At 47.9% G+C, this 285715-nt stretch overlaps 6 protein-coding genes, 1 long non-coding RNA gene and 1 pseudogene across 20 annotated transcripts; 2 read left to right on the forward strand and 6 right to left on the reverse strand.

Moving 5' to 3' along the window:
• Positions 1–1971: 1971 nt before the first annotated feature.
• Positions 1972–19767, forward strand: RBCK1 (RANBP2-type and C3HC4-type zinc finger containing 1). 3 transcript variants are annotated; one of them, XR_004969975.1, is made up of 12 exons: positions 1972–2581; positions 3869–4013; positions 6479–6572; positions 6663–6861; positions 8672–8790; positions 8866–9039; positions 9852–10012; positions 10963–11074; positions 16706–16885; positions 17113–17257; positions 17565–17708; positions 18637–19767. XR_004969975.1 is itself a non-coding variant. In XM_036322328.1 (12 exons), the coding sequence occupies exons 1-12, from the start codon at positions 2560–2562 to the stop codon at positions 18715–18717; spliced, it is 1530 nt and encodes a 509-aa protein (XP_036178221.1). In that variant the 5' UTR covers positions 1975–2559; the 3' UTR covers positions 18718–19767. The 3 variants fall into 3 exon arrangements, 2 of the variants coding, with proteins under 2 accessions (XP_036178222.1, XP_036178221.1); XM_036322328.1 differs by having other exon boundaries at positions 1975–2581; positions 17159–17257; XM_036322329.1 differs by lacking the exons at positions 9852–10012; positions 10963–11074 and having other exon boundaries at positions 1974–2581; positions 17159–17257.
• A 6353-nt stretch (positions 19768–26120) lies between these two features.
• Positions 26121–55788, reverse strand: TBC1D20 (TBC1 domain family member 20). Of its 3 annotated transcripts, XM_036322314.1 has the most exons (8): positions 55612–55788; positions 48549–48734; positions 44101–44181; positions 30085–30271; positions 29828–29929; positions 27902–28043; positions 26749–26936; positions 26121–26475 (listed from the first exon to the last, which is right to left on the reverse strand). In XM_036322314.1, exons 1-8 carry the CDS (start codon positions 55679–55681, stop codon positions 26223–26225), a joined length of 1209 nt encoding a protein of 402 aa, XP_036178207.1. In that variant the 5' UTR covers positions 55682–55788; the 3' UTR covers positions 26121–26222. The 3 variants fall into 3 exon arrangements, with proteins under 3 accessions (XP_036178207.1, XP_036178209.1, XP_036178208.1); XM_036322316.1 differs by lacking the exon at positions 48549–48734; XM_036322315.1 differs by lacking the exon at positions 44101–44181.
• On the reverse strand, positions 42055–43219 carry LOC118663043 (annotated as a pseudogene).
• Positions 55789–61038: 5250 nt separating the features above from the next.
• On the reverse strand, positions 61039–131364 carry CSNK2A1 (casein kinase 2 alpha 1). Of its 7 annotated transcripts, XR_004969971.1 has the most exons (16): positions 131231–131364; positions 95218–95433; positions 91730–91841; positions 89432–89533; positions 88867–88917; positions 87537–87596; positions 85754–85837; positions 79436–79546; positions 76122–76223; positions 74221–74321; positions 72875–73023; positions 71451–71537; positions 69426–69574; positions 64589–64685; positions 63366–63430; positions 61039–61228 (listed from the first exon to the last, which is right to left on the reverse strand). XR_004969971.1 is itself a non-coding variant. In XM_036322320.1 (14 exons), the coding sequence occupies exons 2-13, from the start codon at positions 95316–95318 to the stop codon at positions 69459–69461; spliced, it is 1176 nt and encodes a 391-aa protein (XP_036178213.1). In that variant the 5' UTR covers positions 95319–95433; positions 131231–131364; the 3' UTR covers positions 66681–67327; positions 69426–69458. The 7 variants fall into 7 exon arrangements, 6 of the variants coding, with proteins under 6 accessions (XP_036178213.1, XP_036178210.1, XP_036178212.1 ...); XM_036322320.1 differs by lacking the exons at positions 61039–61228; positions 63366–63430; positions 64589–64685 and adding an exon at positions 66681–67327; XM_036322317.1 differs by lacking the exons at positions 61039–61228; positions 63366–63430; positions 64589–64685 and having other exon boundaries at positions 66685–69574.
• A 45-nt stretch (positions 131365–131409) lies between these two features.
• Positions 131410–194796, forward strand: LOC118663044. 3 transcript variants are annotated; one of them, XR_004969974.1, is made up of 6 exons: positions 131410–131986; positions 152866–152948; positions 153256–153371; positions 157900–158051; positions 186299–186383; positions 194589–194796. It is a non-coding gene; the product is annotated as an uncharacterized LOC118663044 (long non-coding RNA). The 3 variants fall into 3 exon arrangements; XR_004969973.1 differs by lacking the exon at positions 157900–158051 and having other exon boundaries at positions 194586–194796; XR_004969972.1 differs by lacking the exon at positions 157900–158051.
• On the reverse strand, positions 187302–194434 carry TCF15 (transcription factor 15). The gene is made up of 2 exons (XM_036322324.1): positions 193510–194434; positions 187302–188845 (listed from the first exon to the last, which is right to left on the reverse strand). The coding sequence occupies exons 1-2, from the start codon at positions 194350–194352 to the stop codon at positions 188771–188773; spliced, it is 918 nt and encodes a 305-aa protein (XP_036178217.1). The 5' UTR covers positions 194353–194434; the 3' UTR covers positions 187302–188770.
• A 32976-nt stretch (positions 194797–227772) lies between the features above and the next one.
• SRXN1 (sulfiredoxin 1) lies at positions 227773–233621 on the reverse strand. Of its 2 annotated transcripts, none has more exons than XM_036322662.1 (2): positions 233407–233621; positions 227773–230029 (listed from the first exon to the last, which is right to left on the reverse strand). In XM_036322662.1, the coding sequence occupies exons 1-2, from the start codon at positions 233587–233589 to the stop codon at positions 229826–229828; spliced, it is 387 nt and encodes a 128-aa protein (XP_036178555.1). In that variant the 5' UTR covers positions 233590–233621; the 3' UTR covers positions 227773–229825. The 2 variants fall into 2 exon arrangements, with proteins under 2 accessions (XP_036178555.1, XP_036178554.1); XM_036322661.1 differs by having other exon boundaries at positions 233380–233621.
• Positions 233622–242272: 8651 nt separating this feature from the next.
• SCRT2 (scratch family transcriptional repressor 2) lies at positions 242273–254890 on the reverse strand. The gene is made up of 2 exons (XM_036323800.1): positions 254618–254890; positions 242273–243066 (listed from the first exon to the last, which is right to left on the reverse strand). The coding sequence occupies exons 1-2, from the start codon at positions 254748–254750 to the stop codon at positions 242273–242275; spliced, it is 927 nt and encodes a 308-aa protein (XP_036179693.1). The 5' UTR covers positions 254751–254890.
• Positions 254891–285715: the final 30825 nt, after the last annotated feature.

Below are 285715 nucleotides of genomic sequence, written 5' to 3' on the forward strand. Positions count from 1 at the left end.
CCCTTGACCGGAATCAAACCTGGGACCTTTCAGTCTGCAGGCCGACGCTCTATCCACTCGGCCAAACCCAGTGGGCGGGGTTTTAGGATTTTTTTAAAGCTCCTCCAGGCGATTCAAAAGTACAGTCTAGTTGAGAACCTCGGTTTTAAAGAATACATTTCAGCAAAAGGAAAGCGATCACAGATGAAAGTGATTCAATCTATACAAAAGCCTAAGCAACCAGAATGACTGGTCACTATGACACACACTGACCACCAGGGGGCAGAGGCTCAGTGCAGGAGCTGCCCCCTGGTGGTCAGGGTGCTCCCACAGCCAACCTCCTGCAGCCCCTCCCCCTGGCCAGCCAATCTTCCAGGGCCCCTAGCCCCGCCACCCTGCCAGCTGGCCCCAAGGCCTCAATCGCCCTGATCGCTGGCCTGGCGGAGGGACTCCACCTGTCCACGAAAATTCATGCATCAGGCCTCTAGTTAATATATGATCCTTAAGCACCAGGAACTCAGCAGTGAGCAAAGCAGTCAAAAGTCCCTGCCCTCTAGAAGAGGGGAACAGACAAAATAAACAAGATAAATAAAATATGCTGTTACCTAGTGATACATGCTTTAGGGGGGCAGGAAGGGGGAGGAATGAAGCCAGGAAAGAGGCTATGAAATGCTACATGTAGGTGTGTATATGAATTTCAGGTAGAGTGGACAGGGAAGATTTTCGGGTAAAGACCAAAATGAAGGGAGAGACCAAGCCATGAAGATATTTGGGTTATGGGAAGCGCAAAGGCCCTGAGGTGGGTGTGTACTCTGCCTTGTCCCGGAACCTAGAAGGCCAGTGGGGCTGGAATGCAGTGAGCCAGGTGAGAGAAGTCAAAGGAGAGGACGCACTTCACAGGCTTTTACTAAGCTTTTACTTTTAGTGAGATGGGAACTATTGGGACTGCTTTGAGGAGTGGCATAGTTGGATTTACATGCTAATAGGATCCTCTGACAGCTGGGTGGAAGATGGAGTAGGGGCCAAGAGGAGAAGCAAGGAGTCCCATGGAGAGGCTGTTGAGAAACACCAGAGGAGAAATGGAGGAACAGCGGGACGGGCAAGACCAAGTGAGAGGTGACAGATCCTGGATCTCTTCCGGGGGTGGAGCCCACAGGTAACCTGATGATCTATGGCAGTGATTCTCAACCTTGACTGCACATTAGAATCACCTGGGAATCTTTTTAAAATCTTGATTTCTGGGCCTCATCCTCTGGAAATTCTGTTTCTTTGTTATGGGGTGGGGCCACAACATTAGTAACAAAGAAACAGAATTTCCGGAGGGTGAGGCCCAGAAATCAGGATTTTAAAAAGATTCCCAGGTGATTCTAATGTGCAGCCAAGGTTGAGAACCACTGATCTACGGGATGAAGGTGGAAGGAAAATGAAGGGACAGGCTGTCTAGCAGATGCAAAGCGTGTCCAGCTGGTGGTGAGCAAATGCAAACTTCATGAGCGGCCCAACAAAAGGCGGAGGGTTGGTCGCGGAGAGGTGGCAGAGCCTGGCTAGCTAAGGGTGGGTTCCTGAGCCCGCCAGGCCCGCATTCAAATCCGACTGTGGCCCTGGGCAGGTCTTAAACCAGCGGTTCTCAACCTGTGGGTCTCGATCCCTCTGGCGGTCTATCGACCCTTTCACAGGGGTCGCCTAAGACCACCCTGCATATCAGATATTTACATGACGATTCATCACAGTAGCAACATTACCGTTATGAAGTAGCAACGAAAATAATTTTATGGTTGGGTCACAACATAAGGAACTGTTTAAAGGGCCAGAAGTTTGAGAACCGGTGTAGCGGAGTCTCCATTTCCTCTTCTGCAAACAAGGCGAAGGATCACGGCTGCCCACCACCCCGGCTCGGCTGAGCTGAGCCCAATCCCCGCCCCTCCCCCGGCCCCGCCCCCAGGCCCCGCTCAAGCCCCGCCCCTCCCCCCTCGGCGCTGCGGCCGGCCCAGGCGGGAGCCTGACGGGAGGGGAGCCGGAGTCCGGTGGGGGGTGCGGGCGGCCCGCCCCGGCCTGCCTAGGGGGGGCCGGCGCGGGGCAGGTGTCCCGGATCTGGCGACACTCTCCCGCCCCACTTCCGGGGCCGCCACTTTCACTTTCTCTTCCGCCGAAACTGCTCTCCTCCTCCCGACCGGAGGGCAGGGAGTTTGGCTGAAATCCCGGGCGCCGGGGGGCGCTCGCCGCGGGGAGAAGGGGGGCCCTGCCGGGGCTTCCCGCGTCCCGCCTGCGCGCGTCGCCCCCGCACACCAGGCGTGCCTGGTTTTTCCTGTCGCCCTTTGCGGCTGGGCCGGAGCTTCCTGCCCGTTCGCCTCCCGCGCGGGCTCCCGGCTGGCCCCGACCCCAGGCCCCGTCCCCGGTGCGCGGGAGGGTGATGCCACCCGCCGGCCGCCGGGGACCGCGAGGCGCAGAGAGGGCTCGGGCCACGCCGGAGGCCACGGGCCGGGCCGCGCTGGTCCTGGTCGCGCGCCCTCGCCCCGGTGACCGGGACTAGCCTTTCCCGGAGCGGCGGCCCCGCCAGGGGGATGGGAGCAACCAGGCCAGATGGACGAGAAGACCAAGAAAGGTGGGCACCGCCCGGAGGCGAGGCGCCGGGAGACTCCCGTGGGCGGGTGCTGCCAGGAAAGGCCCGGGAGCGAGGACTGCCCACTTGCCCTTCATCTCCTCCCCGGCCCGGCCACTTCCGCGGGCTCCTGGTCATTCATTTACGCGAGGCCCCGTGGGCCGGCGCTGAGCCGCGATGGCAGCGCCTGGAGGACCCAGGGAACCTCCTAGGCTGGGGGGGGGGGGGGGGGCGGCACCCCGCTGACCTCAGTACCAAGGGCCTGGCCTCGCCCCTTGCCCCTGTCCCACCCGGCTCGGAACCCTCCTGTGCGCCCCCGCGTTCTTGGAACAGCCTGGGCCCTGGATGGCCCAGGAGGCCCTGCTGCTGCCCTGGCTGACCTCGCCGTCTTCCTCCGCCACTCTCTTGGTCCTTCTGCTGGAGCGCCCCCCCCCCCCCCCCCCACTTTTCAGATCTAATCCAACCTTTTCTCGCTGAGACCTTTGCCCTTACCTTTCTCTCTACCTGGGACACTCTTCCCCAACTGGGTCTTGAAATATCCAGTTCCTCTTTCAGGTCTCAGCTTCAGTGTCACCTCCTCCCAGAGGCCTTCTCTGACCTCCTTACCCTGTTTATTTCCTTGCCAGCGTGGATCACAATCTGATTCCCGCCGCCCCCCCCACCCCCCTTATTAAACTTGTCTAATTACCAGGGTGAAACGTACATGAAGAGAGGGACTGTGTTTAGCTAATTCACTGGCTGAATCCCAGTTTCTGGGACAGTGGCTGGTACACAGTAGGAGCTCAATAAGGGCTTGTCAGATGAATGAATGGAAATATGGGAGACCTGGGAGTATGAAGGACAAATGGAACCAAATGAGCAGGGAGGGGGACTGGGGAGTATCAGAGAAGACTTCCCAGAGAAAGGTATTTATTTATTTATTTATTTATTTATTTATTTATTTGAGAAAGGTTTTTTTTTTAAAAAAAATTTTTTTTATTGATTTCAGAGAGAGGAAGGGAGAGGGAGAAACATCAATGATGAAAGAGAATCATTTATTGGCTGCCTCCTGCATGTCCCCTCCTGGGAATCGAACCCTGACCTCCTGGTTCATAGGTCGACACTCAACCACTGAGCCATTCTGGCCAGGCAAGAAGGGATTTTTAAGCTGGGTGCTGAAGGATATGTAGGAGTTCACCAGGATGACAGAGGAAGCAGCATGTAAAAGGATCACCTACTTTGTGATCCCTCATCCTCAGATCCTGTAAAACAAACCCTGTGCTAACTTGCTTCCACTGTGTTGACTTTTAGCCGAGGAGATGGCCCTGAGACTCAGCCGAGCAGTGGCAGGTGGGGATGAACAGGTGGCTATGGAGTGTGCCACCTGGCTGGCAGAGCAACGGGTACCCGTGAGGGTGCAGCTGAAGCCTGAGATCTCCCCAACACAGGACATCAGGTGAGGAGTGCATGGCTGGCCAGGGACATAGGGCTTGCTGCACCCTCGTGGGCTATAATGTATTCTTGCCAAGAGAACAGTTATTGTTTTCCCTCTTCCACAGAATGTATTTTATACCTATTATACCAAACAGCATTTTTTTTTAAAATATATTTTATTGAATTTTTACAGAGAGGAAAGGAGAGAGATAGAGAATTAGAAACATGGATGAGAGAGAAACATCGACCAGCTACCTCCTGCACACTCCCCACTGGGGATGTGCCCACAACCCAGGTACACGCCCTCGACCAGAATCGAACCTGGGACCTTTCAGTCCGCAGGCCGACGCTCTATCCACTGAGCCAAACCGGTTTTGGCACCAAACAGCATTTTATTTTTATTTTTTAAATATATTTTTATTGATTTCAGAGAGGAAGAGAGAGGGAGAGAGAGATAGAAACATCAGTGATGAGAGAGAATCATTGATTGGCTGCCTCCTGCATGCCTCCTACTGGGGATCGAGCCCACAACCCGGGCATGTGCCCTGACCAGGAATTGAACTGTGAGCTCCTGGTTCATAAGTTGATGCTCAACCGCTAAGCCGTGCTGGCCAGGCTATTCTTATTTCTTATATTTCAAAAACTTTTTGTATGGGAAAGTGGATGCTAAACTTTTGAAGTCTTTACATGTCTAAAAATTTCTATATTTTGCCCTCACATCATTGATGGTTGGGTGTTGAAAATCATTATCCTGAGGAATTTTGAGAGTATTTTCTGGAGTATTTTAAAGCAAATCTCAGATATTATTTCATTCCTGAATAATTTGATATCTTTTAAAAAGTAAGGACTTAAAAATAACCTCAAAACCATTTTCACAAATTACTAATTCCTTTAAATCCCCTAATACTCTGTTTGTATTCAAATTTCCCTAATTATCTCATTACTGTTTTTTATACTTGGTTTGTTCCAATCAGGAACAAAATGAGAGCTACACATAGCATTTCTTAATATTGTCCAAGCCTGTTTTTATTCTCTATTTTTATGCCATTAATTTTTTTAAAGAAAATTGGTCTTTGACTTTTAGAAATTTCCTACATTCTAGATTTATTAATTGCCTCCTCAGGGTGTCATTTAATACCTCCCGTTTTTCTTGTGAACTTGTAGTTGGATCTAAAGGCTAGGTTAATCCGGAGTCACTTTGTAAATTTTCAGGAATTCTTCCTCATTTTATGATTGCTTCTGGCTGTTCTTCCTTTATGGATGCAGTGTTCTCCCAAATCTCAGAAGATATGAAGTAGACTTTACTGTTATTGTTTTGTACCCTAATTTATCCGGTTCTTCTGGCCTCATTTCTGGTTTTTCATCTTAGTCCCCCCCCCTTTTTTTTTGTTTTGTTGTTAATATTCTTCCATTGATTTTTAGAGAGAGTAGAAGGAAGGGGGAGCGAGAGAGAGAGAAACATTGATGTGATAGAGACACATCAATTGGTTGCTTCCTGCATCCCCCCACCCCCCACCAGGGCAGGGGACCGAGGTGCGTGCCCTCGACTGGAATCAAACCCAGGACCCTTCAGTCCTCAGGCCAATGCTCTCTCTGCTGAGCCAAACGGGCTACGGCTTAGCCTTCCCTTTTTATGCTTTTGGTCTTCCAGAGACCTTTTAGGATCCTTGAAAAGGATGTGTTTAAAACCATTTCTTTGGAATTAGACTGTTTGGATTGAAATCCTGCCTCTAACAGTTATAAATTGCTTACTTGGCAAAGTCGCGGTAACCTGTCTGGGCTCGTTTTTTGTTTTGTTTTTTTATGCATTTGTGTTTTTTAAAAAATATATTTTTATTGATTTCAGAGAGGAAGGAAAAGGGAGAGAGAGAGAGAAACATCAATGATGAGAGAGAATCATTGATCGGCTGCCTCCTGCAAGCCCCCCACTGGGGATCGAGCCCACAACCTGGGCATGTGTCCCTGGCCAGAATCGAACCTGGGACCTTTCAGTTCGCAGGCCGACGCTCTATCCACTGAGCTAAACCAGCTAGAGCTGGGCTCGTGTTTGTATCTGTAAATTAGGGATAACAGCAGTACCTGCTGATGAGTATGTTGAGAGGATTAAGTGAGTTAATGCAGGTCAAGCGCTTTGCAGTCTGGGCATATGGTAAATGACTGGGTGGCCTTGTTAGGGAGCAAGGGAGAGAATGATAGAAGAGGTTGGAGAGGCAGTGAGGGGGCAGTCACAGGCCCTTGTGTGCACGGTGAGTGGTTTATTCCAGGAGCACTGTGCAGCCATGGCAGGGGCTGAGCAGTGGGCTCTGACAGAGGAAGCACAGGGGTGCGAGATTCCCCTGACACAGACGGGGGATGGTGTGGGAGGGGGCCTGTGTGTGTGTGTGTGCATGTCATGCACAGGTGTACAAGCATGTCCATGCGGATAGCTGGCGGCTGAGGTGGGACCTGCAGCCCGAGCCCGTGTTACTCCCCAGTTCTCCTCTGCAGGCTGTGGGTGAGCGTGGAGGATGCTCAGATGCACACTGTCACCATCTGGCTCACAGTGCGACCTGACCTGACCGTGGCTTCCCTCAAGGACATGGTGAGTGAGGAGGCTGCGGGAGGCATCAGGGCGGAGGCTTCCCGTTTGGCTCTGACTCTCTCTGGTCCCCCGCCCCCCCCACTCCCCTAGGTGTTCCTGGACTATGGCTTCCCGCCAGCGCTGCAGCAGTGGGTGATTGGGCAGCGGTTGGCCCGGGACCAGGAGACGCTGCACTCGCATGGCGTGCGGCGGGACGGTGACCGGGCCTACCTCTACCTGCTGTCAGCCTGCAACACCTCCCTCAACCCCCAAGAGCTGCAGCGGCAGCGCCAGTTGCGGGTGCTGGAAGGTGAGGCTCCGCTCCTGAGTGACAGGGCCCTCACCGAGGCCCCGGGGCTTGAGGGAGCAGAGCCCCTGGGCTTTCGGGCAGGCCACCTGGAGGATCCTCCTGTGGTGGGGGAGAGAGGACAAAGGACACCCTGGGAGGGAGTCGTTTCGGGATCCATTGTGGGGACAGCGGCCCCGGGGAGAGGGGCTGGGTCCAGCCCTGGCTCTGGTGTTTATCAGCTGGGTGGTCTTGGCAAGACCTTTCCTGTCTTTACTCATTACTTTTCTAACTCTGTAAATTAGATAATAATTGCTAGTGTTTAAATTTTTTACTTCATATTTTATTTTATTTATTTTTTAAAAATATATTTTATTGATTTTTTACAGAGAGGAAGGGAGAGGGATAGAGAGTTAGAAACATCCATGAGAGAGAAGCATCAATCAGCTGCCTCCTGCACACTCCCTACTGGGGATGTGCCTGCAACCAAGGTACATGCCCTTGGCCGGAATCGAACTTGGGACCCTTGAGTCTGCAGGCCGATGCTCTATCCACTGAGCCACACTGGTCAGGGCTTTTACTTCATATTTTAATTATTTATTTAGTTTTTTTGTTTTTTTGTTGTTGGTTTTTGTTAATCCTCACCCAAGGATATTTTTCCATTGATTTTTAGGGAGAGTGGGAGAGGGAAAGACAGAAACATCCATCTGAGAGAAACACATCAATTGGTTGCCTCCTGCAGGAGCACTGACTAGGGCCTCGGCTGGGGAGGAGCCTGCAACCGAGGTACATGCCCTTGACCGGAATCCAACCCTGGACCCTTTGGTCCTCAGGCTGATGCTCTATCCACTGAGCCAAACCGGCGAGGGCTGCTTTATACTTTTGAATATGTCGGACCTACAGAAAAGTTACAAAATTGTATAAATAATTGTATAACAAATTCCCATATTCTGCTTTATCATCTTTCTATAACATTATAAAAATTACTGGTATGGGTACAAATAATTTTTTTCTGAACTGTTTTGAGGGTAAGTTGCAGACATGATAGCCCTCTCCCATAAATACTTCTGTGTGTGTTTCCTTAAAAAAAAAAAAAAGACTCATTTTCTTGTATTACCACATACAGCTATCAAATTTAGAAAGTTAGCATTGATACGGCACTTCCATGTACTAGCTAGAGGCCCGATGCATGAAAATTCGTGCAGAAGTAGGTCTTCCTTCCCCTGGCTGCCGGCACCAGCTTCCCTTTGGCACCTGAGACCCGGGCTTCCCTCCTCCGGCCCGGCTTTGTCAGGCAGGACGTCTGGAATGACGTCCGGAAGAGGTCCAGTCTCATTAGCATATTACCCTTTTATTAGTATAGATGTCCTTTATAACAAAGGCCCTGGCATTCGGCTGTCCTCTCTGTCCCTTCAGTCCTAGATCTGCTCAGTCTTCCCTTGACCCTCCTGATATTGATGTGTTAAGAGTCCAGTTTTGTTTTTTCGTCAAGTGTCTCATGAAGGGATCGGAGTCAGTATTTTGGCAGGTCCAGCTCAGGAGTGCTGTTTGTCCTCAAGGTGCCTCACTGCAGGAGCACAAGAGGCCGGTTGTGAGGCAGGATTTTTAAGCCCCCAGGACACAGGGGCACTCGTAGGTGGAGGAGGGGCTCTGACCCTGTGGGCACCAGAACTCTCAGCCAGGCCTGGGTCCACCTGGTAGGACCAAGCTGGAGGCTCCTCCAGGGAGGAGGGAGAGGAGGAGGGAGTGGGGTGCAGGGTGTGGGTCCTGGCTGGCTGCGGGGGTGGGTGAAGTCGGCTGCATGGATCCACCAACTTCTAACCCTCTTTTCCAGATCTGGGCTTCAAGGACCTCACGCTGCAGCCCCGGGGCCCACAGGAGCCAGCACTTCCGAAGCCTGGGGCCCCCCAGGAGCCAGGTCAGGGGCCTGACCCCATTCCTGAGCCCCCACCGGTAAGCCGCCCCCTGGTCCCTGACTCACCTGCCTGGCCCCTCAATGTGCTGAGCTCAGTGCCCCTCTGTCCCCAGGTGGGCTGGCAGTGCCCTGGCTGTACCTTCATCAATAAGCCCACACGGCCGGGCTGTGAGATGTGCTGCCGGGCGAGGCCCGAGACCTACCAGGTCCCCGCCACCTACCAGCCGGACGCAGAGGAGCGAGCGCGCCTGGCCAGTGAGGAGGAGGCGCTGCGCCAGTACCAGCAGGTGGGCAGGGGTGCCCCAGGCAGACACTTGCGGATGGGACCGGGAGGCGGAGGCCAGGAAGGGAGGCCCTCCACACCCTGCTCCTCCCCCTCCTGGACTGACCCCTGCACTTGACTGACCCTCCCTCTCCTGGGCCCCAGCCAGGCTCTCATGTCCTGCCCCCTGTGGGTTGTGGTCCCGCCCCTCTTGTAGTCCCGTCCTGTCAGTGCTGATCACACAGATACCTGACCCTGATGTCCCCATTCTGATCGGATGCCCCATCCTCCACCTCGCTCCTTTGGACCCAGAGCTGCCCTTACCCACCCAGCCATGACCGCCCCCCTGGTCCATCTATAACCCTGGCCGGATTCCTCCTCTCTCCCGCCTTGCTCTGCTCCATAACATCACTCCCCCTTCCCATACCCCTGACTACTCTGTGACCTTACCTTGCCCCGCCTCCAACCCTTGGCCCTGCCTGCTCAGCTTGGCAGAAATGTGAGCCCTGGTACCTCTGATTGCCTCCTCAGACCCTGGCCTTTCCTTACCACCATGGCTCCCTGGCTTGGCTTGACTCCTGATTGCAGCCCCAACTTGCCCCTGCCTGGGCTTCCTCCTGCCCCTGGTACTCTGCCTGGCGCCGCTCCGAGCTTCACTCTTCCCAGCAGCTCTCGCTCATGCCCACTGCCCAGCCACTGCCACCCCTACCTGGGAATCCTGACTCTCCCAGCCTTGTCCCCTCTCTGGGATCTGACCAGGACCCTTGTCCTGCCCCCTTCCTGGTCTGACCCATCCCCGAGACCCTGACCTGCCCACGGCCCCGCCCCTGTGCCCAGCGGAAGCAGCAGCAGCAGGAGGGGAACTACCTGCAGCACGTCCAGCTGGACCAGAGGAGCCTGGTGCTGAACACGGAGCCGGCTGAGTGCCCCGTGTGCTACTCGGTGCTGGCGCCTGGTGAGGCCGTGGTGCTGCGGGAGTGTCTGCACGCCTTCTGCAGGTGCGGGCCCCCCCCCGCAAAGCAGCATGGGTCCCGGCCACCAGTTAGCCAGGCAGAAAGGGGGTGGGTCCTGTGCTCTCACATCTCCTTGGACACCCACAAAATACTGTCGGGCATTGTCTCCCCATTCGCAGGGGAAAATGTGAGGTACAGAGAGGCCAGCAACTTGCTCAGTGCCATACAGCTCAGGCATTCTGGCTCCAGAGCCCGTGCCCCTCACTACCCCTACCCAGGCCCATGCAGGGCATTGAGGCCCTAGCCCTGGCCACCTGAGCCAGCCTCGCCCTGCACCTGGCTGTGGGCAGGCTCCTCCTCTCCCGGCCCCTCCATCCTGACATTTGGTGAGCAGCCCCCGGGTGCCAGGGACTGTGCTAGGCCCAGGAGGGAGCAAAAAGTTCAGTACTGCCTTCTGGGGTGTCATTCCAGTGGGGAGGCCGATTAGTCACATAATCACGGGTTAACTGTAACTGTGACATGCCAAGCACCAGCGGATTATGATAACAGGGCCCTGCTCCAGCAGGGGGCCAGGGAGCCCTGGAGGTGGCACTGGCGTGGGCATGTGCCTGGCCTCCACAGGGAAAGGGGTCAGTGTGGCTGGAGCAGACGGATGGACAGAGAGGTGTTAGGGAGGGCAAGTCATGGGGTGCTGAGGAGCACAGTTAAGAGTCTGGATTTGTTCTGAGCCTGAGCAGGACGGGATGGGAGCCACTGGGGAGGCGGGCGGGGGACACAGGGAGCCCAGGAGGCTCCCGCTGTCTTCCAGGTGAGTGGGCCGGAGACCTGGACCAGAGCAGTGGGGTGGGCAGGCGTTGAGACCATCGTGACGGGTTGGTGGGACGGAAGGGAGACATTGAGGAGAAACCCACCTGGGGACAGGCTCACCCTGCGAGGGTGGGGTCCCGGTGGGTGGGGTGCAGATGACCCTCACCTCCACTCCATCCCTCTCCCAGGGAGTGTCTGCAGGGCACCATCCGCAACAGCCAGGAGGCAGAGGTCGCCTGCCCCTTCATTGACAACACCTACTCGTGCTCGGGCAAGCTGCTGGAGAGGGAGATCCGGGCGGTGAGCCTGGGGGCGGGGAGGGGCACACCCGTCCCGGGGAGCTGGGCCCCGAGCTGGCAGGTGGGAACTGGCTCAGGGTGCTGGTCTCGGGCAGCAGACATTTATCAAGAGCCTTCTCTGTGTGGGATGCTGCGGGCCCAAGTGGTCAACAGGACAGGAACTGGGGGAGGTAGCTGGTCAAGAAACCCCCTTATGAAGGAAAGACAGCCAAGCAGGCAGCGGGCCTGGGTGACCTCCAGTCAGATACTCGGCCTCTGTGTGCCTCAGTGCTCTCATCTCAGTGCAGGGCAAAGTTAGAGTTACTTTCTGTGTCAAGGTTGTGAAGGATTTGTGTAAAGAATCGAGAGTAGCGCTTGACACATGGTAAGTCCTTATCAGTTGCCTTGTGCTGTGTAACAGGTCATTCAGACTTAGTGGCTTAAAACAGCCACCGTTTATTTAGCCCATGAATCTGCCACTTAGTAATTTCAGTTCGGCTTATCTGGACGAGTCTTCTGGTCCAGGTTGGGCCTGGCTGACCTCATCTGGGCTTAGCTGGTGGTCACTGTCCTGGACTGGCTTACGATGGTCTTACCTGCGATGGCTGCGGTGGCTGGGCCTCTTTCCACTTTGGTCTCCCATCTGCCAGCAGGCTGGCCAGGCTCTCGCGTGGTAGGGTCTCAGAGTTCCAGAGCAGCCAGCGGGGGCCCCAGCGCAGGAGTGCTTTTCAGGTCTGCTCCTTTCACACTTGCTGCTCTTCCACTGGCTAAAGCAAGTCACAGGCTCAAGCCCAGATTCTGTGCAGGAGGGAACCACCCATGAGCCTGGAGTCAGGGAGACATGAGCAAATTGGGGCCATTCCTCCAGCATCTATCATAGTGCTGCCTGTGTGCAATCTGTCACAGAGCTGTCTGTGTGTGCACCTGTGTGTGCGCAGTCTGTCACAGAGCTGTCTGTGTGTGCACGTGTGTGTGTGCAGTCTAGCACAGAGCTGTCTGTGTGTGCACGTGTGTGTGTGCAGTCTAGCACAGTGCTATCTGTGTGTGCACCTGTGTGTGTGCAGTCTAGCACAGTGCTATCTGTGTGTGCACCTGTGTGTGTGCAGTCTGTCACAGAGCTGTCTGTGTGTGCACGTGTGTGTGTGCAGTCTAGCACAGTGCTATCTGTGTGTGCACCTGTGTGTGTGCAGTCTGTCACAGAGCTGTCTGTGTGTGCACGTGTGTGTGTGCAGTCTCGCACAGAGCTGTCTGTGTGTGCACCTGTGTGTGTGCAGTCTGTCACAGAGCTGTCTGTGTGTGCACGTGTGTGTGTGCAGTCTAGCACAGAGCTGTCTGTGCGTGCACCTGTGTGTGTGCAGTCTGTCACAGAGCTGTCTGTGTGTGCACGTGTGTGTGTGCAGTCTAGCACAGAGCTGTCTGTGTGTGCACCTGTGTGTGTGCAGTCTGTCACAGAGCTGTCTGTGTGTGCACGTGTGTGTGTGCAGTCTAGCACAGAGCTGTCTGTGCGTGTACGTGTGTGTGTGCAGTCTAGCACAGTGCTATCTGTGTGTGCACCTGTGTGTGTGCAGTCTAGCACAGTGCTATCTGTGTGTGCACCTGTGTGTGTGCAGTCTAGCACAGAGCTGTCTGTGTGTGCACCTGTGTGTGTGCAGTCTAGCACAGTGCTATCTGTGTGTGCACCTGTGTGTGTGCAGTCTAGCACAGTGCTATCTGTTTGTGCACCTGTGTGTGTGCAGTCTAGCACAGTGCTGTCTGTGTGTGCACGTGTGTGTGCAATCTGTCACAGAGCTGTCTGTGTGTGCACCTGTGTGTGTGCAGTCTAGCACAGAGCTATCTGTGTGTGCACCTGTGTGTGTGCAGTCTGTCACAGAGCTGTCTGTATGTGCACGTGTGTGTGTGCAGTCTAGCACAGTGCTATCTGTGTGTGCACCTGTGTGTGCAGTCTGTCACAGAGCTGTCTGTGTGTGCACATGTGTGTGTGCAGTCTAGCACAGAGCTGTCTGTGTGTGCACCTGTGTGTGTGCAGTCTGTCACAGAGCTGTCTGTGTGTGCACGTGTGTGTGTGCAGTCTAGCACAGAGCTGTCTGTGCGTGTACGTGTGTGTGTGCAGTCTAGCACAGTGCTATCTGTGTGTGCACCTGTGTGTGTGCAGTCTAGCACAGTGCTATCTGTGTGTGCACCTGTGTGTGTGCAGTCTAGCACAGAGCTGTCTGTGTGTGCACCTGTGTGTGTGCAGTCTAGCACAGTGCTATCTGTGTGTGCACCTGTGTGTGTGCAGTCTAGCACAGTGCTATCTGTGTGTGCACCTGTGTGTGTGCAGTCTAGCACAGTGCTGTCTGTGTGTGCACGTGTGTGTGCAATCTGTCACAGAGCTGTCTGTGTGTGCACCTGTGTGTGTGCAGTCTAGCACAGAGCTATCTGTGTGTGCACCTGTGTGTGTGCAGTCTGTCACAGAGCTGTCTGTGTGTGCACGTGTGTGTGTGCAGTCTAGCACAGTGCTATCTGTGTGTGCACCTGTGTGTGCAGTCTGTCACAGAGCTGTCTGTGTGTGCACATTTGTGTGTGCAGTCTAGCACAGAGCTGTCTGTGTGTGCACCTGTGTGTGTGTGTGTGCAGTCTGTCACAGAGCTGTCTGTGTGTGCACGTGTGTGTGTGCAGTCTAGCACAGTGCTATCTGTGTGTGCACCTGTGTGTGTGCAGTCTGTCACAGAGCTGTCTGTGTGTGCACGTGTGTGTGTGCAGTCTAGCACAGAGCTGTCTGTGTGTGCACATGTGTGTGTGCAGTCTGTCACAGAGCTGTCTGTGTGTGCACGTGTGTGTGTGCAGTCTAGCACAGAGCTGTCTGTGTGTGCACGTGTGTGTGTGCAGTCTAGCACAGTGCTATCTGTGTGTGCACCTGTGTGTGTGCAGTCTGTCACAGAGCTGTCTGTGTGTGCACGTGTGTGTGTGCAGTCTAGCACAGAGTTGTCTGTGTGTGCTCCTGTGTGTGTGCAGTCTGTCACAGAGCTGTCTGTGTGTGCACGTGTGTGTGTGCAGTCTAGCACAGAGCTGTCTGTGTGTGCACCTGTGTGTGTGCAGTCTAGCACAGAGCTGTCTGTGTGTGCACCTGTGTGTGTGCAGTCTAGCACAGTGCTATCTGTGTGTGCACCTGTGTGTGTGCAGTCTGTCACAGAGCTGTGTGTGCACGTGTATGTGTGTGCAGTCTAGCACAGTGCTATCTGTGTGTGCACCTGTGTGTGTGCAGTCTAGCACAGAGCTGTCTGTGTGTGCACCTGTGTGTGTGCAGTCTAGCACAGAGCTGTCTGTGTGTGCACCTGTGTGTGTGCAGTCTGTCACAGAGCTGTCTGTGTGTGCACCTGTGTGTGTGCAGTCTGTCACAGAGCTGTCTGTGTGTGCACCTGTGTGTGTGCAGTCTGTCACAGAGCTGTGTGTGCACGTGTGTGTGTGTGCAGTCTAGCACAGTGCTATCTGTGTGTGCACCTGTGTGTGTGCAGTCTAGCACAGAGCTGTCTGTGTGTGCACCTGTGTGTGTGCAGTCTAGCACAGAGCTGTCTGTGTGTGCACCTGTGTGTGTGCAGTCTGTCACAGAGCTGTCTGTGTGTGCACCTGTGTGTGTGCAGTCTGTCACAGAGCTGTCTGTGTGTGCACCTGTGTGTGTGCAGTCTGTCACAGAGCTGTCTGTGTGTGCACCTGTGTGTGTGCAGTCTAGCACAGAGCTGTCTGTGTGTGCACGTGTGCGCGCACGCTATTGCTGTTAATGCTATTACCAAGTTCTCTCCCTGACTGCTGTTGATCTCTCCCTCCTCTGGGCCTCCATTTCCCCATCTGTAAAGTGGACTGTTGGGCTTGATTTAAGGTTTTTAAACTGCTGGGCAGTGGCCTTCCCAGAACTGGGCGTCTTCGGATACCCAGGCAAAAACGTGAGGCATGGTGGCTGAGGTCCAAATGGGGGACCCCACAGGCACATACACCAGACCCTGTTTCTCCCCGTCACTCCTGCCTCTCCTGTGACCCTGCTTCTGAGAACCCTCTGGCTTCACCAAGCATTTCGTGGAGCCCAAGGAGTTCTGCTTCAAGGGAAAGAGGGCAGACAGAAGGGTAGAACTTGAGAACTCCCACACTTACCCCAAGAGCAGCCCCATTTTCATCTCCTTCCTCTGTGGGGTATCTGGGAAGGGTACCTCCAGAAGGTTGCTGAGGCCTCCTCTCCGGGGCCTGGAGAGTCAGTCCATGTGACCTGGTAGCCATAGTCGTTGCCACGCCCCACCATCCCAGCAGATCCCTGATTGCATTTTTCTCCTGTTAACTTTGGTGTCTCTGGGCAGACATGATATTTTTCCTTTTTAAAATCAACTTCATTAAGGTATACTTTGCACACAATAAAATGCAGTTACTGTAAGTGTACTGTTGGGTGAATTTTGACAAATGTCTCATGTAACCACCACCCCAATCAAGATATAGAACGTAGGCATGATTTTTATTGATTTCATAGAGGAAGGGAGAGGGAGAGAGAGAGAAACATCAATGATGAGAGAGAATCATTGATTGGCTGCCTCCTGCATGCCCCCTACTGGGAATCGAGCTTGCAGCCTGGGCATGTGCCCTGACCAGGAATTGAACCGTGAGCTCCTGGTTCATAGGTCAATCCTAACCACTGAGCCATGCTGGCCAGGCATGATTTTTACTAGTATAACCAGCATAGATACAATAGCCTTTGCTATTTTTTTATTTTATTTATTTTTTGGTTAATCCTCATCTGAGGATATTTTTTCCATTGATGTTTATTTTTTTATTGTTTGAAGTATTACAGATAGTAGTACATATCTCTTCCATTGATTTTTAGAGAGAGTAGAAGGGAGGGGGAGAGACAGAGAGAAACATTGATGTGAAAGAGACTTATCAACTGGTTGCCACCTGCCCCTGCCCCTGCCCCTGCCCCGACCAGGGATTGAGCCTGTAACTGAGGTACGTGCCCTTGACAGAAATCGAACCCGAGACCCTTCAGTCTGTGGGCCAACGCTCTGACCACTGAGCAAAACTGGCTAGGGCAGCCTTTGCTATTGTGCTACAAAATCTTTCTAAAGGTTATCTCTGTGGCATAGATCCTGTTTATACCTCTTAATAATTCCAACGTCTGCGTTCGTAAGCAATGCTTCAACGAACATTTTGCACGGTGTCTCTTTCTTCTTAATATTGTTTTCTTAGGATAAACTTGTAGAAGCAGAGTGAGTCCCGAAGGATCAGAGAAGTCTGGGTGGTTGAAATGTTCCCGCCACATAGCTTTCTCAGAGTGAAATGTACCAGAGTGCTGGTTTCCCCACGCATTCCCCAGCATTGCTTGTTACTGTTTTTGTCCATATTTTTCTTTTTTTCTTATTGTGGTAAAATGTGTATAAACTTACCATCTGAACCACTTTTAAATGCACAGTTCTGTGGCATTAAGTATATTCCCACTGTTGTGCAGGCATCACCACCATCCCTCTCCAGAACATTGATCCACTTTTTGATGGAGTTTTAAATACTGACGGGAAGAAATGGGCCTGGGGCTGGGTGGGACTGTATGGATTGGGGGCTTCCAGGGCATATTTGGTGGCAGGGAGGGCCGCATCGCAGGTGTTCTGAGTCCCGGAGACTGAGGCTCTGGTCTTGGCAGCTGCTGACCCCCGAGGACTACCAGCGGTTTCTGGACCTGGGCGTCTCCATCGCCGAGAACCGCAGCGCCTTCAGCTACCACTGCAAGACCCCGGACTGCAAGGGCTGGTGCTTCTTTGAGGACGACGTCAATGAGTTCACCTGCCCCGTGTGTTTCCGCGTCAACTGCCTGCTCTGCAAGGTGGGCTGAGGGGCCACAGCTCGGGGAGAGGTGGTTTAGGGTCTGTGCCCATCAGGGCTTAAAATAAATGGGTAAATATCATCATACACGCCGACCTCGGCCTCACCTCCCTGGCTTCAGTGTCTCCGTAAAGTGCGTGTGTGGTTTATAACGTGAGGCCTGGTCGGTGACAATACCTAGAGGCATTACGTACTGTGTGGGTGCCTGCTGTCCCCCACCTCTCCCAGATTCCCAGCGGGAGCCTCCTTATCTCGAGCCCCCCACTCCCTGCAGGCCATCCACGAGCAGATGAACTGCAGGGAGTACCAGGACGACCTGGCCCTGCGGGCTCAGAACGACGTAGCCGCCCGGCAGACGACGGAGATGCTGAGGGTGAGGCTGGGAGGGGCTGAGGGCCTGGGGATTTGAGTTTTGGGAGCTAGAAAAGCTGTGGTGTATGGGCCCTGGAGGCTCTGGCCCCCCTCTGGCCTCACTCCCATCCAGAGCTGGGGCTTGGGATAGGTGCTCAGCAGCGGGACAAGTGTCTGGGTGGAGGGAGGAGACGGCAGAGACGGAGCCTGGGAGGGAGATCCACTCCAGCGGAGTCGGGTTTTCCTCTGTCGTCGGGAGGGCCGCAGGGAGGGAGCGAGGCCGGGCCGCTGCCCGCCTGGCCCCAACGTCAGCCCCTGCTCTGCCCCAGTCCATGCTGCAGCAGGGCGAGGCCATGCACTGCCCGCAGTGCCAGATCGTGGTGCAGAAGAAGGACGGCTGTGACTGGATCCGCTGCACTGTCTGCCACACCGAGATCTGCTGGGTCACCAAGGGCCCGCGCTGGGGCCCCGGGGTGAGTCCTTAGGGAGCAGAGGCTCAGGAGAGGTGGGGAGGGGGCCCTCGCCCAGGAGTGGGGGTTGGAAAACTACAGCCCCATCCAGTCCCCCGCCTGTATTTGTGCAGCCTGTGAAGTAAGAACATTTTTTACTTTTTAAATGGTTAAAAAATATCAAAAGAGTATTTTGTGACGTGAAAATCACATGAATCTGATTTTTTTGGTCCATAAGTGAAGTTTTAGGGGAGCACAGCCCTGCTTATTCTTTCACGTAGTCTGCGGCGGCTTTTATGCTCCGAAGGCAGACTGCGTGGCCTGCAAGGCCGGAAATAACCATCTGGCTCTTCAGAGAAAAGAGTCGCAGCCGTTGGCCTAGAGGACAGTGACCAGGGGCTCAGTGTGGAGTCCGCGGGGGCGTGGGTCCGCGGCTCTGGCACACGCGGCTGTGTGGGTTAGGCTGTTACTGCCTTCTCTGAGCCTGTTTCTTCATCTGGAAAATGGAGGTGATAGCTGGGACTGTCTCACTTAGGCTTATTGTCAGAATCAAATGAAAAAGGGTAGGAAATGGGCGTAGTGGATGCCTGTCATGTGAGCACTTCATATGTGGTAGCTCTCAAATTCGGGGTGTGTTGCTGGGATTGGGGATCGTTGTCACAGACGGGCTTTGAGACGGTGGAGGCGGAGGAGCAGCCCTTCTTGGTGCTACCCATGTGCTCACCTTCCAGAATGTGCAGACACACCAGCTCCTTCCCTGCTCTGGGTCTCGGGGAGGCAGAGCGAGGCCATGGAACTGGGTGCCCAGAAAGGCCCTCGTGATGGCCTCCATCAGACTGCTGAGGCCGAGGGCTGGTTTAGAAGCAGGGCCTGGAGTGGACTGGGTTTTGGTTGATGGAATATCATGGGGCCACTGTCTGCCCTGTCCTGACCTCTCCCCCTCATTCTGTAGGGCCCTGGAGACACCAGCGGGGGCTGCCGTTGCCGGGTGAATGGGGTGCCTTGCCACCCCAGCTGTCAGAACTGTCACTGAGCTGAAGATGGCCCAGTCCCCACGCCGACCCAGCCCCACCCCACAGTTGCTATGGGACCGGGGAGGTGCTTTGGCTCAGAATTCTGGCCGGGGAGATGCCTTTACGCTTGGCCGGGGAGGACCCAGCGGAGCCGAGGCCTCGGAGCTGCTGGCGGCCTTGTTTGTTGTGGGTGTTGCAGGGCCCCACCTGGGCTGGCTGTTGTCCTTAGCGCCTCTGCCCCAGTGCCTTTGCCTTTCCCTGGGGCTTGCTGGCCAGACCTTTCATCTCTTCTTTGTGGCTCCCACCTCTGCCTGGCGCAGCCTTACACAGCCCTGGCCATAGGCCTTGCTGGGGAGAGCCTCTGAGAGCCCGTGTGAGTCCATACATCCCCACCCGCCCCCAACACCGTGCACTCACAGCCTGCCACTTCTGTCGGCTCTCCGGGCTGACTTTTCTCTGGCTTTGCTGTTGGCGGCCTGGGGCCTTTTAGAACTGCTGCTAATCCTGTTCAGAGCCAGGAGGGAGACCTAGCAGTTTCTAAAGCACAGCTCCTCTGGCCCAGCTTCCACGTCTCCCTCTTCGTAAGCTCATTAGAATGGTTTTCCAGGAAGGGATGAGTGTGATGTCTGAGGGAGTGAGAGGGACATGGGCCGGGACTCTGAGAAAGCAGGACCCCAGGCGCTCCAGGAACTGCAGCAGGAAGTGTATGAGCCGCTTGGCATCCCTGTGCCCAGCTTGAGCGGGTAGGATGCTCTTGAGTTTGCAGTGTGTCGAGAGGCTACAAAGCAGGTTCTGCAGATCGGTGTGGGCTTGGGGGGCAGGAAGGGGCTGAGCAGCAGGTACAGGCTGGCAGGAAAGGCTTGCTGTTCCCTCTGCCGCTCAGTGGGCATCCAAGGTCGGGGAACAAACATTTCAGGGTCAGGTAAAACTGCTGCAATTCAGGATCAGGTAAAACTGTCCATCCTAATTTTAGCATCTCAGGTAAAAATGTCACAGCATTGGTCCAGTCATATTTACCAGTCTCCTTTTTGTGTTGGTCAGGGATTAATAAAAAATGTTCTGGGTGTTCATTCTGTAAGTTTTACTGCATTCTCAGACCCACTCCCTTCCCGTGAGACCTGGTATTTGATGATCAACATGTCTGAGCTGTGCCATGGGTCATCAAAGAGGCAGAGCGTGTCTCTGCTGTCCAGGGCCTAGACTCCAGGCTCCAGAAGTTGGGGCATGTGGTTTCGGGGCAGTGAGCTTATTCTAACCGCTGGAAACGCAATGCCACCCTGTCCTTGGAGGCCAGGACTGGAGTTGACCACAGGCACTGTGAGCAGAGCTATCAGAGGACATGAATGCCTTCCTGCTTTGCCAGCGCTGGCTCACAGCAGCTGTGGTAGCTCAAGGGCACGCTCGGGCAGCCTCCCACTCTGAGCGAGACACAGGCACAGCCACTGACCCGGAGGGCACAGCAGTTGAGGCCTGGACCACAGGAGTAAGGTGGGGCCCAGATCAGGGCAGAGTACCCTCTTACCACCTCCTTCCTCCCTCCTCTCCTGCCAGGTCCGTCTTGGCATCCCTTAGGCAGGGATGGAACCTTTTTTCTGCCAAGGGCCATTTGGATACAACACCCTTCACGGGCCGTACAAAACTAGCAACTTAAAAAGCAGCCTGCTAGCACCGCCGGTGTGGCTCAGTGGTTGAGCATTGACCTATGAACTAGGAGGACACTGTTTGATTTCTGGTCAGGGCATATGCATGGGTGGCAGGCTCAATCCCCAGTGGTGGTGGGGGGGAGGGGGGCGTGCAGAAGGCAGCCGATTGATAACTCAATGATATTTCTATCTCTTCCTCTTCCTTCCTCTCTGAAATCAATAAAAATAAGTTTTTGAAAAATCAGCCTGCTATATTTGGTCAAACATTTAATTAACTCACCCCTAATGCCTTGGCAGGGCCAGACCAGATGATTTTGAGGGCTGGACGTTCCCCCACCTCTGCCTTAGGGGCTGGGGCACAAGAGAAAAGCAGACCATTCTCTTGGTTCAGAGGATGCAACTGCTAACAGGTCTTTTCAATGCCCTGCCTTTCCTTCCCCCGTGAATATTAAGAGGTGTTGCAGTATTTACCTGTGGCTGCATCAAAATAAGGACAAGACAGGCACAGGGGGCTTCGTTGGCTCTGTCTCTCCCTCGGCCCACTCCATCCACGCCAGCACGGACAGGGAATGAGTCTGCTGCAGCCAAAATGGGGGGTCAGGGCAGCCCCAGGGTTCTAGCCTCCAGTGCCACACTCAATGTACCAGGGGGTGAGGTTCACAAGTGCTCTCTCTTGCAGGGTCAAGGGGAAGTGCCATCCTCTTCCAAGGGGCCACCCCAGGCCCAGGCCCCAGCTCTTGAGAATCCATCACCAACTGGCCAGAGCAGACTTGAAACCAAGCCCCATGAGCTTTAGACTTAAATTACCTCCCCAAGGAGCAGCAGGAGGCCCCAAATATATTTGTGTGACAATCTTTGTCTCCCGGACAGGAAAAGGCAAGTGGAAGCCCACTGCTCAGATAAAGAGCTGCTGCTGCTGCTATGGGCAGGGAGTGGAGGACGTGCCACAGCCCATGTCAGAGCTGCACGTGTCTACCTCTAGTGTTGGGCTGGCATAAAAGCCACTCGCTCAAAAGCAGGAAGCTGGAGGCAAGCCCACAGCCTTGCTGGCTCACAAAGGCTCCTGGGCAAATTCCAACCATATGCAAGTCTGGGAAAAATACTGCTAGCAAGTTGAGGGCCTTTGTGAAGACAGGAAAAAAGGCAGCAGGAGCCAGAGAAAACACGAAGGACAGCAGGGCAGGGAAAGGACAGTCAGGCTGAGCCTCAGGCCCATCATCTCTTGGTTCGATTTGGCAAAAGCCTTTGGCCTATTCCTTTTAGTCACCACTTAATCTCTGAACGAACATGGGTCCCATGCGCAGGGCTGGCTAAAGGCATTTACTCTTAAACTGTTCACCAAAATGGAATCAAAACACTGGCATGACCTCACAGTTTGTAAAGCATTTTCCCAAACATCATTTCATTACCGTCCATGTGAGATGGGACTATCCCTCTTACTGTTATTGACAATGAGTCTCACAGATGTTGAACTTGCAGCAGCTCAAACTGCCATGAAGTAACACACTTGTCATGATGCTACCAATAATTCTCTCTAGACCCATCCTCAACCCCAAATCACCTAGAGCAGTGGTCGGCAAACTGCGGCTCGTGAGCCACATGCGGCTCTTTGGCCCCTTGAGTGTGGCTCTTCCACAAAATACCGACTTCTGCGCATGGGCCACGAAGTTTCAATCGCACTGTATGTGCGCGCCCGCACGTGGTATTTTGTGGAAGAGCCACACTCAAGGGGCCAAAGAGCCGTATGTGGCTTGCGAGCCGCAGTTTGCCGACCACGGACCTAGAGTCCCACTCTCCTCCACAGCTCAAAGTTGTCCCGGACCTGAACCCTAAGGACCTTCCCCTGCCACTGCCCTCTCCATCCACAGACCCCAAACTCCGGTCCTCTTGGGCTCTGCTGTCTACAGACACCCACACACTTCACTCAGCTGTTATTTTCATACTTCTTTCCACTCAGCCTTGCACTTCTCCAATCCTCCAGCACCAACGGGCGTCCAACAATTCAATCCTGACACTACCTGGTTAACGTCAGATCCCACAAATTATAGGGCTCAGTCCCACAAGACTGCCCCACTTCAGATGCCAACCGCAAACGGTGCCCAGGCTACCCACACTTCTTCCTGGACAACTTCAAATTCAGGGGTTCCTACCACTCCCCCTCAGATTCAATCATTTGCTAGTAGTGCTCACAGAACTCAGGAAAACACGTGTTTACCGATTTTTAATAAAGGATATAACTCAGAAACGGCTCAATGGAAGAAATGAATAGAGAAGGTATGGGGAGAGGGTTTATGTTGGAAAATGCAGACCCTCCCAGCATTTTGATGCGTTCACCAACCCAGCAGCTCCTAGAATCTGAATCAAAGTTGTGGAGTTCAATCTCCAGCCTTTCCTCTCCTCCTAGGAGGCCAGGGGATGGGGCCAAAAGTCCCCACTCATCACTTTGGCCTTTCGGGGATCTGCCCCATTCTGAGAACATCTAGCAGTCCCACTGTGAGCCATCTTGTTAGCATAAACTCAGGTGGGACTGCAAGGGAATCATGAAACACAAAAGATACTCCTATCAGGAAATTCCAAGAATTTTAGGGAAACAGAAAAAACACAAATATTTCTCATACAATGTACACCTTTCCTTCAATGTTCCCATTTTCAAAATTCTACTTTTTACACTCAATTCCCATGAAACTGCCAGTGAATCTGCCACCCAAACAAACTGTTCCTTCAATGCAACTCCGGTGTGAGCTCCCAGAGGCCACAGGGTCCTGACCTGTGTCCCAGCTCTGCATTCTCCGCATCAGGTCGGGGGGCAGCATGGGCAGCTGGCTACAGTGCTGGGACAAGGTCAGGGAGCTGTGATGCTGTTCAGCCTTGGGCACTCTCCCCTCCCCCCATCTGGGACAGGGAAATATTAATAAACATCAATAAACATCCCAGACGACATGGATTCTTGCCTGTGATCAGCCTATCCACAGGATGGTGGCAACAGGCACTTGGCAACTGTTCTGGTTCCCAATACTCAACTGCTGGGAGTGTCATGTTGGAAAAGCTTGGCAAGAAAAAGCGCTCACAGCTCCTCTGGGACAGGAATTACACGTGGAGGCAAAGTTATGTCCACTACGCTCTGGTTAGGTTCCAAACCCGAGTGTCAGCCTTTGGAAACGAGGGCATCCCAGATCAGTGTGAAAAAGTCAAGATTGCCCAGCTCACACCCCACACCACTTCTGCTGCTTCACTAACCAGGGGCACCTAGCCGCGGCCGGAGTGTGCAGATCATACTCATTGCAGGTGAAATAGAAAGAGGACTTGCAGGTATCATCCCAGCTCTCCAGGCAACTCAAGGCTGCCCAGGAGTCCAGAGACCAGAGCACAGTCCCCGGCCGGGGTGGAAGGCGGGGAGCATCAAGCCATTTGTCTAAGACCAGCGTCTACTCCTACCAAGTGGCAGACAGGACAGAAGGACAGAGAGATTAGTAACCACATATGGCTGTGTATTTCATACATGGCTCTGTACAAAGTATTTACAGATATTCTTTACAGAATAGTAAACCACCTGAAGGTAAAAAGATAATGGTTTCTTCTCATCGACAAGGTGAATCCTGATGTCAGCAAAGCTTATCACACAAATGAACTTGTTCCTTCTTAGGCCACAACTGAAGCAAATGCCACTTGCTTCCTGGGTTCCAAAAAGCTGTGGCCGTGGGACCCTGATCGTGTGCACCTCCTTCCCTCTCCCCATCAATTCCTTCAGTATTACAGACAGGCCCGAGTGCTGTGGCAGGAGGTGCTGCTGCTGCTGTCCATTTGTAACAAGAGGACAAACTTGCTGAGGGAGAAGACTGGGAGTATCTGTCACATCATCACCTCTGGATCCTGAATTTCCTTTGTCTTGATGTATCTTCCACTTTCTGGATTAATCCATCCACACCACACTCACCCGAGGTGGGACTCCTGCTATGGAGAATGACCCATCACTGAGCTTTTTTGGTTCTAAAGTGCTGAGCGTAACTTCGTCTAGACGCCTCTCCTAATGTCTCTGGGCGTGCCAGCTGCCTGGCACGCTGCATGCCCTCCGCTCTGCACACAGGGGCACACAGGGCACACGGGAAGGAGGGGAGGGCTGAGCAGAGTGGCTAGAGTGCTTCTGGCATGCTCACAGTAAAACACTTGTCAAGACAGAACAGTGCTGGAGAGACCATGAGAGTACAAGTGCATGGCTGCTCACACTATACACCCCGATTCTCTAAAGCAAAAGGCACTTTTTTCCAAGCCGGAGCTTGTCTACAACAGCTGGCGTGGCTCACAGGAAAAGCTGTCCAGGGCTGCTCCCTCAGGCCACAGTGAGGAGCGGCCTGTTCCTGCTCCTGCCGCCCTCAGGCTGCAGCCTTTCCCTTTCTGAGTGCTGAACGTCTCCACTGACATTTCCAACCGGGAAGGAGCGACCGCAGTGAGGGAGATAAGTCAAACCCCAAAACGAAGCCACGGTAGTGAGTCGGTGCCTGTTTGGACTGGACAGGTGATCTGAGGGAAACGGGAAAGGGAGACACCAGGAGGGCACTTTGGGAGTGTGGGCCAGTTTCCAAACAGCAGCTCATCCTTCTGATGGGAACTATTTTTTTCCAAGAAGGAACTATTATTTTTAAAGCGAGGCTGCTTTATATATTGGGTATTACATAATTCTAAAAATAGTAATAAAAGTATCTTTTTTAAAGCAACTTTGTGTGGCTTGTGGAAGAGAATAGGTGGAAAAAAAAAAAGGCAGACAAGTCAGGCTGGGTGGTTCAGTTGGTTGGAGCATCATCCCGTGCACCAAAGGAGTTACAGATTCGATTCCCGGTCAGGGCACACACCTAGGTTGCGGGTTTGATCCCCAGTCAAGGCGAGTGAGGGAGGCAACCTATCGATGTTTCTCTCACATTGATGTTTCACTCCTTCTCCATTCCTCTCTCCCTAGAGTCAAGGAACAAATCCTCAGAGTGAGGACTAAAAATAAAAAAGCCCTGCCTTAGCTGGTCTGGCTCAGTAGACAGAGCATCAGCCTGCAGACCAGAGGGTCCCGGGCTCCATTCCAATCAAGGGCACGTACCTTGGTTGCAGGCTGCTCCCCAGCCCGGGCCCTGGTCAGGGCACATGCAGGAGGCAACCAAGCGATGTGTTTCTCTCACGTTGATATTTCTTTGTCTTTCCCTCTCTTCCACTCTCTCTAAAAATCAATGGAAAAATATCCTCGGGTGAGGATTAAAAAAAAAAAAAAGGTAGGCAAAACCAGTCTATGTCTGGGCCCTACAATTTAACATTCCTTCCTGTTTGTCTGAAAATACTGTGATTTCTAGACTGAAAAGCAGTAGGAGTTACCCAGTAACCTAGTTCCCATCTGTCTCTTTGATTTCTGACCAGCTAATAGAGCTGCTCTTAACAGGGGCCAATCTTATTCCTGGGCTACCTTCTCTGCCCCCTTGCCTTCAATCTACCGTCCGACTTCTTTGGCCAAAGCAGACAACAGGAGGAGCTGTGAGGCAGGCATTCAAAGGTCCAGCTTACTACTAGGCAGCAGCCAAAAGGTCCCAGAGACAAGGCCCAGCAGGTTCCAAAGGCAGCTGGGAGCTAAAACCCCACTTCCTCCAACACAAGAGGAGGCAGCGAGAGCACTCCGAAGCCACTGTGAGGGAGGAGAGCTCTGTGCCCAGGCCCCAAGCGCCCAGTGTCACACAGGTTCTGCTACTGGCCTCTGAAGCAAAGGCAAACCACGGAGTGGCAGGGAGGGTGGTAGGAATACAAAACCCTTGACAGAAACCCTTTTAATAAAGGACATCCTACCCCTCCCCATCCTTCCATGGAAGGGCGAGACCTTCACGTAATGCCAGAGGAAGAATCTTCTCTGGCATTTAGGGGAACAGCTGCAGCTGGAACTTAGGGGCCCACTCCAGGGCACTTTTCACCACAGCCAGAGCGGCTGCTCCAAGTGCCACCGTCAGCCCCATCACCGCCAGTTTCACAAGGCGGTTGGTCCTTGGTTTGGTCAGGACGTCTTTTGTCCGATTCTCAGTCCGCAGTCCCCGAAACCGCTGCCGCAGTACCATGTCAGGCCTCTGCTGGGTGGATGCCAGCTCAAAGTCTTTGAAGGTAGAGGCTGCCGTTCTGGAGAAAGGGAGACAGGAAAAAGGAATAATATGAAAGAAACAGAGAAGGAAGGAAAGAAAAACTAGATTACATAGGCTGAGGGCAGAGCCGTCCACTGCTCAGAAAGTCTTCTTGATAAAGACCCATCAAGACTGAAGTAGGGATTCCGCTGGCACAAGCTTAGAACTCTGGAAACATCCCCAGCCCTGTCCAGGCGAGACACCATCTTCCATCACTTCTGCTCACTAACAAACACCTCCCACCCCCACCCAGTGGCTTGGGTCCACTCACTTGTTGGCTTCCTGTTGGGCAGCTGCTTCCCAAGCAAGTCTAGATGGGGGAAACTGAACAAAAAGGTCTCCGGCTCTACTGATCAGCATCTCATAGGGCAGGTCCTGAGGGATCTGGGACAACAGGTGGTGAACCGAGGCCATGTCACAGTCACAATCCAGGACTTCCTCTTCTCGATACAACACGATCTGTGGAGAGCAAGGCCTTCCATCAGGGACCAGAACATACAAGGTCTTGGCCATGTGCATTTCATTCTCCTTAGAGATGAATTTAAACTGGTGACAGGGCTCACACCAAATGTTCGGCAAACTCTTGTATCCATCTAGGACATATAATGGACATATGTGAGTGCTTTTCCTACTGGGCTGGGTCTTCCTGTTGGAGGCAAACTTCTACCCTCTCATGTGAAAGACTGACCTTTAAATGAAGGAGATTCTTTTAGGAGGAAGAAGAGGAGAGGGATTCCTGGAAGATTCCTGGAGTGCCAGCACAGAAAATAATGGTTCAAACAGTAGAAAGAATGGTCTTGCTCTCATTAAAGAACAATGAAGAGTGCCTGTGAGCCCACACCTTCCCCCTGCCCCCACACTACCCCAATGATTCAGGCCCTCTCATAACTGGAGCACCCCCAAACCATCTCAATTTTCTATCATAATACCACAGCCTATCTTAAACCCAAAGTTGGCAATTTGCACTCATTCCAGAAGATGACAACAAGAACACAGAATTCAAGTGTGGGGGAGCACTTTAAATGTTCAGAAGAATCCTATATAATAAAGAGCTAATATGCTAATTAGACCGAACCGCCGAACGACCTTCCGGACGAAGCTGGGGCTGCAAGGGCTGGCCAAGGCTGCGAGGGCTGTGACGGCTGAGCTCTTTGCACAAATTTTGTGCATCGGGCCTCTAGTCTCGTAATAAACAAATCTGTTTATCTTCATTTAACCAACATTTCCCAACCTTAGTGTTACACAGAACATTTTTTTCCCCATGACATTCCCATTCCCATTGTACAAAATGGTGTCCAGGCACACCAGCCTGGGAAATGCTGTCTTCTGCATCTTTCCATAACCACCAGGTTTCCCTTTAGGCAAAATGATCAAGCTGGAATGGGTGATGTGAACCTAGCTGCTGGCTTATGGCCTGTACCTACCACAGCTGCAAAGTAAATGGGCATCAGGGGGTGGCAGGCCAGGAAGAAGTCGTATAACCGCACCACGTGTCTGAAGTCGGACAGGACGTGCCCAAACCAGGTGATGAGCCAGCTGAGGGCAAAGATGGTCCCAACCTCAGCACTAGAAACAAGAAAATGCAGATGTTAGGTTCCCTGCTGAGTCATCCCTTCCCTTTTTCTGGGCCCTCTTTGTCCCCAGTGCGATGAGAAGGAAGCATTTGGGAAATGCACTTTATAAGAAATTCAGCCACCTAGGAATTCAGCATTTTCTCCTCAAAAAAACACAAAGTCTTTAAATTGTAGCCCTCATCATGATATTAATACTACAATAGGTTCCTGATTGCCTTACTTCACTAGTTGCTCTAATGACCAACAAATGTCTACTATAGGGACAAAAGGTACCTATTTGCAGGAAACTATACCATAATTTTCCTTCTGAAAAAGTCATGCTCTTTTGGGGGGCACAGGTACATATTCTCAGGCTTGAAAACAACTCTATGAATTTTTTAGTTAACATGTGGTGACTGAAACATGTTAAGACATAGCTCTTATGTGAAAGGAAACGGTCCTGGCCGGGTTGCTCAGTCGGTTAGAGCGTTGTCTCCATACACCGAGGCTGCAGGTTCGATCCCCAGTCATGACACATACAAAAATCAACCAATGAATGCATAGGTAAGTGGAACAACAAAGCGATGTTTCTCTCCCTTTCTCTCTTTCTAAAAATCAATCAAAAATTTTTTTTTAAAAAGTCAGGCATTGGCCAAGGACAAATTTCCAACTAAACAGAAGAGAAATAAAAATCATATGAAATTTGCAAAGAAATATTTCTTCTCCTTGGTACTTGGTAAATATTACCACCCACACATGGCCTTGTTTTTCTTACCTCTGGATACTACAGGACTCTGTACTTCTCTTGTGGCAATAACCTCAAAGTCTACCTTGGCATACTTAACTTGTCCACCTACTCTCTCTAGATGTAAACTCCTTAAAGGAATGAGCTGTCACATCTCTTGTATCCCCAAAAGAGCAGGCACCCAAATGTGCTCTAAGACTGTGTACAGAATTGAATTATCCAGCTTGCTGGTTAACTAGAGAGAATAATTCAGGCCCGGCCAGCGTGGTTCAGTGGTTGAGTGTCGGCCTATGAACCAGGAGGTTATGGTTTGATTCCTGGTCAGGGCACATGCCCGGGATGCGGGCTCAATCCCCAGTGTGGGGCAGCGAATAATTAATGATTCTCTCTCATCATTGATGTTTCTATCTTTCTCCCTCTCCCTTCCTCTCTGAAATCAATAAAAATATATTTTAAACAAAAGAAAACTCAGAAAATCAGTATCTATATCTATCATCCATCTATCTATCTATCTATCTGAAAGTCTAAGTGACCGAATGACTGATCAACCGGTTACTATGACGTGCACTGACCACCGGGGGGCAGACGCTCAACACAGGAGCTGCCCCTTGGTGGTCAGTGTGTTCCACAGTGGGAGCGCCGCTCAGCTGGCCGACGGGCACCAGATGCCAGGCTCAGGGTGGTAAGCGCAGCTGTGATGGTGGCGGTGGCAGACACAGTGGAGCTGGGATGAGCGGGTGTGGCATGGTGCCCAGCCTGGGGCTTGAGCTCTTCCCTGGCCGCCTGCGGCTTTGTACACTACTATATTCCTTGGGGGATGTCGAACTGCCTGATCCCTACAGGGCCAAAACCGGCAGTCTGACATCCCCCGAGGGGTCTTAGACTGTGAGAGGGCGTAGGCCAGGCTGAGGGACCCCATCGATGCACGGATTCGTGCACTGGGCCTCTAGTAAGATAATGATGAGCTAGACTTGTGAGGAAGAAATAAAGGCTAGAGAAAAGTTGAAGGGGTGTGTGTGTATGTGTACCCATAAATATAGATACATATATACCTCTGCATGAAGTCATGGAGTTCTGGATTCACCTGGTCAATGATGGGCATTAGATAGTTTAATATATGTTTGGTGTTGTCCATTGTTGGATCCATGAAATCCCTAGAGGGAGACAATTCAATGAGTATGATCAGACCAAACACTTAGGTAAGGGTGAGAATGAAATGGAGCTAAAACCATTGAAAACACTGATTAAAAAATGGGCTGAGGAGTTTGGGAAGTGATGCCCAGTCTCGTATATCCCTCTGTGCTAGTACCTGAGGTGGTGGGTAGATACTTTTTCTACCAGGGATGTTGCCAGACTCTCTCCTACCACCAGCAGAAATGTGACCACAATGTCATGGTAGCCCTGGTAGTAATGCAGCTGAGGGTTGCGCTCCAAGACGAGAAGGATGATGTCGATCAGTTCTTCCTGGAGCCCTTCTCTCTGTTCTTTTGGCATGCCTGGGTGGGGAGGAGAGATGCACTTAAGTATGGCAAGTAGCCTAGTAACACAGAGGTTAGGAATATGGACAGCAATGGATTTTCAGATAAAGTACTTAATAAAAGAAAATTTGCATCTTAGTAACACATTTCTAGATCCACACACATATAAAATATGTGACATACAGAAAAGAGCCACCAACTAGCAACCTTACAGTGGGAGTCCAGCCACCTTCTTAACTAAGTCACCACTGTTCACAAGGCCAGAAGTGTGACTATTTGACAGCATGTCTCTCCTGATGTACTGAAAAGAACGCAGCATCACTCCTGGGGTATTCCTATCAAGAATGTATAAACTACCCTGGCATGTGCTTTGGTTGGAGGCAACCAGCTGATGTGTGTCTTTTACATCTTCCTTCCTCCCTCCCTTCCTCCCTTCCTCCCTCCCTCCCCCCCACCCTCCCCTCCCTCTCTCCCTTACAATTTCTCTCTAAAAATCAATGGAAAAATATCCTCTGGTGAGGATTAAAAAAACAAAACAACAAACAAACAAACAAACAAAACACATGAAATAATGTACTGACCTAAACATTGAGGAAATACCAAGCTCAAATTAAGGGAAATTTTATAAAATAACTGGCCTGTTGCTCAGCCGGCATGGCTCAGTGGTTGAGCGTGGATCTATGGACCAGGAGGTCACGGATCAATTTCTGGTCAGGGCACATGCCCGGGTTGTGGGCTCGACCCTCAGTGTGGGGCGTGCAGAGGCAGCCAATCAATGATTATCATCACTGATGTTTCTATCTCTCTCTCCCTCCCTCTCCCTTCCTCTCTGAAATCAATAAATAACTGGACTGTCATAAAATATAAATAAACTATTCCAGGTTATATCAGGCTAAAGACATATGGTACCTGAATGGAAAATGCATGAATTTATATTTCCTTTCCCTATAAAGGACATAACTGATATAAATGATGAAATCTGAATAAAATCTGTAGGTTAGACAGCAGTATTTTTTAATATTGTTACTGATTTTGATAAATGTACTGTGATTATATATGAATCCTGTTTTTTAGGAACTACACCCTGAAATGTGTAGAAACAAAGGGACACCATGTCTGTAATTTATTCTTAAATAATTCAGAAAGCAACTTATGTGTGTGTGAGCCCACTGTATGGGAGAACATATTTGGCAATGATACATCTGATAAAGTGTTAATATCCAAAATATAAAAGGAACTCATACAACTTAACAAAAGGAAGACAAACAATCCAATTAAAAAATGGGCAAAGGACCTAAATAGATACTTCTCCAAAGGGGACATACAGATGGCCAAGAGCCACATGAAAAAATGCTCAAAGTCACTGATCATCAGAGATGCAAATTAAAACAACAATGAGGTATCACCTCACACCTGTCAGAATGGTTACCATGAACAAATCAATAAATAACAAGTGTTGGTGAGGATGTGGAGAAAAGGGAACCCTAGCTGAACCGGTCTTGCTCAGTGGATAGAGCGTCGGCCTGTGGACTCAAAGGTCCCAGGTTCGATTCTGGTCAAGGGCATGTACCTTGGTTGCGGGCACATCCCCACTGGGGGGCGTGCAGGAGGCAGCTGATCAATCTCTCTCATCGATGTTTCTAACTCTCTATCCCTCTCCCTTCTTCTCTGTAAAAAATCAATAAAATATATTAAAAAAAAAAAAAAAGAAAAGGGAACCCTAGTGCACTGCTAGCGGAAATGCACACTGGTGCAGCCATTATGGAAAACAGTATGGAGTTTCCTCAAAAAATTAAATGTGGAACTGCCAATTCACCGAGTGATCCCACTTCTAGGAATATATTCTAAGAAATCTGAAACACCAGAACAACCAAGATGGCGGCATAGGTAAACACCTAAACTTGCTGCCTTGCACGACTATATCAAAACTACAACTAAAAGACAAACAGATATCATCCAGAGCCACGGGAAGACTGGCTGAGTGGAAGCTATACAACTACAGTGGGGCCTTGACTTACGAGTGTCCCGACTAACGAGTTTTTCGAGATACAAGCCGTCTCTCAGCCGATTTTTTGCTTTGAGTTGCGAGCTAAAATTCGGGTTACGAGCCAGCTTCAGATACCCCACCGCTAGTTGGCGCAGTGAACGTCACAGTGAACGCCACAACATCAGCCCAGCATCACGTGTCTCACTCGTTCACTTTTATGATTTGACATACGAGTAATCTGAGTTACGAGCTCCGTCACGGAACGAATTAAACTCATAAGTGAAGGCCCCACTGCAGAAGGAAAGAGAAAAGCGCACTGAGACTGGCAGGAGGTGCTGAGGTGCAGAAGGGCAGAGGTACGGAGGTGGGCACAGAAACGGGCTGGCAACTGGGTACGCTGTTGTCCTTTTCAATCGGGAAGGAGATACAAGCTCCCAACTGCTCTGAACTCCAGTTCCGGGCGAGACTCTGGGGACCCAGACTCACACCAGGAAAAAATGGACTATCTGGCATCTGCTGGAATATGAGGGTGGCTTTCTCACAGAGGTGCTTGCAGCGATCATTGTTCCTGCACGGGGCCCCGGGACACAGAGACACTGGGACCTCTCCAGGACAGGGCTGACTGGCAGCCATTGCTGTCTGCTCCACCCTGGTGATTCCCAGAGGCCCTGTCCCACCCAATTTAAAACCACCAAGCTGTGCACAGAGGCTTTTGCATATGAATGGCCTGGCCTTTTACAATCTAAAACCTAACAAATTGCAGCTGGGTCAAAGAGCCCCAGAGCTTCCAAAAGAAGGCAGCCTGCATTGCTTCACAGTTGCACCTCATCTGAGCACTCCAAACCCCAAACAAAGAGGAGGAATCCGCAGATCTCTCTGTAGCTCCTGCTGGGTGGCCTCAGGCAGTGGCTGACTTTGCACCTCCTTGGAGATCCAAGAGCCAGTGTATCCAGTGGTCAGAGTGAGACCATACCAGATTACAACTCCTAAGATCCATAAGGGACACACTCAGGAGGCAGACTCAGTGAGCGCCAAAGCCCCACTGAAGCAAATCCTACCCCATAAGGGTGTCTCCAGCACAGCAGTTCTCCCATTGTAGACACAACTAGTTCTCACAGCCAATTGACCTGGAGGTCAACTCCTTCCAATGATACCAACAGCAATCAAGGCTTAATTACAACAAGACTATGCACACAGCCCACAAAGGGGTGCACCAAGAGTGTCCACCATAGGTAATTAGGAAGCCTGAGCCACTGGGCCCTATAGAACACCTAGCACACAAAGCCACTCTATCAACACAGGGAAGCAACCAAAATTCGGAAACAAAGAAACATGTCACAAATGAAAGAAATGGAGGAAAGCAAACTACTGGATATAGAGTTCAAAACCATGGTTATAAGGTTACTCAAGAATCTTCTAGAAACCTCTGAGAAATTTAGTGAGACCCTCAAGGATATGAAGAAGGACCAATTAGAAATTAAGCATACATGGACTGAAATAAAGAATAATATACAGAGATCCAACAGCAGACTAGAGGATCCCAAGAATCAAGTCAAAGATTTGAAATACGAAGAAGCAAAAAACACCCAACCGGAAAAGCAAAAAGAAAAAAAGCAAAAAGAATCCAAAAATATGAAGATAGTGTAAGGAGCCTCTGGGACAAGTTCAGGTGTACCAACATCCGAATTATGGGGGTGCCAGAAGAAGAGAGAACAAGATACTGAAAACCTATTTGAAGAAATAATGACAGAAAACCTCCCCTACCTGGTGAAAGAAATAGACTTACAAGTCCAGGAAGCGCAGAGAACCCCAAACAAAAGGAATCCAAAGAGGACCACACCAAGACACATCATAATTAAAATGACGCCAAAACCGGTTTGGCTCAGTGGATAGAGCATCGGCCTGCAGACTGAAGGGTCCCAGGTTCGATTCCGGTCAAGGGCATGTACCTTGGTTGCGGGCACATCCCCAGTGGGAGATGTGCAGGAGGCAGCTGATCGATGTTTCTCTCTCATCGATGTTTCTGACTCTCTCTCTCTCCCTTCCTCTCTGTAGAAAGTCAATGGAATATATTTAAAAAAAAATAAATAAAAAATAAAATAAAATAAAATGACAAGGGCAAAAGACAAAAGAGAGAATCTTAAAAGCAGCAAGAGAAAAACAGTTAGTTACCTACAAGAGCATACCCATACGATTGTCAGCTGATTTCTCAACAGAAACTATGCAGGCCAGAAGGGAGTGGCAAGAAATATTCAAAGTGATGAATACCAAGAACCTACAACCAAGATTACTCTACCCAGCAAAGCTTTCATTCAGAATTGAAGGTCAGATAAAGAGCTTCACAGATAAGAAAAAGTTAAAGGAGTTCATCACCACCAAACCAGTATTATATGAAATGCTGAAGGGTATTCTTTAAGAAGAGGAAGAAGAAGAAAAAGGTAAAGATAAAAATTATGAACAACAAAGTGACAACAAATACATATCTATCAACAAGTGAATCTAAAAATCAAGTGAATAAAAAATCTGACGAACAGAATAAACTGGTAAATAGAATAGAATCAGGGGCATAGAAAGGGAGTGGACTGACAATTCATGGGGGAAAGGGGGTGTGGGCGGTGCAGGAAGAGATTGGACAAAAATCATACACCTATGGATGAGGACAGTGGGAGGGTAAGGGCATGGGGTAGGGTGGGGTGGAAACCGGGTGGAGGGGAGCTATGGGGGGGAAAAAAGAGGAACAACTGTAATAATCTGAATAACAAAGATTTATTAAAAAAAAAAAAAGAAGAAGAAAGAAATCTGAAACACCAGTCAGAAAGAATGGATGCACCCCTATGTTCATAACAGCACAATTTACAATAGCTAAGATCTGGAAACAGCCCAAGTGTCCATCAGCAGATGAGTGGATTAAAAACCTATGGTACATTTATACAATGGAATACTATGCAGCAGTAAAAAAGGATCTCTTGAGACAGCATGATGGGACCTGGAGAGTATGATGCTAAGTGAAATAAGTCAGTCAAAGACAAGTATCACATGACCTCACTCCTATGTGGAATCTAATTAACAAAATAAACTGATTAATGGAGTGGATCCAGAGACATGGAAGCATGGAACAGAGTGGGAATCTCAGAGGCGGGGGAGGGTAGGTGGGCGGGCGGTAATCAACCAAAGACATTGTATTCATATATGCATAAACCATGGACACAGACAATTGGGTGCTGAAGGCCTGGGGTGGGGGTGGGGAATTGGAGGCTGGAGGGGGTCAATGGGAGAAAAAAGGGGACATATGTAATACCTTCAACAATAAAGAATTATTTTAAAAAAATAAAAATAACTTATATGTGTGTATATGGAGAAAGAGAGAAAGCAAATATAATGATACTAACATATAAGAAAAATGGGTAAAGGTATATGGGAAATTATCCTATTTTTGTAACTTTCTGTAGGTATGAAATCATATAAAAATAAAAAAAGACTTAATTGCATGTTCCCTACTAAAGCAAACTAAATATAGGAAATATTGATCTCCTTGCTCCAAAGATATGGCTGGAAAAGGGGAGCCTTCTTGGGAGCTCTTTCTGAGCATGCAGCTGGTTCTGGCAGTGGTCAGTGTGGTTCCTTAGCTCACCTGACTTTTAGTATAAAAAGACCAAATCTTGACCTTGTGAACTGCTTTAGAAGAATGGCACACAGCACAGTTTTCCTATACCATTAGCTTTTTCAGTTAAAGAGTTGCTGTGAGAGAAAACAGTTAATGTAAGGGCCCAGACTAAACTGAATGGAAGGTTTAAGGTGAAACCAAACCTCATCTCTTGCCTATATTTACCCCACCCCTTTTCAAAAGGGAATATTGTAAAAGATAAACAAAAAAGAAAACGAAGTAAATCAAGTACTATGACTAGGTTAAGTCATAAGAGTAATAATAGAAAACATTAAACCCCATTTGAATTTTCAGTAGAAGAGTACTCAGCTAAGCTAAGGAGAACATGAATGCAAAAGGAATATGAAACCACATGGAAAGTTCAGCCTACAGAAAGAATACCACAGGCTGATGTTACATAAATAGAAGAGGATAAAGGGTTCTTAGGGGGAAAATATGGGCGGCATCTGTACGAGGTGGTCTCATCCAAAGCAGCAGGATCGGGAGACCCTGAGTGCCCCACCCAACCTGTGTATCAGCCCCAACCTCTTTCAGCAGCTCTTCCTCACAAGCTACTGATCTCAGCCCAGGCTGCAGACTTTCCTAAAACCTCTCAAAGGCCCACAAACCTCCATTAAGCAGTCATGGTCTCGGTGTGCCCGGTCCCTCTGGCTAAGTGGGCTCTGGCACTAGTGGCAGCTGGCATCAGTTTGCAGCATCTCTTAGGTACCTCCAAGTCCAGCAACCACAGGTCACTTTATAGCTACTACCAGGTGACCCTGAACTGAGCACAGGCAGTGGCAGACTTCAGCTTGTGCCAGAGCTCCTCCCAAGAGGCCCCAGAACCAACACACCCAGTGGCCAGTGGCCAGCTTCAGACCACATAAGAGCACCACCCAATTAGCTCCACAAATGACACACCCAAAGATAGACTTGGCAGGCACCAGAGCCACACTAAACTGCATCCTGCTCTGTGGGGTGAGTCCCTGCACAATGGCTCATCTGCTATACTCACAGACAGTCCTCACAGTCAGTCAGCCTGAGGATCAATGCCACCCACTGATGTGCTAACAGTAGTCAAGGGCCAACTACCACAGAGGGACACACTCAGCTGACAAAAGGGACACCACTGGAGCACCTGGCTCAGGTGACCAGGGAGTGTGAACCTTGGGCCCCATGGGGCACTACTATATAAGGTCACTCACTCTCCAAGACTGGGAGATATAGCAAATCTTCCTAATACACAGAAACAAACATAGAGAGGCAGCCAAAATGAAGAAACAAAGAAACATATCCTAAATAAAAGAACAGGACAAAACTCCAGGAAAAAAACTAAACAAAATGAAGGCAAACAATTTACTAGATACAGAGTTCAAAACAGTGGTTATAAGGATGCTCAATGACTTAGGTAAACAATAGATAAACACAGTGAGAACTTCACAAAGAGATAAAAACCATAAAAAAGGAACAGTCAAAAGTGAAGAATTAGATGGAATCAACAGCAGACTAGATGAAGCCGAGCATAAAATCAGCGATTTGGAAAACAAGTAGAAAACACCCAATCAGAACAGAAAAAAAAATTTTTTTTAAATGGTGATAGTTCAACCATAACAACATTCATACCATAGTGGTACCAGAAGGAGAAGAGAGAGAACAAAGAATTGAGAACCTATTTGGAAAAATGACAAAAAACTTCCCTAACCTGGTGAAGGAAATAGACATGCAAGTCCAAAAAGTACGAAGAGTCCCAAACAAGACGAACCCAAAGAGGTTCACACCAAAACAGATCATAATTAAAATGCCAAAGATTAAAGACAGAGAATCTTAAAAGTAGCAAGAAAGCCTTAGCAGGTATGGCTCAGTGGATATGGCATTGGCCTGCAGACAGAAGGGTCTCAGGTTCAGTTCCAGTCAAGGGCAGGTAGCTTGGTTGCAAATTCAATCCCAACCAATTGATGCATCTCTCTCACATTGATGTTTCACTCTCTGTCTTTCCCTTTTCCTTCTACTCTCTTTAAAAATCAATATCCTCAGGTGAGGATTAACAACAACAACAAAAAACACTAACTGAGCTACCTCTGGCCAGGTAGGTCAGTTGGTTAGAGCATTGTCTCGATACACCAAGGTTGCAGGTTCGATCCCTGGTCAGGACACATACAAGAAGCATCCAACGAATGCATAAATAAGTGGAACAACAAACTGGTATTTCTCTCTCTCTCTCTTGCTGGTCCCCCCCTCTCTCTCATTCTTAATTTTAAAAAATGAAGAATAAATAAAAATCAATCAATAAAAATTTAAAAAGTAGCAAGAGAAAAGCAGTTAGTTACATATAAGTGAGCTCTCATAAGACTGTCAGCTGATTTCTCAACAAAATATTTCCATGCTAGAAAGTATTGGCATGAAATATTCAAAGTGATGAAAAGCAAGGACCTATAACCAAGATTTCTCTACTGCACAGGCTATCATTTAGAACTGAAGAAATAAACAGCTTCCCAGAAAAGAAAAAGATAAAGCTGGTCATCACCACCAAAGCAGTATTATAAGAAACTAGAGGCCTGATGCATGAAATTCACACAATAGTAGGCCTTTGCAGCCCCAGCTGCCTCGGCCGGCCCTTGGAGCCCCGGTTTCACCCGGAAAGTCGTCTGGATGGTCATTCCACTGTTCAGCTGTCCAGTCGATTTGCATATTACGCTTTTATTATTATAGATCATTATAGATGTTAAAGGAACTTCTTTAAGAGGGAGAAAAAGAGACCAAAAGTATGAATAATAAAATAGCAATAACTATATACCCATCATTTATTAAAACTATATACTTATGTCATTTGGAACATTTAATCCATTTACATTTACTTTAATGTAAATGGATTAAATGCTCTAATCAAATGACATGGTGGCTGAATGGAGAAGAAAACAAGATCCATACATATGCTACCAACAAAAACCCACTTTAGAGCAAAAGACACAGAGCCCAGCCAGTGTGGCTCAGTTGGTTGAGCGTCATCCCATGCACCAGGAAGTTGCTGGTTTGATTCCCAGGCAGGGTACATGCCCAGAGTTGCAGGCTTATCCCCATGCAGGAGGTAGTTGATGTTTCTCTCTCATCAATGTTTCTCTCTCTCTCTCTCTCTCTCTCTCTCTCTCTCTCTCCACCTTCTTCTCTTTATTGTATTTTTTTTTTAAAAAGACACATGGGGGGGTTTGAAGGGGTCAATGGGGGGAAAAAGGGGGACATATGTAATACTTCCAAGAATAAAGAATTATTAACAAAAGAAATTTTTAAAAAAGACACACAGAGACTGAAAGTAACGGGATGGAAAAAGATACTTCATGCAAATGGAAATAAAAAAACAGCTGGGGGTAGCAATAGTTATATCAGACAAAATAGACTTTAAAACAAAGGCTATAAATAAGCGACAAGGAAGGGCATTTCATATATAAAAGCCAAGATATGGAAGCAACCTAAATGTCCATAGCAATTGGATAAAGAAAATATGGGGTATATATACAATGGAATATTACTTGGCCATAACAAAAGAATGTGAAATCTTACCATTTGCAAGAACATGGATCATGTTGGGTATTATGCTTAGTGAAATAAATCAGACAGAGAAATACAAATACCACATGATTTCACTTATATGTAGAATCCAAAGAAAAACAAAAAACAAAATTAAATGAACAATAAAAATAGACTCATAGAGAACAAACTGATGTTTACCAGATGGGAGGATTACCAGTGAGCTAGGGAAAAAATGAAGGGATTAAGAAGTACAAATTTGCCCTGACCAGTTTGGCTCAGTGGATGGAGCGTTTGCCTGCGTACTGAAGGGTCCCGGGTTCGATTCCGGTCAGGGGCATGTGCCTTGGTTGCGGACATATCCCCAGTGGGGGGTGTGCGGGAGGCAGCTGATGGATGTTTCTGGCTCTCTGTCCCTCTCCCTTCCTCGCTGTACAAAATCAATAAAATATATTAAAAAAAAAGAAGAAGTACAAATTGGTAGTTACAAAATAGTACAGGGATGTAAAGTATAGCATAAGGAATATAGTCAGTAATATTGTAATAATTACGTATGGTGCCAGGTGAGTACTAGACTTATCAGGGAAATTACTTTGTAAGTTATATAAATGTCTAACTATGCTGTATACCTGAAACTAATATTAAATGTAAACTGCAATTAAAAATTTGAAAAATTTTTTTAAATAAACGTCACTGTAGATTTCTTTTTAAAAAGTTGATCTCCCGCCGAAACCGGTTTGGCTCAGTGGATAGTGCGTCGGCCTGCGGACTGAAAGGTCCCAGGTTCGATTCCGGTCAAGGGCATGTACTTGGGTTGCGGGCATATCCCCAGTAGGAGATGTGCAGGAGGCAGCTGATCGATGCTTCTCTCTCATCGATGTTTCTAACTCTCTATCTCTCTCCCTTCCTCTCTGTAAAAAATCAATTAAAAAAAAAAAAAAAAAGTTGATCTTCAACATAAAAACCTAAATTAAAGTTATTTTTTAAAAACACACAAATAAGCCCAGCTGGCATGGCTCAGTGGTTGAACATCAACCTATGAACCAGGAGGTCATGGTTTGATTTCCGGTCAGGGCACATGTCTGGTATGCAGGCTAGATCCCCACTGTGGCGCACGCCGGAGGCAGCCAATCAATGATTGTCTCTCATCACTGATGTTTCTATCTCTCTCTCCCTCTCCCTTCCTCTCTGAAATCAATAAAAATATATTTTAAAAAAACCAAACCCCCCACACAAAAAAAGAATCAAAGTAACAGGATAGGGAAATGGGGATTGGACTATGGGCATATGTTTTCATTAAAACCAAGTTGGATATATACAAATACTGAATCATCATGTTGTACACCTGAAACTAATATATTGTTATATGCCAATTATCTATCTATAATAATAAAAGCGTAATATGCATATCGACCGAATGACCAAACAGCAGAACAACCATCCAGATGACCTTCCGGAAGACCACGCTATGACACACACTGGCACCAGGACAGCCAAGGCGGGCACGATGCGATTGATCGGGAGGGCCCTGCCATCGCCCCACGGTCACCCCAAAGAGGGAGGCCCAGGCCACTGGGGCACTCGGGGGGTGGGGGGACTCTGCGATCACCCTGCAGAGGGAGGCCCAGGTCACCCTCTGCACAGCGATCGATTTGCAGAGCCCTGGCCAGGTGGGCAGGGCCTCCCTCTGCGGAGCAATCTATCTGGGGGCCCTGTGATCGATTGCCCCACAGAGGGAGGCACAGGCCAGCCAAGTGATTGCACCGATTGCACTGCATGCCTGTCGCCCATAGAGGGAGGCAAAGGTGGCGGGGGAGCAGCGCAGCACAGATGGCAAGCAGCTGCAGCGGCGGGGGTGGGGCCAGCTGCTGGCAGCTGGCAGCCGGGGGAAGGAAAGCCCCAATAGGCCCTGATCGCTAGCCAGGCCTAGGGACCCTACCCAAGGGGTCCCGGATTGTGAGAGGGCGCAGGCTGGTCTGAGGAACGTCCTTACCCTCTGCCGTGCACAAATTTTGTGCCCTGGGCCTCTAGTACCTCAATAAAAATAAATAAGTAAATAAATAAAATAAACATTAAAAACCAAGTTGGCAGGCCACTGGCTACAGGAGAAAAGAAGCCCTCCAGGGAGCAAAGATGTAAGCAGGAAAGAGAGCTTTCTTTAACACAAAATCCAAGCCAAAGCATGGTTTCAGAAGAGTGAAGCAATGGGTTTAGCAGTGATTTTCAATCTTTTTTACCTCATGGCACACATAAACTAATTATTAAAATTCTGCTAAAGGCATCACTAAAATATTTTGTATTTTTTGCTGACCTGACACCCCCCCATAAAAATAGGTATAATTTTGACTATTCACACCAGATGGCTTTTGTTGTATCAGCTGTTGTCATTTTAAAATTTGACATGCTAAGAAAAAAAGAGATCAGTGGCCCTGACTGAATAGTCAGTTATTGCATGTTAAAAAATAATCCTCCTCCCCTGCCATGGATATCCCCTGCCATGGACATGGGCTTTATTTGTGGGCTATTGGGGGAAGAGAGGGAGGAGCTAGGGCTGGTGGATTTATAGGGCAAGGGGCTTTTCAACTTGCTTTTTAATTAGTGCATGTTGCCTGGAGGTTGAGTGAGAAGAGCTGTAGAAGTGAGAGGAGAGGAAAAGGGAAGGTCATGGAACGGACACTTTCCTTAGGGAAGGAAGCCTGAACCCGGATACGGAGACTGGGGGTGGGGAGGGACGGCACCCTTCATATACTGAGACTCAACCAAGGTCACTGCTTGATGCCAGCTTCCCGTACGCCCCCGCCCTATCCCAGCTCCGGGCCCAGATGCCTGCCCTGCTAGCTCCCTCAGCTTCTTATGGAGAGGAGGGTATGAAGATATGGGGAATGGTGGCACCCTTTCTGCCTCTGGGTCCCTTGCCTAAGAGAATTGCTCATTCAGCCTGCCCTGAAGTTCCAGCCAGAGTCAAGAGGTCAGGAAGCCAAGGCGCGGGCAGAGGAACAATTGTGCCCTTCACCACCCCTCCTGACACTCTGTTCCTCCCTGGCCATGCACATGAGGTTGCAACACTTGGCTCGATTCTTGTATATCTCGCCTCTGTTCCTGTCCCACAGTCTGGCTTTTCTGCCAGCTGAGCAGACTGCTGCAGTCCCAGGTGTGAGTCCTTACATGGAAGACATCCCTGACATGTGCTCAGAGGACTGGGAAGAGCACTCAATGCAGGACACAATCCCCTGCTTGGCAAGCGCAGTGCCCTGCTCATGTGTAACAGAGATAAGCCACTGACTGGACAGCTTCCTCAGTGTGGTCAGGTCAGTCCACACGTCCAGTTTACAGCCAACCAGCACAACCTTGGCACTGGGGCAAAATTCCTGAGTCTCCTTGTCACTTCTTGAGGACACTGTCCAGTGTTTTTGGTTGGCTGTGGAAGCAGATGAGCACCGCGTCTGAATCAGGAGAAGCCAGGGCCAGACAATATCACAGTAAGAGGAACCTGAAGTATCCCACAAGTTGATCTCAATGCGCACCTGTCTATCTCAAAACTCACAGTGTAGTTCTCAAACATGGTGGGGACATAACTCCCAGGATAGGTGTCCTTGGCAAACACCCGAAGGAGCGCCGTCTTGCCACACTCCCCAAATCCCCCAACATGATGGTGCAGCAGCAGGTCTGCCCCAACATGGTCCAGAGCCATACCTGGCACAGCTCCACCTCCCAGGCCTCACTGCAGACACCGGCATCTCCACATCTCTAGGCCCATGCTAAGCCTCCACCCAGACTACTGAGCCCCATGCTGCATCCCCAACCCCTTAAAATTTCTCAGGACATACTGATTTGCCATGGCAACTGATTTTCTGTTAGCAATTCTCTTCTCTTCATGGACCTAAAGGTGGAGTTGCAAAGGAAGAGAAATAGAACATAAGCATGCGGTTGGTTGCCCAATTGCCTTCATTGTGAAAATGGAGACAATGGTCATTCTTCTCATTCTTCCTGGAATGGGGAGGCAATTTTAGGAATAAACTCTTTTAACATGCAGAGAATGGCCTCCCTTCTAGTCCAAGGACCTTAATACACATATATGCAAGATATCACTATTTATAAATCTAATCAAAGAAGATGTTAAAAGTTCTTGTTAGTCTGGCCAACGTGGCTCAGCAGTTGAACATCGACCTATGAACCAGGTCACAGTTCGATTCCTGGTCAGGGCACATGCCCGAGTTGCAGGCTCGATCCCTAGTGGGGGGTGTGCAAGAGACAGCCAATCGATGATTCTCTCTCATCATTGATGTTTCTCTCTCTCTTTCCCTCTCCCTTCCTCTCTGAAATCAATAAGAATTTGAAAAAAAAAAAAAAAAGTTCTTGTTAATGCCCACTTTTAAACCAACCTGCTCTTTAAAGCCAGACTGGTGGCTCTAGCAATCTCTATGAAGTCTCTTCTGTAGCTCTGAGAGGGGGGAAGAAACTTCTCTCATTTACCACTTCTAGGCCAAGAGAAATTATTTTGGCTCAGGCTTTCAGTGGGGGTCTGAGTGTGGTGGAGTAAATTAAAGAATGACTCAGCAGAATGGGAATAGATATTAGGTCACACTGTGTGCTGGGATGGAAACTCCCTGGGACTGGCAAGCATCAACACAAGAAAATAAGTGCAACTGGGATAGAAACCTCCATATAACAAGACAGACGGAGAGAGCTTCTCACCAGGAGGAAACCGCCGTAAGGACCGCCTGACATCCAGCAGCACTTGTTGGTAGTCCTTGCTCATCTGTCGTAGGTTTTTCCCTATTGGAGGAAAAGGAACATGTCATTGTAGGAATGTCTGAGAAGCCAGATCAGGAACAAAATATTGTGGTATTACACTAAAGGCCAGGAGGACGTACTCCTGCATTTTCCTGAAAAGAACATGACTCAAAATACAACAACTGGAGATAGGTTTAGTTCCAAACAGGCAGTCTTGTGACCTAAGAGGAAGGACCTCATTGTCCAGGAGGTAACAGAGTTAGGTGGAAAAGCTGCAGAGAAGTCAGGAGGCCAGGGGCCTCCTGTGGCATCGCTGGGGAACTGCTCTGGATTTAAAAGTCCACATCTATAAAAATGGCATTGTTCCCTTCGATAATATACTTCTCAGGTTACTATAAGGATCAAATCAGATCATAAATGTGGAAACCATAGACCACTGAAAAAACTCTAACATCTGTAAAGTCTAGGAAGCACTGAGCTGTTCAGAAAGGAGTATTAAGATAAACTCCTATAAAGGAGAACCTAACTTCTCTTGACCCAGAAATTCTAAAGCTAACACACTGCAAATAGGACATTGTATTTCTGTCCAGGTGATAAGCCCAATACAGTGTGAATGTAAGGAGGCGGTCTCTAGCTGTTATATATATATACTAGAGGCCCGGTGCACAAAAATTTGTGCAGTGGTGGTGGGGGGGGGGCGGTGTCCCTCAGCCCCACTTGTGCCCTCTCGCAGTCTGGGACCCCTTGGGAGATAACGACCTGCTGGCTTAGGCCTGCTCCCGGGTGGCAGAGGGCAGGCCCAATCCCTAGGTGCCTGCCCCTGGTCGGGCTCAGAGCAGGGCCAATTGGGGAGTTGGGGCGCCGCCCCGTCACACACAGAGCAGGGCGGATCAGGAGGTTGCGATGCCACCCTCAGTCACGCTCAGGGTAGGGCCGACTGGGGGGTTGGGGTGCCGCCCCCTGTCACACTCAAGGCAGGGTCGATGGGGAGGTTGCAGCACCACTCCCTGTCACGCACAGAGCAGGGCGGATCAGGGGGTTGTGGTGCCACCCGTCACATACAGAGCCGGCCGATCAGGGGTTGGGGCGCTGCCCCCTGTCACGCACAGAGCAGGGCCCATCAGGGTTGTGGGGCTCCGCACCCTGTCACACACAAAGCAGGGCCCATCAGGGGGGTTGGGGCTTCGTACCCTGTCACACACAGAGCAGGGCCGATCAGGGGGTTGGGGAGCTCCCCCCTGTCACGCACAGAGCAGGGCGGATCAGGAGGTTGTGATGCCACCCTCAGTCACACTCAAGGTAGGGCCAATTGGGGGGTTGGGGTGCCGTCCCCTGTCACACTCAAGGCATGGTCGATGGGGAGGTTGGGGCGCCGCCCCGTCACCCACAGAGCAGGGCCGATCAGGGGGTTGGAGCACTCCCCCGTCACACTCAGGGCAGGGCCGATGGGGAGGTTGCGGCTCCACCCTGTCACACACAGAGCAGGGCCCATGGGGGGGCTTGGGGCGCCGCACCCTGTCACATACAGAGCAGGGCCCATGGGGGGGTTGGGGGGCCACACCCTGTCACACACAGAGCAGGGCCGATCAGGGGGTTAGGAAGCTCCCCCCTATCAGGCACAGAGCAGGGCTGATCAGGGGGTTGGGGTGCCTTCCCCTGTCACGAACAGAGCAGGGTGGATAGGGAGGTTGTGGCCCTGCCCCGTCACACACAGAGCCGCAGGGCGATCAGGGGGTTTGGGCGCTGCCCCCTGTCACGCTGCTCCAGGGGCCAGGAGGCCTTGTGGCTCCGCTGATCCCGGTGCTGGGAGGCATATTACCCTTTTCCTATATAGGATAGAGGCCTGGTGCACGGGTGGGGGCCGGCTGGTTTGCCCTTAAGGGTGTCCTGGATCAGGGTGGGGGTCCCCACTGGGGTGCCTGGCCAGCCTGGGTGAGGGGATGATGGCTGTTTGCAGCTGGTCACACACCCTTCAGGGTTGGGGTCCCCACTGGGGTGCCTGGCCAGTCTGGGTGAGGGGCTGAGGGCTGTTTTCAGGCTGGCGGGTGACTGAAGCTCCCAACTGCTCCTTTTTTCTTTTTTTTTTTTTTATTCTTGGATTTATGGCTGTCACTGGAGCTGAGAGCCGGCTTTAGCTGTGAGACCTTGCTGCTGAAAGCAGGTTTCTGGCTTTGTTTACTTTCTGTATTTGAAACTTTGTTGCGACTCCAGCTCTGAGATCCTGGCTGACTGAAAACAGGTTTCTGGGGTTTTGTTTAGCTTCTATATTTGTAACAATGTTTCTTAGCAGCTCAGAGCCCAGCAGCGGCAGGCGGGGAACGTTGGAGTCCTCCGTCACTGAAGCAAGCAAGCCTCCTGTTCGTGTCAGTAGCCTGGCTGGTGGCCGCCATCTTGGCTGGCAGTTAATTTGCATATCACCCTGATTAGCCAATGGGAAAGGTAGCGGACGTACGGGAAATTACCATGTTTCTCTTTTATTAGATAGGATAACAAGTGCACATTTCCCTCAACCCAAATTGAGTGTTGTGTAGCAAGTCTACATTTCCTTCACAAACCGAAATCAAATGCTAACAGAGGAGCCTGTGCAAAACTTCCCCACACAAACTTCATCTTATAAAGATCGGGGAAATCTGAAATCTGATAGAACATCATCTCAGGATTCAGAGTGTGAACATGGTAATGCCTTTCTCTTCCAACAAAAGGCGTACTGCTCTGAGGCAGCCAGCTTCAAAGATTAAACAAGTGGCAACTTAACACCTACTCGGCTGCACTATGACACTGTGAACTTTTACTGGCAGAGGCTGTTTTAATTGTCTCCAGTATCTGGCACACAACAGGAGCACAACTAATATCTGCCAAATGAGTGAAAGAATCCCCAAGAGCCGGACTTTTGCCAAACATAGCAATAAAGCAATAAATGTTTGTTGAGTGAATGACAAAATGGGTTCATTGTTCTGTAATACTTTTATCAGTATTCTACACTATATTCCAAGGAACTCCTTTTACCACACAGGCCTTGCAGATTAGTTAAAGTTATAGCTTTTCACAGAACTACAGAATTTTAGAATCCAAAATGAGGATGATATTTCCCAATAAAAATTCTTTTGTGTTTTTTTAAAAAATGTATTTTTATTGATTTCAGAGAGGAAGGGAGAGTGAGAGATAGAAACATTAATGATGAGAGAGAATCACTGAACAGCTGTCTCCTACATACCCTCTACCGGGGATTGAGTCAGCAACCTGGGCATGTGCCCTTGACCAGAATCAAACCCGGGAGCCTTCACTCTGTAGGCTGACGCTCTATCCACTGAGCCAAACCAGCTAGGGCTTTTGTGTTTTTTTAAAAAAAGATATTATTTTTCCCCATAGCCTGTTTCTCAAAAATGTAGTCCATGTACATCAGAATTAGGTGGAGTGCTTATTAAAATACAGATTCCTACAACCCATCTCTAAGTAAATATGGACTGAAATATGCATTTTTAAAAAAATACGTTATTTTTTGTTGTTACTGTTAATCCTCACCCGAGGAATTTTTCCATTGATTTTTAAGGAGAGTGGGAGAGAAAGGGAAAGACAGAGAGAAACATCAATGTGAGAAAAACACATCAATTGGTTGCTTCCTGCACAAACCCCAACTAGGGCCCAGGCCAGGGAGGAGCCTATAACCAAGGTACATGCCCTAGATCGGAATCGAATCCGGGACCCTTTGGTCCACAGGCCAATGCTCTATCCACTGAACCAAACCAGCTAGGGATGTTTTAATCCAGTGGTTCTCAACCTTCTGGCCCTTTAAATACAGTTCCTCATGTTGTGACCAAAGCATAAAATTATTTTTGTTGCTACTTCATAACTATAATGTTGCTATTGTTATGAATCGTAATGTAAATATCTGATATGCAGAATTGTCTTAGGCGACCCCCGTGAAAGGGTCGTTCGACCGCCAAAGGGGTGGCGACCCACAGGTTGATAACCGCTGTTTTAATTGATTTCAGAGAGAGAAAGGGAGAGGGAGAGAGGGATAGAAACACCAATGAGAATCATTGATTGGCTGCTTCCTACACGACCCCTACTGGGGATTGAGCCCAAAATCTGGGCATGTGCCCTGACCAGGAATTGAGCCTGATCTCCTGGTTCTTGGGTCAAAACTCAACCACAGAACCACAGGGGCTGGGTTGAAATATACGTTTTTAATAAACTTCTCTACCTAGCCAATAAAAGCTCATTCCATTTTTGAATAAAATTCTACTTATTAGTTTGGCCTTATTTTCAGAGTTGGACCAATCATATTCTCAATGCTTTAGATTTACTCATCTACTCTTGGTTTGACATTTGCATAAAAATCAAAGATTCTGAAATTCTTTTTTCCTTGCCTCCTAAATAAGCTCCCCTCACAGTACTCCCCATCTTACCTGATACAGGAGGTGGGTCATTGATGTTGACATTGAGGAGCTTGGGCCACACTTGTCGTCTCATCTCATCAGTTAGGAGCCCTCCCTCGCTAATAGCCATGCGTCTAAGGGCAGCCACATCAGTGGGATCACTGTTCAGAGCCTGGTATATCTTTGCCACTTTCTTTTTCCTTTTGGCGTTAAAGCCTGCAAAAACAAACACACACACACACACTGAGGGGTTGGAGGGGCATTAAGGCACATATTCAGCATGTGTACATTTTCTACTCAGGGCTCAATCTCCTTATCTGGTCTGAGGTACAGGTAGGTATATTTAAAGCCAACCTACAGATATTTAATTAGCACATTATGTACAAAACACTAAGGAGGTATGCCATGTAAGTGATCAGTAAGAAATTATAATTATAATAAGTGTTCAGTAAATTCAGGCATATCTAACTGTTACTGTTAATGTTTTCCTAATAGAATGCCTGTTCGTTCTTAATATATATCTCTTAATATTTTTCCTGTTGTTTATAGAGGAAAAATGTATATACATGCCACCAAAATTCAGTAATATATTTTAAAACAAAACCACAAAAATTCCTAGTTACTGATAAAATATCGAAATCACAGAAATATTTTCAAAATCAGAATGTCAAAGGGTATACTTGGGTCTCCAGTGTGGGTGGTAAGAGAGGCATGATGCTACACACAAAACAACTGTTTTTTAAAAACCATATTAATTACTGTGATCTGGAAGTTATGTTTTAAGCATCTTACATCCTCATGTGATAGTTTGTTATTTATACATAGGCATTTTACTGTGTTTAATTGTCTTTTTAGGAAATTGGTTGAGAATTTTTGGTCAATGTTAACCATGTTATAAATATTCTATTTAAAGTAATGGAGTAATAGGCTTTTAGAGTTTTCAGGCAGAATGTCTAATTTTAAGAACAGCAAACACAACAAAAGTTAAACAAGACACCATAAAAGAAATGCCACAAAGAAATGCACTGTAATTGCCCCCCGCTCCCCCGGCCCCCAAAAGGAATGTGTAGACACCAAGAGCTCAGAGAATGTTGTGAGTCAGACTAAACTGAGAAAGCATCAGCAAAGAGTATAATTTACAAAGGAAAAGGCGGGCCCTGGCCACGTAGCTTAGTTATTTAGAGCACAATCCTGTACACTGAAACGTCGTAGGTTCAACTTCCGGTTAGGTCACATACCCAGGTTGTGGGTTCTATCCCCAGTCAGGTGCCTGCAGGAGGCAGCTGATTGATGTTTCTCTCTCTCTCCCTTCCTCTCTTTCTAAAACCAATAAAAGCATGTTTTCAGGTGAGAACTTAAAAAAATATATAATAAAGTTAACATATTTTAAAAAACAGGAAAAGGAGGATTTCAAGAGGCTGGGAAGAGAGGCAGAGAGGAGAAAAAAGCTTGGAGACAGGAAACACAAGGCCCTTTCCTTTAACAGTAAACAGATCACTGAAAATATTTATGTAGCATATATTAGGTGTAAGGCACTGGAGTAATATAAGGGGGGAGATAAACACTAGAAAGTAGGGTAGGCTTTAGAGAAGATTAATGGCAGGTAGATTAGGTTCAGAAGGGACACTTTCTAAATAAGCAGTCTTCCTCGATAATTTTCTATTCTGAGTCAACAGTCTACAAACTGTTTCCATGACAAAGCTCCACATTATTAACACAAATGAAAGCTGGTACCTAATGATCATGGTTACCTACCTATGAGAGCTGTGACATAAATTAACTGCCTTAGAGTCACATGCAATTGCAGGTGCAGACAGGAAAATAATACAGGTCACTTTTAACCTACGTAAACCTGTTCTCCTGTCTAGAATGTTCTTTTCCCTGGTAACCTAGTAGAGTGATCATCTCTTTCAGGTTTGAGAGATTCCTGGCTCACACCTATAATTATGGCATAACTGTTCATAGCAAATCCCTCCTGCTATCTGTACTTTCAAAAATGTCCCAGCTTGGATGCTAAATTAAAGGGTTACTCTATCTAGAAATCATAACAATTATGTCCCAATTTCCTCTGTCAGTATGGCACCTAACTAGTTAAATGTTTATTTACAAGGTGCTTCATGCTCTTGGCTTAAGTGTATCCATCCATTTGTCCATCTATCCACTTGTCCATTACTCCATACTCTTATCAGCCTATCATTTAATGAACATCTATTTATAGTAAGCACTGTACTAAGGATAAAGATTAATTTGACTCCTTCCCAGCACTTGAGAGGCTCACAGTAGGGAAGGGTACAAACAATTATTATACATGATATAACAGAATTATGAAACTCCTGAGGAAAGAATGACTACTTCTCATGCAATCAGGAAAGGCTTTGCCAAGAATATATCTGGTATCTTCTTAAAGAAAACTGCACATGGAAGAGTGGTTGAAGGGAGAGGAGTATGTGCAAAGACCTTTTTACATGAAAGACACATCATGTCCAGAAAACACAGAGGTAATTCTGAGGCTGAAGTATTGGTAAAAGAAGAGGACAGAGGCTTGAAGGACTGCAAAAAATGTAGCTTATGGAAGAGTGTGGGCTGGATTTATCTTACACTCAGGAAAGACAGGGTTGAGGGGCCATCCTTTGGAAGAGAAGGCTGTATGTTTTCAAAGAGGGACCATAGATAAACAAGACACAGAGAAGACTTTTTAAAAATATATATATTTTTTATTGATTTCAGAGAGGAAGAGAGAGGGAGAGAGAAACAGAAACATCAATGATGAGAGAATCACTGATCAGCTGCCTCCTGCATGCATACCCTTCGATGAGGATGGAGCCCACAACCCAGGCATGTGTCCCCAATTGGAATCGAACCTGGGGCCCTTGAGTCCACAGGCCAACACTCTGCCCACTGAGTCAAACCCAGTGAGGGTGAGAAGACTTTTTATTTAAAAATATGAGAAGGAACTGAATTAATTTCCAACAAAAAATATAAAGTACAAAATAGCCTGTAATTTTTTTTTTTTAACTTAGAGTTTCCTTGTATTTTCTACACATCACAAATTAAGAACAATTAAATGGTAATATGAATACTGTTCGAGATAAACTGACTTTAGAAATGTTGTTAACCTACTTACGAAGAGTGTGGAAAAATTTCCTTCGTTTGTTTAGACATATAGTCACCCTGCCCCTCTTTCCAAGTAAGCTATTCATTCAGCAATCTGGGGGAAAGGAAAATCCTTGCTTGTGTCTTGAAGGAAATAACACTGTTTGCAATCACCCGGATTTCTATTAGGTTTGCGTAAGTAATCTGCCAGAATTTTTACTATTTCTAGACCCAAACCACAGCTCCTGTACTTAGTTTTCTCAACACAGTTCCAATTCCATTTTTAATCCTGCATTACAAAATTTACTACTACCTTCTGGTTTTTGGTGCTCGGTGGGAACACAGTGTGTACAGAATAGAATAAAAAGCTAGCTTAGCTACTGTTCCTTTGGAAACACTGGCCTATAATAAATGACATAATTTTGCCCATACTACTGTTAAGAATATGCTTACTGCACAACTCTAAACACAGTCATGTGCTAATTAACAACGGGGATACGTTCTGAGAAATGTGTTGTTAGGCAATTTCGTTGTTGTGTGAGCATCACAGAGGGCACCTGCACAAACCTAGATGGTAGGCTTTGTATATGCAGTCCATCAATGACTGAAACTGTTATGCAGCAAATGACTGTAGAGATGTAGACTCTTTGGCCTTTTTCTAAAGCTACTGGTACTTCCCAGAGTAGGATGCTGCTCAAATGTGGGGTCTGTTCAGGCCCCAATATCACCTTCCTCAATCCCACAGCTGAGTGATTAAGTATTAATGGCACTTAATCTAAGGAAGGCACTCCTAAGTGCGCGCCCACCCCACAACCATTTATTGCACCTAATGTATAAAACTCTCATTGTGACATAAAAAGGGAAGAGAAAACAGAAAACTCACGTAAGCTAGAAATGTATAAATTATAGAATGATAAGGTCCACTGTTAGATTACACAAAGAGGGAAAAAAGGTTAGCAGAGTCTCAACTGAAACTAATTTACATGTATCCTCTTCATCTCAGAGAAAAATTACAGAACTATTCTTGGGATGCTCAGGAAAATAAAAAAATTAATGCCTACTATCTCCTTTAGATACATTTTATATATGGATTTTGGGGTGGGACACGCACGTCCTGACTCCAGAATGCTCATATTGGACTTGGGATAAAAGTCCACATTTCATCAGGAAGTAGTACGTATGTAATTCCAATTCCCGAATCCTTTCTTCTCCAGTTCCTTTTTGCGCCCCTAATAAGAGAGATGTATTACATATTCCAAAGTTGAGACTTTCCAAATTCCTTTACAGTAAGAGATCTTGGCTACGATAACCACTACAGAATGAAATGATTATTCTACAATTGGCTGCAAAATATAAGACACTACTATAAATAAATTCTCGATGCCTGAAAAGCAATTCATTCAACACAGGAAAAAATGGTAAGAGGTACTACTTGGCCTGCTCTCTAATAAGGGCACTGAAGCAGCGGTTATTAACAGTTCAGATAAAAGATGGATGAGCCTGTTATTGTTTCAAATATTTCCCAACTCTGGCTACAGAACCCAGGTGAAGATTCCTGCCTCCTCAGAGCAACAGGTTATCTCCAAAAACACCTGGCTTGGGAACTGGATATATAGGGAAAGGACAAGGACTGAAGGTGAACACTAGCTATGATTCCTCTAAAGTTTTTCCATATCAGCAAAATACACATTAATGGCTTACATCAGGTAAAAGGTCTACATACTTAATAATGGAATCTTATGTGAGAGTACAAAATTCCATACTTATTTGGTTTAAGCTTGCACATCAAGAAAGCTTTGCAGTCTTTAGAGGTTAAACTCAAACTAAGCAATGTTAGCCTTAATCAAACAATGAAAGAACCAATCAGAGAGAGAGGGAGAGAGAGATCCATCCCCTCAGACAGACATTGCCCTGCCCCTCCTTGAACTCCTGATGTTGACATTGAAAATTAACTTAAGCCCTAGCCCCGTGGTCGGCAAACTGCGGCTCTCGAGCCACATGCGGCTCTTTGGCCCCTTGAGTGTGGCTCTTCCATAAAATACCACAAAATACCACATGCAGGCGTGCACATACAGTGCGATTGAAACTTCGTGGCCCGTGCGCAGAAGTCGGTATTTTGTGGAAGAGCCACACTCAAGGGGCCAAAGAGCCGCATGTGGCTCGCGAGCTGCAGTTTGCCGAGCCGCAGTTTGCCGACCACTGCCCTAGCCGGTTTCGCTCAGTGGACAGAGTGTTGGCCTGCGGACTGAAAGGTCCCAGGTTCAATTCTAGTCAAGGGCACGTGCCTGGGTTGCAGGCTTGATCCCCAGTAGGGGGCATGCAGGAGGCAGCCGATGAATGATTCTCTCTCATCATTGATGTTTCTCTCTCTCTCCCTCTCTGAAATTAATTAAAAACAAAAAAAGAAAATTAACTTAAAATTTTATGCTTGAACTTCATATCTGTACTGGAGAAAGACAGTGGGAGAAGAAAACCTTACCTTTTTCTGAGTAAGGTTCCTATTAAAATCTAAATATACATAGTAGCCTTTGTTTTTGGAGGCCCTATTTAGTTTCAACAAACAGTACCAGAGTTAGCAGAGATTCATTACTGAAACATAAAAACAAGTGTGCATTAAGAAAGACTGCTTTACCTCAACAATGCAGAAAAATATTCTAGAGCGTAAACCATGAACTCTACAAACGAGAGCTTCCAGTGTTAAAAACTGTCAATTCTCCAATATGATTAAAACCACAACGAAAACAAAAAGGAAAAAAAAACCACGAAACAAAACAAAATAAAAATACTCTGATTTCCAAGTTCTTCCCATGCATCCAGAGAAATAAAATGAAGGAAACTGGGAGGTAGTCTCTCAAAACAATTGCACTACAACAGGTCACAAGACCTGCACCACTTGGGGCACGGACTATTATGCCATGAAGACAGATGTCACACACCATCAAAGGGTTACAAGGCCAAAGGGCCCAGGGAAGTAATATGATGAGTGAGCTCCACTTCCATCCGGGACTAGAGTAGGAGAAAAGGGGGACGACAGAAAACGAGCCCAGAGAAACAAGACGTGGATACTAGGTGCTTCATCATAATATGTGGGTTGAATATGTCAACTGGTTCTACTATGGCTGCCACCAAAAAGTGGGAAAGCTAATTATTTTCCCCAGAGGAAAAAGAGATTATTCTACTTGGTACAGAATAAACATGACTACTTTTAACAGTCCGATCTTAATACGTCAAACATATTTGAAAACAATGCACAATGAACCCATGATTTCATAGAAATAATGGCTTAGGGTGAAACAGTATAAAAATAGAAAATAGCTTTTTACACAATTAAAGAACATTAAGACAGGTGGGACAGGCTTGAGACATAAAGTCGATGAGTGTCTGCCAGGAACCGTGGAGACTGGGGAGTGGGCTTTCTCCTTGGAATATTAATGTTCTGGAATTAGACAGGGGGGATGATCGCAAAACTCTGTGAAAGTGCTAAGAACCACTGAACGGTGCACTTTAAAAGGACTGGATATTATGGCAATGAAAAGAATTCTGTGTCCACTCACACCACGGAAGTCAAGGCGGCGATCGCTGAGGTCTGAGCACCTGCCCTACAACCAGGGAGGTGGCAGGAGTCTGTGGACGTGGCCGGACAGCTTCGGGCCGGGCGGAGGCTGAGCCCAGTTCTCAGACCCGATTCCCCCGTTCAGATGCGCCGGGGCCGAGTCCCGCCGCCCTCCCCACAGGGGATGCGGCTCTGCCACCATGGCTCCTCTGGTCCCCGCGCCCGTGGGCCCCTATACTAGGCTCTCCTTCCCTCGGCCTTTTCCTCCCCGCCGTCCCGACTCCGGCCCGGCCCGGCCCTCGGCTTTGGGCGCACCCAGGTGGCCCGTCGAGCGCCGCTGGCGCCGGGACCCGCTCCGCCGACAGCTGTCCCCGTCGCCTTGGGTCGCCCCTGTCCCTCGGGCTGTCCTCGCAGGCCACCCCTCGACGCCCCGGCCGGCTTCCGTACCTGCCGTCTCCGCGCCGTCGTCCCAGTGACTGGAGGTGGGGACGTCGCCCTGCGCAGTTGGGGAGGCCATGTCCCGGGGGCCCGGGCACGGGCCCGAGCCCCGGCTGGTGGCGGAGCCGAGAGAAAACGCGCCCGCACTTCCCGGCAGGCCCGGCTCGGTAGCCCGCTGCGCGCAGGCGCCTCGGCATCTGCGCACGGGCCCCGCCCCCGTACCGGCACGTGACCGTTCGCGACGCCAGAACGAGCGCCCGCCTCCCGGGCGGGCAGGCGCACAGGCGCTCTGAGCCCAGAACGCGGGGAGCGCCCGGGAGAGCTCCGCCAGAAGTATATAGAGCAAGTGCGTCCGGACCAGATTTTGTCATTTATTTTGCTTTTCTTATCTGTAAAGTGATGCTGATAATAATGAGAGTACTAACTCAGTTATTGGGAAAGTGCTGAGAATATTACCACGCATATAGTACCTACTTCACAATGAAAAGCTCGTGTTTTTGCTTACAAGGATCTTACCTTCTATCTCACCCACACACACACTCCTGTCATCATACCTGGCGACTTCAGGCCTTGATCAGAACCATGTTATGTGGTTCCGCAGGCTGTTCACTGCACAGCGCCATGAGGCGCCTTTCACAGACGATTATGTGACCAGTGTCCCCCTTGGAGCTGCACAAACCTGGCCACTCATCCAAGATGAACATGTCTTATCAGATCTTTGACCACTTTCTCATCTCCAATGACAGTGCTTTCTCTCCAACTGGCCACGCATTCCCTCGGTCACACCCCTATTGTCGAGGCCAGAAACTGCCACACACCTCAAGTTCCCTGTATTCTGGTTGCGGGGTGACCCCTACCAAACAGCTCGTTATTCTCTCCAGACACCCAGCCCCCTGGGTTTACTCCTGGCCTCCCTTGCTTTCATGTTCAATTCTAATTCCATGGTCTATCTACCATTACAAGTCATTTTTATTTTTTGGTGTTTTTTTTAAAATATATTTCATTGATTTTTTACAGAGAGGAAAGGAGAGGGATAGAGAGTTAGAAACATCGATGAGAGAGAAACATCGATCAGCCGCCTCCTGCACGCCCCCTACTGGGGATGTGCCCGCAACCAAGGTACATGCCCCTGACCAGAATTGAACCCGGGACCCCTGAGTCCGCAGGCCGACACTCTATCCACTGAGCCAAACCCGTTAGGGCTACAAGTCATTTTTAAAAAGGTCCTCTGGGTAGGTTTCACAAGCAGAAACGATTACTTTGAGGTTAACTTGATTTTTAAAATGAATATTCAATTTATTAAAATTAGAAATCCCCAAATCGAGTTTTCTTAATTTCAACGAACAAATTTTACAATTCCATTCATAAATCTAGTCATTTTAACAATCACATCATTGGTCCCATTAATAAACTTGATTAAATTCCTTTTGAAGATTTGACATTGCACTTATAAATTTAATAATTCACTTTTCTTTTTAAGTATCACAATTTTCTAACAAAGCCTTTTGGGATTTTATGTAATTCTTGTGAATGAAATAAACTTATATGTTAAGTCATGAGTTCTTTTAAATGTATCAATACAAATTTAATAAGACTTCGACTTAAAATCACAAGTCAAATCTATTATTCAAATATGTTTGTAATCAGTACAAGAATCTGTTAGAATTTCCAAAATTATCTTAAATATTATAAGAATTTAAAGCATCACATTTTTGCATAGATTGCTTAATGCAAAAAATATTAGCACTGCGAGTTTAAAACATTTCTAGTTGTGATTCTAAATTGTAGTTGAGGTTAAAAGATGCTTATTGTCCTAAAGCAGCAGTTCTTAACCTGTGGGTCGCGACCCCTTTGGTGGTCGAACGACTCTTTCATAGGGGTCGCCTAAGACCATCGGAAAACACATATATAATTACATATTGTTTTTGTGATTAATCACTATGCTTTAATTATGTTCAATTTGTAACAATGAAAATACATCCTGCATATCAGATATTTACATTATGATTCATAACAGTAGCAAAATTACAGTTATGAAGTAGCACTGAAAATAATTTTATGGTTGGGGGTCACCACAACATGAGGAACTGTATTAAAGGTTTGCGGCATTAGGAAGGTTGAGAACCACTGTCCTAAAGAATTGTCGTTCCAATTTGGGAGTAATACACTCAAGCAATTTGGGGTATTTATTTCTTTGTTACTGTGCTGGCCAGTGGATTCTTGCCTATAGTAATGATGGGACAAGGACCTGCTCTCCTCCCCATCATCACAATTCTAGGGCTAAGCAGTATGTCGTTATTGTGAGGCTTGGACCAGCTCTCATTCTCTGTAACACAAGAAGGTGACTGGCTCTCAGGGAAAAGAGAGAGGGTCAAGCAACTGCCAGATGCTTAGCAAGATGAATGGAGATAACCAATTCCTGTCCCAGGCTGATACCCACCTTGTGTGCAGCACATTGTCTAATTGCAGTTCATTACCATGGAACTCTATATGTCAGCATGATCAGTCATTTTGCCTCGTAATTCCTAATGCTCATTCTCTTTTTTTTTTTTTTAAATATATTTTATTGATTTTTTACAGAGAGGAAGGGAGAGAGATAGTTAGAAACGTCGATGAGAGAGGAACATCGATCAGCTGCCTCCTGCACATCCACCACTGGGGATGTGCCCGCAACCCAGGCACATGCTCTTGACCGGAATCGAACCTGGGACCTTCCAGTCCACAGGCCGACGCTCTATCCACTGAGCCAAACCGGTTTTGGCAATGCTCATTCTCTTTGAAAGGAGATCTAAGTGGCAAATGAGAATTGTTTAAAATAATGAATTACCATTTATTTATATAAAATGTGTATTAAAAAAATGATTTCAGAGAGAGGAAGAGAAACACCAATAATGAGAATCATTAGTTGTCTGCCTCCTGTTACACCACCTACTGGGGATTGAGCCTGCAAACCGGAGCATGTGCCCTGATGGGGAATAGAACAGTGACCTCCTGGTTCATGAGTCAGTGCTCAAACACTGAGCAACACTGGCCGGGTGAGATGGGAATTTTAAAAAGCCTTCCTGAGGCAACAGAAATGAGCCTACTCAAGCATTGTGATGGTCATTTCCATTGCTGTTACATGAGCTTGGAGCCTGTAGGTAAGCCAGAGCTTGCTGGGCCGGTCTGCCATGGGGCCAAGGACACCAGGAAGCACATGTATCTTGGAAGATCCCAAATCACAAACATGTAGATTACTGAACCCATTTGTTTGCTCAACAAATATTCATGGACATTAACCAGTCCAGGCCAGTGCTAGGACCCAACATAATGAAGCTTTCTCCTCTGCCTTCCTGGACAGCTCAGGTTAGGGAGATGGCCTCTTCAACTATACAAGGTGGAAAGTTCTGGGCGGGGGTGGGAAGAAGCTTAGAGGGTTGTAGAAGCCCAAACCACACAGAGGAGTGATGAAGGAAAATTTCTAAGCTTTTATAGAGGGCTGGGTAGCAGTCAGTCAGTTGGTGTAGGGAAGAGCGTTTTAGCTGAGAAAATAGCACAGGCACTATCATGAAGCTAAGAGAAAGCAAATCAGTCTAGAAACTGTGCTTTAGTGTTCTTATAGCACAGTATAAAGAGAAAGTGGACCCTGACACTAGTGAGGGCAGAGATGTGTGCCGGAGCAGCTTCGGCAGGATCTCTCAGGAGTTTGGATGGGATGAAGTCGGCAGGGTGGAATTAAATATTTTTAGCACTGAATGTGGTCTTTGATGTCACCTACTTTAATCTTCATTTCCAGTATAAGAGTCACCTTTACTTATCCATATAACTGTTTATGGAATACCAAACCCGTGCTAGTCTGTGACATATCCTCTTCCCCTTGAGTGTGGGCAGCACTTGTGAATATGATGGGATTTTACTCTTGTGATTAGGTGATGTTGTAAGACAAAGATGAAGGGATTCTGCAGATAAAACCAGGATCCCTAAAAAGGGAGTTTGACCTGGGTAGACCTAATCAGATGATTCATTTAAAATAAGTTGGGGGCCTTCTTTGAAGAAATTCAAAGCAGCAATTCTCCTATTGCTTTTTTTTTTTTTTTAAATATATTTTATTGATTTTTTACAGAGAGGAAGGGAGAGAGATAGAGAGTTAGAAACATCGATGAGAGAGAAACATCGATCAGCTGCCTCCTGCACATCTCCCACTGGGGATGTGCCCGCAACCCAGGTACATGCCCTTGACCGGAATCGAACCTGGGACCCCTCAGTCCGCAGATCGACGCTCTATCCACTGAGCCAAACCGGTTTTGGCACCTATTGCTTTTTAAGAAATGAACTTCCATGTTGTGGAGAAGGCCAAACAGGGTATAGCGGGCAGCTTCTAGGAGTGGAGGGCCTCAGTCCTATACCAAAAGAAACTAAATTTGGCCAACAGTAAGTTTGGAAGAGGGCATGGAGCCTCAGCTGAGATCACAGCCTTGCCTGACTTGATTTTAGCCTGGTGAGACCTGAGTAAAGGACCTGTCTAACCCACACTTGGATACCTGCACTGCAAAACCAAGATAATTAAATTTGTGGTATTTTGTTACACAGCAAGCGACTGAAAAATCTCACCCCCAAAAAGCCCAGGCAAAGATGGGCTCATGTAACTGAAGTTTTTGCCCTTCTGCATCCCCTATCTCCACCTCTCAGCTACCCACCTCTTCATGTTGACTGAATTACAACCCCACATACGACCCTGACAGCCTGGTCTCACCACACTTTCTACATCAGACTGAATACCTTAAATTCTTTGTCTCAGCATTTCTAAGAAGAGTGTTTGTCTTCTGCCACCTGCCTAGACTGAACCAGTCACTGTAGTCACCATGTGGCCATTGGTTAGGGCTCAATCTTTTTTTAAAAAAAGTATATTTTATTGATTTTTTACAGAGAGGAAGGGAGAGAGATAGAAGCATCGATGGGAGAGAAACATCCATCAGCTGCCTCCTGCACACTCCCTACTGGGGATGTGCCCACAACCAAGGTACATGCCTTTGACTGGAATCGAACCTGCGACCCTTCAGTCCACAGGCCGACGCTCTATCCACTGAGCCAAACCAGTCAGGGCATTAGGGCTCAATCTTATGCTCTACCATTGAGCCAGGGATGGAGCTTTGTAGGTCAAAGATTTTAATGATTGCCCTAGGATTTACAACACGCATCTTTATTCAGTTTGCCTTCGACAGTAGATTCCCATTTCCTTCCTTCTAGTCTTCATGTTATTATCATACTTTTATTTTCTTCTAAAATCCCTTTTCCCCATCTCCTACTATTGCTTTCCCCACCCCACACTTGCAGACAACCACTTAACTATGTTTTGTGGCTATAGTTTGCATTTTCTAGAATTTTAAATGGATGGAATCATACAGAATGTCGTCTTTTTGGTATGGCTTTCAATCAAAAAAATTATTTTAAGACTAATCCATGTTGCTGCATGTATCAAGTTTATTTCTTTTTATTGCTCAACATTTCATCGTATGGTTTTACAATTCGTTTATCCATATGCTATAAACACACAATTCATTGCTAATATTTTTGCTTTAGATCAGGGGTTAGCAAAGGATGGTCCATTCACAAACCAAAACCAGCCCACTGCTTGACATTCTATGGCCTTTTACAATTTTAAATGAGGAGAAAAAAAAATCAAAAGATTAGTGGCACATAAAATATGAAATTTAAATCTCAGTCCAAAAATAAAGTTTTATTGAAACAGCCATGCTCATTTACCTATTGCCTAAGACTGCTTTTATTTATGCTACAACAGTAGAGTGGTTGCAGTAGAGATCATGACCTGCAAAACCTAGAATACTTATCTGTTCCTTAACAGAAAGTTTGCCGACTTCATACTTTAGACTTCAGTTAAAGGTAATTAAAAAATTTCATTTAGTCCACTCCCAGTATTCTTTTTTTAATCCTCACCTGAGGACATTTTTTTCCATTGATTTTTAGGGAGAGTGGAAGAGAGGGTAAGACAGAAACATCAATGTGAGAGAAACACATCATTGGATGCCTCCTGCATGAGCCCTGACCAGGGCCTGGACTGGGGTGAAGCCTGCAACCAAGGTACATGCCCTTGACTGGAATTGAACCCAGGACCTTTTGGTCTGTAGGCCAATGCTCTATCCACTGAGCCAAACTGGCTAGGGCCCACTTTCAGTATTCTTAATTTTGTTGTATAGATCTAAATTTGTCTGATATCATATTACTTATGCCTGGAGACCTTCCTGTACTATTTCTTATAGGTCTTCTGGCAATCTATTTCCTCAGTTTTTATCTGAGAAAGGCTTTATTTTTTCCTTTTTTGAAAGTTGTTTGTACTGCGCATAGATAGGATTCTGCGTTTTTTTTTTTTCTCTCAGCATTAAAGCCATTCCATTGTCTTCTAGCTTGAATGGTGTCTGGTAATTCTTAAGTATCCTCTGAATGTGCCACTTTATTCCCTGGGTTGCCTGTTAAGATTTTCTGTGTAAGCATTTTGAACATGAGATGCCTTTTGTGTACAAATTTATTCTGCTTGGTGTTGAGTTTCTTGGATCTATGGTATGGTGTCTGTCAATTTTGGAAAATACCCAAATTTATTCCTCCAAATATTTCTTTGCCCACGTGATTTCATTTGGCCTCTTGTGCTCCAGCAATCCACAAGAGCATGCCTTCCAGTGGTTCTCAACCTTGGCTGCACATTAGAATCACCCAGGAATCGTTTTAAAATCCTGATTTCTGGGCCTCATCCTCTGGAAATTCTGTTTCTTTGTTATGGGGTGGGGCCACAACATTAGTAACAAAGAAACAGAATTTCCGGAGGATGAGGCCCAGAAATCAGGATTTAAAAAAGATTCCCAGGTGATTCTAATGTGCAGCCAAGGCTGAGAACCACTGCTTTACACCAAAAGGCTGCAGGTTTGATCCCCAGTTGGGTTGTGTAGGGGAGGCAAATGATCATGTTTCTCTCCCCCCCCCCCCCCACTTCCTTTCTCTAAGGATTAGTAAAAACATAACCTTGGTGAGGATTAAAAAAAAAAGATCATGTCTTGGGTAGCTGCTGCAACTTCAGCATGGGACTCAGAAGGAGCCTCCCCCACATGGAACAAACCTGAATCCAATCAACATAGTTGCTCAGCCCAGCCAATCTTCCTCAACCTGAAGTACAGCTGCTTGGCTGAGCCTAGTTTAGATCAGTTGAACCTAGATCTGCTGACCTAGAAATTTCTGTGAGGATAAACATTTTTGTTCAAAGGACCACAGAGCAAAAGCAAGAGAAAGAAAAAAGTTTATCTGTATTGACTGGCTAGAAACCTGAACAGGATTCCTGGCAGCACAGGTATGCAAAAGCATTCCAGGAAGCAGAACTAAGCCCGGAGAAATGGGTTCTAATCTCAGGTGCTGGCCCTGGCAGGTTGAATTGCTAAGGGTGGGCTTCTTAGCCAGCTCCAGCAGCCCCTACTCTGGGAAGGACTCCCTGACTATTTTCCCTTCCCTAAGAGCTCAGGACTCCTTTCTCCTACTGTTTTTCTGTGACATCTATTTTAACCTCAACCCCAAGGCAACCACAATTAATATTTTGTTTTCTTCCAATCCTTTTTTTCTAGCAACAGCCCTTTCAAGTGCCAGGGGATTGTTTCAGTTTCCACCTTGAAAGGCCCAGAGGTTGTCTCCTATCTCCCTGGGGGCATTCTAACCCTATCCCCAAAGGCTCATCTGTTTGCAAGCCTGGTGTCTTAGGGGCCACTGTGACTTCAACATCCACTTACCTTCAGGATGAATTCTGAATTTGTTTCTGTCACCCAGGAATTTCCATTTCTTTCCTTGAAATTGGCTATTTATTTGAAAGTAAATTACGTTAATTTTAGTCAGCATCCTCAATATTTGGAGCAGGAGGAGTTAGCCGACTACAATTTTGACTGGGCAATCTGATTTTTAACCCTGGGTTTGTTTTTTTTTTTACACAGATAAAATGATTCCTCATACACAATTTCATTTCCTGCTTTTGCATTTGAAAAGCACACATTACCCCACAGGATTGATTCTCATGGACAACAACAACAGTTTGTTGAAAGGCATCTTACAGGTGAGTACATAAGGAACCCTGGGTTGAGAAGCTGAGTGGGTGAATGAGAAACAGAATGAGGTATACATGAGATGTGAGCTGTGGCTATTTGGATTCCTTCATAGAACTGCTCAATACACAGAAGCAAGGTCCTGCCTTTTTAGTTAAGCCTACAAATGTTTGACTCTGACTCACAGGGTGGGATCAGGGAACCACTTACCAGCTGCTGTTGCTTTTCGTTTTTAGAGGAGCCAAGAAAACACTGCCAAAGCAAGTGATGTAAGAATGAAGCTGACTCAGAAATACCCAATCACCTTAGTTCTCCAATAAACAGATTGGCCATCCTATAAACTCCCATATAGAGGTACCTGGGGAGAGCTTCTTACAGTAAGGCCAGTAAGAATCCCTGGTGAATATAGCCACAGAGAGGCAAATCCAGATAGCAGTTTGCTATAGTGCAAGAATATTTGGCTTTTAGTAGAAAATTTAAAAATTCAGAGGAGACAGATAGAATCTTAGAGGGAAATTGTAGAGGGTGGGAACAAGGCAATTCAAATTAGACCCTTGACCTGCATTTGTTGAGAACCTGTCACGTTTAATGTATGCATATTTTCCCTTTCTAGCATAAGACACTTTACAGCCACGAATAAAAGTATAGCATCTCTTTAGATGTGGCATCATTTTCTGTACATAATCTGGTCAGGATCATTGTTTAGCCTCCAGTCACTTATAATTTCACCAACCACTCATTAAAGAAACCTTTTCTTATGTTAATTCAGTCTGGGGTTTGTGGCTCATAATTACACTTGCAAGCCTCAGGTCAAGTTTCTACTGACCTTGAGATGCTCTTTATGCAACAGCACTTTTATTAACTTTTTGTGTGGTGGGGAGGGGTAAGGTGGAGGTGAGAACAGAGGATGAAATTACCATTTATTGAGCATCTATTATGAGTCTGGTGTGGTGCTAAGCATTATCCTTGTGCTACTCCAGTCAATCATCTTCAATACTGAGGGATAGTGGCCCACTTTAAAGAAAAAAAGGTTTTTAAATATAAAAATTAAGCACAGATTAGTAAGACGTACAAGATCATCAGGGAGTTTATATGCAGGTGAGGAGATAGACAATAAATAAATCAATCAAAATAATACCATAAAAGTGCAGGTGTTGCCCTGGCTGGTGTGACTCAGTGGTTAGAGTGTTGACCCTCATACCAAAGGGTCTTGGTGAAGGGCATGTATCTGGGTTGCAGGTTCAATCCCCAGTCCCAGTTGGGTCTCCTGTGGGAGGCAAACAATGGATGCCTGTCTATCTGTCTGTCTCTCTCTCTGTCTTCTTTCTCTTCCTTCTCTTCCCTCCCTTCCACTGACACTTAAAAAGCCATGGAAAAAATATCCTTGGGTGAGGTTAAGAAAAAGGGCAATGGGATAGTGGTAGTGAAGGCAGTGGGAGGAGCAGGGAGACACTTTAGATAGGGTGGAGCATCAGCTGACATTAAGGTTTTCAGACCCATTTTGAGGAGGGAACTAGGGACTACTTTACTTCAAAGCCTTTGGCTAACTTTTTCCTTAAGGAGGAAAAGGCCCTGGAAGACAGCTTTTCTAGCATGCATGTCACCGAGTATAGGCTATACAGTTCCTAAAGCTGAGGCACAGGGAGGAGGAATACCAGTAGGGAGGCAGATAAAGACTAATGATTAAACAACTACTCAAACCCAACTCCAGTCTTAGGAGAGAATTTGCTGGTGGGAATCTTTAGGCAGTTATGACAAAACTAGATTTTTCAAGAGATGCTCAAACAGTCAGTATTAATTATAACCACACTTGACAACAGGTGAAACAAGATGAAATTTAAAGATCGAGAGAAAATTAACATTCCCAAGTATGTCAACCAATCTCAAATGTTCTGCACTACTTTAAGGCTATAATAATTAGCCATACCCTGAAAATCAAATTTTACAAAATATATTCCTGTCTCTAACAGGCCCACTCTAACAATTTATCTTCCTATATTTATCATGTATAAAATTGGAATGTTAGAAAGTAAAGTTCATGTTAGACATTTCAGTTTTAAGATATTACACAATGACTACTTTATTTAAAACACACTTCTCAACTCCAAATATTGATAAGATGTAGATGCCATAAGATAGTATGCAGTGAAGATTTAAAGGAAACTAATTTTTAAAAACTATAAATGAGAAAGAATAAAAGGCAATTCAAGTATATACTTTGTAAAATTTACTTATTTGGCATTGATAAGTAAGTAAAACCCAGTTTCATCTCTTTTACCAGCCCTCTTGATAGTTTTGATCGGAGCTGCCAAGTATGTGCTCACCAGCACACCTTCATTCCAGGCATCGAGACTTTGCCAAATTGTCTCAGGGACTGGGGTAATCACCTTCCACAGGGCTTATTGCCATTCATTGAACACTGGTCTTTTCTGCTGTGAACAAGCTGTCTCCATGGACCTTTTCACTTAAGAATCATTCAAACTTTCTAAAATCAATGTCAGAGCTGAAAAGAAACTCAGAAGACAACTCATCTAGTCTCCTCCTGACTGAACACACACAGAGGTCTGGAGAGTTCCAGAGGAGACTGTATAGTGAAATTACTAGCAAAGTCAGGACCAAGGACTAATCCTCCGTAACAGGAGGTCAAGGAAACTAGGTTTATCAAGGGCCTAATAGGTGCATTAATACTTGACATTTACACTGATTCAATTCCAAGGAAGCAGTGGCCCCATTTTATAGATGATGAAACTGATTCAGAAGTTAAGTAATCTGCCAAGTAGCCAAGTGCGTGACAAGGGCAGGAATGAAACCAGTCCTGGTTAGCAACATCACACTCTCTTTCACTGTATCTCAATGTCAAAAACTCCCAGACTTTAGTGCTCCTCAACCAATCTTAAGTCATCCCACTTCACATCCCTATAAACTCAATATTAAATTCAAAGTACATGAGAACTAAGTCATCTATCACATACGGTGTCGGTTGGATAAGCATACTGCTCAGGCTGTAGGGACATTTCATTTGTTTAAATGTTTTTATTAAAAAAAAAAATTTAAAGACCTTCATGGCACAACTTCTTCCCAGCACAGTTATGTTTTAGTTATACCAATTACAATACAATTACAACCAATAAATCAAGGGGGAGAGGTGGAACTTCTGACTTCAAACTTAAAAAAAAAGGGGGGGAGAGGGGGAAGCCCACTTCAAACAAAGTTAAAAAATACTAAAAAACCTTTTAGAGTAATTGCCAACACAACTGTCTTATATTGGCATTCCATCTCCTGCAATCTGATCAATGCAGACACAGGTAGTGCTGAGAAATAAAGTGTCCCAATACAAGGTATACAGATGAGGTAATTTACAACAAAGAAGTTGTTACTCTGTAAACCCTTGCCCCCCCACCCACCCAATTGGGTCTTTTTTTCATGCTTTTGCAGTGACTCCTTAATTAGCATTTAAAAAAGTTGGTTTCTTTTAAAAGGCTCTTGGGTGGCATTTCAGAGTCCTCTCCATTTACCTTCAGTTTCTTGCAAGGTCTGATGCGTGTTAGGAGGTTCAGCTGTCTGCAGCTCCTCACATCAGCCTCTGCTACACCTAGATTCTCTGAGCTACAAGGGTAGGATGTGAAGTCTTGATTTACAACAACCCTCCTCCCCACCTAAAAAGAAAGAATTTATTAGTCATAGTGTCCTGTTCAAATCACAATCCAGTGCAAACGTAATCACAAATTGCATCTCTGGCACATCCGGTGCTTTTAGCTTCTGCACAAATTCAACATGGTAACCCACACAGCATTCTAGGGCATAAAAGGGTCAAGAACAATAAATATCCACTGTAAGTGGCCACAAGAAAGAAAACCACCTGCCACACAGAGTGTTCTCCCTGTGGTTGAGAAGCATTACACAAGGAGGCTTTAGCTTTCTCTAAAGTTCATCATTATACTCACTAAAGCCATCACCTTGATAAAGTAAGTTACTAGAGCCAATTTGGGTTACAAAGTTAGATAAGTTCATTAGATTCAACTCCTCAAATAATTACATTTATCTATGATGCCCAGATGAGAAAGGCTTATGAATCTATAAAGGTAGGAGAATGGGGAACTAAGATTTTAGGCCTTAAAATATGTTGGAAGAATTTTTCCTAGTCCCCACAAGCAGCTACTGTAATTAAATTAACAGAAGATACAGAGCTGATGGTTTTGCTATTGTGCTTAAAAAACTAGGCTTCCTCAGTGAAGCACCTGATAAACTTAGGTGGTTGGATTACAGTGGAAAATCCACTTTACATACACACAAACACACAAAACTGGCGACTTTTCCATCCCCAATCCCTGCACTGCTGAGACACAAAGTGAATTTTATGGCAAAGGATCCTTAATCCCCAGAGACGCTTTGGCTTGTGGTGCTTTTTTAAGGCCTCTCTGCCCTGCCCGGTACCATGGGTCAAATGAGGGGTGTATAAAAATGGTGGCCTTAGGAAGCCTCCACGGTACAGGGCCGCAGGCCCCTCAGATGTGAACGTGAGACACCCACCCAGCGAGACCTTTACACAGGGAACTTAAATCTAACCTTGATAAATAAAACCAAACGTTTATTTACACCAAAGAATTCCAACACTGGATCTTTCACATATGAAGGACAAAGTATTATATATATACACACAGCAAAGGGTGGCAGGGCTGTAACAAGAGTTTATAGTTTCCCCACAATTACAGGTCTACCATTTCAGTTTCACTGGAGACAGTGGTTCTGCTCCTACCTCTCAGATACATTTACAAGACTGAGGGGCAGGCCTTCTCACTGAATGGCATGTGAAGAAAGGGGAAGATACGAGGGAAAGAAAGTGGAAAGCTTAAAATGAAAGTGTGGCCACATCTCCCATTAGCTCTTAAAGCATTCTTAACATAAAACCTATATAGATAATGTTTTTTTTCTTTTGTAAAAAGCAATAAATTATACCCAGTAGCTAACTGAATTCAAAATGGCCAAGTCTCCTTCCAACTATAGAGTATGCTGGGAGACAAGAGGGGAGAGGACCAAGGTAAAGAGCCTGGGAGGGAAGGTTATTGAAGTTTTAAACTAAACTTATAAGTGAGTTGGATTTAGGGTCAGGTCAATAAGACATGATTCAGACTGAACAGAAATTTTCAGGACCTGTCAGCACTTCGGGTAGATTTTTCAGCATCTCAATGTAACTATAATTAAGACATATTTCCACTAGATTCACCAGGATAACCCCACTGAAGCACTTTGGGAATAAAGTGATGTAAATGACGAGCAGTGCACTGCTTTTATAGGTTGGGTCCTCCCTCCTTCCTTCCCACCTCCCTTGAAGAAGCTACATTTTTGTAATCTCTGGAAAAGAGCATGAGATACAAACCCCCTGCCCCAAAGTGTGGGATGGTGGGTGAACAATGGCATGGGAAGAAATCTCCACCCAAATGCAGCAGCAGGAATTGAGGCTGGTTTGTCTTTGTTTTTTAGTGATGAGGAACTGAATTTGGAAGGGGAGAAAAAAATTTATCCGTGAAATATTCCACTTGCAGGTAATTTTTCAGGGAATCCCCTGAGTTATGAAAAGTTCGAGTTAAAAAAAAAGAAAGAAAAAAAAAAAAAGAAAATCAGCCTATTGTAATTCTTTTTTTATGACTGAACTACTATAAATCCACAAGCAACGGTTCAGACACGGTGCTTCTTAAGTATTTCACCCTCCCCACCAGGCGCAAGCTGCATCAAGGAGAGAGTGGACTCCCCCACCTCTGCTCAGGCCTCAGGAGACAGAAGGGGCCTTTATTGCTGAGCGCCAGCGGCAGCCGGAACAGGCATCCCGAGGGGGTTGGCAGCAGCAATCACTGGTGAGCCTGCCAGAGGTCCGAGGGGTGAAGGGGTTGGCACTGAAGAAATCCCTGAAAGAAACAGATGAGGGTAAGTCAGAGACACCAACCATGGGAATCTTAGTCACCAGTTTCCATAGCCCCTATCACAAAAGTGACACACAAATAATTCTCTTGGTCTGTTCGATACATCTATGTCTCTGGATCTATTCTTGTTCATCAGTTTATGTTGTTCATTATATTCCACACACAAAAAAATTCTCTTTATTAAAGGCATCTCCTTTGACAGATATTTACAAATTAAACTGCTTTCAAATTAAATCCTCACAAATTAAAATGGCAAGTTCTAATTAATTTAGGAGGTAAAGAAATCCATGCTTGGAGAGTTTAAGCAGTTTGACCAAAGGTAAACAGCTAGTAAAGTTGGCAACTATGCTTGGGTTCCAACCCAGGCCTATCTATGGCGGCACTGTGCAAATTTCCTGTTCTATAATCTGTGCTAACCTAGTGGCCACTAACCACATGTAGCTACTGAGCACTTGAAATGTGGCTAGTGTAACTACGAAACTGTTTTTTTGTTTTGTTTTTTAACATTTATTAAATTTTGCTTAATTTAAATAGCCACCTGTGGCTAGTCACCACCATACTGAACAGCAGAGGGCTAGAGTAAAAACTCATGTGCTTATATCACACTGCCAGCTAAAATTTAAAAAAAAAAAAGTTATTTTTAGTGGGGAAAGGAGCACTTCCCATCTCTAAGCTAAAACTTTATTTGAGGAAGTTCAAAAGAATATACAGTGAATAAATCTCCCCTGCCCTGTCACTATGGCACCATTTCTAGAGTATATCCTTCTAGAAATATTTTATGCATATACATTAACACAATTTTATCAGAATATTCATATGGATACCATATATAGAAATGTGATTATATACTTTTGCCCACTCCTGGTCTTGGACATGGCTCTGCACCTTGCTTATTTTATTTTCACATTATCTTGGAGTTGGAGCTAGAAAAGAACACGAAACACTCATTCTTTTCTCTGGCTGCATAGCATTCCACTGAATGGATGTCTCATAATTCATTTGACAGTTCCCTACTGAGAGCTGTTTTCAGTATCTTGCTATTACAAATAAGGCTACGACCTCGGACATGCATCATTTTGCACATAGGCAAGATTCCCAGGTGATAAATTCTAGAAGGCAGCTAGCTCATTAACAGTAATTCTTTGAGGGTGTCTGAGTCAAGGACCTCACTACAAGTGTACCCACGTGGATCTGCCTATATGTATAATTCTCACAATATGGGCCTATAATTTCTTTAGAATAATTGTGTACTCTGTACAAAAATTTGCTCTAAATCGTAGTGATTCAACAATACGGAAAAATAATTTCATATATTTACAATTTATTAGGTACATGGTAATTGCTTCGGGGGAAAAAAAAATCGAAGAACCATTCTTTTACTAATATACACCCCATGTGCAAACCCCATATCTTCTCTCCCCAATTTCTTTTTTTTTTTTTTTGGTTCCCACACCAGGAGTAGAATCTCCCCAATTTCTTAATCTCATCTCTGAGGACCATGTCAACTACTGTCACTCTAAACTGTGAGATAAAAGGATCACCTTTTATTTTTCATGGCTTGTTGGGACATTCATGTCCCTCTGACACACTTGGGGATTCCTAGAAGAGCCTGTTGATAGCCTACTCAAAGTAGTGTCACTGAGGTATATCAGGTGTCAAAAGCATCCTGAAACCTAGTGGAGAGAGCTGCACAGGTTAGTATATCAATATCAATAAGGTAATCATAATAGAGAGAAGAGGAGGTTCACAAGAAATCAGGTCACAACAGGGACCAAATCAGGCCACAAAAACACAAATAAGGAAGAATAATTGACTTCTACTGCTTTAAAAAAAGAAAAGAAAAATTCACTAATGAACTGACCTGTCATCATATTGGCGCTGCTGACAGGCGTACTGCCTCCTGGCATGCTAGATGAGCCCATTCGAGCCTGGTCCTTCACAACAGTGTCTAGAAAAAGACAAAAATGTTAAGTTCTATTATGCTTAACGATTACTAACGATCTTAAAACAGTCACGTTCATGCTTTCAATCTTATTTATATTCCATGTAATTCCCAGAAGAACTTAAGGTGGCAACTGCCTTGTCTTCACCAAGAATTAGATAAGTAATAGAAAATAGAATTATCTTTCCTGTCAAACTAGTAAAGGCAACCTCTAAAATTAAATGGTAGGAAAATGAGGTAATTATCCATGGTAGATCTAATTTAAAACAAAACTGATCCTGTTAGGGTTGAATAAGATAATACAATCTAATCTAGCCTAGAGTGATATATTATCAGAGTGAAATGATCTTATTGCAACCCACAACTCAAGTGGTTAAGCATGGTACCAAATAGGCCAAAGTTATAGCTTGTGCAAATTAGTGCTATTACCATAGACTTCAGGTCATTCTTCTTCAGATACAGGAGACTGGGCAACCGCATAATCAGTTCACTACAAAACCACTCCAACACTCCAAGGAATAATCCAATGTTGAAGCTAACATCACAGTGGAGATGGAGTGGGTCTAACTGACTAATTGACATTTTCACCCAGGACAGCACAGTTAGCTATATCACAAACCTAAGTCAAAGTGTTCATACAGTTAATATTTTGAAGCTTCCTTGGCTCTCCAATAAATTATAACCAGAGACAGGACAGATTTAGGGCTATCTATATAAAAGCCTAAGCGACCATCCGACCGTCCAACCAGTAGCTATGATGTGAACTGACCACCAGGGGGCAGATGCTCAACGCAGGAGCTGCAAGCTGTGGTGACTTGGCAGCTCGGCTCTAGAGTGACACACCTGGAACCAGAGAGGAGGGAGCCTGGTTCTGGGGTGCATAACCAGAGAAGCGTCCTCTCGCAATCCAGGACCCCTCAGGGGATGTTGGAGAGCCAGTTTTGGCCCGATCCCCACAGGCCAGGTGGAGGGACCCCACCCGCCGGTACAGGAATCCATGCACTGGGCCTCTAGTTCATTATTAGCTAACCTCTGGGAAGTGTCACTAACACAGTAAGAAAAGCAGTTTTTTTAGGAACAATCATGTATTAAGTACTGTCAGACAAGAATCCTTCCAACAATTAATTCTGTAAGACAGTTGCCATCACTGTCCTCATTTGAAGAAAACAAGGCTCACTGTGGGTGAAATAACTTTGCCAGAGGCTAAGCAGAGCTGGGATTCCAACTCTCTTCTGGCGGGACCATGGGTCCACAGTTTTCTTCACAGCATATTTTTTCCTTTGTCTTGTACAGTCTGCTGGGCAGGCCTGCACAGGCTCTATGGATTGAACATTTGGACTCACAGAAATAGGGGTGTTCCATGGCTTCTCTTGCAGTGAGCCGTGACTGGTGGTCATATCGCAGCAGCTTGTCCAGGAAATCCAAGGCCTCAGGGCTGACAAGGTGCTGGTTTTCACTGTGGACAAAGCGTTCCCATCGCTTACGGGAGTGTCTGCAGAGCCAAAAGGGGTAATGAGAAATGAACGAGGGGCAGAGAAGCCCAACATTTATTTCACTCCTAAATTTTCCTTAGTGATTAGGAGCCCAGACACTAGCAAAAAGAAATCCAAACTCAAGAGAGCAGTTTTATAGCACTCTGTCACTGGGGAGACAACCAAGCTAACCCGAGGGGCTGAAACAGCAGTGTTGCACAAAAGAGAAATCTGGGTGCTCACAATTTTATAAACCATAATTCATGTTCCTTTATAATACTGAATACTTCTGCACAGCAAGGAGGGTCAGGTGGCTGGTCTAACCAGGAGGCCTCTTTCCCATCCCCTCACACATTCCTGGCATCTCTGCCTTTGCATCAGGAAAGTCCACCTCCTGGTAAGTGGTGAATGAATTAGTATTGTGCCTAGCCACTATTTTCAGAGTCTGTTCATTGTCTGCACATTAGTCTTGAAACATACATTTCCAATTACTATTTATTTCTCTTGCAGTGGTTCTCAACCTTCCGGCCCTTTAAATACAGTTCCTCATGTTGTGACCCAACCATAAAATTATTTTTGTTGCTACTTCATAACTGTAATGTTGCTACTGTTATGAATCGTAATGTAAATATCTGATATGCAGGATGGTCTTAGGCGACCCCTGTGAAAGGGTCGTTCGACCGCCAAAGGGGTCGCGACCCACAGGTTGAGAACCGCTGTAGAGGGTTTTGTCATTTGGAGAAGCTAAGTCAACTATAGCCCTTCTATTAGAATCTACATTTCATTACTTTTACAGGAATCCTCTGACAATAGTCTCCACACCTGTCCTGTAAGTGAATTTGGGAAAACTGCCAGTCAATCCAGTGATTTTATCACAGGGTCACCCAAGCAGCACCCTGTAGTACAGGACCAGTGATGCTTTAGCAGTGCTGGCAAAGAGGATGTAACTATTTTTTTTAAAATAGTTTTAAAGAAATATATTTTATTGGTTTTTAGAGAAAGTGAGAGGGAGAGATACATCAATGTGAGAACAAAATATCGATCACCTGCCTCCTGTACGCCCCCCACCAGGGAATCAAGCCTGCAATCTGGTATGTGCCCTGACCAGTAATCAAACCGGCAACCTTTCAGTGCACAGGATGACGCCAAACCAACTGAGCCACACTGGCCAGGGTCATAACTATTTTTTGATGCATAGATTTTGTTTTATGACTCACCTGCCCAAGATATCATTGAAACGTGGATCTAATTCAATGTTGTATTTGTCAATATAGTCATATAAATCTTCTGTCCCCAGAACCTTGGCTATCCTCACCAACTAGGATTGAAGAAAGACAAAAACCCACACAACAATCATGTTACAAGATTAAATCAACAAACATCCATGATCGGATTAACAGCAAGGGATCATCGTGGCTACAAGGTATGAACATACACTCAATTTACTTCAGATTTCTGTGTAGCATAGGAATAATTTCCACACAAAATTCTCTAAATCAGAACTCAATGTGATGGTGTAAAAAAAGAAAAAAACGAACAATGATATAACCGGGTTCCTTTCCCTTGAAAAGTCTCCCAGATGAAGTCTTATGTTTGTACCCTCACAACCCAGCTAAGGGTGTCACTTCTTTTGGGAAACTCCCCTTCCACAACTGCCTTTTGTACCTTGTCTGTTTCTATTCTGACATTTATAACTGTAACTTATTTCCTTGTATGTTTGATTCCCTTACTAGACTATGAACTATTTGAGAGGCTGGACTAATCTTTTTTCTTAGTACTTTTATTGACTTTTTATAGAAAGAGGAAGGGGAAGGGAGAGATAGAAACACCGATGAGAGAAACATTATTGATCAGTTGCCTCTTGCATGGCCCCTGGGTTTGGATTGAGCCCCAAATCCAGCATGTGCCCTGACTGGAAATTGAACCAGTGACCTCTTAGTGCCTGGATGGATGCTCAACCACTCAGCCACACAGGCCAGGGCTAGACTAAACAAGGAAGGAAGGAAGGAAGGAAGGAAGGAAGGAAGGAAGGAAGGAAGGAAGGAAGGAAGGAAAGGAGGGAGGGAGGGAGGGAGGGAGGGAGGGAGGGAGGGAGGGAGGGAGGGAGAAAGGAAGGAAGGAAGGAAGGAAAGATAGCCCTAACTGATTTGGCTCAGTGGATAGAGCGTCAGCCTGCGGACTCAAGGGTCCCAGGTTCAATTCCAGTGAAGGGCATATACCTTGGTTGCAGGCACATCCCCAGTAGGGAGTGCGCAGGAGGTAGCTGATCGATGTTTCTCTCTCATCGATGTTTCTAACTCTCTATCCCTCTCCCTTCATCTCTGTGAAAAATCAATAAAATATATTAAAAAAGAAAAAAGAAAAAAAAAAGAAGTCTTCCCCAACACTGCAAGGCACCTCATAAAGACTTGTTGATTTTAACTGATCTTCAAGGGGAAGTGGAGCTAGTTTAAAAAACATCGTCTATATTTCTGACATACACCAACTCAATCCATATAAAGACATAAAAGGAGCCCTAGCTGGTTTGGCTCAGTGAATAGAGCGTTGGCCTGTGGACCAAAGGGTCCCAGGTTTGATTCCGGTCATGGGCACATACCCAGGGTTGCGGGTTCGGCCCCCAGTGGGGGGCGTGCAGGAGGCAGCCAATCAAAGATTCTCTCTCATCATTAATGTTTCTATCTCTCTCCCTCTCTCTTCCTAAAATAAATAAAAATATATTAAAAAAGAGACAAAAGGATCATAGAAATACCATATATAAACCAACATGTTGAAGAAAATATTCCCAACTTTAGTGCAAACTCACATTAAAGGATTCTAAGGTAATGTCCTATTTTACATGTATAATTTACAATAAAACAAGCAAACAAATCAAAAGACTAGGGGGAATACTCAGTGATTTCAAAAGGCTAGACGGTAGCTCCCAAAACACCAATATGAGGATCAATGTTGGGCTGACTGAATAAGCCATGAATTGAAAATTATTCTAGGGTCTCACTCTAAAAGATTGGGATGGGCATCTATATTTTAGCAAAATCCACCACAGTTTCTACTAAGTAGCTAGATCTCATCATCACTAGGTTAGCCCAGTAAGTTGCCTAATGAGAACAACATGTATCACCTGATCGTAATTGTCATGTCCATGAAAAAATGGCTCCTTCCGAAAAATCATACTTGCCAGCATACAGCCCAAACTCCACATATCCAAACTATAATCGTACATCTGCATTGAAGTTAAAAAAAAAGTAAGTTATAAATGAAATAAGAATAAATTATCTTGTACTTTCCAAATAAAAAATTACTATTTTAAAAAAAGATCACTAAAATGTCCAAAAACCAGTAACATCTTTATATACATTTTTTCAATTTTTTCTTCTATGCATTTCCCCCATTTTAAAACAATCTGTACATACTATCTTGAATCACCTTTTTCACTCACATAAAAACATCTCAAGTTGTTAGCCTCTGGAAACTTTTTGATGTTAACATTATTTTATTGCATAAATGTTTCAGAATTTAATCTTTAATTTCCCTATAATAGGATAATGTTTTGTTTAATAATACAAATAATTATAAATAATATCATAAAGAATATTTTTGGCCCTGGTCAGGTTGCTTAGTTGATTATAGCATCATCCTGATATGCCAAGGTTGTGGGTTCAATCCCCAGTCAGGGCACATATAAGAATCAATCACTGAGTGCATGAATAAGTGGAAAAAAAATCAGTATTTCTCAAAAAAAGCAATACTTTTTTTTTTAAAAGACAGAATATTTTGCCCTAACCGGTTTGGCTCAGTGGATAGAGCATCGGCCTGTGGACTCAAGGGTCCCGGGTTCGATTCTGGTCAAGGGTATGTGCCTTGGTTGCGGGCACATCCCCAGTGGGGAGTGTGCAGGAGGCAGCTGATCGATGTTTCTCTCTCATTGATGTTTCTAACTCTCTATCCCTCTCTCTTCCTCTCTGTAAGAAAATCAATAAAATATATTTTAAAAAAAAGAAAGAATATTTTTATGCACAAAATGTTCAAACTCAGGGTTATATCCTCAAGATCCTAGAAAAATAATTTCTAGGACAGTCTTAACTTTTTAAGGTATCTGATAACATCTGGGAGGACTGGGCATGAAAGGTACTCCCAAGGATTTTGTTTCTGTGAGAAGAGGGCTTTTTTTTAATTTTTATTAAATCATTATTGTTCAGATTATTACATTTGTTCCTCTTTTTTCTCCCCCATAACTCCCCTCCTTCCAGTTCCTACCCCACCCTCCACCCTCACTCCCCACCCACTGTCCTCATCCATAGGTGCACGATTTTTGTCCAGTCTAGAAGAGGGCTTTTTTAGTAAAGGGAAGGTCTTTATATATAGAACTAGAGGCCTGGTGCATGAATTCGTGCACAGGTGGGGTCCAGCTGGCCCGCCCGGATGGGGGCCGATCAGGGTTGGGGCCGGCTAAGGCAGTGGTTGGCAAACTGCAGCTCGCAAGCCACATACGGCTCTTTGGCCCGTTGAGTGTGGCTCTTCTACAAACCACGTGCGGGTGCGCACGTACAGTGCTATTGAAACTTTGTGGCACATATGCAGAAGTCGGTATTTTGTGGAAGAGCCACACTCAAGGGGCCAAAGAGCTGCATGTGGCTCACAAACCGCAGTTTGCCAACCACTAGAAGGGGCCGCTGGTGGTTGGCAGGCTGGCCCCACTCCCTATCAGGCCGGTTGGCCAGCTGCAGTGGGCGTCGTAGCTACCAGTGGTTCCAGTCATTCTGGTGTTCTGGTTGCTGGGTTTTTATATATATACCAGAGGCCAGGTGCACAAAAATTTGTGCACTCGGGGGTGGGGGTGGGTCCCTCATCCTGGCCTGTGCCCTCTCGCAGTCTGGGACCCCTCGGAGGAATGACCACCTGCTGGCTTAGGCCCTCTCCATGGGGGATTGGGCCTAAGCTGGCAGTCAGACATCCCTCTGGCAGCTCGGGAGCCCTTGGGGGATGTCCACTTGCCAGTGGGGAGCAGGCCTAAGCTGCAGTTGGACATCCTTAGCGCTGCTGAGGAGGTGGGAGAGGCTCCCACCACCACTGCTGTACTGGCAGCCATCAGTCTGGCTAGTGGCTGAGCAGAGCTCCCCCTGTGGGAGCGCACCTACCACCAGGGGAAAGCTCCTGCATTGAGCATCTGCCCCCAGTGGTCAGTGTGTGTCATAGTGACCAGTCATTCCCAGTCGTTCTGCTGTTAGGGTCAATTTGCATATTACCCTTTTATTAAATAGGATAGAGTCCTGGTGTATAAGTGGGGGCCAGCTGGTTTGCCCTGAAGGGTGTCCTGGATCAGGGTGGGGTCCCATTGGGGTGCCTGGCCAGCCTGGGTGAGGGGCTCAGGATCGTTTTCAGGCTGGCCACACCCCCTTCAGGGAGGGGGGTCCTGCTGGGGTGCCTGGCCAGCCTGGGTGAGGGGCTGATGGCTGTTTGTAGGCTGGCCACAGCCCCTTCAGGGTAGGGGCTCCCCCTGGGGTCCCTGGCCAGCCTGTATGAGGGGCTGATGGCTGTATGCAGACTGGCCAGGGCCCCCAGCCACCCAACCTCCCAGTGGAGGCTGGCTGGAAGCAAGTATCTGGGCTTTATTTATCTTCTATAATTGAAACTTTGTTGCCATGAGCAGAGGCCACAGCCGGCTCAGGGCAGGCGGGAAGCTTGGCTTCCTCCATCGCCCGGGCAACCAAGCCTCCTGCTTGCTCCAGCTCCGTGGCTGCTGGCCGTCATCTTGGTTGGGTTAATTTGCATATAGTCACTCTGATTGGCTGGTGGGCGTGGCTAGGGCATAGTGGAGGTACGGTCAGTTAGCATCTTTGTCTTTTATTAGTGTAGATAGATACAATTTATGAAAATCTTGAGAGCATTTTTTAGTTTAGTCCTTAGGTTGGTTAAACCTATTCTCTGGAGTTTCTAAATAGAAAAGGTTATCTTTGGTGTACTTTTTCTTCAGTTAGGATCAAATGAAGATCTATTCATATTCTATGGACATTATGAGAATAAAAACATAAATTACAGTACATGAACTGAGGTAATTCATATTTTACATTTGTATAAAAGGGACAGCCATGGACATGTATAAGTAACCTTCTCAAAATGAGAATTTTTGCAAATTATGTACAAAATAAGCATAGAACAGAAACTTTCTTGTTAATTCTCACTTGAGGATATTTTTTTCCATTTTAGAGAGAGTGGAAGGGAGGGAGGGGCAGAGAAAAAGAGACACACACACACACTGATTAGTTGCCTCTTGCACATGCCTTGACCTGGGCTAGGGATCAAACCTGCAAACCAGGTAAGTTCCCTTGACCAGGAATCAAACATGCCACCCTTTGGTTTTGGGCTGACGCTATAATTACTGAGCGACACCCACCAGAGCTAAGACAGAAATCTTATTTGCAGTTCTCTTCTCACCTGATAGTCTACAAGTAGCTCAGGACCTTTGAAGTATCGAGAAGCAACTCGGACATTATATTCTTGGCCAGGATGGTAAAATTCAGCTAAACCCCAGTCTATTAGCCGTAGCTGAAAGAAAAAAAAAGAGAGAATAAATCATAAAGACTTTATTTTCCAAGCTATTCCATACATTGCAGCGGTTCTCAACCTGTGGGTTGCGAACAATGAAAATACATTCTGCATATCAGATATTTACATTACGATTCATAACAGTAGCAAAATTACAGTTATGAAGTAGCAAGAAAAACAATTTTATGGTTGGGGGTAACCACAACATGAGGAACTGTATTAAAGGGTCGCGGCATTAGGTAAGTTGAGAACCACTGCTACATTGCCTTTAGGGTACTCTTAAAAACTAGAGGCCCAATGCACGACATTCATGCATAGGTGCGGTCCCTAGGCCCGGTTGGCGATTGAAGTGCGAGTGTCTGGCGTGGAAGGGCAGGTCCCAGCTGACCTTTGTGTCCTGGGCAGCACCTGGGCCACCAGACCCCTGTGCACCCTCCTCCACCTGAGTCACGGTGCCCAAGTCCCTATGCGAAGATGCAGTGAGCATGCCTAGATGCCATGGGCCGGGGCGTAGCGTGGGCCTCTGGGCTGCCCAGTGGTGCCACACAGAAGCTGGGTGGGCAGTGCGCTCTCCTCTGGCTGGCCTCGCAGACCGGCTCCTGCGCGAAACCATGGGGAGCCTGACTGGCCTCTGTGGCACGGCTCACCAGGAAGAGGCTGTGCGGGTGCAGGGCGGGCTCCTCGTGGGTGCCCAGAACCTGAGTGTGGGGACTTTCCCAGTGCCCAAGCCCTGGCATCCCAGGGGAGGGTAGCAGGGGGAGTTCAAGCAAGCTTAGCAGACATCCCGCATTCTCACTGCACCTCTGTCAACCCTGCCCCCAGGAAGCTGGCGAGAGGTCGAAGCCCCCCGCCCAGGTGCCACAGGAAGTTGGTTGCTGCCACCCACCCCCCAGTTCCCCGTCCCAACCCAGAGCCCTGCCCCGATTGGGTGATGGGGGCCTGCAGCAGCTCCTGTGTTAAGCGTCTGCCCCCTGGTGGTCAGTGCACGTCATTGTGACCGGCTGTTCCATTGTAATGGCCAGTTAGGCTTTTATATACATAGACGAGGGGCCCTGTGCAGGAAATTTGTGCACTTGGGGGGTGGGGTCATCCCTCAGCCCGGCCTGCACCCTCTCATGGTCTGGGAGCCCTTGGGGGATGTCCAACTCATGTGAGTCAGACATCCTTAGCGCTGCTGCCGTGGAGGCGGGAGAGGTCCTGCCACTGCTGCTGCGCTCACCAGCCATGAGCCCGGCTTCTGACTGAGTGGTACTCCCCTTGTGAGAATGCACTGACCACCAGGGGGCAGCTCTTGGATTAAGCGTCTGACCCCTGGTGGTCAGTAAGCATCATAGTGATTGGTCAATCGTCGTTTGGTCAATTTGCAAATTAGCCTTTTATTATATAGGAAGATACCAGCCATGTCACTTTAAATTAAAACCCCTTCAGTGACTACCTACTATACGGGAGGTGGGTGGAAGGGGGAACATCAAAAGTAGATTTACAGTTTTCATATGGAAAAATATAATACAAGAATAAATAGCCAAAACCGGTTTGGCTCAGTGGATAGAGCGTCAGCTTGCGGACTGAAAGGTCCCAGGTTCGATTCCGGTCAAGGGCATGTACCTGGGTTGTGGGCACATCCCCAGTAGGAGATGTGCAGGAGGCAGCTGATCGATGTTTCTCTCTCATTGATGTTTCTAACTCTCTATCTCTCTCCCTTCCTCTCTGTAAAAAATCAATAAAATATATTTAAAAAAAAAGAAAAGAATAAATAATACAGGGATAAACTGTGATTCACATACCCACAACTGTAAACATAGTTTTACCAACCCCTGTATTTAAAATGAAAATCGAACTTTTTGGAAAACCCTGTTTACCTTGACAGATAGTTCTCATGACTTAATTCTTGTGCTCCAGGGAGGCCCACTGAAAGACAATTTCATTTTGTGGCTTCTGCAAATTTCTTAAACTGCTCAGCTGAGTAGAATGTCTAGGCTTTTCCTAGACTCCTATTGGTTAAGTTAGGTCCTCACTGAAGTCTTTTCTAATTATCAAGTATGACCAACCATTGCCTTTAGTCCCTCCCTGAACCTCAGATATACTGCTTTAATAGAAGCCACAAATCTTTAAAAATATTTTTTTGGGGGGGGGGGGCTGAAAAAGAGGGAGAAGGGGAGGGAGAAATTTGTTGTCCCACTTATTTATGCATTCATTGGTTGCTTCTTTTATGTGCTATGACTGGGGATGAAACCCGCAACCTTGACATATCAGGATGATGCTCTAACATCAGTGGTCGGCCAACTCATTAGTCAACAGAGCCGAATATCAACAGTACAATGATTGAAATTTCTTTTGAGAGCCAATTTTTTTAAACTTAAACTAGTGAATGAAGTAAGAGAAAAGCCATACAAAATGGCCTTTTACCAAAATGTATCCTGAAAGTGGAAAAAGTACTAGCACAGTCAAGAGGCAATCTTATTTTCCCATTGTGTAAAACATAAGCATGATCTGAATTGTGGGTACTAGAGTATGACTAATTTGTCACTGTTAACTAGGTACAGTGTCTTCGTTGTTTTGGTGAACAATGGGAATTACAACAAAAGGTATGAAAGTATATTTTTTAAAAAAATATATTTTTTGATTTTTTTTTTTTTTTTTTTTAAAAGAGAGGAAGGGAGAGGGATAGAGAGTTAGAAACATCGATGAGAGAGAAACATCGATCAGCTGCCTCCTGCACACCCCTCCTCCCGGGAATGTGTCCGCAACCAAGGTACATGCCCTTGACCGGAATCGAACCTGGGAACCCTCAGTCCTCAGGCTGACACTCTATCCATTGAGCCAAACTAGCCAGGGCAGTATAATTATTTTTACAGTCTTTCTCTCCAACCCCTTAAAAAAAGTGCTTCAGAGCTATCCCTGAGCTTTTTTTTTGGCAACAAGTATTCCCAGATGAGTATTTCTGGCCCCATGGCTTCACACACAGCATATCAGCGTTTCTTACTTATACTCTCTAGCTCAGCGGTCGCCAACTGGTGGTCCAGAGACCACTCATGAGGTCCGAAAGGTTGGCGACCGCTCCTCAAGCCCATGTCTTCTACCAGCCATCTCTGCCTCTCTGATCACCTAGCAAACATCTCAGAGCTAAACCTAATTATTCCCCTTCTCCCACAGCCTCTGCCTTCACCCTGGACTCTTGTCTCCCTTACACTCAACATCTAATCTGTCAACAAATCTTGTTGGCTCATATTCTGACCACCATCATCACTTCCACTGCTACTGCCCTGGTTCATGCCACCACCATCTCTTGTCTGATGTACTGCAGTAGCCTCTTCTTCTAACTTGTCAAGCTGCTTTCACTCTTGCCCTCTATTCTCTACACAACCAGAATGATCCCTTTTATTATTTTTTTAAAAGTATATCTTTATTGATTTCAGGGAGGATGGGAGAGGGAGAGACAGAAACATCGATGAGAGAGTATCATTGATTGGCTGCCTCCTGCACATCCCTTACTGAGGATCGAGCCCACAACCTGGGCATATGCCCTTGGCCAGAATTGAACCTGGGACCCTTCAGTCCACAGGCTGATGCTCTATCCACTGAGCCAAACTGGCTAGGGCCAGAATGATCCCTTTTAAATGCTTTATATTTTTAAAATTATTATAAATTTATAGTAAGTTGCGAATTCTGTGTACCCTTCACCCAACTTTTACATTTCCTAATGGTATAACTCAAAACCAGGAAACTGACATTGGCACAGTCCACTGACAGACCTGATTATTCACTAGTTTTACATGCTTGTGTGTGTGTGTGTGTGTGTGTGTGTGTGTGTGTGTGTGTGTAGTTTTATATAATTTTATCATGTGTAGATTCGGGTAACTCCTACCATAAGATACAGAACTATTCCATCATCACAGATGTCCCTTTTGCTATTACTTTTCCACTTTCTAACCCCTGGCAACCCCTATTCTCTAGCTCTATGACTTTGAGAATGTATTATAAATGGAAAAATCACCACAACTTTTTTACCCCCACTCAGCATGAGATCCAACCAAGTTGTTGCATTATCAGTAATAGTCCATTCCTTTTTATTCCTGAGTAATACTATTCAGTAATAAGACTACATGATATAGATATACCTGATTAAACATTCACTCACTGAAGGACGTTAGCCTTCCAATTTTCTTTTTTTTTTTAAAAAATAGTCTTTTTAAATTAATAAAGAGGGAAAGACAGAAACATTGATATGAGAGAAACACATCGATTGACTGACTCCTGCATGTGCCCTGACCAGGGCCCAGGAGAAGCCTGCAACCAAGCTACCTGCCCTTGACCGGAATCGAACCCGGGACCCTTTGGGCTACAGGCCAATGCTCTATCCATTGAGCAAAACCAGCTAGGGCCTAATTTTCAACTATTAGGAATAAAGCTGCATTCATATACAGGTTTTTATGAAGACCTAAGGTTTGGTTTCTCTGGAATAAAAGACCCTGCTGGATTGTTTGGTAAGCATGTTTGTTTACACACGCACATTTGTATTTGTAATATGTCTTTTTTATTTGTAATGTCTTTTCTTTAAAATTGATTTTAGAGAGAACTGAAGGGAAAGGGAAATATCGATGTGAGAGAGAAAACATTGGGGACTGGAAACACAAACTGGGCATGTGCCCTGACCTGGAATTGAACCGGTAACCTTCCAGTGAACGGGATGATGCTCAACCAACTGACCCACTCCACCTGGCGCTATTTGTTTAGCTTTTAAAGAAACCAACAAACTATAAAACAATAGGCTGGCAATTTCCAAAATGGCTGTGCCACTTTACATTCCCACCAACAATGTATGAGAGATTGAATTTTTCTGCATCCTTGCCAGCATTTGGTATTGTGCTGTTTTTTAAATTGTTCTAATAGATGTGTAGTAAACTTTAAAAATGCCAAGTGAGAGCTTGTCCACCCTTTCCGCAAACCCTGCAAAAGCTCTGCATCTTTAGAGAAAAGTTCTGACAATATTTAAGGTTTTACATGACCTGGCTTTCTTTACCTCTCTCATCCCACTCCCACTCGCTGTCTCCACTGTATATCCTTGCCACTATTCCAACAAGCCAGGCACATTTTTGTCTCAGAACTTTGCATCCTCTACCTGGGACATATTTCTTCCTAACGTTGCATGGCTGATGCCCTCAAGTGTTCTTTAAATGTCATCTTCCCAATGAAATCTTCCCTTTACCCCTTGTTTAAAACCACAACATCCCCTGCTCTTTCCTAGTCCTGACTTATTGCTCTTCCACATCACTTTTAACTTTCTGGCCTACCAGCATACCCGCAAAGGCAAGCTCCTTATGGACAAGAATTTTTTACTATCTGCTTCAAGCATATATCCCCTGCCTAAAAAATTTAGTTGAATGAACAAATCCTGTACATCTCCAAAGTTTACAACAGAGAGTCATCACTACCTACAAAAGGTACGCTTGGTTATCTTACAAAACTGAAATATTATAAAGCATGAGTTCAGTAGAACTCTCATTAATAGCACTTGTACTTGCTAAATATTTCATCTATTTCACAACTGTGCACACTTAATTATCACATTAACCTAGTGGCATGCAGAGCAAATATTATTATACCTGTTGTACAGGTAAGAGAGAGGAAGCAAACAAGAAAAGAGTTTCCCAGGTACTAGTTATTCAATAAATAAAACCAGAAGTCGTGTTCCATGCCCAAAACTGATTTGCCCACTATTCTAATGTTTCCTTCTTGACAGTATTCTTTTTGTTGTTGTTAATTCTCACCTGAGGATATTTTTTTCATTGTTTTTTTTTCTTTGAGAGTGGAAAGGAGTGGGAGAGAGACAGGAGAGGGAGAGAGACATAGAGAAAACATCAATGTGAGAGAGACACATCAATTGGTTGCCTCCCGCATACTTCCAGACTGGTGCCAGGAATGGAACCTGCAACCCAGGTACGTGCCCATGACCAGGAATTGACCCTTTAGTGCAGGAGCTAATGCTCTATCCACTGGACTACATTGGCCAGGGAGTCCTTCTTGATAGTATCATTAGGAATATGAATAAAGGTTTAAACATTCTGATTAGTTAATTTATTCATTCATAAAATATGTGTCAAGTGCCTAATAGGTACCAGGGACTGTAACAGATGCTAGGGATAAAGTGTTGAAGATGGGCTGTTCACTCTATCAGGCAGGAAAAGATTTGTCAGTCTATCACATTACCTTTCTGTGCTCATGATCAATCATGACATTATGGGGCTTCACATCTCTGTGCATAATTCCCATGCTATGACAATAATCCAGGGCCTGTAAGAGAAATAGGTAAAAACAAAAACAAAAGCTTGCATAAAAGTGATTTTCTAGTTAAAGCTTTTTACATTTCCTCTATAGTTTTCTTTTTAGTCTCAAAACACCCCTGGGAGTCAGGGTTAGGACAAGCACTCTCACAGCTATTTCTCAGACTTGCTCAAGATCCTAAAGTCAAACTCATGGCCTCTGAACTTCAAGTTCTGTTCTTACACAGTTGTTACAACATCCTTTCTTTTCAAAAAGACCCAAAGTGACACCAATTGCATCACTTCCAATCTTTCTCCCTTATATAAAGCCTGGATTATTTTCATAAGAATAGGCCCCTCAAAAGAAGAAAACTGATCTATACTACAAAGTGTTCTTCAAAGAACAATAATTCTTTAGCAGCTAAGTGTTTACAGTAGAGGTCCATGGCCCATATACTGCCTGGTGCCTGTTTTTGTGAATGTTTATTTTACTGGAACACAGCCACACCTATTTGCATGTTGTCTGTAGCTGCTTTCGTACGACAACAGAGTTGAGTAGCTTGAGAAAGACCCTATGGAACACAAGGCCAAAATTTTTACTGTTTATCCCTGTACTGATGCTTGCTAACTCCTGATTTCTGACATCAAATCTAATTTGAAAACCATGTCCAAACTCAAACTAAGGTGAACTGAGTGGTACAACCTTTGGGATTTGCTAATCCTGGCTTTTAGATCAGCTGATGTCATTGGCCAAATTCTTGTCCTTTTTAAAGGGCAACTTGAGTTCCTATGGTTCCTAGGACTAGTCAGGCATATCCTTAACTTCAAAGTCCTGCTTGCCACAAGACTGCATGAGCCAATGGGAAGATCAAATATCTCTACTGGCATAGTCTCGTCAAGGTACTTCTAAGGTTCAAATAAAGGCTTTACATCAACCCTCATTTAATAAGAAACTTTAGCCAACTCTTAGCAATTTTCTCATATATAAAGTTGATCTTGTGACTACTAGGAGGAAGATAATTTGGTGATCCCACTTTAGAAGTCAAAGTACACTCTAAATCAGCAATCTCTAAGCAGTGACTTATGTAATCTTAAAACAACAACCCTTTGACAGCTGAGGAAGTTTCTTGTTTTACTTGTTCAATTTTAAGTGAAATAAAGTATACCAGAAGCCAACACATCTGGAGATATTTTTACAAGTTTGAACAATTTAACTGTTAACTTTCATAAGAGCAAAATTGAGATTACAAATATTTATGGGGCCCCAGCTCTCTTCTAAATACCCTTTCCAAACGATTCTAAATTATATTCCTACTAGACCCTATTCCAGGGGTGGGCAAACTTTTTGACTCGAGGGCCACAATGGGTTCTTAAACTGGACCGGAGGGCCGGAACAAAAGCATAGATGGAGTGTTTGTGTGAACTAATATAAATTCAAAGTAAACATCATTACATAAAAGGATACGGTTTTTGTTTGTTTTTTAGTTTTATTCATTTCAAATGGGCCGGATCCGGCCCGTGGGCTGTAGTTTGCCCACGGCTGCCCTATTTCATACCCCTTACATTAGCGGAAGAGTTCTGATGCTATTAACTTATTAAAAACTTACATGAAAAGGCCCCTTCTTTCAACATATTTTAAAAGTTAATTCACTAGCTTTTCTATAGTCATTTGAGTTATTTAACAAAGGTAAGATCAATCTAAAAGTATTTAGTATTCAAAGTTCCCTTACCTTCAGAATCTCATACATGTAAAACCGAATATCATAGTCTGTTAACGTCTGGTATAATTGCTGTTAAAGACAAATGCAACATTTGAGCCATGAAATAGTGCTAACGGAAGGCAATTTCTCATCCTCATTTGTAGTAATTCAAACCAAGACTTGGCTCATTTGCCATCATTCCAAGATCTGTATCTACACCAGTATCTACTTCTTCAACATAACATTCCCTTTAAAGAGATACGCTGAGTCTTTAACTCTATATGCAAAAGTCAAGAAATACTTAACTTGTATTTCTGAAGCTAAAATTCACTGTTGGGAATATACCAGTTTATCTAATATGCATTGATACACATTTGCAATCAAGTTTGCTTTTCATTTACCTCCAGACCTTCTCAAAAAAGGCATTTTGGCAAATACACAGCCTCCTTAGTAGGAAACTACCTCATCTGCAGATCACCAGTGAGCATGCAGATGGCTTGCTGCCAAATCTGTCAAGCCAATTTAACAGAATTATTCCTCTCCCAATTTGAAATAAACTCTGAACAACTGTTATGTATCCTTTCCAGCTTCCGAAGAGTTATGGTCTTTAAAAAACAAAAAAACAACAACACGTGCACATGCATATGTCATTAAATGGCTAGTGACATCATCTGACGTTTTCTTTGAAGTTACTGCTCTGTTTCTAAAACAGTTCCTTTTTTCCTTATTTCAGCAAAAGAATTCACCCATTTATTGATACCTAAAATTCTTCATGCTGAATTGGTTCAAAGGCGAGTCAAATAACTTACAACTTGAAACTGAAGACAGTGTCCGTATTTTTTTTTTTTTGTACTAGAACTGAGAATTGTTTGAAGTAGGCCGCTGGATGGGCGGAAAGTCAGAGATCAGTTGTAGAGGTATGTGTCGTAGCAGAATTTACACCACCCTAACCCAGAGGAATCCTAAGGTATAAGAAGACTTTGCTTTTCATACACAACACATTCCTCCTTGAACACTGCCATTTCAAAGTAAAATGCCCACAGACAGATCTTGACTGAACATGTGTTATTGCTTTCATTACGTTTGACATTAGGGGAAACTTAAATGAGTGGTAAAGGTGGTGAAAAGTAAATGTATTTGGTTATTAAAGAGAGCACACAACAAATAAAAGTGTAAAATGCCAAGATGTGGAAAGTGGCAGTTTGTACAGCAGTATTTCTATCTTATAATTTAACACTGTGAAGATGACAAGCTCTTTTAAGTAAGTTGGAAGGAAGTTCTTCTAATACTAATATCCCTAAAAGGTTTTCTATGTAGTCTGAAAACCCAACAGCTTGAAAAGATTGGTTATATCTTATACCTTGAAGTCTGTGTTGTTTACATGTTCAAAAACCAAGGCAGGAGTTCGTGACTAGGGAAAAGAAAAAGAAAACACACATTAGCAAAAGCCCTGGCAGCTTTAATGAGCACAATGTTTGCGGATGCTACGTGGTGAATTTGGCAGTCCTCGCCTCAGTAGTAAGAATCCCTCTATTGCTACAAGCCCTCCCCCCTCTCTGATCACCACACTTAGGTCATTTTTGAGATGGATTTCAAACAGAAGACATGGAGCTGAAGTCTCACCAGGCTCTAGGCAGCCCGACAATGCGCCCATCGCCCATCGGCATCGGACCTGAGTTTGCAAAATGGATTAACACATTTCAGTTTCCAGTGCTATCAGTCTCTTATCCTAGAAGAATAAGAAATAGTCTGTGGGTGGAGGTCTCTTTGAAAGAAAGACCCAAACTAGTTAAATGCTATTAACTGATTAAGCACTTTTAAAACAGGACTTAACAGTAGAGGGGGGAACAGAGAGAGGCCAGCTGTGCTCTGAGTCAAACACCACCTCAGCCCTGGTGGGCCTTGCCAGCACATACTATACTTACCACAGGGTCTTTTACAATGTCTGCCAGTGTGATGATGTTGGGACCGCCTCGCAAATTCTCCAAAATCTTTATTTCACGCTTAATTTTCTTCTTCTTTACTGGCTGAAAGAGTAAAAGTTCGAACATCAGTGAAATAAAGTATTTCAGGCTATTTCAACAGATAATGTAATACATACATATTTATGAGCTCCTTGAAAGAAGGAAATGTGTCAGATTCATCTCTGAATCCCCTTCTCCTAGCCCTATGACAGGCATTCTGTGGGTTACTTAGCAAATGTTGAATTTAAAGAAAAAAGATTTCCATTCCAAAGATTAGACCTCTGCAGAATTAGCATTTAATTCCAATCATCAGTCTTAAAATGTTAACTCTTTACAACTATACAAACTAGGATTATAAATGGTAATACTAATACTATAAATGGTAATCTTGAAAAATCTTTTTACCAATTAGAATGAAACAGACTTTTTCTATTCCATCCTCTAAGTCTATAAATAAACACCCAACAGAGGTTGGGGGAACAGTACCAACATCAAGAACGGCCAAATCGGGGAAAAAAAGGACACATATGTAATACCCTTTGTAATACTTTAAGCAATAAAACAATTAAAAAAAAAGAACGGCCAAACCATCTTTGTGCAGCATAAACTTGTGGGTTGAATGTGGGCCTTGGAGTAAAAAAATGCCTAATTTAAATCCTACTTTCATGATCTGCTGGCTGTATGCCTATGGGTAAGTTACATGACCTCTCTAAGCCTTCATCTGGGAAAAATGATCAACAAGAGTACTTATCTCATACGATTGTTATAAGAATCAAGTGAAATATATGAGATCTCAGAGTATTACTGGGATAGTATCTAGCTAGCCTTATGACCAGTATTCCTATAAATGAACTCATCTCTCTATTCTAAAAAGACCACTCTGCAGAGGAGGGCTTTGGTCCAACTGCACCATCTCCACAAAGCCTTCCTCATAAGTAGTCTAAAACAGTGCTGGTCCAAAAGAAATATAATGCAAACCACATGTGTATTCTAAATGTTCTAGTACCCATGTTAAAAAAAGATAAAGAAACAGCCCGGCCGGTGTAGCTCAGCGGTTGAGCACTGACCCAGGAACCAAGAAACTGCCGGTTCAATTCCAGGTCAGAGCACATGTCCAGGTTGCAGGTTCAATCCCCTGTGTATGTGTATGTGGGGGCGAGGGGGGAGGCGAGCAGGACTGATGATGTTTCTCTCTCATCAATGTTTCTATCCCTCTCCCTTCCTCTCTTTCTAAAAAGCAATAAAAACATATTTTAAAAAAATAGACAAAATTAATTTTAATAAAATATTTAACAAAATATATTCAAAATCTTATTTTAACATGTAAATCAATATAAAAAATTACTAATGAGCAGTATAGATATATTTATTTTACTAAGCCTTTGAAATCTAGTATATTTTATTCTTATAGCATATTTCAGTTTGGACCAGCCATACTTAAAATGCTCAATAGCCACATGTGACCCATGTCTGCTGTACTGACCTGCAGCTCTTTCCCAGGGTGTCAGTCACCTCAGACTACCGACATACTGCATACAATTCTCAGAAATTATTTTAAGCATATATAAACTCTTCATTAATAAGATCAGTGGTTATTAACTTTGATGATCCATAACCTGGATTTTTGTAATACACAGATTCCCAGGGTCCACCTACATCTGCTGAATCCGAATCTCTACAGTGTTTTGTGATTTTTTTTAAACCAAGCCAACATTTAAAAATCAGGAGAATTCATATATGTATATAAATCTTTATAGTTTCTTTCTGCAAAGGAGTATCAAGCAATGATGGTCTTGCACTACTACAGCACCCATCACTCATCTCCTCTAATCATGGACATTTACATCAGACTAGCTGCATGTCATCTGCCTGACCTCTAAAGGCCTGTATTTGTGACTCTTCATCCTTACACTGTAGAGGTAACAATTTATTGAAAACAAAAGCATGAAATAGAATTAAAAACAGAGGAAATCAGTATTAGGAAATCAAATCAGTATTAGGCTTAGAGAGAGGACTGAACCTTTAGGCCCTTCCTCTGCCACAATATAGCTGTATGACTGGAGCCAATCACTTCTCTTGCTTTAGTTTTCTGATCTGTCAAATGAAGATAATCTCTATTGATTTCAGATAGCAAAATAAAATAAAGTGTTAAAGTACTCCAAACGCCCATTCAAATGCTACTTTAAAAAAGGCATCACTATTACTTAAATCTAAATTCCAAATACCTCTGAAATTACAATCTCTCTCTTTTTTACTCACCTTGAGAATTTTAACAACAACTTTTTCATTATTTGTGATGTTGATGGCTTCAAATACTTCACTATATTTACCCCGGCCTAATTTTCGAACCAGCTGGTAGTCATCTTGATTTCTGTAAACAAAGAGCCAAAATCACAATGGTTTTAAAAGTTCAACTTATCAAGCACTAATTCAACTTATAAAATTTATTACCAGTAAGAGTAAAAGAAATATGAGGGCCGGAACCGGTTTGGCTCAGTGGATAGAGCGTCGGCCTGTGGACTGAAAGGTCCCAGGTTCGATTCCGGTCAAGGGCATGTACCTGGGTTGCAGGCACATCCCCAGTAGGAGACATGCAGGAGGCAGCTGATCGATGTTTCTCTCTCACCAATGTTTCTAACTCTCTATCTCTCTCCCTTCCTCTCTGTAAAAAATCAATAAAAAAAATTAAAAAAAGAAATATGATGTATCCTATATAATAATCCTATAAAATAAAGAGCTAGTATGCTAATTAGACCAGATGGTGGAATGACCTTTGGGAACGACCAGTGGGTGGGGGGATGGGGCCGAGGTGGCAGCTGGGGCTGCTGCCAGGGCCAAGCCCTTTGCACCATTTTTCATGCATCAGGCCTCTAGTTAGAAATAATTCCCAAATCATTTTCTTTATTTTAATTGGGCCAATTGAAAATGGGCGCGTTCCAAATCCTTTCAATTATTCTTTCAAACCCAAAATTGTTTACATCTATATTGGCATAGGACACATAGCTAGCTTGTATGAGGATTCATTATACATGCTTGCTATAACAACAAGAGCTCTCCCTTGGAGATAATTTTTACATGTTCCAGTCTCCTAGTGCCTGGCCCACTGCTGGCACTTAGCAGGAAGTAAATACACATTACAAGAATATTTCAATTCAGCCACATTTTGGGAGCAGCCTATTTTGAATGGGCTTCTTTGTAGGTAAGTGGCTTTCAAATATATAGGCTTGACCTCCCATTTGTTCTCCTAGGCAAGCCCTGAGGACAGTCCATATAATGGAGTTTTGCAAACTATATTATAGATCATGAACCATAGTTGGGAGGTCCCTTCCTCTATTTTACCCATATTTATTTCATGACCACTAAATAATATCAGAGGTAAAAAAAAAAAAAAAAAAAAACCACAACATAAACGCTAACATTTTCTCTCTGCCCCTGCTTACAATTTAGAACACTTTGCTCTAAAGAATGACACAGTCCTTTTAGTAACATCTACATTCTATTTATTTCTGCTGGAGACACTGAGACTCTAACATGTAAAAAATCAGCCATTAATTTTCCTCAAGCAACTAAAAAGAAAGTGAATGAACAGAAAAGGCAAAAGGAAGTAAGGACAATGAACAACATAATAATCATGGCAGGTCTAGGGAAAGGGAGCTTTAGTTCTGGTTGAGATCCCCTCTTGTGGGAAGGTAGCCTATGTAATAAAAGGCTACTATGCAAATCAACTGAATGGCGGAACTGGTCGCTATGACGTGCACTGACCACCAGAGGGCATGGGCAGCAGGCGGCAGAGTGGGGAACATGGTGGGCCTTGGCCGTGGCAGAATGGTGGAGCAGATGCGTGGGGGTGCCAGACTAAGGTGGGGCACTGGTGACTGTCATTGAGGTGAGCCTCTGGTGGTTACTGAAAATTCTCTGCTCCCAGCGCTCGGACCTGCTGCTGGCGCTGGAGCTGCTGCTCGCACTCGCTGCCAGGGCCCGGCGCCAGCCCTGGTCACCCCTGAGGGCTTCTCCAACTCCCCCTGCTCCTTAGGGGCGATTGGGGCAGCTGCTTGCACCCACTGATGGCACCGGCCCCAATCGCTCCGTGCCATCAGCGGGTACAAGCGGGGCTGGCGGGAGTGGGGCCGCTGTGGGAGGGGCAGGGCGGGGGTGCGGAGGATGGGCTGAGACCCACCCCTGGGCCCACTGGAGCCTCACGGCCCACAGTTCCTTTCAAGGTGCACAAATTTGTGCCCTGGGGCCCTAGTAGAAAATAAAAGCAAGCATGTGAATAGGACCATACCAAAAACTCAATAGTGCTATTTTAGCAGAACTAAGTGCAGAGCACTAAATTTGAATAGAGTAGTTGAATTTCTGTAAAACGGAGAGGCATCCCTAGAGCCCAAAGCCTGACATAAGGAGAACTGTTAGATTATCAATAACTAGAGGCCCGATGCATGAAAAATCCGTGCAAGAGTAGGCCTTCCTTCCCCTAGCTGCTGGCACCGGCTTCCCTCTGGCACCCAGAACCCGGGCTTCCCTCCTCCAGCCACAGGCAGGCACCTGGGACCCAGGCTGGCTTCCTTCCGGCCCTGATTTTGTCAGGAAGGACATCCGGAATGATGTCTGGTCTAATTAGCATATTACTCTTATTATTATAGATAACATTTATTGGTATTGTACTACTGGTTCTGGACAGTATATCTTTAAAGTACACTATGTCTCCTTGTGCAGAGGCAATGTACTTAACTGTTAAGATTCACAACCCAATCATGATTAAATACACCCACAATTTTCGGAGGGTATATTTATCCATTTACAGGCTATGGACATCACATGTGGATAGATATAAAATGAGTTTCCAAATAGTTTTCTTTTGCATTTGAATGTCAAAAATCTTTTTTTTCTTTTTTAATATATTTTATTGATTTTTTACAGAGAGGAAGGGAGAGAGATAGAGAGTTAGAAACATCAATGAGAGAGAAACATCGATCAGCTGCCTCCTGCACATCTCCACTGGGGATGTGCCAGCAACCCAGGTACATGCCCTTGACCGGAATCGAACCTAGGACCTTTCAGTCCGCAGGCCGACGCTCTATCCACTGAGCCAAACCGGTTTCGGCGTCAAAAAGCTTTTTATCACAAAGTATGGCCTGATGAATTAAACACATACCATGTTGGGACAAGAAATGCAAACATTCAAATGAAACTGCAAAGAGAATTAAGAGAGCAAATGCTGCTGTTCCGGCAGAGTGCAACTGTTCAAGATGGAATTTGGGCTGAATTCCATGTTACACATGTCTAGTCTTATGATAAGGGCAAGTGTTTAATTTTGATTCTCATTAGAAAGAGGACACCTTTCATTCTTCAGAATCATCATGGGACAACATTCTCTGACCTCAAAAACACTTTATGTAAGAGTTTAGTCTTTTCAAAATCTCTTTTATGTTTTAATTCTCACCTAACCACAAAGCCCTTAGCTGAGGCAAGTTGATAGGTAACTCTTTGTTATCAGCTTTGTACACAGAATATATAAATCAAAGAGTAAGAAAAAGACTGAAATGATTCTTAAATGATAAGCTCATCACAATTGTTAATTTGTCAAAGCAATACCTTGGTTCTTCATTGCAGAAGAAAACACAAATCGGACTTCAATCTTGAGCTTTACAAATGCTCAGCCAGAGAGGTTGCCTGACATAAATTACTCTACAAATCCATGAGTCAGCCCTTTGGGTGAATATAGTGAAATAAAAGGAAACAATTACCCCCATTCCACCACATGTGACTCGTAATCCCAGTACTCTCGGGGTCTGTGCGTATTAACATCTGTGTAAACTCTGGCCCTGCTTGGCACGGGTCCCGACATGTCAGACAGGTTGGCGAACAAAGCTGATCTTGATGTTTGGAGATCTGGCAGTCACTGTGTTCAGAGGCAGCTGTAGGGTGGGGTAAGACTTTGTTTCAGAACTGTTTTCTTCAAACTGCAGAAACAAAATGCACAAAGGCCAAGGAATTACTTTTTAAAAGCATACAGGAAGAAAAATCACCTTACAACAATGGCCTTAAATATAGTTCTGGCTCTCCTACCTGCTAAACCAATGAATATATCCGAACTGTGTCACAGTGTTTCCCTTAACACAGAACAAAACCAAACCTGTTTTTCAGTCCTATTCCCTATCCTGCAAAGTAGTTTGTTACCTCCTCACCTAAAGTCTGGATAGCCTGGAAGGGAAACATGGCATTGAGGACAGACCCATCAGCATTACTACTATTTATACATTCTATAGAAAATGTTGGCAAGAACAGTACTTTCCTTTCAGCAGCTTTCTACAGCTCAAGTAGGGATGCTAAAAGGCTCTAGAGTGGTGACAAAGCCAAGAATATAAACCACCAGTCTGACTCTAATATTTGATGAAATAAGGAAGGAAAGAAATAAAGACTGTTCTCACACATCAAAGTTCAATGTCATTTTATATTAATCCAAATCATTTGGGGAACTTTATGTAATAATCAGTACATCCTTGATCACCATTTGAAATGTATACTTTAGTTCATTAAATTTAAAAATAAAATCAGTAATATCCTTTTTATTTACTTAATACAGGTGTAAGCTTAATAAAAACTGATAGTAAACATTAACATATATTGGATGAACTAATGCAAATTTGAGAGAAAAATCCATGAAATTTTAGAAATACAAACAAACTGGTAAACTAAGTCCCCTTCATGATGTCTTCCCTGATTGTTCTGAGATTCCTATAGCATTTGTTGATTCCTGTTACTCTGCATTTTATTAAAAATGCATTGAGTCTCCAGAGGTCATAACCTGTGGACACATCACCACCTATGCAGTTTTCTGTACAAGACTGCATAACTTCGATCTAATTACAAGGAAACACTGGACAAACAGAAAATGAGGAAGATTCTATTAAAAGGGGGTGGGGGGAGTGCCCAGCTGGTGTGGCTCAGTGGTTGAATGTCAACCCATGAACCAGGAGGTCACAATTCGATTCTTTTTTTGTTGTTGTTAAAATATTTCCCCCCCATTAATTTCAGAGAGGAAAGGAGAGGGAGATAGAAAAATGAATGATGAGAGAGAATCATTTATTGGCTGCTTCTTGCACGCTCCCCACTGGGGATCTAGCCCACAACCCAGGCATGTGCCCTTGACCGGAATCAAATCTGGGACCCTTCAGTCCACAGGCTGACGCTCTATCCACTGAGCCAAACTGGTGAGGGCCACAGTTCGATTTTGGTCAGGGCACATGCCCGGGTTGTGGGCCTGATGTCTAGTTGGGGGTGTGCAGGAGGCAGCTGATTAATGATTATCTCTCATCATTGATGTTTTTATCTCTCTCTCCCTCTCTACAAATAAACAAACAAAACAAAACCCATAAACAAACAGAGGGATGGATATACCATGCTCTTAAAAAACGTAAATATTATAAAGGACAAAGAAAGGCTAAAAAGACATGACAACTAAATACAATGTCCTACCCTATCCTGTACTGGAGGGGAGGAGGGAGAGAGAAATGCTGTTAAAAAACAATACTATGGCCCTCAGCTTGTTTGGCTCAGTGGATAGAGTGTCAGCCTGTGGACTGAAGGGTCCCAGGTTCGATACCAGTCAAAGGCACATGCCTGGGTGGGCTCGATCCCCAGTGTGGGGTGTGCAGGAGGCAGCCGATGAATGATTCTCTCTCATTATTGATTTTTCTCTCTCTCTCCCTTCTCCCTTCCCCTCTGAAATCAATAAAAATATATTTAAAACACACACACAATACTATGAAGATCAAATGACAAAACTGTAATTTAGATGGTAGACTGGGTATGCTCTTGTTGTGTATACTTTTCAGTGTTATATCTGTACTATCTTTTTTGTCAATTTGAAGTGACTCCCAAATAAAAGGTTAAAATAAAATCTGTATAAGGAAACTGTGGCCCAGAAAGAGGAAAATTGACCTATAATCCCATAGCTACTTAATAGAAAAGCGAGGGCCAGAAACCAAACTTGATTCTTGTGACAGTGATTTCTCTTGCCATCAATCATATACACTAATTAGATAACAACAGCTAACTCTGCAAGCATTCACTATGTGCTTTACGTGGATTTCATTTAACTCTCACCACATAAATGGTGAGAAAGTTATCATCATCTCCATTTTACAGATGAGGAAATGGAAGTAAAGAAAGGTTAAGTGACTTGCCAAAGGACACAGAGCTGGAGGAACTGACAATCAACCAGACTATAAAATAGGCATCACTGTAATTACATTATAGGTTTGTGGGGGAGGATTCAATAACTTAATGAATGCCAACTATTTACAACTATGCCTACTTGAGAGCTCTGAGACCCATTTATGACAACTATGTTTTTCCAATGTTGTATTTAAGCTGGAGCTTAGCAAGCATACACAAAGAAGATAAGCCAGAAAAGATGTCTCCTTATACACATGGTTTAATGGCTTAAAGCTTTCAGAGGATGAGCAAGAGACTGGGGTGGGGATTAATGCTGTACTGGGAAATGTGACAACCAGTGATACTCTGGAGCCCCATGAGTATAAATTCAAATGGCCAAAAAACAACAAAATTGTTCAAATAATTATTAAAAAGTGAACCAAAACAGTTTTAAAAATTATTTCCAAGTATTTATTTCTTTGGTTTTATAAAACAACCAGATTATAGTAATCTATCTTTACCTAATATTGGTTAAGTGTAAAAAACACACACATCTTCCATACTAGCAAAAAAACACAAACCCAGAAAGCAGACACTTTTATTGTAACTTTTGTTCTTCCCAAGAAACCCGGTCCTTTGTGCTGTGGGAGTGCTGGCTTTTTTGTGTGGCTAGATGACTGCATTGACAACAGTGAGACACTAGGAAAATGGGTAAAGGTGTGAATGTGTACACACCTGCAAACAGCTAAAGCAGTATAGGCAACAGCTGAAACCAACAGAAATACTGTACCCAGGTATTTATGACTTTTAATAAAATGATACTAAACTATTAAATTCTTAGCATCTTATCTGGTAAAAACCATTTTTCTCTTCAGTCTCCATATGCAGTGGTTCTCAACCTGCCTAATGCCGCAACCCTTTAATACAATTCCTCATGTTGTGGTGACCCCCAATTTCATTGTTACAAATTGAACATAATTAAAGTATAGTGATTAATCACAAAAACAATATGTAATTATATATGTTTTCCAATGGTCTTAGGTGACCCCTGTGAAAGGGTCATTTGACCCCCAAAGGGGTCGCGACCCACAGGTTGAGAACCACTGCTTTATAGGCATCTGTTGATCGCAAAGCCTTAACTTCTGCTTGAGAGCAGTTTGTAAAATCAACACAAATTTCTTAACAGGGATTAGATGCAATAGGGTGATGAAACAGTAGAGTCCTGGTTTCAAATCCCTAATTGGCTACTGGGTTTCTTCCAGCGTTGGTTCATCACTTAACAAAACCTGCCTAACTGCACTTGCTGACTGAAGAGAAGATCAAAGGAGATAGCTCCCAGAAAGGGCTCAGGAACACCAAACACATGTAAATTATTAAACTAGAGGCCCAGTGCACGGATTCATGCACTGGTGGGGTCCCTCAGCCTGGCCTGCGCCTTCTCGCAATCCAGGACCCAGGCTATGAGATGTAGTAGTGCATGAAGCGGCAGGCGGCTGGGGAGAAGCCTGAGCCCTGCTCCTGCTCATCCCAGCCCTGCTGCGGTGGGAGAGGGTGGGAGAGGCTTGCGCTCGCCAGCCATAAGCCTGGTGTCTGACACCCTGTCGGTCAGCTGAGTGGTGCTCCTGCTGTGGGAGCTCACTGACTATCAGGGGGCAGCTAGTGCGTTGAGTGTCTGCCCCTTGGTGATCAGCGGGCATCATAGCGGCCGGTTGCTTAGGGTTTCATATATAGAGATTATTAATATGCCACAGTTCCTCAGTGAAAACTAATAAAAAGAAGCCTATCTTTAAAAAGCTAGTTTTCACCCTGGCCAGGTGGCTCAATTAGTTGGAGCGCCATCCCGTACACCAAGAGGTTGCAGATTCTATCCCTGATTGGGGCACTTACTTGAGTTAACAGATCAATGTTTTTCACATCAATTTTTCTCTCTCTAAAAAAAAAATTTTTTAAAAGGCTACAGTCTTCATTTCTAGTTTTCTTTTCTTTAGTTTTCCATAAAATACAAAAATTATAGCAGCAGTGGTTAATTCCCAGCTTCTCAGGGCCAGCTCATGGGTGAACATGACATTACAAAATGAGACTTCATTTCTCCCTAGAAACCACCCGATTCATGTGAAAAATATTCCCCAACTCCCATTTACTAGCCTATGAATCACAACCACCCAGTCTTCTGCTGCTCTCTTAAAGCCTTGGCATTCTCTGTGATGAGCAGAGCAAGACTATTCACTAATGAAACTCTTGAGATTCTCAAGTACTTGTTTGACTGACCCTTGCAGCTTTGTGCCTCATTATTAGCTGAAACTTAATTTATGAACTAGTGGATTTGACTCTCCACTGGGAGGGCAACTATCTATTTTATAGTGCCCCCCAAAAAACTTCACTTTACTGTCATGCATACCAAATAATTTGCTTTTTTCACATGAATTTCAATGGTTGGCCTTCATTAAATATATGGGGAGAAGATAACAGGGTTTAGTATCATTTTATTAAATGATACAATTTAATAGTTTAGTATCATTTTATTAAAAGTCATAAATACCTGGGTACAGTATTTCTGTTGGTTTCAGCTGTTGCCTATACTGCTTTAGCTGTTTGCAGGTGTGTACACATTCACACCTTTACCCATTTTCCTAGTGTCTCACTGTTGTCAATGCAGTCATCTAGCCACACAAAAAAGCCAGCACTCCCACAGCACAAAGGACCGGGTTTCTTGGGAAGAACAAAAGTTACAATAAAAGTGTCTGCTTTCTGGGTTTGTGTTTTTTTGCTAGTATGGAAGATGTGTGTGTTTTTTACACTTAACCAATATTAGGTAAAGATAGATTACCTGAACTCTAGATAAATAAAATGGTGCAAAGAAGGAAGGTAATGAGATGGAGATAGAGTGGGGATGTGAAAAGATAGAAAAGAGAAGTCATCAAAGATAAACATTATTTTATTCAGAAATAGTATTTTGCTCCTATCTTGGTAGACATGTACGTAGATTCACATGTAGCCTAACATGAAGGAAATACAAGGATAGCATACATTTCTCAATTATTACTTTGATTCTTCCATCCATCCCTTCCTTTGTTCATCCCTTAAATATATGAGCATTTACTATGAAAAAGTACTATGCTAGGCCTTGGAAATAGAATAACGAGCAAGACAGAACAGAGTGACACACATATGCGTTTATCTGCAGACTAAGGATAATGGAAATTCATCAGAGCTTTAGGCAGAAAGGTGATTCATATACATTTTTGAAGTTTGTTCTATACAGGTATGGGACAGGCAGAGATTAGATTTAGGGACAGACAAAAAGGCTGCTAATAGTCACCTATGTGAGAGAGATAATGGAAGACTGACCAATGGTGGTAGCAATGGAGATATGTGGACTAACGAGGAACAAAAAATTATGGTGTAAAAACAATATCTCTGGCCCTGGCTGGTATGGCTCAGTTGGTTGGAGCATCGTCCAGTGCACCAATGGGTCCTAGGTTTGATTTCCAATCAGGCCACATACCCAGGTTGTGAGTTCGGGGCATGTATGGGAGGCAACAGATCAACGTTTCTCTCTCACATTGATGCTTCTCTTTCTCTCCCTCCCTATCTCTAAAATAAACAACAACAAAACACCTCTGGGTGGACTGGATAATGGGGTAAGGAGTGGGAGGTGAGTTTAGATTTCTGGCTAGACTGCTGATGCTTCATGAAAACAGAAAACACCTTGGAAGTGAACTCACAAAGTCAAGTTTTGGACTTAAGGTGAAAATGGTTTTGAAACATTAAAAAGGATACTGGACTGGAACTTAGATATTACAAGTCTGGAGCTGAAAAAGCGCCTCAGCTTTAAATTATCTAACCCTCCCCAGCAATTCCATGAGACGGGCATTTCTTTCCCCAACCTACTGGTAAGTAAGCTTAATAGCTTGATAGAATATCCCGTAAAAATGGGATCAAATCCAAGTTGGCTTACCTCCCAAGGTTCAATTCTTTCCATGTGTATATAGAACTTACCACGTTCTAAACCTTTTATACAAATCTTAATTTCTCTATTAGACCCGTTGCTCCCTGAAGTCAAGATCCATGTCTAATTTACCTTGTTACTTTACAGTAGCCAGCTGGGCTTGATTTTATTTTAAAAAATAAAATGACGCCAGGCTGGTGTTGTTCAGTGTTTGAGCATCGACCTATGAACCAGGAATTCATGGTTCAATTCCCAGTCAGGGCACATTTCCGGGTTGCTAGCTTGATCCCCAGTGTGGGGCAGGCAGGAGGCAGGAATCAATGATTCTCATCACTGATGTTTCTATCTCTCTCCCCCTCCCTTACTCTCTGAAATCAATAAAAATATATTTAAGGAAAAAGAAAAAAGAAAAAGCAGTTGCCTCCAAAAGGCAGGGTGGCCCAAACAGTTCTGATCATCTGGTGCACAGCTAGGGGGAACTAAAAGACCAACAAGGGTTCTTGAGAAATTGCTCCCTTTGCTCTCTCTCCCTCCCAATATTATAGCCTCTGTTACTAAAAAACAGGGCCACAATTAAAATTTGCCCCCACCTCAATAATTAAGAGAATACTGGAGAAACTTTACTTTAGCAATTTTTTAAATAGTTCTTTGGAAATTTGGAGAAGTGCCTAAGTCCTGGATACTCTGAAGGTCAATTCTCCTACTTATTGTTCATAACACATGTACCATATACCTTAAGAAAATCTAACATACCACTATTTCTATCTAAAAAGCCACCAGATTACTCTGAAGACATGGCTAACTTTTGTTTGTTCAATGTTTAACCTAACAGAAGCCAATTATAAGCAACTATGAAATATTATCTTGTCAACAACATTTTCCCTACTGAAGTCAGACCACACCTAGAACCACTTACATTGCTCTGCTTGACCTATCTATCCTATCTAATAAAAGAGAAACATGGTAATTAGCGTATGACTGCTACCCTTCCCATTGGCTAATCAGGGAGATATGCAAATTAACTGCAAGCCAAAATGGCGGCCGGCAGCCAGGCAGCTGGAAGCAAACATGAGGCTTGCTTGCTTCAGTGACGGAGGACTCCAACGTTCCCTGCCTGCCGCTGCCGGCCTCTGAGCTGCAACTCTAAGCAACTATGTTACAAATATAGAAGCTGGGAGAGAACCAAGATGGCGGCATAGGTTAACGCTGGAGTTTGCTGCTTTGAACAACTACTTCAAAAGTGAAACTAAAAGACAGAACGGACGTCACCCAGAACCACAGAAACGCTGGCTGAGTGGAAGTCCTACAACTAGGAGGAAAGAGAAACGCATACGGACACTCAGAGGAGGCGCAGTGCTGAAGTCAAATTCTGAGGTGCGGAGTGCGCAGAGCGGGCTGGCGGCGGAGGGCGCGGTTGGCGTTTTCAATCGGGAGGGAGTCGCAGACTCTGAGCTCCAGATACAGGCGAGTCTTTAGGGACCCAGACTCAAACGGGAGAAGCGGGACTGTCTGGCTTCGGTCAGAGCGAGTGAAGCTTTCTCTCCGAGCTTTGCAGCGGGTGCTGGGACTCAGAGAGGCAGAGCCCCTGGGGACAGGACTGAGAGCCGCCATAACTGCTCTCTCCGGCCCACCCTGTTGATCCTGTGTGACCCGCCCCGCCCAAGCCCTGCACTGAGGCATTTGCCGGATAGCCTCAGGCAAACGCCAGATTAGCACCTCCCTAGAGGACAGAAGTTCTCTCACTGCTGACACAGCTGATTCTCATAGCCACTTGGCCTGGAGGTCAAACCCTCCCTGGAATTAGCTACAACAATCAAGGTTTAACTATAAGACTGCGAACAAAGACCACTAGGGGGTGCACCAAGGAAGCATAACAAAATGCGGAGACAAAGAAACAGGACAAAATTGTCAATGGAAGATATAGAGTTCAGAACCACACTTTTAAGGTCTCTCAAGAACTGTTTAGAAGCCGCCGATAAACTTAATGAGATCTACAAGAAAACTAATGAGACCCTCGATCTTATATTGGGGAACCAACTAAAAATTAAGCATACACGGACTGAAATAACGAATATTATACAGACTCCCGACAGCAGACCAGAGGAGCGCAAGAATCAAGTCAATGATTTGAAATGCGAGGAAGCAAAAAACACCCAACCGGAAAAGCAAAATGAAAAAAGAATCCAAAAATGCGAGGATAGTGTAAGGAGCCTCTGGGACAGCTTCAAGCGTACCAACATCAGAATTATAGGGGTGCCAGAAGATGAGAGAGAGCAAGATATTGAAAACCTATTTGAAGAAATAATGACAGAAAACTTCCCCCACCTGGTGAAAGAAATGGACTTACAGGTCCAAGAAGCGCGGAGAACCCCAAATAAAAGGAATCCAAAGAGGACCACACCAAGACACATCATAATTAAAATGCCAAGAGCAAAAGATAAAGAGAGAATCTTAAAAACAGCAAGAGAAAGAAACTCAGTTACCTACAAGGGAATACCCATACGACTGTCAGCTGATTTCTCAACAGAAACTTTGCAGGCTAGAAGGGAGTGGCAAGAAATATTCAAAGTGATGAATACCAAGAACCTACAACCAAGATTACTTTATCCAGCAAAGCTATCATTCAGAATTGAAGGTCAGATAAAGAGCTTCACAGATAAGGAAAAGCTAAAGGAGTTCATCACCACCAAACCAGGATTATATGAAATGCTGAAAGGTATCCTTTAAGAAGAGGAAGAGGAAGAAAAAGGTAAAGATACAAATTATGAACAACAAATTTGCATCTATCAACAAGTGAATCTAAGAATCAAGTGAATACATAATCTGATGAACAGAATGAACTGGTGATTATAATAGAATCAGGGACATAGAAAGGGAATGGACTGACTATTCTTGGGGGGGAAAGGGGTGTGGGAGATGCGGGAAGAGACTGGACAAAAATTGTGCACCTATGGATGAGGACAGTGGGTGGGGAGTGAGGGCGGAGGGTGGGGCGGGAACTGGGAGGAGGGGAGTTATGGGGGGGAAAAAAGAGGAACAAATGTAATAATCTGAACAATAAAGATTTAATTAAAAATAAATAAATAAATAAATGAATAAATAAAATCCCCCCCCCAAAAAAAAGAAGAAAAAAAAAAAAAGAAACTAAACAAAACCCCAGAAACCTCCTTTAATCGCAGGGCTTCAGCCCGCAGGATTGCAACATTGTTTCAAATACAGAAGGTAAACAAAGGCCAGAAACCTGCTTTCAGCAGTGGAGGCCTAAGAGCTGGAGCCTCAGAGCTAAAGCTGGCCCAGAACAAAAAAAAAAGAAAAACAGGAGCGGTTGGGAGCTTCAGTTACCCGCCAGCCTGAAAACAGCCCTCAGCCCCTCACCCAGACTGGCCAGGCACCCCAGTGGGGACCCCCACCCTGAAGGGGGTGTGACCAGCTGCAAACAGCCATCATCCCCTCATCCAGGCTGGCCAGGAACCCCAGTGGGGACCCCCACCCTGATCCAGGACACCGGTCAGGGCAAACCAGCCGGCCCCAACCCATGTACCAGGCATCTATCCTATATAGTAAAAGGGTAATATGCCTCCCAGCACCGGGATCATCAGAGCCGCGAGGCCTCCCGGCACCGGGATCAGCGTGACAGGGGGCAGCGCCCAAACCCCCTGATCACCCTGCGGCTCTGTGTGTGACAGGGGGCAGGGCCACAAACTCCCTATCCGCCCTGCTCTGTTCGTGACAGGGGAAGGCGCCCCAACTCCCTGATCAGCCCTGCTCTGTGCCTGATAGGGGGGAGCTCCCCAACCCCGATTGCCCTGCAGCTGTGTGTGTGACAGGCTGCGGTGCCCCAACCCCCTGATCGGCCCTGCTCTGTGCGTGACAGGGGACAGCGCCCAACCCCCTGATTGGCCCTGCTCTGTGTGTGACAGGGGGTGGCGCCGCAACCTCCCAATCAGCCCTACCCTGAGCGTGACTGAAGGTGGCATCGCAACCTCCCAACCCGCCCTGCTCTGTGCATGACAGGGGCGGTGCCCCAACTCCCCAATCGGCCCTGCTCTGAGCCCGACCAGGGGCTGCACCTAGGGATTGGGCCTGCCCTCTGCCACCCGGGAGCAGGCCTAAGCCAGCAGGTCGTTATCTCCCGAGGGTTCCCAGACTGCGAGAGGGCACAGGCCGGGCTGAGGGACTCCCCCCCTTCCCCCTGAGTGCACAAATTTTTGTGCACCGGGCCTCTAGTCCTATATAATAAAAGGCTAATATGCAAATTGTCCCCTCACCTGGGAGTTTGACCAGGGGGCAAGGCCAGTCAAAGGCCCAGGGCTGGTCTCCCTAGCCGGCCTGATCAGCCCCCAATCGGGGTGAGCTGGCCAAACCCCACCCGTGCACTGGGATATATATATATATCCCATATATATATATCATATATATATGCCTAAGTGACCATTATGACCGGACAACCAGACAACTGGACAATGGGCCAGTAGCTATGACGCGCACTGACCATCAGGGGGCAGATGCTCAATGCAGGAACTGCCCCCTGGTTGTCAGTGCACTCCCACAGCCAACATCCCGTGGCCAGCCAACCTCCTGCAGTCCCTCCCCCCGCTACCCGGCCAGCCCCAATCAGGACTGGGAGAGAGGGCCCCAATTGGCCCCAATCGCCGGCCAGGTCAAGGGATCTCACCATGCACGAATTTGTGCACTGAGCCTCTACTGTGTGTGAGTGTGTGTGTGTGTGTAAGTCTAAGTGACTGTTACGCCTGAATGACCAGTAGCTATGACATGCACTGACCACCAAGGGGCAGACGCTCAACGCAGGAGCTGTCCCTGGTGGTCAGTGCACTCCCGCTCAGCCAGAAGCTGGGTTCATGGCTGGCAAGTGCAGCTGTGGTGGCAGGAGCCTCTCCTGCCGCCGCAGTAGCACTACCGAGCAGCGGAGGTGGCAGGCACAGCAGGGCTGGGATGAGTGGCAGCAGAGCTGCGCCCGGCCGGGGCTCCTCACTGGCCGCCTGCCACTTTGGCACTACTATATCCCCCAAGGGGTCCCAGATTGCAAGAGGGCACAGGCTAGACTGAGAGACCCTACCCGTGCACGAATCTGTGCACCAGGCCTCTAATTCTTTATAAAATGCAAGGAAATAAAAACTCCATTAAACAATAAGGCTAAAACATACACTGCCAAAATCAGAAGTTTACTGACACAAATGGAATGTAATAGAACTAATTAATTTCAATAAAAACTTCTCTTGCCCTTCTCAGGCAGTGTGTTTCCCTTTAATCTTTTCTATTCCATGTGATTTTTTTTTTTCAATCTGGCAATAAAAAAGAAAGTAAGAGGTCTAATAAATAGTCTATCTAATATCAGAAAAATGCACAAGTCTGATTGGTCATTTGTTCTAATATACTTTTATACATTAATATTCTAGTATTAGAGCTGTAAAAATTATTCTGGAACTTTAAAGTTAAAAAGTTAACTTCATTTTCAAACTGTAATACAATTTTATTAGTTCTTGTAACCCTACTATTTATTAGGGTCTCTATCTAAAAAACAACCCTGCAACACAAAGCCTCTTGCCACTCCTAGATCAACCATAGTGGATAAACAAGATCTCATAACCATCCAGACAGGACAAAGATTCCTATGGCAAAGAATGAGGAATGTGCTTATTACTGCACTGTCAGCATGATTTAGGACTGACTGTTGAGAGGAAAAGCAGTTGTATGAGGAAAACAACACCTTTTAAGCATTGCTACAGAGAATGAATTCTTCCTAGCAATCAGGCAGCACATACTGGTAAGAGAGAAACAAATTCAGGGAGAGCATAACTACGTATGTGCTTGTGCTTTGTTGTTGAAGCAGACAAATATTGAGTTACATAAACTTACCCTTTCCCCTTTCAAAAGTGGCACTGCTTTTCTTTTCCTGGCTGACATGGTGGAACTTAAGTGCATATTACTAAGTGAACAAAGCCAATCTGAAAAGGCTACAAACTGTATGATTCCAACTATATGACTTTCTGGAAAAGACAAAACTAAGGAGACAATAAAAAGATTAGGGGTTGTCAGGGCTTGGGAGGAGGGAAGGATGAATAGGTAGGACACAGAGGATTTGTAGGGCAGTGAAACTTTTGTGTATGACACTACAATGGTAGATACATGTGCCATCATACATCTGTCCAATCCCATACAATGTACAACACCAAGAGTGAACTCTAATGTAAACTACTATTAAAAAAAAAAGTGGCACTGCTTAAAAGGCGATATGAACACAAAAAAGCATTAGTTAATATTATCTAGAACATTTGTTTGAAATTCCACCGTTGCCCTTAATTTCCAACACTCTCCTCCTTTTAAATCAAGAGCAGAATGTTCATCAGTAAGCATTTACTATGTACCAGAAAATGTGTGCCTGTTACCAGAAAGGGATTCTTTAACTCCCAGAACAAGGAAAACAAACCATTACAATCCCAAGTGATCAGCACTTGAAATAATTGAGTCAGGGTACTCTGAAGCCACTGAAAGGAATTTAAGTCACCCTGCAACCCATTATCATTCATCTAATAAATATATTTTGGGAAAAGCTGTCAGGGAAATAACACCTAACCTTAGTTTTGAAGAATGCACAGGAAATATTCAGGTGAAGAACACTAAAAAAAGATATTGTAAAGAACAATATACTTCAAGCAAGTTAAGAATTTTAAAGACCTGTAATTCTGACCCTAAAATTTCCAAAGGCTGGAACACCTCGTTAACTCCTATAGAAGCACATCGGATCAGTAACCCTTTTATATCTGATTTGGAGAATACTGGTGTACCCTACTTGACTGTTACTATGTGTGCCTAAAAGAAAACAGAATCATTAATTCAAAATTATTACAATTCAAATCTCATTCTCTTCCTTTCTCCGCTCCTTATATACAAATCACTTTTACTGCAGAGGTCACAGAGCAAAATGCTTCGAAAGGACAAATAAGTAGGGGAGTGTAGATGATCCCTGAAAATGTGATTAGAGCTTGTCAGTTTTCAAAGTAAGAAAGCAAGAACTTTTCAGATAATATTCCTGTTTTCAGTAATGGTGGGATAGGTTATTTGGGTCAACCTTCCTAAACACACAACCCCTCCCCTTTCTTTGTCCCTCTTCCTTTTTCTGTCTCTCATTCTTAAATAAAACATATAAATAGAAGAAGAGAAAATGAGAACTCAGAGAAGCAAGCAAGCAAGCAAGCCCAAAGGGTCTGTTGATCCCTAAAAATTAGAATTTTGTTCTGACAGAAACCAAAGCCCAGCGCCCTCACAAGGTAAAGAGTCTAATAGGAGAATCTCTCCATAATAGGCTGAGATTTCAGGGTTATTACCTTAGGATGAGAGTGAAGGGGATGGGGTGAGTAGATCCAGAGAAGAATTATGACCCAATGGAGGGACTATCAGATCTGAAGCTTGTTTTAAGGTGGTCCCTGAACCAGTAATACTTACAGATATCTGATATGAATAAGCTCTCTGTGGAGAAAAGTTCCTTGCAAAAAATGGGCCTCAAATGATTCTTACAAATAACTTTTCAAATGCAACATCAAGCCCTAGCCAGTTTGGCTCAGTGGATAGAGCGTTGGCCCTCAGACTGAAGCATCCTGGATTTGATTCCAGTCAAGGGCTGTACCTCTGTTGCAGGCTCCATCTCAGGCCCTGGTCGGGGCTTGTATGGAAGGCAATCAATCAATGTGTCCCTCTCACACTGATGTTTCTCTCTCTGTCTCTCCCCTTCCCTTCTACTCTCTCTAAAAAAGAAAAAAAGAAAAAAATCAATGAAAAAATATCCTCGGATGAGAATTTAAAAAAAAGAAAAAGAAACAAATACAACATCCAGTTATAATAAAAGATAACTAGGCATTGAAGGAAAAACTCCAAAGTAAAAACTGACAGAAAAAGAGACAACAGAAAAGGCCACGGAGACCTTTGATCTTGTCAGACTCAAACTATGAAACAATTATGCTTATAGGAATAAGAAATATTTCAGAATATTTGTAGGGAACAGGATACTTTAGAAAATAGGCTAGAAATTATCCACAATGTAGCAGATAAGTCAAAACTATGAAAAAAATGAGAGGAGTAATAGAGTGAAAGGTTTGATATACTTTTAATTGGTACTAGAAGAAAAGGAGAAAACCGGATAGGACAAAGGCAATAATGGAATAAGTAACAGTTGAGAATTTCCCAGGAGCAAGCAGATAGTCACATTCCAGAAACCAACAAACTACAAACAAGATAAATAAAAAGAAATCCGCCGAAACCGGTTTGGCTCAGTGGATAGAGCGTCGGCCTGCGGACTGAAAGGTCCCAGGTTCGATTCCGGTCAAGGGCATGTACCTGGGTTGCGGGCATATCCCCAGTAGGGGATGTGCAGAAGGCAGCTGATCGATGTTTCTAGCTCTCTATCTCTCTCCCTTCCTCTCTGTAAAAAATCAATAAAATATATTTTAAAAAAAAGAAAAAAAAAGAAATCCATAACTAAACATATAATTACAAGCAAGCAGAAAAACCAGAGACAAGAAATCTGAAAACCAAGCAGAAAAGACAGATTACATTCAAAGGAGCAATATGAGAATAGTAGTTGATTTTTCCAAAAGGAACAATGAAGCCAAGAACAGTTTAATAATGTAGTGCACTTAGGAAAGAAACCTGCCAAATTAAATTCTATATCCAGTAAATATCTGTAAAGAAAGAACATAATCCCACTTAGAAAGTTTGAATTGAAGTATCATACCTCAACATAATAAAAGCCATATATGACAAACCCACAGCCAACATCATAGTCAATGGACAAAAACTAAAACCATTTCCCCTAAGAACAGGAAGACAGGGATGCCCACTCTCACCACTGCTGTTCGAGATAGTACTAGAAGTATTAGCCATTGCAATGAGACAAGAAGAAGAAATAAAAGGCATCCAAATTGGAAAAGAAGAAGTAAAACTGTCTTTATTCGCAGATGACATGATATTATACATAAAAAACCCTAAAGACTCCATCAAAAAACTATTAGACTTAATAAATGAACTTGGCAATGTAGCAGGATACAAAATTAATGCCAAGAAATCTATGGCATTTCTATACACCAATAGTGAATTTACAGAAAGAGAGACTAAAAAAGCAATCCCACTTAGCATCGCACCAAAAAAATTAAGATACCTAGGAATAAACTTAACTAAAGAGGTAAAAGACCTCTACTCAGAAAACTACAGGACGTTGAAAAAAGAGATAGAGGAAGACATAAACAGATGGAAGAACATACCATGTTCTTGGATTGGTAGAATCAACATCATTAAAATGTCCATACTACCCAAAGCAATCTATAAATTCAACGCACTTCCGATTAAAATACCAACGGCATATTTCACAGATCTAGAATGAACGCTCCAAAAATTCATCTGGAATAAAAAACGATCCCAAATAGCTGCAGCGATCCTGAGAAAGAAGAACAAAGTAGGTGAGATCTCAATACCAGATATCAAGCTGCATTACAAAGCCACTGTTCTCAAAACTGCCTGGTACTAGCACAAGAACAGACATATAGATCAGTGGAATAGAACAGAGAGCCCAGAAATCGGCCCAAACCAATATGCTCAGTTAATAGTTGACAAAGGAGGTAAGAACACACAATGGAGTCAAGACAGTCTCTTCAATAAATGGTGTTGGGAAAATTGGACAGATACATGCAAAAAAATGAAACTAGACCACCAACTTACACCATACACAAAAATAAACTCAAAATGGATAAACGACTTAAATGTAAGACGGGAAACCAGAAAAATACTAGAGGAATCCAAAGGTAACAAAATTTCAGACATATGCCGAAGCAATTTCTTCACTGGTATAGCTCCTAGGTCACTGGAAACGAAAGAGAAAATAAACAAATGGAACTACATCAAAATAAAAAGCTTCTAGCCAAAATCGGTTTGGCTCAGTGGATAGGGCGTCAGCTTGCGGACTGAAAGGTCGCAGGTTCGATTCTGGTCAAGGGCATGTACCTTAGTTGCGGGCACATCCCCAGTAGGAGATGTGCAGGAGGCAGCTGATCGATGTTTCTCTTTCATCGATGTTTCTGACTCTCTATCTCCCTCCCTTCCTCTGTGTAAAAAATCAATAAAATATATTTAAAAAAAAATAAAATAAAAATAAAAAGCTTCTGCACAGCAAAAGAAACCATCAACAAAACAACAAGAAAGCCCACTGCATGGGGCATGGGAGAACGTATTTGCCAATGTTATCACTGATAAGGGTTTAATCTCCAACATTTATAGGGAACTCATACAACTTAACAAAAGATAAACAATCAAAATATGGGCAAAGGACCTAAACAGACACTTTTCAAAAGAGGACATTCAGAAAGCCAAGAGACATATGAAAACATGCTCAAAGTCAGTAATCATCCAAGAAATGCAAATCAACACAACAATGAGGTACCATCTCACACCTGTCAGAATGGCTATCATCAACAAATCAACAAAGGACAAGTGCTGGAGAGGATGTGGAGAAAAAGGAACACTCCTGCACTGCTGGTGGAAATGCAGACTGGTGCAGCCAGTATGGAAGACAGTACCTCAAAAAGTTAAAAATGGAACTTCCATTTGACCCAGTGATCCCACTTCTAGGAATATATCCCAAAAAATCAGAGACACCAATCAGAAGGGATATATGCACCCCTATGTTCATAGCAGCACAATTCACCATAGCTAAGATCTGGAAACAGCCTAAGTGCCCATCAGCAGACGAATGGATTAGAAAACTGTGGTACATCTACACGATGGAATACTATGCTGCTGTAAAAAAGAAGGAATTCTTACCATTTGCGACAGCATGGATGGAACTAGAGAGCATTATGCTAAGTGAAATAAGCCAGTCAATGAAAGAAAAATACCACATGATCTCACTCATTTATGGATAATTAAGACATTATAAACTGATGAGCAAAAATAGATACAGAGGCAGAGCAACATCGAACAGACTGTCAAACTACAGCGGGAAGGCTGGGGAGGGTTTGGGGGTGGGGGTGAGGGTAAGAGATCAACCGAAGGACTTGTATGCATGCATACGAGCATAACCAATGGACACAAGACACTGGGGGGCATGGGAGGATAGGGGAGGGTCAAGGGGAGAAAAAAAAAGGAGACATATATAATACCCTTTGTAATACTTTAAGCAATAAAACAATTAAAAAAAGAAAGTTTGAGTTGTAAGAGAAAATAAGGAGCATAAAAGAAAAATTTATGGAAATGTTCAAATAAACATTGACTATTAATATTAGACTGTGCGCCGAAACCGGTTTGGCTCAGTGGATAGAGCGTCGGCCTGCGGACTGAGGGGTCCCAGGTTCGATTCCGGTCAAGGGCATGTACCTGGGTTGCGGGCACATCCCCAGTGGGAGATGTGCAGGAGGCAGCTGATCGATGTTTTTCTCTCATCTATGTTTCTAACTTTCTATCTCTCTCCCTTCCTCTCTGTGAAAAATCAATAAAATATAAAAAAAAAAATATATATTAGACTGTGATATACTATGCCTCTAATTTATAATATCTATGATGGTATTTACTTACAGAACAAAAATACCATATATTTCCAAACTAGAAAAGGGTTTGGGGGAATGAAGTGATAAAAAGAATCCAAAAGAATGGTAGATAAAGAACTATAGCCGAAGCCGGTTTGGCTTAGTGGATAGAGCGTCGGCCTGCGGACTGAAAGGTCCTAGGTTCGATTCCGGTCAAGGGCATGTACCTGGGTTGCGGGCACATCCCCAGTAGATGTGCAGGAGGCAGCTGATCGATGTTTCTCTCTCATCGATGTTTCTAACTCTCTATCTCTCTCCCTTCTTCTCTGTAAAAAATCAATAAAATATATTAAAAAAAAAAAGAACTATAGAACATAAGACACACAGGGAAAAGTTAAACAGAAATATGGCTAATTATATTAAATATAAATGAAATAAATTATCCAGGTAAAAGACAAAGACTGTCAGAGACTGGATTAAAAAAGAAATCCAAATGAACTAGAGTAACCAAAACAGTTTTAAAAAATAAAAAATAAAGCTGGAGGAATAACACTAATTTTAAGACTATTATTACAAAGCTAGTTATTAAAATAGTGTGATATTGGCAAAGGGATAACAGACCAAAAGAACAGAATGAAGAACATAGAAATAGATCCAAACAAATAATAGCCAATTTATTTTTGACACAGGTACAAAGGCAGTTCAATGGAAAAAGGATACTTTTTTTTTTTTTTACAAATGGTTTTGGAAAACTTAGACATCCATTTGCAAAATCATGAACTTCAACTTAAACCTCACACTTTGTATAAAAAAAGGACCTGTACCAATAAAACAAACAATGAGCAAAAAATATTGAGACGCTTAACAAAAATATATAAATAAGCATGAAAAAATGCACAATATTTTTTTAAAAATATTTTATTGATTTTTTACAGAGAAGGGAGAGGGATAGAGAGCCAGAAACATCGTTGAGAGAGATCGATCAGCTGCCTCCTGCACGCCCTCCACTGGGGATGTGCCCGCAACCAAGGCACATGCCCTTGACCGGAATCGAACCCGGGACCCTTCAGTCTGCAGGCTGACGCTCTATCCACTGAGCCAAACCGGTTCGGCACAATAATTTTAGTCATTAGGGAAGTTTAATTAAAATAAAAATTAAGATACACTACAGATCGATTAAAATGGCTAAAATTAAAAAACAAAAAAAGCTGACAATAAGTTGAGGAGGATTCAAAGTAATATAAATTACGTAATTCATTCCTGGTGGGAGTGCAACATGATATAGTAAATCACCTTAGAAAACAGTTTGGCAGTTTCTTATAAAGTTAAAATTATATTTTTCTCATGACCCAGCAATCCCACTTCTAGCTACTTACTCTAGAAAAATAAAAACTTATGTTCATAAAAGCCTATACAGCTAATTTATAGCTTTATTCATAATCAAAGAATGTTAAGTAAATGGATAATTGTGGCCCACCTATACAATGGAATACTATTTAAGCAATAAAAAGGAACTAACCATTGATACAACTTCAATGAATATCAAAAACAATATGCTGAGTGAAGGAGGCAATAATGTTGACAAATAGGGGTGGGAGACTCGGTGTGACTACCAAGGGTTCTGTGTCCTGGTTGTGATGTGGTCACTTGAATCTATGTTTGTGTTAAATTTCATAGAATTGAAAACACAAAGAGAAATCAATTTTACTGTATATTAATTGTAAAAATTAAATTTAAACATAGGAAAACATGAACAACTTTAGGCCAGTAAATCTGAAATTCCTAGAGGAAAGACTTACCAAAACTGACACACAAAAATGAAAACCCTAAAGTCTCATACCCAGTTCAATCAGTACTGTAACTGGATATCACTATAACCTGTTCTATCCTAATGTCTTTTTACTGTACAGCTTAACACTTCCAAAAAGTAACAAACTTTGTAAATGTTAAGCAAATGAGTATTGAACATACTCCTCGGCCCCACCCCATGCCTTTACACTGCTCTCCACCAATACTGCTTGCTGGGGGAACTCCTACTCATTCTTCAAGAATCAGTTTTGCATCCACAATGAAGCCTTTGCACACACCTCTCCAAAATAAATCAAGCACTTCCTCAGAAGCTAAAACACTTCCAAATATCTACATATCCACAGGGATTGGGCCTAAACCGGCAGTTGGACATCCCCCGAGGGGTCCCAGATTGGAGAGGGTGTAGGCCGGGCTGAGGGACCCCCCCCCCCCGAATTTCATGCACCGGGCCACTAGTTTATTACCTTATCACATGTAATTTACTTATACATTTCTCTCTCAGCAGGTAACTCAAGACCTGGACCCTGACTTATTTCTCTTGATATACACCCTGTATTTATCACAGTGCCTAGCATGGTGTTTCATAAATGTTTGAAGAACTGAATTATCAAAACAGTAGTAAACAATATTTTGGCAAAAATTAACCTTGCTTGCATATAGACCTTGTCCTGTTCAAAATTAAGAAAAGCAGTTTAGCCCTAGCTGGTTTGGCTAAGTGGATAGAGCATCGGCCTGTGGACTGAAGGGTCCCAGATTCGATACCCAGTAAGGGGCGTGCAGGAGGCAAGCGATCGATGATTCTCATCATTGATGTTTCTCTCTCTCTCCCCTCTCCTTTCTTCTCTGAAATCAATAAAAATATATTTTAAAAAAGTTTTAGCTGTACAATGGATACTTGGATTTACAGCTGATTTTAAAGATGCTCTTCAGGCTTACATATAAATGTTTTCACATCCATAACTAATACCAGAGGTCAAAGTCATACTACCACTTCCCAAACAGATATGAAAAGAGTCAATATGTAGGAGATGCTTCTTTGGAGCCATACGGCTCCATTTACCCTTTTATGAGGCTGTGTGATTTGTCCATGTGATGAGCACAGTGCCCAACAATCCTTGATAGAGCTACAGAAACAATTCAGTACTGTTCCTGAAAGGCATTAACCTTGGAACCACTAACAACAAATATGACCTTGGATCTGTCATTTCACCCATCTGATTACAGTGAAGAAACTGCAAAATATAAGGAATACTACTCTCTCCTACTTCCTCCTTTACTGTCCAGAGGTAGGTTACAAAAGAGACAACCATACTTCTGCAGATGATGGGTAAGCAATAACTAAAAGGGCGTGTTGTCCTAGACTTGCTAACAAAAAGTAGGCTGGAACGGAGGGCAGCAAACATTGGCTGGCTTCTAAATATAAAGGTATGTGAATGCTTATGATGAGTCAGTCACTGCTTCTTGGGATTTAAATTGATCACTTTTAAACCTAACAAGTCCAAGACCTAGGTAATATTCTTCCCATTTCACAAAAGGCAAATTGGAGTAATCGCTACAATGTCACAGAGAGATGATTTAAAAGTATTATGTCTAGATTCACAGTCTATTCATTCTGCTCTACAGCAAACATTTATGTCCGATTTGGCTCATAGTATGTTTTATCTCAATTTTAAAAACTGAGGTAAAATCCACATAACATAAAATTTATCATTTTAAAGTGCACAATTTAGTGGTTTTTAGTATATTCACAATGTGCAATCACTACCACTATCTGATTCCAGAATATTTCCATCACCCCCCAAAATAACCACATAGCAGTCATTCCTCACACTCCCAACAACCACTAATCCTATGGATTTTCCTATCCTGGATCAGTTATTAAGTTAAATTTTGTGCTAAAACGTTCTGTAATAGCCTGGACTGCGTGACTCAGTGGCTGAGCGTTGACCTATGAACCAGGAGGTCACGGTTCAATTCCCAGTCAGAGCATATGCTCAGGCTGCGGGCTCAATCCCCAGTGTGGGGCATGCAGGAGGCAGCAGATCAATGATTCTCTCACTGTTGATGTTTTTATCTCTCTCTCTCCCTTTCTCTCTGAAACCAATAAAAAATATACTTTAAAAATGTTTTGTAATAAATTATTTTTAATTGTGACTTAGTTGCTGACACTAAAAAAATTTTAACCTTTGGTTTCTCAAAAGAAAAAGAGAAGGTAGGTAGGATTATCTGGTAACAATAATTCTGCATTCCTGCGCTGACAAAATCACTCTGATGTACTGAGCTGTGTGTACCCACCAGCAGTGGGCTCTAAAGGTATGTCATCCACTGGAGATGACACAGGTAAACCTGGACAACTCTGTTAATTTAGCTTACTGGCCCAACTCCTGTGGTTATTTGTGTTAGCAATCCCTGCTCTATACTAAATATAGCATTATCACATGCAATGGCAAACACATTTAAGTTCTCAATTTAAGACTATTTGCTCCTTGATTTAGTTTCCATTATTAGTCCAATTAGAACTTCAAAAAAAATCTTGGATCAGTTTACAATATGCCTTTTGTCAATTAAGAAATACAGAACTGACCATGGATTTACAGAAAAATTCTAATGGTCAAGACCTCTTCTCTGTACATATTCTAACAGCACTCTGCTTACCTCTTCATTGAGCACTGCCATTGTACTGTTTACACATCCATCTAGCTACACAAAGCTCCAAGGACAGAAAACGGTATCCCCAAGAGTCTCTACCACTGTCATGTAGAAGATGATCCAGAAGTACTTGTTAAAAGAATAACACCGTGACAAGTGATAAATCAAGCAAGTGTTGAAATATTTAAAAAATTAAGAGGGGAAACTATTATTTGGACAAAATAAATTATAACACTGAAAATGGAGTTTATTAATGAGATCAGAGGTCCATGAACTCCTTAAAAGTATAAACCAAGCCCTAGCCAGTTTGGCTCAATGGATAGAGCATAGGCCTGTGAACTGAAGAGTCCCAGGATCGATTCCGGTCAAGGGTTTGTGCCTTGGTTGCAGGTTCCTCCCCAGCCTGGACCCTGGTTGGGGCTTGTACAGGGGGCTACAATCGATGTGCTTCTCTCACATCCATGTTTCTGTCTTTCCCTCTCTTCCAATCTCCCTAAAAATCAATGGAAAAATAACCTCGGGTGAGGATTAAAAAAAGAAAAGTATATACCAAAAAGCAGGTGCAGGTACTTGAGCTTTTATTACAGGCTCAGAGGAAATCTGTAAACTACAAAAGATTTAAGAATCACTGAGTTAGACAAAAAGAAATGTACATCTTTAACAATGTTTAATATTAATTTAAAAAGGCTAACTTGACAATTTACACAAATATTAAACAATTAAATTTCTCAAACTAAGTATACCCCATTCTTTCCTAAAGGCAGAGAAAATGACAATGTATCCTAGGCTTCAATTTATGTTCCAGCATGAGCCCCAAGCTTGATGAATGATTAACAAAATGTCAGCCTCAGAAAAGATACAGTGGCATTCAGAATCAATCAGGTGAGGACATCGGTTTACACAGGAAACTTTATTTTGCTTTGCATTACTGCTTAAAAAATAAGAACTTGATTTTCTTTATAAGTGTCCAAACTTAAATCATTTAGTGTCTTACATTTTTTAAATTGATGAGAGAAAAAGAGAAACATTGATTTGTTTCACTTATTTATGCATTCATTGGTTGCTTCTTGTATGTACTCTGACCAGGGATCGAACCTGAAACCTTTGGGTATCCGGATGATGCTTTAACTAAATGAGCTACCCAGCCAGAGCTTACATTTTTAAGTATATCCCTTGAATTATATGTGGAAAGGGAATTTATTGAGAGCCAGAGAGATACTTTAAAATGTTTTTTTTTCTGAACTTATAAGTCACAATTATTTTAAGATTGGTGACCTCTTAAATCTTAAAATTATTAAGATACCATTACTGAACTTTCTAAATTAGTGCTTACAGCCTTTTAAAAAGGTAAAAAAAAAAGAGAACATAATATCTGTGTAGAACACTAGGATAAATGATCAAGACTTTCAGACCTAAGATCATTGACTTAGATGCCCTGTATCCCACACAAATGGCCACAGGACTGAGGGGACCAGTATCTCCACACATCTGTTATTCTTCCTGATATAGTACAGTGGCTCTCAACCTGTGGGTTGCGACCCCTTTGGAGGTCGAACGACCCTTTCACAGGGGTCACCTAATACCATCGGAAAACACATATATAATTACATATTGTTTTTGTGATTAATCACTATGCTTTAATTATGTTCAATTTGTAACAATGAAATTGGGGTCACCACAACATGAGGAACTGTATTAAAGGGTTGAGGCATTAGGAAGGTTGAGAACCACTGACCTAGAGCGATCACAGATTAGTCAAAACCCACACAGGTTGAAAAAATTATTTCATAACTCCCCTTATTTCAAGTATAGTCCAGATATGACACTAATGAGCAACCATCTCTTCTGGGAGATAACATATTTGGAGGTAACGGGCACAAAAACCCCCCACAAAAACAACAAACACAAACTAAACCTTTTATGCCTATCTTGGAAGAATAAGCCAAAAGAATAAGTTAGTGGTAAAAATGAATGTTAACATTAAATGAAATTATCTTTTTCTTCCACTTTATAATGGTTCGCTTTTCTTGTCTCAACTTAAGGTGGTAATCATGGCCAACAACATTCTCTCTCATCCATCAAACTAATGCAATATAAATAGTGGTGTTTTTGTTCCTTAAATAGGGAAAACAGGTAAAAATGGTTAACAATTAGCTCCTTGACAGTTCCCCAACCCACTCTGACCTTTAAATCTCAAGACTCCAAGTGCACAGAGAAACAACCTGTTCAAAGCCAGAGTATAGGTTTGTTTCTCCCGCGCCCCCCGCCTCCCCCACACCCCCAGTCCTGCAAAGGAGCTGAATTCAGAATATAAGCATTCACAGTAAGACCTGGTAACTCATTAAGCTACTGCTTGTGTAAAATTACAGGATTTTTAAGACATTATAATCCTAACATATCACTGAGGATTCTGTTTTTATTCCCATCTACAAAATTTACAACATTCTTATTTTAAGAGGCAAAACACTCAAGCATTTCTATAAACGAACCAGCATGTATGGAGTAACAAATAACATTCAAGCCCTCTGTGAATTTTATTTCTCCACCTTTAAACCAGAAAAGGATCAAAGAGCCAATGTAACATAAATAACATAGGAACAGTGGCAAGTCTTCCAATGAAGGGAAGTATGTAAGGAAACCCAAGTAGTTTGATATGAATTAATATAGTTCTAACTCAAACACTTGACAAAAGTCTGAAGTCCAGTATTGTCTCCAATAATCCTATCTAATAAAAGAGAAACATGGTAATTAGCCATATGTCCGCTACCCTTACCATTGGCTAATCAGGGTGATATACAAATTAACTGCCAGCCAAGATGGCGGCGGGCAGCCAGGCAGCTGGAAGCGAACATGAGGCTTGCTTGCTTCAGTGATGGAGGACTCCAACGTTCCCCACCTGCCGCCGCCGGCCTCTGAGCTTGCAGTTTGAAACATTGCTACAAATATAGAAGCTAAACAAAACCCCAGAAACCTGCTTTCAGCCAGCCGGGATCTCAGAGCTGGAGTTGATACAGTGTTTCGATTATAGAACCCAAACAGATACCTGCTTTCAGCAGCAGAGGCCTCAGAGCTGGAGCCAGAGCTAAACCTGGCCCAGAATAAAAAAGAAAAAAAAAAGAAAAAAGGAGCGGTTGGGAGCTTCAGTCACCCGCCAGCCTGAAAACAGCCCTCAGCCCCTCACCCAGACTGGCCAGGCACCCCAGTGGGGACCCCCACCCTGATCCAGGACACCGGTCAGGGCAAACCAGCCGGCCCCCACCCATGCACCAGGCCTCTATCCTATATAGTAAAAGGGTAACATGCCTCCCAGCACCGGGATCAGTGGAGCCGAGAGGCCTCCCGGCACCGGGATCAGTGTGACAGGGGGCAGCGCCCAAACCCCCTGATCGCCCTGCAGCTTTGTGTGTGACAGGGGGCAGGGCCACAACCTCCCAATCCGCCCTGCTCTGTTCATGACAGGGGAAGGCGCCCCAACCCCCTGATCAGCCCTGCTCTGTGCCCGATAGGGGGGAGGTCCCCAACCCCCCGATCGCCCTGCGGCTCTGTGTATGACAGGGTGCAGCGCCCCAACCCCCTGATCGGCCCTGCCCCGAGTGTGACAGTGGCGGCACCCCAACCCCCTGATCGGCCCTGCTCTGTGGGTGATAGAGGGCGGAGCCCCAACCCCCTGATCCGCCCTGCTGTGTGACGGGGCGGTGCCCCAACTCCCCTATCGGCCCTACTCTGTGAGTGACAGGGGGGAGCTCCCCATGCCCCTGATTGACCCTGCTCTGTGTGTGCCAGGGTACGGAGCCCCAAACCCCCGATGGGCCCTGCTCTGTGAGTGACAGGGGGCAGCGCCGCCACCTCCCCATCAACCCTGCCTTGAGTGTGACAGGGGGCGGTGCCCCAACCCCCCAATCGGCCCTACCCTGAGTGTGACTGAGGGTGGCACCACAATCTCCCGATCCACCCTGCTCTGTGCATGACAGGGGGTGGCGCCCCAACTCCCCAATCAGCCCTGCACTGAGCCCGACCAGGGGCTGCACCTAGGGATTGGACCTGCCCTCTGCCACCCGGGAGCAGGCCTAAGCCAGCAGGTTGTTATCTCCCGAGGGTTCCCAGACTGCGATAGGGCACAGGCCGGGCTGAGGGACCCCTCCCCCCTCCCCCAAGTGCACAAATTTTTGTGCACCGGGCCTCTAGTCCTATAAAATAAAAGGGTAATATGCAAATTGATCAAATGTTGGAAGGACCGGTTGCTATGACATGCACTGACCACCAGGGGACAGATGCTTAATGCAGGAGCTGCCCCCAGCTTGTAGGCCCTGATTGGGGTCTACTGGCCAACCTCTTGGACCCTTACCCTGGATGGCAGGCTCCGATTGCCCAATGGCAACTGGGGAACCGGGGTGGGTAGAGGCGGACTCCGGTGGTGCCAAGCCAAGGACCCCGCCCCGCACACAGGGCGACCCGTGGCGGGGAGGTGGGGCCAGCAAGCGGACGAGAACGGCCAACCTCTCGATCCCTCCTCCAGGCCAGCAGGCTCTGATTGCCTGATGGTGAGCGGTTCCGGGGTGGGTAGTGGTGGGGGGCGGGGCCAGCTGCTGGGGAAGATGGCCCTGATTGCAAGCCAGGCCTAGGAACCATACCCGTGCATGAATTTCATGTGGGTGCGGGGGGATGGGGTGTGTGTGTGTGTTCTTCAGCCCGGCCTGTGCCCTCTCACAGACTAGGAGCTCTCGGGGGATGTCCGACTGATGGCTGCGGGGGGGGGGGTAGGCCTAAGCCACAGTCTGGCATCCCTCTGTGGGAGGCAACCTGCGGGCTGATAGGGGGATGGTGCTGGCCAGCAAGAGGCCGCCCCTGCCCCTCCCATCACTGTCCCCTCCCCTCTGCCTGCTGGCACCCACCTTGGCCGGCCCTGCCCCCTGGTCGCCCCACCTTTAAGTCAATTTGCATATTAGGCTTTTATTATATAGGATTATATAGGATGATGGGCAAAGATATCACTGTATATATTTTTACCAGCAACAAAAACAAAATAAAGTCACAACTGACACTTTATTCCACTGGCCACAACTCTCTGGAACTAAAAGAAAACTTCATTTGAGACCTAGAGTAACTTAAATATAATCCAGCATTTACATATGTAATAATTACTGCTATCATTTAAATGTCTCTAGTAGCCTGGCCTGGTATGAGATGCACACTCCCATTTTAGAAATAAACATGTCCAGAGGTTAAACCTGCCAAGTCATAGGACTACTAAGTGGCTGAGGCCAGATCTGAACCCCTCTGCTCAGGAAGAAAAATTCCAAGGCAGATGGCTATATGTTATATAGGCATAAATACACAGAACATGTTAACTACTTTAAACTACTGATAAAGACAGGTTCCTTCTCTATCTAAGGAGTGTATTATTTAAGAATACAAAGCAAATAAGAAAGCAAATTAGCGCATAACCTAAGAGAACAGGGCATACAGAAGATGTCAATGCAGGATACAATTCTTCAAACATATCCCTAACATACAATGCATAAGTAATTCCCAAACTATAATCAAAGGACCACTGATAAATAAGACCTCTAATCCAGGTTCACAAGTCTATAAGGTGAGCAAACTCTGAACGTACCCTAAGTCTGAGATGGGATTCCCTTCTCTATCTAGAAGCAAGAGAATCCTATATTCATGAAGACTAAAGAACCATTCTCACAATTTACACTGTATATGAGTAACTGAGGCGTCTACACCAAGCTTGAGTTACATACCAACCCACCTATCAACAGCAACAATTCAGTACCTCACCCAACAGAAACAGGAAGTACAGGTCAAAAGGCCTCATTAAAAAATAAGAACTACTGGCAGCAGAAAATGAAAATAAAGAATAAAGAGTAGCAACACTGACATTGAACACATTGATTTCACTGACAGAAAAGGGAAAGAACTCATGTTAGTCAGGTGCCCAGAACTTCATAAATTATCTCCTTTAATCCTCACAGTAACCCTGAGATAAATTTATCTGCTGCTTTAGTTATTAACCCTCACAAGTACTACTAACCCCCATTTTACAGGTTAATAATTAAGTTGTTCAAGGTAGTTATCTAAATTGTTTAGATGACAGAAATCTAGGTTTGAGAGATGTAAAGAAACAGTCCCCAGACTTGGTCTGTCTCATTCCAACAATCCTTTTGCTCCCCGACAAGCAATGTTCAAGAATGAGAAAGTCTGAACTCCCCACCCCCAATTTTCTGTAGCTATTTCAGAAACTATACAATTGAACTTTCCCCAAGTCTGAGGAAAGCCAACAGAAATTTTCATAAGAAAACATCTCAGAAAGCTACTAAATTGTAGAATGATATATGCATCATTACATAATGTCCTCAGTTGTAAGCTTGAGGATAGAGATAATCTAGAGATCCTTAGCACAATCTATCTGAAATGTAGTAGGCACTGAGGGTCTGTTGAATGAGTAACATCTTTTGACTGGTTATAAATTCAATAGCCCAAAATGACTATTTTGTACTTTATAATATGCTATGGTTCATTTCTTTAGGAAAATAATTTACCCATTCATTTTTAACAGGGTTGCTTTCCTAAATTTTGTAGAACATTAATGAAATAAATAAAACTGAGAAATGCCTGTTACTGTATCAGTCATAAATTCAGAAAAATTTCTAGTGTTCACTTTTTCAAGCAGATTAAAATGTTTCAGCTAATAAAAAACTGTCAGAAAAATCCACAAAATCAAAAAGTGTGAAAAGAAAAACAGTGGCCAATATAAAGGTATTTAAAGATTATTCTAAGAATACCCTGGTACTGAACCTTAAAACACTCACATCAGATAACACGATTATTTTCAATGCAAGAAAACACTATTATCACTAATGTAAAAAAAAGCTTGCCTACCATAGTAACGGTTCCTAAGTAGGTTTCTTATGTCTAAGACACAGAATTTGTAGAAACCAGTGAAATGCCACTCTAGGAATGACACTGTGAATTCATTTACTTAAAACTTTTAAAGACTTAATCCTTAATTTCTACAATATGAAAAAAAAATTTTTTGGTCAACAACTAAGTCTGCTGATATCTACCCTGGAGCACACCAAATATTTAAGAAAAACTGCCAATGGCCTATAACCCAATGTAAATATATGCTTTGTTACAATGACAGCAGTTTCTTAATAATCCTAGAGGAATTTCTTCATTTGAAAAGCTAGGTGGCCTAGATTTCTATTAAGAAACAATTAAATGATACTCTACTTTTGAAATTATCCACCTTAAGAGTTCAAAGTAATTTAGGTGTATAAACACACTAATACTCTTGTGAAATGAACTTGGTCCAGTTCACCCAATGAATTGTGTTAGACCAAGGATCAAATCCAGTTTGTCACTTTAAATCAAGTATCACAAGCATTATTACCTTAAAATTCTAAGTCCTAATCTAATCCAATGCAAATCATATCAGTTATCAATTTTTGAACTTATACAGCTTGTACTGTAATTTATGCAAATGTCATATAGTTGTCAAAATAAGAATCATAAGTGTTGTAATAGTCAACATCTTTTGGGCACTTATTATGTTAAGTATTAAGCTAAACTAGAGGCACCAGTGGGGTCCCTCAGCCTGGCCTGTGCTCTCTGGCAATCTGGGACCCCTCAGGGGATGTCAGAGGCCTGGTGCACAGATTCAGCCTGATCCCCGCAGGCCAGGCTGAGGGACCCCACTGGTACACAAATCTGAGCACCAGTTCTCTAAAATGCATATAAGATCTTTGGTTAATCTCTTCCCACCCTTCCCGCCCCTGAGATTCATCAGTCTGTTCCACATTTCCATACCTGTGTGTTGAGCACCTGCCCCCCCGGTGGTCAGTGCGTGTCACAGCTACCGGTAGAATGGTCACTTAGGCTTTTATATATATAGATGTGTCACATGCATAATCTGAATACTCACAATGACCCCATGAGGAAACTGAGACACAGAGATAACCTTTCCAAGGTAAAATCTAGAAAATGTACAATGCAGGGAAGGGTGCACAGAGATATATAGTAAGTCTTCACTTAATGTCGTCTGTAAGTATAAGGAAACCAATTTTGTCACAGGCTAATCGATATAAACAAGAGTTAAATTCCTATGGCATCTCATCAAGCTTCTAACAAAACAAAACAAAACAAAACAAAACACTACATTATTCAAGGACATGATGTAGTTCAGAAGCCATGAATCTCCACTGCCTGAACCAGGATCCTAGGCCAGCTCTAGGGCTAAGATACTTGGTTGAACCACTTAACCTTCATGTGGCCCAATTTCTTTTCTTCTAAAGCTAAAAGTCCAACAAATAACCTCAAAAGTCACTCATACCCTGAAATGTTGATTTTGTAATCACACTGTATGTAATTAGGTAACTAACTCAAAACAAAATTCCTCCATCCTCTGAAGTCTCCCTCAGTAGAGTCATTTTATGAATCTAATCAATAGAATACTGTTGAAGAGCAAAAAGCAGTACTTTTTCTTAAAAGCTAGAAGTCCACTCTGCAAGTATGATCCTCAACTCTGACTCTTAAACTCAAATAACAATGACAGGGAGAAACAACCTTACAACATCTTTGGATTGGGATGGGAGGTGTGAAAAAACAGACAGACCACTGTACGTATAGGTGGCTATCAATTCATAAAAACAATTACCCATTTCTGTCTCCTCTAAAAAATAGGAAATTAAGTCTTTAAAAGGTTGTCATATAAACTCATTGCTTTATTCAGCCAATAAAAATTAATGACAAAATTGTGCCATTTACCCAAGAAGTTTATTATAGGCATGGAAGAATCATCAATTTATAGAAATCCTACTAAAATGGCCTGTAGCTCTAGAATCTACATTTAACCAAGCTCGTCATGTAGTCCTTCCAAATTGCATATAAAGGCAGTAACAGGACACTTAAACATTAAGAAAGAAGCATAAAGCCTTAGCCAGTTTGGCTCAGTGGATAGAGAGTTGGCCTGAGGACCAAAGGGTCCTGGGTTTGATTCCAGTCAAGGACAACTACCTCGGTTGCAGACTCCTCCCTGGATTGGGCCCTGGTCAAGGCACATGCAGGAGGCAACCAATCGATGTGTTTCTCTCACATTGAAATTGTCTTTCCCTCTCTCTCTTAAAGAAAAAAAAAAAAAAAATCAATGGAAAAATACCCTCTGGTGAGGATTAAAAAAAGAAAAAAAAAAAGAAAAAAGAGGCATAGGTTCCACTCAACCCCATTATTCTGTGAAGTCTTCCAGAACCAAATCACTTTATAGAATAATCTTTGCTGCCTTTGTTCTCTAGAAAATAATCCCCACCCAGAAAAAAACAGGATAATCTGCAATAGAATAATTTCCTATCTGCAAAGTCCCTTTGCCACATGTTACTGTAATCCAGAATCCAGGGATGAGGTTATGAACATCTTTGGGGGTAGGGGAGTGTCATCCTATCTACTACACCCACCCTCTTGCCTCCCAACATAAAGTCTCAAAACTCATAATCTAAATTAGGTATAATGAGGCTCTAGGTATAATACATTAACTACAATCCCAGGTGTACAATTCCTTAAAAAAAAGTTATCTGCTCCCAACATGCAATGGGGGTCAGGGATAGGGCACCAGTTATAGACATTCTATCTGAACAGGGAAAATATAAGAGAAAACAGATCCATTGGTCCAAAGCAGTTTCAAAATCTGAGCTAACTCTATTCATTCCATTTCCAAACCAGAGAAAAATCCTCAGTGGCATTCAGCTCTCTGTGCCCTTGGTTCCACCCTTCTTCTTCTTCTTCTTCTTCTTCTTCTTTTTTTTTTTAAATGAAAACCAGCACATTTATACTGAGTAGTTTTACCAGCCTGCTTTTTGCTAGTAGCATTGGGTTCACAGTCCTCTTTAATTTCCTACTCTCTTTCAAGCCAAGCTGTTTCTGCTAGTATAAATCCTCAAGAACCCAGAAGGCTTTACATGAATTTCACAAAGGTCCACTCCACTAGTCAGACTCAGATCCACAAACAAACCAGGGTGCACTTTTTAAGACTTTTCCGTGGAAATCTCCTCAGCCAAATATCCATGTTTATTACATTAAGTTGTCTTTTCCACATAACCACAGGACACAGTTCTTAAGCATATTTGCCGCTTTGTAACAAGGATCCTTTTTCCTCCAGTCTCCAATGAATGCATATCCCACTTCCACCCGAGCCCTCATTAACAAAGGCATTACATCCATATTTCTGGCAACAATCTATTCTTCTAAGTCTTTTCTACCATATTCCTCAAAAATTTTCTGGTCCTGCCCAGTTTGGCTTAGTGGATAGATCATCAGCCTGCAGACTGAAGCGTCCCGGGTTCGATTCCATTCAAGGGCACATGCCTGGGTTGCGGGCTTGATCCCCAATGGAGGGCATGCAGGAGGGCATGGCTGCCTCCTGCATGCAGCCAATCAATGATTCTCTCTCATCATTGATGTTTCTATCGAGAAGGAAGGAAGGAAGGGAGAAGGAAGGAGGGAGGGAGGGAGGGAGGGAGGGAGGGAGGGAGGGAGGGAGGAGGGAGGAAGGAAGGAAGGAAGGAAGGAAGGAAGGAAGGAAGGAAGGAAGGAAGGAAGGTTGGTTGATTTCTGGCCTCCAATGCCCCTTCCACATTTTCAGATAACAGTACCCCAACTCCTGGTACCAAAATCTATACTAGTGTGAGAACGCTGCCACAACAAATTACCACAAATGTAGAGGCTTAAAACAACAGAAATTTATTATCTCTCAGTTTCTGCAGGTCAGAAGTTGGATGAACTTGGCTGTTTCCTGTTTAGGGTCTCACAAGGCCAAAATCAAGGTGTATTCCTTGCCGGAAACTCTGGGGAAGAATCTATTTCAAAGCTCATGTAGAGCTGTTAACTTCAGTTCCTTGTGGCTGTACAACTGAGGTTTCCTTTTCCTTGCTGGCTGTCAGCCAGAGCTGGTCTTTGCTACTAGAGGCCACCCACATCCCTTCTCACGGTTTCCCAGTGGCCCCCTCTAGCAACAGCAAATGGGGTCCCTCTCATGATTCAGATCTCCCAATTTTGCTTCTGACCCACCTCTTTTTTTAACTCCCAGCTACAGAAAGTTCTCTGCTTTTAGACTGGGCCTACCCACAAAATCTAGGACAATCTTCCAATTTAACCCCAATTACATCTGCAAAGTCCCCTTTATCATGCTACATATGTAAAGATTCTTCGGATTACAGAATGAACATCTTATTTGGGGAGTGGCCATTCTGCTTACTACAAACTCAAACCCTATGTAAGGCTTTAAACTCAGTTCCTAAAGAAAAATTCTCCTTTCTCCAAAGGAGTATGTAAAGGTGTATGTTCAGTGACAGAGACAACAGTAAAATCAAAGCCTCACCCTGAAGAGGGTGGCTAGATGACAGGAAAGCTTAAAAATACACTGTGGAAAAGAAAGTGACACTTGTTTCATCCCCAATACAAGGCAATTAATGAACCCATTATGCAGAAAATAACACAATGCGCCCCCACCCCCAAATGTGTGCTTCTCTACTGTATTCAGTACAAAAGGACATAACTAGGCATATGTTGCCCCAGGGTGACCTAACTTTGTAATCAGTTAATGAATCAATCTAAGGAAACTTACAATCCTTTTGTTCCTTTTACAAGTCATATACCCTCCTCCAACAGAAATGAAAATTCATCGATTTCAAAGTCACAGGACAAACCTTCCCAGGTAAACTGCAGATGAACTTTAGAGAAAAAAAAATAAAATAAATATATATAATTGATTTCTGAGAGGAAGGGAGAGGGAGAGAGATAGAAACATCAATGATGAGGGAATCATTGATCGGCTGCCGCCTGCACGCCCCACACGGGACTGAGCGCCCAACCCGGGCGTGTGCCCTGACCGGGAATCGAACCGTGACCTCCTGGTCCATTGGTTGCCGCTCAACCACTGAGCTACGCTGGCTGGGCTGCAGGTGAACTTTTTAAAATGACCTGCGGGAGCCCTGACCGGTTTGGCTCAATGGATAGAGCGTCGGCCTGCGGACTCAAGGGTCCCAGATTCGATTCTGGTCAAGGGCATGTACCTTGGTTGCGGGCACATTCCCAGTAGGGAGAGTGCAGGAGGCGGCTGATCGATGTTTCTCTCCCATCTATGTTTCTAACTCTCTATTCCTCTCCTTTCCTCTCTGTAAAAACAAAAATCAATAAAATATATTTAAAAAAATAAAAATAAAATGACCTGCGGGAGGACTAGTATTGGTCCTGATCTTTCATCCCCAGGTCCAACAAGCCCGTTCCGTTAACCCAGAAGACTTACAAGGAAACAAAAACACTGCAGCAAATACAAAGGTAATGTTCTGAAGCCTTACCTACTGTTAAGGTTCCTATTAAGTTTTACTTGGAACCAAATATACCAGCTGGTCCCTTTTAATAACAGCGACAGTAAGAGCTATTTTTTAATAACAGTGACAGGAAAGAGCTATCCAGCACTTACTGGCACTGTGGTAAGCACTTGGCACACACGATCTTATTTACTCTTCACCATAAACTCGCGATCTAGAGAATATCCTCACCCCAATTTACCGATAGAAGAGGGCTGGACGGCGGTAGCACCGTCCGCAGCAGTCACACCGACACGGGCACCGGGCCTTCGGTCCTCGCCACCGGCGGCTCTGCAGCCCCCGGGCTGGGAGGAGGGCTCCCCGCCGCGAAGCAGCACCTTCCCTTTCCAGCTTCCTTTCCCCCTCCGCTCCCCACACACCCTCCTCCCAGAACTCGGCGGCTGCAAGGTAACCGAGTCTTCTCCCATGAGCCCGCCACCTCCTGTCCAGAACGCTTTCCTTCCCGCAACAGCAACGGCCAAGAAGCAACTTCTGACCCTGACTTTGCTTCCCAAAAACAAACTACAGAAGCTCCACCCATCACCTGCCTCGGCTAAAAATGTTCCGACGCCGGGGGAGGGGGAAGGAGGGACGGGGACGAAGGAAAAGTCCTGCTCTTTCAAAAGGTCACACACGGATAGGTATCCTCGCAGCCAGCCTTCCACTCCGCTTCTCTCTCCTCTGCCACCAGGCTCCCAACTACCCGTAACTCCAGCTCCAACCCGGTCCGCCCGCTTCGCGGTCCTCGCCCTCCGCCTTTCTCCCCGGCGGCCGCGCCCGGGGTCCCCCCGCCTTGCAGCCCAGCCTGCAGGTGCGAAGCCCGGCCTCGCCCACAGGGACCCTGCGAAGGCCCCCCCGCTCCCCAGCTGCTCCGCTCCGCCCTTCCCAGGAGGCACCACTCCCCTAGGCACCGGCCCCAGCATCCCCCTGCGGCCCCACCCCGCAAGCTCCCTTCCTCCTGGGGGACCCCCTCCTCCCAAGTTACCCCTAGTCCCCGCCTCAGTGAAGTCCTCTTTCCCCGAATAAGCTGGGCTCCCGAAGGCTAGTTCCCACCTTCACATCAGCCTCTGCCCCCACGTCTCGCCCCCCCCGTCCCCCCGCCCCGGGTTGGGGGGTGGCCCCGGGCCTCCCCGGTGGGTTGCAGGCGCCTCGGCTGGTGTGTGTGTAGAGGGGGGGCAGGGGAAGGCGAAGGGCACTCCGGAGCCCGCTGGAGGCCCCAGGGGCGGCCGCGCCCGGCTGCCCTCTTCTGGGCCAACCTCCCCCGCCCGGCAGCCTCGCCTGGCGGCTCCCACTGTACCTGTGGTGGAAGCGGCAGCGCCGGCGGCCGCGCTCCCCTCTCCTCACACAGACAATATGGCGGCGGCGGAGGAGGAGACACACGGCTCGGCCGCCAGCCGCAGGGACCAGAGCGAGGCTGCTCCCGCCACCGCCGGAAGCGGAAACCCGCTCTGCCAGGAGGCGGGGCGGGACGGCTTCAGGCCCCGCCCCCAGCGGAACCGCGCCGAGTGCCGCCGTGCTGGGATGTCCTATTGTACCCTGGGGTTCCTTTCCGGACGGGGGTGCAAAACGGAAGGGGTTTTCAAGGTAAAGCATGATAAAGGGACTTGCAATGATTAGCGCGTTTGATTCCAGTACCTCTAAGAACTGGCGAGAGAGACAACGCGAGCCTCCCCCTGAGCGCCCAATTGGTTTGACCCAGCCAAGATGGCGGCCGCCGGGTTTCCCGCACTCCGCCCGCTGACGCGGCCCGTCCGTCTGCCAGCCGGCCCGCCTCGCTTGGAAAGAAGCATGCGCGACCTGCGGAGCCGAGGAGCGGGGCATTTTGGAAGTTGAAGTCTCCTGCTCGGGCCCCTCGTCTGGGAGGAAGGTTCCGGCGGTACATTTTTGTCTGCTCCAACTTCGAGTCCGGAACTAGCGAGCGGAAGTTGGACCCGGGATGGTGTGGCACCGGAGCCGAGGAGGGGGTGATGCCGGCCTTCTGGACACGGAGACCTCATCCCGCTTCCCATAGGAGCCCTGTCTGAGCTGCCCATCCGGAGTAGTGCGTTCTCGGGTCGGTCTGCACCCCCACCCCACCCCACCCCTGGTCTTGTCCAGGCCACCTCCCCAAAGCAGCCACAGAGCACTTTCTGCAGTGCCAACCTGGGTTAAAAATCCCCGAGGCGCTCCTTTGTACACCAAAACCAGCAAATCTCTCCTCTTGACGTCCATGTTCCAACATCATTTGGACAACCCATCCAGCCCCCTTTGTACCTCCATTTCTGCCCCCCCCCCCCCCTTCCTGAAATGTATCTGTTTTGCTTCCCTTCCTTCTCACTGGCAGTTCCTTTCGGTTACTGTTACCTCCTGGACTGGCTAACATTCATTAAAGTAATTCAGGGGTCCTTTTCTCCGAGGATCTTCCCTCTCTTGAGCTCCCCAAGACCTAGGCACCATCATTTAGCAGCCCGACGGGTGCCCAGCCTGCCTGCTCCATCATAGACTGTGAGCCCCCAGTGGACAGGGCTGCGTCTCATGACCACCCCCGCCTCCTGCAGGCCCTGCTGAAAGCTGGTGTGTGGAGTGTTACTGAGGAATTTGTGTTCGGCTCGCCTCTGAGGGGGCAGAGGTGTGAGGGCTGGAACAAGGCGATGAGGCCGGGTTATTTTGGTGTTACCAGCTGTTACCCGGAGCTGCCTGCCCGCTCCAGCCCTCCATTGGCAGTTTAGCTTACTGGCACCTCTGCTCCCAGAGAGACAATTTTCGCCCCCGTGGGATGGGATGGCATGGGATGGGATAGGGTGGCATGGGATGGGATAGGGTGGCATGGGATGGGATGGGGTGGGATGGGGGTGGCGGCCGCTGCTGACCTACAGTGATGGCCTCAGGGAGGTGGCCGTGACTTTTCTGTGCCTCATTGTCAGGCAGGTCTGTGGCATTTGATCTCATTGGCGGGGAATCTGCAGTCATGGGTGTCCTCAGGCTGGTCATTCGTCCTCTCTGGGCCTCTGCTTCCCCAACTGTGGACTGAGGAGGTGAGAGAAGATGATCCCAATGTTCCTGTGAAGCCCTCTTTCAGGAAATGACTAGCCTTCCACTTAGCTCTCGGACCACGTCTTTTTGGCTTTCGTGGCTCCCTTTTTCCCACCTTCGTTCACATTTATTCAGCTCTTACTCACTTGCTATGAACCAGACATTGTGTGAGGTGCATGAGCAAGACTGATACCAGTTCCTTATGGAGCACACCTTCTAAAGTGAGAAACAGATTATGCACAGGTAAACAGAAGAATAAAAAAAGTAATTTCAGCCTGGCCCCAATGTGGTTCAGTGGTTGAGTGTCACCTTTCATTTGCAGGTCAGGGCACATGCCGGGGTTGTAGGCTCGATCCCCAGTGGGAGGCGTACAGGAGGCAGCTGATCAATGATTCTCTCTCATCATTGATATTTCTATCTCTCGCTCTCCCTCACTGAAATCAATAAAAATATATTTTTTAAATAGGTAATTTCACAGAGTGTGGGTATTCCCAAGATTTAGCCCTCACACCTTCCTATGATCTCAGCCCCTCCTACAGCATTATTGTTCTTTCTTCCACCCAATTCCAGCCTCCATCCGTGACCTCATTCATAGGACTCACCAGGCACACACATACAGCCGCTTTGTACCAAGTAGGACACAGTTGAGACCCAACCCCTGCCATCTCCCAGGCTAGCTTGATATAGGTCTCTGGTCCCAAGAAGCCCCCAGTCTCCAACATCCACTAGTTATGGAGCCTCCAAAGACGAGCTCAGTTATCTTTCACATTTACTCTTTCTGACGGCCTACATAGCAAGTATCAAGCTAGACTTCCTTCAAACAACAACAGCAACAACCACAGTTAAAATGTTGACAGTGCTTGCCCTATGCCATACACTGAATGTTCATCATCTAATTTAATCCTCACATCAGCCTGAGGAGGTAGAAACTAAAAGTATCTCATTGTACAGATGAGGAAACTGAGGTTCAGCGAGATTACAGGACGTGCCCAAGATCATATGCCAGAGATGGAACTTGGCATTTCAACCTGGGTCACTGCACTGAGAACCTAAATGTATCAGCTTCGTATTGCTGCTTAACAAATCATCCCAAAACAGAGTGGCTTAAGCCAACAATCATTATTTGCTTATTTGTATGGTTTGGCAGTTTGGACATGTCTCAACTAGGATAGCTCTTTTCTGTTGCACATGGTCTTGTCTGGGCTTACTCCTGCCCTTGCCATCAGCAAGGTGACAGGCTGGCTGGTCCTATATGGCCTCATTCAGAGATCTGGCCACTGGGTTTGTGGCTGGAGTGCCTTGGTTCTTCGCGTGGCTTCTTCAGCAAGCTAGCTCAGGCTTCCTTACAGGATGACCTCCAAAAGGAAGAGAACAAAAGCAGCAAGGCCTCTCTTGAGGCCTAGGCTCAGAAGTGCCATAGGATTATTTTTAAAAATCTATTTATTATTTTTTGTTTTGTTTTATTATTGTTACTACTATTTTTAGTCTTCACTCAAGGAGTGAGGATATTTTTTCCATTGATTTTTTTTTTTTTTTCCAGAGAGAGTGGAGGAAGGGGGGAGAGGAGAGAGAGAAACATCGATGTGAGAGAGACACATCAATTGGTTGCCTTCCTACCCCCTCACCCCCTGACTGGGGATGGGGATCAAACCCGTGACCCTTTGGTCCTTGGGCCAACATTCTAACCACTGAGCAACTGGCTAGGGCTAAATTTCTGTTTTTAAGCCACCCAGTCTGCTCTGGCAGCCCAAGTAGATTAACACAGGAGTCCTCGTTGTAGAAATGGTTTTTAAAGCCTTGCAACTGGGTAAGATCTCCGAGGGAGTGAACATAGACAGAGAAGAGAAGAGGACCAAGGACTGAGACTCCATCATTAAGAGATAAGAAACAAAGGAGTCTGAGGCAGAGCAGCTAGGAGTGTGTCCTGGGGACCAGTAAGGAAAACAGTTCAAAGGGGGAGAGCTGGTGATCTGTGTCAAATGCTGCTGAGAGGTCAAGAAGATGAGAATCTTGCCCTAGCTAGTTTGGCTCAGTGGATAGAGCGTTGGCCTGCGGGTGGAAGGATCCCAGGTTCGATTCTGGTCAAGGGCACATACCTCAGTTGCAGGCTTCTCCCCGGCCTGGGCCATGGTCGGGGCGCATGCAGGAGGCAACCTGTTTCTGTCTTTCCCTCTTTCTTCCACTTTCTCTAAAAATCAATGGAAAAATATCCTTGGGTGAGGGTTAAAAATAAAAAAGAAGAAGATGAGAATCGAAAACTGAATTAGCAAAGTGGAGGGCGTTGTTGGGAAGGAAAGAGTTTAAGGAGAATGGTGGGAGCAAAAGCCTGATTGGAGTGGGGTTAAGAGAGAGTAGAGGATTTAAATACAGAAAGACAGAAAGGAAAAGGAAATCTCTTTTTAAGAGCAGAAAGTCACCTAAAATCTAGAAGAGTAAGAATTAGAAAATCACTGTTTGGCAGCCACCATAGTAATAATTGTTTCAGGGGAGATTCATTCATAGATGTTTCAATCAGTAGTAGATTAAACTTTGAGGAGAAACAGGATATTTGCATAGTCTTAGAGTTCTCACAAGATAGTTACTTTTTAAAAATTTTTTAACTTCCTTATTGTTTAAAGTATTACATAAGTCTCCCTTCCCCCCCCATTGTCCTCTCCCCAGCCACTCCCACGCCCCAGCACATGCTTTCACCCCCATACTATCTGTGTCCATTGGTTATGCTCATATGCATGCATTCAAGTCCTTTGGTTGATCTCTTACCCCCATCTCCTCGGTCTTCCCTCTTACGTTGGATGGTCTGTTCGATGCTTCTATGACTCTGGCTCTATTTTATGTTGTTCATTATATTCCACAAATGAGTGAGATCATGTGATATGTATCTTTCTCCAACTGGCCTATTTCACTTAGCATAATGCTCTCCAGGTCCATCCATGCTGTTGCAAATGGTAAGAGTTCCTTCTTTTATACAGCTGCATAGTATTCCACTGTGTAAATGTATCACTGATTTAAATCACTCATCTGCTGATAGGCGATTAGGCTGTTTCCAAATCTTAACTATTGTAAATTGTGCTGCTATGAAAGTAGGGGTGCATGTAGCCTTCCTGATTGGTGTTTCAGATTTCTTGGGATATTTTCGTAGAAGTGGGTTTGCTGGATCAAATGGGAATAACATTTTTGAGGAAATTCCATACTGTTTTTCACAGTGGCTGCACCAGTCTGCATTCCCACCAGCACTTGTCATTCTTGCCAGCACTTGTCATTTGTTGATTTGCTGATGATAGACATTCAGACAGGTGTGTGATGTATCTCATTGTCTTTTTGATCTGCATCTCTCAGATGATTAGTGACTTTGAGCATGTTTTCATATGTCTCTCGGCCTTCTGTATGTCCTCTTTTGTAAAGTGTCTATTTAGGTCCTTTGCCCATTTTTTGATTGGATTGTTTATCTTCCTTTTGTTAAGTTGCATGAGTTCCCTATAAATTTTGGAGATTAAACCCTTACCAGAGATATAATTGGCAAATATGTTCTCCCATGCAGTGGGCTTTCTTGTTGTTTGGTTGAAGGTTTCTTTTGCTGTGCAGAAGCTTTTTATTTTGAAGTAGTGCCATTGTTTATTTTATCCTTAGTTTCCAGGAAATGTATCAGTAAAGATATTGCTATGACATAGGTCTGATATTTTTTGCTGTCTATGGATTCTTCTAAGATTTTTATGGTTTTCTGTCTTAGGTTTAAGTCCTTTATCCATTTTGAGTTTATTTTGTTTGTAGTGTCAGTTGATGGTCTAGTTTCATTTTTTTGCACATATCTGTCCAATTTTCCCAGCACCATTTATTGAAGAGACTGTCTTGACTCCATTGCATGCTCTTGCCTCTTGTCAAATATTAATTGAGCATAGTGGTTTGGGTGATTTCTGGCTTCTCTATTCTATACCATTGGTCTATATGTTGTTTCTTGTGCCAATACCAAGCAGTTTTGAGAACAGTGGTTTTGTAATATTGCTTGATATCTGATATTGTGATCCCTCCAATTTTGTTCTTCTTTCTCAGGATTGCTGCGGCTATTCAGTGTCTTTTTTTATTCCAGATGAATTTTTGGAGAGTTTGTTCTAGATCTGTGAAATATGCCATTGGTATTTTAGTAGGGATTGCATTGAATCTATAGATTGCTTTGGGTAGTATGAACATTTTAATGATGTTGATTCTACCAATGCAAGAACATGATATATTCTTCCATTTGTTTATGTCTTCCTCTATTTGTTTTTTCAATATCCTGTAGTTTTCTGAGTACAGGTCTTTTAACTTTTTAGTTAAGGTTATTCCTAGGTATCTTAATTTTTTTTGTTGCAATGGTAAATGGGACAGTTCTTTTTAGTTTCTCTTTTTTTTTCTTTTACTTTTTTTAAAAATTTTGTTTTATTGCTTAAAGTATTACAAACAGTATTACATATATCTCCTTTTTTCCCCCTGCTTGACATTTCCCTGGCCTCCCCTATCCCCCAGTGTCTTGTGTCCATTGGTTATGCTTATATGCATGCATACTAGTCCTTCGGTTGACCTCTTACCCTCCCCTCCCCCAGCCCCCCAACCCTCCTCGGCATTCCCGCTGTAGTTTGACAGTCTGTTCGATGATGCTCTGCCTCTGTACACAAGATAGTTATTAATTACAAAGAGTAAAATGGTAACTTTACAGTGAAGAAACCCAGCAGACAAATCAACCAACTGGTCAAAGGGAGCGTCACCATTAATGGGGCAAGTTGACATCATGCTCCTCCTGAGAAGGACACAGCATCCCTTCAGTGGTATTTCTGCCAGATATGCTTAACTGATTCATGAACCCAAATTGAAGGGTATTTCTACAAAATGGTAGCCGGCTTGTACTCTTCAAAAATGTCGAGATCATGGATGACAAAGAATGACTGAGGAGCAGTTATAGATTAAGGAGACCAAAGAGACACAAGAACTTAATACAGTGTGAGATCCTGGACCAGGAAACATTGGTTTTTCATTGCCTATAAAGGATAGTAGTGGAACGATTGGTGAAATTTGAGTAAGGTCTCTATATCCTATCTAATAAAAGAGAAACGTGGTAATTAGCGTACGACCGCTACCCTTCCCGTTGGCTAATCAGGGCGATATGCAAATTAACTGCCAGCCAAGATGGCGGCTGGCAGTCAGGCAGCTTGAAACTAACATGAGGCTTGCTTGCTTCAGTGACGGAGAAAACCAATGTTCCCTGCTTGCCTTGCCGGCCTCTGAGCCTGCAGTTTGAAACATTGTAACAAATATAGAAGCTAAACAAAACCCCAGAAACCTGCTTTTAGCAAGCCGGGATCTCAGAGCTGGAGTTATACATTGTTTCAATTATAGAACCCAAACAAACCAGATACCTGCTTTCAGCAGCAGAGGCCTCAGAGCTGGAGCCAGAGCTAAAGCTGGCCCAGAATAAAAAAAACAAAAAAGGAGCAGTTGGGAGCTTCAGCCCTCAGCCCCTCACCCAGACTGGCCAGGCACCCCAGTGGGGACCCCCATTCTGAAGAGTGTGTGACCAGCTGCAAACAGCCATCATCCCCTCACCGAGGCTGGCCAGGCACCCCAGTGGGGACCCCCACCCTGAAGGGTGTGTGACCAGCTGCAAACAGCCATCATCCCCTCACCGAGGCTGGCCAGGCACCCCAGTGGGGACCCCCACCCTGATCCAGGACACCCTTCAGGGAAAACCAGCCAGCCCCACCCATGCACCAGGCCTCTATCCTATATAGTAAAAGGGTAATATGCCTCCCAGCACCGGGATCAGCGGAGCCGCGAGGCCTCCCAGAACCAAGATCAGTGGAGCCGAGAGGCCTCCCGGCACCGGGATCAGCGTAACGGGGCAGCGCCCAAACCCCCTGATCGCCCTGCGGCTCTGTGTGTGACGGGGTGGGGCCACAACCTCCCTATCCACCCTGCTCTGTTCGTGATGGGAAGGCGCCCCAACCCCCTGATCAGCCCTGCTCTGTGGATGATAGAGGGCGGCACCCCAACCCCCCCGCCCCCCCACGGGCCCTGCTCTGTGTGTGATGGGGTAGAGCCATAACTTCCCCATCGGCCCTGCCCTGAGTGTGACAGTGGCGGCACCCCAACCCCCTGATCGGCCCTGCTCTGTGGGTGACAGAGGGCGGTGCTCCAACCCCCTGATCCGCCCTGCTCTGTGTGTGACGGGGCAGTGCCCCAACTCCCCTATCGGCCCTACTCTGTGAGTGACAGGGGAGAGCTCCCCAACCCCCTGATCGACCCTGCTCTGTGCGTGACAGGGTAAGGAGCCCCAACCCCCCTGATGTGCCCTGCTCTGTGCATGACATGGGGCAGCGCCCCAACCCCAGGATTGGCCCTGCTCTGTGCGTGACGGGGTGGCGCCGCAACCTCCCCATTGACCCTGCCTTGAGTGTAACGGGGCGGTCCCCCAACCCCCCAATCGGCCCTACCCTGAGCGTGATTGAGGGTGGCATCGCAGCCTCCCGATCCGCCCTGCTCTGTGCATGACAGGGGCGGCGCCCCAACTCCCCAATCGGCCCTGCTCTGAGCCTGACCAGAGATTCTGCACCTAGGGATTGGGCCTGCCCTCTGCCACCCGGGAGCAGGCCTAAGCCAGCAGGGCGTTATCTCCCAAGGGGTCCCAGACTGCGAGAGGGCACAGGCCAGGCTGAGGGACCCCCATTCCCCCCGAGTGCACAAATTTTTGTGCACCAGGCCTGTAGTTAGATAATAATATTGTATCAGTGTAAAAATTCCTGATCTTGGTTATTGTAAGAGAATGTCCTTGCTTTTAGGAAATACACACTGGTTTTAGGGATAAAGGACTCACGTCTACAACTTACTCTATAAGAGTTGAGGAGGAGGGAAGAAAGAGAATGATAAACCAAAGATGGTAAAATCTGGGTGATTGATATTTGGGTATTTTTTGTACTATTTTTGTACCTTTTCTGTAATGGAAGGAGAGCAAGTAGAGACACTGAGGCAGTGGGTACAGACAGCTTTTTGAGGGGTTTTGCTTTAGGACTGAGGATGGGGTGGTAGGTGGAGAGCAGAGTCGGGTTAGGAGAAGTTACTTCAATGCAGACATAATAGTTTATTTTTATGTTGATGAGAATAATTCAGTAGATTGGAAATGATGATGATGCCAGAGGGAGAAGACAGAGAAAGATGGGAGCTATACACAGATGGGACCATGGCTTGGGGCAGAGTATCCGAGTATCCTTCCTATCTAATAAAAGACAAAAAGGGTAATTAACCATACCTCCGCTACACTTCCCATTGGCTAATCAGGGCAATATGCAAATTAACTGCCAACAAAGATGGCGACCGGCAGCCATGCAGCTGAAGCGAGCAAGGGGCTTGCTTGCTCCAGTGATGGAGGAAGCCAAGGTTCCCCACCTGCCGAGGCCCGGCTCTGAGCTCCAGAAGCAACAAAGTTTCAATTATAGAAGCTAAACAAACCCCAGATACCTGCTTTCAGCCGGACGGCTGTGGCCTCAGAGCTGAGAGTGCCAGTGACGGCAACAATGTTTCAATTATAGAAGGTAAATAAATCCCAGAATTAAGAAAAAAAAGGAGAGGCTGGGAGCTTCAGTCGCCTGCCAGCCTGAAAACAGCCCTCAGCTCCTCACCCAGACTGGCCAGGCACCCCAGTGGGGACCCCCACCCTGAAGGGGGTGTGACCAGCTGCAAACAGCCATCAGCCCCTCACCCAGGCTGGCCAGGCACCCAAGCGGGACCCCCACCCTGATCTGGGACACCCTTCAAGCCAAACCAGCTGGCCTCCACCTGTGCACCAGGCCTCTATCCTATATAGTAAAAGGGTAATATGCAAACTGACCCTAACAGCAGAAAGACTGGGAATGACTGGTCACTATGACATACACTGACCACCAGGGGGCAGACGCTCAATGCAGGAGCTGCCCTCTGGTGGTCAGTGTGTTCCCACATCGGGGAGCTCTGCTCAGCCACAAGCCAGGCTGATGGCTGCCAGTACAGCGGTGGTGGGAGCCTCTCCTGCCTCCTCAGCAGTGCTAAGGATGTCTGACTGCAGCTTAGGTCTGCTCCCCACTGGCAAGTGGACATCCCCTGAGGGCTGCCGGGCTGCCAGAAGGATGTCTGATTGCTATCTTAGGCCCAATCCCCTGGGGAGCAGGCCTAAGCCAGCAGGTGGTCATACCCTGAGGGGTCCCAGACTGAGAGAGGGCACAGGCTGGGCTGAGGGGACACCTCCCCCCCCCCCCAGTGCACAAATTTTTGTGCACCGGGCCCCTAGTTTATAAATAAAAGCTTGTGAAAGTATTTTCTGATTGCTAGAATTTTCCCTGTGAAATAGGAAGCAAGATCCTCAGCTCAGACTAAGAATGGGAGAGAAGGTGATGGAGGTTTGAGGAGAAGATAGGAAGGAATTGCCTGGGGAGAAGAAATGGGCCAAGGGAACTGCAGTGTACTGAAGGCCCATTGGGCTTAGCAGTCAGGTAAGTAAAGTGAGACCAGTCCACATGGGGTGTGTTGTTCTTCAACCACATTGCACTGCAGAGGAATAAGCACAGAAGGACAGAGAGTTGGTGTCAACCATTGGGTGTTCCACCAGAGGGGAGCAGGGGCCTCTCTTGGGAGTGCGCAGTGCTTGAGGATAATGACACCCCAGGGGCTTTAAGCAGGGAGGAGGGAGGTGAGGACATGAGGGGGAAGGTGGTAGGCTCAATGAATCAGAGGTCTCAGTGGGACTGAAGGATTGTGGGAATTGGGGTACTGGAGAGAGTGAGCTGGAAAGATAGAAGGTGATAGGCTAGAAATTCAGGTAATGGCGGGGGTGGGTGGATGGGCGCAGGTAACGAATATGACAGGTTGGTGCCCGCAGTCAATAGCCAGCCATTGAGCCTTCAAATAATCACAGGCCTGGCCAACATCTGACTCTAACAAAGACCTACCCAACTGGTCCTTTCCAATGTTTCTGATTCACACACCAGTGAAGGAAAAAGTGGTTGTTTTAAGCCACTAAGTATTGGAGTGGTGTGTGATTCAGCAATAGTAACCAAACAGAATTGCTGGTTCCACTGGGGTTTCAAGGGCATAGTAAGTCCTAATGCCCTAAGGCATGGGTTTTCTGTAATGAAGTAACTTCTCCACTTCTTCCATTTGATAGTTAGAGACACCAGGTTCTGAGAGGTTTAGTGACTTACCTAAACGTCCACAGCTAGAGAGTAGTGAGTTGGGCTCTGAGTCCAGGCAGTGTGGCACACATACACTGTTCCTAGTGCATGGCATGGCGTCTGGCACGTCTAGGCATGCTGAACAGTGAATTGAATTGTGCCTGGGATTACCTCTGCCTTCCATTTTCCCATTTTTTCCTTTCTTTCAAGTTGTATTGTATGTCTTAGTCCACCTGGTGGAGGAGATGGGCCATCTCTCCTCTGTGTGGTCTTTTAGTCTGCCAGTCAGTAGTTTCTCCAGAGTGCCTACTTGGGGGCAGACACTTCTCACGGTTCTCAGTATGCAGAAGGAAACAGAGCAGGGTCCCAGTGCAGCTCAATCAAGTGGGGAGAAGATAATTAGATGAATCTATCGTTGGAAACTGGGATTATTGCTAGGAGAGACCAGTGGGTGGGGTATGAGAGAGCATAACAGGAAAAGCTGGCCTAGTGGAGGGAGGGAGGAGGGGTTTGCCTGGTGAAGGGAAGGAGTGAGTTGTTTATGAGCTGACCAAGGAGGAGAAGCACATGGGCACAGGTTCTAAGTCAGGAACATGCTGGCGCATTAAGGGCCCATGGGAGAGCCCAATGTGCCCTGAACATACGTGGGGAGTGAGGAGTGGAGGCAGCATTGTGGGAAATGAGATAGGAGTGGGCAAGTTCCTGTGTACCAGGTAGAGAAGTGTAGCTTAAGGACAATAGGGAGCCATGGAAGGGTTAAGCAAGGGAGTGACTTCATATGAGTTTACATTTATGAGAGCTCTCTGGCTGCTGGGTAGGAAGGGAGGAGGAAAGGAGTGTCTACATGAGAAGGAAGTGGTGGTGATGGAGAGGAATGCATCACTTTAGGACTTGGAGTTCACCACAGGGAAACTGAGTCCCAGTGCTTCCAGGGACAGCACCCCTCTTCCAGCTCTCCCGGTCTTGAGGCTCTCAGAGACTTCTTCCCTGTGGGGTAACAAGTAGGTGGTTGGATTGGGGGATAGGTGGCCAGGGAAGGTGACCCCTGACCTTTTCCTGGTGACCTGTGATATAGAATTGATAAGGTCCACGGGGACCTTACCAGGCAAAGCGGGCATGTCCTTAGAGGACCATTGAATCACTCTCCATCTAACACTGGGCAGGCCACTTCCCCTCTATGAGCCATAGTTTCTGCCTTGGTAACATGGAAAAGGATAGTACCTACCACACTTTGGTGACATCACCCCTATTTTACAGATGAGCAAACTGAGCCTCAGAGAGGGGGCGTTACTGTCCCAGTGTCACTCAGAGTAAGTGTCATAGCCAAGATTGGAACCCAGGCCAGAACCTGTGCTCTTGATCTCTCAGTTCCCCCATGTGCTCTTCTGGGGGCCTTGCAGGCTTGGAGATATTCAGCTCACCCAACATGGTCTTTCCAGGAGGCCCAGGAAATCCAGGGCTGGATGCTGGGTTGTTAGGAGCATGGGCTGGAATTCCATATCCAGTCCCACTCAGGGACATTCTTCTGTCTGAACCTCAGTTTTCCCCTCTGTAAAATGGGATATAACTACACACCATGTAGCACCTGGCAGGGGAACTGTAAGGATATAATGAGTTGTATACAGAAGTCACTGGCCCAGCACAGTGCCTTTTGAATGCTTGCTGCCATTGTGATTGTCATGCAGTATAATTATGGGTTGAAACCCTAGGGGACCCAGCGTTCCCAGTCGTTCCTTTTAACAACAGTTGCAGTGCTTCTTTTCCAAAATGAAATTCCTGGATGATATAACCTACTGACACATAATTTTCAACATAAATAATATCCTAATTGTAATATAAAAGAAAAAGTGAAATTAGTTTAGAATAAATTACTATGTAAATATTTGAGCAAAATACATAGGAAACATTACAAAGTAGTTGGGAGGTTATGGTTTTTGTGGAATCACCGTGAATCTGCGGGCTGAATCAGGAGCTCTGGTAACTCAAACACCATGACCTTATCATGGCAGTGATCCTCCAAAATGCGAGCAGTTCTAGGTAAAGTCCTGAACCAAACGTGACCCGGTCTGGTTCCAACTTATGTGGAGGTCACTTTCCTGGCAGCGTCACTATACATTAAAACCAAGCAAATACACTCTATGCTGGGAAAGGCAAAATTATAGAGACAATAAAAAAGGCAATGGTTGCCAAGGATTTGGGGAGGGAGGAGGGATGAATAGATGGAGCAGAGGGCATTTTTTGGGCAGTGGACTTCTGTGTGATACTGTAATGATAAATACAGGACATGCATTTTTAAAAAAATATTTTTTAATTGATTTCAGAGAGGAAGGAAGAGGGAGAGAGAGTGAGAAACATCAATGATGAGAGAATCATTGATCAGCTGCCTCCTTCACGCCCCCCACTGGGGATTGAGGCTACAACCCCTGGCCTGTGTCCTGGCCAGAAATTAAACTGTGACCTCATGCTTCATAGGTCAACACTCAACCACTAAGCAACACTGGCCGGGCGCATTGTGCATTTTTCAAAATCCATAGAGCTGTGCAACACCAAGAGTGAGCCTTAATATAAACTATGGATTTTAGTTAATAATAATGCATCAGCATTTGTCCTTCATTTGTAACAAAGGTATCATAAAGTATTAGTAATAGGAAAAATTGTGTGTGTTGGGAAGAGGGAGTATGAGGTACTCTGTCATTTCTGCATAATTTTTCTATAAACCTAAAACTGTTATAAAAAATAAAGTCTGGTAAAAATGAACAAAACAAAACCCCACACACACATAGTGTTTGTGTGTGAAATAGAATTTGGTCCCAGGCTCAGATAACTAAAAACAGGGTTTCATCTATGCCAATTACTAAAGGGAACTATGAATACCACACAGGACTTGGGACTCATTTGGGGGATGTCTGCACCCCTGCTCCCCTCCTGCTGTATGCCTGGGGCAATCACTGGGGACTGCCCAGCTCCTGGTGGTACTGCCCCACTTAGGATCTAGACCTTGCCCTCTGCCCCTTTACATGAAGAACATCCTTCAGAACTCACAGCCACCTGCTTGCTGATCTTGGGTGACGATGATGTGGTTGCTTGATTGAAAACTCTCCCCAGCCTCAGGAACCTCAAGGTGCCAGTGTGGACACGGCTCACCCTTCCGTTTCCAGAATTCCTACTTCAAATCTGGACCCCAGCCACTTACTCATTGTGTGAACTTGAGTGAGTCAGATCACTTCACTGGGCTTCAGTTTCCCCACTGGTGGGAAAGAGGGTGGTAATACTTGCCTCACTGAGTATATTTATTCATTCAGACAATATCTATTGAGCACCTACTGTTTGTACTGGGGTTACAACAGTGAACAAAAGAGATAAACATCCCTGCCTTATTGAAACTCATGGTCTCATAAGGAGGATAGACAAAAGTCAAATAAATATATAAGATAATGTCAAGAATGAAGAAAAAGGGGCAATCAGTTCAGGTCCCTCCCTGCTGCAGAGAGCTTTTCTGTAATAAAAATTTTGCTTAAACAAAGAAAACAGGGTCACAGACAGAAAGACAGTAGGGCAAGAGCTCCATAGTGAGTGCAGTCATGGAAGGCTTCCCAGAGGAAATGGCATTTGAAAGGAATCTGAATGAGAGAAGGAGCAAGCCATGCAAGTGTGGAGTAAGAGCATTCCAGGCAGAAAGAACAGCAAATAACAAAACCTTGAGGTAAGAACATGCTTGGTGTATCTGAGAAACAGCAAGGATGCCAGTGTGGCTGACAGGGAGTGTGTGAGAGGAGAGAGGAAGTTAGGACAGAGCAACTGTGTAAGGAATCTGGGTTTTATTCTAAGCATAGCAGGAGGAAACTTGAAGTTATTGAAGCCCTCCCATGTTGTGTGTTCTTGCATGTGAGAAAGTAGACAGACACACTCTAAGGAAATGATGGCGAACCTTTTGAGCTCGGTGTGTCAGCATTTTGAAAAACCCTAACTTAACTCTGGTGCCGTGCCATATATAGAAATTTTTTGATATTTGCAACCATAGTAAAACAAAGACTTATATTTTTGATATTTATTTTATATATTTAAATGCCATTTAACAAAGAAAAATCAACCAAAAAATGAGTTCGCGTGTCACCTCTGACACGCGTGTCATAGGTTCGCCATCACTGCTCTAAAGCCATCCTTCTGTCCATGACCCTGGTCTGGGTCCTTTCAGTGGGAAGTGTCAAAAAGGACTGGCGGTGGAAGCAGCAGTGAGGCTGTAGTTCCCATAAAGTGCCACCAGGTGGCGACTCTAGGTTGTGTTACTAACTGGTGGATTATTGATTCCAGAGTGGTGGTTACCAAACATCATCAGATCATCGGGAGGGCTTGTTAAAACACCAGTGGATGGACTCCACCTTCAGAAGGTCTGATCTGTAGTTCTGGGGCGGGGCCCAAGAATCTGCATTACCAACAAGTTCCAGGTGATGTTGATGCTGCTGGTGCAGGGACCCCACTGTAAAAGACCCCAGGGTAGAAACACAGTTGGGTTACAATGGTGTCTGACCAAAATGCTCCATATCTTCCCATCATATTTAGAATTACATCTAGGTCTCTTGCAGACCCCTTCCCCCCATTCCCACCATGATTCAGGTCCTGCTTTCTTCCCTCAACTCATCTCCTGCCAGTTGCCAAACTATGGCCACAAACGTTCCTTGAAGCCTCATCTTGCATCAGGACCTTTGCACATGCTGGACCTCCCACCTGGGATGCCTTTCCCCCAGCTTTTCCATTGGCTGGCATCCTTTCATTCCTCATGTCTCAGCTGGAATGTCACCTCTTTAGGGAGCCTTCTCCGGCCGCTCTCTGAGGCTGGCGGCCCTGCTCATGTTCATCCTGTTCTTTTCCTTCTTAGAGCTTGTGGTGATTTTGATTATTTAGCCTCTATCTTAGTTAACCAATCATCTGTCTCTTGTTTAGACTTTAGGCCCTTAAAGGCAGTGACTATGTCTGTCTTGTTTTGTGCTTTACCCCAAATGCCCAGGACAGTGCTTGGCAGCAGGTAGACACCCAGAAAATAATGGTTGAATAAATGACAAAAAAAGATGAAGGGGTTAAGCAAACAACCTCATTGACACAGACAATAATATGGTAATTGCCAGAGGGAAAAGGGGGTGGGGGAAGTAGAAGAGGGTATAGGGGGGCCCACCGGCTCTGTGGTTTAGCATCGACCTATGAATCAGGAGGTCCTGGTTCAATTCTCGGTCAGTGCACATTACCGGGTTTTGGGCTCCATCCCCAGTAGGGGGCGTGCAGGAGGCAGCCAATCAATGATTTTCTCTCATTGATGTTTCCCTCTCCCTCTCCATTCCTCTCTGAAATCAATTAAAAAAAAATTGTTAAAAAAAGGAGGGTAAAGGGGGAATAAATAGAGATGGAAGGAGACTTGACTTGAGATGGTGAACACAATACAGTACACAGATGATGGATTATGGAATTGCACACCTGAAACCTATAAAATTTATTAACTAACTAGAGGCCTGGTGCACAAAAATTTATGCACTGGGGGGGGGGGGGGAGTCCCTCAGCTCGGCCTGTGCCCTCTTGCAGTCTGGGACCCCTCGGGAGATAACGACCTGCTGGCTTAGGCCTGCTCCTGGGTGGCAGAGGGCAGGCCTAATCCCTAGGTGCAGCCCCTGGTCTGGCTCAGAGCAGGGCTGATTGGGGAGTTGGGGCGCCGCCCCCTGTCATGCACAGAGCAGGGCGGATTGGGAGGTTGTGATGCCACCCTCAGTCACGCTCAGGGTAGGGCCGATTGGGGGGTTGGGGCACCGCCCCCTGTCACACTCAAGGCAGGGTCGATGGGGAGGTTGCGGTGCCACCCCCTGTCATGCACAGAGCAGGGCCAATCAGGGGTTTGGGGAGCTCCCCCCTGTCACGCACAGAGCAGAACGGATCAGGGGGTTGGGGCGCCGCCACTCTCACACTCAGGGCAGGGCCGATGGGGAGGTTATGGCTCTACCCTGTCACACACAGAGTAGGGCCCGTGGGGTGGGGAGGTTGGGGCACCGCACCCTGTCACACACAGAGCCTCAGGGCAATCAGGGGGTTGGGGAGCTCCCCCCTATCAGGCACAGAGCAGGGCTGATCAGGGGGTTGGGGCGCTTTCCCCTGTCAGGAATAGAGCAGGGCCGATAGGGAGGTTGTGGCCCCGCCCCCTGTCACACACAGAGCCGCAGGTCGATCAGGGGGTTTGGGCGCTGCCCCCTGTCACGCTGATCCCGGTGCCGGGAGGCATATTACCCTTTACTATATAGGATAGAGGCCTGGTGCATGGGTGGGGCTGGCTGGTTTTCCCTGAAGGGTGTCCTGGATCAGGGTGGGGGTCCCCACTGGGGTGCCTGGCCAGCCTGGATGAGGGGCTGAGGGCTGTTTTCAGGCTGGGACTGAAGCTCCCAACTGCTCCTTTTTTCTTTTTCTTTTTTTTAATTCTGGGCCAGCTTTAGCTCTGAGGCTTGGCTCCAGCTCTGAGGCCTCAGCTGCTGAAAGTAGGTATCTGGTTTGTTTAGGTTCTATAATCGAAACTCTGTATCACCTCCAGCTCTGAGATCCCTGCTTGCTGAAAGCAGGTTTCTGGGGTTTTGTGTAGCTTCTATATTTGTTACAATGTTCAAACTGCAGGCTCAGAGGCCAGCAAGGCAGGCGGGGAACTTTGGAGTCCTCAGTCACTGAAGCAAGCAAGCCTCATGTTCAGTTTAAGCTGCCTGGCTGCCAGCCGCCATCTTGGCTGGCAGTTAATTTGCATATCGCCCTGATTAGCCAATGGGAAGGGTAGCGGTCGTATGCCAATTACCATGTTTCTCTTTTATTAGATATGATGTCATTAGGTGAGCAGGGACTCTGTGGAAAGGAGACTTATGGATTGTGTGATGTGAGGCATCACCTCATGCTAATCCCAGGCCTGAACTCAGAGTTCTCTGGAAGGAAATCAAGATGAATGAGGCCATGCTTGCAAATAGTTTTGCATTCTTTTTGTTTGTTTGTTTTGCATTCTTCTGAGTGTTCCTAGCTCCCTGTCCACCTCATTTGATGAGCATAGGGATTGCTGCTCAGAGTTCTGGGTTGTTGGGCAGAGATGCTACCCAAATAATAAGCCAAGAGGCATTCAGCACTTTAAAGTTCTTCCATTATTGCATTGCATTCTCAGGTTTAAAAAAAATCCCAAACTTGGAAATAAAACAAAAGGAGAACTGCATGTTCTTTGCGTACCATTGTCTAACAGACCCACTCCAGGGTTAGTTAAGTAACTCTCGAGGGGGACAGATATTTGTTTGACTTGTCATTTCCTTACGTATTGGGGCCCAAACTCAGGAAAGTTATGGGCTCACTTGTAGATTTAAGTTGCAAATCATTTGTCTCCAGTAGAAAAGATCACCCCAAAGGTTACATTTGTTTGGTCCTGCAGGACATTAACCAGTTTCACTTTGCAATCCTGTTTCAGCATTTTGTCTTCCGTTAGCTATAAACCTTTCAGACTCTCTAACACTTTTAGAAGCAGCTTCACTGCTGACGGGGTAATACCAATGAATCACATATGATTTTGGCATGTGCTCACTTCTTATTGGTATGAGAGCCATGTTTCTAACTTTCAGAAAATTAGCTTTTGGGACCAGCACCATCTTTGAGAGAGGGGCTGATGGTGTCTGTTGTCCACATGGGTCTAGTGAAGCTCAGAGAGGTAGAGTAATTGTCTCCACAGGCAAAAGCTGGGACTTAACCCTTGGTTGGCCTGACCACAGAGCCCCCAGCCACATCCAGGTGCCCTGTGCTCTTCTGGGCACTTTACAAACTCATCCAAGTTAATTCTCTCAACTCAACAAATCCAATAAAGTATTACTCTTTCAATGTTAGAGATGAGGAGTCTTAGGGGAAGAGCTGGAAATGAAGTCACCCAATGTCAGTGACTTCAAAGGCTGATGTCAAGCATTTTGGAGTCAAATAGACCTGAGTTTCAACTCTGGCTCTCACTCTCCCTAGCTATGTGACCTCAGGCAAGTTGCTCACCCAATTCCTCTGCGCTGCATTTTAAGATAGGAACAAGAACCTATCCAGATGTAGTAGCTGTTGCTAATGTTTACAAACAAATCCAGGCCTGCCCGGCCCCCTTCCCCAGTAGTGCGCAGTGCTGCCAGCCTGCCTCATTTTGGAATCAGGAGGGGAAATGCAGTTGATCTTGTTTGGAATCTGGAGGAAAAGTGAGGTGGATCTGGCATTGACCACTGCCAGGCAGGCTGGGATCAGAAGGATTCTGGGAGAATAGGCAAGTGCCTGGGAAAACCGGGGAGAGGTATTGCTAAACAGGAGTCGGGGGGAGCTCAAAGGAGTCCCCAGGGCGGTAGGGTGGGTGCAGGTATGGGGGGCTGGACAAGGACTCCAGTCTGCCAGGCAGGAACAACAATAAAGCTTGGGCTTAAGGGAGGCAGCCTGAGCTTCCAAATCTGTAAAATGGAATAGTAATGACTCTTCCCTGTTTGGGATTATTGTGAGGCCCCTGCGGGATGGTGAGTTTCGCTGGAAGTGTGCTGTTCTAGAGTGTTCTCTGGGACTTTACCCCTGTCTTAAAGTTAATGGACCCTTGACTGTGGCCTTTGTGAAACCTGAGGATGTTATCGATCATGTAATAAGGATGATGGCAAATAACATCTGCAATAGCTTAGGGCCACTGGGAGGTTGTCCTTCAGTTCTGGGCTCCTTGGGTCAGAAATAGCACAAATACACAGCCAGTGGTGGTTTAGGGCTTTGCAGTTTACAAAGCCCTTCTGCATTATTGCCTTGCACCCTTGTGCTAAGATAAATTCTGAGGCACAGAGAGGTTGAGTGACTTGCCTAAGGCTACACAGCTAGCAAGTGGTAGCGCTGGATTTGGAGCACAAATAGCCTAGTTCCCCAGCTGGCCTCTGAGTGGAGATATGAGTTACACAGCAAACTGACCTGGGGAGGGACCTGAGGCTCCTCTGACCACATCTGCCTGACCACTGTTCTCCACATCTGTTCCCTGGAAATTGCTGGAGGTGAGGGGAGTGGCTGGAGTGGGTGCTGAGCCTGACCGGGAGGCTTTCGATCCAGGCCAGAAGGGTGGGGAAGGAGAGGATGAAGGAAGGTATCTAACTTCCCCCTAGAGCAGCTGAGGGGAAAGACAAAGGCCCAAGGAGATGTTCTAGGGACCAGATGAGGAGGAATGGAAGAGGCTGGGAGGTGGAAGGAACAGCTGTAAGGGGAGGAAGTAAAACTGGGACAGGGTAGGGTGGTGTGGGGGCAGGCCAGTCTCTTACAGGTGGCAGGACCCTGAACGGAGTAGAGGTCTTTTTTTCTCAACAGATGCCCCACGTGCTAATCAATCCTGAGGCCACTGAGGCAAGCCCAGGGTCCCTGTCCTTGGTGACTCACACATTTGAGCCCAGCTGAATGACCAGATGGCCACTATCTGGGGCCTCCCTCCCTCCCTCCCTCCCTCCCTCCCTCCCTCCCTCCCTCCCTCCTCCCTTCCTTCCTTCCTTCCTTCCTTCCTTCCTTCCTCCTTCCTCCTCCCTCCCTCCCTCCCTCCCTCCTTCCTTCCTTCCTCCCTCCCTCCCTCCCTCCCTCCCTCCCTCCCTCCTCCTTCCTTCCTTCCTTCCTTCCTTCCTCCTTCCTCCTCCTCCCTCCCTCCCTCCCTCCTTCCTCCCTCCCTCCCTCCTTCCTTCCTTCCTCCCTCCCTCCCTCCTCCTTCCTTCCTTCCTCCCTCCCTCCCTCCTTCCTTCCTTCCTCCCTCCCTCCCTCCTTCCTTCCTTCCTCCTCCCTCCCTCCTTCCTTCCTCCTTCCTCCCTCCCTCCCTCCCTCCCTCCCTCCCTCCCTCCCTTCCTTCCTTCCTCCTTCCTTCCTTCCTTCCTTCCTTCCACAACTATCTATGGAGGGCTCACCATGTGCCAGGCTGGGCTCCCAGCAGGAAACAACATCCCTCTTCAAAGAGCTGCCAATCTCATGGGGAGATGAACAAAACACAATGAACAAATCAGTGTACCATTTCACATGAGACTGTAAAGCCCGTGAGGGGATGGTGAGTGGCTGGAGCAGAGCTGTTTTCTGAGGGTGGTCAAAGAGGACCTTTCTGAAGAGGTGACATTTCAGCAAAGAGCTGAAGGAAGTGAGGACGCAGCTGTGTGAGTCGAGAAGAGTGTTCAGGCCGAGGAAACAGCCAGTGCAAAGGCCCTGTAGCAGGAGCCTGCTCAGCAAGGGGGAGGATGAAAGGCCGAGAGGCCAGTGTGGATGGGCACAAGTGAGTGAAGTGAGTGATGGGAGATGGAGGGCAGACAGGAGAACATGGGCTGAGGCAGGGAGCCCCGGGGGGCTTGTGCAGCCACTGGGCATCCACCATGGCAGCTTGGCCGACAATTGGGGCCACTAAATATGAAAGAAAATACCAATGTCTTGCGTGCTTATTGCTAGTCTGGCATTATTCTAGGTGCTTGATATTTGCTGTTCTTTGAATCCTCACTATAACTTTTAAGGTAGGTAGTTTTTTTCTTAATGTACTTGTCCATTGATATCTACACAGATGATCTCTTTTCCCCTTTTTTCTTTTTTATTGAGTCAAAATTTAATAACATAAATTAACCATTTAAAGTTGACAATTCAGTGGCATTTAGTGCATTCACGATGTACAACCACCACCTCTGTCTGGTTTCAAAACACTTTATCACCAAAAGAAAACCTCGTACCCGTTAAAGGTAAGTCGTATTTTCCCCTTATTTTACAGATGAACATGGCAGGTAGAGGCACTCATCCTAGATCACACAGCCAGGAAGTGGAACAAGCTGGCTACAGTTCCGGCATTCCCAGGTAAGGAGGGCACGCCTGCACCCCTGCTGGGATTTTGTTTATGGAAGGGATGGGGAGCATTTGAGGCCAGAAAAGAGGGAACCATCTGGAAGGTGGAACAGTGACCTCCTGGAGGCAGGCTGAGTTCAAATCCCCTTTCTCCCACCTGCCAGCTGTGTGATCTTGAGCAAAACCCCTCTCCCTCCACCTTTCTCCTTTTCTGTGAAGGGGAGATAATATGAGCACCCACTTCATTGGGTGCTGGGGGAAGTGAGTTACCCATGAGCAGCATGTGCTCAGTAAACAGCAGCCTGCGTTTGCTTCGCAGCATTCTGCTCCTGGAAATAAGTTTGGCAGGTGCCTAAATGCAACCTCACATGTTGGGACTTACGAACCATCTGGAAGGAGGCACCCTCCATTACCAGAGAGAACACAGACTGACTGGTAAGTGATGATAGATTCTCAAAGTTGAGAGCATGGTGCTAATTTTTAAAAACAATTGTATCAGGATGTTATTAACGTAACATCAGAGGTACTTAAGGTTATCCATCTTAAGTGTGTCTCTTCCCATGCGTTTTGACAAATGTACACCCTGTGTAACCACCACCCAGTCAGGACCAGATAATTTCCAATCACTCTCAAATACCTGTGCCCCTCACCCACCAACCCGTCTCCTGGGCCCAGGCCACCGTTAATTGGATGTCTGTCACTATCTCTTGGTTTTGCCTCTCATAGAATTTCATAGAAATGGAATCAGACAGCATGTACTGTTTTGTGCCTGGCTCTTCATTAGTCTAATGTCTCCGAGATTCACCCATGTTGTTGTATCAGTAGTTTGCTTCTTTTTATTGCCTAGGAGTATTCCCCAAATATTGCTTAAACACCTCCAATGGGTAATTTTTTATGTGGTGCAGAGTCTGCCTTCAGTACGTGTCCAAAAATCCTCTGCCTTTCCTTCCTGATCCTTGGGTGCAGCTTCACCCATGCGAAGGAGAGCCCAGCTCTGAGTGGGTCCTGGGGGGGCGGAAGAAGCTCTCACTCTTGGAGTGGACCACCCCAAAACAAGCAAACCCCACTCTTGCCAGCCTTGATTACTCTCTTAGTAAAGCTTTGTCATCTTCTCTCCTCTGTGGACTCACTCCCAGAGCTGATGACAGCCAGGGGTGGGTATGTGCGTTTGAGGATTAAGTCCTGCCTAGGCTGCTACCCATTGTGTGATCCTCAGCCAGCCACATTCCCTCTCCAGTCTCAGTTTCCTCCTCCCTAAAATGGGAATGAATATGTCTGCCTCACCGGGCAGTTGAGAAGGCCCAATGAGATAATTTGTCCATGGTTTGGGGAGGAGAAGAGGCCTCCAGGAAGAGGCAAGGATTTCATGCCACAGGTATTTATTGAGCATCTACTATGTGTCAGGCACTTGCTTGGTTTTGGGGATGTGATGGCAAACAAGAATATCACTGTTCTTGTTCTCAGAGCTTTAATGGTGGTGGGAGAACAGGAGACAGAGGAGGGCACCCCTGGCATGGGGCCTGGCACACAAAAGGGTGTAGAGGTGGGATGGATAGGAGGCATTAGCCAGAGTTCAGTCTGCGGTGGCTGGCAGAGCAGGGATGGGGAAGAGGGAGAAGCCTTCTCCTACCCTAAGCCATGGGATAACATAGGGGAACCTCAGATACCAAGTTCAGTTCAGGGCTCTTGCCCAGGCAAAACTGGAATTCCCCTTGTAGAGGAGCAAGGAAGGAGCCCTTGCTACCAGGCTATGGGGGACCACCTTCCTGTTCCTGTCACATAGCCCTCCCTTGTCTGAGAGTCCCAGCCCCAGGCTTGAAACCTCCCCAGCAGGGACGTCCCTCCCCAAAGAGGCCAGGACCCTGGTAAAATGTCTGGGGTGCTCATGACAACATTTCTCATCTGGTCCCCAAATCAATTCCTGCTTGGGAATCTCATTTCATTGAGTCCCCGGGGCCCAGTTCTCAGCCTCTAGGCTGGATTAGACCATGCCCTGGCCTAGGAATTAATAAAAGACTCATGTATGTGTGTGTATGTGTGTGTGTGTGTGTGTGTGTGTGTGTGTGAGAGAGAGAGCGAGAGAGAGAGAGAGAGAGAGAATATATGTAAGAGATGAGTGTGTGAGAATGAGTGAGTGTGAGAATGAATGTGAATATGTCAGTGTCGGTGAATGAGTGTGTGAGAATGAGTATGATTATTGTATGAGAGAATGACTGAGTGAGAGATTAAGAAAGTGTGTGTATGTGTAAAAGAGAATGAATGTGAGTGTGTGTGTATGGGAGTGAGTGGAGCATGAACGATCACTTCTGTCGGGACCAGGCAGCTGGACTAATGGTCCATTTCCCCCTGGTCTGGAGTCCCCCTCATAGCCCCCAGCTGCCCTGATGGGCCAGGTCAGCCCCCCCTCCCCAGGAACCCCCAGCCGCTCCCCATTCGGCTTTCCTTGTATTGTGCATGGCCTGGTTCCTCGAGGAAATGGGGCGGCTGTTTGGGTGCGGGGGCGGCCGCCAGCAGCCCCACCCCCTTCCCCCCATTGTCACTCCTGGCTTTGGCCCTTAGCCCCTGCTGCCGACACTAAAAATAGCTCTGCTTACAGGGAGACAGCCACACCCCTGAGTGGGCCTCCAGGCTTGGTGGAGGTCAGGATTGCCAGCACAGAGCTGTCCCAGGGGTGAGGGCCCCCACAAGAGACCCAGGTCAGAGCACATTGGGGCCTTCCTCCCCTCTCTAAGCCTCAGTTTCCTCATCTGTAAAACGGGGATAAGGATACCTCCTGCTGGGGTTGCTTTAGAGTGAACAGGAGTGTGGCTGGGTCCCGAGTGCACTGTTCTTGTCCTGCCCGGAGGGTGGTGCTGCCTGAGTATTTGGAGAAACCAAGGAGAGAGGGCACAGACCTGGCTTCATCCTCACCCCTACCTTTAGTGGCTGCCAGGGGCTTCCGATTTCCTCCACCTGGGTGTCTAGAATCATCTGCAGGTTTATGGGTGAGCCCTGGCAGCTGCCTTCGCTCTGCGCCTCTGAGACCAGTGTGAGATCACGCTGTGAATTATGTGGCCGGCCTGGGACTCGAACCTGTGTTTCGAGCCTCTGAGGGCTGTTTTTTCCGCTTTAAGGGGCTGCCTCCACGCTGATGACTCTAAGGACTTCCTGGCTGGGATAACCCTGCCTTTTAGTCCACAAACACATGATTCATCAAAAAGGAAGATGCTGGGTAGTGGGCATTGAGTTCTGAACTGGGGGCTGGGCAGCTCCCCTGGAGCCTGTGTGTGTGAACAGCTGCCCTAAGATGCCACTGGTCTGGGCCTGCAGAGGAGGAGTTACCAGCATGTCTGTTTAACGTCTACCGACCTCTTTCTCACCTTCTTTCTTCCTTTGCTCTTTTTTTTTTTTTTTTTAGCAATGAAATATTTCAAACATGGGTTCCTTTATACATGTTCAGAGTCTCAAACTCTTAGAATTACTCTTCTCACATGTTTCTGTGATTGTCTGTGTTCCCTACTACTCCTGGATCCTGGGGCAGAGACTGTGTGTGTCCCCCAAACAAATAAATACTCATGGTGGGAGTGTTCTCCCACACAAACCTTAATAATGTGCAGGTTTGTCTCTACCCACATGGATTTTGGGATTTGTGGGGACACCTTGTCAACTAGTTTTGTCCTAAATCTTGTCCATTGGTTTTGGTTTGCAACCTAGTTGCTTTGTCTGTTTGGATGTGGGAATTTGGGAAGATTCAAAATCTGTTTCCTCCAGGCACAGCCACCTTCCAGAATCTCGACTCTCCCTGAATATATACGTGCATGAAAGAAAGGCAGAGCTGCAGGGATTGAGGGCGCTCAGGCCCTGGGGATGACCACTGCTATGGTTTAGGGGTCCCTGCATCAGGTGAACCTAGGCACCCGCCTGGTTCTTACACAGACACTGGTGTATCCTGCTTTTCTGACTGCTCTTAGCACTGTGTTTTGACATTGTTCCAAGTCAGTATATAGAGAACGTCCCCATTTAAAAATATAAATGGCTGCATATAAAGAGGGGATTTTTAGCTTTTTGTGTTGTATACCCCTTTGACATCTGGTGACAGGTTGGACCCCCTTCTTATATTCCTTTTTTTAAGCACATAAAGTAAAGTGTATGATTATATTTTAGGAAACCCACTATATTGAAATGCTATTACTGCAATAGTAACAAGGGTTAGTGATGCAGTAAAAGCTGAATTCCTTTAATAGCACACAAAATAAACGGTATGGATGCAGGGCCCGGGTCTTGGGGAGCATCAGTGATTTGTGGAGGTGTCTGCAACCACTGTGTTATCATACAAAAGTGCCTTCAGCTTCTGTTGTGACAAGGCCACTGCTAACCCTGCTGTGGCTCATGATCCACATGCATACTTGAAGGAAATGCTGAATTTCAGTTAGAGGCTGGTGACTATGAGGTTGTTATTTCTTCTATCCAAGTTCACAGAGTCCCTGAGTTTGGGACCCCAGGTCAAACCCTGTTAAAAAGTGTAGCTGTCCCTTTCCCTGCTTTTATTCAACTGGTCTCTTATTGAAAAGTCACCCTGTTGTAGCATTTCTCCAAATCTTGTCATTGCACAGATGGGGAAACTGAGGTCCAGGCTGGTGAATGGGCTGGGGTAGCAGAACCCGGAGCCCTGACTTCTGTCCCAGGTGCTTGCCCAGCTCTCCTCCCATTACCCCCCCAGGCGGGAGGCAGGGAGCCAGCCTGCCTGCCAGGAGCAGGTTGGCAGCTGGTGTCCTGTCCTGAGAGTGACCCGGCCCCGCCTGCGCCCTGCACCCCACCCTGGCCGGCACAGCTGTGGATGTGACAGGAGGCTTGGCTCTGGTTCACCCAGGCACATTCCTGGCCCAGCCACAGTATCTTATTATTATTTTTTTTTGGTGACTCTTTCTCCCACACCTCCCACCTTCCCCCCCCTTTTCCTTAAAAATGCTCTGTCTCTCCCCAGAGGGTCCCTTTGGGCGGTGGCTCCTGGAGGGAAATGTGGCCTGGATTTCCTGGAACACGTGGAGCTGGAGTCCCAGTGCTGCAAGGAGGGAGCTGCTGGCAGCAGAGTGACACCCTGCCCCCCAACATAACTGGGTTCTCTGGAGCAAGTGGGTGAGCTGGAGCCTCCATATTCCCATTCCTTTGGGCCTCCAAGCAGAGCCCCCCTCCCCCCCCCCCCCCCCGCTCTAGTGATGGGGGAGTGAGATGTTCCCCCCAGGGAATTGGGGCTCTGTGACCTTTGGGGCTCTGTGACCTTGGATAAGCCACATGTTCTCGCTGAGCTCTGGCTTCCTCCATCCTTAGAGGGGCCTGTGATCAGGACCTGCCAAGGCTGGTGGCCGGCCAGTCAGTGAGGAGCTGGCTGTGCTTGGGCTTTTCCTGAACCCAAAAGGCTGGTATCAGCAAGTGGGGTGTTTGGGGGGAGTTGAGGATGCAGGTTTCGGATGTAGTTGGGGCTGGAGTGAGACTGGAGACCTTTCGGCCTTTCTTCATTCATGTGACAAATACCTGTTGAGCACTTACCGTTGGGCAAGCACTGGGGCTTAGCTGTGAACAAGAAACCAAGTGCACGCTGCCTTCTTGGGCTCACAGACAAACAGCAGACAAATAAATGCCGCCTAGGTGGTCAGGCAGAGATGAGGCCTGTGGGGAAATACAAAGCAGGGTGCAACGAGGTGGGAGCGAGTGAGAGAAGGGAAGGCTGTGCCGAGTGGGAGATGAGCAGAGAGGCTGAGCCAAGGCAAGGACTTACCTTGACTCACGGGAAGCCACAGAGGGCTCTGAGCGTGCAGTGATGCGGTCTGTAAAGTGAGCCACCAGGGGCTCCTGCAGGAGATGGGGATGTGGAGCACCAGCTGTGAGGCCAATCAGCTTGGAACCTGGCACAGCTCCTTGTCGACTCTTGGACCATGGGCAGGAGGCTTCCCTCTTCATCCCTCAGTTTCCTCCTCAGTAAGGTGGGGCTCATAGCACTGGGTAGCTAAGAGGAAGGACCCAGAAGGGCACAGCTACCGCTCTCCGTGGTGGGAGCTGCTCTTTCTGGGAGACTCCGTGGCGTGCAGCCAGTCTCTTGGGGGAGGCGCAGAGCCACAGGCTGGTTTTGAGCCCGGGTGTGGATATGGCTCTGGGCGAGGCTGCTCAGCTCTTTTGGACATGTGGGGTTATGTCCTGGGATGGGTATATCTCTCAGTTATCTGTAGTCCTCTTTCCTTTCCTTTCTGGGTACAGAGCTGGATTTAGGGGAGCCCCTGGGGCATGGGAAGCGGGGCAAGAAACTACCCTGAGATGTGTGTGTGGGAGGGGAGGTCCTCCTGAGTTTCTCTGTGATCTCAGGATGTCCTGCCAACCGCTGACCCTTCCCCAGAGGAAGCTGGGACCCACCTGCTGTGCTCACTCATCTCTCTCTCTCCCCTACCTTGAGCCTCAGTTTCCTCATCTGTGAGGTGGGTATAGCAAGTCTCAGCCCTTGCAGTGTGAGGAGGTTTGGGGAAGCAGCAGTTTGTCGTGCATGAGGTGCTTAGACAGGACCCCTCTGTTGAGGTGGGAGCCCACCGGCTTGGGCGCTGTGCTGAGCACCTCCACGCATTATCAGAAAGCCAGTGGGATGGTGTCACTCTTTGCTCCGACATCCAGGCCTTTGCGTTGCCTCCCTGGGCCCTTTCCCCTTGGCCTAGTCAACTTCCACTCCCTGTTTAACTCAGTTTAGCTGCCTCTTCCTAGAGGAAGCCCACATCAATCTTGCAGCCTAGGGTCCTGTGTTGCCTGGCCATAATGGTGCTGCCTGCTCTCCTGTGACACCTGTCACTGGTGTGATTTCATGCCCTGGGGCAATTGCCTGGTTATTGACTCTCTCCATGTTGCAACGGTGTTCCACGAGGGCAGGGACATTGTATCCACAACATCCAACACAGCCAGCGCCTGCACATAGCAGATGCTCAATAAATGCGCATAAACGGAGGGACGGAATCCGGAATCCGCTTGACAGTCCTCTTGATAAGCAGAGGAAGGAGGTGGTATCATTCCCTGTTTACAGATAAAGTGCAGGGAAGTTAAGTAACATGCCCCAAGGCCAGACAGCATCAGATGGTGTCTGTCTTGTCTGGGGATATCTCCCTGCCAGCAGGGCCCAGAAGGTAGGCAGATGGGGTTATGTGAAGAGGAAATAGGACCATTTGGACAGGGAGGGGGTAGTAGGGTGAGCCCCACCCATCCGTGTTTTCTCCTCGAGGATGGTGGTTTGTGGCTGTTTTCCTCAAGGGCGACTCAGGTGACCTTCAGGTTGGGGCCCTGCCGAAGTCCCAGGGGCTGGCTGGGTGGAGGGCCCGGTCTGGCTCAGGCTGCTTTTCTCGCCCCTTTGCCGCCTGCTGGCTTCAAGCACAGATTACAACTTCCCCTTCTCCACTGTCTTACGCAGGCCACCTCCGGCTGGCCATTGTCTCATTGTTTGCTGAGGGAAGCTCCAGGAGGAAATTAACCTGCTGCTCACCCCAAGCAGGGAGTTTCACCCCCCCAGTCCCTACTGGGAATGCCTGGGGGCCGGTCAGTAGGGGGTTGGGGGCAGGTAGCAGACAATACAACAGGCAGCTTTGAAAGGAGTGAGCTCCCAGGCAGGGAAAAATGCAAGCAGAGGCTACATTCTCTGGCAAACATTTATGAAACATTTATCATGGGCCAGGCTGTGTGTCAGGAGCTGAAGATACAGATGTGAGACAAAGATCTGAAGGACCCTGTAGCCAATGAGATGTGCCGTGCAGGGGCCTCAAAGTCAAATGCTTCTGGGGGCCAGGCAGGTAACAGAAATCTGAAGGCATGTGAGCAATAGGGAGTGGTGGGGCCTAGGACAAAATGAAAACTGCATGAGCCTCCTAAAGGCCTTTAGATTTCAATTTCATTTTAACAAGGTGCTAATGGAACCAAATAAATCCACACAGACTGATGCATCCTGTAGACTTCTAGTCCAGACCTTTAGAAGGGAATTCTTATTTGGGGTAAAACTGGATCATTGCTTGTTATTGGTCCCACTCCTCATTCCCTTAACCCACTGCTAACTTTAGCTGGAGCTACTGTGGATACTTCCAGCACACAGACAGCATCTCATTTCAAGTGCCTGGCAGTCTTTTGGCTTCTCTGAAACCTTGAGAACTCTCTCAACCAGGATCCACCCTGGGAAAACCTTAATCCCTGGAGGATGGGAGTTGGTGGATAAGTTTCTCAGTCTTTTATCCATTGGTAGCTCAGGAGTCTGAATGAGATAGGGCAATAAGTCCTGGCCAGGTAGTTCAGTTGGTTAGCACATCATCCTGATATGCCAAGGTTGTGGGCTCTATCCCTGGTTAGGGCACAGATAAGGATCAACCAATGAATGCATAGGTGTGAGTGGAACAACAAATTGATCTCTCTCTCTCTCTCTCTCTCTCTCTCTCTCTCATCAATCAATCAATTATTAGAAAAGATAGGGCACTGGTTGGCATATTGGAAACTGGCTCGGTAACTTGCTTTATTGCTTTTCCTCCCTTTCCTTATCCCGCTCTCTCAGATTCCTCTGGCTTCCTGGGCTACTAGTACCCAAATCCTGGTCTTAGGCTCTACTTTTAGGAGAACCCAAACTAAGACAATCTCTAATGTTCTTTCTGAATAGAGTTTATGATTCTAACCTTATATGATTCTTAGACTGAATATATTAACTCTGTGATTACAAGTTTTCATAAGTTAACCCATCTGTGGTTCCAGAATTCTAATATGGCCAAAACACACCTATCAGCCATGACTCAAATATGCAAGAAATGTAACATTCCATTTTTTATAACTGAATTTTGCTTCTCCTGAGCGTCTATTTTTCCTGATGCCAGAAAAGGCAAAATTCAATCAAATCTAGCAACAAAACAAAACAAAACAAAACAACCCAGTCATTTCAGATTTGAACATGATTGAATGAGTCAAGCTTTCCCCTTCCTCCCTTTTTTTCTGGGTTTTTAGTCCTGGATGGTGGGGACATCTTAGTATTGGTTGGGGGAAGGGAGAGGAGTCTGTGACTGGTATTTGTCAAGCTGTAGCACCCATCTGGTCCTCCAGCATGTCTCCCCCCATTGGCATCCACTGGGAAAAGCCCCACCCAAGTCTATACTTTGACCTCTAGGGCAGGGGTCCTCAAACTTTTGAAAGAGGGGGCCAGTTCACTGTCCCTCAGATGGTTGGAGGGCCGGACTATAGTTTAAAAAAAAACTATGAACAAATTCCTATGCACACTGCACATATCTTATTTTGAAGTAAAAAAACAAAACGGGAACAAATACAATATTTGTATTTGCATGTGGCCTGCGGGCCGTAGTTTGAGGACCCCTGCTCTAGGGTCTTGAACCATTAATTGTAAGTAGGGTCACATCCACACTGTTTTCAGTCACCTGGGACAAGACTTAAAGATTTTTTAAATCTCACTAGGCTCATGTGAATTCACTTACATATTGTGATGTCTGTTATGAAGGAAAAAGTAGGGTAGCAGAGAATGCCTCTTTGAGGAGTCTTAATTTAAGCCAAAACTAAGAGTCTAAGGAAACCACCAAAAGACTTAGCAGGAAGGGGAGGTGTCTGAGTTGTAGTTGTAGCTGTAAAATATTTGTAACACTGAAGGCATCTCCTGTGTTTGTCAGTGCACCTTACCTTTCCCCTATTTGTTAGTGGCCTCCCTTACCTTATAGAGGACAGAAATGGGAGAAATTACTTTCTGAGTCCCAAAGGCCAAAGCTTTTGGATTGCAAAGTCATGAAAATTTAGTCAAAGCCCTGAGTAATTTGAGGGTATGCAATTTCTGCCATAGCTAGTAGAGTAAGAAGAATAAATGAGTCAAATTAGTTTTTCCTGTTTAGGAAATGAGATAAAAATTATCCGGGGATAAGGGAAGTGTAGCAGAGATATTTAGTAGTCATGCAATGATCTGACTTCCCCTTCTGTAGCTGCAGATGGCCACACAGCTGAAGACTACATCTCCCTTGCAGTTATATGTGGCCACATGACCAGGTTCTGACAAAGGATGTGTATATAAACCCAATGGTGTGTGCAATTTATGGGTCATGCATTTATTTATTTATTTATTTATTTTTCTCAAATATATTTTATTGATTTTTTTTACAGAGAGGAAGGGAGAGAGATCGAGAGTCAGAAACATCGATGAGAGAGAAACATCGATCAGCTGCCTCTTGCACATCTCCCACTGGGAATGTGCCCGCAACCCAGGTACATGCCCTTGACCGGAATCAAACCCGGGACCTTTCAGTCCGCAGGCCGACGCTCTTTCCACTGAGCCAAACCGGCTTTGGCTGGGCCATGTATTTAAAGAAAAAAGGGACATTCTTTTTTTTGAGGTGGGGAGGGTTAATCTTCACCCAAGGCTATTTTTCCATTGATTTTTAGAGAGAGTAGAAGAGAGAGGGAACGACAAAAAGAAATATTGATGTAAGAGAAACACATTGATTGGTTGCCGCCTGCAAGAACCTCTACCAGGGCCCAGGCCGGGGAGGAGCCTGCAACCAAGGTACATACCCTTGACCGGAATTGAACCTGGGACTCTTTGGTCCACAGGCCGACGCTCTATCCACTGAGCCAAACTGGCTAGGGTGGGACATTCTTTAAATGGCAGAAATTCTCCCCTTCCTGCCAGTTAGAATCTGACATGGTGGTAGAGGCTTGGGAAGCCATCTAAGTCCACAAGCTACATGTGAAGGATGTCAGAGCAACCAAATGGAGAAAGCCTCGGTTTCTGACACCATGGGACTGCATCAGGTTGGACTACTTACCCTCTACTGGTTAATGAGAGGAATCAACTTCTATCTCTTAGAACACAGTTAGTTTGGCCTGTGTTACAAGAATTGAATTAGCATCCCAAGTAATACAGAGGGTCAGATATAGGAAGCTATGGAGCATGTAGATACTGATGTGTGGCCCTGAAGAGAGAATACAGAAACCTTGGACCATCTTGAGGGGTTGGAGAGCAAGACCCAGGGCCTTACTCCAGGTCAAACCTAAGGAACCTACAAACCTAGATGTCCGAGTGGGTGTGCAGGCCCCTGGACCAGGAACCTTTCTGCACACATAAGGAAGTGTGTTTGTGTGTGTGTGTGTTGCGGGGGCGGGGGGCGGCGGGGGGAGGAAGAATGGTGACCTGAGGGGAGTAAAGAGAAAGAAGGCACTTGGAAGTGACCAAAGTTAAGTTTCTACTACCCAGTTGAATGGAGGCTATTTTGGATGTGGGCTGACAGTTATATCTGCTTCACATTTGTTAATTATTATTATTCCTAGCACCAGTCCAGCAGTTCCACAATTTCATAAATAAATTTTTGCTGAGCACCAAGGCTCAAGGCTCAGGTTCAGATCCCAGCCCAGCCTCCAAATGGCCTTGAGCATTTTGTATCCCTTTTCTGAGCCCTGGTGATCTCACTGGGACCGTGAAGGGGTTGAACTTCAGGATGTCCATGGTGCCTCTTTCTGCACTGATATTCTGTGGCTCTTCCCAGTCTATGACACAGAAGGGAGTTCAGGAAAAGCTTGATAAAGCATCTCTATTCCAATCTGGAGAGACGAGACACAGATACACGGGCATACACACTTAAACAAATATGGGTAACCCAACATCACAGTAGCCAAGAGGAAATATGACATTAATATTTAAGATGCAGACTTTGGGATTGAACAGACCAATGTTACATCCCCATCTTCATCACTAACTAGCTGGTGATCTTGGTCAAGTCACTGTACATCTCTGAGTCTTGACTTCCTCACCTTTAAAATGAGGATAACAATAACTACCTTTAGGGCTGTTGTTATCACCACCATGCATTCACCACCAAACCACTATTATGTTTGTTTTGCTGAAGATTGTGAATCATGGTAGGAACCAAGTGAAAGGCAGAGAAGGGCAGGCTAGCAGGTCTCAAGTGTGGAATAGAGAGATCCCTGAGGGCCAGCGTGTGGAGAGGCTCTTGGATGAGGCAAGCCATGAATGGTGCAGGGACGTGTAAAACTGTTAGCAGAGAGGAGCAGGTACCACTAGAGGAAGAAGGAGAAAACTGACAAAGAAGCAAAGCGGAGTCAGGCTTGGGAAGATCGCTTCCTCCCCGGAGCCTTATTTTCCTCATGTGTAAGGTGTGCATAACAAGACCAGGCTTGCAGTGTTGTTGCAGTGAGCACTTGAGATGACATAAGTCAAGCACATGTGAAGATGCCTGGCTCTGGAACCTCATCAAATATCAGTGTCAGTTCTTTCCCTAGAGAGTGGACTCACAAAATATCAGGGCTAGAAGGATCCTCAAAGAATATCTATAGTAACACACACATCTATTCACGACTGTTCACATATCATCCATCAATCTATCCAGCTATTACCTACCCATTTTTCTTACATTAATTTAAACAGTAACAATTCATTCATCATTCACTCACCATCCATCTAGCCAAATGTCCATTCATTCTTCACCCATCATCTCTTCCTTATCCATCATCATGCATTCACCACCAAACCATTATCCATCTACCTATCATCTATTCTATATTCATCCCTCATCAATCTATTTATAATCCATACATCCATTCAGCAGGCCACTCACCCAGCCATCATTATTCCATCTATCTATTTATTATCTATCCATCATTCATCTGTCTACCATTCACTAGTCATTAATAGCCATTTACCATCTTGTCTGCATTCATTAATCTTTATCCTTTCATTCTTCATGCATCTATCCATCTATTTATCACTCATCCATCCATCCATCCATCCATCCATCCAACATATATTCCTCATTCATTTTTTTCATATCTATCATTCACAAACCAATCATCAATTCACCAATTTCTTCATTCATTCCTCTTCCATTCACTATCCATCCCTCATTCACCTCTTCCCTAAATATCTATCGTTTATTAGCCACATCTATCATTGTCTATGCATCTGACATCTATCTAAATAACCACATACAATTCATCTAACCATTTTATCATCTATCTATAAGTATCAATCCAGTCATTCATTCATGTGCTTCATATCACCTGCTATGTAAACTGTACTAGGGATACAGACTAAATAAATTACAATGTGTCCTCAAGTGGTTCAGAGTCTAGTAGGGAAAGACAGACAAGCCAAGAGTTATATACAAGGTGATGGCTGCTATAATAGAGGAATGATTGCATCATGTACCGTGGGGGAGAACACAGAGAAAAGAGCCACCACCTACCTGGGAATCAGGGGAAGGTTCACAAAGGGGTGGCAGTTGAGCTGGGTCTAGAGGGATGAGGAAAAGTTCACTGGTGTTTTTGTGGGGGGGGGAAACTGAGTCCTAAGATGGGGAAGTGACTCTGCACAACCATACTGAGAGTTAGCAACGGGGCAGAGACTTGCAACCAGGCCTCCAGCCTCTTGGACTAGCCCCGTTTCCATTTCCCAAATCTGGGAGTACATGTAAGCCAAAGAACCCACCTCGAAGCTGTGGAAGAATGCTGCTGCTGCAGGATCTGGCTGTAGGTTGAGTAGAGCAGGGGATTCTTCTAGACTTTGGCTCTCCATTCAGGGGGAGGTGACAGCAGAAGCCCTAGGACTGGCATGGATTTGACAAAGGGAAGGAGAGACTGGCCTTGGGAGGGGGGAAGAAAGATAGGGAAGGGGTGAGGTGAGAAAAACTTAGGTTTAGCTTCTTAGGTAACGTTGGATCAAAAGAGAGACCCCTAGTATGTGCTTGTCACCTTTACTCAGGTAATTAATATTGTTACTACTCTAGCAGCCATGTTTTATTGAGCACTGACTATGTGTTAAACACTGTCTGTAAGCCTTCCATGCATTACCTCATATTGCCCCGCCCCCCAGAAACCCAAGTAGTTATTACTTTTATCCCCATTTTCCAGATGAGGAAACTGAGCTTCTGTGAGGTTAAGCTGGGACTTAAATATAGTTCATGTGGCAACAAATTCTACATCTTTTTCATGCCTTTCTCTCATTATTCATTGGGCATTGTATATGGTTATGCTAGTCACTGAGCATGGAGCATGAATAGGTAAGGAGGAGAGGCAGAAGAAAAGAGAGAATCATACATTACTTAGATACATTTATTCATTTAGTAATTGTATTCTCCATCACATTGGAGAGTTTTTTCTGTATCCCAGACTCTTAAACAGTGCCTGGCACATAGTAGGCTCTCAAAAAAGTTTGCTCTTGCTTAAATTCTATTGCAAAGAAAATGGGTGACCAATTAAAAAAAATATATAGGTTCACATATTCTAACACAAATCCAAAGTAATAATAGCACAAAGAAGATAGAATTTTATTTTTCTCAAGTTTGGGTGTAAATCATTCAGAACTAGCATGATACAGTTGGGGTCCCAGGCTTCTTCTTTCTTATAGTTCTGCCACCTCTAGGGTGTTGCCCTGGTCAGATGACTCCCCATGTCTAGACCGCAGCCTGTGAGCAGGGGGAAAGGCAAGGGGCAGCCATGAATTAAAAGATGCTCACATCACTTCTGTCCACATATCACTGGTCAGAATTTAGTCACATAGCTATAACTAGATGCAAGGGGGAGGCTGGGAAATGTAGTCTTTATTCTCTGTGGCTAAGTGTTTGGATTAAAGTCAGAAGTTTTATTTCTAAAGGAGAAAGGGAGAATGGATATGAGAGGCAACGAGTGGTCTCTGGCAGAGACGAGAAGATGTGTGGGCACCAGTAGTGTCCACAGGGTGAAGACTCCATAGGGAAAGATAGCCTCTCTCCCACTAGACTGCAAGTTCTCTGAGGGCAGGGGGTTATTTTAATCACCCTGATGTCCCTGGCAGCTTCTAGCTCAGCCTTACAGAGAGGACTTCTCAGATTGATGATTTGATGGAATCAGAACAAGTGGGTGAGAGGGCTTTTGCTGGTGATGACCAAAGCGGAGAGGATTAAAGGTCAGGCCGGGCCTCTGGGAGGCAGCCAGCTTCACTGGAGAGACACAGGAAGGTGACTGGCAAGAGGGCTGGACTGGGTAAAGGGGCATAGAGGAGCCTGGAAAGGCAGGAGCAGCATGGAGGTGGGGGAGGATGGCTTAGTAACCACAGCTCTTCACTCAGTGGATGCTCAACAGCCCACTCTTACCTCATTGGTGAGGATAAATGGTGCCTAAAGTTGGGGGGTATGGGGAGGTGTTTGTTTTGAACACCATGGGCCCATTCCTGTCAGAGAAAACCATCAGTGGTTTCCTTCCTTCCTTCCTTCCTTCCTTCCTTCCTTCCTTCCTTCCTTCCTTCCTTCCTTCCTTCCTCCTCCCTCCCTCCCTCCCTCCCTCCCTCCCTTCCTTCCTTCCCTCCCTACTTCCTTTCTCCCTACTTCCTCCCTCCCTCCCTCTTTCCCTCTCTCTCTTCCTTCTTTCCTTCCTTCTCTCTCTTCCTTCCATCTCTCATCTTCTCTCTCTCTCTCTCTCCTTCCTTCCTCCTCTAATTATTCAATATGTCCCAGAATAATTTGAGTCCTTTTTCCAAAATGGATTTCGTCTTGTACTGGGGGCTTCAAAGAGGTGTCCAGGTCTGTTCTAAACTGGGCAACACATAGCCCGCTCCCTCCCTCTCTCTCTCCTATATAATAAAAGGTTAATATGCAAATTGACCAAAAGGCGGAATGACTGGAATGCCTGCAGCCCTTCCCCCTGGCCAGCCCCACCCCTGAGCGGGCATCTGGACCCTGATCGGGGGGTGGGGCTGGCCAGCAAACTGCCCACGGCCCCTCGCCCAGGCTGGCCCGCCCCTAATGGCCCCCATCAGGGTGGGCCAGCTGGACCCCACCAGTGCATGAATTTGTGCACTGGGCCTCTAGTATATATATATATTTGCAGCTGCTCAGAGGGTGGGTCCACAGCTGCTTGACTGACCAGGATGAGCGGTGCTCCCACAGCTGGCCGATCCCCGCAGGTCACGCCCCCCACCAGTGCATGAATCCATGCATAGGGCCTCTAGTGTGTATATATATATATATATATATACACACTAGAGGCCCGGTGCACAAAAATTTGTGCACTCGGGGGGGAGGGGGGGTCCCTCAGCCCGGCCTGTGCCCTCTAGCAGTCTGGGACCCCTCAGGAGATAACGACCTGCTGGCTTAGGCCTGCTCCCAGGTGGCAGAGGGCAGGCCCAATCCCTAGGTGCAGCCCCTGGTCGGGCTCAGAGCAGGGCTGATTGGGGAGTTGGGGCGCCGCCCCAGGTCATGCACAGAGTAGGGCGGATCGGGAGGTTGTGAGGCCACCCTCAGTCACACTCAGGGTAGGGCCGATTGGGGGGTTGGGGCACCGCCCCCTGTCACACTCAAGGCAGGGTCGATGGGGAGGTTGCGGCGCCACCCCCTATCTCGCACAGAGCAGGGCCAATCAGGGGGTTGGGGCACTCCCCCCTGTCACTCACAGAGCAGGGCCCATCAGGGGGTTGGGGTGCTGCCCCCTGTCACTCACAGAGCAGGGCCCATCAGGGGGTAGAGGAGCTCCCCCCTGTCACTCACAGAGTAGGGCCGATAGGGGAGTTGGGGCACTGCCCCCTGTCACACACAGAGCAGGGTGGATCAGGGGGTTGGTGCGCCGCACCCTGTCACACACAGAGCAGGGCCAATTGGGGTGGGGGTGCTGCACCCTGTCACACACAGAGCCTCGGGGCGATCAGGGGGTTGGGGAGCTCCCCTCTATCAGGCACAGAGCAGGGCTGATCAGAGGGTTGGGGTGCCTTCCCCTGTCACGAACAGAGCAGGGCGGATAGGGAGGTTGTGGCCCCGCCCCCTGTCACACACAGAGTGGCAAGGTGATCAGGGGGTTTGGGCGCTGCCCCCTGTCATGCTGATCCCGGTGCCGGGAGGCCTCGCGGCTCCACTGATCCCGGTGCTGGGAGGCATATTACCCTTTTACTATATAGGATAGAGGCCTGGTGCATGGGTGGGGGCTGGCTGGTTTGCCCTGAAGGGTGTCCTGGATCAGGGTGGGGGTCCCCACTGGGGTGCCTGGCCAGCCTGGATGAGGGGATGATGGCTGTTTGCAGCTGGTCACACACCCTTCAGGGTGGGGGTCCCCACTGGGGTGCCTGGCCAGTCTGGGTGAGGGGCTGAGGGCTGTTTTCAGGCTGGTGGGTGACTGAAGCTCCCAACTGCTCCTTTTTTTCTTTTCTTTTTTTTATTCTGGGCCAGCTTTAGCTCTGAGGCTTGGCTCCAGCTCTTAGGCCTCCGCTGCTGAAAGCAGGTATCTGGTTTGTTTGGGTTCTATAATCGAAACACTGTTTCAACTCCAGCTCTGAGATCCCGGCTGGCTGAAAGCAGGTTTCTGGGGTTTTGTTTAGCTTCTATATTTGTAACAATGTTTCAAACTGCAAGCTCAGAGGCCGACAAGGCAGGCGGGGAACGTTGGAGTCCTCTGTCACTGAAGCAAGCAAGCCTCATGTTTGCTTCAAGCTGCCTGGCTGCCGACCGCCATCTTGGCTGGCAATTAATTTGCATATCGCCTTGATTAGCCAATGGGAAGGGTAGCGGATGTATGGCTAATTACCATGTTTCTCTTTTATTAGATAGGATGTGTGTGTGTGTGTGTGTGTGTGTGTGTGTGTATACATGTGTATATATACATGCGAACAATCTACATACATACATATGTATGTATAATCATATGTGTCAGGAGTTACCATGCTAGTCTCAGGAGGCACATTGGCAAGCAAGTCAGACAAGGTCCTTGCCCTTAGGAAGCTTATGGTCAATAGATACAGATATACAAAAATAAATGCATGAATAACTATAATTACTAAATTATTAAATCAGCCCTACAAAGAAGCACAGGATGCTCTGAGAGCATATTCAGTATTAATTCCAGCATTCATTACACCAGTATTTAACAAGAGAGATGATAGAAGATCATTTTTTAAGAGTAAAATCATGCCTCTTGTTCAAATATAAAATGAACACGTGTCAGAGTTTTTATTAAAATCATTAATTTATGAGGGAATCACACAGACACACACACAATGAAGAATGCTGAAATTAATTTGCTAAAGATGCAAAATGATTTCCTTTCAAGAGGACCGGGGGTGGGGGGAATCACTTACACCTCAAGCAGATAAAATGTATTTGCATCTCTATGGACAAGAATTATTTGTATTGCTATCAGCCTTGTTACAATCTACGGAGATGTATGATGCATCGAAGATAAAGGCAGAATTTCCCGGCTTTTGTGGCTCAGTGCTTGAGCATCAACCTATGAACAGTTTGATTCCTGGCCAGTGTTTCAGGCTGGATCCTCAGTGTGGGGTGTGCAGGAGGCAGCCGATTAATGATTTTTCTCTCATCATTTCTATCTCTCTCTCCCTCTCCCTTACTCACTGAAATCAATAAACAATATATATTAGAAAGGCATGATTGTCACAGAATCAGATGACCTGAGATGTGGTGATGACAAGGTATAGCATTCCATAGGATATCCGGTGATCTTTGTGGGCTTTTTTTTCTATTTCAAGTCTTTGACAATTTTCCCTGATCTGAGTCAGGCCTGTGCTAGGTATTGGTAACACAGAGGTAAGCCATCCAGACACAGCATCTCCCTCAGGGGGAAGGTTATAATGTTGCCTTATGTTCTAATAGTGGGGTGGAGGGCTGGGGAACACACAATTTCTGGAAGCCAAACTGAGTCTTTGCCATTTTTGTCTAAAATCAGATTATAAAAGCACTTTGTACCCTGAGAAAAACCAGGGCTCTTCTGTCTAGCTCTAAAGCCCCAAATAAATGAAGTCTTGGGCCTTTCCTGTGAGTTACTCACTCCCCAACAAAAACGACTTTATTTCATGTCTGCAAAACCCCATCTGAAAACATGTAATTACCTTTGCAGATATAAAAATCAGGTGAGAAAACTGCTGTCTCTCCTACCTTGGACAGGCTAACCCTCGGTAATTTTTCCCCCTCGAAGTATCTGTTATAGTTTTCATTTGGTGATTTATTGTTCTGAAAGCCGGATCCTCTTGTGAAACTCCTTTTCAGGTAAATTTTTGTTTGATTTCTAAATGCTTTTGTCTCTGAATTTTCTTTGAGACAACACACAACAGCAGCAACCAAAATGATTACAGATTGTTGTAAGTGCCATGAAATCAGTAAGTGTAGTGATACAATAAACTTGGGAAGAGAGAATTGCTTTAGATTAGGGGTCAGCAAACTTTGTAAATGACCAGACAGTAAGTATCTTAGGCTTTGAGGGATATCTAGTCTCTGTCACCACTCTCAGCTCTGCCATTGTGGAATAGCAACCATACTAGTAGGCAATATGGAAATGAATGGGCATGGCTGTGTTCCAATAAAACTTTATTTATAAAAACAGGTGGTAGGCTAGATTTGGGATATGGGTATTGTTTGCTGATCCCTGTTTGAAATCATGCAAGACTTTCCTGAGAAGGTGATATTTAAGATGAAACCTGGAGAATGAGAAGAAGCTGGCATCCCAAGCAGACAGGGCAGAATGCACAAAGGCCCCGAGGCAGAAAAGAGTTTGGTGTATCTAAGGACCAGTAAAGGTACCGGTGACCAAAGCACAGTGACTGAGGGAGAGCTTGGGAGATGAAGCCAGCGATGTTGACAGGGGCTGGCTCATACAACACACTGTGGGCCACAGTAAGGAGTTTGGATTTTATTCTAGGAGCAAGATAATACAGGGTTTAAACTGTGGAGTGACTGTGTCAGATTTTAAGTTTCAAAAGAGAACTTTGACAGCTGTAAACTGGAGGGGGACAAAATAGAGGAGTGAGACTAGCAAGTAGGCTATAGAAGTTATTTGGGCAAAAGCTGACAGCAGACATGAAAGATGGCCCAGATGCTCTGGCCAGTGTAGTTCAGTTGGTTGAGAGTTGTCCCATGCACCAAGAGGTCGCTGGTTCGGTTCCTGGTTGGGGCACATGCCTGGGTTGTAGGCTCTATCCCTGGTGGTGGGCATGCAAGAGGCAGCCCATTGATGTTTCTCTCTCATTGATGTTTCTCTCCCTCTCTCCCTCTCCTTTCTCTCTCTCTCTCAAATCTATACTAATAAAAGGGTAATATGCTAATCAGACCGGACGTCTTCTGGACAAAGCCACAGTGGCGGGGGCTGAGGCAGAGGCGGTTAGGGGCGATCAGGCTGTCAGGGGAGAGCAGTTAGGGGCAATCAGGCCAGCAGGGGAGAGTAGTTAGGGGTGATTAGGCAGGCAGGCAGAGTGGTTAGGGGCAATCAGGTAGGCAGGCAGGTGAGTGGTTAGGAGCTAGTGGTCCCGGATTGTGAGAGGGATGTCCGACTGCATGAGGGGTCCTGGATTGGAGACGGTGCAGGCCAGGCTGAGGGACCCCCCCTCCCATGCATGAATTTCATGCACTGGGCCTCTAGTAGTAGTAGTAGTAGTAGTAGTAATTATATATATATATATATATAGAAAGATGGCCCTGGAAATGAAGAGAATGTTGGACTGAGAGGCATTTTGTGGGAGTGGGCAGGTATGAGGTGGGATTTATCTCAGCATCAAAGACAACCCCCTCCTCCCATTTCCTGCTGCATAATGCCTGAACTCCTCTCCCTGGTGACCAGGCTTCCTGATGTGGCCCCATGAGCTGTCCAGCCTCACCCTTGCTACTCCTGACTTTCCCTCACCGCACCCTACCCCCCACCCAGAAGAATGTACAAGATTCTACAGCACAAGTTGTGGGGCTCACTTGTCTGTCAGGCCTCCTGCTTCCCCCTTTACACTGTTAGTTCCTTGAGAACAGGAGTTACCACCAATGTATCCCCACAAAGTGAACAAAGTCAGAGAGTCTGATAAACATTAGTTGACTGAGTAAATGAACAATGAACAAATAAAACCTCAGTGGTTTGTGCTGATGCTCATTGAATCGAGTAGTTTATAAGAGAGTAAATAAATGAAAGGAATGAATGAATGAATGAATGAACTCACAGTGCCTAACATCAAGTCTGCTTACACAACAGACTAACAAATATTTATCTTTATTATTTAAAAATGGAGTATATTTAAACCATATATATTCATACAGTTTAAAATATATAAATAAAGACATTGTGAAAGTCTCATTCTCACTCCTGGTTCCCACCACTTTTATTAGTTTCTGATCGTTCCAGAGTTTCTTCAAGCAAATTTATGCAAATGAAAAAAATGTGTTGTTATTGCCCAAGGCTGTGCTTGGTGAGGGTAGTTAGGACTGAGCTGGTAGGGATTTGTCTATCCGTCTCTCATTTATCCTGAAACTTGAGTCAGAGGCCCAGACTTGGGCTTCATCCTGGCTGGGGCTCTGACCTCCCACCTGGCCTGCGTGGAGGGGAGGCACAGCCCCTCCATGGGAAGAGATAGCAAGGCTCACTGTTTCCTAGGAGAGGGCTGGTGCCATGGGCTCTTCCTGAGCTGCTGCTGGGTGGAGCCCCACCCAACTAAAGAGCAGCAAAGCCCAGAGCAAGAGCCTTCCTCCCTTTCCATTTCTCCTTCAACTTGTTCTGAAGGAGAAAGTCTCCCTTGAATGCTGGTGTGTTTTTAACACCTCTCTTAACACTTACTTCCCTTTTTAGCAGCGAGCCAGCCTCCACCTCGGAGCCTTCTGCAGGCAGCCGGATTTGGCAAGAATTTAATGACATTGTTTTGTTTTCATTGTACTTATTTTTATGGTTACCTTCTATTTATGGCACGGGATACTGGTTTTCCATTTATGGAGGGATCTAAAGTTCCCTTTTGAAATGAATATTTTTATGTTTTTAAAAGAGGGTCCGTTTAAAGAAGAACATGTTATGTAACTGGCAGCACAGGTGGTACCCAGACATGAAAAGAATAATAAAGAGAAATGTGATGGGCTGAAAAGGATGAAATGCCTCTCAGATCAAATGCTTCTCCCAGCCCCTGCTTAACAGAAGAGACCACTGAGGCTTACTGAGGGGAAGGGACTTTCTCAAGGGCAGACTAATGACACGGACTGAGAACTGGACTGCCTGGTCCCTCTGTGGTGGGGACAACCTGTGCCAGAGGGGTTGGGCAAGGGCCAGAGATCGTGTGCACTTCATCGGCCTTGCCACTACACTGGGTCCTCCAAAGCTGGCCAAGTCACAGCCAGAGGGCAAAAAGGGCCTGGGCCCTGATGGAGATGAGAGAAGCACGTTGGGTTTCATCAAGCACTGAGAATGTGCTAGATCCTGCACTGGGTGCTGGACTTTGCCCCAAGGGGACTCAGGGGAAAGACACATCCTATACAAATAATTCAAGTTCCTGGAGGCAGTGTGGCAAGTGCTCCAACAAAGACATTGCTAATGACATCTAGGGTTTTTGCCTGCAGAGTGTTCATTTCCCTGTTTTCTTTTGGGAAACCATCCCTCCCCCACTCTTGCTTGTTGTAGCTCAGGCCAGTCAAACCCCACATCCACATCAAAGGTGGGCACATGACCAGGCCTGTCCAATCAGAATGCTTCATTCCTCTGGCCATAGGGATTGGCATAAAGTTGGGCACATGGCCCAAGTCAGGCCAATGGGGGCCTTCCCTAGGACTTTTGCTGGAACTGCTAGGAAGATGGCCCACTCCAAAGGAGTTTCTAAAAGGATAGCTGTGATCCAGAGTTATGGCAGCCATTGTTGTCTCTAACAGAGGGGAGGCTCTCTGAGAATGAAGCTGACATTGAGACAGTTCTAATGATATCCTAAGATCATCTGCGTTCAGCCATAAAATCAGTGCCCTGAAGTCAGTTCTGGAAACCAATCACTTATCTTTTTTTTTTCCCCTTTAGCCACTTTGAGCTGGATTTCTGTCACTTACAACCAAAAGAGAACTGGCCAATTCCAGGTAGAAACACGTGGGAACGTTGGAAAAGGAAAGTAGTTGGGGTGGTGAAGAATTGGCTGGAAATCCTTTCTGATAGGGGTAGGACTTGAGTAGGGTATTGATAAATGAAGAAGATTTTGATGCATGAAGAAGAAACAATATTTCCAGTGAGGAGAGCAGCTCGGGCAAAGGCTTGGCAGTGGAACCTGCAAGGGCGGGCACAGTCAGTGTGGCTGGGAAAAGGGGGAGGGTAGAGAAGTGGTGGGAAAGGGACTGGCAGGGAGGGATGTGCCTGAATTGTGCAGAAAATCAGTCTATTCCTTTGCCTGCATCCTCCTTCCTTCATCGGTTAAGTTATTCACAATCATTTATGAAGCACCTACTATGTGCCTGGCACTCCTGAAGGGCTGGTGAGAAAGCAGTGGACAACACAGGCAAAGTCCTAGTCCTCTTATAGTTTCCATTCTAGTCAAAGGAGACAGGCAGTAAACAAGATAACTAGATAAATAAGTATCATAGAGTCAGTAATGACTTATGAAGAAAAACTAAGACAAGGGGATAAAGATTGGTGGAAAGCTGTTTGGGATGATGAAAATGGTTGCACCACATTGTGGATGTACTTAATGCCATGGAATTGTACACTTAAAAATGGTTAAAATTTTATGTTACATATATGTTACCACACACAAAACAAAAGATTGGTGGAGGAGTGTTGTTCTAGCTTGGGTGGTCAGGGCAGGCCTCCTTGAGAAGGTGGTATTTGAGCAGAGATTTGAATGAAGGGAATTAGCAAGGTAGGTGAGGGGAGAGCATTCTAGGCAGATGGCAATAGGCCTGGTGTGTTCCAGGAACTGCTAGGAGGCTGGTGTGCCTGGAGCTCAGAGAGCAAGGGGAGTGGGAGGAAGATGAGGTGATAAGGGCAGTAGAGATTGGCACCCCACGAGAGAACCTTCCATTTTATTGTAAGAGTGATGGGAAGCCTTTGCAGGATTGAGCAGGGGAGGGACATGAACTGACCCTTTTTACTCAACTCTTCCCTCTCTCCCACACTCCATTGAGGTATTTATTTCACCTCTGCTTCCTGTATATCTCTGCTGGCTGCTGCCCTCTTTTGCCTGCCTTCATGACTGTTACCTAGTTGAGGTCATCATTTTTACATGGATGACCCGAGTGGCCTCCAACCAGCCTCTGGGCCGTCCCCCAGCCAGCCCTCACCTTGGTCACCAGGGGCTTTCCACCTGCACCTCTGAGTAGTCCTTCCCAAGTCCCTGTCTACAGTGTGTTCTCAATAAATATGTTCATCATGTCGAGAACCGCCGTGACCAAGTGGAAGGAAGTCAGTCCTGCAGGGGTTATCTTGGCAATGGCTGCGCCCTCCCCCAAGCTGTTTCCCCAGAGCTGTTTCTTATAAGGGCGGGGTTTGAGGTAGGAACCCGCCCTGGGAGCTGGAGGCATATCTTTATGAAGTGTGACATGCCAGCACGGCCAAGGGTGAACCTGAGTAGGGGCAGCTGAAAGGCTTAGAAAAGACAGACAAGAGAATGAAATCTGGGTCTTGGTGGGATGCTGCTTCTCTGAGAGACAGCGACCATGCCCACAGCTGTGTCTTTATTTTATTGCAGATTTGCCACGAGGCAAAGTAAGGGTGTGACCAAGATGTTTACAACATTCTCCTGGGTTTCAATCCTACTCAACTACATGCACCTGAACTCTATCAAGCCTACATCACTCAGGCACGTGGGGCCATGTGTTTGGACCATAGGTTCAAGCTTACAACTATAGCTGTTGGGTATAATTGTGCCAGGAGGGCCCTGCCCTCCAAGCTGGGACTTGCACGTGGCAGTGAGAGGACTGTGCCCTCTCATCAGTCCAAGGCTTGAACCTGTCCAAAACACTGTAGCAACTCCCCACAATAAAGTTTTAATTCTGTTTCTTTGTTACTAATGTTGTGGCCCCACCCCATAACAAAGAAACAATTTCAGGAGGATGAGGCCTAGGAATCAGGATTTTAAAAAGATTCTCAGGTGATTCTAATGTGCAGCCAAGGTTGAGAACCACTGCTATAGATAATGTTAAAAATATATCTAAATGTGCAATTCTTTGTCCAAAAAATGAGCATGTTCAAAATTAAATGAAGAAAATTTGGATATACTCGATGGAGATTTTCACACATATTTGAGCGATGATTCCATTGATTCCACAGATGATGCTGAAAAGGAAAATTTTCCCATCGAATTTCTTAATAGTATTACTCCTTCGGGAATGCCGTGTCATAAATTAAAATTGAAAGTAGGTGCAATCATCATGCTATTGAGAAATCTCAATAGTAAATGGAGTCTTTGTAATGGTACCAGATTTATTATCAAAAGATTACGACCTAACATTATTGAAGCTGAAGTATTAACAGGATCTGCAGAGGGAGAGGCTGTTCTGATTCCAAGAATTTATTTGTCCCCATCTGACACTAGCCTCCCATTTAAATTGATTCGATGACAGTTTCCTGTGATGCCAGCATTTGTGATGACTATTCATAAATCACAAGGACAAACTCTAGACAAAGTAGGAATATTCCTACCTGAACCCGTTTTTGCACATGTTGCTCTCTCTTGAGTTTGAAGAGCATGTGATGTTACAGTTAAAGTTCTAAGTACTTCATCACAAGGGAAATTAGTCAAGCACTCTGAAAGTGTTTTCACTCTTAATGTGGTGTACAGGGAGATATTAGAATAAGTTTAATCACTTTATCAGTCATTGTTTGCATCACTGTTGTTTTTATATCATGTTTTTGTTGTTTTCATATCATGTTTTTGTCGTTTTTATATCATGCCTCTGTTGTTATATCCTTTTGTTACTGTTTGTTTATTAATAAATTTATATATTATTTTTATATACATTTTACTAATTTCCTTTCATCTCTCACACTTCTATTATAGAGAAAGGGCAAATAGCAATATTAAAATATCTCTGCTAATTAATTCCCTTTTTTAAAAAAATATATTTTATTGATTTTTTACAGAGAGGAAGGGAGAGGGATAGAGAGTTAGAAACATCAATGAGAGAGAAACATCGATCAGCTGCCTCTTGCACACTCCCTACTGGGTATGTGCCCGCAACCAAGGTACATGCCCTTGACTGGAATCGAACCCAGGACCCTTGAGTCCGCAGGCCGATGCTCTATCCACTGAACCAAACTGGTTAGGGCAATTAATTCCCTTTTAATGTGCATGAATTTCATGCACCGGGCTACTAGTTTGTTGAATAAATGAATGAGTTTGGAATTTATCTTATAAGAATAATCCCACCACCACTGCCACTACCACTATGGTCACCACCACCACCACCACAGTCAGAATCACCGCCAGCCAATCTAGGCTGAGGACTTGCCGTGTGCCAGGCTAAACACTTCAGAGTCTGAGTCCAATCTATTTTTCACAATCCTAGGAGAAAGCTGCCATAATTAGCCCCATTTTAGAGATGAGAAAACTGAGCTCTGGTGCGATTAAGCCATTTTCCCAAGGCCTTGTAACTCTGAAGCAGAAGAGCTATCCGTCCAAACTGCCCCGTTCAAAGCCATGGCCACACCTTACAGCTGGGGGAGGTGTATAGGCATTATTGCCTCCATGAGTGGGGTTCCCAGGGGTCCCTGAACCTCACATGAAGGCCAATTGTACATGAGCTTCTTTTGGGGAGCAGGTTCATTTGGGGAGCTTTCATCAGAGTCTCAGAGGGATTCTTGATACCCTCCATTTCAAATGCCCTTCTGCATACAAAGGAGAAGGATGGAGAGTTTTTAAATAGTGGACTGATGAGGTCCATGCTTTTAGAAAATCACTCTGTCTATTCATTGCTGCATTATTCCTAAGAGAAAACATTGGCCATAGACAACAGTATGGTGATTACCAGAGGGAAATGGGGTGGGAGGAGGAAGAAAAGAGCAAAAGGGGGGAAAGGAGACTTTACTTAGGGTGGTAAACACACAATCCAATATATAAATTATGTATTACAGAATTGTACACCTGAAACAATGTAATATAATTTTATTAACCAATGTCACCCTAATAAATTCAATAAAAATAAAAAAAATGATTGGAAGCATCCTTCATGTCCACCAGTAGTGGACACCTTAATTATGTTATGGTACATCCTCCCTTATAAGGGAATAATATGCAGCTATGAAGGTGAATGGGCGACCTCTGTATGCACCAACATGGAATCATTCCATTATATTTTTTAAAATGAAGCAGTCCTGGCCAGTATGCTAAGTGGTTAGAGCATCAGTCCTCACACCAAAGGGTCTTAGGTTTGATTCCTGGTTAAGGGCACATACCTGGGTTGCAGGTTCGATCCTTGGTGCTGGTCGGGGTGTGTGCGGGAGGCAACCAGTTGTGTCTCTCTTACATCAATGTTTCTCTCTCTCCCCCGCCTCTTTTCCTCCCTTTCACGCTCTCCAAAAATCAATGAAAAAAAATATCCTCGGGTGAGGATTAAGAAAGAAAAAAAAAAAGAAGAAGCAAAGTGCAGACCAGGGTATATAAAAAGCATCTATTTGTGTTTTTAAAGAGAGAGATTGGGAAAGGCCATAGATCTAGATTTGCTTCTATATACATAGAATATCTTAAGCAATATTCACAAGACAGCCGCCAATGGAAACCCTACTCATATGCTTTTTATGAAGATTAAATGAGTTAATATTAGATAATTGTTTAGAAGAGTGCCTGGCACATAGTAAGCACTGGGTAAAAGAAGGGTAGCCTGAGAGGCAGGGAGAGACGCACTTTTGCCTGATGCTCTTAGGTACCTTTTGAATTTGTTACCGTGAGCTACTGTGAGCAAATAGTTTTGATATTTTTCTATAAATTAAAATTAAATATTTCTAGATAGATAGATAAGAGATCATCTGAGGGGGTGGGACAGACACTGGCAGGAGGTTCCACCCCGAATTCCCAGGAATTCGCTGGAATTGGTGAAAGGCTACATTGCCATGGTGTGAAAGTCAGGACCTGAGGAGAAAGAAGAGGGGGGACACCAACACACCCACACTGCAGGGCCCACTATAAAAAGCACATTTAAAAACACCAGACTGGAAATGTTTTTTTTTTATTATTATTATTATTTTAAATAGCAAAAGCGCGTCCCCCCAGGAGGCGTGTTGCAGCTGCGGCTCCGGCAGTTCCCAGGTGATGTCAGTCCTGGCCAGGCGCCAGCCCCGGCCCCTTGGAGACGGTCTTGGTGGGTTCAGCTTGACTGTTTTTCCTTCCTGAGACTTGAGGACACCTTCCTGTCTCAAAGAAAGCAGCCTTTCCAGGGCTTTCTGAGAGCCGGGGGCGGAGGAGGTGGTGGGCCTGGGCTGAGTGGGGAGGAGAGGCGGGGGAGGGTGGGCGAGGGGTGGAGGGGAGGCTGCCTCCAGGAGAAGAATGAGGATAGCAAGAGCAAGACAGGCCCAGCTCCTGGGTGGCTCCTTGGCCATCCCACAGGGGCAGGAGGGGATGTCCTCCTTGGGAATCCATGGCCTGCCTCCCTGACCCCTTCCTTGCCCTGCCCTGGCTGCTGCCTGGGGGACAGATTGGGGTGGGATGGGGTTGGGGGGTGAGAGACATTCCCACGGAGTTCCCAACTGGTCAGCGCCTATTTTCCTCCCTGAGCTCTGGGCCCATCCCTCTCTCCTCTATGGTTAAAGGCCCGTTGCCAGTGTCTTCTGAGCTTGCAGACGGCGTGGGTTTTCTGCAGACAGAGGAACCGCAGAGCTGGGTTCGAGGTTTAACTGCTCCTTTCTGATCCCCATCTGTGAAATGGGTAAAATCGACTCTGCAGGGTGGTGTGCAGGATGAGACAGCATGATGCCTCTGGGTCCTTTGGCAGGTATCTGCGAAGCACCCACTACGTGCTGGCACTGGGGGAGGCACTGGGGATGCTGCAGCATGATGGCAGCCAGAGGGTGTGGTGGGCAGGGGCTCTGTGATCTGGGACAGTTGCATCCTGCCTTGGAACCTCGGCATGTAGCAGGGGGGCAGTAGAGGAGGGAGGTGAGGCTGGGGACTCTGGAACTTGCGTACCTGGTCCACATCCAGGCTTGTCACGCAGTGGCGGTGGGACCTTGGGGAGCCATGTTTCACTGGGTTGGGGCGGGGTAGCCGAGGGACAGGGCTCAAACAGTGCCGGCACAGGGGCGGTGCTCAGTCAGGCGAGGTTGTTGCTACTCTCCAAAGCTTGCCTTGCTTCGACTGCTCCACGGAGCTGCTCAGAGGATAGATAGATGCCAGGGATTATCAGGTTATATTCTGGGGAGATCCAGGGACCCGCAGGTGTCCCATCAGCCATCTGATGCAGGGTGGGCTGGACAACTTTGCAGAACCTTTCACACTCGGCAAAGCCTCCCTTCTCTTGCCTCCGAAGCATAATTTCTCCGCTTACTCGCTCCTGCTCACACATGCCCGTGAGCATTGGAAGCACCCGTCACATTTATTTTTGTCTTTAATTTTTTTTTTAATTAATGAGAGAGAGAGAGAGAGAGAGAGAGAGAGAGAGAGAGAGAGAGAGAGAGAGAGAGAGAATTTGTTCTTCCTCTTATTTATGCATTCATTGGCTGTTTCTTATACGTGCCCTGAACGGGGAATCAACCTGCAACCTTGGTGTATCCGGGCACCCATCACATTTTTATTATCTGCTCAGACCTTGATTTTCTGATAGAGTGTGGCCTGCCCAGGGCAAGCACCACATCTGTCTTATTCTCTGATCATCCTTAGAGCCTTGCATGGTTCACGAGCAGGTCAATGTGTGTTTGTTGACTGACTAACTGACTGACAGGCTGACCCACCACCTGAAGTTGCTCTGTGAAGTCATACTCTATCCTATGCCTTCCTGCTGTGGCTCAGGTGATGGCATCTTGGAACCAGACCCCTGGGTTCGAATCACAGCTACGCCATGGCCTAGCTTGGGCTTGTTTCTCGAGGCTGTGAAATGAGCATTCTGTTGCAAGATTGAGGCCACTGTGTATGTATGTAGAGCGATGTCTCTGACTAGTGAGTCACATCAAGGTCACTTACTCTCGTACTCATTGCTGCCCTGTGACGTGCCAGGCAATGACTGGGACAATGGAGTCTGGTTCTGGCTCTCCTCTGACTCTCTGGGCGATGTTGGGGATACCGCCTCACCTGCTCTGGGCCTCAGTGTCCCCACTGGTGACTAAAGGGCTCTGAGGAGATAAACTTCAGAGGCCCTTCCATTTAGACTCTCTAAGAACCTGTGTTTGAGCCTCTCCAGTCCTGGGAGTGTCCACAATACTGGGGAGCCCGTGGGAGGTGCCGCTTCCTGGACCATCCCAGACTCTGATGCCCTTGGTGCAGCCGGGTCCTGGCTCCTCTGGGCGAGGGATTGGGGTAAAGAGCCAAGCTGAGGATGCCCTTTCCTGTCTTGTTCTGGAAGCACGAGTTTGGTCGGGCCCTTATAGGACTAGATGAAGATGTGTAGGGCTGTGGTTGAGAGCCCAGCAGGGCTCTGCAGCCAGATTACCTGGTTCAAATTCATTTGCTTATTAGCCACCAAGTGACCCTCGGCATGTTTTTTAACCTCCCTGGGCCTGTTTCCTCATCTATAAAATAGGGCAATAATGTACAAACTTGTTGAATAGCCTGTATTAATTAACTTAGTAAAGTGGGAAGACCAAGGACTGACACATAGGAGGCCCTCAAAAAGTTAGGCATTTTCCAACCTTTGAGGATCTGGGCATTCAGGGGGGAAAAAAATCAACTCCTAAATTTTACCAGCCTTCCCTCCTACAAGGCCAGTCTGTCCCAGTTTACAAAGTCCTTCTGGTCCACCATGTGCAGGCTGTACCGAGATGAGGAAACCCAAGGCCCAGAGATGGGCAGACACCCACCCCAGGTCACACAGAAGCAGAGGCCAAGCTAGACCAGGCCAGGTCTCCTGCCTTTCAGCCAGTTCACCCTCAGTGCCTCCTGGGTTTCCAAGCCCTGCTGGCCTGCCCTCTGACCCTGGCCCCCTGGGAGCCTGATCCCAGGCCCATGGGGCCTGTAAGTCTGGTCTGAATTAGACACGCCGAGAAGCAAAAGTTGGCCCCCCTCAGCAGGCTGCCTGGTGGGACCCGGGCTCACAGCTGCTGAGGCTCACAGGGACATAAATCATGGTGGCAGGAGGCTTGGGGGCTGGGAACACCTTAGCCTCTCAAAGGGCACAGGGGCCTGAGAGTCATGGGCAGGGGTGCCTGGGTCCACTGAGGGTATTTTCCATCCTCTGTTGGAGCAGCTGAGGTGAGGAAGAGTCAGAGGGGGCCAGGATACCATCTGGCAGGCCTTACATCCGAGCGGGCCAAAATCTCGACCTCAACTCTTCATTCTGCAATCATTTATACACATACAGAGAAGTGACAAAAGTCATACAGAGAACTCCCATATACTCTTTACCTGGATTCAACAAGTTTTAACCGTGGGTCATATTTGCTTTATCCTGCTCTTACTCACACCTTTTTTTTTCCTGAACCATTTGAGAGTACGTCACCTCCATCACGTTCCTCTAGCCCTTCATAATACTTCAGGGTGTATTTCTTAAGCACAAGGAGACCTTCTTACATAGTCATACTATTAGCAAATTCAGAAAATGTAACATTGAACAGACTTTTATCTATTGTTCTGATCTCAATTTTGTCAACTACCCAGTAATGTTCTCTATAGCAATTTCTCGCTGCCGTACAGGATCTAGTCCAGGGCATGTAATGCATTTTGCTGTCCAGGTCTAGATTTTTGATGTCATGTCCACATGAAGGAAAACCCGCAGACAGGATTGAATAAAGACGTACAACTTTACATGGATGTCCTAATGTGTTTGTAAATCCTCGACTTAACGTTCTCATGGTAATGCCTTGTACTTGTGACTGTGTATGGATGTTTAAGAGTTAACTTGCCAAATATGCCAGTTTTCAGAATTCTGTTTTGCGTGTGTGTGTGTGTGTGTGTGTGTGTGTGTGTGTGTGTTTAATCTAATAGGAGCCTAATAAAATGGAAGTGGCTTGGGCCAATGAGGGGAATTAAATGAGATGGAGAAGCCCTGGTCTGGAGGAAGGGGCCCTGCATTCTTAGCTCTGCTCAGCTCCAAATGCTGTGTGACCATGGCCCATTGCTGTCCTTCTCTGGGCTTTGGTTTCCCCATTGCCATGAGCGATCTGTGAGGTCTTCCTACGTGCAATTGTGGACTTAGGGAAGGGAGCCCTGTGTACTCCCTTACAGGAGGGAGACCTGAGTTCCCGGAGGCCCAGCAGGTTGCTTCCTCTGTATTGGCTAAGTCTCCTCATTGTAAAATGATGAACTCTAGATCATTCTTGCTCATGCTAATGCCCCTCGTTGGAGTGGAAGATGTGACCTGGCATTTGCAGCCTCCTCTTCAGGGTCCCAGTGACGTGGCTGAAGTTGGTCATCCACTCCCTCCACCCTGAGTTTCTTTTCCCTGAGCTCCTTTACTCCTCTGGCTCTAAAATACCCTCACTCAGGGAGCCTGGAGGAGCCTGGCTGGGCTGGCCTATCCTGAAGGCAAAAAGTGTGTGTTGGGGGCAGGGGTGTTAGCCAAATGGCCCCAGAGGTCCTGGTCCGCAGCTGTCCTCTCTCAAGCCACATGTGTTGGGCTGGCCTTGCTGCACACAAAGGCTCGTAGACATTAACTGTCTCTTACCCAGGAACTCAAGGAAGATAGCAAGCTGCGAAATGTGCAGAGTGGAACACTATGCAGCTGGGAAAAGTGTGAAGCAGCCCTTTTAACACCGAAGAGTCTCCAAGATGTATTGTTAAGAAAGAAGTAGAACAGTGTGTAAAATGTTATAACTTGTGTGAAAAAAAAAAATGTTTTGACTTGCGTGTATCTGTGAAGACTATCTGGCCGGGAATCCCCAAGACCCTGGTTAAGTAATTCCCTCTGAGAGTTGGAACTGAGTGGGTGGGAGGGAAGTTCATTCGCTATTGTGTCTTCTGAACTGTGAACTCCGCAAATGTATTATCTACTTCAAAGGAAATACAATGTAAAGAACCCAGTCTGAGCGGAGGAGTGCAAGCGGGGCCCCTGGGATGCTGTGGACAGCATTCCTGGATGTGCATGCTGGGTGTACAGGTGCCACAGCTTGTGAAAACTCGCCGCACTGTACCTTTAATGGCATGTGCACTTTCCTGCCTGCATGATACACTTTGATAGAAAGTTTTAACTGAATATGCTGTGAATGATTGTGTATGTTGCACAAAAACTCTGCAGGCTTAGTGTTAACTGCTTACCTTTGGGATGGGTGATAGCTCTAGGGTGGTGGTTCTCAACCTTCTGGCCCTTTAAATACAGTTCCTCATGTTGTGACCCAACCATAAAATTATTTTCGTTGCTACTTCATAACTGTAATGTTGCTACTGTTATGAATCGTAATGTAAATATCTGATATGCAGGATGGTCTTAGGCGACCCCTGTGAAAGGGTCGTTCGACTGCCAAAGGGGTCGCGACCCACAGGTTGAGAACCGCTGCTCTAGGGTCTTGTAGCATTTGATTTTTTTTTTTCTTTTTACAATGAAAACCTACAAATACTCTTTCAGAAACAGTCATCGGTATAGAGCCTTTCCGGAAGGACACACAGGAAACGGCCAGAGAGCAGTTGCCTTTGGGAAGGAGCCTGAGGGAGTAAGTACTTTTCACTGCATATTATTAGGGACAATTTGAATTATTTGCCCAGGGTATAAATGGTCTATTAAAACTATCTGACAAGGCAAAACAAATACTTATCATTTTGTCCCATCTGTTTTTTGCTGGTTAGAGATCAGGCCAAGGAGTCCCAGAGGGGTCAAGCAACTTTTCTGAGGTCACCCAGCAAATCTGGTGGCAACAGTGGGCCTCCAGCCCAGAGCACCCAAGTGCCTGCTCTGCTCCCCACTCCCAGGTTTCCTGCCATTGACGAGGTCACAGTCCTTTTCCTGTGGCTTTGCCAGGGGCTGCCTGGACCTGGACCCGGGTATGCGCAGGGAGTGCAATGTGCTTTCCTAATTAGCTCCCGCAGGGGGAAGCGCAACTGGATGGGAACATTAGTGTCCCTGGAACACTGGGGAAGCAAGGTAGAGGGCACTTGGAAAGCTGTCCTGGGCAGGACGCAGGTCCCTTGGGGCCCTCCTTCCTCTACTCCTTATACCAAAGGGATTAAATATAGTGGTTTCGTGGCATCCTCCAGCCTGAACTGGCAACTCCAGCGACCCCTTTGGTCTCCTGGGGTCTTGGTTTGTCTGTGAGGCAGCTGTCCTGTGGTGTCTGGCACAGTGAGGGTGCTGGGTAGTGCTTGTTGATCTACAAAAAGGGCAGCTCACTTCAGGCTCAGGCAGAGGGCAAGTAGGGGGTGGCAGAGAGGATATGAGCGTGGACTTTGGAGCCAGACTTCAGTGGGTAAACAATGAAAGTGTTTGCTAAATAAATATAAACAATAGGCATATGAGCATACCTTTAGGAGAGGGCGCTGCCTGGCTCTGCAGCCTCTCCCAGCTCCTCTGCCTCCTGGCTTCTCTGATCCTGGCCGCACAGGGACAGAGCCTCAGCTGGAGAGCCAAGAACTCTGGGCTCCACTAGCCAGCTGTCCCCATCCCGGTCACAGCCGGACCTGTGAAATGGGGAAACACCAGCCTCCACCTCCCGGGGCTGCTGGGAGAACTGGGGACACAGGAGCTGGCACTGCATCTGGGGCGTCTCCAGCAGGGGAGGGGCTTTAAAGGTGGACAGATATCACATTGTCACCCTGCCACATGCCAGCCATGTACCTTTAGGCACCATAATTCCTCCAATCTCAATTAAAACAGGGGTAAGAATACTTCCTTTTAGTATACGTGGAAAACTGCGTGCCTACACAGCTGTTTGTCAAGACAGGAACAGGAGATGGGTTCAAGTACAGGCATACCTCGCTGTATTAACCTCACTTTATAGCGCTTCACAGATGTTTTTTTAAGGCAAAAACCTTCCACCAGCAAAAAGATGACGACGCGCTTTATCGCGATACTTGCTTTATTGTGGTGGTCTGGAACCGAATGTGCAATATCACCGAGGTATGCCTGCATCGTACATTCATAAAGTGCAATAAGCAGTCACTAAAGGAATAAGGGGACCCTTTACCTCTGTGATCTGATTTGAGATGACAGCCAAGTTAGATGAAAACAAAACAAAAAAGCAAGGAGCAGAAAGCATGTGTAACATGCTACCGTTTGTATAAAGAGTGGAAGAAAAAAGGTATTTTTTCCCTGTATTTGCTTGGTTATTCACGGGAAATGGGTATCATAACTGGTGGCTGAGGCTGCTGGCAGAGAGAAGTGGTAGGTGGATAGGTATCTGCTGGAGATACCCTTTGGCACTGACAATCTTTGTATTCACTATATACCTTCTTGTACCTTTTGAATTTTGAACCATATGAATGAATATATTCCTTATTAAAAAATGAATACAATTAAGATTTCTTTACCAACCACAACAGGTATTCAAGAAGACTCTGAGGAAAGTTTAGTTATCCCGACTTCTGGGGTCTTCCTGCATTCTCCCAACCCATTCCCTCCAGGGCACAGGGCAGCATTGGTGACATCGGTGCCTCTGCCAAGGTCTAGGAGAAGGGTCACCTCTGACCGCCGATGTCCCCAGACCCTTCCCTTCCTCAGCTGGGAACATCCTTTATTTAAAAATACCTTTTATTTAAACCCACCAATTCTCTCTCTCTCTCTCTCACACACACACACATTTACATACTCACTCACTCATGCACACACCCTCTGTCACCAACAATCTGTTTTTCCAAAAGTTCTGCCTTGTCTTTGACCAGCCAGGGCTGGGGCCAGCTGGATAGGTCTTCACAGCTCTCCACGGTGGGGTAGAGATGTCCCAGGGGGCCTGTCCAAAGGGTCACGGGCCCAAGCCATTGTCCTCTGGTCCCTATACAATCGAGGGGTAGGATCAGCTCCTGGGGCTTCTCCCCTGGTCAACCCGTGGCTGGCCTCTGGCTTCCTTCTCCAGGTCCTGCTTGGAGCAAATGCCACCGGGGTCCAGGCTCATCTCCGTGGCACTCGCAGGGGGGCCACCCCCCTCACCTTCAAGCAGCTGCCTCCCAGGTCACGACGGCCGCTCTACAGGAGGGAGAAAGAAGTGTTAGGAAGCTGGATCAGATCACAATGAACGCGGGAACTAACCTCTGCGTCCAGTAATACAGGACTTAATAAATACATCACAGCCACGCGATAAAGTTCTCTGCAGCATAAGGCAGAAGAAACTTTTTATGAACTGCTGTGGAATGATGTCGAGATAACATTATTTAAGGACAAAAGCACACAGAAACCTGTGTGCTGAAATGTCGAGAGAGAGAAGGGCACATAAGAAATTGCTAATAGATTTCCTCAGAGAAGAGGAATTTGATGGTGGGGAGACGGAATGGGAGAGGCATTTTTACCTTCCTCATTTCTTCCCTACGTGGTCAGTTGCTTTTTAAAAAGAATCCAATACATTTAAATATTTTACATTAAAGGGCAAAACAAAACCCACAGTGATGTTATCCCCAGTGCCTGGCTATATGCCCAATGGCTTACTCATTGACCTCAAAAGGAGACTATGGATTCCTCCTCCAGCCTTCATTCAGTGTGTTCCCTCTGCCAGGAAATATGCTCTCTGCTCCTGTCTCCCTGGGAAGGTTTCTCTATTCCTGCAACTGGCTAGCACTTCCTGCCTTTCCGGGGACATTTCACCAGGATATCTCAGAAGGGGGATGACTGGGTTTCTCTTTGTCTCCATCAGGCTGGGAGCTCGGGGAATGTTCTTCATTCTGTGACCCCAGTTCCAGCCCAGGACCTGGCATGTAGCAGGTGCCGAGTGATGTTGCTTGAATCAGTGGTAACCATCGGGAGACGAGCTAATGGTAGCAGCACTGGGGCCACCAGCCCTTCACCCCACAAGGGCATTTTCTACCCAATATCCTGAGGTCTGACACGTGGGTTTCATCCTCACTGTAAAGCTAGCGAGATCACAGACATTAAAGGTCTCCAGCTGTTGAGTGACTGGCCCAGAGGCACCCAGCCAGTTGGTAAAAGAGCTGGGCTGGAAATGCATGTTGTCCAACAGTCTGTCTTGTTTCCAGGACGTGATGGTGTCTGAAATCCCACTGTACATTCTCACCCTCTGTGCTTCACTAGGAGGTGATGGGACAGGCATCTTTCTCAGGCATCTAGAGAAAGAGCTGACCATCTGGGAGCTCTGCCCCCTGCTCCCCTCCGCCCTTGGGCCCAGGTTGGGGCAGATCCATCCAGATGTGAGCCAAGCCTCCCTTGAGGCTCTCTGGGCCCAGGGACAGCGTGTTCATTCACAGGCAGGGCTATTTTGAGGGCTGAGGCCACAGTCCCAGCAGAGCCTGGGGCTTGGGCTTCTCAGACAAACTCTGGCAGGAGTGTCGGAGAAGGGGGGATGGGGTAGGAGGAGGGTTTAGTGTTGAGGATGGGGATGGAAAACCAGCCTCCCACCCTTTCATCTATGTCTTCAGGAAGAGCCATCTCCACCCCGAGTCTGGTGGTCACTGAGAGACCTCAGTCCCATGAGAATGCTGGGACTGAACCTCAGTTTCTTCATCTATGAAATGGGGACAAAATTACTCTTACTTGCCAATGCAGCTGTGGAAGAAGCTTGTAAACTGCCAAAAGCACTTGAAGAGGCCCTGACTAGGCCTAGCTTCTATGTCTCTTAGGAACTCAGCGCCAAGGGCTCTGGGAAGCACCGTGGTTAGGAAGTGGGTTCCAGTGAGACAGATCTGAGCTTCAATCTCTGCTATGCCTTGGACTACCTGTTGGACCTCAGACAAATGACTTCACCTCATTGAGTCTCTGTTCCCCATGTGTAAAGTGGAGTTACTGTGCCGACTACACACATTAACCCTGATAAAGTCCTAAGCACGGTGTCAGGAACACAGTAAGTGTTCAGTGTTCACAAGTATTATCAACATCATCTGGTAATGGCACCTCCTCACCCTAAAGCCCTTGGTGCCACTTCTGCTCCATAGCTGAGACCATCAACTGGGGAGGGCCTTATAAGACAGTCCTATCCCACCCTCACCCCCTAGGTGATAAAAGGGGAAACAGCATAGAGACAAGAACTCCCTTTCTATCTCACAACTGTTACTTCTACCACAGAAGGCCTCCAGGGAACTGTTTCCATGGTGACCTCAACACCAGACCAGCCAGTGAAGGGATAGATAGGGTCTGGAGTCTTAGAGCTCTCTGGCCCCCCCAAAGCTCAGAAGGGAGCCTCCAGGAGTTCCCTAAGACAGGCCATTTCCTTCCAATCAAGTCTTTGAGGGGCCAAAGCTGGCCAGGATGGCCCCTTTCACCTATTCCCAGAGGAGCCTGTGGAGTTGAGAGCATGCTTTCTGTAGCCAAATTTGGCTGGGTTCTTGGTCCTGTAACAGATCCCAAGGAAGCAGCCAGACCCAGGCAAGGGTTCATGACCTGTGGGACAGACCTGAGACCAACTTACCTACGATGGGCGCATGATAGACACACCTTTTCCCCTAGGCCTGCAGTTACAGGTCCTCCCACACTAACTTTTTCCACGTCCCAATCACCCAGGCCTGAGTTCGAATCCTGGCTCCATCATGGGCCGTGTATATGAACCAGTGACAGCATCTCTAAGCAGGTGTGGATAACCAGAGCACCTCCTTTTCAGGCTGCCAAGGAGTGATAACCCGTGGCGAGTGCTTAGCACAGCAGATCAATGCTCAGCAAGACCGCTGTCACTGGCCAATCTCTGCCTCTCCTCTCTGTTCCACCACCTTCAACGTCTCCCCTGTTCCTTCTATAGGTCTAGGTCCAACTCGTGCTGTGCCCTGCTTCCAGAACACCTGTCCGTACTCCCTTATCTGCTTGACTTCATTCCCAGGCGTCCACCAGGAACTGAGCCCACTGGTTGTGGGCTACCTCTGGGCTCTGACAGTCCTGTTGTCTCTCCCCCTCCCCACCCTCAGGCCACAGCATCCCTGTCCTCATCTCCTTGCCCTTGGCCCTGACACCACACCAGGAGTCCTGACTGGTGAGTGAGGGTCCACAGCCTGCCTCTTTGGGAATGTTCTCAGAGCTGACAAAAGGCGGCTGTTGGGTAGTTAAGGTTTGCTGAACGACGACGGGACACAGCAGCGTGAAAGGCAGTCAGGGAGTATCACGGAGGGCCCTCCACACCCAGGCTGGCTTTTGAAGGCCCACTCCAACTTCCCAACTCAGTCGGAAGCACTGACTGGGGCCCACAGCTGAGAGCAGCAGGGACCCTCAGGGAAACTGAGGCAGCCATGGGGGTTAGAGGCCAGAATGGGAGTCTGATGAGCCGGAAGAGGTGGTTTGAGGCCAGGACACTGCAGGGCAGCCATGAGAATCAAAGACTGGGGAACTCATGCCCTTTCACTTTTGAAAAGGCGATGGGCCATTCTCGGCCTCCATTTCCCCAGACGTACATGGTAGCGGCGGGACTCCAGAGGTGTCACACAGACCAGGGTCCTTAATGCAAGCATAGCCCAGGCCAGAAAGGGGAAAGGCCTGGGATGAAGCAGGCTCCTTGGGGCCTGGGCAGGAGAACTAGCTTTTAGCCATGAGAGCCCCCTGGCAACCTCTGCTGCTACCCAGCCCCATTCGTCACCACCAGCCTGCTTCTCATCCTTACCCAGGACAGAGCAGAGGAGCTTAATTCCAGCTCGGCCAAGCCGAGTCCACAGTGCCCTTGCCCAACACTGCGTCCCTTTTGGGGTTGGGTGCCCCCAGGAAACCCCCGTCTTCACTCCTACTGCTCATCAGCTGGGCACCGCAGGCTCTTGGTTGCAGGTATGCATCCCCTTCTCAGTCACCTGCCTTGGATCAGGTCTCTGGATAGGAGACAACTGTTGCAAGGTCAGGGTAGCTCAGGCAAGCTCAGAATCTGCCTTCTGGCTTCCCAGCTGCATAAGTGCTGGCATCCCTGCCTCACAGCTTCACAGGCAGGATCACTACCAGCCTGATGAAGTTCTTGTGAAGGTTAAAAAAAAATAAATCAGGAAAGCATCTGGTACATAGGAAGAGCTCAATAAATGATGGCCTTTGTTATTATTTCCTCATGCCCTCTTCCTAGCACACCTTTGGGTGGCGGGGGGGGGGGGGGTGTCCTTGGATGAATTTTTAATGCAATACCTGACTAATTAATCAGGGGCACTGAGCTCTTTCCTTTTAGATTGTCAAAAAATAACAGGCCTGGCTGGCATGGCTCAGTGGTTGAACACTGACCTATGAACCAGGAGGTCATGGTTAGATTCCCTGTCAGGGCATAGACCCAGGTTGCTCCATCCCCAGTGTGGTGCGTGCAGGAGGCGGCCAATCAATGATTCCCTCTCATTACTGATGTTCCTCTCTCTCTCTCCCTCTCCCTTCCTCTCTTAAGTCAACAACAACAAAAATATTTTTAAAATGACAACAGCCAACACAACAATAGCTGTCTGGTGTGAATGAATCAAAATTTGGTCAGATCAACAAAAAATATGTTTTGGTAATTAGCTTATGTGTGCCATGAGATGGAAATGTTGAAGATCACTGTTCTCAAGCCTGCGTGTGCTCTGGGCTTTCCTGCACCCCTTCTGACCGGAGACATTAAGCAAGTGGTTCTGTTCCATACCAAACCCTGGGCTTGGAGGACCACACGCCCGACGAACTCCACGTTCACTGGGGTCTCCGGCCCTCTTTTGCTCCGTAAGAAGCCCTGACCCCCATGACCTCCCGCCCGCACTTGGCCGCGCACTCACCCCCTTGCGCTGGTTGCTGAGGCAGAAGGTGCAGATGGAGCGTGGCTGGCGGCCGCCGTCGGAGCCGGCGGGGACCGCGCTCTTGGCACTGCCGGCCGCTCGGAAGCAGGGCTGCCCGTCGTCCGCCGCGTCGCCCAGCAGCAGCACGTTGGCCAAGTGCGCGATGTAGCTGGACGCCAGGCGCAAGGTCTCGATCTTGGACAACTTGCGGTCCACCGGCTCAGTGGGGATGAGCGTGCGGAGCGCTGTGAAGGCCGTGTTCACGCTCTGCGTGCGGTCCCGCTCCCGCGCGTTGGCTGCCTGCCGCTGTCGCACCACCACCACCGGGCCCGCGCCGCCGCCCGCTCGCCGGCCGCCCCCGGGGCCCGGGCCGCGCCGCGCCGCCTCCAGGCCCTCGCAACAGCCAAATGACTGGTCGGAGGCGTCGCTCTCGCTGCGGTTCTCCTCGTCCTCGCTCAGCAGCCGCACGTCCGGGTACAGCACGTGCGCGCCGACGGGGCGCAGCAGCGCGAACGCCATGGGCACCGGGCCGCGTTCCTCCGAGCGCTGCGTCCCAACCTCGGCCGCGCCCCGTCGTGCGCTCCCGCGCGCTCCCACGGCCCCGCCGGCCGCCGCCTTATAGCCGAGGGAGGGGCCAACCACGCGGCCGCCCCGGCCCGAGCGGGTGGGCTCCTTCCTGGCCAATGAGGACGCGCCCGCTGTGCCCCGGCCAATGGCGACTCGCCCGCCGCCCCCGTTCCCCAGGTTGAAAGCGTCCCGGGAGCTGGTGGCCCGCCCTGAAAGCTCCCGGTCCCCGCGGGCGAGCCGGGCAAATGCCGGGAGTCTGAATGGATCGGGTGGCATGTGCGCAAAACGGACTTGTTATTCGCATCCTAAACCTGCAGAGATTGCGAACTGGTCCCTTCTCGCTGGGCTTCAGTTTCCTCGTTCGGTAGGGGCGTTGGGAGAAAGCAACTCAGGTTTTTGTGCCCTCAAATTCTAATTCTGTGGTTCTGAAACTTCCTTGCGTAAGAATTGGGAAAGGGGAGAAGGGATTTTGACAGTACAGATGCCTGATTCCTCCCATTCTGACCCAGCAGGTCTGAACCGGGGCCCAGGAATTTGCTGTACGTCCACGATGGTGATGTCCTGGAGAACACGTGGAGAAACACTGTAATCTTTCCAAATAAGGCGTCACATCCCGGAGGACAAAAAAACAACAAAACCAAAGCAAAGCAAGAACAAAACCATCAGTAGCTCCATTCATTCATTCATTTATTCATTCAATAAATATGTCTTAGGTCCCTCCTATGTGTCAGGCATGGTTTAAAGTCTGAGGATACAGATTTACACAAAACAAACTCTTTGCCTTTTACAGAGGTGACATTTTGGTTGAGGTCCTACTGGTGTCTGGCACCACTTTACTGATCTTTTGTGCTCCTCACTGAGGTCGTGGGTGAGTACCCCTGATTTCCAGATAAGAGCTCTGGCCTTTAGTCTTACAAGTGGTGTACGGGGGCACCTTTCCACCCATCCCTAGAATCAAATGCAAGTTTCTCTCCCTCTCTCCTCACAGTCACACCTTGGACAGCTGCAGACCCCCCTGACTTGTATACATACCTCCCACCTTTAACCCAGGCAGGTTCTTCTGCTTGGAATGTCAATCTCCTGCCCCCCACCCCCATCACACACACACACACACACACACACACACACACACACACACACACACACACAGGCTATCTTCCCTCTTGCCTTCCTTCCTTCAGGAAACCTTAGATTGTCCAGTCTGACACGTCTTCCTCCTCAGAGACGCTGGGAAGAGTTACTGAGCTGATGATGTCTGAGGTCCCTGTGTCACTCATGCCCCCTTCCCAGCTCTATCCTGGGGACTGGCCAAGACTGCATCCACTTGGCCTGGACAATAACTTTCTCTTCAGCTCTAATGGCAGCTCACGTGCCAGAGAGAGTGCAGGGAGTGGAGTGGAAAGGCTTCAAGGTACTTTCTGGCTCCATTTTCCTTCCTTTCTTGAAGATGCCTCCCAGCCCTGCCATGTGCTTTACCGACTTCCTTGACCCAGGCCAGCATGGGGGGTGGGGCTGGAGGGTGTCCCTTGGCTCCTGGGAGAGCAGCCCCTGAAGTCTTCAGGCTCCAGTGTCTGAAGAAAAGTCTGTTCCCACACCTGGCCCCCCCTACCCCTTCGTTTGACCATGACCTTGGCCAGGCTGGGCTTTACTGAGGCGGAGAAGGAGGTTGCACAGCCCCCTCTCCACAGGGCCAGTCCCACATGCAGCCCCAGGCCAGGCTGCTGCTTCCTGAGCCATGAATTATGACCGGGAGATTTCCTTCCCTGTCTGCGCCTCCTTACAGGGGCTCCGGCTCCCTTCACTTTCGCTTTCTCCCCCTTGGCCCCCTCTCTTCAGTTCTTCGCCTTCAGGTGGCTTGAAATTCCTCTGTCCAGCCCCCTCTCTTTCCAGCTTGATGGGAGAAGCCAAACAGGGCGTGAACTTGGCCCTGAAGGAAGGCGGGAGGGGGCAGACTTGGTAGGCTCATTCATTCATTTGCTCCACCAGCAGGTTTTGACACATGGGACCCTGGGAGTAAAATAAAATCATGAATGAGACTGAGCCTGGCCTGCTGCAGCCCAGAGGGGAAGGCAAGTTGTAAACAAAGAATTTCAGGACAATGTGGTTGGAGCAAGCCAGGGTCTGGCATCAGAGAGACGGTTCCGGCCCAAGGCTAACTGCTTCTTGAAGTCTCAGTTTCCTGCTCTGAAAACTGAAAAATGGTACCCATAAGTTGGGCTGGCGATGGCTCCCTGAGTTTCTGCCAAAAACGCCAGGGCCTGACCTTCACAAGCGCTCACGGTCTGAGAGGAGCTTGTGGTGGTGTGAGGGCGGCTGAGGGGCAGCTTTGACTCTGTGCTAGGCTTTGTTCGTGGGAGTGGGGTGGGGGTCCTGTCACATTCTCAGCTCACCCACACAGGAGGCTTCAGCTCCTGTCCTCTGCTCCAGGCACAATGGCCTCCTCCCTGACCCTGAAGCTCACCTCTGCCTGGCATGCCCTTTTTCCAGATAACTCCATATCTTATTCCCTTTTTTCCAGTCTTCCCTCCAATCTCGTCTCCTCGGGAGGCCTTCCCTGACCACTGGGACTAAAACAGCAACTGTCCCTTCCGTCTCCCAGCACCCTGCCTACGGCTCTCCTTCGCCCCTTTACCCCGCTTTACTTCTTTCTAGAGCGTTTTTTCACTGCTTTCACTCATTCATTCACACCTATTAATTGAGCACCTACTATTTCCCCAGCACAGTTCTCGGTTCTGGGACTATGGAAGTGAACATACTACAGATTTATTTGTTCACTAGAATGCAAGCTTCACGGGGCAGGGGCTTTGTATTTTGCTCATCTTACTCCCTTCCCATTACAATCTTCTGAGGTAGGTATTGTTTTTATGCCCATTTTACAGATGAAGAAACTGAGGTTCCGAAAGGGAAAAGTGACTTGCCTGAGGTCACACAGTGGGCCAGTGGAGGAGCTCAGGTCAGTTGGTCTCCTTCCCCAACCCCATGACCTCTCAGGCAGCCCAGAGGTGTGTGAGGGCTGAGTAGGAGTCCATCAGGGAAGAGGAGGACCTGCCTTTCTAACCAGGGCACCCTGGGTTTCAGTCCCGCTGAAATATTTGGAGTTCCTCTGAGGCAGTGGTTCTCAACCTTCTGGCCCTTTAAATACAATTTCTCATGTTGTGACCCAACCATAAAATTATTTTCATTGCTACTTCATAACTGTAATGTTGCTACTGTTATGACTCGTAATGTAAATATCTGATATGCAGGATGGTCTTAGGCGACCCCTGTGAAAGGGTCGTTCGACTGCCAAAGGGGTCGCGACCCACAGGTTGAGAACCGCTGCTCTGAGGCATCAGCTTTGCACATCACTGAGCCTTTGCCCAGGTGTCCTCCCTGCCTGCAGTGCCTGTCCCTTCAGGTCTGACCAGACAACCCTACTCAGCCAAAGTTCAGTGCCGCTTGTCTTCTCCAACTTTGGTGCAGTCTCGTAGTGTTGATCTCATTGTATTTTGACTTCTCTCCCCTCATCCCTGATTCCCCACTTCCATTTTCTATCCCCTACAGGGTACCCACTCCAATGTTTTTACTACTTTGTTTTTTTAGAGCTGCTTGGTTTACAACACAATTGAGAAGGTACAGAGATGTCCTACATGCCTCCTGCCCCCACACATGAATAGCCTCTCCGGTATTAACATCACTCACTCACCAGAGTGATACATATATTACAACTAGAGGCCTGATGCACGAGATTTGTGTACTGGGCGGGGGGAGGGGGGATCCCTCAGCCCAGCCCTCTCGAAGTCCGGGAGCCCTCCGGGGATGTCCAACTGCCAGCTTAGGCCTGCTCCCAGACATCCTTAGCGCTGCTGTGGAGGTGGGAGAGGCTCCTGCCACCACCACTGTGCTCGCCAGCCAGGAGCCTGGCTTCTGGCTGAGCAGCGCTCCCTCTGTGGGAGCACACTGACCACCAGGGGGCAGCTCCTGCATTGAGCATCTGACCCCTGGTGGTCAGTGCACAGGATAGCAACTGGTCATTCTGCTGTTAGGTCAATTTGCATATTAGCCTTTTATTATATAGGATTGATGAACCTACATTGACACATCATTATCACCCAGAATCCATAGTTTGCATTATGGTTCACTCTAGATATTGTACATCCTATGGGTTTGGACAAATGTATTCTGACATATACCCATCAAATACCCTAAAAGTCCTCTGTGCTCTGCCTGTTTACGTACCCCCATCCCTGCAACCACTGATCGTTTTGTCTCCATAGTCTTGCCTTTTCCAGAATATCCTAGAGTTAAAATCATAGTGTGGAGCCTTTTCAGATTGACTTCTTTCACTTAGTAATATGTATTTAAGCTTCCTTTATGTCTTTTCAGAGCTTGATAGCTCATTTATTTTTGGTGCTAAGTAATATTCCATTGACTGGATGTACCACAATTTATTAATCCATTCACCTACTGGATCGTAGCTTTGTTGCTTCCAAGTTTTGACAATTATGAATAAGGCTGCAGTAAACGTCTGTATGCAGGTTTTTGTGTGGACATAACTCCTTTGGCATGTGATTGCTAGATCATGTGATAAGAATATGTTTAGTTTTATTTATTTTATTTTATTTGTTTTGTTTGTGAATCCTCACCTGAGGATATTTTTTCCATTGATTTCTTTAGAGAGAGTGGAAGACAGGGGGAGACACAGAGAGAAACATCGATGTGAGAGAGACACATTGATTGGTTGCCTCCCTCATGTGCCCTGACTGGGGCTGGGTTTTGAGCCTGCAACCGAGGTATGTGCCCTTGACCAGAATTGAACCCCGGACCCTTCAGTCCACGGGCCAACACTCTATCCACTGAGCCACAATGGCTAGGGCAGGGTATGTTTCATTTTTAAGAAATCACAAATTGTCTTCTAAAGTGGCTGTACCATTTCACATTCCCGCCAGCAATAGATGAGAGCTCCTGTTGCTCCACATCCTCGCTGGGGTTTGTTGTCGTCATGTTCCGGATTTTGGCCATTCTAACAGGTGTGTGGTGGTATCTCTCCTTAATTTGCATTTCCCTGATGATGTATGATGTGGAGCATCTTTTTAAATGCTTATTTGCCATCTGTATATCTCCTTTGGTGAGGTGTCTGTTAAGGTCTCTGGCTTATTTTATAATTGGGTTGTTTGTTTTCTTATTGTTGCATTTTAAGTGTTCTTTGATTATTTTGGATAACAGTCCTTTACCAGATGTGTCTTTTGCAAATATATTCTCCTAATCTGTGGCTTGCCTTCTAATTCTCTTTATTTTTGTTTAAACATATTTTTATTGATATATATATATATATATATATATATATATATATATATATTAATTGATTTCAGAGAGGGAGAAGGAGAAAGAGAAACATCAACGATGAGAGAGAATCATTGATCGGCTGCCTCCTGCACGCCCCACACTGGGGACTGAGCCTGCAACCTTGGCATGTGCCCCAACTGGGAATCGAACCGTGACCTCCTGGTTCATAGGTCATTGCTCAACCACTGAGCCATGCTGTCTGGGCCTAATTCTCTTTATATTGTCTTATGCAGAACAGAGGTTTTAAATTTTAGTGAAGTCCAGCTTATCAATTATTTCTTTCATGGGTCATGTTTTTGATGTACCTTAAAAGTCAAAACCATAGTTTCTCTCCTATGTTATCTTTCAGGAATATTATAGTTTTGCGTTTTACATTTAGGTCTATGACCCATTCTGAGTTAATTTTCGTGAAGGGTGTAAAGTCTGTGTCTAGATTCATGTGCCTGCTTATGGGTGCCCAGTTGCTCCAGCACTATTTGTTGAAGAGACTATTTTTGCTCCATTGTGTTGCATTTACTCCCTTGTCAAAGGCCAGTTGACAATATTTATGGGGGTCTATTTCTGGGCTTTCTGTTCCAGGCCATTGTCCTATTTGCTTATCTTCTCGCCAATATTATAGCTTTACAGTACCTCTTGAGGTTGGGTAGCATTAGTCCGCTAACTTTGATATCCTTTAATATTGTGTTGACTATTTTGGGCTCACTCAAATATTTTTGATACCTGTCTTTAAATTAATATGTATCCTTATAAAATACAGTGGGGCCTTGACTTACGAGTTTAATTCGTTCCGTGACGGAGCTCGTAACTCAAATTACTCGTATGTCAAATCAATTTTCACCATTACAATGAATTGAAATGCTGGGCTGATGTTGTGGCGTTCACTGTGACGTTCGCTGTGCCGACTAGCGGTGGGGTATCTGAAGCTGGCTCGTAACCTGAATTTTAGCTCGCAACTCAAAGCAAAAAATTGGCTGAGAGACGGCTCGTATCTCGAAAAACTCGTTAGTCAGGACACTCGTAAGTCAAGGCCCCACTGTATATAGTGCTGATTTGTGTGAGTGGTTTATAAATTTGTGCAAATGGTCGTTTCTATAGACCTGTGTTTTTTTTTGTTATTTTGGTTACTCAACACTGTGCTCCGTGAGCTGAGTCTAACTGGAGCCACTGCTTCTAACTGTTGCTCAGAGTGCATGACGCGCGCACATAAATTCCCCATGTCTCCTCTTTCCATTCCTTTAGTGATGGACCCTGTGGCTACTTCCAACTCCCGCGTCCCCAGGCAAAGCTGCGAACTTCTGCTGCGTGACTTTCATGGACTCCTGTGTGTGTTTCTGGGATGTGCACCCAAGGGCAGGATTCCTGGGCAGGAAGGTTTATGCTTAGGCTAAGCGCCGTCTGCCTGCATGCTGGGGTGACTGCTGCAGCCCACGTGCCCACGGCTGGGCGTGAGAGACCGTTTTCCCCACATCATCCCTGGCACTGGAATCATCTGATCTCCTGTTTTAATCTGCATTTCTCTAGTGACAGAGAAATGGGTTGTTTTCCATCTCATTGTGTTGCCTCCTCCACTAGACTGTGCATTCTCTAAAGGTAGGGAATGTATTCCAGAACCCGAGACCAGAGCCTGGCACACTGTGGGCAATAATGAATACTTGTGGACTGACTGATTGACTGACTTCAAAGGCTAATACACAGCCTCCTACACCTACTTTGTACCAAACCTTGACCGAGATGGTGGTGGTACATGTGTGCATGTGTGTGTGCAGATGAGGGGACACATCAGTCCTACACCTCAATCTACTTGGAGAAAAAGAACAAAATAGTTAGAACGTATTGAAGGCCTACTTTTTTTGTCCAGGACTCATAGATATGTAATCATAACCTTAAGTTCAGCAAGATAAGTATTTCTCGCTCACATGCAAGGTGTTTGCAAGCATGGCAGATCTGGTGTGGTAGCCAGCCTCCCAGGCAGCCCTCAGTGATCCTTGTCTCCTGGTGTTCACCTCCCTGCATAGGCCCCTCTGAATCAGACCTGACTGTGTGACCAAAAGAATATGGCAACAGTCACAGCGTGTGACTCCCGAATCCAGCTGAGAAAGGCATTGAGCTTCTGCCCGTTCTCTTGAGTCACTCACTCTGGGGATAGCAGCCACCATGACATGAGGACACTCAAGTTGTCCCGTGGAGAGGTCTATGGAAAGGGGAACCGAGGTCCCCAGCCTACAGCCAGCACCAACCTACCAACCATGTAAGTAAGCCTCCTTGGATATGGACCCTGAATTTCTGGCCCACAGGAACTGCGAAAAATAACTAAGAAAGATAAAGATATCATTGGTGTTGTAAGCCCCTACGTTTAGGGTATTTTGTCAAACAACATTAGGTAACAAAAGCAGGTGGTATCAGGGACCCGGGCTCTGTCTATCTTTTTGCTCCACCATATGTGGCTTCCACTCCCTAGGTTGTCTCATGGACCAATGTGGCTGCTGGAGCCATCTGGTCTGCCTTCCAACTGGCCAAAAGGACAAAGAGGCAGAAAAAGGAAGGGCACACTTCACCCTTTGAGGACACCTGTCTGGGAGTTACAGTCTCACGTCTGCCCGTGCCCCATGGGCCAGACCGTGTCCTCTGACTACACTGTCCCGGAAAGGAGGCTGACAAACAGTCTCCATCGCACACGGCCTCGCCGCCAGCCGAACTCTAGGTTTCCATTAGCAAAGAAGGAAAATGGGTATCGGGAAGCAATGGTGATGTTGATAACACTGCAGGTGTTATCTCTGGACATAACACAGGGTCACGGGGCTCAGTTAGAGATGCGGGAGCCGGGCAGCTTAGGTTCAGCTCTGCCACTTACCAGCCAAGTGGTGTTGGGAAATTTATTGAATTTCTCTGTGCCTCAGTTTCCTTGTCTGTAAAACAGGGATCATAATAGAGCCTGTATAGGGTTATTGGGAGGATTGAATTGAGTCAAAATACACACCGTTTGCAAGACTTCAGGAACATGTTATGTGCTGTCTAAGCGTTGGCTGTTATCTTTACCTAATCCTTACCAGAGCTTTCCTCAAGGTCGCACACCCAGAAAGTGATGGAAGCAGACGTTGGCCTGACAGCAATTTTCCCCACTTGCCTCATCTCATAGCAGTTCTTAGAGAACAAGATCACGACCCAGTTCAGCACCCGGCACATAATAAGCATCCAGAAATATCTGTTGGATGAGTGTGTTAAGTAAACATTTAGAGCTTTCGTACAGAGAGAAAGGTCTTGTTGTGTTCTGTTCTGGTTCAGGTTAGTGAGAAAAGCTCTATTGACTTGACTTCACTCACATGGTTCCCACTACATGGGGCTGGTGCCTTTGAATTGCTGGGAACTCTTGTTCTGGGAGATGGCCAGGGTCCCAGGATAAAAACAAAAAAGTCTGGGAAGCTGCATTCTGCACCCTCCTTCTAGAAAGTTGAGGGACATTAGCATGTTAAAGGAATCCTGCAGCAAAAAAAAAACTCCGTAGGCTTTATTCCAATCTGCATATTCTAGGCTTTTTGACCATAGATCCTCCCACTCAAGCTCCCACCCCCATCCTGGTCCAGACATCTAATAGAGAAAACAGGTGCGCAGACATTTCTCCAAGCTGTTATCAGTGACATCCACCTCGGTGTGCGTGGGTTCCATTCTTTCTTGACAGCACGTTTGCTACGAGCGAGGGGGGAGTGGGCAGGAGGGCGCTGGTGACCAGGCAGAGCTGGGCTAAGAGGGGTACTTCCAGGCATTTTCCCAGAGCCCCACTCTCTAAGCCTTACAGGCTAAGGGACTCTAAAACATCACGGGGAATGTAACAGTTGGGATAAAGTGTGTTTTCTGGCATTCCTATGAGGGGAAGTGCAATGTAAATGGAAAGAATAATATAATTAAGGGATTACTCTGTGCTAGGCACTCTTCTAAGCACTTGTATGCATTTTCTCTCAGAGCAGCCCCACGAGCTAAGTAGATGAAGGAACAGAGAGATTTAGTAACTTGCCTAAGGTCACACAGCTAGGGAATGGATGGGACTTCTTTGATGAGTTGCTTGTGGTGGGTATGAAGAGGGAAGAGCCTTTCCATGATAGTTTAAGCTTACATGCTCCCAAAACTCTGCTCCAGGGAGCATGGGTCTAGCTCAGCCGTGGGCAAACTACGGCCCGCGGGCTGGATCCGGTCCATTTGAAATGAATAAAACTAAAAAAAAAAAAAAAAAAAAAAAAAGACCGTACCCTTTTATGTAATGATGTTTACTTTGAATTTATATTAGTTCACACAAACACTCCATCCATGCTTTTGTTCCGGCCCTCCGGTCCAGTTTAAGAACCCATTGTGGCCCTCGAGTCAAAAAGTTTGCCCACCCCTGGTAGCTGCAGTGCTGGTTTTGTTGAGCCTGCACAAGTACCCACTTGGCTCAGGTTGGCCCTACTAAGAGATGCAAGTTCAGGGCCATCGCAGAATTGCTCCACAATAGAGAGGAAGCTGATGCTGCCGTGGGTGCCCTCCTTCAGTTTCATCCCTCAAAAGCAGCGGTTCTCAACCTGTGGGTCGCGACCCCTTTGGGGGTCGAACGACCCTTTCACAGGGGTCGCCTAAGACCATCGGAAAACACATATATAATTACGTATTGTTTTTGTGATTAATCACTATGCTTTAATTATGTTCAATGTGTAACAATGAAATTGGGGGTCACCACAGCATGAGGAACTGTATTAAAGGGTCGCGGCATTAGGAAGGTTGAGAACCACTGCTCTAAAGAAACACTGGGCTGATGCTTAAAGACCATCAAATGGAAAGAAGTGCTAAGATAGTTAAGCCTGCTCTGGTACCCACTTGGCTTAGGTTGGCCCTAATACCAGTTATACGGAGTCACCAAGATGATGTAGACGATCAAGATGATGCTAAATGAAACTGCTGTTTAAGGAGTCCTTTGGAGAAGTCCTGTTGAAAATCTCTAAGGTTGACTGTCAGGGGTAGGGCCCCTATCTAACGCTCAGCGGCTGCCTTGTGCCCATGGGCAATTTTCCTCCCTCTGCATACTAGACGTGTGGGAGTGCAAATCGGGAACCCGGAGAACCCAGACATCGGCAGATCATGCTACCCCCAGTTCCTGGTTTGGAGCTCAGCTCAGACAATAGGATTTTAGAGAAGAGTGAGATCAGACCCTATTGTTCATCTACACAATATCCCCCAAACAACAGAACCTCAATTTGTCTAGGGCAGTGGTTCTCAACCTTCCTAATGCCGCGACCCTTTAATACAGTTCCTCATGTTGTGGTGACCCCCAACCATAAAATTATTTTCGTTGCTACTTCATAACTGTAATTTTGTTACTGTTATGAATCGTAATGGAAATATCTGATATGCAGGATGTATTTTCATTGTTACAAATTGAACATAATTAAAGCATAGTGATTAATCACAAAAACAATATGTAATTATATATGTGTTTTCTGATGGTCTTAGGCAACCCCTGTGAAAGGGTCGTTCGACCCCCAAAGGGGCCGCGACCCACAGGTTGAGAACCGCTGGTCTAGGGGATCATTTCCCTTCTCAGCCTTCGTTGCAGGGAGGGCAGCCACGTGGCTCATTCTGGCCAATGAGATGAAGATGGAAGTTCCTATGGAGGGTCCACTTCCTCAGATGAAATGGCCGTCTCCTGAGAAGGCTTTGCCCTTTACCTTCACCTTCTTTCTGCCTGCAATGGAGATGCAATTCCTGGTGTAGCAGCCATCTTGATGCCATGAGGACAAAAATCACATGCTCAGGAGGGCAGAGTGAAACGCCAGAGCAGCTGGGTCCCCGATCCGATGTTCTCCTTGAGCAGCCACACTGGCCCCTGATCTCTTGGGGGAGCAGGGGGGGGGACTCTCCTATTTGGTGAAGCCACCGTATTGGGTTTCTATTATATACAGTCAAATGCAAGCTGTTATCAGTACATCCAGGCCTCCTAATAATGTTCGAACCATTATCATCTGTAGTGCCCTGTGTGCCAGGCACTGAACTAACATTGCCTCACACTCATTGTCTCGTTGCATCCTCACCATTCTAGAATTATCATCATGTTACAGAAAGGGAAATTAGGGCTCTGAGGCGTTAAGCTAGGAGAGGGGCAGAGTCAAGGTTGTGGGTTCGACCTCTAGTCAGGGTACATACAAGAAGCAACCAATGAATGCATAAATAAGTGGGACAACAAAGCGATGTTTCTCTCTCTCTCTCTCTCTCTCTCTCTCAAATCAATAAAAGAAAACCTCTAATTTTTCTAAGTCTGTGTTAATAATAGCTATGGTGCTTTAAAAACATGACCCCCATTCTTCCCTTTAAGAGCTGAGGTCTATGTCCCTCCCCTTGAGTCTGGGCAGGTTTGTGGCTGCTTTGGCTTGTTGAATTCGGCAGAAGTGACCCTCTGTGACTTCTGAAACTGGATGAGAAAAGGTGATGCAGCCCTGGCCAGTGTTTCTCAGTGGTTAGAGCATCAGCCCATGCACTGAAGGGTCACAGGTTCAATTTCTGACCCTGGTCAGGGCATGTGCAGGAGGCAGCCAGTCGATGTGTCTTTCTCACATTGATGTTTCTTTCTCTCTCTTTCTCTTTCTCCCCCCTCCTTCTCTCCCTGTCACTCTCTCTAAAAATCAATGGAGGAAATATCCTCAGATGAAGATGAACCAAAATAATAATGATGATGATGATGATAATAATAATAATAATAATAAAGTGATGTAGTGTCTATCTTGTTCACTGGAATCCTCTTGCTTGGAGCTCAGAGTTGCCATGTAACAAGTTCAAATGCCCTGAGACCGCCATGCTGTGAGGAGGCCCCGGCCACGCGAAGGTGCTTTGGATTGGTTGTACTATTCTTCCTCTCCAAGCCCAGAAGACAGATAAGTGAGTGAAGATGCCTTCATCTGATTCCTGCCCCAGCTGTTAACTCACCCCCACCTTTGAGTGTTCCCAGTTGAAACCTCAGACACCAGGGAGCATCGAACAGTCTTCCCTGCTATGCTATGCCTGTTACTGTGATTTCTGAAGTATAGAATTTGGGAGCCTAAGAAAATGGTCATTTAAGACACCAATTTGTGGGGTAATTTGTCCCACAGCTACACTAATTGTAACTGTAGCTCACTGCAATGCCTCCTAAACATTATCTTTCCACCTGAAAGTACCAAAACCCTGAAAATGGAGTTTTTTAAATTAGTCATTGTAATTATGTTCTGTAAAGCCACTGCAAACATTGAATTAGCAAATACCGAACCATTACTCCTGGGGAAAAGACAGCACTAGTTTCCTGTGAGCCTCTGGTCACAACATTTTTGTTAACCGATCAATACATAGCCTTATTTTTTTATGTGTGTTTCTGTTTAAAGATACCGTTTGGATATAAACTGTTGATTCTTTAACATTGAGCTCATGGCCAACAAGATGGCAACACACACCTGAACAAAGCTTTTCGACACTCATATTTTCCCCATCTGGTGCATCACAGTCTTCTTTTTTGAAAAATGTTTTTATTGATTTTTCAGAGAGAGAGAGGAAGGGAGAGGGAGGGAAAGAGAAACATTGATGTGTGAGCAAAATATCGATTGGCTGCCTCCTGCACGCCCCCTACTGGGGATCGAGCCTGAAACCCAGCATGTGTCCTGACCGGAATCCAAAGGGCAGCCTTTAGGTGTGCAGGACGATGTCCAATCAACGGAGCCACCCTGGCCGGGGCATCCCAGCCTTCTGAGCTTAGGAATACTAGACTGCACTCGGCACTATGCCTGGGGGCCATTTAACCAACAAAAAGCACAAACATTTCTGAAGTGTGGCTCTAAATAGTTCACAAAAAGAACACTTGTTGACACTCTGAGAGCAGCAGCGAGAGGGCAGGACGTCAGCTCGATCCACCTCAGCTGGGAACATGCGTGTCCGGAGACTCAAAATGTTCATCACTGCACCAATCGGTGGAAGCACGGGCAAGCGTTCGTCTGGCCTTACAAATAAATTTTAGCGAGTAGGCAAATTCCCAAATATGGAATCTGTGAGTTATAAGAATTGACTGTATTATTTAATAAGTTGAGGTCTCACAGTCTTGATGAATATTGGAGAAAGGGAGGCACACGCAGGTAAAGGCATAAAGCAGTTCAAGAGCCTCGCTTTTCTCATTTGTAACACGTGGGTGATGACGCCTTCCCAGTCAGGTCTGTGGTGGAAAGGAATACAGTGGGGCCTTGACTTAGGAGTTTAATTCGTTCTGTGACGGAGCTCGTAACTCAAATTACTCGTATGTCAAATCAAAAAGTGAACGAGTGAGACACGTGATGCTGGGCGGATGTTGTGGTGTTCACTGTGACGTTCGCTGCGCCAACTAGCGGTGGGGTATCTGAAGCTGGCTCGTAACCCGAATTTTAGCTCGCAACTCAAAGCAAAAAATCGGCAGAGAGACGGCTCGTATCTCGAAAAACTCGTTAGTCGGGACACTCGTAAGTCAAGGCCCCACTGTACAGTCATCCCCTTATCTGCGGTTTCACCTCCTGCGGTTTCAGTTACTCTAGTCAACTGCCGTCTGAAAATACACAGGGAAAATTCCAGAAGTCAAGTAGTTGTCGGTTTTAAATTGCAGCCCATTATGAGCAGTGTGATGAAATTCTCAATATCCTGCTTTGTCCCAGCCGGGACATGACTCAGGCCCTCTCCGGCGTCTCCACGCTCCATGCATTCCCCACCCTTTAGTCACTCAGTAGCTGTCTTGGTGATCAGATCCACTGTCACGGGTCCATCGTGCTTGTGATCACGTGGCTCTTATTTTACGTGGCCCCAGCGTGCAAGAGTAGTGATGCCGGCAGTTTGGATATGCCCGAGAAGACCGAAGTGCTTCCTTTAAGTAAAGCGGTAAATATGTACAGGGAAAAATAGTACTATCTCGGTTTCCGGCATCCACTGGTGGTCTTGAAAAGTCCCCCCTCAGATAAGGGGGGACTACTATAGTAAGAATAGTAGCAACAACTATTATTTGTCAAGGGCTGCACACTAAACACTGGACACATCTGATCTCGTTGACTCTACGACAATCCTATGGGATAGAGCCAATTATTAAGCCCATTTTACAGATGAGGAAACTCAGACCCAGCCAGGCTAAGGGACTTTGCCCAAGATCTTACAAACTAGAGCAGGCAAAGCTGGATCTCAGGCCCATTTCTTTTCTTTCTTTCTTTCTTTAAAACAACATTTAAATTATATATATTTGATTTCAGAGCGGGAAAGAGAGATAGAAACATCAATGATGAGAAAGAATCATTGATCGGCTGCCTCTGCACGCTCCCTACTGGGGATCAACCCCGGCATGTGCCCTGAATCATAACCTCCCTGTTCATAGGTTGATGCTCAACCACTAAGCCACACTGGCCGGGCTCAGGCCCATTTCTGTCTGAGCCCCATGCCCATGTTTTCTCCCACCTTGCTCCCATGATTGCCCATCAGCCCAGGTTTACAAGATGCCTGGCACACAGTATACACACATGCTCTGCTGATGGTTCCAAAGGGTCTGGAGCCTTTGAGGCAGTGAAGGGAGGGGGAGGCTGAGCCCTAGGGTGGGTGGGGGCAGAGTAGGCGCCACCGGGGAAGGAAGGGAGCCTGTGTGGTGGGCAGGCAGGACAGGGAACTCGGAGGATCTACAGTCAGACCCCCTGGTCCCTCCCGCAGAGGGTTAAAGCAGCCCAGCCTCCTTCCGGCCGAGCGGAAATCAGGTTCTGAGAGCTGTGCAGGGCTCCAGAGGGATGTTTTTTCTTCTCCGTGTGTCTGCTGCGGCTGGCCCATAAAACCCACCGGAACTGCATGCTGAACGGAGGAATTCCTGCTGAACGGGACATGGAGCAGGCAGGCAGCGGGGAGCCCTTGCCGGGGCACAGACCACCCCCGTCTTCAAGGACCCACCTCTGGGCCAGGCGATCCCCTCTGGAGGCTTCATGGGATTTTTCGGATGGGGGCACAGGCAAGGAAGAAGTGACACCCCCCTCCCTCAAATGAACTTGTGGGGCAAGGAGGGAGAGAAGACGGCGAGGGGCAACGGGGCAGGCAGGCGAATGGGGTGTGATTCAGGTCCTCCCCTTCTGTGTTAGGTGGCACCGGGCAGGCCTCTGCCTGTTTTCTCATCTGAGCACCCTGTGTGAGATGGCCACCATCTGTCATTTCCTAGTCAGAGGTGAAAGTCTGAGGTTCTTTCTATCTTGCAGGCACCTGGCATGCCTTCCCTCCAGGGGAGGCAGTGCAATGACTATCACTCCTATTTTACAATAAACGGAGGCTCACAGGGGTGAGGCGGCTGCCCGATGTCGGCCACTGGCAGGGGAGGGCAGGATTCAAACCCAGGCCGTCGGTGCCAGAATCCACCTCGCAAGCACTCACTCCCCGGCCTCCCAGTGTGAGCATTCCTAACTCTCCTTGTCCTGGGCTGGTCTCTTCCACGTCTCTTGACTGACCCCTCACCCTTTAAGACTCAGCTCAGCATGACCCCCTCCAGGAAGCCGGCCCTGACTGGCCACGCCAGGCTGGGCCTCCTCTCGGCTGCCCACACCCCCGGGAGATAACTGTGTTGGTCACTGGGCTGTGAGCCCGGGTGAGCAGAGCCACTTCTGATTCCCCCCTGGTCCTCCTGCACCAGCCAACGCAAGAACCTTTCCATTTGCCTTGAAGATGCTGAGTGCTGTGGCCGTTTTAGAACGTGGCCCACGTTCCTCCCACTGGAGTCTGGGTGGGCTGTGACTGCTTTATGGCAGAGCGGCTCTGTGACGTCTGAGGCCGCGTCATAGAGGGGTGCAGCATCACCTGGTTCACTGGGACGCTGGCTCCTGAAGCCCCGAGCTGCCCTGTAACGAGCCACGTGCTCCGAGCTGCATGCCTTGAGGACGCTTACTTAGGCCACACGGGCTCTAGAGTCATGTGCAGGCGCTCCTGCCGGCAGCCCTAGTCTTCAAGTCACCCCAGTCCAGGGGCCTGGATGCTTCTAGCCTTCAGCTACGGAGCCAAATCCAGCCTAGTCTTCCCAGCTGAGGCTCAAGACACCAGGCGGCAGAGGCAAGCCAGCCCCACCATGCCGGGGCTGAGGTCATGAGCATAACGAAATAGTTGTTCCTTTAAGCCACTGAATTTGAGGGGAGTTTATGACACACAAATAGTAACTGAAACAGTGCTACCAACCTGGGCAAATCACCTTCATTTCTTGCCAGGATTCTTGCAACCATCTCCTCACAGGCTCCCTGGCTCCCCGCTTTCCTCTCTGCCGTGTGCTCTCCACAGCAACCAGAGAGGCCCCCTAATGTGCAGGCCAGACCATGTCCCTCCTTCAGTCAAAACCCTCCTTTGGTTCCCAACTCACTCAGAGCAATAGCCAAATTCTTACAATGACCCCTAGGCCCTATGTGATCTGCCTTCTCTCCACCCCATTACCCCTCTCTCCTGTCTCCTACCCTCTCCCCTGCTGACTCCTCTCCAGCCACACTGGCTTCCTTGCTACTCCTCATATACCAGACACAACGTGGCCTCGGGACCTTTGCACGTGCTGTGGGCAGTGCGCCATTGCCTGGAACACTCCTCTTCCAGGTGTTGCTGGTTTACTTCCTCATCTTGTTCACATATCTGCTCAAATGTCATCTTCCCACTGAGGCCTGCCCACCCTATGTAACACCATGACCTTCCTTCCCACTCCCAAACCACTTACCTTTCTCTACTTTTTATTTTGCCATGGCCCTTATGACTGCCTGACATACTATACATTTTACTCAGTGTGTTTTTATTTATTGACTTTTTCCGACCCCAGAATACCAACTAATAGGGCATGGATCATGTTTATTCTTGAATGTATCCCCAGTGCCTAAAACCACTCAATGCTGATTTGCTGAGTGAATGAATGAGCTGCAGGAGCCCAGACGGGGGGCTGTCTGGATGAGGAAGCAGATGAGGGTCAGGAAAGGGCAGGGCTGGAGAGGCTAGGTTGAGCCACTGTAGCCAGGGTTGGAGGACATTCCATGGAAATGACAGCTCGCTACCCCTCTGGGGAGTCCTGAGGATGGGAGAGCACAAGGGCAAGGCTTTGAAGATGCAAACGTGGGGCAGGCCTCTCTCAGGGCCTCCCTCCTTCCTGGTCTGGTTTGCCTCCGGCCCTGCCAGTAAACAGGATCTCTGGGCAACTGCCTGAGAACCCTGCCCAGCGCCCCCGAGGCCTTGACTTGCTCCTTCCTGCACTGTAAATCGGTCGCTCAAGCTGTGACATCCTGGATACCGCCAGGGGAGGTGAGGCCGGCAGATTTACTGCAGAGAGCTTTGTGCAGCCTTGAGCAGGGCACTGCGCCTTAATTTCTTGTCAGCAAATGGCAATGAGAGGAGTATGGGCTTCAAGGTGTGACGGTAAAGTTGAATGAATTAACGGCATGAAAGCCCTTGTCTAACAGAGGGGATCCAGCCAGCCCTTAGCGGGCGGAGGCACAGGACCAAATCCCAGCTCTGCCACCGAGCTAGGTCTCTGCGCCTGTGAACTGGGGTTGATGTGAGTCACTGGCTTCCTAGGGTTGTTGAGAGATTTAGAATGCAGAGGACACTCGTAGCACCCAGCAAACCTGCCATAGTGGTCAGCTGTTATTGATGGTAATTATTCTAATAATGGCAGAGAATGAATTGTTACTGAGAAATCATCTGGGAGCCCAGGAGCCCTTTTATCCCTTAATGATGTTTATTTTTTTAGTTAACTGGGAGTCCATACCAATAATCTCAGAAAACTGGATAAGGGGAAAACTTAACATGGATAAAATGTCATCCATGAAATTTTTTTCCACAGAGCTAGGGGAACACTTGGCCCTGGTATGAAGAGGTCTTGGGTTCCCGTTGAGACGTACCAAACGAGATAAGAGGGAGTCCCTGAGGTCCTTGAGCGGGGGAAGGGTGAACTTACAGGATATGAATCTGGCAGTGTGTGGGGGTTAATTCACGGTATCAAGGCCCGCACACACACTGCTGGTGCAGTGCAGATTGGCACCATCTCTATAGTGGGTGACTGAATTCCACAAACATTCAAGAGGTATTTGTAGAGCCTCTACTTAATGCCAGGTGCTATGGAGGTGATGAGCATTTGCAACAAACAAGTCCAACCCGGTCCCTCCGCCCTGCGCTATAACCTGGAGAGGAAGCACGCAAGAAGCAAACATACAACTTGATACATCGAGTGTTGGGAGAAGAAATGTGATAAAGAAATCAAAGCAGCGTAAGAAGTAGAGCCCGAGTGGGGAGGGCTGGCGTTTGATTTCAGGCACAGAAGAAGTAAGGGCAAGCCATGGAGACACCTCAGGAGAGAGCATTTCGGAGAGAGGAAAGGTTAACTGTAAAGGTCCTGAGATGGGAGTGTGTCTGGTGGGTTTAAACTCCTGCCGGGAGCCCAGGGTGGGACAGAGAAGGGGAGGGAAGAAGGACTGAGGTTCGACACATGGGGCTTCAGAGCCATCGCAAAAAAAGCTTTACACTGAGTAATATGAGAGATCATCATGGGCTTGAGCAGAGGGTGACAGAATCTGACTTGGGTTTTAAGGGGACCCCTCTGGTTGCACGTGGAGAATGGACTATGGCAGAAGCTGGGGACCCAGGAAGGAGGGTGGCTTGTAAGGGGGTATGTGGGTAGAGGTGGTGAGAAGTACTCAGATTCTGGATGAAGAGATGGAACTCGGGGATTATTGAAGGGTTGGCACTATCTGTCAAAACTGCAAGTGCGTGTACCGTTTGGCCTAGCACGTCTGCTTCCGGGACGCAGCCTACATTATACTTGCACACGGGTGAAATGACCCATATACAAGAACGCTTGTTTCTGTGTAAAGGGAGAACTGAACAGGCTGCATAGAGCTGAGTGTGGGTGGGGATGTGGAGATAGTGCTGGGGGAGTGGGGATTGGAGCTGCCATCTGGAGAGCAAGCTGTCAAGTTAAAAAAATATATATATCAGGGTGTATAAAACATGGCCGCCAATTCTCTGGCATTTCTCCCATTGAGAGGCGAGTTTATGTATCTGTTCCCGGCATCTGGGCTACCCCGGGACTGCTTTAACCAATGACTATGGCAGAAGTGACGTTGTGTCAGTTTCTAGGCCCAGGTCTTAACAGGCTAGCAGCTTCCACTTCCTCTTTCTTTGAATGATGGCTTGGGAGAAGCTAGCCATGAAAGAAGTCCAACCATCCTGAGACTGCCATGCTGTGAAGACGTCCTTTTAGCCATGGGGAGGTGTCCTCTAGGATGAGATGCTCCGTGTGCGTGTGTATGTGTGTTGTGGGGCGGCCTAAGTGCGTCAAGGCTGCAGATATGAATGAAGAAGCCAGCCATCTTGGAAGGGAACATCCAGCCTTGGCTGTCTCAGCTGACACCACATGGTTCAGAGATGAGCCACCCAGCTGAGCCCTTCCTGAATTCCTAACTACAAAATTACAAACAACGTGGTTGTTTTAACCTCTAACTTGAGGTTAATTTATTGTGGTGCAAAATATAAGCAAAATGCATGTAGCTCATGGCCCAGCAATTGTACTCTTGACTGCTTGTGCAGGAAAATTCTCCTAGAGCCCAGAGTAGGACATGACAGTGCTGTGGTGGTGGCAGAGACTTAGAGACCACCCAGGTGCCCATTGCTGGGGCACTAGAGAGGAAAACGAGGTAGATGCAACCAAGGAGTTCTAGAGGCCACAATCCCAATGCACATCAAACAGGAAATGAGCACTAGAGCAAAAATAAATTTAAAATGCACACACAGAAAGCACAATACAATCATATTATGTTCTCCAAGAAAGCTAACATATCAAAGAACACACATGGAATCCATCAGAATGGGTCTACAGAGGTACATAAAATGGGAAGGGGAAATGAGATAAATGAAACAGAGAGAGAAAACTAAAACAGTGTGTGTGTGTGTGTGCGTGTGTGTGTGCGCGTGTGTGTGGGTGTGTGCGCGTGTGTGTGTGTGTGTGTGTGTGTGTGTGTGTTTGCGCACATGCCTGAGAGAGACAGAGAGCACACGTGCACACACCAGGGTCAACAATGATAATCTGCTATGACCTGAGGAGTTGTTTTTAACTCTACATTTGAAGTTCAAAAAGTAATTACAAAGGCAAATAAGATAAATGTCTAAAAATCGGGGGTTGGTGGAAACAGTTACAGCATGCCCTCGTGCTCAAGTCCTATGAAGCTATGAAAAAGCATGAAGAAGCTTGCCATGTATGGATATGGAAGAATCTCTGAAGTGTACAGATAAGGGGGAACGTGGTGTAGAAGGGTGTGTATGATAAAAGTGTAAGCATTTGCATGTAAGTTTCTAAACAAGGGGTATGTCTATGGAGGAATGTCCCTGGAACTAATATAAGTGGGTGCTTCTGGGGAAATGAACCAGGTATCAGGGGACAGGAGTGGATGGGAGACTTCAGAAGAGCGGGTACCTGGGAGTGTGTTCAGAGAAAGAATTGCCACCCACTTGGGGACTTCCTCCAGGCCAGGCGGATGCCCAGCGCTGGGACTCGGAGGGAAGCAGCGCCCGCCCTGCCTCGCTCAGGGTTCTGACTCTGCTCTTCCCACAATGTGATCTCGGCCGACAAGACCTTGGGTGATTTGGGCACTGCCCACCTCTCTGCCTTCCTCAGCTGCCCCTCACTCACCACTGCTCAGCTTCTGCACTTCCCTCCTCCTGCTGTGCTTCTAAACACATAAAGAAACAGAGAATAATATATTATGTTCTCAACACCCACTTGAAGAAAGAAAACCTTTCAAACCCAATGGACGGTGTAGTGGTTTTAAAATATGTCCACAAAGCCTTTGACACTCCTTTCTTCAAAAGGCAGCGTCTACTCCCCTCCACCTTTGAGGGTGGGCTGGGGGCGTAGTGACTCGCTTCTGATGAAGAGACTGTGGCAGCGTGAGGCTTGAGGCCGGGTCATGAAGAGAATGGAGCTTCTGCCCAGATGTCTGTCTCTCGGCGCTCACATTCGGGATCCAGTCACCACGTGATGGAATCCAGGCCGCAGGCAGAGGCCTCCTCCAGCGCTGGTCAGGCCTTCAGATGTCTGCAGCACCAGCTGACACTGAACGTAACCTCCTGAGGACCAGAACCACCAGCTCAACCACTCCCCAACTCCTGATCCTCAAAAACGGTGAGCTATAACGAGTGACTGTTGTTGCTTTTAAACACCGTGCTGTGGGGTTACTTGTTACATAGGATGGATGGCTAATGCAGAGGCTCCTAGTATCCCCCCAATAACAGTTCCCTTCTCTATGCTGAAGAAACCGCTATCCTGATATTTATTATTCCCATGAATGTTTTTAACTTTTACTATGCACTTATAAATCCTTATACAATATATAGGGCTGTCTTTCATTCTTAAAAGCATAGAAAAATTCCCATGAGATATTACATATGGCTGTGTTTATACTCTGTATCCTATTTCACTTGCTGTTGTCCTCTCACAGTGTGCTTTGGAGATCCATCTGTGTCGAGGCATGCAGCTGCTGTTCTTTTTCACTGCTGTATAGTATTCCATTGTATCAAGATGCCACAGTATATTATCTAGAACTCCATGTTGGTGAACATGTGGGTCATTACTGGGTTTTCTATTACAAACAACAGCGCTGATAACATCCAATCACCCTCTACTCTTTTTTTTTTTTTTTTTTACAGGACAAAGCCTCTTTTGAAGTCTCACATATCACATCACTGACCACCCCTTCTAGCTAACAGGCTTTCTGTCCCTAACGGTCCCCCAAAGTGGGTCTCGATTGGTACTCCCTCTGTTTTTCCTTCCAGCACCTGCTATGCTTGGTCAATATTTAGTTATCTGTTTCTTTTCTTGAGCTGGAGAAGAAGTCCCATGAGGGCAGGGGTAGTCGTGGGTTTTCTCCCCAGTCTCTCCCCCACCACACACCTAGCAGAGGGCCTGGAACACAGTAGGCCCTCAACAAAAAATTGTATTAAGAATGGCTGAGAATAGCTTCCTTACTTTGGCCTCTGTTTTCCCATCTTCATGGTAAAACCTTTAGATCAATTCTGGGTGACTTCAGATTCAGCTTCCGAGAGGCGTCTTGGTGGCCAGTATAAGATATAGAGGAGAAGACCTTCACCTTGCACTTACCAGCTTAGAGACCATTTTCTTTTCTTTTTCTTTTTTTTTAATATATTTTATTGATTTTTTACAGAGAGGAAGGGAGAGAGATAGAAAGTTAGAAACATCGATGAGAGAGAAACATCGATCAGCTGCCTCCTGCACATCCCCACTGGGGAAGTGCCCGCAACCCAGGTACATGCCCTTGACCGGAGTCGAACCCGGGACCCTTCAGTCCGCAGGCCGACGCTCTATCCACTGAGCCAAACCGGTTTCGGCTAGAGACCATTTTCTATGTGCTCACAAAGAGCGCTCTCCTGCTGATTAGAGAACCTTATATCTATCTGATGCAATCCCTTCACTTTCACAACTGAGGAGCCCAGAGTGGGGAAGGAGCTGGTCCCCAAACTTAGAAGGCAAACAGACCTGGAAACCAGCTGGGGATCCCGCCAGATTTCACCACTGGGGAGCCAGGCCTTCCTGGGGCCGTCCCCAACAAGATGCCAGACCCAGGCTCATGGCTCTGTTCCCAGCCTGGCTTCTCCTTGCCCCCCCACCCGGGTCCTCTTCGTAGCCCTCCAGCTCCTGTTAGGGACTTCCCTGCAGCTTCCTGCTGGGCCAGGCCTTGGGAGCCCCATTGATCCTCTGACAGCCCAAGACAGATCGTTGGGGAGTGTGTATTCAGGTGCAGGCCCAGCACATGGAGGCCAGATGAGAGTGGGGTGGCGGGGTGAGGGGCCCACTTGGGTGGGGGATAGAGGGCTGAGGAGGGTGAGGATAGAGGATCCCACAGACACCTGCCTCCTCTCCCCCTTTCCTGCCACTCCCGCCCTCCCTGGAGCTTTTGCTCCCCCAGCTTCCTCTCACGGGGGTGGGGCTCACCCGCCCTCTCCTCTCTCCCTGGCCTAGGAGGCCTCGGGTGTAGCAGAGAGAAGGTGGGATACAGCAAGCCCTGCTCGGTGAGAGCACAGCCCGGCCCGCCTGTGCATCAGGCGGATGAGAGCTCCCCCTGAGCTGTTCCTGGGACATGAGGAGGGGTCACGCTTCACGTGGGTCCAGCAGGCAGGGAGGTGCGCCTGTACCATGGCCTCCTAAAACTCCCACTGCTGGGTCCCTCTCTGGTTAGCGACCCCCTCCCCCCCCCCCCCCCCCGCCCCGCTGTTTCCCCCAACTCATCGCCTCAGAAGCAATCAGGGGTCCGGTCGGGCCTGCTGACTCCTGGAACAGGCACCTGGCTGCTGAGTTGTCTGCTGGCAGAGACCTTCAACTTGCACTTAACATCTTGGCGGGGGGAGGGGCTGTCCCTAGGCCTCAGCTGATGGGTGCTCACTCCCTCTCGAGGTAGCCCTCAGCTCTGCCTCCTTTCTCCTTCCAGAAATCTGTTCCCAACGGCTTCTGCAGGACAGCACGGTCCCCAAAATGCAGGGGTCTGCCTGGATGCCCTGTGACCCCCATCCCTAAGGCCTCTAGATGGCATGTGCATCTCCAGTGGGTACCTGAGCACCGTGCGGTGTGTGAGGGGGTGGGGGGTTGGGTGGGATGGGCTCAGAAGGGGAGGCAGGCTGGGTGGAAGTCTGTGCAGAGAGAGGGGTTGGGGGTAGAGGAATGGGGCTCAGCGAGGGAAGAGGGGGCTCAAAGGAGAGGTGAGCACCAAAGGGAACAGGGATTCAGTGAGATAGGCGGACTTGGTGAGGGTGACAGTGCCTCTAAGAGGCTGGAGCAGAGGGAGCTGGAGGGACAGAGGGAGGATGGGTTTCAGATGGGAGAGGGTGCAGATTCAGACCAGGGGGGTGAAGGCTCAGACAGAGGGAGCTGGGGGCAGAGGAAGGGTCAATTTGGGGAGCAGTGTGTGCACACGGTCTATCCACTGCAGCCAGGGAGGAGGGGGCTGTGCCTGTGGAGGTGGCACCAGAACAAAGGCCCGGGAGCAGCCTGGGCCCTGCATCCCCTTCCCAGCTGACGGACCCTGAGCTAATTATCATTAATGAGCAGCTGGGCCCGTTCCCTGGGATTTGTCTTGGCAGCGACACTCAGCACATCAGCACCTCCCAGCGCTAGCCTTCCAGGGGGTGGCGATTCAACAATTCAGGGGGCCGAGGTGAGGGATTCCCAGGCCTCCTATGGGGGAGGGAGGGTGTAGTTTGGCCTTCCCTGCAGATTAGGAGATTGTAGGAGGGCAGTATCGGCCGGAGGCAGGGGGCAGGCATCCATTGTCCACCCTCGGCCAGGGCCACGGGAAAGGGCCCTGGGGAGGAGACAGGGGTGGTAACTCCTTGTAAAGCCTAGGACATCAGGCCTGGAGCCCCCCCCCCCCCCTTCGGTTTTGTGGTTAGCTGCCCATTGCAGAAGCAAAGGAACCAGTCAGAGAAGGGGAGTGTGTGGCTCAAGGTCACACCGTGCAACAGAAACACTTGTTGAGCAAGTGTTTCAAACACTTGTCTGTGCCAGACGCTGTCCAAGGCACTTTACTAAATCCTCACTACCAACCCCAGGAGGTGTCTACTATTATTAACCCCATTTTACAGATGAGGAGGCACAGGCACGGAGAGGCCAACGGCCAGGAAGTCCCCTAGGGGAGGGGCCCAGTCACCCTGCGGGCCCTGCAGGGGTAGGAGTGCTAAGGAGCTCTCAGACCTGGGCTTCCCTGGCTGCAGGCTGCAGTGCCCCTCTCCCCCATTCCCCTCTCTGCAGGGATGCCGGTTTGTTTGGTGCCCCCCGGCAGGGTTGGGAGGTGAGACTTAAGTATAAATAAATAAATAGGGAGCAGATGGTGGTGGTGGTCGGGTGGGTGGGACCGGGAGGGGCAGGGCCAGGGCCTCCTGCTTCTCCCTGGGAAAACATTGCTGGCCAGAGCAAATGGATTCCAGACTCAGGGCCTAGGAGCTCGCGCCCCAGGCCGGCTCTGCTGTCCCCTGGTCTGGACCTGGCCCAGCCCTTGGAGAAATGGCAAGCTGGGGCCCTAAGTCCTGGGTTCTACCCGTCTCTCATTTCCCTCTCTTTTTCCTGTGCAGCCTTGAGAAAGTCACTTTACTTCTGCGTGCCTCCATTTCCCCATCTGTCCAATGAGAGGAAAAGAATGAGTGGAAGGGGGTGGTCAAGTGTCTGCTCAAAGGGCACCTCCTCAGGGGAGCCTTCCTTCATTGCTCCAGGCAGACTTTGTTAGAGCAACAGCTTAGAGCAGCTGTGGGCAAACTACGGCTCGCGGGCCGGATCCGGCCTGTTTGAAATGAATAAAACTGAAAAATAAAAGACCGTACCCTTTTATGTAATGATGTTTACTTTGAATTTATATTAGTTCACACAAACACTCCATCCATGCTTTTGTTCCGGCCCTCCCGTCCAGTTTAAGAACCCATTGTGGCCCTCGAGTCAAAAAGTTTGCCCACCCCTGGCTTAGAGTATCAGGGAGGATAATGGCATTTGTGTCTTTCATTTCACAGCAACCCATTCAGCAGATTCTCGTTCAGAGCCTACTATGTGCCAGGCACTATGCCCCTCTCAAAACTGACATAGTGGCCAGAATGTAGTTTTTCTCTCTGGCTCCAGCAGCTGGCCCAGAGTAGCTGCTAATAAACACTTGCCATGTGGATGAATGAATGAGTGGGTGGATGTTAGGGGAGATGAGGTGCTGCCCTGCGGAACCTGCATCACTGGGTGAGGGTGGGAAGTGGACATAAGAGTATGTGGGTGAATAGCAACAAGGAACAGTCTATATTCATGGGTCCCGCATCCACAGGTTCGACCAAATGCAGATTTAAAATAATCCAAGAAAGCTGATCCCTAACAATACGGTATAACAACTGGAGGGTGTCCCCAAAAACGTATACACACTTTGAATTATTATAAAGGCAGTGTTTACTAAAATATCTCTCATTTCCAAAATGTAAGAGCTCTCAGCTGTTAAAGTATGTATACATATCCACATATCTCTGGATATGTGTTTGGCACTTTCCGATAAAGTGATTTTTTGGGGGGGACTAGGGTAGTGATGGGGGCCTGACTGAAAGGGGGCACAAGGACACTTGTGGCAGGTGATGGAAATGCTCTCTGTGTTGATTGAGGTGGTCGTTATGTGGGTATGTATATTTGTCAGAATATATTGCACTGTACACTTTAAATTCTTTTGGGGGACACCCCATATTTATGTAGCATTTACATTGTATTAGGAAATTATAAGTAATCCAGAGATGATATGGGAGGATGTCTGTAGGCTGCATGCAAATACTATGCCATTTTATTTAAAGTGCTTGGGCATCTGAGGATTTGGGTGTCTTCAGGGGTCCTGGGACCAGTAGGGGATACTGAGGGGGAGACTGTATAATAACAGCAAATCCAAAGTGAGAAAGTCATTCTTTTTTCAGTATCTCCCAGTCCTTCCAATGGGCTAAGCAGAATGTCCCCAGGGGTGCCAATAACACCTTTCTAATATCAGGGGGCTTCTCCTTCTCTTCTTTCTTTTTCTAATTTGGAAAAAGCTGGTCTTGGGCTCAGAGTTTCTATAGACAATGGTATCCATCTAGAATCTGAGAATATGATTTTGTTTCCACTTTTTATCTTGGTCAGCTCCTTTTTAGTTGTGATAAGAGATCCTGATTCTTCATGTATGTTTGGATATTGCTGGGGGGTTGCAAATTGGTCCTGGAGAATCTCTGGATATGTGTTTGGCACTTTCCGATAAAGTGATTTTTTGGGGGGGACTAGGGTAGTGATGGGGGCCTGACTGAAAGGGGGCACAAGGACACTTGTGGCAGGTGATGGAAATGCTCTCTGTGTTGATTGAGGTGGTCGTTATGTGGGTGTGTATATTTGTCAGAATATATTGCACTGTACACTTTAAATAGGTGTATTTTATTGTATGTTAATTAAACCTCAATAAAGTTATGCAAGCACCCAAGGCTGACTTAAGATGTTATATACATATATGTACTTAAGATATAGCCGTAACCGGTTTGGCTCAGTGGATAGAGCGTCGGCCTACAGACTGAAAGGTCCCAGGTTCGATTCCGGTCAAGGGCATGTACCTTGGTTGCGGGCACATTCCCAGTAGGGGGTGTGCAGGGGGCAGCATATCAATATTTCTCTCTCATCGATGTTTCTAACTCTCTATCCCTCTCCTTTCTTCTCTGTAAAAAATCAATAAGATATATATATATATATATATATATATATATATATATATATATATATATGATATTAAGTACAGGGAGGGGGGTGGGTAAGAGATCAACCGAAGGACTTGTATGCATGCATATAAGCATAACCAATGGACACAAGACACTGGGGGTAGGGGAGGCCGGGGGAATGTCAAGGGGGGAAAAAAGGAGACATATGTAATACTCTTTGTAATACTTTAAGCAATAAAGCAAAAATTTTTAAAAAAGATATTAAGTACAGATGCCATGAGGGTGTGACCAAAGTATGAGGTTGTCTATTACACAGTGAATTTGGGGAGCACAGAGTTAATGAAAAATGGACAGACAGGAGACAGATTGAATGAACAAATGGGTAAATGAGCAGGTCAATGAATAGCTACTGCGTGTATGGTACTGAGTCCATCCCACACAGCCCAATGCATGGGGTGGTCCTGATCAAGGGTTGTCCTATCTCAGCTTACAAAGCACGTGTGATAGGGTCCTCACCACCCCATGACATCGTCCTTCCGTTGTCTGATCACTAGGACTGTGTGAAAGACCCTTCTTCGTATTAAGTTCAGTTTCCTTGTGCCCCCCTGCCCTCTGCAGCTCCACAGACACATGTGCTCCCCTACCTGGGGACAGGCCCTACCTGGGGACAGCCCCTACCTGGGGACAGCCCAAACGCTGCCTCTCCAAGTCTGCCTTCTGCAGGCTCTTCATCCCAGATGCTTAGCTGCTCTGTCCACCAAGTTCTGCATACACAGAGCTTACATCATGGTGAGGCAGCAGGACAAAGAACACGTATACAGGCAAATAAGGAATACAATTATGCCCTAGCCAGTTTGGTTCAGTAGATAGAGCGTTGGCCTGCGAACTGAAGGGCCCCGGTTTCGATTCTGGTCAAGGGCACATGCCCAGGTTGTGGGCTCGATCCCTAGCAGGGGGCATGCAGGAGGCAGCCAATCAATGATTCTCATCATTGATGTTTCTACCTCTCCCTCTCCCTTCCTCTCTGAAATCAGAAAAACATATTTTTAAAAAAGAATACAATTATAAGCCATAAAGGGAAAAACAGGGTAAGCAGGAGAAGCCTAAGGAATTGACATTGAGCTGAGTCCTGGAAAATGTGAAGGAGCCAGAAGAACCAGAGGAAGGGCGTTCTAGCAGAGGCAAGAGCCAGTGCAAAGGCCCTGAGGTCAGAAAGCTCTTGGGATCTGAGAGGCAACCAGCCTGGTTGGAGTGGGATGAGCTGGGGAAGAGCAGGTCATTCAGGGCATTGATGATGAGGAGCCTGGAATTGTTTTCTAAACTTGATCCTTAAGCAAGGGGTGATGTGATTCCTCTTCAGTTACACCTGGATTCTGATCACTGTTTGCCACTCTGGCCCAATCCACCAACCGTCACCTGGGCCTTGGCGACAGCGGCAGCCTCCCCCTTCCCCCCTCTCTGTCCCTCTCCACCCAGCAGCCTCCCCCATCACCCCTCTCTGTCCCTCTCCACCCAGCAGCCTCCCCCGTCACCCCTCTCTGTCCCTCTCCACCCAGCAGCCTCACATGTTTCCCAGGTCAGTTGGAGGAAAAGGCAAGTCCTCACCACCTACAAGGCCCTCCCAAGTTGATGTGCCCACCTCTCCTGCCTTATCACCTGCCAGCCCCGGCCCTTGTCCTATCCGGGCTGCCCCACCACACTGACCTCTTTGCTGTTTCTTGGACACTCCCAGCAGGCTCCCACCTCAGGGCTTTTGCATGAGCTAGTCCTTCCGCTGGAAACATACTTCCTTCTAAAATCCATGTGGCTTCTTTCCTCTCTGCTCAGATCAATGCTTTCTCCTCAGGGAGGCCCAACCACCTTAACAAAATCGATAGTTCCTATCTCATTCTCTCTCTTTCTCTGCTTTTCCCTAAGAGCACTCAGCACGGGATATTGTGTTTTGCATTTTATACATATTTTGTGTGTGTGCTTCCTGCCTATTGCCCCTGAGTGAATGTCAAGAAGATAGGAGTTTTATAGCTGCTTTGTACGCTGATAGCCCAGTGTCTGGTACAGTGCCTGGCACACAGCAGATGCCCCGTAGCAGTTTATAAAGTGAACATCAAGGGAGGTGTGTGGGTGTGTGGAGGGCGGGGTGGTGGCGGCAGACACTCCCAGCCCTGCCCAGCCCTCTCTGTGGCCCCTTGGTCCCCTCTCTGGGCATGGCTTCTCTCTCCTCCTGCCCCCACCCCATCAACCCTCATAGGCACCACAGGATAGTCAAACTTCCCTCTCAGGGGGAAGGTTTCCAGCGGCAGGCAGGCCCTCCCCCTATTCCTCTCTCCCCTACAAGCCTGATGGGAGCTTCGGAGAGTCCTCAAAAGACAGGGGCCCCTGGGGGCAGAACCAGCTGGGTGTCCCTGGACAAGCCTGGGACCTGCTCCCAGTCCCTGCGTCCGCATCTGGAAAGATGTAAGACTTTGAATGCGAGTGACCAGCCTTTGGGAAGTTCTATGCTTGTGTCTATTTCACAGACACGGAAACAGGCCCGGAGAGGAGGACCTGCCTTCAGGACAGCTGGCGCGCGGTCCCTCCTCTGTGAAATGAGGGCTCACCCCGCCCGCTAAGGTTGGGGGGGACTGACGAGTTCGCCTCTGCAGGTACCGGTGTCCCGCACGCAGCAGGGGCTCAGGACACCCTGCTTTCCACGCTGCTGTTCCCAGGGGCGCCCTGACCCAGGGCCTGCAGCCAGCAGGGGGCAGCGCCAGCGTTCAAACCCAGGTCTGTCTGAAAGAGCCTCCCCCTCGCTCCCCCAAAACCAGCACTCATCGCAGCGGCCACAGCAAAGACAGCGGTGACAGTAGCCGCACCAGCGGCAGCAACAGCGTTTTCCGCCCCATGGGGCGGCACCGGGGTTAGCATCAGGCTGTCCGTGGCCGCACCTGCCGGTGCTCACCGCCCTCTCGCTTCCTCCTCGGCCGGGGCAGGTGGGCAGCCAGCGCCACCGCCGCCTGGGGGGCCGCGCGGGGACCTGGGCGGCCGGGGAGCCCCCCGGGGGAGGCGCGCGGCTGCGGGCTCTGCAAGGAGCTGCGCGGCCTGGAAGACATTACACGGCTGTCGGCCGGGGGCGTCGCCCGCAGTTCCGGAGGGGGTCCCGGCGGCGGACGCGCCGGGCGAGGGGACGGCCCCGCCACAAAGCGCGCTTTGTTCTGCGCTCCCCCCGGGAGCTGGAACCAATGGATTGGCGGCAGCTGAGGTCATCTGTCAGGCAGCGCCGGGGGTCAGGCCCGGGGAAGGGGCCGCCAGGGCGGGCGGGGCGGCTGGGCCGGGGGTCGGTGTGTGCGGGCCCATTAACCAGGCTGCTCTCCCCGGGGCTCTGGGGCAGGGCGCTGCTCCGCTGGAGGCCGCGGTTTGTCCATCTGCCCCACAGGAAAGGTCATGTCTGCCCTGTCCGCCTCTCAAGACGATGGTGTCAAGGATGGACGCGATGAGGGTGATGGTGGTGGTGGTGGTGGTGGTGGTGATGAGTCTCTGTAAGGAGCAGCCCCCACCTTCCGGTTCTGTGGAAGCGCCACAGTCGGACTCGAGCCCCGAAGGCTGGGTCGGACCCAGGAAGCACCTGTGGTTTGGAGCTCACAACCCCTGTGCCTGGCCCAGGGGAGTCAGAGCCCTCCCTGGTTCCCTGCTTTGACCCTGGATGCCAGCCGCGGGCTGCCTTTTGCCAGAGCTGAGAGGTGGAGCTACCAGCCCTGAGTCCTGGGATTCCTTGAAGACCATGGCGGGGTGAGGGTGGGGGGCTGTTCCAGGGTACAGCAGGGCTAGAACCCCTTTCCCTGCCCCCCTGATAGATGATTTTTTCTGACTGGGGACAGACCTGGGTCTGAACACTTTCCTCCACCTCCCATAAAACCAGGTCCCATCTATTAACTCATTCACACCCCATCAGCATGGGCCTCAGCGTTCCCATCCATATCATGAGATGATTAGGCTTCTAAACACTCACTACAGGGTCCCCTGGGGGGTGGGGCGAGGCCATCAAGTCCAGGAGCCCCAGAAATTGCCCCAAGTATGTGTGTGTGTGTGTGTGTGTGTGTGTGTGTGTGTGTGTGTGTGTGTATTTCTGGAGAAAGGGCTCATGGCTTTCCTAGGATTCTCAAAGGTCTTCATGACCCTAAAAAGGTGAAGAAGAAGTACTGCCTGGAGTGTAGGGGAGGAAAGCAGCCCCCAAACTGCTGGAGGGAGAGGACTTGGAACAGCCGGTCTGGTGAGCAATTGACTAGACCTTGGAAGTTGCAAATTGAGCTGTGTGTTGGCCAGACTGTCCACTCCTAGGTGTACGGGTGAGAGAGCACAGAGAGTGATGGATGAAGGTGTTCACAGCAGCAAAATAACTGTAAACCCTTAAATGTGCATCGACAGGACAATGACTAATACATTGTTGTGTTCAGACCCTGGGATGCCATGCAGCAATGAAAAGAATAAGCTAAACCTATATAGAATTTATTCATTCAACGGGTGTATATTGAACACTTACTATGCACTACCCATGGGTTTGGCAATGGGCCTACAGGGATATATAAGACAGATCAAGTCCTGTCTCAAGAAGTTACATCTGAGTGGGTGAGATAGTCATAAACAGACACAGAAAGTGATTTTAAGGAGTGTGATAAAGGCCAAGAAAATAAAACTGAATAAGGTGATAGAAAGATGGGGAAGGGGGGCTGTTTTAGGCATTATGGTCAGGGAAGGCCCCTCTGAGGAAGTGACCAGAATGAGAGAGACTCAGGGAGAACAAAGACCCAGTGAGGTGGATGGCTAGGGCACACTGACAGGGAAAAAATGCAATCTGAAAAACAATGTATAAGAGAAAAGCATTCTTTACTTGCACACACTAGCACTACCACAAAGTTAGAAAAGGTTCTGGAAGGGTATATGCCAAATTAATGAAGGTAATCGTCCCAACTAGGGGGGCCAAGGGACAATCAACACTAGGCCTCATGGTGGACTTCAGGTTCCCTCTAATATTTAAATTTTTAAATATTTAATTACTTAGCATTTTAATATCTCAATGATTTAAAGGTGCATATACTCACATGTTACTTGTAAAAATTTTGAAAAGTGTTTAAATCTACCACGATGAAGAGGGTTGGTTCCAGGGCAGTGAGGGGACTTACACACTGCCTTTCATTGAACCCAAGTTCCTGGGGGCAGTGGTTGGTTTGGGGAGAGGACACACTGTTGGATCAGGGGAGCCCAGAAGAGCCATGTAGCTCAGCCTAGAGAATCAAGAAGCTTCTTGGAGGAGGAGCCACCAAGCTCAGGATCCCCAGAAATCATGATGTGTGTGCAAGGACACAAGGCAAAAGCGGTCAGAATAAGGAGAATCTGAAACTACAAACTCCCAGCTGAATCTCCTGCTCATGCCTGAACCGCTGCTTCCCGGGGCCTCCTCTCAGCCAGGCCCCTCCACCCACCCCATTCCCACAGCTCCGTCAGGCCGGAAAGCAACGCCACCTGCTGGCGCAAGTGGGAAATGCAGCTCTCACTCTCCACTGAGAACTAGGTTTCACCCTTCAAAGCCCACCTCCTCTTCCTTCAGAATAACCAACCCCTCCCACGCCAAGACTGTTCTGCTCTCCCTAGACAGTGCCTGGCAGGGCCCCTAGCGTTGCCTGCTTGAATCTTATCTGCAGGAAGGAAAAGCCCTTTCAGGAAGGGGCAACCATTCTGCCACTCTAGTCAGTGGGTGCAGGAGATCATTACTCACCTGAAATGGTGGCACATCCTGGCAGCATAGTCTACAAATCGTGTCTATAGATCCTGGCCCTTGCTACCAACCTTAGGGATAGACAGTCCATTTGACAGCTTGGAAAAAGCCCCCAGGGAGGGGCTTGTCCACTGTCACAGTGAAATGTGTGCACAAGCTGGCCCTAGAACACAGATGCCCTAGGAGGCAGCCCAGTGCGGGTACAGGGGGTGTCACCATGTTTGAAAATAACTGATGCAGCCTAGAGCAGTGCTTCCCAGCTTGCGGTCACTGAACAGCAGCAGCACCTGGGGACTTATTAGAAAAGCAAATCCCCAGGTTCCACCCCAGACCTACTGAATTAAAAACTGTTTTAATAAACTAGTTTGAGAACTGAACCATTAGTCTAAAGCAATTCACTCCTCTTTTTATTAAATAAACTTTTATTTCGGAATGATTTTCGATTTAAAGAAAAGTTGCCAAGTTAGTACAGAGTGTTCCCAGCCAACCCCAACATCAACATCTTACATGGTACTAAGTTGTTACAGCGAAGAGATGACGTTGGTGTGTTGTTATTAACTAAAATCCAGGCCTTGTTTAGAGTTCCAGGGTTTCCACTAATGTCCTTTTTTTGTTCCAAGATTCAATCCAGGCTATCACACTGCACTTAGGACTACATTCTTTTTAAATTCTATTGCTCACCTTCATCATCTTTCCTGGGACAGGGAATGGGTGGGAAAGCTATTGTCTTCATTACTGGGCTTGGGAAACTGGGACTTGAAAATGCCAAGTGGCCAAGATCCGTTGGCCCAAACCAGCTCCCTAAGGCAGGCAGGGAGAGCAAGGCCTGCCTCACTCTACACCCTTCCTCTATGTCTTCCCATCCCCCCAGGACTCTTGGCTTTCAGAGCCCCTTTGGAATGTCCCACCTGACCTACCCCATCCCACCAGCGCAGATAATGAAATGTCCCTCGTGGAGGGAGCCCAGCCCTGGGAGAAAACCACCCTGCCCTATCACCTCTTCCCTGAGATTTGAGGCCCAGGACAATGTCTTAGTGACTGCAGCCAGGGCAGAGAGATGCCCTGTGCAAGACAGTGAGAGAGAAACACTGCTATTTGCCTATGCAAATATTTGTGAGAGATGAAAAATGCCACAAATTATTTTCAGTTTCTCTAAGAGGAATAGACTGTTTCCCCACGCCTTGAATCTGGGCTAGCCTTATGATTTGTTCTGACCCAAAGAACTTAGCAGAAGTGATGTTATACCAATTCTGGGCAGAGAACTGAAGAAGCCTCACAGCTTCTATTCTCATTCTCTTGGAATCCTGAGGCCATCAGGTGATTAAGCCTGAGCTAGCCTGCTGGAGAGGCCACATGGAGGAGAACTAGTCACCCAGGCAACAGCCCGCCAACTGACAGACAAGTGAGTTAGACTATCCTAGATCCATCTGAGATGACAGCTGATTGCAAACAGTCCTGGGAATGACCCCTGGCGACATCGGAATTGTCCAGATTACACCCAGTCCAAACTGCCAACCCTCAGAATTGTGGGTAAATAAACGACTTGTCTTTAGCTACTAAGTTTGGGGATGGTATGTTACACAGCAAAAACTAGCTGATACAATTGCTCATTTCTCTCTTTGTAGTGGGATTCTGACTTTACTTCAAGAGGCAGTGTGCCAGTCGCAGGAGATGGGATATGATTGGTCTACTCAATTGTGACAATTCTGTTTCATGCTGTCTTAGCTTACCCCATCTTGGGGTAACAATGGTAGCTGGTTTGGGCCCAGGAGACCTAAGTGGAACTATGCAGGGCAGAGAGCAGGACAAAGGCCTCTGAAAAAGGTCTGACTTTATGATAGAAGTTGACAGGTCCAGCAGGCTCAGCCCTTCTTTCTCCCCGACTACTTTCCTCCTTGAATATAGCCATCTTGTGACCATGAAGTCACAAGCAATGAGGGAAAGACCAAAAGGACCACCGAGATGTGTGGTCTACCTTCGCTGAGTTGTTAAAGCAATACCGTTAGTCATCTGTCTCCAAAATGGAAGCTATGTGGATATGTGGAAAAACAAACCTTTCTATGTTAACCTCTGTTTTCCTTTACTGACAGCTAACTGTATTCCACATAATAGGATATACAAAGACAAAAATGCAGAAGGATCCTTGTCCTTGGGAATCTGGAGCCAGTCACATGTGGTTCTCCAAACCCATCTCCGTTCTCATTTCATTCTCTTAATAATCCCTCAAAAGCAAAGACATGACCCATTTTCACAGCAGTGGGAGCTGGGTCCCCTGCCATTCAGTAGTGAGTCCAAGGTCTTGTAGCTAGCAAAGAGGGTGCTTAGAGTCAGACCCTCCTCCCTCCAGGCGCAAAGAGAATGCTCCCCTGCTACACCTTCTGCACAGCCCAGCCCACTGGAAACCAGGTATATCTTCTTCTGGGCTTTTAGGGGTGGTGGCAGGTGCCAAAGAGCCTGCTATTGCAAGTCCGGCGTGGAAGAACCCAGGTACACCCTTAGATCTGAGATGGTGGACTGGACAAGCTTGGCAGGGATGGTCTCTCGCTGTAGCTGCTGGTAAGCTGCGTAACGGTGGCAGCCCCCGAAGGAGTAGAAGTAGTCACCACCCTGGGCTCCTTTGATCCAGAGGACATCAATGGGGGGCACGCTGTCTGGGTTCTCCTGGAGAGAAAGGGGCACAGGGTAAGTGAACATGGAACGATGCCTGACAGTTTGCAACGCAGACTTTGTTAACCTGTGCTGAGTTCCTACAGGGTGCACACACTGGTTCATGCTAGCTTGTGAGAAACACTGTCAAATATTCAGGAAGTTTGTGTGTTGGTTGACATCATCCTAGTAACTTGAAATTCAGCCATGGTGAGAGTATTTACACCAGGGAAATGGGCACATACTACAAAGCAGGGCTTTTCCTCCCTAGAAACCAGGTTGTTAAACATTTATCAACACACCACATTGCATAAATACCTACATATACATACAAACACACTATATATCTACCTGGCACTGTTCTAGACTCTGGGAATAAGGTACAGCCGGAATGAGACAGACACAGCTCTTGCCTTCCTGTTATGGACCTGCAGCCTGCTGAAGGGTGGGTGGTCCTCTAAGTGGGGAAAGCCTAAGGCAGGGCTGGGTGGGGAGCAGAGCATGCTGGGGAGACCACTCCCCATGGCTTCTCTCTTATTATGCTACTAGAGGCCCAGTGCACAAAAACTTGTGCACTTGGGAGGGTCCCTCAGCCCGGCCTGTGCCCTCTCACAGTCTGAGACCCCTTGGGGGATGACCGCCTGCTGGCTTAGGCCCGCTCCCCGGGGAATTGGGCCTAAGCTGACAATCAGACATCCCTCTGGCAGCCCAGGAGCCCTCGGGGGATGTCCACTTGCCAGCAGGGAGCAGGCCTAGCTGCAGTCAGACATCCTTAGCGCTGCTGAGGAGGCAGGAGAGGCTCCCACCACCACCGTTATACTGGCAGCCGTCAGTCTGGCTTGTGGCTGAGCAGGGCTCCCCCTGTGGGAGCGCACTGACCACCAGGGGGAAACTCCTGCATTGAGCGTCTTGCCCCCTGGTGGTCAGTGTGTGTCATAGTGACCAGTGATTCCCAGTCGCTCTGCTGTTAGGGTCAATTTGCATATTACCCTTTTATAGGATAATCCTATTATATAGGATAGAGGCCTGGTGCATGGGTGGGGGCTGGCTGGTTTGCCCTGAAGGGTGTCCCAGATCAGGATGGGGGTCCCGCTGGGGTGCCTGGCCAGCCTGGGTGAGGGGCTGAGGGCCGTTTTCAGGCTGGCCACACCCTCTTCAGGGCTCATTTGGTTGTTTCCAGGTTGGCCACAGCCCCTTCAGGGTGGGGGTCCCCGCTGGGTTGCTTGGCCAGCCTGGGTGAGGGGCTGATGGCTGTTTGCAGGCTGGCCACAGCCCCTTCAGGGTAGGGGTCCCCATTGGGTTGCCTGGCCATCCTGGGTGAGGGGCTGGGGGCCATTTTCAGGCTGGCCACAGCCCCTAGCCACCCAAGCTCCCAGTGGAGGCTGGCTGGAAGCAGGTATCTGGGATTTATTTATCTTCTATAATTGAAACTTTGTTGCCTTTTGCAGAGGCCACAGCTGGCCAGGGCAGGCAGGAAGCTTGGCTTCCTCCATCGCCCGGGCAACCAACCTGCTTGCTCCAGCTCCGTGGCTGCCGGCCGCCATCTTGGTTGGGTTAATTTGCATATAGTCGCTCTGATTGGCTGGTGGGCGTGGCTTGGGCGTAGCGAAGGTATGGTCAATTAGCATCTTTGTCTTTGATTAGTGTAGATTTTGATGGATTCATTTATCCATTTATTCCAGAAATGATCATTAAGCAGTAACTTATGAGCAATTACAAGCTAGGGCTCTAGAACCAGGCAGACCTGAATTTGGATCTCAGCTCCTCCGAAGAGCAGCTGAGCATTGTTCCTAACTGGTACAATGGGAGTAAGACACTCTATAGCAGTGGTTCTGGCCCTTTAAATACAGTTCCTCATGTTGTGACCCAACCGTAAAATTATTTTCATTGCTACTTCATAACTGTAATGTTGCTACTGTTATGAATCGTAATGTAAATATCTGATATGCAGGATGGTCTTAGGCGACTCCTGTGCAAGGGTCATTCGACCACCAAAGGGATCGCAACCCACAGGTTGAGAACCGCTGCTCTATGGGGCTGCTGAAAGCCAAGAAGCTGACACAGAGCGCAAAGCACAGCCTGCCTGGTGGAGGGGCCCTAACAAGGGGCAGCCATGCTGGGTGCTAGTGGCATGATGGTGGGTGGATGGGCAGAACAGCTCCCCCAAGTGTCCACATCCTAATCCCTGGAGCCTGTCAATATGTTACCTTATATGGCATAAGGGTCTTGGCAGATGCAATTAAGGATCTTGACACGAGAGATTATTCTGGCAGAAGAGGAGGTCTGATGTTGCTAGCTTTGAAGATGGAGCAAAGATGCCATGAGCCAGGGAAGGTGGTGGCCTCTAAAAGCTGGGGAAGGCAAGGAAATGGAATCTCCCCTAGACACTCCAGAAAGGACTGCAGCCCTGCTGACACCTTGATTTTAGCCCAGTGAGGCCCATTCTGGGCTTCCAACTATAGAATAACAAATCTGCACTGTTTTAAGCCACTAAGTTCCTGGTACTTTGGTATAGTAGCCATAGTAGAAAATACCTATGGTGAGCAAAGACAGTTCTGGTTCTCTCCCTCACAGAGCATATGGTTCTAACGAGGAAGACAGGTGTCTAAACAGCCCATTAAAACCCAGTGGGATCAGAACTCTGCTGGTGGGCATGCAGGGGGCTAGGGGCCCACGGGAGGCCTCTAACCCAGCAGGGACTGTCAGGGAAGACACTGACCCTGAGACAGGAAGATGGAGGAGTTAGACATAATAAAGAGAGACGGAAGAGTTTTCCTAGCAAGGTACAAAGCCCGTGCAAAGGCCCAGGGTGACAGCACGCACAGGGCTAGATAGATCCTTCATAAACTGCCAGGCACCGTGCTGGGAATGGTCCCTGCTCTTGTGGAGTTCACAGGAGGTGGAACAGACAGACCACAAAACACCCACAAATAAATGTATAATATAGTCTCAGGTGGACAGAAGTGCTCCGTGGAGAAATAACTCAGCTGAAGGGGACAGACAGTGCGGTGGCCGGCTCTGACCTTGATACAGTTGCTTACATCCTCCTGTGCCTCAGTTTCCTCATCTGTAAGGGGAGCAGCAGAAGTATCTACCGCATTCTGTTGGCATGAGGAAGCTCAGGCACTACAACGGCTCCTGGGCCCCTGCGAAGTGCTATTTGCTGGCGATCGTTACTTTAATCCTTTCATCAACCCCTACTTGCTCAAGGGAGGAACCCGAGGCTCAGGGAGTCCCAGCCAGTTGCTCAAGGTCACACAGCCAAGGCAGTGCTCGGAAGGAGCCGGGAACCAGCCCCCTCTAGCGTCCAGTGCGACCTGCCTCCTCCGGCGCCCTCCCTCCCGCCGGTGTCCCCGGGGCCTCACCCGGATCGTGTCCACCAGGCTCTGTACCTTGGCCGGGTCCAGCACAGACGGCAGCGGCCGGATGAGCACACTCAGTGGCACGTTGTGCACCGCGGCGATGCAGCCCGAGTGGATACTGCCACCCTGCGCGCCGCCGCTGGGCTCGGGTCCTTCGCGCGCCCCCCGGTCCGCCCCGGCCCTACCCAGCGCTCCTCCCGCGCGCAGCCCCATCGCACCGCCGCCAGCCTGACCGCCTCCCCCATCCAGACCTTTCACTCGGCCGGTCCGTACCATTCCCGCGGGCGGGAGGGGGGCCCGGGCCAGGGTGCCTTTCTCCCCCGGCCCCTCGGTGGTCCGGTCCCGTCCCGGCGTCCCGAAACCCGACTCCGGCTCGGCTCGCTGAGCGCCGTGGAACCCGCGGGGGGTCTGGCTCTCCCCTGGGGGCGCCTCGCCGGCTCCCCTCCGCCCTTCGGAGTCCCGGGAGTGGAAGCGCCCAGACTGGCTGACTCAGGGTGAGTCTGCAGGTCGTGCGGCGGGAGAGCGCGGGTGACTCACAGCCCGCGGTGACTCAGGCCTGCGGGGTCCGGGGCGGGGACAAGGGGGAGTGGTGGCCGGACCTGTGGGACAAGGATGAGTCTGCAAAACCCACAGTACTTGGCCGTCTGGCGGTCGGAACCCTATAACCCTCGAGTGATAATAATACAGACAACAGTAAAACGACGAATCTGGTGCTGTGTCAGACACTGTTCTAAGCACTTCGCATGTATAACAACTTACTTAAACCTCAAAACAATCCTGCAAGGTAGGTCTGATTATTATTCCCTTTTTACAGATGAGAAAACTGAGGCACAGTGACTTGTCTAGGAAGCGGCTGAAGTAAGGTTCAAATGCAGACAGGCTGGCTCTAGGGTGCGCTCTCTACCCCACCGCTGGCTGCCTCCGTTCGGCAAAAGTAAGGGTCACCAGGAGCCTTCCGGGATCGTGCTGACAGTGTGTGTGCGCGTGCACTGCCCCAAAGTTCCACACTGTCTCATCTCACCCTGACCCCACCTCTAGGGGTTATTGAACAGCTTGTCCAAGGTACAACAGGTGAAAATGAAAGTCAGGTCACCTGAGCCTAGAACCCTGGGCGGCTTTGCCACAAACACCTGCTTACAGATGTGGACACGGAGCCTTCAGAGGACGATGATAATGACCTAGGTCCAGACATGCTGACCGCCAGCCCCGCTCTCCTGTTTAAAGCCCTCTGTCCCCTTGTGCCCATGTTCAGCACCGAATGTCCACTGGGGCCAGAGAGAGGTAGGCAGAGGCCCCTGGGTTAAATTCCAGGTATTTATCAGCATCTTTGTCAACATTAGGGTTTGGGCCAGATTGGCCTGGGTTCAGGTCTCATCTGGCCAGTCCCTAGCTATGTGGTCTCCAGCAAGTTGCTTAACCTCTCTGATCCTCAGCCTTCTCTTCTGTAAAGTAGTTGTGGGGAGGTTGTGGGGGCATTCAGAGATAATGGCTGATGGAGGGCAAGGTGGGGGGTAAATCAGTACATAGTGGTCGGCCAAGTACTTAGTGATAACCAAGGAAGGTGACTGGTTTTATCATGAGCATCCCGAATGGCTAAGTTTGAGAGTATCAGGAAAGGCTCCCTGGACAAGGGGCATTCAGGCTGGTAATTGGCTTGGTCCTAGAGAGGGAGAGGGAAGAAGTGGGTGATGGTTTAGAGCAGGGGTCCTCAAACTTTTTAAACAGGGGGCCAGTTCACTGTCCCTCAGACCGTTGGAGGGCCGGACTATAGTTAAAAAAAACAAAAAACAAAAAACTATGAACAAATTCCTATGCACACTGCACATATCTTATTTTGAAGTAAAAAAAACAAAACGGGAACAAATACAATATTTGTATTTGCATGTGGCCTGTGGGCCGTAGTTTGAGGACCCCTGATTTAGAGTGTAGGCTCTGGAATCACTTGAATGGCATGGATTTGAATCCTGGCTCTATCACCACCTACTAGCTATGGTGCCTGGGGGCGGGGGTGGTACTCCACTTCTCTGTGCCTCAGCTTCTTCCCTGGATTGCCAGGGAGCGTACATGAGGATAACACATTAAGTGTTTAGAAAGGTACCTGGCACTAGAAATTGCTGGATGAAAGGTAGATGTGAAGGACATTCCAGACACAGGATCAGCTTGAGCGAAAGCAGGGAGGTGGGACAGTTCCAGATCTGTTTGAAGGCAGGCTTGTCTGGTTTGCTGTCCTTCTCACCCTGACTGGCACCTGCATGGAGAATGCACAGTCCCCCTCTCAGCTGGAGAAAAGTAGGAATGGTACCCACTTGGGGGGCGGTGTGTGTGTGTGTGGGGGGGGGGGCGGCTGCTGCTACATGGGCCAGTTACTGACACTTTCTGAACTCTCTGCAAAGTGGGGTAATGCTGCCCATCACTCAAAGTTGTTATGAGTGTGAATTGAGAAGATGCACATAATAAGTGCTCAGTGAATTGTGTAACACCCGTTTTACTGTTGAAGATCATTCATCTTGGGTTCTTAGTCTCTTGCAAACCATAGAACGCTGAGGCCATCAAAATATAACCCCTGTGGCCCTGACCGGTTTGGCTCAGTAGATAGAGCGTCGGCCTGCAGACTGAAGGGTCCCAGGTTCGATTCCGGTCAAGGGCATGTACCTTGGTTGCGGGCACATCCCCAGTGGGGGGTGTGCAGGAGGCAGCTGATCGATGTTTCTCTCTCATCGATGTTTCTAGCTCTCTATCCCTCTCCCTTCCTCTCTGTAAAAAATCAATAAAATATATTTAAATATATATATAACCCCTGTGAGTACCCAAATCATACTTTGTCTCTGGAAGTACAACTGACACCCATGCCTCAGCCCCACAATTATTGAGCCATCAGCTGGGAGGTGATTTGATAGCTGGGGCTGGAATCATCTGGAAGGGACTTCATTTACACACCTGGCAGACGGTACTGCCTGTCAGCCAGAATACCTCCATGCGGCCTGGACTTCCTCATAGCATGGCGCTAGCTTCCAATAGCTACTGCTTCAAGAGAACCTGGCAGAAGCAAGGACTTTCATGGACTTTCTAGTCTAGTCTTGGAAGTCATATAGAATCATTTTTGCAGCATTCTATTTGCAGGAGATGAGCCAGGCTCAAGGGAAGGAACAAAGACTCCCTTTCTTTCTTTCTTTCTTTCTTTCTTTCTTTCTTTCTTTCTTTCTTTCTTTCTTTCTTTCTTTCTTTCTTTCTTTCCTTCCTTCCTTTAAACCAGGTGTTGTTGTTGTTTTTAATATATTTTTATTGATTTCAGAGAGGAAAGGAGAGGGAGAGAGAGATAGAAACATCAATGATGAGAGAGAATCATTGATTGGCTGCCTCCTGCACGCCCCCCACTGGGGATTGAGCCTGAAACCCGGGCATGTGCCCTTGGCTGGAATCCAACCTGGGAACCCTCTGTCCACAGGTTGACGCTCTATCTACTGAGCCAAACCAGCTAGGGCAAGACTCCATTTCTTAATGGTAGAGTAGCAAGATGCTAAAAGAGCTTGTGGGTGGGAAGTATTGTGACCATCTTAGAAGACACATCTGCTGTAGGAGGTGATCCTGGGAAGGACTGGGGAAGGGAGAAGTGGCAATAGAGGGCACACTGGTGAGCAGGTTAACTTGGCGGGCAAACTGGGGCTCACACCTGGGGGCTCTGAGAAGAAACATCAGGCATCATGTATCAGCATTGTCCCTCTGAGGGCCAGAGGATAAGGGGCTGGGCATTTATTCACTGACTCCTGTCCCTCATTGGTTGCCTGATGTTAACTCTGCCATTTCTGGGCTGACTGTACTCCAACTGAGCAAGTGTCTGGGGACCCAGAGGATGAATCTGCCTGCTTATAGTGACCTCAGAGGTGGACTAAGGGAATAAGGGTCAGGACATCATACATTCTCTTTTTGTCCAAACCAGCTGGAGTCCCTGTTTGTTGTTTGCAACCAAAGGCCCTAACTACCTATTCTCCCCATCCTTCTCCTGGGCTCCTTGCCCCTCCCCTTCTCTTTAATTTTATTTATTTTTAGAGAGAGAGGAAGAGAGAGGAGAGAGGGAGAGAGAGAGAGAGAGAGAGAGAGAGAGAGAGAGAGAGAGAGAGAGAGAGAGAGAGAAACAACAATGTGAGAAAACATTGATCAGTTGCCTCCCGTACGCACCCCGACTGGGGATTGAACCTGCAACCTAGGTATGTCCCTGACCTGGACTCCAACCCGCAACCGTTTGGTGTACAGGACGATGCTCCAACCAACTGAGCCACCTGGCCAGGGCTTCTCTTTCATTTTTGACAAAGAATCTAGCACCTCAAGCATTTGAGTGTGCAAAAGACTTTTCTGGGGAGACAAAAGAATTTCTGTGCCACAAAAGGAACATTAGAATGTCACATTCTCCTACCCCCGCATTGCTCAAGTCCATTTCTACAGCTTGGCTTACAGGGTTCTGCCATGTTGCTTGGTGCCATTCTTTCTGTTTTCTTCTCCATTTCCTCTTTGTCCCCTCTACCAACCACTAAGTTCCTGTACTTACTTTAGGCAGAAAGTTTGTCATTTTCTTCTGCAGCTTCAGTGACTGCTGAGCATCTCCTTGGGGTCTTGAAGCAACTTCTCACCTTTTTTAAAAATCAAGTTTTTAATGTATGAAATCTGAATTCTGTCAATGATATGATACATAGCATCATGAACTTTTTAGGTCAAAGTTGTGGCTAAACTCGCTTTTAAATTCACAGTTCCAAGCAGCTGAGCCAGCTCTCTATACCTTGACAGTCTTTCCTCTCAAAGAGATAAGTCTGCTATAACAATCTGTACTAATTCCATCATAATATGTATCACATTGTATTTTAATTACAAGTTTATGGGTCTCATCAGATTGGGGTTACTTGAGAGCAGTGACTTTGCCTTGACGTAAGTACCAAATTATTTACTAAATGAGTAATGAATAATATTTCTATTTCAATTGTATGTATCCATAATTGAGCATTAACCTAAAAATATTCTATAATTTGATTTAAAATCTTCATAATTTAAACCAGAAATGTATACCAAGACTTTGACTTAGTTTGTGCTAAGTCATTTTTAAAATGTGCAGCTTTGGGACATTTTATTATAAAAAGCTGGTTCTCATATACATAACTAACAAGAACTTAAAATTCATCGTACATTTACATTATTTTTTTTTTTAGCTTGACCTTCTAGTAAATCTTTAGCTTCACTGATTTGGGCTGCTGTATAAGGAGATCCTCCCTTGTCTGGGTGAATTGTGTTGGAGAGTGAAAAACTATATTTCTCAGACTTCCTTGCAGCAAGGGTACTGACAGGGAGTTAGGTTCTGCCAGTTAGGTGCGCTTTTGTGGGGTCTGGATGGCAGGAGTGGGCAGGGACCATTTCTTGTTGCCTTGTCTGTTACTACGGGCAGGATGGCTGTGGAGGGGCTGAGCTTTCCTCTAACAGTGTCCCAGTGTGGAGCCACCAGGGCAGTAGGAGACGCGAGACAGACCGGTACAGGGGCAGTGCCAGAGACCTCTTGATCCCTGGGTCTCACCTGCTGTGCTGTGTTCTTGAACTCAGCAGTGCAGCCTCCTGACTGGCCCAGTGTGGCTGTGAAAGAGGCAGGAGCGTTGTTGCTGGGCTAGTACTATGGTGATGTTCGGGGGTCCAGCTCAGGACCTTCAGCTCTTCCAACAACTTTGTCAGCAGCCAATTCCCTGCGTTAAATACTTTCCACTTCAAAGGGATTTGACATAGGAATTAGATGTTTATAATATGCTGATCTAGCATGGGTTCTTCTCCCTGAGCCTGAAGCAGATGTAACGGATGCCACAGCCAATCAGGAGCAGTGTGTGTAGTAGCCACAGAGGACTGTGTGTTGTTGGCTAGGGAAGGCAGCAGTGCCTGGGCCCCTCGAAATCCCATTGGAGACTTTGTGGGGGTTCCCACACTGCTGTCATTGCTGGAGACACCTAGCACGCAGCTCAGGGCGCAGTTGCCTGTCCAGAGGTGTGTGAAGGGAAAGGTGGATAGGCACGAGGGACTAAAGGCAGACAGGATGAGGGGCTAACACTGAGGGTGCTGCCCACAAAAGGAGGAAAACTGAAAGGCAGCCTCAAGAGAGATGGGGTTCCAGCCTTCAGCCCCCACTCGCTTGCCTGGCATCCAGTCCTCAAAGCACACAGGCCCCACCTGTCAAGGAGTCTGTGTTGAGGGTTGGAATTAAGTGAGGTGGTGTTGGAGGTCCCCAGTGAAGTTTCTAGTAAGGCAAGGACAGATTTGTGTTTTGAAGGATCTCCAAGACAGCACGGAAGATGGATTGGTTGTCCGATATCTTCCCGAACACCTTTAATGACAGGTAGCTCATGAGCTCTAGGGGCAGTTCACTGTTTTGGGACAATTTTGAGCCAAAGTCAGCTTTTTTGCCTGCATGCACTTGCTGCTTGTGTGATCAGTAGGGCTGGCCAGAAACCTGACCAGAGCAGTAGAGCGTGTGGTGGGGAAGAATGTCGGGGCTGTAAGCTGGCTGTCAAGCGACAAGTCTGGCCCATAGTTTGTTTTGGAGGTGTCATTTGAATTGCTTTTTTAAGCAGAGACACATTCTTTCCTGTTAGTCACAGGCTCCACCATTCCACAACGCATTAAGGCAACCCGCTTTATTCACTTATGTTATTATTGTGGTTCTTGAACCCTCTGAGTTTGTGACCCCAGTACTTGAGGAATATTTAGGACTGAGGATGTCAAGGGACCCCTGGATGTGTGCGCCCCCTGGTGTCAGCTACTGGCTGGTCAGGCTACAGGGAGGGAAATGGAGTGGAAAAAACCCAGTTTCCTCTCAGGAGCGCTCCCCACCCTTTGTCCCTCCATCACAAGGGCTAGAGGCGCTGGAGAGTGGCCAAAGTCCCTTTAATATCCCTGAATTGCGTTACAAGTAATACTGCTGGAGGTGAGGAGGGGATGGGGCGTCTAGGGCAGGAGACGGGGAAGAGGAGAGAGGGGGAGCGCCAAGCGCTCATACAAAATATGGCCAAAAGGCTTAGCATGCATGGAAAATTATTGCTGTCGGAAGTTCCTATTTACAGGGTCAGCACCCTCCGTAACTGCTTCTGTGAAACCTCTCCCTCCCCCATCCCTGCCGCCTCCCTTCCCGGGTGGGCCGGGAGTGGAGAAGCCATAGAGAAGTGCCCCTGCTCCAGGGTCCTCCCCTCCCCCCTTGAGGCTCGGGGGAGAGGCGGAGGGTTGGAGGCTCCAGGACTGCTGTCCCCGAGGTGGCGCCTAGCGATGGGGCAGAGTGTGTGCTTGAAGCAGAGAGGGCCGGCCCGTGCGCGTGGAGGTGTGTGCTTCGATCCTCACCCGGGCAAGCCGAAGAGCGGCGGGGGAGGTAGTGGCGGCCAACGGGGCAATGGCAGCCCTGGCCCCTCTGCCCGGGAGAGTTGCATAGATGTGGCTGGGAGGGAGCGCTCCTCCCGGGGAGCGAAGCAGACCGAGGCCCCAGCGGGGTCCGGGGCTCAGTCGGTCCCTGGAACCTGGGGTCCCTCGAGAAGAGGAGTAAATAGGAAACAAATGAGGAGGCTCCTCTCTCCAGTCTCCTGGAGTGGGAGTGGAAGGCTCAGGAGGGTGGGGACCTGCCCCATGACCGGACCTCCTGACACCTCCCCTTCCACCCCCAGTGAGGGTCAGCAGGCGTAATCCCCCCATTTTCGTGTCCCCTTCCCCAGCGAGTTCAGGCTCTGATGAGGGTGGGGCTGCTCCCTCACTCCCCAAGATGGGGTGAGGGTGTGTGTGTGGGGGGTACAGCCCTCTATGGCCTTTGCTGTCCTCTCCCTGCCTGGCTCCCTGACCTCCCAGTCCAGCTGGGGAAGCCAGACCATCCCTGGGTGAGGACAAGAGATTAAATAGAATAATAAATAGATAAATAAATAAATACACAAATAACTGGAGAGGCCCAGCCAGACAGGGGAAGGGCATTTGTGAGGTGCCCCAGACCTCCCCCCCAACAAATAAGGAGGGGTACCTGCCATCCTAGGGATGGGGAAAGTGCTCAGAGAATCTGGGGAGAGGGCAGCTTGAGTTTGGAAGCTCAGGGAGGGGCTGTCCTGGGGTAAGAGAGGGGCTACTTGAGGGGGTGCGGCCTGAACTGACCCTCAAGTCTGCCCCAGGTCAGGAGAATTCAGAGGGGTGAGAGATGCTAGAGGGATGAGGGGGTCTGGAGACAGTAGGGGTGGGGTGGGGGGTTAGAAGGCCCAAGAGGGTGGATGGGTGGTTGTAGTGTGTGAATGGCTGGCCTAAGGCCAGAGTATGGAGGGGATCAGGACGGATACAAGGGAACTCAGCAAAGAGGCCAGAGGAATGGCCCCGGGCTTTGAATGTGGTCTGGAGGCTGCAGGGCCCGCATCGCATGGCATTGGGAGTGTGGAAGGGAAACCGAAGGCAGGCGGCAGGGGTGAGTCAAGGGTAGGTTTGGGCCTTAGCCTAGGGCCTCCAATAGAGGAATGATCACAGGGACTTTGCTGAGCAACGACAGGAAAGATCTGAACGTCAGAAGAGGAAAGGTGCAGGGTCTGGGGTCTGGGTGGGAGAAAATTCCGGCTCTGGGGCCCGGGAGAGGCGCGGCGCGGACCTGGTGCCTGAGTTGGGAGCCTTGAGGGCATGGACAAGGGGTCAAGGTCCGAGTCTGGGAAGCCAGAAAGGACTATGTGGGCGTTGGGGGAAACAATGCCGGGAGTCAGTTACGGGTTTGGGGCTGGAGAGAAAAGTTCCGGGCTGGGAGGGGTGGGGGACGCGGTTCCCACAAGAGTCGCGGGTAGGGAAACGCAGCTGGGGGTTGGAGAGGGCGCAGGTGGGGGGCCCGGGGCGCGCGGAGAGCGAGTTCCGGGCGTGGGCAGGAGGCGGGAGCTCAGCAGGCGGGGCCGGCGGGGGGCGGCGGGGGCGGCTCGGCTCCCTTGACGCAGGCGGCCTCGCAGTGCTTGTGGAGGTAGGACTTGAGCGCGAAGCTCTTGTCGCACTGGCGGCAGCGGTAGTGCTTGAAGGCCGAGTGCGTCTGCATGTGCGCGCGCAGGTTGGAGCGGTCGGCGAAGGCCTTGCCGCAGTGCGCGCAGCCGAACGGCTTCTCGCCTGTGTGCGAGCGCATGTGGCCCTGCAGCAGCCAGGGCCGCGAGAAGGCCTTGCCGCACACCCCGCACTTGTGGCGCAGGTTGTGCGTGAGCACGTGCATGGCCAGCGCGGGCATGGACACGTACGCCTTGCCGCACGTCGGGCACTTGCGCGCCTGCTGGCTGTCCAGGCTGCGGTGCGTCTGCTTGTGGCGGCTCAGGTTCGAGGACGTGGCGTACGTCTTGCCGCACTCGGCGCACGCGTGCCGGTGCCCGCCGCCCGCCGGCGCCCCGGTGCGCCCCGCGCGCCCCCCGGCGCTCGCGGTGTCCCCCGGCCCCGCCGCGTCCCCGCCGGCCCCGCCCCGCCGCCGCCTCGAGCGCCCGTCCGAGATGAAGAAGGCGTCCATGGAGTAGCTGTCGGTCACGGCCGCCTCCCCGCGGAAGTAGCGCGCCGACAGGCTGGACTGCGGGCTCTCGGGGTCGCTGTACTCTTCCGGCGCCGCCGCCGGCGGGTACGGAGGCTCCGCGGGTGCCAGCTCCAGGCCCGGCTTCTGGTCCACATCATAGCTGGCGGGGGGAAGGCAGTGCGGGGCGTAACCTGGAGGGGCGAGAAGGTGGCGGGAGAAGGTGAGGCGCTGAAGAGGGCTTCTCCCCGGGGGCAGGTCGCCGCCCAGGCTCTCCGGCTCCTCGTTCCTTGACTGCTCTGGAAAGATGGTGGCGGCTGGTAAGACCGTGGTCGCTGTCAGGCGTCTTTGCTCTCGGTGTCAGGCTGCATAGGTTCAGAACCCTTTTGTGTAGGCCCCAGTAAAAATAATCCCCACCCCACCCTCGTGGAGCACAGAGCCCCCCACGGTTCTACTGGCTTTGTTTTCACTAGCTTCTTAAGTGCTTACAGCCACACAGTGAAGGTCTTATTTTTTATTGCACCCACTTTACAGATAGAGAAACTGAGGCACATAGAGTCTACCAGCCGTGGGCAAACTACGGCCCGCGGGCCAGATCCGGCCGTTTGAAATGAATAAAACTAAAAAAAAAACCAAAAAAACCGTACCCTTTTGTGTAATGATGTTTACTTTGAATTTATATTAGTTCACACAAACACTCCATCCATGCTTTTGTTCCGGCCCTCCCGTCCAGTTTAAGAACCCATTGTGGCCCTCGAGTCAAAAAGTTTGCCCACCCAAGCTCACCACTAGGAAACGGTGGAGCCAAGATTCAGACCGTGGCAGTCTGATAACCAAGAGTGTATGCTTTCTCTCTTCTGACATTATTTTGCCATTCCAGTCCTATAGCTTCTCTGAGTCTGTTTCCTCATCTACAAAGTGGAGCTTATAATTGGACACTCCTTCCCAGGGTTTGGAAGTACTGGGTAAAATGATGAATAGAAACATGTATTAAGCTCTTACTGTGTGCCAGGTTCTGCCTTGATGCTTTACCCATGTCAACCCATTTAATCGTCACGCACACTACCAAGTAGAAACTCTTATAATCCCCATTGTACATGGAAGGAAATTGAAAGAGAGAAAGGGAGCACACAGTAATTGCTATATAAATGTTAGCTATTATAAGTATGCATTTTACTTGGTTGAGAAAGTGATTTCACTGATGACTGTTTAATTGTCTGCCTTCCCCACCAGACTATGAGCTTTCCAGGGCTGGATCTGTGTGCCCAGACTGTGCCTGGCTCAAAAGAGGTGTGTGATACGTAGATGTTGTATGAATGAGTCACAATCCTGTTAGTCCCCAGCCCCACCTCAGGGTTGCTGGAGGATTTAAGGGGTCAAGTGTATGGTCTGTAATAAGTGCTCTAGGGAGGGGACTTCCTTGTATTTGCTTTAGAGTCTACTTTGCTCCACTAGAGGCCATCTGATGTCCCGCTGTGAGAATTCAGCTCCGTCTCCTCCTCCCCCCTCTCTAGAGTTGTCCCGGAAATCCTGTGTATGTGGGTTTGAGTGACCGGTGACTGTGCAGGCTGGGGCTCTCCCAGGGGATTCCACAGGGGTGTCCCAAGAGCATGGGCCACCCCAATTTGTCTCTGCCTTCCAGGGCCTACCGTGGTCTTAGCACTCTCCCCGAGGACCCTGGGGCTTGGGCTCCCAGGGGAGTTTCTGGCAGACATGTACAAACTTGTCATCCTAGTACTAAATTACCAAACGTTTCCATTGTCCTTTGACTCCAGAGAACAATGGAGTTTAGCTCCCTTTGCCTCTCACCTGGCATTTAGGATGGTCACAGGGTGAAATCTGTGCCGACTGTCTGCCACCCCGAAGGGAGAATGTGTCCTTATGGTTTCCTCTGTCCCTTCAACTGCTTGCACAGGACCCTCTGCACACAGATGTGATTGGGGTTGTGTGAGTGGAGGACTCAGTAGGGCGGGGCTCTGTGGTCGGATGCAGACAGTGCTGTGGTGGTAGCAGTCTTTTAATTGGGGGAGGTTTGCATAGCCTCTCAGCATCCTATTCCCCCCTCTTTTATGCCTTCAGTCTGGAGATTCTCCTACTCCAGGAATCAAGCCCCCAGATGTTCAGGGAATATTGTTTCAGACTGAGTTAAATATCTGTTGGGCACTCCGAGATCCCCTTCTTCTCCTTTAGTATTTTTCCCATTGTACTTACTGATGGTAATAATAATTGCTTGTATTTATTAAGCACTTAATATATGCCAGACTCTAGGCTAAGTGCTTCACTTCCATCACCTACCAATTGAATCATCACAAAAATTCTTGTTTTGCAGATAAGGAAACTGAGGTGCAGAGTGGTGATGGTACTTGCTTAAGGGGTGGAGCAAGGAATAGAATTCACTGCATGCTCCCCAGTTTCCCATACCTTGGGAGGTCCCTGAGGAAGGGGTTGTGGCTGGATTGTTCACTTGCTATAAGTGGGACCAAAGCTAGTGGACACGCAGTATTTGTGGAATGGGTGATAAAGGTTTGCCAGGCCAGCCCAGCAGGGTCTGCTGCAGGCTGTTCTCTCTGCCAGGTTTTGGGATGACTTGATTCCCTGCATAGATTCTAGCTGGGTTACCTTGAGTAAATCATGCATCTTTCTGTGCCTTAGGTCCTTTCTCTGGATATGGGGATAGAATACAGACTATTTGGAGGGGGTTGCTGACAATGTGACCAGTGCTTAGCATGTTTTCTTATGAAGGGAAGAGGGCATATTGGTTAAGTGTACACTTTAGTGCCAGACTGCCTGGGTTGAGTTTCAGCATTACGATTCCCAGCTGTGTGATCTTGGGCAAACTACTTGACCTCTCTGTGCTCAGTTTCCCTAGCTGTAAAATGATGGGTAATAAAAGCATCTAATTCATACAGTCCATGAGTAAACAATAAATGAAAAGTAAATAATAACCAGTGCTCCTAGAGTACTTATGTGTCAGACACTATTTTAAGGGCCTTACATACATGAATGCATTCTACCCTCATGACTCTAAGGTTGCTGCCATCTTACAGATGAGGACTCTGAGGCACAGGTAGTTAAGTAACATTCCCAGGGTCACACAGCTAGTAACTTAGAGTTAGAATTCCAACCCAGTGCCTGGCACATTGTAAACTCACGATACATGTTGACCATTACTGTTAAATGGTAACAGTTCCCCGCGATGTTTCTGTGCTGCAGTTTTCTGGGCATCTGCATGGATAAATCTTGCTGCTCTTCTCTGTTTCCTCATCCAGGATGTGTGATTCCTACCTCACGTTCTGATGAGAAAACTGATGGGTAGTAGTTTTCACCCAAGCTGGGCTCTCTGCAGGCATCGCCATCTGGTGGCAGCCTGCAGCACTGCAGCATCTTACTCCTGTCTCTTGGAGGCTCTTTATATAGAAACTAGAGGCCTGGTGCACGAAATTTGTGCACTTGGGGGTTGTTGGGGGTGGGACCCTCAGCCTGGCCTGCGCCCTCTTGCAGTCTGGGAGCCCTCGGGGGACGTCCAGCTGCTGGCATCAGACATCCTTAGCGCTGCCACGGAGGCAGAAGAGGCTCCCACTACCGCCGCTGCGCTCGCCAGCTGTAAGCCTGGCTTCTGGCTGAGCGGCACTCTCCCTGTGGGAGCTCAGTGATCACCAGGGGCAGCTCCTGCATCTGCCCCCTGGTGGTCAATGAGCATCATAGTGACCCGTGGTTCCGCTGTTCGGTTGATTTGCATATTAGCCTTTCATTATAGAGGATAGGGGTACCTCCAACAAAGGTTGCTCATCTGCCTAAAGACAGATGTGGAATTCCCTTTGGGACAGGAATTTGTGGGACGAGACCTGACACCCAGCAGCTATGGAGTTTAGCATGGGCTGTGGGGGTAGGGTGGAGATATTAAGTGGAGGTTTGCTTTGTGACCTTGGCCAGGCTGTTTAACCTCTCTGAATCTGATCTGTAAGGATGAAGGTTGGGATGCTCTAAAGACATCGTCTGCATCATGCTGAATAGATCTGTCAGTGATGCCCATTGTCCTGTCCCTCACCCCCATCAACTCCATCTCATTCTTCTCAGATCCACAGACCTCTCCCTAACTATGTGATCTCTGGCAAGTTATTTAACCTTTTTATGTCACATCTGGATAAGGAAGCTCATAATAGGATTGAGTGAACTAATGCATATAAAGCCCTTAGTACAATCCTGGCACACAATAACTTCTCAAACCGTTATTATTATTCTCATTATTATTATCCCTTAATTTCTGGTGATATCCTTCCGATCTGCCAGAGAGTAGGAGACACACATGGGTGTCTCAGGTACAAGGTAGTTACATAACATGCCCAGGGCACATGTGTGGCCTTGGGCAAAGCACCTCACCTGTCTGGGCCTCAACCCTGGAGAATTCTTTAGGACACTATAAGCCGTGCTCTAAACGCTCTTCATGGGACCCGGATGGGTTTGGGGTGCCTTCCTCTGTCCCACAGGCGACTATAGAAGGCTGAGCTGGCGGTTTCTCCCCTGAAAGGGAGAGACAGGGCTCTCTTGTTTGGGTCCCTATAGAGGCAGGGGGGCCTAGAGACCCAGGGAGAAGAGACCTGGCGTTCATCCTGGCCTGTGTACTCATACCCTAGATCTGTGACCTTGGGCATGTCATGCAGCCTCGCTGGGCTCAGATTCTCCCCTTTGAGGGATTGGAACTAGAGACACCCTGCCATGTGGGGTGGCAGGGAAGGCTCAGAAACACTTCGGTGGTGTGGAGAGGTCTTGTGCATGTCACCTGAGAATGACTTCTGGTTTTCCCTGCCTAAGAGTCTTGATAGTTCAGATTGGAGGTCCAGAATCCATTTTTAAACATCCTGCACCCAAAGGAGTGGTGGGAATGGAATTTTATGAGAATTAATAAATTCTCTGCAGACACTGTCTCATCCAGCTGCGGGTGGGGAAATCTCTGATAAGTATGGCTAGGACTGCTACCATTCCAGCTCCCACTGAGTCCTCCCTGTGGGCACTGCACTAATAAACCCAGAGAGGGGAGAGGATTTGCCCAAGGTTACTGGAGGAGGTGTTAGGGTTGAAACCCTTCAAAGTCTGTGGTTTTCCCAAAACACCTGAGTGGGCATGGAGACCTGCTGGGGGAGGAAAGATTTTCAATCAGTGGGGAGAAGGGGTGGTAAATTCTTTAAAATAATATCTACCAGTTGACCTGTGGCTGATGGGATGCTGGGGTGATGGGGGTAGGAGAAGCCATTGTTCTAGAAAATGCTGTAGCCCCTTGTAAATTTTTGTAAATAATAATTAATAAAAGTAATGACTAATACTATTGAGCACTTACTGTGTTCAAGGTACCCTATTCAGTGCTTTAATTAGCCCGTGTCTTAAGGAGCATGATGGTCACTTCTTCTGGTGCCCTAGTTCTACAGAAACAGGCCCAGATGCCTTGGCCCATCTCAGATCACAAAGCAAATTCAAGTCAGAGTGAAGCTGGCCTCCTGCCTCCCAGTCTAGAGCTCCTTTTCCCAGTCTCTCCCAGATTCCCAGGGTCCCAAACGTCTTCCAGGGAGTTTCCAGCCCTGCTTGCCTGTCTGGAGATGGGCAGAAAAAGAGAGGGCTAGGTGGTGGGCCAGCTTCCCAGGTGGCCCACTTTCCCAAGGAGAGCCAGCCCTGCTTGGTGGAGGGGGCTGGAGGGGCTGCTGCCTGGGTATATTTAGAGCTGCTTCTTGCTGTGCCAGGGCCTCGGGCCTCGAGAATCAGCTCCAGCCAGCTGAGCAGAAAGCCAGGTCTGTCAGCAGCAAAGCGGGATAAAAATAGTCTCTCCTGTCTGCTCACAGAGCTGGGCAAAGGGCTGGTACCTCCCCTTCCCCTTATTATAGCATCTTTGTTTAGCGGTTCCCTGGGCACTGGACCAGATACAACACCCATGTCCTCCAAGGGCCTGGCAGCCGGTACACCTGCCCATTGGGGAGGGGTCTCTGAGTCCAGATGAGCAGAGGCAGAGTGAGGTCTGGCCCACTGTGACCAGGGCTGTAGGGCCTGGTGCTCCTGACTCCTGACCCCTGACCCCTGACCCAGACCCAGGGAGTTTCTAGAGGATTCCAGGGCCCCTTCCCACCAACTCCATCTCCCGAAATCCCCCACATTCTGTTTTTTCCTTACTGTGACCCAGTTCCTGTGGCCCACAGGGAGGTCCACAGCTCTGTAGGAATCAATAGGAAAGATTTTTCAAGGGGTCTCTAGATAGAAGTGGGTGGCTGAGGGTCTTAATTGCCCAGTACTGGTTGGTGGAGCAGCCTCCTGCTCCTTCAGGGAATCTCCGATAGGCCATTTCTGGGCCTCCGTCTGGAGAACAGGTGTCTTGCACAATGTGTGCCCTCCCTCCAGGCCTCCTGCTTCCTGCCCTACCCTCTCTCTGCCCAGAAGGGTGTAATCAGAGAGCCCATTCCAACCTCCCTTCCTGCCCAAAGGCTGGCAGTAGACACTCCAGGAGGGACCACAGCTGGGAAGGAGGCCAGGAGTTCTGGGGGCATCATCTCTCTCAGCACGGTCTCACCATGCCCCCCAGAGGCCTTCAGGCTGTGGGGCCCCTGGAATGTGGATGAAGCATCCACCAGGGAGGTGTGGCAGGGTCCACCATTTATGCCCTTGTGACCTTGGGCAAGTCATGGGCCCTTCTAGCCCTAGGTTTGCCTCTGTAGGTCAGAGCTAATACTCCTGTGTGCTCATTGTCTTTTGTCCACTGTGTTTGTGTGTGCATGGGGAATCTTTGGGATAGATAGGGTGTCCCAAAAATGTATACACACACTTTGAATAATTATAAAGGCAGTGCTTATAAAAAGGAATTTCATTTTCAAAATTGAATTATCAGCTGTTAGAGTGTGTATACATTTTTTGAGGACACCCTGTATAAATTGCTGTGCTGACATAGGGACTTGGTATACTATCCTGCCCTCCCTCAGGAACCACAGACTGTTCCAAGAGGGGAGCCTCAGCATGGACCCCTCATGTACCCCTTGTTGGCCCTAGGCTTTAGGGCAGTGGTTCTCAACCTGTGGGTCACGACCCTTTTGGGGGTCGAACGACCCTTTCACAGGGGTCGCCTAAGACCATTGGAAAACACATATATAATTACATATTGTTTTTGTGATTAATCACTATGCTTTAATTATGTTCAACTTGTAACAATGAAATTGGGGGTCACCACAACATGAGGAACTGTATTAAAGGGTCGCGGCATTAGGAAGGTTGAGAACCACTGCTTTAGGGGGAACCATGAGCCCCAGATTTCATATCCCACATGGGCCCTGTTACTCCACACTCCCACGGACTATTTCTTAGGAAAACCAGATTTCTGGATCCTCAGAAAGTCAGAGCTGAGAGAAATCAAATTCAACTGCTTGATTTCATGAGAGGGAAACTGAGGCTGGGGTAGGGAAGATTAGTCCAAAGCCACAGAAAAAGCTAATGATGGGTCTAAGACTTGAACCTAGCTAGCCTTGAGAATGGTCCTGGACATGACCTTGGGCTAAAAATTGGACCTGTATTTTGATTCTGGACCCTGAACATTGACCTGGATCTGATCCTGGACATTGAAACTTGAACTTGGACATGGATTTGTTCTGAATCTTGGACTGGACCTATAACCTTAGACATTGACCTTGGACCTAGACCTTGAGCCTAGTCCTAGACCTAAGGTTGAATATGGACATTGGATCTGGACCTCAGATCTGGACTTCGACATTGGACTGGATCTTGGACCTGGACCAAGACTAAGATGCCTGGGAAAGTCATGGTTAAAGAACACCCACATGGGTCTGCTCTGTGTCATTGGGCACCTCCTCAACCTTTTCTGGGCTCCCTCTGCCAAAATATTGGGGCAGCTCTTTTGTATCCCTGCTCCCCAGATGAACTTTCTGAAGTGTGGGGTGTACATGTTGGGGCCTTTCAGCCGGGCTCCCAGGCCTTGCCTGGAGCGACTTCCCGGCGCCATCAGAGGGAGTGAGAGGAAGTGGGCACTGTTGTAATGTGGTCAGCTAGATAAGCCCATAGGCAGAAGTAGGAGTGCTTCCTCAGCCTGCTAGCAGGGGAGGCTTAATGTAGCTGTAGAGGGCAGACAGCTGTGTTATTGGATTGGCATTGATCCCTCATCTGCCTGGGTCGGATGCACTCTGAAGGAGTGTGTGTGTGTGGTGGGGTCGGGGGGGCGGCAAGGCCAGGACAGGGTGCAGAGGAAGGGGGACCTGGGGCCCAGCTGGAGTGCAGAGTTAAGGCCCAAGGAAGGTAGACACTCAGTTGGGGTCCACAGAGACCGCTGCTGTGCAAAAGGGTAGGCAGCAGTCTCTTCTGGGATGGTGAGACTCCCCAGCATCCCCCAGGAGAGGAGCCCGGGCCTGTGAAGGAGTGCGCTTGATGGAGCTGGAGGGACAGGTACTGAGAGGGTTAGGAGGATGTGAGTTGGCATCTCACCCACAGAATGAATCTGTGCTCAGAATTACCCAGGGGAGAAGAAGGGAAGGGAAGGCTCCAAAGAGGCAGAAAACAGTGGAGAAGCAAGAGGAGCAGGAGGAAAGAGGCATTATATTGGAGAGGATGATGAAATTAGAACTGGTCTTCCTTCTTCGGGGAGCTCTGCGGAGGAACCTGGAGCTTTCTTCATTTGGGGGCTGCCTCTCCCCTGTTTATGGGTTCTGTGGTTTGGGGGGAGCCTGGAGACCAGACACCTGCTGCACCCTATGTCTAGCCCATGGAAGCGGAAAAGGAAGGGAGCAGGAAGGCAAAAAAAGAGCATTGTTGTGTGTGTGTGTGTGTGTGTGTGTGTGTGTGTGTGTGTGTCCTCCAGGAATTCTCCAGCACTCCCAGGCATTCCTGGTGCTGGGGGTACACCTTTTTCATTTGGGGTCTTGCATCTTCATCAGTTAGGAGCTGTGGTTCCCTTGACTTCCACATTCATAGCCATTCCCTCCCTCAGTGCCCCCTCCCCCCCATTCCCCTCACCATCCTCCTCCTGACCCTGCAGCCCTTGCTGTAAGAATGGCTTGTAAGAGGATCTTTCTTATAACTGGAACTATCTCCAGCCCCAGGCCCTCCCCTCCCTCCCTCCCTCCCTCTCACTCCCCCCCTTCTTTTCCCTCCCTCCTTTCCTCCTTCATTCTCCTCACCTCCCCCCCTCCTCTTTTTCTCCTTGTTTACCCAGCACACTTACACACGCTGGGAGAGAAAAACGTCAGCTCAGCAATTTTTCACACTTCCCTCAAACGCTCAGCAAGGTTATTTCCGGCAGAGCTGAGACAACGGACCACTAGGAGCTGGCAGGCTCTCCAAGGACCCCCAGCTGTGGAGTGAGAGAACCCTAACTGCCTCATCTGGCCACACCCCAGGGATGGGAGAGGCCCCTCAAAACAGGATAAGATAGACCCTGTGTTTCCTTGGCTGCACCAGCTTGAAGGGTCACCCCCTGGTCTCTGGTACCAACTGTCTATACAGATACTGCCAAGGCAGCCAGGCCAGGGTGCCTGTCCTCACCATGGGGCAGGCTGCAAAGACTGAGGCCAAGAAAAATGCCAGGTCTCAAAAACTCTGCCACCCTCAGCCAGGCGTCAGATGGTAAACAGAGCCTTATAGAATCCCTGACAGTGGCCCCCTGCATTCTGTTAGACCCTCACCCTGGCGTCTCCAGTGCCTCCCACACTTGACCTTCATAGAAGCTGAGCTTGTCAAATTTGGAAGGATACTTAGTTCATGCTATCTAAACTCTTTTACTGCTGGGGAGATGGAGGACCAGAGAAGGGAAGGCACTTGCCCAAGGTCACACAGCAAGTCAGAGAAGTAGAGCTCAGGCCTCCCAGAGTTCCAGGCCAGGTATCAGGCTATCAGGACAGTTTTGGGATTCCCTGCAGGCCAGGGAGGTGGTCTGGAGCCCTTTGGGGAAAGAGCCAAAGATAGAGGTGGTTCTAGAACCGCCACAGGAACACCGCTGCTGATGGCTTTGCCCTGACCCTGCTCTCCACCACTCACTCAGGGGCTCATTGTAAGCTCTTTAGGACTGAATTCAAGGCAAGGCACTCCTGCCTCCCTCCTGAGGAACAACCTTGCAGTTTTGGCTGTGCGTGAGAAATTCTCTGGGCTTCTTTGGGTTTCCTCACCTGGCCTGGAGACAGAACCAAGGGCACCTCCCATGGGAGCCCAGGGCTTTTGTCAGTCCCCCATGGGATCCACCTTGCAGTCTTGCAGACATTTCAGTTTCTACCTAGCTCCCAGCACACACACTCCCTAGCCCTGGCATGGCCCCAGGTCCACCCTCTGTCCTGCCAGCACTCAGCCAAGCCCAGCCACATCTCTTGGCTTCTGTCCTGGACCCCAAGAGGCCCTGGGGTCAAGAAAAGAAGACAGTATAATAAGGAATATGTGGGCAACAAGAAAGGGGGTTGGTTCTCTTGGCAGTCTAAGTGAGGCCAGGGGCTGAGGGACTGTCGCTATATTCCTGAACACTCCCTAATTTCTTTGACCTTGATGAGGTCACAGAGCCCTTTACCCAGCGCCCTCTTGCTACCTGGCTTGGCATAGTGATGGAATGTGGGTGAAGTGCTTGGAAATCCCCAAAGCAGGAGCTCCCACCCTCCTGGGCTCCTGCTTTTGCCGGACCAGCTTCCCCCCTTATCCTCAGCCCTTTCTTCTCTCTCTCTCTCTCTCTCTCTCTCTCTCTCTCTCTCTCTCTCTCTCTCTCTCACACACACACACACACACACACCCCAAAGCTCATGCCACATGTGATGTCAGATTTCTGATTGCCAGATTTCTGATTGCCTCTTCTTCAGACACCTGCCCTGGTGGAGCCATCAGCAGAGACCGGTTTTGTGATCCCCTTGATTGGGGATAGGGGCCACAGAAGCAGTTTCTGGTTCTTCCCCACAGCCTTCAGAGATCACCCTCTTCTGAGCCTGAATGACCTTTCTTGTCCCCCAAACCCTTGTTCCTGCAGGAACTTGCTCTGAGAAGAGATGGACTGTGTTGGGGGTGGGGGCCTTACAAGGAGCAGCAGGGCTGCCTCTGGAGGAGGGTGAGGAGCTGGAGTGGGGAGGGAGTGCTGCCCAGGGGCCCAGGAGCCACTTTGGGGGAACCCCTCCTAGAAATCCCCTTTTTTTTGCAGTCCCCAGGACAGGCCCTGCCCGTTGGCAGGCATGTGGCTGAGGGTAACAAAAGAGTTGCTGAGAGAGGGGCCTGAGAACACTTGTCTGGCATTGCCAGGGGGAGCAGGTTTAAAGGGAAGAGGAGGTCGCCCCCAGCTATCCCCAGGGAGCCAACCCCATCACCCTAGAGACTGGTAGCTTACCTTCCCGGAGGGGACCACACTTAGGCAGCCAGTTTCCTTCACTCAACCAGGGAGAGGGGAACCTCAGACTGCCTTGTGCATTAGCTCCCCAGCATTAGCCCTTCATGGGCGTCCCTTTCTCTCCTTTCTCTCCCCACCCCTCACTCTCGCCCCTTCTAGGGCCACAACTTTCAAAGTCCGGTCTGGCGCGTGTCATGGGGATGGGCCGACCCTGCGACTTTCCCTTTGTACAGACCTAGCTCCTGCCCCACCCGCCCGGGTCCTCTGGAAGCCCCAGAGGCGCACACCGCACGGGAAGTCTCCCGGGGTTCCCCTCTGCGCGCAACCCTCCTTGTAGCCCGAGTTGGGGAGAGCCCGAACCCCCTCCTCTCTACCGTCCTTCCCCCGCACCCCCCCCAACCCCGCCGGGTCCCACTCACCGTTGTCCCCGGGCGGCCCCCGGGCTCCAGGCAGCACGTAGGCGGTCTCCAAGGGGTGGTAAGTGGGGGCCGGCACCCCGCTGCACTGGAAGCCGTCCCCTTTGATCTTCTTTACCAGGAAGGAACGCGGCATGGTGCGACTGGCGGGGCTCGGCGGGGGCACCTGCGTGGTGGCCGGGTGGGGGAGGCGGCCAGCCGGGCGCGATTGGCTGTCTGCGCAGGGTTTCAGCACTGGACAGCTCCCAGCGGGCGGGCGGGCCGGCAGCAGCGCGGAGCCGGCCCCAGTGGCGGCGGCCCCGGCGCGGCTCGGCTCGGCTCGGCTCGGGCTCCCGCTCGGGCTTGGCGGCGGTGGCGCGGAGACAGGCGGTTGCTGGAGCTGTGCTCAGCACTCCGGCTGCCGGCTTTATATGGGACGCAAGCTGGAGGAGATCAGGTGGTCCCCTAGCAATGGAACTGTTCAGCGCTCTAATCCATCAAATGTCCCCCAGGACAATCGCTCCGCACACGTTCCCCTGAACCGGCGGCGGTGGGGGCAGGCCAGGCGCAGGGAGCAGTGGGCAGGCAGGAGGGGAGTAAGTGAGGGCGAGAAAGGCGCGGAGATAGAGAAAGAAGTATGTATGGAGTGGGGAGAAGAGAGAGGAGATACACGGAGAAAGACAGAAAGAGACATGCAGAGAAAAAGAGACGCACGCTGAAAGAGGTAGAAATTGACACAGAGAGACCAAGATAAGAACAAAAAGACACAAGAAAAGCAGAGGAAAGACAGAAGTAGCAACATACACTCACACACCCATGGGAGGCAACGAGAGATCCAGACACACAAAAAGAAAGCCCCCCAGCGATGCAAAGAAAGGAAAAGAAAAGTGCAAGATAGAGGGAGAAGCTGAGGGGGGAGAGAAGGGAGAGCAGTTCCGAGCAGGCGGAGTTCACACACATGGGGACACAGGGAAGGGGTGCAAAGAAAAGAGTGTGAGCTCGCCAGCGGGGACCCTCCTGCCTCCAGTCCTCTCCTTCGCCCCCAATTCTGAAGTGGCCAATGTGGACACTCAGCTTTAACTAAAGGAAGTCGCCCCCCTACCCCAGCTCAGCTTCCCATTGAAGCCCCCTATTGGGTTTGGGGTTCAACTTTCTTCTCCCAGACTGGTGGGGGGAGCGAGTCCTCCATGCGATGCCTGCCCTGCTCAGCCGGTCCTGTTCCGGTGCCTAGCTCAGGCGGCGCTGCAAGAGGAAGTGAAAATCGTCCAGTAATTAATTTCCCTGCTGCCGGGGGTGGGGGGGGTGGGGGTGATGGTGGTGGTGGTTTTGACACATCCGAGGCTGTGTCTTTCCCTGAAGCTGGGAACAGACAATAGAGACACGTGGACTGGGAAAGGGAGAGGGGGGAAGGGAGGGGGAGCAGGGCTCCCGCTGGAACTCTTCACAGGTCAGCTCCTTTGTCTCTGGGAGGATCTGCGCACACCCCCCCCCCAATCCAGCCAAAACCTGGGGGAGCTCCCACATCGTGGCAGGACCACGGGGTCGGAGAACTCAGCCCCCAGCCCAGAAGCTGCTTGGCAAAGTGCCATAGCGGTGGGCTGGCCACAGCAGTATGGGATGGCCAGTGCAGAAGAGCCCCAAAATCAAACTCTAGGAATGCCAACATCTCATTAGTCAATAGTATTCTGTTTATGGGATGCAAGGCTGAGGGAGCAGGGACTGGGTCATCCAATACCAGTTGGGAGACTCAGACCCCGAGAGGGCCTGGAGATGCCCAAGGTCCCACAGTGAGTCAGCAGAAATTTCTGGAGCCCCCTGTGGTCTTTGGGCATCACTGAGTTAGGGCCTCACCCAGTCTTTGAGGTGTGGCTTAGAAACCTCAGAATAAAATTTTAGTCCCCAATCTTGCCAAGGCCCCTTGTGATCTGGGGCACCCTGCCCATCTTCCCAGTCATCTTGCCTCTTATTTCGTCCTCTGGGACTTTTTCAACTTCAGTCAGTGAGGGTTGAGGTGACCACACCCTCTGACTCAGGGCACACCCCATATTCCCTACTCCAGCCACACAAGCCTCCTCCTAGTCCCTCCGGTTTGCTCCTCTCTCGTTTGTCTCTTGGCCTCCATTCTGTTCAGATTGTCCTTCCCTCCACTTCCCCCTAGCACACCCCTACTCGTCCGCAGGACTTAGCTGAGGCATCACCTCCTCCAGGAAAGACCCTGACTTCCCACATTGTGGACTAGGCCCTCTTGCCCATTAGCCCCTGAGCTTCGTGAGGACAGGGACTCGGCCCCATGTTTGGCTCATCACACTTTCCCCCCTCTACATACTAGCCATGGGACCTTGGGCAAATTATTCAACTGATCCGTGCCTCAGTTTCCCCATTTATAACATGCTAGTCATAATTGTTGCTATCTCAGGGGTTGTTGGGAGCATTGCAAAACGTTGGTTAGCATGGTGCCTGGCGTATAGTAGGTGCCCAATACATGTGGGTAATATGTATACAGTTGTGCCTGGAGCACCCAGGGTCCATTTATCACACGTTTGTGGGGTTCTGTGGAATAAGTGGTGACCTAGCCAGTCCTTGTCCCTGCTGTCTTGGAGGTGACGTTCAAGGGACTGTGGATGGACGCCGAACAAGGAAACACTGAAGTTAACAATATCCTTTCAGATAATTGTTTAGTGCTGTGAGGAATATAAAACGGGGCAAGTAATGGAAAGTGATGGTGCCTTTAGACAGGGTGACCAGGGTCTCCTGGAAGAGGTGACATCTGAGCCCACACTTGAGTGATGAGATGGGGCCGGCCCCGGAGGACCTGAGGAAAGCGTGCTCCAGGCCGAGGCTTCAGGAATTCAAAGGCTCTGAGGCAGGAATGAGCTTGGGCCATGGAGGAAGCTGTTGATAGTTATTCATAGTGTGTTCATATTTTGGAGTTTGGGTTCTGGGGTCTCTGCCCTCTAGGGGTGCCTAGTCCAGTGAGGTGGATAAGGGAAGCGGGTGCCCATGAGCTCACCTGCCTGATGATTCTATCTTTCCAAGCTCCTACAAAGAGATGGTAAAACAGAGCTCAGAGAGTTTCACGGGACACTGTGGGTCCATGGCGACAGGGACAGAGCTGGGACCGGGCCCTCCCTCATCAGGGCTTGTGGAAGATGGTGTGGGCATCTTTAGCAGATGAGAAGAAATCTTCAGCCCAGAAGGTGAGGTTCAAAAATACCTATTTGGGGTGGGGGAGATTAGACATTGTTGAAATACACAATGGCCAGCAGGGTTTCATCACTAGGACATTGAGAAGGGTGTTCCTTTGCCAAGCCTTCTCCAACACCAGCTAACTGGTTTCAGAAAGTCCACTGTTATGCCCAGCTGGTGTGGCTCATTGGATGAGTGTCAACCTATGAACCAGGAGGTCATGGTTTGATTTCCAATCAGGGCACATGCCCAGGATGTGGGCTTGATCCCCAGTGTGGGGCGTGCAGGAGGCAGCCGATCAATGATTCTCTCACATCATTGATGTTTCTCTCTCTCTCTCCCTCTCCCTTCCTCTTTGAAATCAATAAAAATATTTAAAAAAGAAAAGAAAAGAAAGTCAACTGTTAGGAATGCATTTCTCTAAGTCACATCAGATAAAGTCCCCAAGTTAGAGGAAATGGGAGGTGGTTGTGAAGAAGACTTGGCTGGATGGAATATTCTCCAGCCATTAAACATTATCGAATGGGGGGAAAAGCTCATGTTAAGTGGAGGTTGCAGAATCCAGAAATCTCTCACAGCATGTTTGTCACTGTGAACCAAAGTAAAAATAAACATCCACAGAAAAGTGAAAGGAGGGTGGTAGGACTATAGGTATTTATTTATTTACCCCTTCTTTTTGCACTTTCCAAAGAGACCATACAATGTTTCGATTCACCAAGCATCTTGAGCACTTGCTATCTGCTCCCTTACTTTTTTAAGAGAAGAAATGATAAAGTTCCATGACACATGTCAGGGTGTTCATTCTTCTGACTTTGGGGAAGATAGCACTGCTGGTGGCAAATTTCCCCAAGGACAACAATAATTGCTATTCTATCAACAGCAACATTACCGAGCAGCTGCACGCACACAGTACTGTGCTGAACACTTACCCTTCACAGAAGCGGCTTTGCCAGGGGCTTGAGCCAGAGAGGTTTGGAGTCAGCCTCTATTCAGTTCAAATCCAAGCTCTGCCATTTCCCAGTGATTCTCTGTGCCTCCATTTCCTGATCTGGAAAATGGAGCTATTTATAAGGCCTGTCTCACAACATTGTGGTGATGATGAAATGATAATGTACCTAGGAAATGCTTAGAGCAGTGCCTGGCACACAGGAAGTTGACTTGGTAATTGTTGGCTATTTTTATTTGCATATCTTCTCTCATCTAAGCCCCACCATGGCCTCTTGGGAGAAGGCTCTGTTATTGGCCCATTCAGTAGCTTGGGGTGAAATGACTGTCTCAAGGCCTCACAGCCGCTGTTTGGAGGAGTTGAGGAGGGTCCTGCTGCCTGTCTTCCCAGGAGCCCAGGGCTTGGCACAATGGGCCTAGCTGGTGGGGGCTGCAGGCTCGGCCCTCCTCACCCTACCTCGTTTGCTCCCGTGTCTTCCAGATTTCAGCCCTGCCCTGCCCATCAAGAAGGAGGGTAGTTACTAGTGTCTGAGTGTGAATCTCAGTGCTGTGTGACCCCGGGTGGCTGGCAGAGCTGCCCTGAGCCTCTGCATATCTGTCAAGAGGGCATGCAGCATCGTGTCTGCAGGCTTCACTCTGTGGTGTTAGGAAGGAGCGCTGCCCTGGGAGTCAGGAGCCAGATTCCAGCCCTGGCTCTCCTCCCTCTGCTTCTCTTCTGGCTCCAGCCTTCTCATCTGTCCAATGGGCATGGGACAAGATGGTCCCTGAACTGCTGTCCAGAACCGATAATGGAATTCTGTATGAATTCCAAGGAGGAGAGTGGCTACAAATGCATCTGCTCCACGCTGATGGGGCTCTTTCTCTGGTGGGCGTCACTTCCCCTGCCCTGTTTCTCCAGTGTTGTTTACCCAGGCCGTCCTCCTCGGAGCCAAAGGAAAGGGGGTAGGAAAATACGAAACAAGCTGTTTCACAGCCGTGTACACCAAGACTCCCAGAGAAGACTTGGCCGTGGGATGCGGTGGGCCCTCTGGAATCTGTTAAATGCTGCAGTCTCTCTTGGGTCACTGATCCTCTGGGAAGCAGATGTGCCAATGGAGGTGGAAGTGCCAAAGATGGACTGGAGATAGCACCTGTGGTGGAGAGGGTGCACAGGTCACCGGGCCAGGCACCGGTCTCCGCCTGTGAAAGGAGAGGTGGGAGAAAGGAAGACTGGGTAAGAGGAGCCTCTGACAGCGGTGCAGCTCTAAGGAAGTCTGGGTAAACCCACAGGGAGCTCCAGGGCAAAGAGGAGTCCCCTGCTGGACAGAATGGCCAGGCGCTAGTTTTCTGCTGTGCCCAGTCACTGGCCAGGGCTGTCCTGGGCTCAGACGCTGGCGGATTGAGGGGGTGCTGTTGCTGGAGGCTCTCAGTGACTGCAGTCCATCGCAGAGCCAAGTGGCAGGCACCCCCCCATGGCCCCGCATGTTTTCCTTCACTTTATTTACTTAATACACACACCTCTGGGCTATGAGCCAGCTACTGATCTACACACTTTTCAAATATTACCTTAGTTAATCCTCACACTTGCTTTTGAGGCAGACATGTAGTTAGCTCCATTTGACAGGGGAGGAAACTGAGCCCAGAGAGGTTAACGTGTCCAAAGTTTCACAGCTACTAGCCGGTGAGCCACAGGTCCAGCCGTTTGCTCTGGAGGCTGGGCTCTGATGGCTGCACCACGCTGCCTCCTCGTCAGCTGCAGAGGCTCTGGCACAGATTTCTGGGAACTTTTCCATTTGTATCCTTCATGGGCTCAGGAGCTCTGAGCCTCAACACACTTTGGGAAGGGGCAGTTGGGGGCATGGCAGGGTCCCATACCCTCCTAAAGCATCTACCCTGCTATCCAGAGCACACCTGTCTCCCCTCTTTGCCTAGTTAACCCCTCCTTCCATTGCTCCTTGCTTGACCCCAGGATCTAGCCCAGAACAGAGATGATATGTGGTAGGAAGAACCATGTTTCAACGTCTCAGATTATAATAATGCTAGCTGACATTTACTGAGCAATTATTATATGCCGGGGGCCAAATCCAGCCCTTCATGTGGATTAGTTCATTTAACCATCACAACAAGCTGTGAGGGGCCTATCACTATGCTCATTTTTAAAAAATATATTTTATTCTTTTTTTTTTTTTTTTTTTTTTTACAGAGAGGAAGGGAGAGGGATAGAGAGTTAGAAACATCGATGAGAGAGAAACATCGATCAGCTGCCTCCTGCACACCCCCAACTGGGGATGTGCCCGCAACCAAGGTACATGCCCTTGACTGGAATCGAACCTGGGACCCTTTAGTCCGCAGGTTGACGCTCTATCCAGTGAGCCAAACCGGTCAGGGCACTATGCTCATTTTACAGAGGCAGAAATCAAGGCTCAGAGAGGCAAGGTGACTTGTCCCAGGGGACCCAGCTAGGTGTCAGGATTCAAACCAGGCGATATGGCTGCAAAGCCTTGATTTTAAACCAGAGTTCCTTTCTCTAAGAGACTGGGGCAGGTAGGAGAGGGCCCTTCTAAAGGGGCCTCCCTTCCCTCTTCCTGCCCTGCCACGGCTGAATGCTCCTCAAGTGGGAGCCCAGACTCTCTCCATTCACTGCCACACCCCATCACCTACAGCGTTGAGCAGTGATAAGTGCTCAATAAACACATCTCTTGAATGAATGAATAATCTAATGAATGAAAAACCTCCTGTGATCCTCATTCACCTTGGTCCCTTTTGGCCTGAGTTCCCATTGATTTGTCAACTCTCGAGATTTCCCTTTGCTTTTGGGGATAATTGAGTCCCTCTTCTGATGATCACAGACCTTGACATTCCCCAGTTAGTGTCTTTCCTTCAGAGTTGGAGATATTCCTGAAAACGCTAACCACTGCAACGTCACCCTTCAGCAGCTCCCTGAAACCTCTAGAAAGGACTGGTTGAAGGAATCTGATCACCAGGCTTCCTGCTGGGTCAGGGGACTTGGGGATGGGACACCAGATGGGTTGGGGGTAGGGTGGCTAAAAGGCCCTTATGCAAGAGCCCCAGCAAGTGAGCTGATTCAAAGTTTGGGCCTGGCTCACCCTGAGCCAAGTTTTAATCCCAGCTCTGCCTCCTCAAGCTGTGTCACTTTGGGCAAGTCACTTTCCTCTCTCTGCCTCTATTTCACCTCTGTGAACTGAAGCCAACAATAGCACCTACAGCATAGGGCTGTACGAGGCCTGGACCGTGGTTAGCCCTTGATAAATAGAAGCTCTGTTTGAACAGCCTTTGGCATATCAGCATCATTCCTTTCCCACTCCCACTTGACAGTTGGGGAAACTGAGGCACAGGACATGGCCATGCCTTCGCTGGGACTTGCAAGTTCCTGCCTGCCAGATCAAGGCTGGCTCCCTCACCCCGTGGTGGCCTCTCCTGCCTCCCTCTCTTCCGCACTCTCCGAGCCCAGACCATCCCTAGCAGATGTTGAGGCGGCTGTCAGAGCTGCAGAGTTGGCATTTCCGGGCTCCCCGGGCTCCTGGAACAGAGGAACCACCCCCCCTCAGCACCCCGGCTCTGCCTCCTGCTCCCTGCCTCTGCTTACCACCCGCTGGGACCCATTGGCTTCTGGAGACAGTCAGGAGGTGGCCCAGGTGTGTGGAGGCAGGGGGCTGTCAGTATTGACCTGTGCCTGACCCCAGGCTGGGTGGGTGGACAGACTCCTAAGGAGTCAGAACACCCATGTGCCCCAGTGCACGCCTTCCCAGCCTCCCCTACATCTCCCCTAGCTGCAGAGGGACGGGAGCAGAGAGGTTAAAAGCACGGAAGGCCTCCGTTTACCTCCCTCCTCTGCTACTTACTAACACGTTATTCTGGGTAACTTACCTATCCCTTTTGAACCTCAGTTTCTCTGGCTGTCCAATGGAGATGCTGATACTGATGGTGCCTACCTCACAGAGCAGTGGGGAAATGAGTGAGGTGTTTAGGATGGCACACAGCTGGTGCTCAATAATACCAGCCATTGTGAACCTCGAGTCCACCCTCTTCCCGTTGACCTCTTGGACCTTTTGGCCGCAAGGAGCATCTCCTTGTTGACCCCTGTGGCTCTAAAGGTCAGGCCCTGCAGTGAAATCCCGCTGGCCACTGCTGCCCAGGCAGGGCTCGTTAAAAGGTCGGCTTGGCTGTGATACCACATGAACTTACAGAATCCTCACAACCATGTTGGAGGTAGACAGTATGGTTGTACCCGTTTTATAAAGGTGGGCACTAGGCACAGAAAGGTCAAGAAATTTCCCAAGGGCTTCCAGCCTTGCCAAGTCCACAGAGATTTTCTGAGCACCTAGCATGTGCCGGTCACTGCCCTAAGGGGTCACAGCAGCGAACAAGACCATGACGTGCTCTCAGGCAGCTCGCAGCCTATGGTGCCGACAGATAATGAACAAGTAGGCAGATATGCCAGCTTTGTGTCTACAAAGCACTAGGACGGTAGGTTTCATGGGACAAAGGTAGGATGGGTGGGGGCTGTTTAGATGGGGTGCTCCAGGATGACCGCTCTGAGGAGATGACTTTTGTGTAGAGTCCAGAACACTTCAGGTGCTTTAGGTTGGGACACGGGGATTCATTCTAGCATTGCTGTGGCAGGTTCCGTCTGCGACCCTAGAGATCCCAGGACCGGTGGCACCTGGGTCAGCTTCCAAGTGGGTAATGATACCCCTACACCAGCTGACACACCTGTGTGGAGCAGTTAAACGAACAGGGCAAATGTCTTAGAGTCTCTGAGCCTCAGTTCTCTCATCTGTAAAACGGGCACTGAGAAGCACAGCCACACGCCAGAAAACAGATGATTGACAGAAACAATCCCTGGAAAGTGCTGAGCACAGAGTTGGGCCCACCAGAAGCCCCTGAGCTGTGGTGGCTGGAGTGGACAGGTAACCTTCCTTTCAGCTGCCCAGCACCTCCAAACACCCTTGCCTTAAGAGACCCCTCCTCCCGCTGGTGGGGACTATACTGGCCTTCCCTGCTTCCTCTGCAGCCAGGGGTGGTCACGTGGCCCAGGCGCCCTGTGTCATTTCGGCTAGAGAGGGGTAACCTGTCCGCTGAGTGTCCAAAAGCAGCAGAGACAACGTCCAGGTGTCAGTGGCCAGCGTCAGTGTCAGCAGCATGAGCTCTGGCTTTGGGGCGTCATGGTGTTAGCAGTGAAGTCTCCCCAGGACAGGGCTTTGACCCAATTGGGGCGTTTCCCTCCCCCTCCCCCTGGATACGTGAAGCCTCCACTCCTGGCTTCTGGCTCTCTTAGAGATTCTTCAAGCATGTGTGCTGCTGTGGACCCTGAACGGTTCAGCCACCCGTGCCATTGTCTGTATACTCCAGTAGTAACATCTTTCTCAGGCTGAATAAAATCCCACAGGCTCCATCCTTCTGCCCAGGATGGCCCCTTGGGATGATGGGCAGACGCCCAGTTCTTTCCACTGTCCTCACTCCAAGGACAGGCGCTGGGCTTGTGCACATTCGTGTTCCCAGCTCCTAGCACAATGTGGCTCAGAGGGAAATAGCCATACATGCGCATCAGATGAATACGTGATCCAGGAATGGTTTTCACACATCTGCCCATCCTGGTTGCTCCCCTGAACCATGTTCCAGTTTTGGAGTTTTTCTGAAAGTGTACAACCCACAACTGAACACAGAAATCCCAGCCATATATGAGCGGAGTTGAGCAGAAGGGGACTGTCACTTCCCTCACCCTAGATATTGGTTTCTAATAACATGACCAGACATTTCAAAAGCTTATTGGTACCTGTGTGTCCTGGTGACATACATTGAGCTTCCATCGAGTGTTCTGTGTGTAGGCCCCTCCTATGTTGTTGCTAAACCTCATTTGACCACACTTCTCCAATAATCCCATTCTCTGTATGGCATTGCCCACATCCCCAGCGCCCCAGAAATGACACATTGATTACAGCTTACTAGTGAGAGAGCCCATGTTGATTGGTTGGTCTCAGTTGCCTGGAACATGGTGTTGAGATGGATTCTGGAGCTGAGCTTGGGCTCGGTGGGAAAGACTGCTGTAATTGACGAATGATGCCTGCTGAGATACAGGAAGGGAAGGCTTGTACACTCCTGATGTACTTGTTATTCCCTGTCACGGGTGTTCCTAACCTGGGGTCCATAGAAAGAATTCAGGGGCTCCAACATTAACTCGAATAAGAAAAGTATTATGTCTTTAATTTCAGTAGCCTCTCTCTGAAATTTAACTTTCCTTCAATGATGAATACAGGCAACCGACCACAGTGGTTTTAGCAGGACCTGTGACTTTGTCACCAATAGAATCACAGATATTTTCTTATCATATTACAGATGTTCCAGATATCTTGAGACGTCATTTACACTCATGATGATTTAGAAATTATAATAGTTATTTGCTAAACTTGTGTTATAATTATAATAAAGAAGCACATATATTATTGTAATGTAAATTTGTTTTTAATATTTTGATAACTGCTTAAATATAATTGGTTTCCTTTGTAATCTATTTATTTATTTATTTATTTATTTATTTTGTTAATTCTTACCCGAGGATATTTTTTCCCATTGATTTTTTTTTTTAGAGAGAGTGGAAGGGAGGGGGAGAGACAGAAACATGGATGTGAGAGAGACACTTCGATTGGTTGACTTCTACATGCACCACGACCAGGGTGGGAATCGAGCCTTCAGCTGAGGTATGTGCCTTTCTTGACCTGAATCGAACCCATGACCCGTTAGTCTGCGGGCCAACACTCTAACCACTGAACCAAACTGGCAAGGGCTGTATTTTATTTTATTAATTTAAAAACATTGTTCTGAGAAAGGGTCCATAGGCTTCAGCAGACAAGAGTTCCATGAACTCTGGCCTATCAGGCTTGAGGAACTCCCTCCCCACCACTTTTCCAACTTCCCTTATCATGGATCAGGGAGGGGAGCAGGAGGATGAGATGAAGTCTACCAGACTGAGAGAAGCTGACTACACAGCCAGCCTCTGTGCCAGCTGCCCTGAGGTGATATGGGAGGTGATGGGGCAGCAGAAGCCTTGAAGTTGATGGAAAAGAGGTTGTGCAGACTACTTCTTGGCCAGGGCTGGATTATCTCATGACAGAGTTGAGAAGTTGGTGCTTCCAAAGGTGACAAAAAGGAAGGAGGCTGAGCCTGACCTCCTCGAGGTCCGAGGGAAGTTTTAGCCCCAAGGAGGCCTCCCTTCTGAGCTCAGAGGCCCTGCCCTGCAGGAGCCTGTTGCATGGGAAGGAAGAGGCCCATGGGAAAAGGTCTTAAACCCCTTCATCCCACATATGCAGCTTAACAGTCGTCACTCATTCATTCACTTATTCATTCATTCAGTCCCTAGTAAATGGCCTAGTGATGTGTCGGGGCCTGGGCTGGGCTCTAGGCAAAGGAAGATGTGTAAGCCTCAGTTGTTCCTTCAAAAGACGAAAACTAAAAGGCAATGACAACATAAAGGCTTGATGCTTTCAAAGGAGAAAGTGCATGAGGTCCCTAACCCGGCCCAGAGGGGATCAGGGAGGGCTCCCCAGAGGAGCTGACCTCTCAAATGTGTAGCAGTTAATCAGGCCCTTGGGTGCTCAGGAAGAGAGTTCTGGAAGCAGGAATGGCAGCATGTGCAAAGAAGCTGGGGAAGGAAGAGCAGATAGGGGATTTGCAAAACATTCAATTAGGGAGTGGAAGTGGTGAGAGATGGCTGGAGGGGTTACACAGGAAGCCTGGAAGCCATGCTTGGGCAGTTCCCTGGCTGTGGTAAGGAAGTGGGACGGACCCCTGCTGCCCCATCTGTCAATGGCACTGAGCTATGACTTCAGTGGCCTGGGGAAGTTCAAGGTCACTGTCTGGGGTGGAGACAATCTCATCAGGGCTGGCCAACTGGGAAGCTGGGACCCGTGCCTGCCTCATGGCAGTGCCACGAAGGTCCTTCTGCTGCGAAGGCTGGAGTGGGCCCTGTTCCTTTATTGATGGGCTGTGTGAGCAATTTGCTCCTTGCTGGCCGGCTGGCTGGGTGTGTGATGCGGAGATTACTCACGCCCCAGTTGTGGTCCAGCCTCTGCAGGCTTTGGGGTAATGAGTGAGGTAATTAAGTGTAAAAGACAGGAGTGAGCAGGGGAGGGCTGAGGGGGGCGAGCAGTCACTGGTTCTTTTCAGGAGCAGGGGAGTGAGATAATGTGGGATAATAGCTCAGCCAGGCCCTGCCCAGGCAGCCCAGCCTGTGCCGAGAGGTGCCCCCCAAACAGCCAAGACAATTCAGCCTTTTCAGGGAAAATGGAGGGGCTCAGGCAGGGCCGGGCTCCTGGGGACAGCTGTATGGAAATGACAGCTCCTCTTCTTGGTCCTGTCCTGTGTTGGCTGAGGGTGGGGAGCAGGCTCCTTTGGCTGGGGGTGAGGCTGAGAAGAAGTGGATAAGGCCACGAAAGTGTGACAGGCAAGGTGAGGGGTCCGTGAAGGGCTGGGAGACTGAGCTGTGTGCGGGGAGAGAAGAAACGTGTTGAGATCAGTAGGTGCGGTGGTTAGTGGCTGGAGTCTGACTCAGTGGGTGGGGACTGAGGCGTGGCCTTGGCTAGCCGAATGACATCAGTGCTCCCTCTCTGGGCCTCTCTGGGCTCTCATCTGTAAAGTGATGCTGTCAAAACAGTCCCTACCTCACGGGGGAGTTTGGAGGATTGGCAAGAAGAGGCCTAGGACCTAGCACACAGTGAGCACTGTGTACACCAAGCCTGTCAGACTCAAAGGCTAACACGGGCCAAATAAAAAAGGCTTAAGCTCATGTGGGCCACAAAAACACTGAAGCTCCAATTTTCATAGAAACGTAGGTTTATTTCGATAGAGACATGCTGAATACAAAGGGCTGAAATAAATGAGTCATCGTGAACATAAAAGAATAGAACATTTTAATAAAAATTAACATTTTTTCTTGAACATTAACTTACCGGACACTGAATAACTGCACAAATTAAGAAGCGTAACGCAAATAAACCTATTCTTCTTGTTCTCCGAAAGCAAAATATTTCCTGTTGCACACACCAAACAAGTCAGTCCAAGACTAATGACGTGGCAATCGGCTGCTAAAATATTTGCTGCTAGTATTAGTGGAGAGAAATGGAATGCCTGTGCGTAAGGCGTGTAAGGGAAATGAATGCAACACGGTTATAGTAATCAGTCATTAGCGAATGTTGTCGTTTGTTATTAATAATTATGTATAACAGGATATTGTAAGAATTAAGTTATGAAGTTTTTATTAAAACATTTCTTACACACTGTTATATTGGCTGGGCTGCAAAAATATTCGTTGTGGGCCGTGAGTTTGACATGCTTGATGTATACGCTCGAGACAGTCAAGGTCAGGATCAGAGAGCATTGGTCATTGGTTCGTTTAGTGACCACATTTTATTGAGTGCCTCCCATAGTCTGATGGTTTCTGGTGCTGGGGAAATAGCAGGGAGTAGATCATCCATCCATCCATCTGTCACGCATATGCATGAAGAAAGAGCTCTCTTTCTGACAGTAGAATGTCTAATAATGAAGCTAGAAGGAAGGATGGAAATATGATAATTCATTCTGGCAAGAATCACCACTGGATGCTAAATGAAAGCCACTGTGTGAAATGTGTTGGGGGACAGGATATTTCCATGGCCTTAAAGTACTTCACCACAGATAACGTATTAATTACAGAGAGAAGGAGAGTAACTTTCGAGTGGAGAAAGAGAGCAGATACGATCTTAATCAAGTGATCCAAGGCAACTTCTCCTGTTATGGGACAGACTGGCATGTGCCTCCTGGTAGGCTACACAAAGAATCACTTCTGTGATGTCCCTGCTGAAGATGCAAAACCTACACCTAATCATGAGGCTCCATCAGATAAACTCCAATTGAGGAACCTTCTACGGAATAACTGGCCCGTAATCTTGGTAACTGTCAAGATAATGAAAGGCAAGAGAAAAACTGAGGGACTGTTCCAGATGAAAGGAGATGAAAGAGATAAGACAGCTAAGTACATGAGTATTTCTGGACGGATCTTTTGGCTTATTACAAAGGACGTTATGAGTGGGACAGTTGACAATCTTTGACTGGCATCTGAAGATTAGGTGATAGCAATGTATCAATGTCAGTGTCCTGATTTGGATGATTTTATTGTGATTAATATGTAAGAGAATTTCCTTGTTTGTAGAAAATACGGACTAAAGTATGGCAGTGGTCACAGGCGTTGGATCAGCAACTTAACAAATGGCTCAGAAAAATAATCTCTCTATACAAAGAGAGAATGATAAAGCAAATGTGTTTACATGTCAAACATTTGGGGATTCTGGGTGAAGGATAGATGGGAATTCTTTGTACAGTGTTTGCAACTCTTCTGTAAGCTTAAAATTATTTCAAAATAAAGTTTAAAAGTTATTCAGATGATACTTAAATCATATAATGTCAGGCAGTGATAAGTGATATACAGAAAAATGAAGTGGGCAAGGGAATAGCAGATGAAGGGGTGGTGGTATTCTAGGTGGTGTGGTCAGGCAGGCCTCTCGGGGAAGGGACATTTGAGCCGAGACCTGGGTGAAGGGATGGAGTGAGTCCTGTGGATATCTGGGGAGAGAGCCTTCCAGGCTGAAGTTCCCATCAGAGAAAAGGCCCAAAGTGGAGCCTGCTTAGCACGTGTGTTACTTTCTATTACCACGTAATAAACTACCACACACTTAGTGGCTCAAAACAACACCCACTTGGCTCCCAGTTCTGTAAGTCCCAAGTCTGGCACAGTAACCTGTGCTGTATAACATAACCTAATCACATCAGCAAAGGCCATCGTGTTCGCAGTTCCGGGGAGTGTGTCAGGCAGGTACACCTGGGGCAGGGGTTGGGGGGACTGGAAATCTCGGGGGTCATCTTAGAGCTCTGCCTGCCACGGAGAGGGGGTTTGAAGAACGTGGAAGCCAGTGTAACTGGAGGAGAATGAGCAAAGGAGTGAGGGGTAGGAGAGAGCAGAGTAACCCAAGTAGAGCTATCTAACCCCCTAGGAGTGACCTTATGCATTTTTGGCTCCTGAGTGCGGGGAGGATCCCTGCCGATGTCCCATGGACTCACTTGAATTAAAGAGCATTCCCAGGGTAGAACCCTAGAGATGATTTAAGTCAACAGAACGCCTACCTGCGCGTAGCCCGTGGGGAATCTGTGGGCTGCAGGGCGTGGGTGATGACGCGCACGTGGCCCTGCGGGCACAGTGCAGGAAGTCACAGGCTCTTCAAGGGTCTGTGGAAAAGTCTGAAACCTAAAAAATGTTGGCTGGAAGACAAAATGACTTACCAGAGTTGAAAGCAATATGATTTAATTGTCTACAAAGTAGCATTATGCCAACTGGTGACCAGAAACTGATTCAACCCTCATAGTAGTTATACATGCGTTATATCTAATGGGACTGTATTTTGTTTCCATTTTTTAATGACTGTTTTTCCATAGTGCCACGTGCAGTGTACAAAATAAAAAGGTACAAAAGGGGATGCAGTGAAAAGACTCTCTCCCACCCCTGAGGTGAGTTTCTTGTGCTCAGATGTATGTATGCACGTCCAGGTATATATATGCACTTAGCTTCTCCTCCCCCACCGTTTTCACAATGGTCGCGGCTCAGCTGCTTTTTTCCCCTTGGCAGTGGATCTGGGAGATGCTCGGATTGGCTCCTATGGAGCCGCCATTCTTTTTCACTGCAGCAGAGCAGTCTGTTATGTGGACGAACTGTCACTCATGAACTAGCCCTACCTGCAACCCTGCCACCTCTTCTCCTAATACCCTGAGCACTCCTAGCCTCTCCCTGGCCCCCGGGACAGTCACTGAAGCTCTAGCTCATCCTGCTGTTTCCACTCAAATGATGAGCGTGGGATCTGGCTTGGCCAGTGGCTGCCCTGCAGGGCTGGGTCCCCTCTCCCAGAGTGTGGGAGAGTTAAAGTCCCAGCCCTGAAAGTCACAGGTCTGGCGCCGTAACCTGTGCTACATATCGTGATCTAATCACAGCGGTAAGCCCCGTCGTGTTCACAGTGCAGGGGAGTGAGCTGGACAGGTACCCGCCCCTGAACTGCGAACATTGCCCAGTGAAAGTTAAAAGACACAGTGACAGGAAGGTGGATTTATCAGGGACTGAGGGAAGGGCTGAGTCCTGCCAATATAAACATCGTTGCCCACACCTCCTGTGCTTAATGCGCGTTTCTCTGGAACAGCGGTTCTCAACCTGTGGGTCGCAACCCCTTTGGCGGTCAAACGACCCTTTCACAGGGGTCGCCTAAGACAAGACCATCCTGCATATCAGATATTTACATTACGATTCATAACAGTAGCAACATTACAGTTATGAAATAGCAACGAAAATAATTTTATGGTTGGGTCACAACATGAGGACCTGTATTTAAAGGGCCAGAAGGTTGAGAACGGCTGCCCTAGAATGTCTCCAGGAAGGGGATTGCTGGGTTGCAGAGTATGGTAAGTGCAAAATAATGGCAAGTTGTTCTCCAAAGTGGTTGTCCAAAGTGACCTCCCATCACCAGCGTCACAGAATCCTTCTTGTTCCACACAAGTGGTTATATTTAAATTTGTGCAGCTTTTAGGTTTTGCCGATCTAACGGACATAAAATGAGCTTTTAATGAGGATTTCCCTAATTGCTAAGAGGTTAAGCATCTATTTATATGCTTATTGGCTGTTCATGTTTTCTATCCTCTATGTCTGTTCAAATCTTCAGACTATTTTTCGTTTTGATTGTTAGTCTTTGTTCTATTGATCTGTAGGAGCTCTTTATATATTTTGAGTACTAACTTTTGCTAGATTGTTACAAACATTTCCTAGCTTGTGGCTTATCTCTTTATTTTTTCCGTGGTGAACTTTGAACAGAGTCATAATTCTAAGGTAGATTAAGTTATTAATATTTGCCTTTATGGTTTGGCCTTTCATTTCTTGCTTAAGAAATTCTCTGCAACTCAAATCCATCCCAGTTTTCATTTATATGTGTATGTAGTGATATTATGCAATCTATTTTGTAGCTATTTTTCTACCTAACAATATAACATGAACATTTTCTCATGTCAAAATATTCGGCAGCACCTTTGGCAAATGGTTGCATACGTTTCCATTGTATGGGATACACTATTTACTGAATTCCCTATTGATGAACATTTAGGTTTTAAACTTTGCACTGTTATCAGCGATGCTGCAGCTATTGTGGTTCACATTCATGATGATTTCTTTTAGATAAAGTCTTAGAAGAGAAACTGCCTACCCAATTAAAGATTTCTGATACAGTTTACCAAATTTGCAGGGGTCTCCCTTTTGATACCTTTCCTGGAAACAATGTGCCATTGTATTGAATAGCCCTTCCCAAGAGTCTGGAATCGGCAAAATGGATGGATGGCATTGGATAGGGGTCCTGGAGCTTGCGTTTGTCGCAGGCACGTTGGATTGCACATGCGTGTGTGGTCACGCTGACGGATGAAGACCTTTCCCACTCTCTTCCTTCCCAGCCCCCACTGGTAAGACACCTTTATTGAGTAGTGTTGAGAGGGAAGAACCAAGAAATGCCCATTGAGGCCGGTATGGGTGATGATTGTCTGCTAATTAATTGTATTTTGAAGGGCGTCAGTTGCCGCCTCAACGAGGTCCTCTGTGTTGAGGACTGGAAATGGGGTCACGTATGGCTGCTGCCACCTGGGCTGGGCACAGACTAGTAAGGTTCTCATGAAATGTTTGTCCAGTGAATGAAGGAATTTTAAAAAGTTCCCCACAGAACTCTCAGGCTGAGAACTTGAGAACCTTGCGGGGGGCATCAGGCTTTTAATACTTAGGCATTTATTTTAGGGAATATCAGCATATATTTTTTTTATAGCAGTTGATAATAATTTTAACGTATGGCAGTGGAGTAAAGCTTCCCATTAGCATGAATTGACTTTCTTTTTTTAAATGAGGCAATTTAAAGAAAATATTACTTATAATGAAACTAGGGGCCCGATGCATGAAGATTTGTGCAAGAATAGGCCTTCCTTCTCCTGGCTGCTGGCACCGGCTTCCCTCCAGCACCTGGGACCTGGGCCTTCGCTTTGGCTGCTGCCTCTCGCCTTTGCTCCAGGCCGGAGCCGCCTCCCACCCGTTCCGGCCAGCTCCATGGTCGCCGCCCAGAGGCCGGCCCTCAGCGGCTGGCCAGGGCTTGCAGAAGGCTTGGCTTCTTTCGTCACTGGGACAATGAAGGAAGCCAAGAGTCCTGCCCGCTCTGGCCGGCGCCATCATCTTTGTGGCTATGGGCGCTGCCATCTTTGTTGTGGAGTGATGGTTAATTTGCATATTACCCTTTTATTAGTGTATATACAGACAGACTGCAAATGGGAGTGGGGGGAGGAGGTGGTATGATTATGTCAAAACTTCGAGAAAACTTCCTCAATGGAGACCTCGTCCTGGAAGAAGCCTAAGATGTGGCTGGGTTGGGTCAGGAAGCAGCAGGGCCCTGGGAAGGATGGGAGAAATGGAAGGAGAGATGGGTGGAAGGAAGGAGAGAAGGAAGGGAAAGGGAGTGGTAGGCAAGGAGTAATGTCACATTTGGGGGGGCAGGCAGGCCATTGGGAGACGCATGCAGAGTTATTTCTATTATTGAAATCATATTTAGGAACTAAAAAGTGCCTTCCTCGTTATGTCACTTGGCACTCATAACAGCTCTGTGAAGTTTCAGGCAGTGGGGAGCCAGCCCATCACTTACAGAGGGATAGAAAGAAGCGGCCATTTGCAGTGTGGTCATGGCAGAAGTCAGGGGGAAGGAGGACTTGGCCCCGGTGTTGGGTTTGGAATTTGTGGAGGAGTGTGTCCTGAGTTGGACTCCTGGCACCAGGACGCCAGCCCTTTCATGGAGGACAATAACAGCAAAACCCATTAGCATTTATTGAGCGCTTACTGTGTGCTGGCTCTCTGCTAAGCAAATTTGGCTTTCTCGATGAAGGCTCTACACTAACCCTATGGCAGGGCATCCGTCATTATCTCCCAGAAAGTGTCAAGGGAGGAGTTATTGATTCATGGTGCCTGCCCTTGTAGAACCTTGCATTCCAATAAGGGAGAGGGGAGACAGAAAATAACCACAGGAAGACATAAATAAATGGGATAATTTCACGTTAATGCTAAATGCTGTGAAGAAAAGCAACAGGGCAATATGACCTGGTCTCTGGCAGCAGGGAAGGGACTGCTCCAATAGGAGACCATCAGGGGAGGGTTCTTTGAGGAGGTGCCATTAGAGCTGGAGCCAGGAATGTATTGGATTTGAACCTGGGCCATTCTAGAGCTCTGCCTGTGACCCCGAACCTACTCCACCTCTGTCACAGAATGCTTCGGCCAGAGAGATCTTGCTCCCTTCTTAAGAATCCCGGAGTTGTGGCTTAAGGGTGGGAATGTCTGGGGCTGAGGAATGGAAGGATGGTAGGATATATGAGCCAGAAGAGGTCTCACCCTGGGGGCTGCCCTGGCCAGCTCCAGAGCCCTCTGTTCTTGGCCTAAGCAGACCAGCTGTGCGGTACTTGGAGGTCTCTCGAGGTGGTTCCCCTGGCCAGAGGGGAAACCGAGTCCCGAAGGGGAGACTGGCTGCCAAGAGCTGTGGCTTACAGTGCGCGTTGTGCTGGGCTCGGGTGTCCAGCTGGGGGCTAAGAGGCTGCCTTGCACCAGGAAGAAGGGGTGCCTATTCCTGATGCGCACAGCAGAATTCTCTGGGCCAGTAGCAGCCTGGAGCCTGGTGGAGGATGTGGTAGAGATTGGCCCCCAGGCCGCCTGCCCTTTCCTAGCCTGCCTCCTGGCTTTGTCCTGCCAGCCCAGGAGGGTAGGAGGGTGAGGATCACCACCGAGGATTGCGGCCCTCCGTAACTGTAGCAAGGGGACCTTCACGGGTCCATCACAGGCCTTATGGGCAGCAAAGAGGAAGGGCTGGACTCCCTGGGGTCTTTGTGGAGCTGACAGTATGAGGAGGGGGCAGGGCCCGGGGTGGGGGTGGCCCAGAAACGCCTTATCTCTCTGGGCCAGTGTCAGCTCATGTCCCCAGCCGGCAGCACAGGCTGGAGCGGCCAGCCTGAGACTGGGGACTGCAGCGCATTTGCATTTATATTGGAGACTTCTGTTTCTAGGGCCCGTGGGGAGGAGGTGGCCACTTTGGTCAGCTGAGCAAGATGCAGGAGAGGAGGGGCCTATAGCCCTGTCCTGCCAGGGGCACGGGAAGTGGCCGATGGGCCGGGCCTGCCTGGCCGAGGAACAGTGGCACAGAAGGTTCTCCGGGCACAAGGCCGGCCCTGACAGCCTGCCCGTCCACCCTCCCCGCCGCTTGCCAACATCAGCTGAGAGTTGGCTCTGCCCCACGGGCCTAGGAGAAAGGTCAGAGGCCCGTGCCAGCAAGGGACCGGGCAAGGTAGAGCACACACTGCGTGCAACTGTGTGCTGTCCATCTTCCCCTCCCCTCCACCCGGGCAGGTGTTTCAGCCAAGAAAACCAGGGCTCAGGGGGGCTTAGCAGCGGGTCCAAGGCGATCGGCTCATTATCCAGTGCCCCCCGGAGCTGTCTCCCAGTGGCACCCAGGAGACACCCTCTCCGTTTGGGGCACAGAGGAGTTGACACCCTATTACATCTGAGAGTCGAAGGCACTCATCACAGACTCATGACACTGTCAAGACTGGTTTTGTGATGGCTGAGGAATCATGTTTCACTTGATGAAGTCCACAGTCATGACCAGGCTTCTCCTGCCTTTGGGGAACGCAGCTTCTCCCTGTGAGACTTCATAATGGGGAAGGAATGGAAGGAGGGGAGAAGGAAGGACGGGAAAAAATGGAAGGAGGGATGGATGGAAGGAAGGAGGTCAGGAAGGGAAAGGGAGTGGTAGAGAATTGGAGAAAAGTCAAGGGCAGAGGGTGCAAGTGTGCAGGTTGCCCTTAGGACCTGGTGCTGTTGGGCATACCCTCTGTGACCCTTCCTGGCTGTGATATGGATTGGTGCTCCCCCCTCTGTCCTCCTGATCACCAGGAACACCCTGCTCCGTGTGCTGGAGCACTGATGGCCTGGTAGGGGCTCCGAGGAGCAGAGGCCAGGGCCCCTCCTTGATCCTAGAGCTCATTTCAAGGTGACTGGTGACCAGGCCGTGTCTCCATCCCTCAGTGCTTAGCTGCCTCTGGCGGGGGGCTCTGCCTTGCTCTCTGGGTCCTCTTCACTCTCGCCCTCCCCCATCCCACCAGACGGAGGGCTTGGCCCCATTCCCCCAGCCTGTGACTGTGGGCTTGCAGCCGGCACACCTCCTGGCCCTGGCTCTCCGTCCTGCAGTACAAGCCCTCCCTGTCTGTCACCAAACAGTCAGGATGTCCTGTCCCACCTGGCAGGCTGGCTATTGCCCAGCTTAGTCTTAGGAAGTGAGGACCAGCTTTGAAACCCACTGCTTAGGTTCTCATCCTGCCTGTGCCTCTTCCTAGCTGTGTGGCCTAAGGCAAGATCCTCTGCCTCTCTGAGCCTTTGGCTTCTCATCAGTAAATGGGCATAATGATGAGACCTGCCTCTTGGATTATTGTGTGGATTATATAAGATCATGCATAGAGTGCTTGGCTCGGTGCCTGGCCTCTAGTAAGCACTCAAGGCATATTAGCTCTTTTTATCTAAGTTCTATCTTTCAGTGCCTCTTCTAGAGTAGTGGGGATGCCAGGCTCCGGGGACCTGCCCTTGTGCCTCCTCCATTAACCCCTTTATGCCCAGTGTCACCTGATAAGACTGTTCCAATACATACAGGATGGAACCCTGTTGCTATTGTTCTATTGCTATTTCTCCCAGCTAACATTTAATGAGTGTTTATGGTGACTCAGCCATTGTTCAAGCCCGTTTTAAATTCTGACCCCAAATTCCTTAACACTCCTCCTGCCAAGAGGTAGGGTTTATGTCCCCTCCTGTGATTGCTTCCAGGAATAAAAGGGGGCAGAAGTGACATTGTGTGACTTCTGAGAATAGGTTAAAAGTGGCCAAGCCACTTCTGCTTGGGTCTCAGGGGCCACTCACGCTTGGCATCCTGCCACCACGCTGTGAGGAAGCCCAGCACCCAAGCCGCAGGGGTGGTCTGGCCTGCAGCCTCAGCCGAACTAGCCTTGACTGCCAGGCACGCAGGGGAAGACATCTCGAGATGATTCCAACCCCCAGCCTTCAACTCTTCAGCGGAGGCCCCAGATGTTGTAGAGCAGAAGGAAGCCATTGCCATGTGCTCTGACCGAATCCTGACCCATAGGAATCTGTGAGCATAAGACAGTGTTTAGCGGCACTGTGTTTGGGTGGTTTGCTGTACAGCAGTCACTGGCATCTCCACGCTCACTCACTGAGGCTTCATGTACGCAGTAGTTGTTACAGTCACCTCCATTCCACAGAAGAGGAAGTGAAGGCCCAGAATGCGGTAGCAAGTTGCCCGAAGTCACAGAGCGCATAGGAGCTGGAATCTGTGCTCGTGGGTGTGCTTGACGCTGGGTGTTGAAGAGTCAGCCCCATCCTACAGGACCTGAGGGGCCAAAGAGGTGATTGGATGTCCATTTGAGGACCCCGGGGGCTGCGGGAGGGCACCGACGTGGGATTTGTGAGGCCAGAAGCTCTCTTGGGTGCCACAGGGAGAGGGGTGAGCAGGGGCTGGAGGTGGCCCACGAGAATGGACAGTGCCATCCTGCCATTGTCCACTGTCCTCTCTCTTCCCTGCTTCTCAGAGCTGCAAAGGCAGCAGCAGGAGCCCTGGTCTTAGGCCCCCATGCGCTTTGCACCTGTCACCGTTTGGCCCAGCCAGGGACACCAGCCAATTGGGCTAACCTGGGTTTTGCCCTCAGATGGCAGAGCTGGGTGGTAAAGGCCAGCAGCTTCCGGGCCAGTGTGAGCAGGAAGATGTACCAGGAGAGTCCTCTGCCCTCACACGTCAAGGTGGGCCACAGAGCTCCAAGATCATCTGTACCAACTGGACCTGTTTGTGTTGGGTTGACCGTGAGTGGCAGAGAGCCCAAAAGAAGAGTGACTTAAATGAGACAAATACTGATTTCTCTTTCTTATAATCAGTCTGGAGGCAGGCAGTTCTAGGCTAGCAAGGTCGCTCCTTGATCTCCAAAGGCCCAGCCTCCTTCTATCTTGCTGTTTCATCCTCCTCAACACCTCATGGTTCCAATTGGCTGCTCGCTCTCCAGCCATCATGTTCACCCCCACCCAGAGGGAAAGAGGAAGCGGTAGAGAATGTTTTCCCATCTTTAAGGACTTCTTCTAGAACAGCTGTCGCCAACCTTTGGGACCTCACGGACCACCAGTGGTCTGCGGGCCACGGGTTGGCGACCGCTGTCCTACAAAATGAATGTGATTGGCCAGAATGGAGACACATGGCCACAGATAACTTCAAGAGGCCAGTGAGTGTGATCTCCGTTCTGGGTGTCCATGTGCCCAGCAACTTTGGGGTTCCTGTGGTCACAGAGCCCTTACTATGTGCCAGGTACATACATACATTTTCTCATTTTAATTCTCACAACAGCCCCTTGAGGTTGGTATGATCCAGGGCCCCTTTAACAGATAAACAGAAACAGGCTGGGCTGAGCCATGTTGTGACCGCCTTGCTGCACTGCTCTGCTGGTAAGAATGACCTCTGTGGGCACGGTGTGTCACAGCCTGCACTTTGTTATTTCCCTTTATCGTCTGATGTAGTCCCCACAGTTTCTGTGGCCCTTTTGCAAATAAGGAAATGGAGGCTCTGAGAGGGACAGGGTGGTAGCTGCCTCCTGCTTGGAACCCAGGTTTGCCTGCCCTTTGCCTCCTGGCAGCTGCCCCACTTGCCTCCCCTGGGGCGTGAGTGAGGATGGGCCACTCTTGGGCTTTCACAGTCCTGATGAATGTGGCAGGGATTCCAAAGTCCAGCTTTCAGATGAGGAAATGGAAGTTCCTTCCCCCAGAGGGAACTTGCCCAGCGTCCTATATACCACCAGGGATGCCGCTGGGAAGGGACCCCGGTCTGCTGACTCCCAGTGCAGAGATCTTGCACACTTGGTTCATTTATGCAACAAATATGTATTGAGCACCTAATGTGTGCCAGGCACTGTGCTAGTGATCACAGTGATAAGTGTGGAGCTGCTGTTCTAGGGGTAGGGAGGGGAGAGGGAAACAGACTCTAACTAAATAAATCATCAACAGCTGCTGCCTTCCCTTTTTATTTCTTTCCTTCAACAAATATTTATTGAGAACTATATTTCTATAAGACAGACATGGTCCTGTCTCTAGCAGTGGAGACAGGAACTAAATGAGGAGACACATAAATAAACAAGATTAATTCAGATTGTAATAAGACTGAGAAGCAAACAAGGTTAAGTGGAGGGAACAGGAAGTGCAAAGGTGCGGAGGCAGGTCTGAGCTTGGGATGTGGAAGGAATTGAGAGAAGGGCCAGGGTAGCTGGAGCAGGGTGAGAGGGGACAGCTCAGAGGGGAAGACTGACAGGAGGGAAGGGGCTTAGGAAGAGCCAAGGTGCCATTGAGGGGCACTGAATAGAGAAGGGATAAGGGAGGCCCGTCATCCCTGCATCTGGGGGTTTCCCAGCCAGACCCCCGAGGGGCAGGGGCCCAACACCTGCTGGCCTGGCACAGCCTGCTCTGTGCAGATAAAGGCCCCCGGCCCCCTGCAGTGGAGCCCCCTCTGCATGCCTCCACCTGCACCGCCGGGCAGGGCATTGTGTGCTGGCTCTGATGGCACACCTGGTGTTCTCACCAGCCTGCTGGCTGTCCTGATTTAGGGGGTCGTTCTGGCTGGTCCCGGAGCTTGTTCCTGAAGTCCACCAGCTGCGACTAGGCTGGCGGAGGGGAGGAAGCAGGCTCTGGTGGCCAGGAAAGAAGGCACCCCTCACCCTGGAGCCCATTGGACCGAGAGAGGTTTCCTGAGCATCTCGGAAACCCCAGACCTTCCTTTTCTGGCCATCCTTCCCTGGTGGCAGAGAGCAGGGGCTCAGGTAGAAAGCAAAGTTCAGGTTGAGCTGCTGCGCTTCGAATGCCTCTCTCCCTCTCTGGGTCTCAGCTTCCTTCTCTGTATAACGGGTAATTGGCCTAGCTAAACTCATGGTATAGCGACTATAGCCTCTAGAGCAAGCATGTCAAACTCAAAGGCTAACACGGGCCAAATAAACAAGGTTTAAGTTCATGTGGGCCGCAAAAAAAAAAAGCTCCAATTTTCATAGAAACGTAGGTTTATTTCGATAGAGACATGCTGAATACAAAGGGCTGAAATAAGTGAGTCATCGTGAACATAAAATAATAGAACATTTTAACAAAAATTAATACTTTGTCTTGCACATTAACTTACCAGACACTGAATAACTGCACAAATTAATAAGCGTAACGCAAATAAACCTATTCTTCATGTTCTCCGAAAGCGAAATATTTCCTTGTGTTGTGCACACCAAACAAGTCAGTCCAAGACTAATGACGTGGCAATCGGCTGCTAAAATATTCACTGCTAGTATTAGTGGAGAGAAATAGTGCGCCTGCGTGTAAGGTGTGTAAGGGAAATGAGTGCAACACGGTTATAGTCATCAGTCATTAGCGAATGTTGTAGTTCGTTATTAATAATTATGTATAACAGGATATTGTAAGAATTAAGTTATGACATTTTTATTAAAACGTTTCTTACATACCGTTATATTGGCTGGGCCGCAAAAATATTCGTTGTGGGCCACATGTGGCCTTTGGGCCGTGAGTTTGACATGCTTGCTCTAGAGCCAGACCATCTGAATTTCTTCACTCAACCATGTGGTGGCTGTTTGAACCTAGCTACGTTACTTTCAGTGCCTCAGTTTACCCATTTATAAAATGGGAAGTATAATAGTCCTTATTTCAAGGGTCGTGTGAAGATTGAGTTATGTGTATCTGCTGCTTAGAACAATGCCTGCCCCGTGGTAAGTGCTATATTTTAACTCTAATTTTTATTATTATCCAAGTCCTTAGAGAACTAGAAAGACAGCGGGGATAACTGGGTCCATTTGCAAACTTTTTGTCTTTGGTTTTAACAGAGAAGCTCTGCATTGCTCAAGAGAAATTTTACTCAGAGCCCCAGCTGTTAGGAGGGGACGGAAGGGGGGCGCCTGCCCCACCTGCTCTCCCATCTCTATGTCAGTAGTCCCCAAGGGAGCTACTGAAGCATGATATGAAAACTCCTGCCAGTTTGACTCCTTCGGCTCACAGTTAGGGAAACTGAGACTCAGAGAAAGGCAGGGACCGGGCCCCACAGAGAGTGAGTAGCTCAGCCTATCCTAGAACCCAGATCTCCTGGTTTTCTCAATGCCAGACAATGGGCAGGGCTGGGAGAAAAGCAAAGACCAGAAGCCGCTTAGGGGACTGGGTACATTGTGGTGTCAACTCATTAGCATGCAAATGACATGCAAACGAATGCAAAACAGCATGTTTTATGCTAATTTGCAGAGTCGAGAGCGACATTTTTGGTAATAGGGCAGCAGTCCTAGTCCCTGGGCATTGCCGAACACGCATCCCTTTTTTCTTTCTTTCTTTCATTATTATGATTGGGCCCATAAATCTTGGTTTGGCTGTGATCCCACCCTTTTTTGCAAGCCTAGTTCTTGTCACGCTCAAGGGCTCCCTCTCCAGTTCCCTGGCCCTTCTGGGCCCAGAGACAGGCCTGGACAGTGGGTCAGAGAACCAGGACTCAGGAGCCGTCAGTCGGTGCGAGGAGCTGAGCCTGTCCTGGAAGCTGCTTCTTGGCAAGAGTCTGATGGGACTGGGGATCAGGGCAGGTGCTATTCTGTGTCAACTGGCCCATGGGCATCTGGGACATGACCGCCAGGCTTCCCAAACGCTGTCCTTAACCTCAGGTCCGGCACTTCCTCCGAGCTCCCAGGGCCATGGTGGCTTCTGTGCCATTGTCCTTTTAGGGCTGGCCTGCCTCGCAGGATGAACTGCTCAGGGAGGGCAGGGCCTGTTCCTTTTCTTGTGGGACACCCAGGGCCTGGGACACAGGTTTGGATTGTGTTTGGTGTTGGAGAACTGAATCCACACACGGAGATCTGGCAGTGCACCTGGGGGTGAGTGTGCAGGCTCTGAAACCAAGCAGCTTGAATTCAAATCCTGACACCACTACTTTCTGAGAAAAAAAAATGAATTCTCATAGCACCTACCATGTTCACTGTGCTTGCTTTGTGCTTGCCGTGTATGCTCACTGATAACAGCATCCTATAAGGTATCATTATTGCTTCCATGTTATGGAGGACAGGTTAAATGACTTGCCCAAGGTGACATGGGAGGGGGGTGCCTCAGGGGCATTTATAGTTACTAAGGATGAGCTCCTCACTAGGCGGTGATGCTAAGCCACAGAGGAAAGCTGCTGTTACAGGGTACCTGGGCTTCTACCCTTGCGATCAGCTAGCCTTTTGACAATGTTAAACTTGGCTCCTGGAAAAATGATGGTTAAGAAATCCCCCAACCTTTTTTTTTAATTGCTCGTCCCATTTTGTGTTCAGGGAAATAAATGGCTGACCGCAAGGAACCACCTTCCCCATGTCACTTAGATAAGACTGTCTTTCTCTGGACTCCCAGTCAGGCTCAGGGATGACTCTATTGTTTGCCTGTGACCTTTCCCCTTTTGCCTGAACCTGCCGATAAGACCAGACAGACCCTCCCGCTTCCTATTCTTTGTCTCATGGTTGATTGGCTGAGATTAGAACTGTTTGTCCCATCTGAAACTAGACGCTGAGATAAACATTTCCTGTGCCGCTGGCTGACCAGACTCCCCATTGCCAGACAATCCCAACGCTAAACTCCCCCGCCTGTAACCTGTCTGCACCTCCCTGTGAAATACTAATGCAGACCTACTCCACCCACATCTCCGATCTGGGGACCCAGGTTGCTCCCCTATTGCAAGAACTTGAATAAAATCATCTTCCCCATTGTTGGACGTATTTTTATTTTTTCTCTTTGACACAGTTCACCATGCCATTTTCCCCCTAAGGCCCTGGGGCTGTGTGAGGGCCCTGTGTTTGACCTTGGAGCACTTCCTGAGCATCTCTGCAACGCGGCACCTCCTCCGCAACGCGGGATGCTCACTGGCCCTACCTCCTCAGGTTGCGACCAGAGGAGATAACGCCAGAAAACGCTTGGCGCAGAGCCCGGCCCAGGGCGAGCGCTCCAGAAATGTCAACCATTGTGCGTGCAGCAGAGGAGAGGAAACTGGACGGGACCTGCGGGGGGATGGGGTTTGGGGGGTGGGGAGGCACACGGCGGGAGGAAGTGGGGGGTGAAGGTACGTCTGGAGACCTCCGCCCCCTCTGGCGCTGGGGGTGCTCCGTGTCCCCACATCATACCCCCCCGTGGATCGCAAGCTGGGGCGGGGGGCACAATCCCCACTCCTCCCCTCCCCGCCGCCCGCCTTTGATTGTGGCGAGCAGCGAGTCGCGGAGCAAATTAACTTTTTGCACACTTCATTATGCGCCGCCCCGCGTCCCCCGGGGCCGCGGTCCCGCCCCCGCCCCGCGCCGACAACTTGATTGGGCAATTAATCTTCGAGCCCCCACCCCACCGCCCGGCCCGGGCCTTTGTGAGCCCGATCGCGGGCTGCGGGCGCCCGCCCGACCCAGCGGTCTGCTAGCGCTGATAAGGCGCCCCTCGCCGCCCGGCCCCCGTCTTTGTCAGGGCGCCGCTAGGCCCGGCCAGCGCGCTGCCGTCTCGCACCCCGTCAGCGCGCCCCCGCCCCTCCGGCTCGGTCCATCTGTTTGAGCTCACAATCCTCCAGCGGCTGGGGCTGGGGGAGGGGGCTCGCTCTTGGGCAGGAAGCCAGCACCCCCTCCACCCGGCGCCCCATGTGTGAGGAGTGAACCCCACCCCCCCTCTGACACACACGCGCGCACGCGCGCGCGCCCTTTGCCCAATTAAGCAGCGTCGAGGTAATTAAGAAGGGGGTGGGGGGCAAGCACAGCGGCAGCAGTCTGAGGAATGGGGAGGTGGGCTTCCCAGCAGTGCCCCAAAAGAGGGGATCCGGCCACCCATCCTGTACCCCCAGGTGTGTAATGCCTGGTTCTTGGCTTGTGGGTCGTCAGGCTCCAAGGACTGTGGTGGTGGTGATGGGAAGAGGGATGGAGAGGAGGGAGGGAGTGTCCCTGGGAATCTGGCTGATAATTCGTGCCTCTTTGTGCAGTTTTTCTGGGGTTTTGTCAGCAGTTGACCCAGCCTCAGAAAAGCAGCCTGTGATTCCTGTAGGGTTGAGAACCTGAGTCCTAAATGGAGGGTCAAACGGGGCTATTGTAGAGGCCAATAACAGGGTGTTCAGAAAGAGGTTCAGAAAGTGCCCCCCCGCCCCCTTACTGTGAGGGGTTGTGTGTCGGGTGACAGCTCTGTGCCTGGGTGGGGGAAGTGATGGGCTGAGACCACCTTGGTGCAGCATGTACTCACAAGTGTTGGTTCTTGGTAGTTTCTGTGTTTTTCCCAAGATCGGGCCAGGGCCGAAAACGGATGGATGTAAGATGGTGCTGGGAATGAGCCCTTGCGTTTCATTCTACTCCTGAGCCAGTGGAATAGAATGGTGCTGGGGCGTGGGCTGCAAACGTGTGGGCTGTGCAGGCCTCGGGGCCGGTGTGTGTGAGTGTGTGGTCCTTGGGAAGTGTCTGCACCAGTGTCTGAGGGGTGTGAGTTTTGGGTAGGGAGTTGACAGCCTTCAGTAGTTCTCATGAGAGGGGCGTGGCCCAGTGTGTGCCCAGAATCTTTGTGTACAGGTACAGTCCACCAACACTGAACACACACTTGTGAGTCTCTGTAGTAGCACCACTTGGGACAGCATGAGCCAAGTAGAAGCTGTTGGATACCCTCACAGACTCACAGTTTAGTTTGGGAGATGGACGAGAAGATCAACGTAAGACATGAGGTTCAGTGGATGATAAGAGCTGTAGATAAAACAAACCAGGACAACGGATTAGGTGTGTGCCCCACTTGCTAGACATCCCCACCCTCACCCCCACCAGGAAGCCCCATTGTCAGAGCAGCGAAGGTTACACTCCTGGGCCCAGAGACAGAAGGCCACCCTGATTATGTGCAGCCTATCTCCACAGTCCCTAGGACCCAGCCCAGCCATTTCCATGGCCATGGGGTCCCTGGGGTGATGGGCAGGCCTCAGGCGGCAGTGGCTTCTCCCCCTTATTCCTGTGGAGGTGGTGGTGGTTCCTTCTGATAATGACAACCTCCAGTCTTGCATGACAGAAAGGCCTTATGGGCCCACCGTCCAGAAGGGGCCCTGTCAGCGGGAGCTGAATTAAAATGGAGAAATACAGCCTCCCTCCCCCCTCATCTGCTCCTCACTCCCCTCATTCCCAGCCCCTGAGGCCATGGGTGAATAGTTTCGCAGTCCCTTTGCCTTGCTGAGCTGAGTTAGTTGGCTGGGTGTAAACCTCCCTATGGGTATTAAAGATAGGGAACACCAGGACCAGCAGGTGGAATTTTAAAAAGTACTGTTTAACTGAACTCCCCCACCCTCTAACAACCTGCAGGTTTAAATCCCTCATCAATTATGCTACCTGATTCTAAAGTTCTGGCTTTAAACATCCCAGAATTCTAACATTGTAGGCTTCAGACTATTAACATCCTATGCATCTTATACAAACATTCTACATTTCTATGATTTCTACCCTTATGTTCCAGAATTCTGGGTCTCCTGTATTGATTTTGTTGGGGTCTGTGCCTTGAAATGGCAATAGAGAAAGACTACATGCAGAGTCACGTAATAGAAGTCATAACAACAGCAATGAACAGACTTTCAATCATGTTTTTATGTAAGTATTTTTCTTTTTGAGAATCTTCTAAGTACCAGACTATTCTATGCATTATACAAATACTAGAGGCCCGGTGCACGAAATTCGTGCACTGGGCGGGGGTGGGGGTGGGGGGGGTTTCCTCAACTTGCCTGTGCCCTCTCACAGTCCAGGAGCCCTCATGGTATGTCCAACTGACGGCTTAGGCCCGTGTGGGGAGCTGGCCTA

This window comes from Myotis myotis, unplaced genomic scaffold (genome assembly GCF_014108235.1).
Source record: "Myotis myotis isolate mMyoMyo1 unplaced genomic scaffold, mMyoMyo1.p scaffold_m19_p_9, whole genome shotgun sequence".
Taxonomy (NCBI): domain Eukaryota; kingdom Metazoa; phylum Chordata; class Mammalia; order Chiroptera; family Vespertilionidae; genus Myotis; species Myotis myotis.

Coding starts and splice junctions, on each gene's coding strand:
- RBCK1 (XM_036322328.1), top strand. CDS start 2,560: ATGGACGAGAAGACCAAGAAAG. Junction 6,573..6,662: donor TGGCTTCCCTCAAGGACATG/GTGAGTGAGGAG, acceptor CCACTCCCCTAG/GTGTTCCTGGACTATGGCTT. Junction 9,040..9,851: donor CGCTGCGCCAGTACCAGCAG/GTGGGCAGGGGT, acceptor CCCTGTGCCCAG/CGGAAGCAGCAGCAGCAGGA.
- TBC1D20 (XM_036322314.1), bottom strand. CDS start 55,681: ATGGCCTCCCCAACTGCGCAGGGCGACGTCCCCACCTCCAGTCACTGG. Junction 29,930..30,084: donor GTATCTACCCACCACCTCAG/GTACTAGCACAG, acceptor GTCTCCCTCTAG/GGATTTCATGGATCCAACAA. Junction 26,937..27,901: donor CCATTTACTTTGCAGCTGTG/GTAGGTACAGGC, acceptor TGCTCTCCACAG/ATCGTGTTGTATCGAGAAGA.
- CSNK2A1 (XM_036322320.1), bottom strand. CDS start 95,318: ATGTCGGGACCCGTGCCAAGCAGGGCCAGAGTTTACACAGATGTTAAT. Junction 71,538..72,874: donor CATGGAACACCCCTATTTCT/GTGAGTCCAAAT, acceptor GTCTTTTTCTAG/ACACTGTTGTGAAGGACCAG. Junction 69,575..71,450: donor CAGCGCCAATATGATGACAG/GTCAGTTCATTA, acceptor TGTTTCTTTCAG/GGATTTCTTCAGTGCCAACC.
- TCF15 (XM_036322324.1), bottom strand. CDS start 194,352: ATGCCACCCGATCCATTCAGACTCCCGGCATTTGCCCGGCTCGCCCGC. Junction 188,846..193,509: donor TCAGCAACCAGCGCAAGGGG/GTGAGTGCGCGG, acceptor TCCCTCCTGTAG/AGCGGCCGTCGTGACCTGGG.
- SRXN1 (XM_036322661.1), bottom strand. CDS start 233,589: ATGGGGCTGCGCGCGGGAGGAGCGCTGGGTAGGGCCGGGGCGGACCGG. Junction 230,030..233,379: donor GCCTGGTGGACACGATCCGG/GTGAGGCCCCGG, acceptor CTTTCTCTCCAG/GAGAACCCAGACAGCGTGCC.
- SCRT2 (XM_036323800.1), bottom strand. CDS start 254,750: ATGCCGCGTTCCTTCCTGGTAAAGAAGATCAAAGGGGACGGCTTCCAG. Junction 243,067..254,617: donor GGGGCCGCCCGGGGACAACG/GTGAGTGGGACC, acceptor TCGCCCCTCCAG/GTTACGCCCCGCACTGCCTT.